The 288358-nt window shown below is 40.7% G+C and overlaps 3 protein-coding genes across 4 annotated transcripts; 2 read left to right on the forward strand and 1 right to left on the reverse strand.

Annotated features, from left to right (window-relative positions):
- The first annotated feature begins 30143 nt into the window (after positions 1–30143).
- On the forward strand, positions 30144–33246 carry si:ch1073-126c3.2 (uncharacterized protein LOC555816 homolog). The gene is made up of 6 exons (XM_044046238.1): positions 30144–30201; positions 30637–30771; positions 30930–31058; positions 31914–32002; positions 32124–32238; positions 32364–33246. The coding sequence occupies exons 1-6, from the start codon at positions 30159–30161 to the stop codon at positions 32537–32539; spliced, it is 687 nt and encodes a 228-aa protein (XP_043902173.1). The 5' UTR covers positions 30144–30158; the 3' UTR covers positions 32540–33246.
- A 1685-nt stretch (positions 33247–34931) lies between these two features.
- ccdc172 (coiled-coil domain containing 172) lies at positions 34932–50133 on the reverse strand. Its single transcript, XM_044046549.1, has 7 exons — positions 50055–50133; positions 49761–49846; positions 48334–48450; positions 47130–47295; positions 46276–46377; positions 44593–44695; positions 34932–35553 (listed from the first exon to the last, which is right to left on the reverse strand). Exons 1-7 carry the CDS (start codon positions 50131–50133, stop codon positions 35448–35450), a joined length of 759 nt encoding a protein of 252 aa, XP_043902484.1. The 3' UTR covers positions 34932–35447.
- A 4215-nt stretch (positions 50134–54348) lies between these two features.
- Positions 54349–177609, forward strand: gfra1a (gdnf family receptor alpha 1a). 2 transcript variants are annotated; one of them, XM_044046455.1, is made up of 11 exons: positions 54349–54845; positions 55139–55447; positions 57968–58048; positions 75853–76008; positions 143876–144054; positions 144722–144894; positions 148778–148887; positions 151075–151209; positions 165305–165486; positions 174826–174873; positions 176809–177609. In XM_044046455.1, the coding sequence occupies exons 1-11, from the start codon at positions 54782–54784 to the stop codon at positions 176959–176961; spliced, it is 1590 nt and encodes a 529-aa protein (XP_043902390.1). In that variant the 5' UTR covers positions 54349–54781; the 3' UTR covers positions 176962–177609. The 2 variants fall into 2 exon arrangements, with proteins under 2 accessions (XP_043902390.1, XP_043902391.1); XM_044046456.1 differs by lacking the exon at positions 75853–76008.
- Positions 177610–288358: the final 110749 nt, after the last annotated feature.

Here is a 288358-nt window from a genome sequence, read left to right on the forward strand (position 1 = left end):
TGTATAATGATACACTAACTGCTCCCTGTGACTGTCCAGAGAGGAAAGGAAGGTGTAAAAAAAATGACACAAGATGGCTGCAGAACATCGATCTGACTCGCTTTCCTCTCTTTTGTACGATGGTGCACAATTATCTGAGAAACAGGCGTGGCACAGCAGAGCCAGTTGGTGGGAAGATGCGATTAGCTGAATTTAGTGGTAGATTGTCCGTCAGCGGCAGACAGGATTGTTCTCGCTATTGAAGAGACTTGAAGTTTGTTTAAGTCAGTAACTTAGCAGCTCATGCAGATATATATATATAAAAAAAACTAACATGAAATAAAATTATACTACACACACACCCTAGTCAGGTACTTGTGCGCGTAATTTTAGACGTCATCATGGCAGAAACTGCGAAAAGAAGCTGTGAATTTTGACATCACTGAGGATAAAGCGGTAGACAATGAATGGATGGATGGATGGTGTTGTTGTAAAAATATGTACTGAAAGTGTAAGGGGAGCTCCATAGAGAAAAAAGTGAAAAAAAGCTACCAGACTTGCAAAGTTCTGCATCATATTACACCATCAATGGCCTGGTACAGAGGCCACATTACTCCTAAGCACCATAGCAATCTGTCTATACACCTCCTCTTTCATCTTCCCCTAACACATTGACAAGAACTGAGTATACAGGGGCAGAAACTTATATATGTTGTATGCTCTCCACTTTCAGCAAGCTATATTTTAAAATACACTATATGGAAAAAGGTACTGGGATGTCTGGCCATTACACCAACAGGGCCTGTAATGACGCATGGTGCTTGATGGGGTTACGGCCAGGGCTCCGTGCGGGTCAGTCTAGTTCTTCCACACCAAACTCATCAAATCATGTCTTTTAGGTCCTTGCTTTGTGGCACAATCATGTTGGAATAGAAAAGGCTCTTCCTCAAACTGCTGCCACAAGTTTGGAAGCATGGTATTGTCCAAAATGTCTTGGGGTGCTGAAGCGTTAAGACTGTTCTTCAAATAAGGGGCCGAGCCCAAAAGCTAGAGAATAGAATAGAATAGAATAGATGCCTTTATTGTCATTGCATTCAAAATACAACGAAATTGGAGCGCTCCAGTAAAGTGCTCAGCCACACATAAAAACATGTCACTCACACAATCAGACACACATCACATAATGTACCAGTGTTACGAAAGGATAAATAACCAATAATAAAAGTGCAGTGCCTTGATTAACGTGTTTTCTCATGATTGTTGTGACTGTTTATGAGTCACTGCTTCTGGAAAAAAGCTGTTTCTAAATCTGCTCGTTCTTGTTTGGAGACACCTGTAACGCGTCCCTGAGGGCAAAATTTCAAACAGTGAGATGGCAGCTGGAGTACAGTCTTTTGCTTTTTTGGGTTTGTGGATTTGGAGAGAAGTCTACAAATTGCAACTTCCTCTAAGTTAATGAGCTCTTGTCGGCTGTATTAGCCCGACAAGTCTCCAACACACATGCCAGAAGACACAAGAAAAACCACAAAACTGTACTAGAGAGCCAAGAGACACTGCACACACGTGCGCTGCCACAGAACCCATTAATAACAGCCCCAATACATTAATGAGTGGCTAAATACTTTTGTCCATATAGTTTATGTCCACTGTATACCCTAGATTTTAATGTTTAGTATTTCCTGAAATATTCATCCATAGAAGTTAGCTGCTCTCTGCTGGCATTGGTTCAAATGCTGTGTGATGTTTTTGGGTGGGTGGCAGCGGGCGACACAGCAGACCACAAATGGCAAATGGTCTGTATTTATTTGTCTCTTTGCTAGTCTTGATGACCACTGAAAGCTGCTTTACTCTACAGTGGAGTTAGATGTCTTGCCCAAGGACACATCAGCATGTAGACTAGCAGAGCCGGGAATTGACCTCACAACCTCTAAAGAAGACTCACTCTTCCGCTGAGCTACCATCGCCCCACACCAAATGAAAACATATTCGTATTCATGTATTTATTTGTTAAAATAAATCAATAAAATGGTGCCTGACAAGTGTCTTCAGCTTCACTTTAAATGCATCAGCTGAACATGCCTGTCTGATCTCAGGAGGCGGACTGTTCCAAAGTGTTGGAGCACAAAAAGCAAAAGCCTCCTCACCCACTGTCCCCTTTTTGACCTTTGGGACGCACAGAAGGCCGGTCCCCTGTGAACGCAGTGAACTCACCGGCAAATTCGGCTTCGCCAGATCAAACAAACAAGAAGGTGACGTCCCATTTACTATTTTAAAGGTAAGTAAGAGACTGTCCTCCAAAGAAACGTACATATAGGTCGTATGCAGGAATTTTCAAAACCAGCACCCCTAGCGGTTGTATACATGACAGCAACGTGGTACCTTGGAAGTGGTATCTAGTAGCTTCGTGAGAGCACTGCGCCCGAGTGTGGTCGACCCTCCAAGGGTTCGACTCCCTAACGATACCACCTTTTTAATATATTTTTTAAATTTTTACTGCCTAACCCTGTCTTTTTTGCCCTAGCCCTAACCTCATGTGCGTATTGGAGTTGAAAAATACTGCACCAGTGTAGTAAAAACATACCTTTAGGTCGTATTCAGGTGTTGGAAAAAAACGACCCATAGTTTAGTTTCAGAAGAGCAGCCAGGAGTGATACGGCCAAATGTACGTGATCTTGTCAGAAGGCCAGCTGCTGCATTGTGAATTGAGTTGTAGACTTGGCAGACCAAACAACAACACGCTGCAGTAGTCCAGCCTCGATGATACAAAGCGTGTACCAGCGCCTCTGGATCTTTACCTGATAAGCTGGGTCTCAACCTGGCAATGTTCCTGAGGTGACACGAGTCACCTCCTTTATGTGTGAATCAAAAGAGAGTGTGCAGTTAAAGACCAAACAATTACCAACCACAGCCCCACCTCGGGTTTGCACGTGCCAGTGAAAAAGGTTGCACACACATCAACTTCAGCACATACAGTATATTCTGCTCCTGCAAGCAAATGGTAGTCTGTATTTGTCGTTAACAAAAAGGAGATATATCGGTTCAGCGTTCGCGTATCTTGGTCGATCATCACACAGCCCTCAAGCAGTGATTTGCTTGTCATTTCTGTGTCTCTTCTCTGCCAATCATGGTGAGCTCTCTCATCTACAGATGCCAATTTAACATGCTGAATCAGCCTGAAAGCTACAGGCATGTTCGCCTGGGTCTCCCCCGTCATTTGTGGACAAGAGCCCAAAATACTGAGTCAGCAAATTAGACCCAACAGGGAAGAAACACACCATCTTTCCTGCAGAGAACCATGACTTTTGACTTTGAGGAGATAAACCTCCCTGGAGGTCAAAGAAGAACATTGTGAAGAACTTTTCAGAAATAAGAGGGAAAACTTTTAGATTGGCTACATGTAAAAGTTACGGCTAAAACTTTCTATGTCTGGCCAACATATAGCCTTCACACTATAAACAGGAAATACAAAACTTTTCTTTTGTATTATCATTGCAATTTGAGTGGATGTTGAGATGGGTTGGTAGGTCCTCATGAATAGCAGGCAGGCACAGGGATTGTATAAGATCTCATCATCATGCGTGACTTAGCATTTCTCAGTAACGCTGTTCCTGTAAACCTAATTTGTAACTGAAGATGCTGCACAGCAGGAGACAAAGGAAGAAAAGTCCAGCATATAATCCTCAGTCAACCTTTTTTTTTTTTTGGAAAACTGGAAATTCCTCTCTATCTCCAGTCTTTATGCTAAAGGTTAAATATATCCTAACTCCAGTTCTATTTAAATACAATTTGATAAAGTACTATTCTCTCCTCCCTCTCATAAATGTGTATTTGGGTAAATTATTCCCAAAAGTTAGTACTCAATCATTCTTTGTTGTCCATAAATTGGTAAAAAAAAAAAAATGTCTCATGGTTTCATCTAATTAATCTCCTTCCATTTCCCCGGGTCATTTGAGTAGCTGTGCTCTATTAACCTCTCCGTCTCCCTGGGTGATTCATAATGGATTGTAAATATACTACATTACTCACTGTGTGATGGTCACCTGTTCTCTCGCATGCCTGCTTTTCTCCGCTGTTAGTGTTACAGAGGAACTACTGCACCACCTTGGAGGCCTCATTACACTGCAGTTACTTGCTGGGTGATGCGAGTCCACCCCTCTACGTGGGTTTCCAGCTGCCTGTTCTCAAGCACATCTTCATTGTTTAGCTTAGAAAACTGTGTGGAAACACAGAAACTCCTTTTTAGGCCATACACTACGCATAGCTCAGACATCTGCTGCAAAACTTTACTACAAGACGACATTATATGTCAGCGAGGCCTACGGTCCATGATGGATGTGTGTGCAGTGTGGAACATCTTGCTTTTCATCGAAGGGCATGTTAACGTATTGCATCAGAACGTGTGAGCAACACGGCACGCGAGATGCACATGAGGCATGTAAGCTCTTTTTTTCTGAAAGCCACGCATGTTTCACAGCAAGACAGACAGATATTCACAAGACTCTGTAATTTAAAGTGAAAGTTCCCATTATTTATTTCAATTTATCTTTTATCTATCGATGTATTTATTTATTATCAGAGGTGATTGCAAGGGAAGCAACGCGGAAGCTTCTAAAATGCTCTAAAATAAATAAATAGAGTGGATGGCAGAATTTATGTATCAGTAACTCGGCCTGTAAATAGCTTCCCCTGTTTTAAAGACCAGCAACCGCCACTGTGCTTTATACACACTCAAGCCTGCCACACATGAGAGGAATCAAATCTGACTTGATTTTAAAAAACAGACTTTCTGAGAAAATGAGAAAGCACAGACTGGACGATCCAGTCAAGACGCAGGACCACACACTTGGCATTTAATCAAACAATTTCAGGGAGGAGATTCCAGGGATATGGGATCTCACAGAAACTTGTGTGATCTAACATGGAGGCGCACTGTTGGTGTGGTCAGAGTTAATAGCTGTTGTTGAAGTCGGAATCAACTTGGCTTGTACAAGTTATGGTTCTAAACAAAAGTATGCAATAGCCATATTCCTGTCAACTCGCTCTCATTGGCTATTGTGGGGCTCTGAAGGGAGTGAGAGAGCAGTTTAAATTTAACTCCATGAGTCCGCCCAGTCTGGAGCCTGTGAGGTGAATGAAAAGTGGAAACTCCTCAGCACTACTGGCGCCCAGCTGGAGGAGCGTGTGCTCTTTTGGAGACAAATGCTGGAGCGCATTTGTGAGTAAATGTGACTCTAACACTGGCGACTTGCAACCGATCCTTTCGGGGACACTGGGAAATATTGGGACAACTAAACAGTGGAAAATGTCTTGCGAGTATCGAGCTGTTGGCAAGTTGTGACACTGCGCTGCATGAGCTGATCAAAGAGCCCCAGGGGTCAGTAAAATACCACAGCCCGCCATCCAGAATGAGCTCTTCTACATTTTGTCACAGCGTGTTCAGCAGGATATCACGACTGAAATAAACCAACCAATTGTTACACTGATTGTAGATTATGGATTACGGTGGTGGGCTTCTGTGCCTTGTGTGACATGTTCCCCTTTCAAGTCGCTGCCAAGTGCATCATTCGTTTATTATCACTGCTCACTTCAGTCTCATTGTACTCTATTGACTTTATATTACTATACAATTGCTTGTCTATAGCAAGTAGGAGTGCTGTTGTGAAGTTATTGCACCAAAAAATGACTTTTTGTCACAGTCGGTGGTTATTTCAGCTCTGGCTCACGCATTGTTTTCATCTGAGTATTCTGACCGGGAGCATGTTCCATATTCATGGTTCTGCTCACTTCCCCCTTGATCTTGTTCTGATCTCTCCTCTCTACTTTTCCAATACAATAGCCGCACATTGTTTAATACGGTATATGCCGTACGATGTGTGTTCATTATTTGTAAGTCGCTTGTAAAGCTTACACTTGACATATCTGAACATTGTCAGTATACTGTGCAAACGTAGTCACTCAGGGCTGGCGATATCCAAGCCTTTATGGGGCCCTAAGAGTACAACTCACATTACATTACATGTCATTCAGCAGACACTTTTATCCAAAGTGGCCCACCTTTGAGTAGAGCCTGAGAAAAGACTTTTCAATTCCAAAAAAGGCAAAGCTCTCAAACTACAGGTCAATCTTCGTTCCTACCCTCACCTATGGTCATGAAGGTTGGGTCATGACTGAAAGAACGAGATCGCGGGTACACGCGGCCGAAATGGGATTCCTCAGGAGAGTGGCTGGCTTCTCCCTTAGAGATAGGGTGAGAAGCTTGGTCATCCGGGGGGAGCTTGGAGTAGAACCGCTGCTCCTTCACGTTGAAAGGAGCCAGTTGAGGTGGTTTGGGCATCTGGTGAGGATGCCTCCTGGAGGTGTATCAGGCGCGTCCAGCTGGGAGGAGGCCTTGGGGTAGACCTAGGACAAGGTGGAGAGATTACATCTCCACTCTGGCCTGGGAACGCCTCGGGATCCCTCAGTTGGAGCTGGTCAATGTGGCTCAGGAAAGGGAAGTTTGGGGTCCCTTGCTGAAACTGCTGCCCATGGGATTGTTTCAAGCATAATTAAAAGCTTTTAAAACAATTAAATGTTTCAATTAAGGTTGAATTGAAAGTGGAATACAAGTTTCTATTGGGTTCATATATTTGTACATCTGACTCCAGAGCAGTCAGTGCCTCACCAGTCATGAACCTCACCACACGTCACTGCCTAGTAAATAGATCCGCGGTGCATTGGGAGGGTTATTTAAAGCATTTTCATTAAACAGACGTTCTCTTGCACCACGTTATCTTCACGTGAGCACAGAGCAGCAATTAACCCTCCACCCACTCAAGCTGAGTGGAGGTAAATACGAAGTCCTCATTCTTAAGCTATTTTCATATTAGAGCTGGTATATGAGCTGTTATCATCTTTTATATTTGGCTCAGGAGCAAACACACACACCCTCTCTCTCATTCTATATCTGTGTGTGTGTGTGTGTGTGTGTGTTACATTGACCTGAACTTGTTTATACTCTGAAGCAACAGAACAATAATGACCAACACAGACTGGCTATCCCACACTGCCATCTGTGGGTCACTGAGAGAACACCAGCCCCTCACCAAGAAGAACCCCATATAACACTGTCCTTACATAAGTGATCTAAAATAATAAGTATGCTGAGACGATGCCCGGTGTCTCAGCCTGGGCATCCGACCAACCCCCGACATTGCCAGCTCGACCTGCCGGAGCTCATTTACATGAGACCCACATCCACGCATCCACTTCTGTACTTATTCCGACTGATCCAGACAGAATTGAGAAGATGGAAGGAAGTGGAGACGTGGAGAGGCTGCCATTTTATGCATCCCCCTGTCCTTCTTCTGCCTGGAAAGACATGCGCATACACTGCACGTACATATAGCGAGTCTGTCTCTCAGCAGCACTGAACCCAATCCCATCTGTTAAAGGAGGATAAATTCTGGCAGAGGGGATTTTTTTTTCACAGCCAAGATTTATTTACTGGAAACAACTTTGGATTTTCTTTCTCTCACAGTCTGTGTTTTTTTTCTCACTCTCTCTCTCTCTCACTCACTCACTCACTCCCACCCTCCCTTCCTTCCTCCGTCACCCCCCTGCTGTTCCCTGCCTCCGACTGTGTGTGTTGTCCTGCAGCTTCTGTGCTACACAGCCTGGCCAGGTCGATAGCCACTAATGAAAGGGGCCTTTATGAAGGTGTCAGCTGCTTTTCCTCGCAGGGGCAAGCAGCTCTAATTTGAAATAATGGTTATTGGCCACGCCATTGATTTATCGAGCTGATGATTAGTGCACTGTGTCAGCACCAGTAGATGAGAGGGAAGGAGGTAGGAGGAGCTGAGGATGGAGGCAGGTGAGCGTTTCATGTGGGCAGAGTGGCGAGGTGGGTGGTAGCATGTGGACTGGGGAGCATATGCAACTGTGTTTCCAGGCGACCACGCGATAAAGACCACATGGTGTCTCAGCGTCATCATCGTCCTGTTTTGTTCTCATGTGCAAGAAAAAGGGCTTTACATTCAAACAGTTTGATTTTCAGCGAGGCCCCGTCACAGCATTTGATTGTTGACTGAATGCTTTGTTTTCTCCACACTGAACCACACAACAGGATTCCATCCATCACATTTAAAATTCAAATGTGTTTTTATTTCTTTGCTGTCAAAATTCTCACCATCTTCTCTTGTTTACTGATCCCCACAGAATTGTGTATATGTTTTTTATATAGCCCTAAATCATCATGACGGAAGTGTTGGTGCATACGCAGAACGCCAAGTCCCACTCCAGTCCGACTAAGCGCACATGCAGGCATAATCTCACATTATCCAGGATGTTAGTCAAATACTAGCTTGATTTTAGTCGGACTAATGTTTATTGTCTTAATCCACCTAAAATCAGACTTCTAATATGCGTCATTCAGATCAGTGTTCATATAAACAACTGATCCGATCCCGACTCCGACTTCCTGGTTTGATTCTATCATGTGTCTGATCCACGTAAAACTGACATATTTCCATTTTGTTACTGTTGTATTTCCATTCCAAAAGAATTAGAATGAACAGACATGAAAGTCACAGACGTGGAAGAGGAGGAAAATGAGACGGACAGAGGACAGTGAAGGGTCGAGCAGACACTAATTTGTTTACTATGGAAGTAGAAGTGAAGCCTCTACTACAAACAACTCCAAATCTGACTTAAAGGTGTATTGTGTAACTTTTAAATTTTGTTATGTTTGTTTGGTTTCTCATGTCTCCTGCTGTTCCTTCATCACGCAGCTCCAAGTTTCCCGGACGTAGTCTGGACAAGAAATGTCATATACAACACATCACTGACCAAAATCTCTATCTTGCTGTCTGTGTATTTGTAAAAATGAGGAGGAGCAGGGGGGAGAAAGAGAGAGTTGCAGTGTTTTGCCAATTATCCATAATTCCTAAGGGGTGTTCCACAGGTTCAATTTGTCGGCTGTCTTATGTATTTATTTATTTATTATCCAGTACTAAAAAAAGAGCACCACCTCATCATGGCTCGATGATGATTCCACCTGTTCCACCAGCGAAGTGTTTTTTGTCCTGATCCCTATAATTTATTTGCGTAATCACGTCATGCTCATGAATAGTGAGGGTGCGACGGAGTTGACTTCTGAGTCATTCACAAATTCATACTCATATTGCTGCTCATGTACAAAGGCCTTAATTAAGACCCCGCTTCATAATTTCTGTCTACAGACAAAAAGGGCATCGAATAATGAATAAAGCGAGAGAATGAAGAGTGAGCTGCCTCGGCAGGATACAATGAATGCATTATTTTATATTTTAAATAGCCCAGTATCCCAATTTGAATGATATGATCTGTTTGTTGGATGATTGTGTAAACTAATGATTTACATCTTATTATAATGTAGAACATTCAAATGATGTGAAGGTCAGTAGAGAAAGACATTACCTGGGGGGTATTCCATCAAGCAGGCTAAAGGCAAAGCCAAGCTTAAATGGCCAAGTCTGGCTAATATGAGTGAGAGTCTGAGATTAGCCCCAACTCAGTAACCATGGAACCTATGACTCTGGCTAAGCCTCAACCATGGCTAAGCCAGAACTGTGGCTCAGGTTTCCATTTCCATCAATCTGAGCCTCAACCCTGTTCCACCAAGGTGGCTAATGTGAATGCCAGCCAAGTAACCATGGTAACTTATGCTGCCGGGCAAACCTGGTCTGTAGCAGGCTAAAAATGAAGCTTAGCACCATCTATGATCAAAGAATGTCCAATAGACAGAAACAGAGACACACACAACTGTCATGGAATGATAAAATAATGTGTAAAACATAAAATATATAATAAAATGTATTCAAGAAATTATTTATACTAATAAATATAGATTATCTATAAGTACATTAAAGAACATTATCACCAAAATAAAATATAATTAATTTAAAGAGATCATCATTCCTCTGATTGATAGGAGATAGATGATTGATTTGCTGTCACCTGCATTCACTTACTGTAATGGGGTCCTCGTCTCCATTGAATTGCTTGATTTGCTAAAATGATTCTAGATAAATAATAACTGTTTTATAATCAATAGATCTGTCATATGATTATTTCCTATAGAATGATAACCAACATTGCATTTCTTCATGTAATAATCTACCATCAATTGTATGATAAATGTGATGAGTCATGTAAAATACGTTGATTAAATGTAGCCTATTATTATCAAAAATGTAGGCAAAGCAACTTTATATAGCACATTTTAGCACAAGGTGATTCAAAGTGCTTTACATAAAATAAGATGAAAATACAACCATTCAACATATAGCATCTGGGACAAAATACAGCATGTAAAAATGACAGGCTTAAATGAAAATGATATCAATTCTATACAATTGGCCATGCAGGAAAGAAATGAAAGCTATCCCATCGATTTGCGTAACAATCAGTTGATAAATGTGATGAATATCACTTTCTAACATTACTACTAGGACTACCAAATGATAAAATATGGAGAATTTACATAAATTGCAGTGAAACAATAATGCTATTTTAATTATGTTCATATGAATGTTACTTATTAGGGCTGTCTTTTTGTTCTTTGGAGATTTGGTTGCATTAATAGGTCCACATAATTGATTAGTTTAAAACAAAAACCATCAAGAAATCAATTGGTAGATTATTGTCTACATTTTTTTCCAGAATTCTTAGATTGTGTATTTTTTCTGCGTGTGTGTGTTTCATGTTATGTGTGTCTATTTAAGAATACTGTATGTATTCATTAAATATGCATGGCCGGAATTTTTAAATATTAATGGCTACATGGGCTGTCAAAAAAAAATTCTAGGGTAAACTCTACTTCTGACATGTTTCTTTTTCTGTAAATCAGTCATACACATAGTACTAGTTACATATTTAACCACAGATAAAATACCATGTATAATACCAGCGTTATTGACTGGAATACTTTGCATCCATGTTTTTTTCTGACTTTTCAACTGGAACGTGGTGAACTGGAAGGTGACATCTCTCCTAGTGTGGTATATTTTACCACAGTCATTAAACAATTGCCTCTTCTGTCTTCTTACCTTGTCATTTTTTTATTATTTGTTTGTTTGTTTGTTTTTATATCTGATCACTCCATAGCGACACTCTAATGCAATATTCTTAAAGACTGGGTCAGGACATTGATGGGTTTGGGGGGTAATCAAAAACAAAACAAAACATCTCTTGCCTCTCTAACCAATTATCGGCAACGTTAAAATACATTGGTGTTAACAGACCGAGCAAAGTCAGCTATGGACTTTTCACAGGCCAATTTATTCCCAATGAGATCATTTGCTCTCACATCGTCCTCTTCCTCAAATGTACTTCAGACCCTGGTATAGTGAAATGTGTTTAAGATGGAGTGAGAAATAAGCTGACTAATTATAATTATTTCATCTGTTGTACAGAGGAAACTCATGTACAACTGGTGGAACACTTACCACAGTTCTGAGAACCATGGCTCTAAAGCAGGGGTGTCAAACTCATTTTTGTTCAGGGGCCACATACAGCACAATTTTATCTCAAGTGGGCCGGACCAGTAAAAATAGTAAAATAATAGCATAATAACCTATGAACAACAAGAACTCCTTGCTTTTTTTCTCCTTTGTTTTACATTTAATGAAGGATATTTTTACAAAACATGACATTTCTTGAGAAATATAAGTGCAATTTCAACAATATTGTGCCTAAATGTACTATTTACACATCACACTGGATCTATAAAGGCACAAACATTTAGTCACAGGTATCTGGAAGAGAAAAATATTGTATTTGACATTACGTTTAGATTGTAATCGTAGTGTGAAACTTTAACAAATTCATCCTGTGGGCCGGATTGGACCCTCTGGCGGGCCAGATCTGGCCCCCGGGCCGTATGTTTGACACCCCTGCTCTAAAGCATACACTGTGTCATCATCTCATTGATTCTAAATGGCACCATCATTTACAAAATGGACATCATGCCGTATTGAAAAATATCTGAAACAGTAACACCTATGGAAAAAGGAAACTGATAGAATTAGGCTAATTTTCTCATACACTTACTGTACAAACAAAATTGTGCCCCCTGGTGGGGATCCAAGAGAATACATGCTTCTGCATCGGCTGCACTTTATGGACCTGCAGAGTGCCTCCATTTTGTTCTTTTACATGTGTGCTGTTCGCCATAAATATACTTGTTATGGCATTCTCATAGTGTCCTCACAGTATCAGTGGTAGAAAAAAAAAGAAAACCCAATCATGGCTGGATTAGCAAATGTCTCTGCTAGCTGTGACTCAGGGCTGTCAGCGGGTTTCAGCTTACAGCTTCTGTGTGTCACTGCAGAGTAATGAGGGAAAAAGTGCTTCTCGAGGATTAGCCCAAACTAATGATAACATTTGTTGGAACAGCCTTTGTTAGCAGTGTTAGTGTACTTTTAAATGGCACTTCCTGCTCACGTCTGTGATGAAGTTGTGTGGTTGAAACCGCAGTTTCACGGCAGCACTTGAAAGAATAGTTTGTCATTTATTATTGGAGTCGTCGCGATTTCGGCTCCAAAGGCGCTGGCAGGTAATGACACAGCTGGGGGGACAGGTTTCAAGTAAATAAATGTTTTTTACAGACTCAAGCCCACACGGGAAATGAATTGAGAGCCAGCCTGACTGCAGTGGATACATTTTTAATGAGCGTCATAACCTCGAGTATATTGTAATCTGGCTATTCCTATGCAAATATGATACCTTTACACAGATGACTGATTAACATGTTTTCCATCTCCACGGGCTTCCAAACTGTCTGGGCTCTGTTGTGCCGTGTGGCCACTCCGTTTACAGCTTTTGCTGATTCTGTCTCGTTCACTGAGCCCCGCCCAAGAACACAGACTGACCAATCACAGAGCAGCACAGGACAGGCTCTTTCCTGACACATACTATCCAGGGAGGCTGGAAGGGAATAAACTATTTTTAGTGTTTCCAAAACCAAAGTCAAACTCTATAAGTGGAGGCTGTGGATTACCGATGTTAAGTCACCTGCCAAGTTTGAAACACGTCACGTGACCTGTTGGACATATGCTCCTTGCATTTATAGCTAGATAAGCCGTGTTTCCATCATGGTACAGTATGGTATGGTATGGTTTGGAATGGTAAAGCCCTGTGTCAGGCTTGCATTTCGACTGAGAACAGTACCTTTACTTGCTAGGTGGGATGTGTACTGGGCCCGATGGCCGTGTCAGCGGCATGATGTCGTATCGGTGTAACGGCAACGAACATCGACAGCGAACATGACACTGCAGACAACAACGCACAGCAAAAATATGTACCGCACCATACCAAACAGTTCCACTCTGCTGGTGCAGACTTTTATTTTCAACATGATTGCTGTCAAAGAATTGGTTTGTGTATAAAATGGCTGCAGGTGTTGACCTTGAAGAAATCTTGTACCTGTAAACTGTAAACTGTACCTATCCATCGAACTTATTGTATTTCATGCAATATACAAGGAAAGGAGACAATGAATTAGTCAACGTGAGAAATGATGAGTCCAGACGAGCAGCGTTTCTTCACGTACCGCTTTGCATTGACTGTCTGTGGTTGAATATAAGCATTTTGAGGGCGGTAAATAAGGCCGATCCACGAAAATACACTTCCTGTTGGATTGTTGTTTGCATTATGATTGGGATTGTTTTTCAAATATGCCATATTCACTTTATGCATGCACGGGCACACATTGAGAATGGATCCTATGCGCTCTGCAACAAATGTGGCCCCAGGTCTTTAGTGCCGAATTAAGAATATAGAATTAAATATCTAAAGAATCGGAATTTTGGAAAACATAAACCAAAGAGACCCAATATATTATTCATCTGAATATGGTGCATCATAACTACAGTCCCTCAAGAGATTTATATACAGGTAATGTTTTATAACTTTTATGGTCTGCTCACTGCACCATGGATAAACTTTTTAATTAAATCCTCTTTTGTCCAATATGATTTTTTTTTTTTTTTCCGTTGAATACATGGAGTTGACACCTGATGTACAAATGAACTTGATTCGCTTTAATGTATCGGGGTCAGCACTGCTTTCAGGAAATAATCACTGTCTCGCGCTCTTGAAAGCGACTCAGACAAAAGCTCTGCCCTTCACCTGCCTACGACACTTTTATGTGATGCCACGGTAACTCACCAAAGTATTGTGTGACAAAAGTTTATCTTGCTTTGCGTAGGGCAGGTGGTGCTGAATAACACATTTTCTTCTTGTACACCATGTGCTCACTGCTGGGACTTTTCAATACTGCATGCCTGTGTACACCTCGGTCGACTGAAACCAGGTTTCGTACACATCTTGCTGCCCTCGGCATTTTCTGTTCATGCCAAACTGCTGCCTCAATTCTAAATGATACAGAAGATAACACTCAGGAACTTTAGGGTTCCCCAGATTCCTTTCTTATCTCCACTTCATTAATCATTACTGCTTTGACACAGCTTAGAACTGAATTTCTAAAATGGACAATGAAGCATGAATTGCCCTGCGCCTAGTTAAATGCCAACACACAGTGTCCTGAACTGTTTTAGACTGGAAGGTAGATGTGGCTGTTATGGAAGTGGAAAAAGTAGAAATACGCATTTAAAGCTAACAAGGAAGTGAAAATATATTGAATAGCCACCAGGGGGTGATCAGCGGGTTGCAAAAATAACTCAATTTGAATAGACTTCTACTTGGCACATCATTAACAACATTATTAAACATTTTTTTTGAGCAGTTAAATGTTGATTTAGTGAATTATTCCCAAAATCGTCACTTCCAGGGAAGCTCAGTGTCTATGGGAGTAAATGGAGCCGTGGGCAGGCACTGACGCCGGGGTGATGCGTGATGATCGGAGGAACCATATGAAAGATGGACAGAGTTGTAGAAATATACAAGAGAATGGAGGCTTTTCTGTCTCAGTCCCATGTAAATGTTGAAGTCTTGAAACAAATAACAACATATTGTGTATTATTTGCTCCACAATATAGTCCATTTCCATTTGTTCATATTATACACTGCAAAAAAGAACACTATTATAGCATCTCATTGTTTCATTTTTACATATTTCCTTGTTATAGCTGTTAAGGAAAGCATTAAGGAAAGTTTGGCAAAACACTTAAAAACAAGAGCTTTGGATTAGCCGTGTGAGAAAATGGAAACAACTATGGATGCAAACTTATGTGACAATCCCTGGCTATATCATTAGCAATAAAAGTCAATAACAATGCTTTATTTGGTATTTTGAGTACAGAAACAGCATAGCTACAAATGTTGATAGGTGTACGACTGATTTACTGTGATGTTCGAGTGACAGCTGTCTTCGAATCCTATTTTGGGGTTTGTGGGGTTGCTCTGACTTTCTGAGTTCAACTTTATCATTAGTTCTTTCTTGACACATGATTGATTTATCAAGACTTAGAGGAGCCATAAAAGCCAACATCATGTTGAATAAGAACAGCATTTGACATTTTCCCTTCGCTCACTGTTGCAGTGTCCAGAGCTCTGGACGAGCTGAGGGGGAGGGAGGAAGCAGGGCGGGGGGGTGTCACACTTCCATTAAAGAGGCTAATGGTGTACTGAGACAAGGAGCCACAGGGAAACCTATTAAGACTGGACTGGAGATGGTCATGATGAAAGCTGATTACAAAATCACTGAAAGGAAAATGACTTGGGAGATAAAAGGAAGCAGAGCTCTGGAGCTGTGAAGGGAACTGAAGCAGACTGAGCACAGGTCAGACAACTGAGAGAGGGCCACTCTGAGCAGAATGATAAAATATCAATGGGAAAGGAAAAAAGGACCAATATGTGATATGAAATTGCTGCAGTGTTGATTTCTGGCCATTAAACCTGGAGATTATATTGTTAAACTTTGAGTGTAAAACTTAAGATTGGTGAAAAATACCAATACCAATACCAGTGTAAATTAAATCCTAATGGTTATTTATAGTAGAGAAGTTTGACAGCCATTAAGTCATAAATTGGAACAAATCGTTCACACTAGGGGAAAATGGGTTGGCTCTACTTAAGTGTGCACACTGTATATATATCAATGGTCAGCAACTGGTGGCTCATGGGTCAAAAGTGGCCGACCGGCAATAATATCCAATAATATGAAAACGGCAAAGACACTAAAACATCATGTGGCTAATTCAAGTTACTTTTTTAAACCAACACATTTTTTAAAATTTGCAATGTTGTGCAATATTGAATAGTTTAGATAAAGTAAAAAGGTTTAAATAAGAAAAAAAAAAAAACATTGGCACTTGCTCACCCCTGCTCTTTCCACTCATACATTTTCTATTGCTTTATCCTCCACATGAGGGTTGCTGGGGCCAATCCCAGCTGACATAGGCACGATACACCACCAGTCCATCACAACAACCATCTACTCCCACTTTAGAGTGTCCAATATGCTTAATCCCCAAATCTGAATGATTTTGGACAGTGGGAGGAAACTGGAGAACACCCACGCACACATGGGGAAAACGTGCAGGAAAGGCCTATGTTCTGACCGGGTCGTGAACCTGGGTCTGTGCTAACCACTACATCAACCATGTGACGGTTGAGGAATGTCCCATCCATCAATTTTCTACCGCTTTATCCTCTACAGGAGGTCTCAGCTGACATAGTCCAGTAGGCGTGGTACACCCTGGACAGATCGCCAGTCCATCGCAGGGCCACATGACAAACAACCATTCACTCTCACACCCACAGTCAAGTTAGCGCGTCCAATTTTTGTGATAGTTCCTTTTTTTTCTCTCCACTGATACCTGTTTGCTCATTGTTTGAATTGTTAGGTTCATCTTCTCTCAATAATGTTGTAAAAATCAAAGAAGCTTTTAAAAATATTATGTTAAAGGTGACATAGAATGCTTGTATCACACATATATGTTAGTTATGGAGGTCTACTTACATATATTAACTCGTTTTCATGGTTAAAAACCTCCTAGTCGCTGCAAACGAGCCGATCAAAATATCTCCTCACTGACGCTCTCGTCAGCCGCGCTGTTTCAGACCAAAACCACACCCCCAGAACGTGGACTGTGTTGTGATTGGCCAGCCAACGAGAGCTTTCCCACTGTCCTGTGATTGGCCAGGTACCTGGAAGTGACGTAATAGATAGGCCAGCTCTCAGATACACAGCTCCCCCTCTGGCACGGTGGATGCTCTGCATCTCAGCAGCTACAACGAGAGTAGTTCTTCTTCTTCTGCGGTTGAATGTACGCAACCGGATGTGCCCGGACTAGTGCCCGCACCAGGAGGCGCTACGGTGGTGAGAGGAGTGGTGAGGATTTCAGATGACGACATCAAATTAAGGAAGTGCCAATCCGCTTCGCAGAGCCCAGGAAAACAATACAACACTATTTTCTCAGCAGTGGCTGAACTGTTTGTTCTTAAACTTTAGGGTTTCATAAACGAGGTAATGACGCAGATACACACACAAACGCAGCGTTAATTGGAGCTTCCGGTCTATGTGGGCTTTAAGATTTGACTAAGTAGTGCAGCTGACTCCAGTATCAGCAAATGACTGAGACAAAGATTGCGCCTGATACAGAATGTTGGTGCTGGAGTTTTAACATGCACTTCATGTGCACACATTGCACCTGGGGTTAAAGTAGGCCAGTACAGCATGCCACTGAAACATTCAGTGGTTGTACACAGCATACTGAAACGAGGGGAAAACAGCTGCCTGTCAAAACCCACATTCAAACCTGTCAGGGTTGAACTGCAAGAACACATATCTGCCAAACTAAAGTCATCCAAAAACATGTTCTCTATGAGTCTGAATTACTCTCAAAATAACACTGATGATCCTAAAACATATTAAAGCCCTGCAAGATGAATCAAAGGACAATTGGACAAGCTTTAAAGGTGTAGGAGGTATAACGGATTTGATAAAGTTAAGAAACTTTGGCTGCATTGGAATGAAAAGTCAAAGACCAGGGGTGACAAAGCTCTTGTGCTTTGAGAACAAACCACCAATCTTGTCCCGGGCAAGATCTGATTTGAAGAACACCTCAGTTTACATCAGTCGTAGAATGGTGATTCTACTACAGTTCGTACTTTAGTGACCTTTTTGACCTTTGGTTTGCTTTGCTTTTATAAATAATAATGCTTTCACTGCAGCATGACACCAAACATGGCTGCCTTTCACTGGGTACCTGAGAGTTTTAAAAACTGATTTGAATGTTTGTTTGTGTTTAAAGTTTGAAATTGTCTATTGTCTCCTGTCTTTATTTGTCACCTGCTATAAACCTATGATTGCTGTCTGAAATCCTACAGCTGGGCCAGACTAAGCTCCAAAATCCAGTCTCATTTGTTAGGATCTGTGATGAAACCTTGTCTCTCTTCCTGTTTTCTATTTCGCTGCTTGTTCTATGGCTGTCTGCTTTGTTTCCCTGTCAGGAGTGAGTGGGTGTGTTTGTGGGAGTGTCTGTCATTTCCCGCCACTACCTCCAATTCACCTGCCGCTGATTTGCTTGATTAGCACCATCCACTCCTTCCTGCTTAAATGCCCGGCTCATTTGTCCAGTCTTTGCCAGATTGTGCCTGAATGTCTGTTTGCTCGGTGATTGTAATGTATGGTCCACTACAAGCCAAGGCAGCTTTATTTGTGCAGTGCATTTCATACACTTTTTTTTTGTTTGTTTTCTTTAGGCTTCTCCCTCTCTAGGGGTCGCCACAGCTGATGGTCTGCATATTTATAGAATGTCAAATTAACAATGAGCAACGGGGACTGGCTGTGTTGCTCAGGGGCATCTCAGCCCTTGACCTGCTGTGGATTCCAACCCTCCGGTTATAAGCCCAACTCCCTCCCGCTTCATTGGCTGCCCTTATGTATATATATATATATATGTGTATATATATATATATATAAAAAAAAATGGGAACATTAAAAGATACACATTTAATAAATAAAATTCTAATAAAAAGAAACAAAAAAAATAACGGAGCACAGAATATGATTAGAAGATTTTTAAAAAAAACAACAGCTCAGCAAAATATACAAATTTGATGAAATATTTTTAATCTGGATTTAAAAATATTCACCTTTGGTATTCAAATTATGAAATTTTCTGTATCAAAGTTTTCAAATTTCCCCTTAGAACTTTTATTGCATGGTGTATGTTTAATCCATGGTGGGCTTGAAACTTTACCTTTTTTTATTCTACCTTTCCGCGCTTGGAATTAGCTTCTTTGCGGCGCACTTTGTAACTCTGTTTTGAAAGGAGCTACAAATAAATATGTATTCATATTATTATGACACAACACCTGCATCCTGAGCAGAGTCTTTGTGACAGATGCCAAACATTAACAGCACCTGCCTCTTGTTTAGTCGTTAATCGCTCTATCAATAAAAGCTAATCATTCATAATGTCAACCATTACCTTTTAACAACATTAAAGTCTGGTTTCACATAAACTCTTTTCATTCTATGTGTGTGTGCGTTTGTGTGTATCTGTGACAGACAGAGACTCAATTGTTTTGCAGTGGGCTGATGTGGAAAGCCTCCAGTTTTCCTCTCTTAGTGTGCATGTACATGCATTAGTGAGTGTGTGTGTGTGGGAACCCGGGGCCACTAAATATGTGAGGCCATCTGTGAGTCTTTCTGGACAGATGGTCCACCTGAGGGCCAACTGCAAAGTCTAACCACTGGATCTGCAACATGATTCAATGACAAGGCTTTGTGCCATTTGTTTCTAGTTAATCACAAATGTCCTCATTTTCTTCTCAGCAGAAAACAGCATTTTATTAGAGGAAAACTGACACTTTAAAGCGCTGCCACTGTGTGACATTTTTTTTCTTATCTATTATTTAGATAAGAAATAAGAGATTAGTTGCATGTTGATCTGTTTTAACAGTTCTTGCATGATATCATTCCTTTGCTTGTTTAGTTTTTAAATATTAAAACAGTATTTAAATGTCTACGGCACATTACAGTCTGAAAGTGGATGCAGATTTACAAGCCCATTCCAAGTATTTTAACCAAGCAAAACATTTTCTACTGACTTGACTGACTGATAATCCTTCTTAAAACAAGAACATGTAAATACCTTTGTGGAATATTTGGCTGTTTTTGCATCTATACCGAGGTTTTTGCGTCAACAATACAAAGCCGATCAAAAAAGCAATTAAAACAACAAACTACATCTAATCTTTAGTCTGCGCAATAGCTTCAAAGTTTCATGACAATTTGTTCAGTAGTTCTTACTCTAATCCTGCTATTAAAGCAGATGGAAATCTCTGCTTGTCTGACGTGAGTGACTGGGGAATGGGGAGCTGTGTCTTTCCTCATGATTTGCTGTGACCTTATTATTAAATTAATTATTATTATTCACTAAAAAAAGATGTAACCTATCCGCGATGTGGATAGACCTTAAGAATCTTAATAATCACAATTAAATATAAAAAGCGGCATGTTTCCATAAAACAGTGAACGACTGCAGCTCACGACTATGTTTTATGTCTCATGATCTTTTCACCATTTCTCTATAAAGCAGTAAATCCATAAAATAACAATTCAATTGTCCCGGAAAACATTATTATGTCTTTCTCCATTTTTTCAGCAGACACACTTCTTATCTGTCAGTGGTTGAAATGTCTGGAAAATAACTTTTCACAGTGGTTACTTATTTGCCAATATTCTATTATTCCGTAAGGAGTAAAACCAAGCAGTTTCTAATATAAGTGTTGGTGGTGTGTGAGTCACATTTTCCCAATGACAGCATTTGCTCACATTCACCTTGAATCCAACACCAGCTGCTTTAGCTTGCAGACAAACAATTAGTCAATTAGCCTCGAAGCTTCAGGTGGCGCAATCATCTGTGCACATGGTAGCGATTTTACCCGTAAGACGTGTTTCCCCCCCTGAGGTTATGAAATGCTGCTGCTCAACACCGCAACGCACGCTGTTAGTATACAAGCCCGCAAACGCACAGCAGTGTGTGTGTGCGTGGAAATAAATATAAATCTCTTTTACAAAAAAGAGAGCCCCGGCAAATTCTGGAGCAAATTTGACAGATTTTGTTGGATGCAAAACTGAAATTAGGGGAGTGTTGTACTGTTTTTTTGTGTTTTTGACAGATGTGTTTCCACCGAGTGGAATGGTTCATTGTGGTACAGTACTGTACGTATGTTTTGTGTGTTTCCAGGTATAATACCAAATATGTAGGTTTAACACCGTGAATTTTCCCGACAACAACTACGTCACGCGGACATTGTTGGAGATGATGGTCTTGTCTTTGTGACTAAAAATGATGCACAGGAACAATATGTTTGACAAGATAAACCCTTCTGTTATATGGTATTGTGGATTTATTGTATTGTTTTGTTAGACCAAAAATAAACAAATCTAAACTGTACCTAACTAAACTACACACAGGACAGGTCCTGAAAGTGCAGCCAGTGCAGTACCTGTATTCTGCTGAATGGCCATCAGGGGGCGACTCCTTTGATTGTATTAAGTGAGACTGAGAAAACTACTGTGTACTGTTAAAAAAGGGTTAGAATGTTTGAAAAATACCATGTCAAATGTTGGTTATACCACCCAGCACTACTATATACCTACAAAAAGAAACAATGGGTTCAGTTGACCTTGACACACACACACACACACACACACACACAGAAGCCTGTTGTGACTGCATGGTATCAATGCAGTGATGAATGGCGTGTGTGATGGCAACACGCTTTCCTCGCAGTCTAACCTTTCTCCAAATACTCCCTGTGGCACCGCTCAGCGCCTCCCTCACAGGCATTATTGTGACGAATTAGCCGGTCGAGGAAACCTGCTACTCCGCTGTCAAAAGCCGCACAAAGCCGAGCCGTTGGAGGTCATTGGTATTCACGAAGACGGCCGCGCTACCCGTCTCAAAGACGCTTCCTGTTTTGGGAGGATCGTCGTTGCCTCTGGGGGGGAATGTCTGAATGCCATTGCGGCTGATAAATCGCTAATAAGGTCGATTAGCTCATTTTAATTACACCTTTGCTTTTATCACAAGGCTGATTTATTTTCACACACGCACGCAGACATCACAGCAGTTGCTGATCATTTTGAAGGCACAGCAGATGTCGCCATGAAAGATTCCGGATAAAGACTCGAGCGTAAATACTGTCAGAAGCAGCGAGGCTTTAATACGGATATTTAATTGTGACATTTTGGAGATCAGATCTTATCAGTTCAAAGAAAAAGGCCCTTTGTGACTAAACAAAGAACTAAATGGAGGCATGGGGATAGGACAGTTGAAAAAGGCGGCCTGTAAACGCAAAGCACAGCGGGGTCATTTCCAAAAAGAGACCGTCTTCTCCCGGTCTCGTCTGTGTGACGGGAACAGTTGAGTGACGAATCCACTCAGTGTTCATCTCCGCTCTCTGCTTTCATTCTATTCCGTACAAAATCTGCAAACCTGCCAGTGTAAGTGCCACTTACAGAAAAAAGGACGCGTTGAATTACAACATTTGCGGCTTTCAAAGTGGATGCGACTGAGCGAGTTGGTGGTCACTTCAAGTCACTTCCATCGAATGAACATGCGGATTGCACGCGCCGGAGTGTGGGAACATCCCCGCGCTGATGCAACAGCGGCGAACACACACCAGACGGAGGAAACCGTTCATTTATCCAATATTTATAAGATGCAAATATGAATTTAAAAAGGCACTGCTGTCCCCGAACACCTGTTTGTCTCCGGACCTGCCTTCATACACACTCTCCGCTTCTGAACAGCAGCAGGCCCGGGTTTAACTCGTGTCCCACGGCACTGATGATTGTTTTTTTCTTTTATCTACTTTAAGTTTTTTAACAGGAAGTTGCCCTCCTCCCTGGTTTCCACTCCATCTGAGGAGATCTACTTACGTTTTGCGGTCACAGCGCTTTGTACTGGGACACACGACGATGACCTTCTCACAGCAACAAGGTCACCTGTTCGAATCCCAGGTCGACCAAAGCCGTGTGCGTGCAGAGGTTCATTGGACGCTAAAATAATGACGGGTGTGAATGAAAGAGTGAATGATTGTAGGTCAGCTGGGACTGGCTCCAGCTCCCCCACGACGTAGGGGTAGTGGTAATGAGTGAATGAGCGCGCTGTCCTGAGGGCAGTAGAAACAGTCAAGTGGATGATGTCATAAAAAAAAGTGATCAATATTAAATGGTCAATTACGTGAAGTAGAAAGTCCCGGATTTTGCGAACATTTCGGATCATGTTAGCACTAGTGTGGCTAATTCCACACCAATATCTCTGGAAGTGGAGAAGAAACCTTCCACTTCCAAGGGGTGTGACCAACAGGCGCAGAACAAAAATGCCTCGCAAACAAAAAATGTACGCAACAACCAATCAGACCAATGATCCGGATGATGTACGGAGAGCGACAGCACACGCGTCAACAAACGTGCTGGTTGTAGACACACAAACTAGTGACGAGTGATTGGTCGATTTTAGACATTTCTCTGGTAATTGTTGGAGATTAACACACACTTTTAGGATTGTTAAGTCTTTTTAACTCAGGGGTGTCAAACTCATTTTTGTTCAGGGGCCACATACAGCACAATTTTATCTCAAGTGGGCCGGACCAGTAAAAATAGTGAAATAATAGCATAATAACCAATGAACAACAAGAACTCCTTGCTTTTTTTCTCCTTTGTTTTACATTTAATGAAGGATATTTTTATAAAACATGACATTTCTTGAGAAATATAAGTGCAATTTCAACAATATCGTGCCTAAATGTACTATTTACACATCACACTGGATCTATAAAGGCACAAACATTTAGTCACAGGTATCTGGAAGAGAAAAATATTGTATTTGACATTACGTTTGGATTGTAATCGTAGTGTGAAATTTCAACAAATTCATCCTGTGGGCCGGATTGGACCCTCTGGCGGGCCGGATCTGGCCCCCGGGCCGTATGTTTGACACCCCTGTTTTAACTGATCTACTGCTAATAAAAAGCGTACCGGGTACCAGATGCTAGTGTTGTAGTACTCGAGATCGGTCTTGAGACCACTTTTTGAAGGTCTTGGTCTCGTCTCGGAATCGACTGCATTTTTACTCTGTCTTGTCTCGGTCTTGGACAAAGCGAACTCTGGATTTTATTTCAAGACCGGTCAAGACCACAACTGTGGGGATATCAATAAATTGCCTGTGGATTTTTGGATTAACTTGTTGACATCATTACTGTGATTTTTTTTTGGGTACAACAAATGACTTGACTCATTTGAAATTTTTGTCAAATGCCCACGCCTTCGGTCACACGACAAGGCTCGCAAGAAGCGCAACTCAACCCAGAATTCAAGTGTTATAACACATATAAGCAAAAACTTTGATGCCATCAATGACTCTGACACTGACAATGCACTCATCTTCTGGGCCAAAAACCATGACCGATTCCCACAACTCCACAAGTTGGCACTGCAGGTGCTGTCAGTCCCTGCCTCCTCAGGTTTTTAGTAGAGGGGGCACCATGATGAGACCCCATCGTGCATGTTTAGGTCACAGAATGTTGCAGTCTCTGATATTTCTAAGCCAAACTCTACTTTAAAGTCCAGTTTGTTCTGGTTTGGCATATGATGTCATCATTTTTGAAACTGCTTGCACAAAAAAATGTACTGTGTTAGGTGGATGGTAAATCATTCAATACAGTGTTGAATAAAGATGGTTAAGTTGATTTCAGCTCCTTAGTGTTTGTATTTGTTTGCTCATAGAAGAAAAAAGGAACATTCCCACACGTGAAATTCATCTCTGCAGTGCCTTTTGATTAGTTTATCAAGACATTTCATTATAAATACATATAATATAGGTCAACCTTGTGGTTTGCATGTTCCCCATTGCACACATAAGTGTGTCATGCAGTGTGGGACACTGGTCTGGTCTTGGTCTTGACTCTGTCTCGACCCCTCAAAGTCTTGGTCTTGTCTTGGTCTCGATACACTGTGGTCTTGGTCTCGACTTGGTCTCGGTTTAGGTGGTCTTGACTACAACACTACCAGATACTATCGCTAATTGTACTTTAGATGTTATATCTTTAAAATAAAGTAAATCAAATTACATCTGTCATGATACTCATAGGCCCTTCCACTTTTACATTTCTATTTGGAAATAACGTATTGCAAATATTGATTCCCTATAAGTTGTTTTTTCAGGCAAAGACAGAAATCCAACAGAGAGCATAGCTCAAATGAAATTATATGCAAAATCAAATCTGCAGAAAAAAGTCAAAAATATGTACCAAACTCAGGCCAGCATTCGGCTTTTCAGCTCCTGGGGGAAAAAACATGTTTGTTTGCATTTTTTTTTTCCCTGCCGAGTCTCCAGAGTCTAACTTTTGTTGCAAGTTTGATGACAAACGCAGATCAGCCAAGTCGTCTCCTGCTGGGCTTGTTTGCCGCTGCCTGCTGGAGTGTTTCTGCTGTGGTCACTCAGACCTCAATTGGACGTTTGCCTTCCACATCAAGTAACCAGGGAAATGGCCTTTCAATGAGATGCCACAGAACATCTGTGAATTGTAACATTAAAAAACAAGGCAGCTGGCATGGTGGGCAACCCTTAGCTTCCAGTGATTTCTTTTTTTAATTTGTTGAGTTCTCTCACTTGGTCATTTGCCATTTGCCTGGAGAGTCTGAGTCTTCTAATAGTCCCCAGGACAGGAAAAGGATTTTTAGATTAGTTCTCCAAAAGCGGCTTGAGGATTCCCCAGCTGTGGAGCCTTCCCTTGCTGTGGCTTTAAATAATATTTAGTTTAACACTAAAGTTTCTATTTAACCCACTCTGAAACTCATTAATGTCCAAACCAGAAAAAAATAGTGGCGCACACGTCTCTAGTCACTAAACATAAAAAAAAAAACAATTATTATTGTAATTTAATATTTTTTCTGACTGACAACCAGAATGTGAGAAACCATAGTATAAAAATTACAAATACATGTTTTCAGCAAAAAAAAACATTGCTATAATGTGACCATATAATGTCAAGTGTGTGCAATTATTATGATTTTTTTTGTTCAGCTCTACAGAAGCTGCCAATATACATATTTCAACATATACAGTAGTTTAAATATAAACTCTGTCGTTGAATCACATGATCTATTATTAAAAAAGCAACTCATGTTCCCTGTGTCAGCCATGTTGGCTGAAAAAAAGAAAGTGACAAACTAAACAGCTTTGCTTTTATGTTCCCACTGGGTTTTTATGCTTGATATGCACTAAGCCTGACCGGGTTAATACGTCATCAGACACCGAATGCTGTGTGAAAAGTGTACGGTGAATGTGTTGTGCATATGCGCTGTATGTGGCGATGTCAACATGTGAGTTATGGGTTTAATTTTCCTCTTTATGCGACTGTAAATGAGCACTATTTGAATAAGACTTCCGAGGCTCATAAAAATGCCCGTGTCGAGACGGAGGATCTAGTTAAGTTCTCACATGTGAAGCTGATGGCGCCTGGGAGAGTTCTGCCACTCGTCTCTGTCAGTAAGGATATCGCATTCAGACGCTCAGTGATTAACTTTGTTTTGATGATGTCACTCTTCAAACTGACCTTAACGATCGGAAGAGGAACGCCGCACTCAAAAATAAAGTGTAACGTGGGTTGAGGCCCAGTCATCTACATTCTCACTTCTTCCAGCCCTGCAGCAAATTTATTCCTATTACTCATTTGATTTCTTTTCAGACTGTTGTGGGGGGGAAAAAGGGAGCTCATTCCAAAGCAATACATCAATTCTAATACATCAGTGTTCACTGGCTGACATTCATAAGCCAATATCTCTCAAAAAGGATGATTGCAAATACAGACATTGCACCAATTTTGGGAGGAAAAGCATTTGCAGCAGTTATTTCAAAGGCATCAAGGGATGCAGATTTATTCAAATATCCTCATTTTGTTGGAATTTCCAAGGAAGACAATGATAAAACGTATATAAAGGAGCAATATACAAAACTAATGTTTTTTTTTGTTCTATTGCGGTTGGATGAATCCTGCACGTCATGCGAGGGAAACGCATAATTTATTTGCATGAGGCAAATGTCAATGAGATCACATGACAAACCCCACCGAAACGAGGACGCACGTGTTGACACACATCAGTGTTAACGTTCAATTTGCATGCTTCGTCACCCAACATGAATAAATAACATGAAGGAGTTTGCTGTGCTTCACCTCCATGATGCGTTTCCCATGATTCAGCCGCACAGTTGGTTGAACAAGTGATATAAATGGAATAAAATGAAATAAATATGTGTTTTGTGAGTTTTCAAAGCAATTTGTGAAGAATACTTTAAAAAAGATCTGTTCATAAAAATGGAGATTGAAGCCAATGTGGAAGGATCTGGAACCTGTATTCTCTCTTCAATAAGCCAGGGGGCGACTCTACTGATTGAGAAAAGAAGTTGAAAATCAGACTTTACTTCTCACATTATTTGTCCAAAGAAATCTTCACAATCCAAATGAGGTATTTTTTTTGTTTTTTTAAGGATCGTAGGGATCAAGGCAAATTCGTAGTAGTTTGGCACTGCATCAAGAATCACTGAAGGCGAGTCAACAATGAACAAGAGAACTCGCTCACCTGTTGGTTAATGCACGACAACTTCTGTTTTCTCCACATAAGAGCAAAGGATGGAGTCGCATCAAATTCTAGCAGTCTTTGTTTTGTTTTTTATGTGAACATAAGACACATATACGCTGCAACAGTGGGCTCAGCCATTTCTCCCGGCTGTTGTTCTATGCGCGCATATGCTTTGGTTGTGTTTACCCACAATACCCTGTATTTGGTTCACTTAAAGCGAACTGAGGCTGACATTTTTTGGCGGACTAGAGTTTGCTTTTGTGGTGTGGATCAGAGTTTGGTTGCTCCCCAAATGAGCAAACGAACTAGGATTCGATTTAGAAGGGCTGGTGTGAATGCACCCTTAATGTCATCATGTAACCATGTTTTCCATGTTGGCTCATAGCCGAAAATCCGAGTCATGGAGGAGAAAAATAAACCAGAGACATTTCACATCTCAGAAGCTTAGATCACAGAACTTGGAGGAAACCCACATGCACATGCAGGACATGCAAACTCCACACAGAAAGGTCCCAGACCGGGGTAGGAAACCTACATACATCCAGAACTTTTTAATTTTTAAAGGAAAACGGAATCATGTGTATGTAGCATTATTCATTTATACATTGTGGAGAGGGGCCACACGGTGGAGTAGTGGTTAGCACTCTCGCCTTGCAGCGAGAAGACCCGGGTTCGAGCCCTGGTTGGAACAAGGGCCTTTCTGCATGGAGTTTGCATGTTCTCCCCGTGTGTGCGTGGGTTCTCTCCGGGTTCTCCGGCTTCCTCCCACAGTCCAAAAACATGCAATGTGGGGATTAGGTGAATTGGACACTCTAAATTGACCATAGGAGTGAGTGTGAGAGTGAATGGTTGTTTGTCTCTAGTTGTGTGTGGCCCTGCGATGGACTGGCAAACTGTCCAGGGTGTACCCCGCCTATCGCCCGATGTAGCTGAGATTGGCACAGCACCCCCCGCAACCCTCTGGTGGAGGATAAAGCGGTAGATGATGACTGACTGACTGACATCTTGGAGAGGCTAGAGCAAACAGACAGCATGGGTCCTTGTGAGCATTCACAATATCATATATAGTTGATATAGTTGATAAAACTCACAATATCCTGCATGTGCAGTTCAAAGGATGACAGCAATTATTTGAGATACTTGAGATGTCCTTCAAATACAGTATGCTACTTTCTAATCCTGTCCATCCTGGTCACTCCCAACGGAATTCTCAGCATCTCCAGCTCCGCCCCCCAACCCTTTTTTTAGATAGATATTTTGTCATTAATTCACTGTAATCATGGAATCAACTGTGTGTATATGTGCTGTCCAAGTTTGTGGATAAAGGGAAGCGGAAACTGGGCTACAAAGATACTGGCAGCTCTCAAGGTCCATTTTAAGGACTTTATCTTTGCTCCTCAACTCAAAGATAAAGAGGTAATTCCACGTTAATGAACTCAATCACTCTTCCCGAAGGCTTCAATAATTTATCAGATTCCCAGAACATGAGCCATTCATAATGAATAACGTTCACAGTGAATTATTCACCAAGTCATCCTTACTGACTGACAATGTGAATCAGGCACACAGCGTGTGTAGTAGAGCGCGGCAGCTCATGGCCACATTTTTCTGTCCAAATATGACCGAGCCGGAGAGAATATCGAGCAAACCAGACACACGTCCAGGACCCAGTTTTTGTGCAGGGCACAGTTAGGGCACTTTTCCATATATCCTCCTAGCACTGTTCGGCTTGACTCAACTGGACTAAACTCAGTTTGGGTATCACAATAACGTTGCACTTTCTGTAGATGCTGGGAACCCTGTTGTGTTGGTGCTATTGGACCTCACAGCAGCTTTTGATACAGTCCTCATCTGAAACATTATGTAGGTATCAGTAGTACTGCAGTTAAATGGTTCACCTCTTATTTGACAAACAGAAGTGTCTCTGTTATGATTCATCATCTCTGTGGAATGCCACAGGGCTCTATACTTGGCCCAACACTCTTTTCATTGCACATGCTACCTTTAGAGGCTACAATAAGGAAGCACAATTTGTCTTTTCATTGTTATTGCAGATGATCTGGAGGTGATGCCCTGAACGCTCTGTGTAACTGTATCAGTGATATTTAACAGTGGCTCTCCCAAAATATCCTCAATTTAAAAGAAGGTAAATCAGGGTGCATCTTGTTTGGTCCTAGCATGTGCAATGTCTCCATTTCAATTGTTGGTGCTGATTTGGCCTCTTATTTCAGACCTGTAAACAGATTAACTCTGTTGTGAAAATTAGCTTTAACAGCTTTGCCAAAGTTTTAGCCAAAGTCAAGCCATGTCTGCATTCTGTCACTGACCTGGGAGTTTTTGAAAGTAAACATCAAAACATTGTTATTCAGAATATCTTAATATCATGTCAATATCTTAAAGTCAGTTGCAAAAGAAGTCAGCACTCAGACAAAACCCAATGAAGTCCACATTTGTAGATGAGCCAAGGGTCATGTTACATAAGTTGGATGTGGGAAATGCTGACAAAATATTTGCTAATTCTGTAAACTTTGCACCACCTAAGTAAATTCAGCTGCCCCATATTTCTGCATTCAGTTCTGGGGGTTTCAGAGCTGCCATGGTGATGAAGGGAGTATTTATTTGGCTTTGTTCAGTAGCAGGTAATTCCATTATTGGTTATTTGTTTATTTATCTTTTTTATTGAGGTACTTTAACAGGTACTTAAATGTACACATTTTCAGATTTCTTAGCTACTGTCTAACAAAGAAATAAGAATGAGATGGTCACATGTTTGGTTTCCATTTAACCACAGTTTCGACTGCTTCTTAAATGTTGTGGGGCTTGAGCACCCGCTCACTGACTAACATTTTCTAATTTGTTATGGAGCAAACAACCATATTGATTAATTAATTAGTTGCAACCATAAACGTGTGATGTTAAAACTTTCCATACCATGTAACATGACACGGGTCTATATGGGTTTGTGGGAAATTATGAATATAATGAAATGTGGCTAAAACAAGGAACTGTTTAAAGTTGGATTCCAGAATCAGCAGGTATGTGTGTGTGTGTGTGTGCGCGTGTGTCTGTTACAGCCTTAGCTTTCTCCAGTGGGCATGTTAGTGACCAACAGGAGGCAGCAGAGTGTGCGTGGACTGCACAGCACACTGCTGGACTGCTGCAGTCCTTGAGGAATGTGACTGATCATCTGCTCAAACAGCAGCTGAAAGGTAGGATGATATGACCACACACACACACTGTATATATAGCGTATGTATATATATATATATGTATATATATATATGTGTATATATATATATATATATATACATATGTGTGTATATATATATATATAGATGATCAGTGTGTGTGTGTGTTACGTCCTTAGACGTCTCTGGTAAGAATGCTACTGGCCAACAGGAGGCAGCAGAGTGTGCATTGAGTCCACAGCAGACTGCTGCACTGCTGCAGTCCATGAGGACCGTGACTGATCTACTGTACAAAGAGCAGCTGAAAGGTAGGTGGATGTGCCTGTGTGTGTGTGTGTGTGAGCAGCAGCTGGGTGAACTGATCGCATTCAAGTTGCTGTGGTGAACTCTACCTGGAAAGCAGAAGAACTACAATTCCTCTGAGGATGCTCTCATCACAGCTTCCGATAAAATATGGCGTCCTTTTGGTTGCAGTTTAAAGGAATAGTGAGACTTTTTTAAGTAATTGCTGATCCTCTCCCGACTGCACGTCTCTAGTTTTCAGTAGAACCTGCAAACATAAGCCATGTCCATGCTGTTCAGCATCTGTTTTGCAAGCCGCTCCGATGTTTACTCATGTGTGGCCCCTCACTCTCGTTTCTCTTCCCCGTTTCCTTCCTTTTCTGCTTCTTTTTCACCAGCATGTTGCCATGATGACCGTCTAAAATAAAATTATTGCTGCCTTGATGTTATAGTCAGGATCTGGCTGGGGTGTGTGTGTGTGTGTGTGTGTGTGTGTGTGTGTAACCACCATTTTTCAGCACAACTTATATTTTTCATATAAAGACTATGGAAATACTTCACAGTTCAAAGTTCACTTGGCTCGTATTTATGAACAAAAAGAAAACAGAAACGGTCTATTTTTGTGATTTCTTCACAATTATTGCTACTTTATATCACTACTAAAAATGCTATGTAAAATGAATCATAACTTTGACTCTACAACACACAAGGATATCTCAATCTCAATATCTTGAGAATAGTGTGTGCCACGTTATCTCACATGAATTAACTTTGGAGAGCATTTTGTTTGAAAGGGCTCAAAAGAGTGAGGGGCAATAAAAACAAGAACGATTGTGAGATGTCTCATGATACTTATTCATGTTATTTTCACTAATACGTAGAATGCCCTGAGGCCGAAGTGCCCGACAACGGAGGGTTGGCGTGTGTCACAGTGAACAACAAGCGCTACTGCAAACCTATGTGCAACTATGTGAGTTATAGACAGGCTTTATTATAACCATATTTTATATTATTACATTTATTTATACAAAATTGTGATGGAATAGCAACAGTACTTGTTGATGATGAGGTTTTTTTTTGGGGTTCCACAGGGGTACGACTTTATGTTCATGAGGAGGAGCCGTTTGTATGAAGAATGCAGTAAAGAGACAGGATATAAATGGAACACGCAGTACATCGGAGGAAACAAACTGGCAGTGTGCAACAGTAAGGATCTAACGTCTTACGAATCTGAAGTATCAAAGTAAACTGCTGGCTAATTTCCAAGATGTAACACAATTCATTTAGAAAGATCAAATTCTTATGTTTGTTTACGTTACTTTCTGCTCTAGAAGAGCCAACTCAGGTTTCAGGAGCGTCATCGGCATATTTTCCAAAAGATCGGGACTGCCTGACGACCAAGACCCAACATCTGGACAGCTTCATCGACAGTATTACCGCTGAGATACAGAGCCAAGGAATACTGGGAAAACCAGAGAACGCCTGTCTTTTATGTGGAAGACCATGATGTAATAAAAAAAAAAAAGTATAAAATTGTGCATCATGTGTTTTCAGATTGTTACATGTTCATTGTATGTTCCTATGAGTGATTCTGCCAGGCATGCAAAGCAAGCTGTGCGATTCCCTGATGAGGATTGGTCCGGCTGAAGCAGAGGCGGTGTACTTCCTGCATCCTGTCCACCTGCGTCTGTGATTGGTGTGGCTGTGGGTCTACTGAATCTACCAATCGAGACTCTGCAATCCACTCCAGCTGCAACATAAATGACTTGTGTGCCCTCAGTTCATGGCGGCTGTGAGACAGTGATCAGTTTGCCTCGCTGGTGGTTACATACTGTTGGGTTAAAGCATATTGAAATTGAGTCTTTGTTTAGTTTTACCTGGCTGGAAACTATATGAGTTGTTTTAGCAAGTGTGTTAAATCTTTGTACGTTTAACTAGTTCACGGAGTACCTTGATGGCCTCTCCTTCTTTTGTTGAGTTTCTTTTGCAGGATAGCTGATTGTTTGTTTTGTGCTTTTTTTGTGTTTGTAAAGCTTCTGGGTGCTGACCTCCTTTAGTTATTTGGTGTTCCTTTTTTTTTTTTTCACGAACAAAATAGTGGTTGATGTTACTTTGTGTTTTAGTTTATTTGTCAGCACCTGTACAGCCTCCTTCTGTTGTGTTTTCTTGTGCATGTGCACCCTCCTTAGTTAATTAAATGCCTGACTTTACCCTAACAGCAGTCCAGTTGTCCCTTTTCACCTCATTTCTGATTCCCAATCTCTTGTTACTGCTCTCCATAACGGGCCGGGTCGTAACAAGATTTAAAATGGTCCCTTCGAGATGTTTACAAATAAAACCACATCTGTGCACATGCAGTTTTACACACTATGGTTAAAATGTGCACGAGCCCTGCTGAAGGCCGGTGATCATGAGCTGAATCAATGCCCTATTTCTGTTCAGTGACTGTCAAATGTCTGCGCTCCAGTCACGCAGGAAGGTACTGAACCATTTAGTGAACAGTACACCGAGAAGAATGGCTTGTGTCACGTATAAAACAAAGTACAAAGTACAAAAAAACACAGTCGTTTTGTGCAGGCCATGCTATGAGGACGCTGCCCATGTTGACGAGGTGTTGAAGTGATGGAAAAAAACGTCCCAGATACCAAACCCAGTGGACTCTAGTCAAGTAGCACTAGAACTGTATTATGGCAAATCACCATTACAGTGACATTTATAGCTATGCCAACAGCAATGTGAGGTGCTAACACAACAGAAAATGACACTATACCTGGGTAGATCAAATGATGGGGAAAACTTAACACTTTTCACTATCCATGAATAAACATGTCAAATGAACAGGACCAAGCATTTAATTCAGATCACCTGACCAGTCGTCAGTACCTACCGAGAGATGGGAATCACGGGGAAACATCAAGTAGCGACACCCGGCGATTAAAACTGTCAGGGACCTTAATTTGTTAATTAAAATATCAAAAAAATATCAATTTTATTTCTGTAGCGAGTGTTTTGGTGACACAAGTTACACAGTGCAGCTTTAGAGTTAAGCATACTCATTTTTATGACCCGTCCTGGCTTTGATTTGGTGACGGTTGAAGTGCTCAAAGGAGGTATTAACTGGTCATAACACACGAACACTTAGCATTAAAGACGCTGTGCAGATAAGCCACAGCATGTGAGGAAGGCCCGAAGAACGCGCCATCTCCTCTAACAGCCACTCACTGACCGTTTATGTGAGTGTCTATTAGTTAAATGATCCTGCAGACGACAGGATTAGAGGAGTGAGGTTGTTAGAGAGAGGTTAACCACTCCGTGAGCCGTGTCTGCGTGTGAGCAGCAGACACGGCTGTCCATTTGGCAGAGGTCAAGGTTAAGACGTCCAAATGAGAATGCAGGTTCTCGTTAGGAAGCCATTGACATTCCACTCATTGCATTAAGAATCAGTCTAATCAGAGAGAGGATGACCCTCACAGTGACTAATCAGCCATTACACAAATAACTCTCCGTGGACTGAGGGATTAATGGTGAGGAGCTGTAATATCACATGTCTGTCACTGGGTGGCAGCAGATGTTATAATAATGTACCTTCAAAAACAAGTCATACAAGTGGCATCCTATTAGAGTGAAAATGAAAACACACGTTATTCAAATATAAGCCACAATATTATAGTGTGATTCCTGTAGATGGATTCCAAGTACAAAAGCATCAAATATTCCATGTTTTATTTTGAAATAATAAGCACATGGACAATGGAATTGCCACAACATCTTAAGGGTTCTCAAGTGCTAATTTGGCCTTTTAATGCTACTAAGTCTTTTTATTTTATTACAAATCACATGTCAATGTTTTAATTAACAAACACTTTTTCTAGTAAGATTGAATTGTAAAATAACTCATATATACTGACATGTTATTCAGTGTGAAAGACTGATTTTTGCAATGTTACCTTTTGTACACAAAGGGGCAGTATAGACTCATAGAACAAGGACTTAAAGACAAGGTAATATAGAGTATAAACTGTCACGAGTTAAGGTAGAAGAAAATCAAAAACATTTCATTTATGGATGAATCAACGTAGTTGTTTGTTTTAGCTTTTCTATGAACGAGCTACATCAACATGCCAGTCGATACACTGTGTGAGCTAAATATGAAGAGTAATCACAGAGAAACACATGACTCTACCTTCACTTACGAGACAAGAATGAATTTATAATAAACTTCCTGTGTCATCTCTGAGCCAAACCTAACCCTGCTTACTTCCGTGGCTGCTGTCCAACTTCTGTAATAAATAATATAAAAAGACGACGTGAATGAAAGCTCATAAAGAACCACGAAAGAATGAGAACTGTTTTAAAACTTGTGAGATCCTGGAAGGATGCGAATGAAATACTCTTTTGTTTTGTTTTTGTTCGCCTCAACAAAAGCCACTCACCGCCTGCAGGAGCTGTATTTCTGAGCTCAGCGCCTCTTGCAGCAGTTCAAGTTCTCCATTTTTATGTTTCTCCAGCTCCTGCCTCAATCTGGAGAACAAACGAGAGGAACATCAGTGACTGAAACCAAGAGAAGGTTGTAAAAATGAAATTTGGCATTCGAGACAATCATATTGAGTTTATTTTATGTTGTTTTTTTGACCTTGTGTTTGTGTCACTATGTCTAGGATTGTCTTGCCTTTATGGAATGAAAGGCATGAAACTGAAATAAATTAAAACCATTTTCCTGCTGATAGCAAAAAGATACAAAATGATAAAAGTTCCAGTGTAGGGAGAGGCCAAAAGATTTACAATGAACTATTAAAAAAGTACAAAAACAACATAAAAAAGAATAAAAGTGATGACAAAGTCATAACATTTACAATACTAGAGTTGAAAGTAATATTAAAACAGAAAAAGTCGGTCTGCAATATCCTGTATAAAAGAATAACATGAAGGGCACACACACACATCTGTATGTTTATATTATAATATAGCCAACCGAAAACAGAAATAAATATAAGTTTATTTAGTATATAACTTTTATTTAACATGCAGGTTGTGTTTTAGTGGACTATCAAGTGTAGTTTTAGCAAGTTTTACCATATTTTATTGTACTGATTATGTCTTACATTTATGGTTTGACAATTGTTATTGAGTGTAATCTATAGCTTAGCTTGTAGTTATGTATATGCATTTGTTTGATCATGTATATGTTATTATACTGTTCATGTAAAAGCACAACTAGGGACAAGAGTTGCAAACTAGCAATAGCTATGAGCTCGTACGGCACATCAGCTGCATTATTTGTACTGGAGCTATGTTAACTGTATTGTCCCTATTTAAATACAATTCAATTCTATTATTAACTTATTCTATAGCATGTTAATGCTCCCTTGCATCAATATATACTGACTATGACAAACAGTGAAGGTTTAGGAATAATCCTGCTGAGTTCTATGGGCTTGCTATACATACAGTAAATGGAGATATATGAAAACACTAAGCACAGAGTGTAAATGAAGCTACTTCAATTTCATTAGTACAGTTATACAGATGTTTTAAAGGCGTGACGCAATTTAGAAAGACTGCACTGTGAAGGGTTGAAAGATTTAAGGTTGTTTGGGTCAGAACTTCAGCACTGATCATTTCAAACACTGGCATTAGCCTGGAATTTAAAAGTTGGCGCATCTTTTTTCCTGCTCACAGAAGACAAAGAAACAAACCGACACTGGTGAAAACATAGTCCTGCTGGTGGAGGTAAATCAAGATGAGGAGGTTTAAGGGACAACAGATGGATGAAAGAAGATGGTGTGGATGGACCCTCACGAGACAAATAATGAAAACTCTGGCCAGCTGGGTCAGGGTTAGTCTCGACCTGAAGGCCAAGGGTAACATCTTTAAGAATAAATGCATCCTGATGGAGGAAATCAACAAACTGAAGGCAGGCAAAGCTCACAAAAAGCTTCTCGCTGACCCGGCTGAGGCTCAGCACTCAAAGATTGAAGAGGCTTTAATGTGTTTCCTGGCCAAGAAAGAAGAGACGATCGAGAATTTGTCAAACGACGGAAAAAATGATGCAAAGATGTGTATTTTACTTGATTTATTTTTCTCCTCAGATTCTCCTTTTTGTTGTTTAATAGATTTGGGTAAAAGGGAGGAGGTGACGGTGGTCAGTGGTGGAGCGAGTCGTCTTTCATTTGGAAGGTTGTAGTGTGAAGCCGCTTTGAGTGGTCATCAGTGTCATTACCCCTGGATTTGCAGGTGCTGTTAGTTGGTCATTTATTCTGTTTGGATGTTTTGTTGTTGGGTGTTTAGCTCTGTTTGTGGTTTCCTGTTTTATTTTGTACTTCTTCCTAGTTTGTGTACCTTGTTAAGTTTGACTTCCTGCCCTGTCTTTCCTGTTAATTGTCTGCTCCACCCTAAAGGGATTCACCAGTGTGCTATGAGGCTCATCTGCGTCTGAGTATCCCTGCCTCCATATTTAGTGTATTTAGTCTCTGTGCTCCCCAATGGCTGTGTTTACCCCTTCATCAAATACAATGCTTTTAATGACACACTCAAAACAACTGACAAAAAAAGTTTCAAACGGAACACTAACAATGAACAAAAGATGTCCAGAAACCAACGATGTTCAGTTTTCTGTTAAAAGAGCAGAGACACCACAATATATTCACATTTAAGGAGCTGAAACCATGAAAAAGAAATGTGATTTAAAACAGTATGCACTGGCTGTGTCTTCTTCTATGATGCCTTTGTCAATTCCAGGAAATCAGACAAAAACAATGGTGAATTAAAAGCACCATTAATATGATTCACAGATCATTTTACATGAAAAGGTTATCATGGTCACTCCCTATATAATAATAATGATAATTAATTGATTAATAATTACAAAAACACAGGACTAGGTTCTGATTTGTGCTCATTAAACAATAAAATTCATAAAAAAGCTTTTCAGGAGAGTTTTAAAATCCGAGAGAGAAGACGACGGCCGCTGCACAAACCAGCAGTTGTTTCAATCATGAAAAACAGTCTGCTTTTATGGCCACAAAGTAAATATATCACGCTGTGATTTCATAAACATACATGAAATTGTATTACTCAGCTCAGTTTGTCTCTGGAAAACCCATCTGTCTGCAGTGGTTGTGATTCACTACCTTGGCTGTGATTTAACTGGTACGGCAGGTGTGAAAGGGATCTATACAGAGCTACACATCCAAGTCTGAGACGAGCTCCCCCTCTCTCTCTTTTATTGGAAGTTAATGAAAGAGTATAACACACCCCTCCGAACAAAATTGCATTTTCGCAGTCCTGAACACCAGCAGCAGTTTTTTTTAAATTTAACTCATCGCCGTGGAACTCACAAATCCCATTTTGAAGGCCGGTGTTTCCGAGCAGTTGGGACACGCAATGTTGTTCTTTGCAGGTTTTGTTGCATTTCTTAACATCATTAAAGCGGAAATATGCAGTATTTTTAAGTTAACAGTTTACAGTCCTTGTGATGGTTAAGCAACTTGTTGCAGAGAGACTGGAGGCTGTTCCGCGGTCCTCAGAATCAGGAGGTCTTTACGGCACTACACACACACACACACACCCTAACCAGGTAGCCATACAGTGGATGGATGGATGTTTACAATGGAATATTCTATTTTTAACTAATTTTTATAAGTGTTAATATCTTAGTATATTGCAATTTTCTTTTTTGGTAATGCATATTTATTATTATCTTTATCTTTACTGTCTTGCTGCTGTAACAATGCAAATTTCCCCACTGCGGGACAAATAAAGGACTATCTTATCTCATCTTACGTACTCTGAAAACTGCAGCAGGAGCTTCATCGTGGAAAAGGTGAAAAGGCAAAGTTCCACTTTAAATGAGCACACAAAAAGAAGAAAAGAAAACACTTTAGCGGAGCAAAAACAATGAAGAGAATCCTGCACACTGCGATGTGCTCCAGCAGCAGCAGCAGCAGCAGCAGCCACCCTCCTCCCCTCCCCCGCTCGCCCTGCACACTGAACACTTTTTAAGAGACTGTAGCACTCATTCAAATTGACATGCATTCAATTTCCAACAATCAATAAGCCAAGAGTTAAAATATGTGTTTCAAACAGACGCTGCTGCTGTTGCAGTGGCTGAAGAAAGGATTGATGGTTTCACTTCAGAATGGATCATGATTATAAGAAAGAGAGAGAGGAGGGGGGGGGGTCATCCTTCCAAAGCTACATCCTCAGCACTTCCTGAAGCTCTAATAAGCCCAGGGTAATGAAAGACCTTCTATGTTTAATGAGGCTGGCGGATGAACAGAACATGCTAACCACATGCATGATTTAAGGAAGGATGAGGAGAGACAGAGGAAGAGGAGCAGGACATGAAAGACAGGCGAAAGTAATTCAAGCTGCGAGCAGCGTCGAGCTAGACTGTGCACTTCTTACAATCCTCATGCTGTCATCCCTTTTTTGACAAAATCAGAATCTGGTTATTCCGTTAAACCAGAACTATGCAAGATTTTTACCCTAATTTAACAGCTTCCGAGTCATTGTGATGGTTAAATGTCTCGTTGCGGGAAGTGGAAAACCAGCCTTGGAAGATCAGGGCCATCGGGCTGGAGTCCTCAAACACACACACACACACACACCCCTATAGCCACCGGCTATAAGATCAAGTGATTGTGTTATTTCAGACGTTCATCATGGCAGAAAAAGAAGCAGAGAAAACCGTTGTCGGAGGAGGAAGAGGAAACGAATGTCTGACCAAGCGAGGGGCCACACACAAGTAATCATCGGACCGGCGCTCTTACTGAATGTGAAGTTTAGGGCGGATTGGAAAATGTATGCACACTATCAAAATTAGCCATGCAGCTAATTTGAAGAAAATGCACTTTGATTTAAAATTTTCAACTGAACAAACACATCATGTTGTCATCACGTGGAAATTTCAATAAACTTCAATTATGTTTGCTCTTACAGGGGTCTTTCCCTGCTCTCAATAGGTGACACTGAGCCTACAACTGAATTTTGACATGTGGTTGTCCTCAGACTGGCACCAACATCAAGTCAACAGGTGCAAGTTTCTAATTTTTCTCCCCTCAATATAATCAAAGGTACATGAGAATTTAAATATTAGTTTTAAATCATTAAAGAATAGTGGGGAAAAGGGCATATATATACATACATATATATGTATGTATATATATGTACATATATATATATATATATATATACATATATTGAAAGTGTTTAAATCAAATCATCCAGATACATGTGGTGTTTTTATTTGATTGCTTCACATACTATTGTAGCAAAGACATTATCCAAAGTAGTGGCATCAGCAATAGCAGTGACCCTTCCTTCCTGGAACACTATTGATCTTAGGTCTTCAATTAAATAAAGGAAGTCTCTTTGTGCAGAAACAATGTGGGTCAGCACCACTATACTGGTCCTCTTTCAATAGAGAAGAGCCACAATTCATATTCTGCAGTGATGAGTGCACACATGTCCGCCGTCTAATGCCGTTTCTTGTTTCATATTTCGGTGCTTCAGGACCTGAATGTCTGTCGGTCATTTTACAGAGCTATTTAGAAATGCGTTCCTGACATATTTTTCTCAAAAACTGTACCAAAGACAACCCTTTAACACCTAAGCCTCAAAATGTCCATCTGGACTTTGTCTTTTTTTGCTTATTTTAACCATAAATGGACCTGTAACTAAGTGCTTTTGCCCGTTTATTCCAGAAGAACTTTCAACATTACATTTACTGCATGTTGAAATTGTGTATTAACCATTTAAAATGAAGAAAAAAACACTGTAGTTGCAATGAACACCAGATTTTGCGTGTTAAATTTGAAACTTGAACAGTATAAAACATATTTAAAATAACATTTTTTAAATTCTTTGTCCCAGTGTCCAAAAACAAACCTTCTGGCGACAAAGACACTGATCTGCACGAGTGAAATTGCCGCAATATCCACACAAAATGTTTCCGATAGCACAGACCGTCGCGTAATTACAGCGACGCAAAGTGCACTTGCAATACACTCAGTGTTAAAGAAAATGTTGTTCTGCTTATTCATTGTGTGAAGCAAACATGTACAAATTTGGATGGACTGTAAATGACTGCCATCCTATTAAAAATGCTTCATATCATGAGTCAGCTCAATGTGTGGTTTTTCAGATTCAACAAAAACACGTTTGTTTGTTTTTTTTTCTGTTAAACTTGATTTATAATTCCACTAAAAACCAAACTGGATTAATTTGTTGGTAAGTCGCTGGATAAGCAACTCTCTGCCTCTCATTTGTTTCCCTCACATCAATCACATAAGGCTTTTTTTTTTTTTACACTTGTTGACTGAATGAAATACACTGCAGATCAAAGCCTTAATTAAGCCAAATGGTCTTAATGCTCCGTTATTTACACTTCTGGAGTTGGACTCCTGCCACACGGATGCAAAAGAGAGAGAGAGAGAGAGAGAGAGAGAGAGAATAAAAGAACACTCACTGATCTGCTCAGCACTTTTCACACCATCATTCACTTTTGGTAAATAGCACCTTTTATACAAAAAAAGTGCACAAGATGGTGGCTTGTATTGTGTGTCTGTAAGGAGAGGAAAAACATCACAGCTGCTCATTAAGGACAATTTAAAACAAAGAAAAATCTGCAAAATAACATCCTTTATATAAATAACATTTATCCTTTGAGTGTTTCTTTTGTGTTTTATTTACATGCAGCAGCGTGGTTTCCTAAGTAAACAATTCTCATCAATCGACATGTGCATTATACACATTGCAAAATATTCGTACATACTGCTTAAATGTGGCCTGTCCCTTGTACAAGCTTTGTTTGGCCAATAATGTATATATGGCAAGCATTTGAAAACAGGATTACTTTCCTAATCAATTCATCTGATTATTTTCTCGATTAATTGATTGCAAACTAATCCTATTTTCAAATGCCTTTTGTCCACAAACCAAAATGATTCAGGTTTAATGATTTATTTCTTATATGGAGCAAAAAAAAAACCCGAAAATATTCACATTAAAAACTAATGCATTGCAACATTTTTACCTTAACAAAAATCCAACATAATTATATCACTGTTATAACGTTTAACTGTTTAACGTAAGCATTTCTCCTACTTTGGCTGTCTCTTCAGCCTCTGATCCGGGGATGGACCACGAGTCCAAGGGCGCTTACGCGAAGCTTTACGGTCCACAGCATGTAGACAAGCAACGTTTTATTTTGCCTGAATACATGACCTGTAGTCGTTTGATTTAGTTAAGTTATAGATTCATTTTGAACATGTATTTTTTTTTTACAGTGAGTCCATAGCAAAAGAGGGATCATTCATTTTCAACTATAATTCCACCCAGAAATAACACAATGACACTTTATATCTATTTAGGTCATCATACACTAGGTACATCGCCAAAAGTGACCTTTGCATTATGTGAAAGACTTGGTATACATTTATATTACATTAATTCAGCATAATTTTACTTTTCTTTGCCACTTACTGTTCAATCCTAGACTGTAGTCATGGTAATAAAGTTAAATGGTGAATTAACAAAAAAGTTCACATTCATAACAATGGAATATTTTATTTTTTAATGCCTCAAACTCTCAAATGATATTGGTAAAACAAGTGTGATTAATGGCACAAAGTAAGTTGTACAAGTAATGTACAAAAAAAAACATATTGTATTTACTCTTTTAGCTGAAAGTATAAATAAACAAATAAAACATAAAGTTAACAAATGCTGGCACAACAATATAAAATATAATTAATTTTATACATTCACTGGCTATAGGAGTTTTATTTTTTCTACATTCGGCAGTGCAGCCTGAAGCCAGTGTAGGCGCCCCAGGATATTTATGCCTGATTTCCCAAACACAGCATCTTAGAATGACTTCACTCAGCCGACCAAGTGTCTGCATGTGGGCGTGGGCAACTGTGGGATACGCAGACGTATAATCCTGACTTGTTACCTTTACTGTACAAAATGACAAAATGACTACAACTGTGTGAGATAAGTAATACTCCTGAAAAAACATGAAATATTACAGCAAATGTTGCCTTTTATTACTTTAAAACGAGCTGGAAAATACAGTATATATACATATATATAGCTTATATATACACATATGTATATATAGACAATTAATTTAGTAATCAATAAATTAGCGATTTATCGATTAATCATTGCAGCCCTAGTACCATAAAGGTAGATGATTTTATTTTTATTTATTTTTAAATCAGTGTCAGTCAAACTTACCTAAGATTTGGTTTAACAGTTCTCATGATGCACCTTGATGCACCTTGGTGTTGGACTTACATTATAAAGTTAAACGTATATTTAAAATATAACATGTACTGGGTATTTTTCTCTTTTTATTTGTCTCAATTGTTGTAGAAAGACATCAATGCCGTGTAGTACGAAACTTTCGTTAAGTCATTTACAGTATGTGATTATTCCGCCTCGGTTTGGTCTTCATGAAACTAACTACTGATAGGGGTGGGAATCACAGGGTACCTCACAATACGATACAGGACACATGGTCCACGCTACCAATATTATCATGATACAGTGATTCTGTGATAATCAATATATTGATCACTATATCTGTCTAACAAGAAAACAAAATGTCCATGAAAAGTTAACAGTGCAGGATTTCTCTATTTATTCACAACATAGTGAACAAAGTGAATGAAGTCTATGTATTGAATGTGGATGGAGCATCTCTTAACGTAACCTTCTCCACCATTATCCCGCTGTAAACGCCCTCTTCTGTGTGCAGGTAACTTCCGCCCAAGTGAAGTAGCAACATCCAGCGAGTGAAGCTGGCAGGGACAGTTTACGCTTGAGCGGCTCCATTTGTTAATTAAGATACTGATATTTGCCCTGACGTATCGATTATTGCATTGCAGGAGGAAGGATGATAATACATCACAGAATCGATATTTTGACTCCCCCTCGCACCTGAAGAAGGAGCTGAGGATGTCAGAGTCCCACCCTATTCAACTTCCTCGGAAGCCCTTTTTATGATGCCGCCACAACACACACACACACACATCCACACCAGCAGATGCAGAGAGAGAGAGAGAGACGTCTACATCATGAGGGGCAGTCCTCACCCTGCACATGAGCAGTTTGCACCTCTCTCAGGCAGGAGGCTGCGCAGCATCCAAGCAAGGACCACAAGACTGAAGAAAAGCTTCTTCCCTCTATAAGACCGCTGAATTGATGTTGTTCAATTGTCAACTGCTCCCTGTCCAGAAAGCTGCTGCACTTTAAAAAGCTAAATGTTGCTAAGAAGCAGGCAGGTGTTTTTAGACAGTAAGTATTGGAGACAAATGCCATGGTAGCATATTTCATTCCTCATGCTCCTTACATGTTAAATGACAAAATAAAGCTTCTTGATTCTGGAAAATATGTTAGTAAAACCATAATGCATTTAAAAAACCCAGAGCATAAAGACGTTACCATTGTATTCTTCAGTATTTGTGCATATATCATATCGGCATCACAGTATGTGATCATGTTGTCAAATACTGCATGATTTCCCAATGTTGTGCTGCTGACGATACTCACCTGAGACAGGTGCTGTCAGTGAGAGGCTTCTTGCTGACAAACAGGCTCTCTGCTCTCAGAGACTCTGTCGTCGCTTCAGCCGCGGTCAGCTGCCGATCCAGGTCTGCAGTCAAGAGCAATAAATCACACACAATGGCAATCAAGACAGACACATACTGCTTGGCAACGCCAAGACAACAAAACAGAGTTTGGACTAAATGGTACATTAATCATCACGACGTTTGCAATATTTTTGCTGTGACCCACTTGACCTCACTCCACAGCCGCTGTGTGAAGAGACGTTTATTCAAATTTAGCTTTGGTACTTGCAGTGTTTTGGTCTCTGATTAGCATTTACAGGTAGGGTCTATCAAGCAAAGTCAAGTCAATTTATTTATAAAGCCCAACATCACCAACACAGTTTGCCTCGATCGGCTTTACAGTCTGTACAGCAAATGACACCCTCTATCCTCACATCCCTCGAATGAGGAAAAACTCCACAAGAACCCTTGTACATGGGAAAAAATGGGAGAAAAAAGCAGTATTGTAAGTTAGTATTGGTTGATTTTGTGAAAACACACAGCCTAAGCATGACCAGGGTGTCTTAATTAAATCATTGATCACTTTTATTACAGTATTGCAGTGTTGTAAGGGCTACAAACAACAGCTTTCTTTTTTAGTCCACTTTAATTATAGATTGGTTATTGGAACGCAATAACCAATCAATTAGTAACAGCTGACATGACTGCTACTGACAGGTCTCAACATCATCTGACAAAACAGCCAACAACTGTCTAAAAATGGGAAATGTGTAACCGATTTAAATCATACTTCATTTGTAGATGAAATTGTGACATCAAATTGAAGGTACACAATTATAAACTTGAAATTGCATAATGTCCCATTCTCCCAAATTACACTGTATGATATCAACTGAAATGGATTAGGCCTAATGTTAAGTCGACACAATGGTGATATGCAGATGGTATTTAAAAATCCTCTAAACAAAGACACGTGCACACGTGACAAGCACACACTTACACACACAAACCAGACTCCTCAGTTAAATTTTGAGATTTCCCTGGTAATTGTTGGAGATTAACCTACGTTTTTAGGATTGTTGAGTATTTTTAACTGACCTACAGTTTGGCATTGTTCGGCTTGATCTTTGTGTCGGACGTCTCTTCCTGTGACGACACTAGACCAAGACAATACCAAGACCAGAGGGTATCGAGACCAAGAAAGCCGAGGCGGTGACAAGACTGAGACTACGTAAAAGTGGTCTCGAGACATACAACTATGAGCTGAGCCGGTCTGGGGGTCTCTTTCATTTTTTTTGAAAGTATGCATAAACCTGTTTTAAAATACCTTTACAATATAAACAAATGTCCGCTACATTCAAAACATTGTCAAAACATTATTTTAAAAGTTCCTGAATGAATTGTGTGAGTAACGCAACCTTAAAACTATAGAAAGGAAAATCTAATATCTGAGACTGAATGCCAGAGACTAACCTGGGCTCACTATTAGTCGACTTTTCCAAAGACGGGACATCAGTGACAAGCTGGAAAAGTGGTCTTTCTCTAATAGTCTGTGCTGAAATAAAAAGGGGCTTAAGTGCCAGTTGTCACTCTGCTCTGTATTATGAAAACAAAGTTCAGCAGTCTCCTTTTTTATCTAACACACTGAACCTTTGGTGTTCACCTTTCCGGCGGTTATCCAGGTCCTGTAGTTCCACCTGGAGCTCTCTCTTCTCCTCCAACAGAGAGCTCATGTGACTATTCCCACGTCTCATCTGCTCCATCTCTAATCGTGCACGGAGAGGGAAAAAGGGGGAGAGGGGGAGGTAAAATATATATTTTATACTAAAAGAAGAAAAAGAAGAAAAAGTGCAACACGAGAATCAGATAAAAATGTTCCCTTGAGGCAAAAATGCAATGAATATTATAAAAACAGTGGTCGTCATTGGCCACGGGAGCCAGTCTTGTGGAACTAATGAAAAGAGCTGAAACCACATCAAAGTAGTGTTTGTCATGAAATGTCAAAATGTTGCTCGGCCACAATAATACAGCACACTTCCTTCTATAAACTGTTGCCACAGGAATTTATCCATAAACAATCATTACATCACAACGGTTGGTTAGAGAGAGAGCAAACAAAGTCGTAAAAAGGGCCAAGCAAACTTCTGTGAACAAAATAAAGATTATTAAGTTGAGTTCAAGTTGTTATTTTGTTCAATTTCCATTCAGATGGAGTAAATCCCAATAAAAATAAGCACACACAATATGTTTAATCCCCCTTAAGAGTTTAGATGTTCAGTTTTTCACGCATTGGGGACATTTTTCTCAAAATGATGAACTATTCTCTCCTTTTATTATTCACCATATTCATTAATAATATCAGTTATACTTTCACTCTCCATCCATCACCTCTAAATTCAAATCATATTCTTCCTGAATTCATACTGGAACTGAATCATAATCATAACGACCGTCCACATCTGACTCACATAACTTGTGTCTCTTGTGACAACAGAACAATAAACAGTGTTTTATGACCTTTGTATAATGATTCCACCTCCCTTTCCAGGTCCAGGATCTCTGAGTGTCTCTGGCTCTCGAACACTGTTTCTCTGTTTCTTCGAAGGCTGAAGTCACTGTTGAACCTTGAGATCTCATGAAGGAAGCGTTGCTCTTCTTCTTTCCACTCCTTTCTTAATCCGGCCTTGGTTAAGAAAAAATGCCACATGAAAAATGAGAGCAACAATAAGACAAATGCACCTGTTTTCTGATCCCACAATGATTTATTCTTCTGCTACAGTTAATGGTTAGATGTATTAATAATATAATTTTGACTAAAACTCTATCTCTAACCAAAGGGATTGTAGAACAAGGAAAGTGGGTATGTCTTAATTCTATCCCACCCCACAGATCTCACTGTGAATGGGGTGAGCAGGAGGCTCATGTGGGCATATAATTGAAGCAGTGAAGAATGAAGCAGCTGGCTCTTTGGGTCTGTCACAACAAATAGTGTTTATCTGCAACATCTTTAAATAAAAACGACAACCCTTTAATTCGCCAATGTTTACATGTCAGAATATGGTGGCTATATGTAACAAACAATAAATATGATGTGACAAAACAAAGAAATGAAAAGGAAATGACTTGGTTTAAGGTTTGGAGACATGACCGTTTGCTGTTTTTCTTTATTTTAATGTATCTTTTGGAATGTGGGTCAGAACAAAGCAAATAATTTAAAGATCAATCTTGATCTGTGATATTTTTACTTAATTTTGAGACTTGAGGTGAGCTGTATGACACTGCATAGGTATGTATACACTACAGCTGCAATTACCTAGATTTGAGCTTGAACAGCTGCAGGGAATCAAAATCCAGGAAGCCACACATCTTATCACCCATATGTGGGCATTACTTCTGTGTCTTTTGCTGCTTTATGTACTGTTTGTTTGTGTATTTCTCATGCAGTGTTTTAAAAAAAGAGTTATGGAAACATACAAAACAAGTGTTTAAACATTTTTACACTTGTGGTGTAAAAAAAAACACTTTTTACACCACGATGCACTGAAATGACTAGTGGCTTTTGTGGCTGCCACTAAAGACTGATTAGTCAAAAAAATCAATAAATGGCTCTAGATGTAATTAGCTCTTGCAGGATTACATTCTTGTTCATATTGTACGTAATTATGCATACAGTGAATACGGCACATTAAAAAGCCTGTAGGACTAAAAAAAAAAAGATCACCAGTTTTTCTCTGAGGTGGCTCTTCTGGCAGAGCAGCTCCTGGATTTGCTTCAACACCTGGTCTTCATGTTTCTTCAGCAGGTCATGCTGCAGCCTCATCACAGACAACTGTTGAGCCTGGAGCACAAATACAAAAAACCGGGAGCCAGACACATGGTCACATTGTGTTGATCACAGAGGAAGAGAGGGGAGATGAAAGTGAAGTTCTAAACTGTACAATACATGTTATAATCATGACACCTCCTGAAAAATGGGGGAGAAAAAGGTTATTTTTAAAGAACGCCTTTAAAAACATTGGTTTCTTTATTTGATGCGACATACACTTACATAAACTTTTCTTGTTTAGTTTCTGTTTCTTCACCCTGTTGTGATTATGCGCTGCAAGTCATATGGAAAGAAAATTGCCAAATTACATAGGAAGGTAAATTGGTGGAGGGTAGTTTTTTTTTTAGAGCTGCCTCAGGCATGACTTTTTAGCACGCTTCAGTCTATAACTCAAGCTGTCAAGGAGGAGGTGAGTTTGTTTCTGCTGCATAGGACAGTAGGAGTACTGTGTGCAATTTGCTTCCAACTGCTCTAAACATTGCAATTATCCTAAGACAGCTCTCATAAACTATAAGACATTACATCATTTATCCTGTAAACATATCCTGTATATCTGTGCGATGTACAAGACTTCAATTCTCAAATCTACTGTGTCAGGAAAGGAATGACAGCAGTGTCCTCAAAGGACAGGTAACCTGTTGTGGGAAGTTGTGCTCTGAAACCTCTCAAATCAGACCTACTCATTTGATCTTTTTATCGAATGTCCACTGCGACAAGTACAAGTTAGAAGTATTTCCGAGAGGTCAACGAGCCTGCTTTTGACATCATATATCATATCTATTTAAAATGATTCACTAATGCTATCTGGCTGGAAATTAGCCATTGATTTCTGAGTGGCACTTGCTGTCGGTCCCATGAACTGTTGATGGAATAAATCGGAGAGATCAAGTGTTTTAAATCATAAAGCAGATCAGCTCATCAATATGATTCAATGCCACTTATACAATGTGCCTCCTCAGGGTAAAGTAATTAAAATCTTTGAAGTATATTTAGAATAGAATAGAATAGAATAGAACAGAATAGAATATACTTTATTAATACCTTGCGGGAAATTCTTTCGTCACAGCGCTCCAGTGTACAAAGGTACCGAATATTATAGCAGCAAACGAATATTATAGCAGCAGCTTTCTAAAAAAATTACAAATTACAAAAACTATAAGAATAAGTAAGAATAAACCTAAGAATAAAATTACAAAGTTAACAGAATACAAATAAAATAAGAATAAATTTACAAAGTTAAAAATTTCAAGAATATACCTCAAAACATAACCAACATCCTCTTGTATAATTAAAGGAGAAATTAAAGTGTAAAATGGCCTCACCTTTTCTTCAAGTTCCTCCTTTGTCTTTTCATACCTTTCAGTGGTGCTTTTGATTTTGTCATTGCACCTGATGATGGCCACATTGACTGAAATTAAAACAAAACAACAACACACATTTACAAACATACACTGAGGTGTAAACTGAAAATTAGTTAGTTAGTAGTAAAGTAGTAAACCCTTAGTAAAGGGTTTCCTAATTCATTGTGCTGCTAACCGAGCCTAGCTAAGTAGTATAAATCACACTCCAAAAGCTAATCTACTTCCTTTAGGCGGCTGCGACATGTACAAACGCACCTTCTTTTACTTTTTGTGTCCGTTCAGTCAGTTGTTGTTCACTCAGGAGGATTTGGTGGTAGAGTGTGTCAAGACTCATCTTGACAGGATAGCGGTTTTAAAGCGTAAGTTAAGTAAGTAAGGAAGGAAGTAGAGTACAGTAGCATTAGCTTCACGGCTCACTGTGCTAACAACTGTTAGCTGGCTAGCTAGCCATGCAGAAGCTTACCAAGCAGCTGACACCAGCTAGTTTTTTCGTATGTATGCCCCAAATAAGACTCCTATTGTATTGTGTGTTGATGAGGTTCACTTTAGCTAGTGATATAAGCGCTAATTAGTTAGTTAGTGTTTGTTTGTTTGTTTTTTTGTTTTTTTTAACAAAACTTTATTTATACAATACAATGTACAAACAGTATAGGGAATATAGGTTATCCAATTTAAGAGGACATACAATGCAAATCATTCTTACAATCTGTTTTGGGGCAGAATAACAAATGGAAACTAAATAAATAATAATCAAATCAAATATAATACATACAATAAACAACAGAAAAAGAGGGTTAGAGGTAGAATGGGTTTGTATTTAGTATTTAGTGTAGTCAGGAGGTAGGCTAGGAAGACTTCAAGATTTTGGTTTCTGATTCATGTATTTGCTGGAGTGGATATGAAACTATGCTAGTATGCAGATTCAATTAAGAATGTATAGAGTTTTTTTTTTTTTTTAAATCAGGAATGTCCTTAATTATTAAACCAAGCGATATAAACTCTATTCTGAACTTTAGCTGGATGCCTAGCTTTTGGTTCAAGATTGAGGTCATTCTAGGAAGTCTGACAGAGTCCCAAAAGAGGTGAGTTATTGTTTCATTTACACTGTGACAAAAAGAACACATTGATTCTAAATGTCATAAAATTAACATCAGTAGTCAGCATCTATGCAGTACTTCACAAACCTAATTTGAGACACAACATTTCCTTGGTAAATACCAAGCTTTTTTCCCAATGTATATTTTAATACAAGTTGTTCCAAACAAACGGGTGCAGGTTTATTTATTTTTAGTGTTACAGTTAACTTTGTTTACATTCAGACAGTCCACAGTTTAAAAATTATAACATAATATATCATAGTGGTGTATTTGTGGTCCATTGCTGTGTTATTTTGCTTCAATGGTCAACAGAGTGTTAAATGTCCATGCACTTACCACTATAGGGTCACATATTGCCAGCAGTGGTCACCCACACAGTATCTCCAATCTGATGAATCTTTTTATTAAGTGCTGTATCTGGAATCGACACACTCCTTCTCCTCAGTGACCAGTAATCCACTATGGACATTTGTCACACAATCCCAGACTTTTTTTACCAATTTTCTCCTCTCTCCACTGGGACTGGAAGAATAATATGAATTAAAAAGAAAAAAAGACTCATTTGATCCAGTGCCATGAAGCACATTACAGCATGGGACGTTAAATGACCCGAGGACTACATCATTCTGGCGTTCATTTTGAAAATTAATATCACTTATTGATTGTGGCTTTTCATAAATCACCACACTGAGCCTTTCTCGTGACTGGCAAGGTTTTCTGTGGTGGAGACAGCAAAGTCATCAGATTGGAAGCAGGACAATTAGTTCAGACGAGAGCCTGTTGTACATTTGTATCCATTTCCCTACTCTATATCTCTCTCTTCTCCTCTCTGGTTCTCTGTCAGACCAGTGACATTTCTGTTTAGCAAACCTGGAAGACATTTTGTGAACAGTGACAGCACCTTGCACGATTGATTCACTGCACTGTATAATCACAGCTTCCCTTTCAATAAGGGCTTATTCACTCAAATGATTTCCTCCCTTTGTGTGTGTGTGTGTGTGTGTGTGTGTGAATGAACCCATGCTTCCTTCCTTTACTTTGCATGTGATGGGCTTGATTTACTGTGGAGGAGGCCTCCATCCCTGATTGATTCAGTCCGCTCTTTAATGCAGAGTGAGGATCATTGACATGGTCTGGTTCCACATATTTATTTTAAGTGGATTAGCCACTGAAAATGCACCATATGGGCAATCAATGGAGTTTGAAGTCTGTGCATGATCCCTATAGCTGTTATTATATTTGTATTATTGTAATGTTCATTTTTTTTACAATCTATTGTACAGCCAATGGTGTAAGGTTTGAACTGAGGATACTTTATGTAAAGAGAGGGAAGAGTGATTGCATATTGTATACAGTATGTATACTATTATATTACATGGTATATTATAGGTCATGTAGTGATGTTCATGTTACAGTGTTGAGTTGTCCTACTTTGTATGATGACATTGAAATAGTCTGATTTAGGGCTGAATGGTTTGGGTAAAATATCTAATGGTGGGACATACAGAATATTGTCCTACTGCAATATAACTTTAAAGTCAATCTTACCACGCGATATAGCATCAAAATATTAACAATTAAACATGAATGCAAGCATGGTAATGTAAAGATATGATTTGTTTGTAACATTGTGTTTTGCATTTTAAAACTGACATAGAACACCTTTCTATCTATCTATCTGTCTGTCTGTCTGTCTGATGCTCATACATTAGTACAAACCATTTAGTGCTTTCAAATCATTACCCGTAAACCACCAACAGATGGCGACAGGCACACAGTGTCTCCCTCTGTGTGTGTGTGTGTGTGAGAAGGCAGGTCCTCCTCCTCCTCCAGTTGCAGCGCTGACAGTCAGATTTGCTTCACAAGTCTCACATCAGCATATTTTGCCGAGGCTGTATTTCAAACATTACAACCTGCTGGATTGTGCCAAAACATCAAAAACCTAAAACAGCCTTTAGTCTTTCACAGCTGGCAGCTTTACTGTTACATAACTTTTTTTTTTTTCTTCTTCTCTCCCCTCTATCTCCTTCTCCTTCATATTCATATGGGCTACAGTTTAGGAGCCACAGAAGTATCAACTTAAAAAAATATGCCTATTTAATTTTGCCAACCAAGTGCAGGGATTGCACTATGCGTGGCTGCTCCACAGGTTGCTATATTAATCATGTTGTAAAAATGCACTGATCTTTGCCCTCTGTCTGTCTGTCTGCCTGTCTGCCTGAAACGTAAAACCAGCCCACACTCATGCAGAGCAGATCTTTGACTTCACACTGAATACAACCACACATGAAATTTGTATACATATATACAAATGTATATATGTATATGTATATGTATATGTATATATATATATATATATATATAATTATGCTACAAGCTAATTCAATTAAGTGTAAATAAAAAGCAAAACAGCAACAACAACTTTATTAGACGCTCAAGGGGGCAAAATGGGGGTCTGCAAACCAAACAAACAATGCATAAAGAGACAACAAGGGGGCAAAAACTAATCTAAAAACAATTTTAAAAGTCTAATCAAGGATGGACACTCTTAAAAACTGTAGTGGGTCATTTTAAATATAAACAAGCACAACACAGAGGCATAAGCAAACTACAGTAAGTGGCTGTCCGGGGCCCCTGATCAGGGGACTAAACACAATATAAACAAATATCATTACATTCAAACCATTGTCAAATGAGTTCACGCTTTACCAACTGAGTCTATCAGCTCCATGTGACTCTATCTTATTTCAAGAGTTGGGGTGAGTTAACATATCAATTTGGTGATATATTGTCGTCCTTCAGAGGCAAATTTTTATATTTTGATTTAATAAATGATAAATGAAGGCATTCTAAAGTAACCAGTCCTGCCAGTTTCACTCACCGAGCTGTTGTTACTTGATGTTTCTTCACTGTGGCTCTGCTCAAATGAAAATAGGGACACCTGGCTGAAGAAGAGGGAATTATGGCGGCGAAAGATATGTCAACACATGCCATATCCATGTTCAATGCATAGACTTTATGCACTTAAATAGAGAAATCCTGCACCTTTGATATGATTGTCACAGAATCGGTGCATTGTGATATTATTGTGTACCAGGTATCGCATCAATAATAATATCTGGGGTTGGACTACGACTGAAAACACAGTCGTAGTCCATCAATTTGACAGGATAGATGCCTCATCTGTTTTGCGTTGTTTCAGTTCCAACAGACCAAACTCTGTCAGAATAACAACATCACCCATATCTAGGAAACGAAATGAACAAAAGTTACACAGCGCAACTTTAATGTGCAAGCGCATTCATCAAACTTGAACTGGTACTCTATTATTCTATAGGTGCATGTGATTATGAGGCCACTTCTTTGTAGATTTATGGTCTGAGATGAGAGGCTGGCACTGTGCTCCTGCTGAATGCGACACACACACACACACACACAGCAGTGGAGCTCCAGTTGGCAGTGTGCGCTCAGACGCATAGACGCAAGTATCCCACTGGCTGGAGTTGGAGGACACCCGGCTGCTCCCGCTCCTGCTGCTGATCTCTTGTCTTGTTTTAGTCTCCCAGCGGTGAGAAGACCAGCCCGCACGGGAAGGAGAGAGAAAGAAGAGAAGCTGTACTTTTTTTTTTTTGAGTCAGAGAAACTGTGCGGAATCGGGACCCGCGGACACTTTTTTTCTTTCTTTCTTTCTTTCTTTAAAGAGGAGGGATTGTTAATCGACGAGACGGCTGATCTGTTTCTGTTCCGTGCACACTCCCGCACAACCGCACACAGGCACACACGCACACTCTCTTTCAATGGATTTCAAAAGCGTGGAAGTTACCCACTGGGAATTAAACTAAGTTGCTTTTCGGGTTCGGCGCTTTTCTTTCTCGTAAAGGCTTTATGTTTGACGCGGAGACGAAGACGATGATTCTCGCACTCTTATACGTGCTCCTGCCTCTTTTGGGTAAGTTTTCTGACCGCATTTTTATTGTTTTTTTAATTATACATTTTATTATAGATGTGTAGAAATCTGAATTTCTAATCTGCGAGTCCCAAAAAAAGAGGCTGCGCCAAAGAGTCCGGAGCTGTGGAGGAAGTTTTCACCAGCTGCATGGATTAACACATGGAACACCCAACATGATATAAATCCATGGCTTCTATTCAGTTTACACTATGTTTCCATCCAAACAGCGCGCATGGAAGCAAGAAGAAAACATTATTATGACACATAAGTAATACCTCTGTTTTTGTTGGCAGATGTATGGTGTTACGCAGAGGAGAGTCTGCGCGCCGGTGCCAGTACCCGCATGGACTGCGTAAGAGCCAGCGAGCAGTGTCTGAAGGAGCAGGCGTGCAGCACCAAGTATCGCACCATGAGGCAGTGCGTGACCGGAGGGAAGGAGAGCAACTTCAGCATGGTGGCCGGCCTGGAGGCCAAGGACGAGTGCCGGAGCGCCATGGACGCGCTCAAACAGAGTCCGCTGTACAACTGCAGGTGTAAACGCGGCATGAAGAAGGAGAAGAACTGTCTGCGCATTTACTGGGGGATCTATCAGACATTACAGGGTTGGTTTGGTTTCTTTGGAGCGTTTCTCTTTTCTCTTCTGTCATTCAGATTGCGTAATTGTGCATCGCATATAGACTTTGATGCTTTTTATCATAGGGGAGAAACAGATAGCAGACTTGTGATAGTGCTTTTGTTTTTCTGCACAAAGTCCCACACTGGTTTTGTCATCATTTCATTTAAAGGGTGGGAAATTACAATCCAGGTCACAATTCTCCAAATGTTATTGCGTCAGTAGCAACAGGGCATGTAGATTTGCAAGATCTACAAGTCCAGTATCTTTACAACTTTAGAAAAAAAAGTAAACTATTATGTTAGCCTGACTAAAACCCAGATTTTTAAATGGCTCCTAAATAGGTTTGTCATGATATTAGAACTTCAAACTGATACCCAGGAAAATACCCAATACCATTTTCAATGCAGCACAGATGAAAACAATCACCTCAATTACGACACTGTTTTTTAAGTTGTTTGACAAAATGCAAGACAATTCTGTTTCTGCTGACACTCAGTTTCAGACACAAATAATGATGTTATCCTGCGCAGTCTGATAATGTTACAGATGATGCCACTGATGGTATCGATACGGCTGCAAATGAGCATCTAATCTGAGAGGGAGAAATCAGAAGTATCTGAGTATCAAGTTTTTGTTCCTCTGTGTAACTTAGTCTGCCACTGGGCTGTGACCCGGAAATAACAGAGAAAAACAATGGTTCAAAGAGGAAATATTTATTTTTTGACTGAATTTATGCTCTGGCATCGAAGTTATTTTGGTCTGTTACAAAATAGGTCAACCAGAAAGTGCCAAACACAAACCAAAGGTTGTATATCGCCACCTAGTGTAGTGGAGTGCTTATGCAGTATACTAAGATTGGACATTAGTCCCTTGGATCAGTGGTAGAGTGAGTCATCTTTCGACTGGAAGGTCGTGGGTGCAGCATGTCAGTGGGTTTAAAAGATGTGTGACAGAAACTGTTCTGAATGAATGTGTGAATGGTCACTCTGTAGTTTAAAGCAGCTTTGAGTGGTCATCAAGACTAGAAAAAGCACAATATAAATCAGTTTAACTGTGCATGGAAATGTACTGAATGGAATTTGGAGGTGCGATCATGATTACTTCCTCCCACCCACTGCTGAACCCACCCCCCGCCCGCATCCCTGCAATCGCAACAAAAACCTTGAATTAAAGCGGAAAAGAAATAGCACATATCTCTGTATCTAACAGTTCAATGCCATCACACACAGTCACTTAGCGTTCATTCAAATGTTGTCCATGACTCAGTCCACAGCCTGAGGTCCTGCTGAGCTGCCGGACTCTTTGACCGCCCTAAATCACTTCCCTTGAAGATAATGAAGCGTGAAGATCCCCAGCGATGCCAGTGTCATCTTAAAGTGTTTATCATGGCAGGAGGGCCCCTTTGCCTTTTAGTCCCTAAACTGTCTCCAGCCCGTTGCCAGCGAGTCGACTTCCAGTTGCGCAACAACAACAACCAAGCGCTGACCAACCTGCTTAATCAAGCGTGCGGTTGTGTGCCAGAATGGATATTGACTGACCCAAATAACCCATGTCACATGCAGGCCAATGTGATGGCATACACATGATAAACAAAGCATCAAATTGTTAAAGGGGTAGTTAAAGGTTTTTTTTTTTTAGACAGATGGGCATGCTCACAAAAACAAATTTTAGCTACTTAACAAAAAAGCTCATTAATACAGTTATATAAAGGATATGTTCGTGGCTTAATCCCACTGTTAGACAGCCCTTTTTTACCATCTGGATTCGTTTGTGTACATTTGTACTCCCCCGCACCACAGTCCTTAAAGGAAATAAACAATTTTACATCACAGTACACAGGAGTTGTTTATCCACTGCTGCCTCCATTATTAAGTTCAAATGAGTGTTCAAAATACTAATCTGTTTGACTTAAGTGACACAAATGAACCAAACAAGGCAGCATTAGAACAGCGGCTCCTGAGTCCCCACTAGGTAAAAATGCAGATTTTCTCTATGGAGTCTGGTGTGGAAGAGTAAGTGGTTTTCAAACTTCTGTTTCTAGCCAGAAGAAGGCTTTTTAACTTGATTGTATGATAAGTGGTTACTATTAGTTTTTCTTGTGTCCCTGCTGGCAGCCATGTTTTCACTGAGAGTGTGCGTCTCAGGCTGATTTGGCACCGACACCAGTGCCAAATACTGTGCAACTAGTAATGAATTATCGGAGGAAATTTGCTGTTGCAGTTTGATTTGTGACATAAGTGTTGTTATGTCCATCCTGAGTTCGGTATTAACTGAGTTAAAATGAGATGTAATGTTACCACATAATACCATCATGGTGTAATTCAATGCAAAGATGTGATTATAAAGATAGGCGTAGGACAATCATATAATATAATGATTAGATTTGTTTTTTTTGTGTTATTTTGGTTTCAAAAGCATCATGTGTTCAGGCCTGCGTATTCACTACAATTTTAAAACATCCATCTTTATCTTGTCTGTCAATAACTCTGTTGAATCTTCCACACAGGTAATGATTTCCTGGAGGATTCCCCATATGAACCCGTGAACAGTCGCCTGTCCGACATTTTCCGCTTGGCTCCCATCTTAGGTAAGAATAATATTTTTTTTAAAAAAAGAGTGCACTTTCTGGAGGTTTTCCCTTCATCTCTTAGCCTGAGTCAAAGCACCAGGCTGTGCATGAACCCTTCAAAGGTTATGTATGTTTGTGTGTCAAAGTATTTATCCTCTGTCGTCCTCTCTGCTGTCTGCCTTTCTCTCCACTTCGTTCTCACCTCTGGAAAATATTGCATGCTGGCTGGAAGTGACCTTCAATGGGGAGCTATAGTTCTGAGTCTCATCGGGCAGTGGATAAACGTTTCACGTGCAGAGGCAGCACTGTTGTTGTTGTTGTTGTTGTCAGTTCTGGTGCTTTTTGCTGCAGTGTTGTCCTCTTCCCTCTTGTGCCTGTTTGAATCCACTTGTTGAGAGCGAGAACCTCATGGGAGACTTCTTTCTCCCCCCAGCATGTGTTCAGGGGAAAAGCGATGCTTTTTAACGCCTCTAGATGGCGGTGTTATTCCCTTCATCACAGCCACTCGGGTGCTGTGTGGTCCCGAGACGGCTGCCGTGTTTGCTGCTCATATTTTCATTCTCAAACTGCAGGTGATGAGAGCCGTGTTGAGTCACGCAGACACACTCTGCCCACACATCCTCCAAGAACATGTATGATATTTTTGTTTGAGAGGAAGTCTTGCCTTTTCGTTATTATTATTATTATTATTTTTTTAAATCTCAGAATAGAGAGATCGTAATATGGGGTCTGGACAATAGAAGTAAACCAAAATTTGGACTGGGCACTGACTTCATGATTCCAAAGAGAAGCCAATTTTCTCCTCTCTGAAGAATAGCAGGAGCACTTTCAAAGGAGCAACAATTAATCACACACTATATATGTAGCCCTTAATTTGCCATCTAGTCTCAGCGTGGATGAGACACTCACAAGCCCATGGGAGTTGGAACAGACAGATTTATGGTGCCATTCTTATAAGTGAAGGCGGGCGGTCCTTATTTGATGTCCAAATGCCTCCTGATGCTGATTGATGACTTTTCATGTGCATACTGTGAATCCCTCTTTGTAAGCAGCACTGAAGTAGAGTGAAATGAAGTGTATAGGGTTGCAAAAATGTCCTATTTTCATTCGTCACTTAACTATAGGTTATGTTTAATCAGATTATTGTTGTTGGACCAAAACGTTTAAATCCCATATATTTATTGATGACAGTTTAGAAAAGAAATAGAAGTTGTGACTCTTTCTGTTGAATAGTCTCTTTTTTAAATGTCCGTTGATTGATCGCTTTGCTTCTTGATGTCTGTGAAATTTAGTTAGCGTTTCATTTGACGTGCATATGACACAGGTTTCAGATTGTTTGAGTTTGAAGAATAGCGGTCAAGGAAATTGTAATAAATTCAGGTAAATCTAAAGGAGAGTAGGTTTAACTTGAGAGGCCTTAGGCACACGTGAAAGTTGGGTTCAAAAATGGAGTGTTAGTTGACCTTCCTCCACTCTGTTGTCATTCTGCAACAAAAACACAAACGTATTGTGTTACTGTGGACATAGGGCTGGGCAATATATCGATAGTATATCAATATTGTGACATGAGACGAGATATGGTTTTGTGGTTGTCCTGGATTAAAAGGCTGTTGCATTGAAAATCATCATATTTATTAAATCAAATACATTTGTAAAATTCACAAATATGATATATTGATTAAAACACTACATGGAACTGAAATTATTATTTCAAAAAAGTAACTTAATAGCACTTCTCACTTCTAATTTTAAGCCTAATTATACGTGTTACAGCAGAATTTGATGGCATTTATAGGCAATTTCATCATTTCTAACACACGTCACTATCCTTCAAATAACATAAAAAAGCCAAATAAATCTGAAATTTGCAGAGAATCCACCTCTGTGTAGCTTTTTTTCTCACTACATCTCATAAATGTAGATGTTATCTAAAAGCCATATCACGCAGCCTCACATGGAGGCAAATTTTGCTCAAAGAAAACGTATCATAAAATATGACACATGTTAATTGTCCAATCCCTTTCAGTATGTGGTTTAGAGGCTCAGAGGTTGTTGTTGTGGATTTTTAATGATAACACGCAGTGAGCATGAAACACTGTCAGTCACATACCCACAGTCCACACCCAGTGAGTCCGAACACTGCGGCTATTGTACAGATAAGTCCTTTATTTGATTGATGGCTTTGCATCTCTCTTTTGACATCACATCAGATCAGCTTGGGTCTGTTATTAAGGCTCAGTGATGAGAGCTTGGCTGCGTCTGTGGTTACACTGTCTCTACACTTGTACGTAGCATGACATGACGGAGAGGAAAAGTGTCTGATCTTGGCCTGAATCTATCATGACTCAACCATATATTTATCATTAGCCTCTATGTTTTATAATCAAATCAGTTTTCAAGTCATTACAGCTCATTCAATGTGATTATTTGCTTGGTTCCATTGCTCCGTATTGTCATGTAAACTGAATATATTGTTGTCACAGTTTGTGACATTTTATGATACAAACAACTAATCAATTAAATGACAATAATCATTAATTGCAGCTTTACCGGGAGGGCTGTAAGAGGATGTGGAAAACAGAGGGAAAAATCATGAAATGACTTATCAGCGTTATCAGTGTTACTGTGGAAATTAAAAATACAGGGTGACATGGTCAACTGGTACCGTACCGTTACTTAAATGCTGAAAGATAAGATATTAGCGATAACCCTTTGGCTAACTTCTTAGTGTCATTGTACTGCAGCCTGCAGTGTGTGTTCAAAGCTGTATTTTGGCCGTAGGAACCATATGCAGCCTCTGCGATCCTATAAGTCTATAGTTGACCTCGTGTCGCTGACTGAAGCCACAAATCTCTCAGGACACACATACATATAATGCACAGATGCACAGACACACTCCAGTGTCCTGGACACCTGTTCAAGGCGCAGCAGCCCTTATGTGCATCAGCCTGACGTAATTAGAGAGACATGTAGAGTGCTGTCTGCATAGGCTGAGCTGCAGTGGATGGACAGACTAGTGGAGTTATTCCAGAAATGCTGGGCTGAGTTTGAAGAGGAGTGCATCATCTGCATGGAGAAGAACAATAATGATAAACTAGATACAAAATGGCTGACTTCATGACTGAATTAAGAGTTTTTGCTTCAGGAGACTTTTGTGTACGTTTGGACATGATCTCTGTGTGTGGACAGAATTGTGCATTGAGGGACGCCCATGTGCTTTACCGCTGTACATTTTCACAATGGCTGAATGGATGTGCAAAGTTTGGTGAATTTTGGGGCATGTTTAAGTTGTAAACCTAGAGGGGTAAACAAAGAATTGAACTAAATAAGCTCCATTATCACATTAGAATAAAGATAGAAACGTTAAACTGACTTATTTTAGAGCTATTTTCCATGTTGATATTCTCCCTCATGTCATCTTGATTACTAATCTTAGTGTTTGGAAATATGGAAGTAAAATGGCTGTTAGACATTTTGGTGAAACATATATAAAAGTGTTTTTTTAAAGATATATGAACTATACAGTATGTGATCCAATATTTCTTATTAAAATAATTGTATTATATCTTTATACCAAATAAATGTACAGAACACACAGGAGCTGCACTTGCCGTAATGCAGCTAATTATTTTCAGATCTTTACCTGGGGCAGAGTGTCTTTACCTCTGGGGCTGAACTCAGTGAGTCACAGTGAGAATCTCACTTCTCTGCACAGAAACAGGAGCAACTGCTGTAGCAGCAGAGCTGCAGTCTGCAGTGGTTCATTCACTGGTGCATTCACAAACGAACAAAACAAAAGTGGCTGCACAATCATTTAAATATATATGTTTTGTTTTTAATTTTATTTTGCTTTGCAGCTCCAATGAATGAATGAATGAATGATTGGCAGCTCCATTTATTTATTATCTACACAGGGTCACAGGGAGTTGGAACCCTTTCGCATAACCTCAAGCAAGTGTCCATGGTTAGTGTCCTCTTTGTTGTTGCTTTTTGATCAAAACAAGAGAGCGCCACCAACGGCACTGGGCCCCAACTGGACTGTGCGCATGACGCTATGGTGGAGTACTAAGCCCCGTTTACCAAGCAGAAAAAGCATTTCAGCAACAGAAAAAGTAGTTGCCAAGGATAGTCATTTGACACCTCGACTTTCCTGCCCTACAGGGAACTGTAGCATTTTCTTCTTCTTCTTTGGTAGAAATGCGTCCTATTCCCTGCGTCCAGACTTGTACCACCACCTGATGGTGAAGTGGGATACTACCGGACCCTGACGCACCTGTATACTGGAGTCTGTGATATGCTATGCGATACGTGACGTGCAATTATCAGCACACATTGGCGTGCCCGGCATGTGCGCGGAAGTATTCCAAGGCCTTTACCCTGACTTACAGAATACTGTGGGGAGCAGAGAGCAGACCCACCATGCAAGTGGGTCTACTGGCTGTACAGGCTCTTGGCAAAGGTTGGAAAAGTGGTTTTCCATGACTTCACCAGATCTCTGAATGTCTGTTTTTGCTGCTGATGGCATCACTGCTTGTGTTGATTGTTCCTCCTCAACAGCTGGTGCACTGACACCATTACCTTACATCTTTAACATCTTCTTGATGAGTGTGAAATGGTGTCTGAATGGCTGTGAGTTGTTTATGTCACTCACTTTCACAGCTTTATTTGGCTTTACTTTCAGCTGGCACTGGTGTGAGCTGCTCTGTGACGTAGTGCTTAAAGGCGACATAGAATGCTTTTATCACACATATATGTTAGTTATGGAGGTCTACTTACATATATTAACTTGTTTTCATGGTTAAAAACCTCCTAATCGCTGCAAACGAGCCGATCAAAATATCTCCTCACTGGCGCTCTCGTCAGCCACGCTGTTTCAGACCAAAACCACACCCCCAGAACGTGGACTGTGTTGTGATTGGCCAGCCAACGAGAGCTTTCCCACTGTCCTGTGATTGGCCAGGTACCTGGAAGTGACGTAATTGGTAGGCCAGCTCTCAGATACACAGCTCCCCCTCTGGCACGGTGGATGCTCTGCATCTCAGCAGCTACAACGAGAGTAGTTCTTCTTCTTCTGCGGTTGAATGTACGCAACTGGATGTGCCCGGACTAGTGCTACAGTACGGTCAGCTGACTGTCGTCGGTGGAGCTGGTCCCACAACAATCAGCTGATTTGGCAACAGAACTCCATTGTGAGCGGTATTTCTTCAATGCCCGTTGTCTATTCTCATACAAAGCTTGATGTCTTCCATTGTTGTCCGGTGTGTCGTGATTCGATGTCTTCGTTCATTGACGTCGCACAGGTATGACATCATGCTATGCGGCCATCGGGCACAGCCCACACCCTGCCTACCAAGCGAAGTTACTGACCCAAGGCTTTACCGTTCCAAACTGTACCATACTGTACCAAACTGAACCATACCATACCATTATATTCCAGCTGACAATATGTGCCCCAAGTGGGTTTGTCTATGGTTTCCATTGGAGCCCCACCCACGTTTACCCACTTCAAGGCCATGTCCACTTTGTATCCTTTCCAGTGTTTGCTAAGTGGGCAAATTATAGGCCCCATATGGTTCAGCAGTAGCATGGACCCCACATGGGCTTCCCAGGTAGGCAAACACGGGTAGGGCTGCCATGGACAAACCTATTTGGGACTTATTGTCAGCAGAATTGTGCAAAAGGCAAGTCATTTGTTCATAACCATTATTTGTTTGATAACATCAAAGAGGTCATGGTTTGCATGAAATGGCCGCATCTGTCTTGAACCGTTGCCCACGTTTAGGAGTCAGTGATCCATACAGGATGGAGCAATACAGCAATGGAGAGTATTATTCTCAGAGTCAAGCGGTCGTTGAATTACTGTCACACCATTTGGCTGCAGTCGCCGGAAAATCAAAAGTGCCATGGGAAAATGGATGAATACACATCCTCGGCAGTTTTGAGTTTGGCAGTTTGTTCTTTTTTATCAATAAACATCTATCATCCCTTTTCCACCCTTCTCTGTCCTTTCATCATCTTGTTCTATACTTATATATATATATATATATATATATATATATATATATTCCGTCCCCAGTTTTTCTCTTCATCTTGTTTGTAATTTTCCTCCTCTGAGCCAAAGCTCAACTGACGTGCGTTCGACATTCCTACATCTGACGAATGGGCGATATTAAAGTTTTTGAAAAACACTTTGGCGTGCTGCCACAGAGATTACGGCGCATGATTGCCCTGTTTGCAGATAGCACCATCTGAGCCAAATATCATTTAGCACAAGTCCGATTTGAGTCGAAGAGAGTGAAAGTGACACAGAGTGTTATCGATAGTCTGGGCAGAAATGATGGGGCAGCAGTGGTTAAGAATGGATGAGAACATCACATTTGAATAACAATTGAATTACACAACTGTCGTTTTCACTCTGGCACCACTTATTTTAAACTCTATTTATTATGGATTATGGATATTTATAAATACATTTCCAAAGGCCTTTCTCTGTTTTCTTTCCCTGACTGTGCATATCAAGGACATTGGTAACTGTATCTTCCACTTCCGTTTTTTTGGAAGTGTGTACTGAAACCTAGTCAGCACTGTCTGAATTGTGCGTGCCCCTTGCTTGCCCCCCCTGCACTGAGAACCACCACTGACTTCCAGGAGAGACCCATGAAAAAAAAGGATTCTCCATATAAAATCAATGTCTCCTCACATCAGAAATTCGCTTCTGTATCTTGCCGTTACACAGTCTTTTCTAACTGAAAACTGAAGGTTGTGAAACTTTGTTAATCGCTCACTCTTCTGCAAAGTCCATCGGAAAAAATCAGCTATTTTACATGATGGCACACAGGAGTTGTTGTTCCTTTGCAAATCCTTTTTTTAGATTGGCTAAATGACCAAATGAGTCACCAGTTGAACAGGTGCCTCATGAGCAGAAGTGCTATTTTCCTCAATGGACTTTGGTACTGGAGATATTGCAGACTTGCATATAGGTATAGATTTTATTGGTCCAGCCTTTTGTTCAGTGGCTAAAGTCAGTTTTTCCCTTGTGTCCCACACTGCATCCATGTATCCAATGGCTCAGTCTGGTCGCGCTGGTGTGAGCAGCACAGTCAGCATTGTCTGTGTTTCATTACCTCATGTAACCACTCTTAAAACAACCTGATTATACCTTTAAACTACTGCTGCTTTTAATGTAATTTAATTCTCCAAATCCTCGATTCGATTTTAAGGTCACGATTCAATTCGTTTCTCTATCATTTTTCCCTCTCTTTTAGCCATTTTTAGACTTTTCTAGTTTAGTCGAGGATCACTGGTTTTATGTCATGATAACTCATTCAATTTTTCCCATTTCGATTGTCTACATAGTGTCATGGCTGATATTATGTCCATCATTTGTTTGCAATGTACCACACTAAGTCCTTATTGTCATATTCAAAGCATGTATTAACATATGAATGTAACAATAACCAGTCAATTGGAAACTAAATACAAAAAGAAGAGAAGTCAATACTAAATAACATTTTCCTTGACATTATCAGACATGGAAGGAAACACCTTTGTAGTAAGATGTGACTTTCTTGGCATTATAGCATCATAGCGTTTAAATCCAGGGTTTGTCTGATGCTACAAACACGCATGCAGCGCTAGTTAGCGTACACGGAATTTTGAGGACAGAAGAGTTGCCTGTGTTAACGGAATTGTTTTCGTAGTTACTTCTACGTCCTTATGATGCATGCATTAGATGTCCTGTGCTATGCTACATACATACGTAGAGTACACACCGTGGTTTTCTTGTCAACACAAACTCACGGAGAACGCAAAATATTTCACAGAAGCGATGGGGGTTCGAGTTCAGTCGACGTGTCGCCCCAAATCAACAGTTGCTGTGGTTGTTATTGGTTGACAGCAGCTTCAGATTAGCAGGAGGCGGTAATTGCAATTGAGATCTTGCCACCTCTAATATATACATATATATGTATATATATATATGTATATATATGTATATATATATATATATATATATATGTATATATAAAAATATATATACATATATGTATATATATATATATTTATATATGTATATACATATATGTATATATATATATTTATATATACATATATATGTGTATATATGTATATATTTATATGTATAGTATATATTCTTAAACCCTTTCCTCTGTTGTCCCTTTTGCCAGTTGCTCAACTCTAACTTCAATTAAATTAAAGTTGAATGCAGCTTCTTTCATATACTCTAGCCTCTTATTTTAATATTGGTTGATTTTTTTTCCTCCTCATGTATTTATGTCTGCTTGGCTTAAACTCTCTCGTTAATCTCTGCCCTCCGTCAGTTATTGGCTGGTATCTGTTTATCACCCACTCACCACCCAATAAACCAGAGCTCAGTGTTGTGTCTGTTCCATGTGTCAAGCCGCCCTTGCACCTCCCACTACACAGACGTCAGGCAGTCAGGTGTCAACTGCTGCAGTGTACAGTATGTGTTGTGTATGTAGACAGTACATTATGTGTTTGTAAACATCTGTGTGGCTCAGCTATATTGACTTAGAGCAGTAGCCTGTGCCCTGACACACTGGGCTGACAAATTCATTCTCATTCTGAGCTGCCATGAGAGTGTCCACCACTGCTTGTGTTTGCTGTGTGTATGCCTGCATTTGTGTGTGTGTGTGATTGAGTCAGTGAGGGAATGCAGAGGAGGTACAGCGGTAGAAACATAATTTATTTTTTGCAGAGGAAGGGAAAGAGAATCTTGGTTGTTGTCTTAACCTTATTTCCCTGCTTTTATCCGGAGTAAGTCGACCGAGCTTGCTCGCTCCTGCTCTTCTGTGGCCCACATTTGTTGAGTTACATGTGTTTATGGCTGGGAGTTGCTTTGTTTGCCACCGAGCAGATTTTGTGTTGACCTTAATGAATGTAGTTGTTTAAGGCGTGGGTGTTTCTTCACTGTTTATTTAGTGCAGAGCTGGGTGCTGCAGGGTCGGTGCAGGTCATAACTAGGACTGCAACATTTAAGTCCATCAATAATTGTTTATTGTCAGCTGTTTATTTTTAAAATGGATCAAGCTCTGTGATTTCGGCTTTGCAAATGTGAATATTTTGTAGTGTCTTTGATCCTCTATGACAGTAGATGTCCATGAATATTTGGTTTAACAATCCAGATGCAACAATTAATCAATTTCTTCTTTGATAATTGTGTATTTGGTTTGAGGGTTTTTAAAAAAAACAAAAAAAAACATAAATACAAGTTTCAATAAACGATTTGTAGACAAACTAAATGTGCGGACACCACCATTTTGAGGTTCGAGAGACACATATTGACACTTTCCACCATGTTATGGACCAAATGACTAATGAATTAATCAAGAAATTTAAAAGATAATTTAGCATTATAATTCCAGTTCTGGTCCTTACTTTATTAAAGAGAGCAGCCCTTCATAACGTTTGAAGTGTGTTCACGTCATATGTCATTTTTTTTCGACGAAATGGGACATTTACATCGTTCACTATCATGTATCACAATATAAATCAGACTAATATTTCTTTAAGGCTGGGCTTATAAATAACATCTGGATACATTTAGGCTATTTTTAGGCTGTGTGTAGCTTTATATCCCGAGAGATGTTTTATTGAAAATACACTCAAATAAAACATGTACTGTTTATGAGCTTAAAATACACTTATTACCTTTCATTTCAGATAAAACATCTGCTTTATTTCTTTGGCTTTTTAATGTTAAATGAAAAACAATGGAATTTTATGGAATTGCCTATAAACTCATGTTCTGCTTTAAAAATAATTCATCTTAAAATGAAAGAAAAGTTATTAAGTAACATTTAATATATTTTGTTCATTCCCTGTATTATATTTTTAATCAATGTATAATATTTCATTCATAATATTCAGTGTATTTGACTAATTTATTCAATATAATAAATATGAATATCATCACATATACCTTATCACGAGTTGACGATATCAGAAATTCTAAGACGATATCTTGTATCACGATATAATATCTATAATGCCCAGCCCTAGCAAATAGACGTAAAAAATAAACGTCCTTACTTTTTATACTGAGTCAAAGAATTGCTTTACACAATGTGACAGAAATAGTGGAATTGATTAGCCCCTCCTACTCTTTTCTGAAAGCTATCAGTAACCATAGAGAAGATGTTGTGAAGGTCACTCCCATGTTATTCTATGTTTAAATCCATGTACAGTGTAATTTACCGTGTCATGAGTCCGCGCACCCCAAAGTCCTTTGAGAGAAAGATGGACAGCGACTTAATCAGAAACAAAGAAAGACGATGTTGCACTAAAGCCGCGTTTACTCAGAGTGCTGTGCTGATGAAGCCATTCATTTCCTGGTTTGGCTGCGGTTTTGCAGTCATGCACTTCTGACCTCATTGGTGTACTTATAAACCCTTTAGCCTCATTTTCAAGAAACCCACTTCTCCATCTTCATAAGCTAAGTGACTCAGTTCCCTGCAGCGACTGTCATTCAAGCGGCCTCATTTAAAGCGACATGTTTTTTTCTCCTCTTTCTGTGTAGCTATCACTTAACTCTTACTTACAGCAATTTTATCTTCACTACTTTACCTTTCCATATACTCAAACATGCATATCGACTCCTTAAGACTCATTGATGTGCATATAAAAAAACTTTTCTGTATCTTTTATGCTGGCATGGCAGCTGTAACAACAAATATAGTGAGAGTGGAGAGTGGAGGATTTATTTGCTCTGTTTCATCTGTTATTAGGCTTATAGATGCACAAATCTATGGATGAAATGCAACGCAAATATGGACAGGAAACTATGTTGAGCATCTGTAAACAATCATGATGTTGTGAGTTTCTGACTAAATGTACCATCAACTAGATTTGGCAATGTTAGTAATGCTGTTAATACTGTTCACTTTTTAAAAATCACACTCTTTTTAAATGTGCTTATCTGTGCAAACATATTATTTTATGATTTGAGTTTTCTTTGAATTTGTACTTGAATGCATCTTTCAACAACAAAGGATCTTACATGGACCAGTCCCCAATGGATTGATTGCAATGACTTTGGGTATCTTCTTTTTTTCTTTAATGTGAGCGTGCTTAACGTAATAAAACATATTATCAGGCAGCATTTTGCCAGGTGATTGCTATACTGTACGTACAGATCAATTACAAGTAAATACAGCTTATTTAGGCTAAGATAAACTTGTGTCTGCCGATATTGAGTCCCGGTTTGATACTTATATTTGCCAAGATAACAGAGCTGCATGATCACTGTCAGTAAAGTAAATGATATGTATATTATTATATATATCATATGGGAATATGTTATATGATATTCCTGACTGAAGTTTAGAGAAAAACAAGAAGAGAAAGAAGAACAGACTTGTGTTGTGGTACTGCTATTAGAGAAAGGGGCAACTGGAGAGTGTGTCTTTAGATATGAAATATAATATCAGTATTTTTCTTAAGCCTCACTATTTTCTGGCAAGTAATGCTCTTTAATCTCCTACTGCACTCATGTGTCTGCGTCACATTGCTATGCTGACTCCATTCAACCAATTCTCATCGACTCTACATTCGTCTGCTTGTAATGCTCCTCGCTGCCCCACCCCCAGCACCAGGGGTTTGTTTTCTTTAAAACTCCCAGGTCCACAGCTGACATATAGTGTCCCAGTGCCTTGTCTCATATGAAGCCTAATCAATACAGCGCTGTGTTAGATTGGAAACTTGAGGCTGTGTCTACAAGAATCTATTGATTTACTTCCCTCCCCCCGGTTCCCTCCACCTTTTCCACCCAAGCTCTTCCGCTCAGGCCCAGGATCAAAGGATTTTACCCTTCAGCAAGGTTTTAGGTTTTAGGATCCAGACTGAGAGAAGGACACGGCCTGTTGGGGATTTGTGTTTTCATTGACCTTGTCTCATCTCTGTATAGTTGATTTTTCAACACGATGTGCAGTAATGGGAACTCTCCGGAGATTCTTTGAGACATACTGTATTTGGATATTTTAGTCTGAGAGTTCTGGAGAAAATTTCAGGCTCAGGAAAAAAAAAAATCCATGTTCTGATAGAAAGGTTGTTGTCAGTTCGTACTGTCATATGCAGCAGTACCGGACTCAGACCAGGTTTAGCCAAGGTCCTTAATTGGACAATGTGCTTAACTGAGTTCAAGAATGTTAAAATAAAAGAAATATGATTGACAGAGGGTCAAGTGGAAGTCATGAATAACTATGTGATACATAGATATTTTTAAGTCATTTACTTCATCTTGCTAAATGGTGACAAGATAAAATAAGATAATCCTTAAAAGTGAAGAAAAAGAGTGAAAAAGCCTATGGAGCTGCTGCAGCAGGAGGCGCCATCTTCGATGGACCTTTATGTTCGGGTTGAAAGAACACGTGCATTATGCATGGAGCACATACTGTTTAACACTTTCCTATTATAGTTCCTTGTTCCAACAAAGCCTTTTAAAATGTCCCCTTCCCTGCGTCAGTTGGCCTGCTCATTTACCACACTGTTTCAAATTGACGGATGCAGCCGGGGGCATTTGGCAGAACGATTGTAACAGCAGACATATCGTCGGGTTGCCAGTACAATGACTGGCTGGCACACCACGGGCCAAGGAAATCATTTAGTTAAAAGGTGAGCAGATTTGAGTCCCTCTGAGAGCCTTTTGATTGGATGGGAAGTGTGTGTGTGTGTGTGTGTGTGTAGGGGTGGGGGTGGGGGATTCATCATAGTTAATAAAGCTCAAATCAGCAGGACCGAGCATGTGCCAGGTCTGCCTCGTCCTCCTGCTGTTGCTTTGTGCAAATAAGAACAATTCACTTTTTTACAAGCAGTTGGGAAAGCAGTTGTGAACGCTCGGATAGAAAGCAACAGTTCTTTTCTTGATGTAAAAGTATACAAAGTCTGTGTCTGAAAAGTGAATGCAGAAGTACCTGAAACCTGCTCTCCTGAATGGCCATCAGAGAAAAAGAGCCCACTCCTCACTTGATTTCTAACATTATTCTACATTTTCCTGGGGAGTTCATTGTCTCTATCAATACAGCCATTTGATTTAAATAGAACATAAACCAGGGTATGATTTAAGGGCTGTGATGAGATTGACAGTAGATAGTGACCTGCTGGTCCCCCACCATTTCATCCAAACATATGTGGGGCAGTTTAGTCAAACATGCAGGCTCCTGCGTGACGTACAGTAACAAGAAGCATCTCAGTGGCAGCAATAGTAAGATCTGTTCAAATTCTATAAATGATAAGAGGAGGTGCTTCATTGCCTCTAATATGACTCCATGATGCATAGGTGTCAGCATAGCCCCCCTCAAACACTGTGCCACATCAAAACCTTATCAGTGGTTTACCGTTCACTCACCTGCACCTGCTCTACTCTGTCTTAGCATCATAGTGTCATCACTGTCCACGTCACTTTGTTACATAGTAAGTGTAATCTAATACTCTTAACGCTGTGGTTCTTTTCTTAAGTTGTTCTGAAACGTTCCCTTACCATGTTACATTTTCCCTCAAAGTCAACATACCGTGGTTAGGAAAATGCTTTAGATGTCTTTTTTTTTGTGGGACTTTTCACATTCAGGGACCGTCTGCTCTGGTTTCAACAAAACAGAATGGAGCTGCACGGCAAAACCCATGGTTTCCAAATTACACAACTGAGTGAATTTGATTTAAAATAGCCAGTGTTCCCATAATATGATACGAGTTGTGTTATTAGATGAACATTAACAAAGTAAATCTGGGTAGATGTTGCTTGCAGGAAGAGGAGAATGTTTTTATTAGTACAACTATGGTTATTTGTAACCAGATTTCTATTTAGTTTGTTCTACAAAAACAGTTTGTGTTACCATGAACATCTGGATTTCTTTACTGTACATTCTCAGCTCCTTAAATGCATAAACAAATGATGAAACAGTGATGAATAGAAGGCTGAGATTTCAGCACAGCCTCTTCAATTACGACGTGTCATAATCTAGTGTAGTCATGTGTTTCACTCAGCTGGCTGAGCCAACTGACCAGTGGCAGGTGCGTCCGAGTCGCGGCCTTGTGCTAAGCTGCTGCTCTAAGCTCTCAGCTGCACACGGTCAACTCACAGGATTAAGTAGCCTCGGCTCGCGACATCAGGGCTTTCACTTGTGCTGTTGTGTCTTAAGAGCATTTCACACTCTATGAAAGCAAACCGCGCTGAGTGAGCTATAGAGTTTCAGTCTTTTATAGAGGTGGATTTATAGAGTTATGCTTCTTCCTCTGCTTGGAATTGTTGAAATATCCCATTCTCAGTCTGTTTGACCTCTTTTGTCTCGAGGTCTTCTCTACCACTGTTGCTTAAATCTGTAAGAGACAGCTCGACATGTCGGAGACAATGTTTGCATTTTCTTTGCAGACACTGACGGATCCTGTTAACCAGATGGCTCTTTGTATCTGCATATCTGTTGGCACATGTGACAGCTTTAGGAAATAGAATATCATGAAGTAAAAAAATGGTTTACGTAATGTGAAAACAAGGTAAAGCTGTAGTGTGTACGTTTTTAATATAAATGACGGTTACGCCGATACCATTGTCAAATGAGTTCACACGATGCTGACTAATCCTACCACTACACACAACTCTATCAGTGTTTCCCAATATAGTAGAATTTAAATTCTGTGTCACCCGGTGACATTTAACCATCACAATGACTCAGTTAGGGTGAAAACCCAGCATTGTTCCACTTTAATTACTATTTTAATACAGCCTTGTGAATTATGGTCTATGGAGTGCTTCAGGGCGTGGCTATCATGACCTCCACCCTCTTATTCAAATATGGCGTGCATCTGGATCGTAACATTTGTGTAGAAAGTCTCCCTAGTGACGTGAGTGTGTGTTTATATGTATTTCAGTGGCAAATAATACAACATTATTTCTGTTCACTGAGACCGAACAGAGGCAGAATAATATCATCTACAGTAACAAAAAAAGGTACATCCCTGCTAACAATTTCTAATTCCCAGAATGCTCTGGGAATGTTACCTTTTAGTTGTGGGATTATTCGCTGAAGGTTCCTCCCTAGGTGGTCGTGTGGTTGATATGGAATGTTTTCCTAATGTTAGTTTTTGGTTGCACATTTGGTTCCCAGAACGTTCCCCTGACGCATTGCCACAACCTTCATACAACCTTTGTAGAACATTCTTTTGGTTGACAGCATTTGGTACATATTATACTTTCGGTAGTTACTGGAGTAGAAAGAATTCACAATTTTTACCCCAAAAAATTGTAAAAAACTGTAAAAAGAAGAGAAGTCATTGAGAGTCATATAGCTCTATGTTGCTCTAAGGGCCGTCTTTGCATTATAATTATACTGCATGTTAGTACTTATACTTGCAGTCTTAGATGAATGAACAGGCAAAACTTGATAGGATTCAAAAAGTTGAATTAACAATAAATCAATAAGCTGGACTTCAATTTGTTTTGGTTCTAACTAACCTTAAGATAACCCTGGGCTAACATTCTTTGAACGTTTTGTGTTAGCTTTATGAGGATACTTTTTGCTTTTTTTCAGTTTGAGCCACAAACTTACAAGGTTTAACTCCTTAAACTTCTTTCACAGTTATGTGTCAAATGCGGGCTGTGTGGCTGCTCTCATCTGGGTGCCTCAATGAAAGATGTAAGATGTGTTGCTCACACATCCCATGTTGGCCCGGGTTAGGGATGGTGTTTGTGTAATCCTGTGATCATCATGCAGCTTGTCAGTGTCCTGGCTTCATGTGCTTTTGAATTTTTTCTTTGAAAACGCTTCCTCCTCCAAATAATTATGTTGCTTTTTAGTAAGCACAGCTGTATCAATTTTATTTTCTGGCTTAGCTCACTTTGAAGGTCTCTGATCGTCTATTGGTATTTACACCCTGTCCCCTGTGACCATGTTTGTCAACAGCCACAGTGCGCCTGATTAAAACAGCGTCTCTAACGAACAAACGTCGCTCTCTGTGGAGGATAAGAGCTTTACCCTTTTTCTCCCTTTCTTCTCCATGTATGTTTCTCCTTTTGATCATAGAACACTGGCATCCCTGAAAAGCAAACAGACACACACATATCTGAGAGACGAGCGTGTGTACACACACACTCACAGACTCACAGACACGCACACTCACATGTGCAAGAGTGGCTTCACCCGCTGGCACCCAAAAGACACACAAACGGCATCCAGCTGAGTTCTTGTTCCGTCATTTCTTCTCAGAGATGTTAAATGAGGGCATCGAGACATGCATTTGCATTTCTTTTATCCACAACTGTCCTCCTAACTAAAACAAAAATCTATAACTGCATTCCCCCAGTTTTTGCCGGGCAGCTTCATGCTTCTATTCTGGGCTTGTTTCACGAGAGTCGATTGCGGGCTTTTGATCGATGCGGTTGTGTGTGAGCTGAACAGAGAACTTTCCTCCATGCTAGATGTACAGTTTGTCAATGGGGAATCTATAGAAACAGTACTTATATAGCGTGTTGTGTTTTTAAGAAATGCACAAAGTGGACACACAGTGGTGTAGCGGCTTGCACTGTTGCAAAAAGACCTTAGTTCATGACCCACTGAGACTGAGGGCCTTTCTGCATGGAGTTTGCATGTTCTCTCTGTGTGTGGAGGTGGGTTTTCTCCAGTTTCCTCCCACAGTCCAAAAACATGCAGAGGTTAATTAATAGATCTCGATTTACATCGAATATCGATTGAAACGATGTCACAATATCGATTTTAAATCGAATATCAATTGAAACGACGCCGCAATCTCAATCTTCGAAAGCAATGGTGGAATTGATGATTTAACCACGCCCCCATTGTGAGGTCCTACAGACGTGCCAGAGGAGGGAAAAAACACAATGCTGTGGTTGTAGCCATTGTAGCAGAACTACACATTACCTCCTCCCGCTAACCCGAAGCTGCTGCCAACTAATAGTAACCATGGCAACTGCTGACTTAGGCGACATGTCGACCAAAGTCGAACACCCTCCCACTTCTCTGAAATAACATAAAAGCATGGAAATATTTTGTGTTCCCAGTGAGTTTTGTCAACAAGAAAATCACGGCGTGTAAACTATGTTATACGTGTGTAGCATAGCACAGGGCATCGTCGCGTGCATCATAATGACGTAACTATGAAAAGAAATCGGTTAACACAGGCAACTCTTTAGTCTTCATTTGTAGTAAAACTAGTACTAAAGCGATAACTAGCACTATAGATGTGTTTGTAGCATCAGGTGTTGCCTTCCATGTATGATAATGAGTTAATTATTGGAGGTGTGAGTGGTGCAAACTTAACAACAGCTGGATGTTGGATGTAATGGAATCACATAAAATGCATACTGTACCCATAGTTTGTGCTAGAGTTTTTTTTTTTTTTACTTGGAGTGGAAAATTTCCCTCTGACAACATTGTGAGAACATGATATATCTTTGCTTGGACTCCCCATCCCCAATGACATAGACCAGTTGTTGATTGACATTGACACTTAAAGATCATAGAGCTTACTGACATTGTCTGCTGCAGATAAGAACTATACTCCCTCAGCTTCCCTCTTTTGTTCTGTAGCTGAACTGTACTCATAATTTAACTTGGGTGTCTTTTTAAAAAAACTTGCTCCTTTTAACCCTTTGTGTTTTGACCTCTGCCAACCTAGAAAACTGTCAGCTGACTGATCTGAATGCCGTCTTTCTGCTTCTTGTTTGACCTTTCCCCTTTTGACCTGAGTATTATCAAGTCTTGACCACTTCTTGACTTTGTGTGAACCTTGTTTGCTGTTGGTTGGTGTTCCTGAATGAAGCACATCTCTTGCAGAGGGTGGGGAACCTTGGAGTAGCTCTGCGTCGTCAGCTCCAGGCAGGGGGGGCACCCAGGGTAGAGAGCCCACTCTGAGCCATAGGAGCCCCTCCTCCACAGAACATCGGGATCCCAGTAGAAACAGGAGAGCTCATCCCAATTGGGCCATACCGGGTAACAACCACAGAGCTGTGTTTTTTGTGTGTTTGATCATGCATGATTGTTCCCTTGAGACAAAATCAAACGAAAAACCACACTTGAACCTTAAAACCTGGCCCGAGTTCAACATATACAGCCTTGAAGTGCATCATACCGTCTAATTACTGCATGGTCCAGCAGAAGGTGCTCTGAGCTGAGCTTGGCCTTAGATTGACTTTGAGTGTCCATTAGAAAAATTAGATGCTGATGTTGTGTTGTTTTTCTGTGAAAATGGAGGACACAATCAAGTTCAACCACCCTTTTGAGTGACATCCAAGCTACTGAAAAGCAGCATGTGGAAGAATTTCGGGTTCTACACCATGGATGGCAAAGAACCAAATGCATCTGCTGACTCATCTTTAACCTAGCTATTAACGTAGACAGCAATGCAAGGAGTGTTCAACCTTATGGACTAATAGTATGATGTCTGTCAAGTAACGTTTTTGTGCAGGCAGGGAATTTCTAAATTCCGATTTACTGCAGGAGATTACGTTTATATATGTTATTTTGACTATGGGGGAAAAACAACTGCACTGTAATCGATGCTATGTTTAAAAATAGCTGAAACAGAGAGGGCTGTGTGTTCATGCCCATAAACTCACGTTTTAGGGGTTGTTTCCTGCGGACGGTTTATATTACAACTCTTCTTCTGATGGATCAGACCACCTCTGATCTAAAACAAAACCAAATTGTGCAGGTATATCTGTATATGTTACAGAATTTGAAATTGAAGCTACGGTAACTGGATAGTTCATTGCATCTATGCCAAATATGCTTGTGGTTGAGATGTGAGACTCGCACTGTCAGCTTTCCTTGGATCTGTTTGACTTTATCCTCCTCGTTATCTGATTAAGAAGGTTTTAGATTCAGCTTCCCATTGAAAGGAGGGGTCAGTCCTTCAACATGGCCGTTCATTTGTCTGTTCAGTCATGGAGGCTTGACATGTGTCCTTCAGGGGAGTTTCTACAGCAGATGTGCTCTCTGTCGAAAAACCCCAGAGAAGCGATAGAAGAAGGGGGGAGTGGGACGGCCGTGAGAGACACGATATGTCAGGTTTTGATATTCCCACTGTGCCATTTTGTCTTGAATTTCCATTTTAGAGGGCAATCAATGTCTGCGACTGTTACATTATAGCTTTATGGACAGAAACACCTTTTTGCACCGTGTGGGTGATTAAAAAGGGAAATGTTTAATTTTGACCGCAACCTTAAAGCCCACATAGACCGGAAGCTCCAATTAACGCTGCATTTGTGTGTGTATCTGCGTCATTACCTCGTTTATGAAACCCTAAAGTTTAAGAACAAACAGTTCAGCCACTGCTGAGAAAAAAGTGTTGTATTGTTTTCCTGGGCTCTGCGAAGCGGATCGGCACTTCCTTAATTAGATGTCGTCATCACAAATCCTCACCACTCCTCTTACCACCGTAGCGCCTCCTGGTGCGGGCACTAGTCCGGGCACATCCGGTTGCGTACATTCAACCGCAGAAGAAAAAGAAGTACTCTCGTTGTAGCTGCTGAGATGCAGAGCATCCACCGTGCCAGAGGGGGAGCTGTGTATCTGAGAGCTGGCCTATCTATTACGTCACTTCCAGGTACCTGGCCAATCACAGGACAGTGGGAAAGCTCTTGTTGGCTGGCCAATCACAACACAGTCCACATTCTAGGGGTGTGGTTTTGGTCAGAAACAGAGCGGCTGACGAGAGCGTCAGTGAGGAGATATTTTGATCGGCTCGTTTGCAGCGATTAGGAGGTTTATAACCATGTAAACGAGTTAATATATGTAAGTAGACCTCCATAACTAACATATATGTGTGATACAAGCGTTCTATGTCACCTTTAAGAATCACATTGCATATATACATGGACACTGCATATGGTTTTACCCAGTGGTGCATCGGAATAAAGATATGATAGCATATTGTCATCCTGATTTGTGAGATAGATTTAATGGATACATCAATGCAAAAATATTGATTCAATCTGACATAGTTGTCATTTTCATGCCCAGTATCTATGTTGTGTTGGTAGCAAATGCACTTGCGTCCATCAGTGCGCCTGTGAGTGTGTTGGTCTTAAAATTAGCTGTGGTTGTGCGCATTGTTGGTGTTTGTTGGAATTGGCTGATAGAGTTTTAGTTATTAATGTACCATGAGTTACCTTTTTTCAATTCCCTGTATCATTTGTTATTATAAAACTGTCATGGATCAAATATATCAGCCAAATATGTGAGTTGCAGCGTCACTAGACTGCTTTTTATGGATTTTTTTTTGGTTTTCAGGCGGATGCTAATGTAAATGTATGGTCCTTCACTGTGTAATTAAGCTCTTCTGAGATGGAGAGTCATTCTGACATTTTCAGACACTGTTGATTTGATGTTGACTTACATTTGATGTTTAGTTAATCTTGTGTGTGTGGTATGCTGACATTCACATTCATTAAAAACCTTCCTGTTCTCTGACAGGAATATGGCTGCATCTGAGGCTTAATTGTAAACGCTGTATCATAGAATCCTCACTTTGAAAGAGTCATCATCACAGGTAATAATAGTCGCTTGAGGCGCCACAGTGACAATGTGAAAAAGAGGAATTTAATGGCTCTTATGAATTGTCTTTTATGAGTAGAATTTGTTCCTTTAAAATTAGCAACAGTTAAATAAGAAAAAAAAAGAGCAATGCAAACTGTCTCTCTATTAACAAATGGCACAAACAAATTAGTGCCTCCCCAAAACCTATGCTTCATTCTAGAAAAATAAACATCATTGTTGTTATGCGGAAACCAATAAATTAAAGTATGTTGTATCTTGTATCTGCATACAAGTCCTACCTTTCATAATACCATGATGAAGCAACTGGCTTGAATCTTATACTGCATGGCTATTGTCTCCTGGTAAAAACTAACAACAACAATAACAAAAACAAAAAATCTTCTTGTTTTAATCGGCAAAGAGCGACGACTCAATGGATATGCTCTCCTGGGTGAAATGACCTGAGCGGATGAACTTGGTAATTTCATAATCTTCTACTTTATTTGGCAATCTGGTCTCAAGTTGTGAACCCTTTCCAGTGGGATGTTTTATGATGAGCATCATTCCAGCTGCAAAGAAATCTTAAGTTTAACAGACAACCAATGGAAAAGGAGGAAAACCACAGATATGCTAAATCCTCTACCGTTAATGGAAAAGTAGTCAACAGGCAACTATATCCAGTAAGCTGTCAGCCAGTGACTCAGAGATGCTCTACAGTCAGTGTCTGCAGACATTACCAAGAGTATTTAATGACAAATTATAAAATTTAGCAGCGCCACATGTGCACAGAGGGATGCGGCAGTGCTCTGCTCTTCTCCTCTCATGATGCTGAAATTTAAATGTGGTTTTCAATCCTAAAAACATTTTAATCTCCAACATTTAGCAAGGAAATGTATAAAACCTTAATATTAAACCGTATTTTAGGTAATTTATTGTGTCAGATGGAGTCTGGGCTCCCGTCATGCAGACAGTTGAACAGATGTTTGTAATTAACTGATTCTAATGACTCCGTACAACGAAAAGAGCAGTTTTGCTCGTCACTAGCATTTTTGTGCGGCCGAGCTGTGACGATTATGAAGTAATGGAAAATGGCATTCCTGATACTAAACCGAGTAGAGTTGAGTTGAGCTGAGTATTGCTGGAACTGTATAATGTAAAAGCGCCATTAGTAGGATCCACGCATAAACGATAAACATCAAACATGTAAATTAGCAGCTCATTACATCTGCGACATTCATGTAATAAATCAAAAACAGTAAAAAAAAACACACTTATAAAGTGATGCGACTGTGCGCTTGAAAAGTCCGTCTGCAGAGAAACTGATAACACAAATGCCGTGGAATACAAATGAGATTAAACTAGCCGGAGAACAGCTTCACTCAGGGCTTGTCGTTTTGTTTTATTCAGGCAGGTTAAAATTACCAAAGCCAAGAACTGACTCAATTCCTCAGTGAAAGGAACTGAAGTGCTTTCTTTTGTGAGGAATCATATAAGAAGTGTTTTGACTTCTCAGTTTTCAAGCAGCTGACAGTTTGAAACACGGACAGAAGAGAATAAAGGCAGAAGAACAAAATGTTTTTTTTCACAGAGGGAGACAGCTGAGTGTGGCATACTTCTCATATGTTTCAGAAGTAAATTCTATAGGTGTTTCTTGTCTGCAATGATTTCACAGCCAGTTTTCAATTGAGAAATGAAAAAAAAACTCCATAAAAATACAGCAATTTAAAGAAAATTTGCTAAAGTGAGAACAGTTTTGGAGTCAGTAAACAGAAGAGAGGCCTGGATTAAGCTGTAAAACAGCAAAATGTCATGGAATCTTAGGGTTCGGTGTTAACATTTTAAACCTTATTTCAAAGTCATCAATCCACCAATCCTTATCACATTTGACAGTTGATCGTGTGTGTGTGTGTGTGTATGTTTTAATATCCCAGTCACTATTAATAGTCAAGTCATGGCTCTTTCTCTTTTCCCATTTAGTGAGATAACAGCCTGTTCTTGTTCATCTGAAATAGCTTCCTGGAGGTGTTATCAAAACACTGCAAAGTGGTGAAACTTTCCTAGAAGCATTTTTTTTTAAATTTTATTTTAATTTTTTGGATGAGCTGTTGAAAAGACGGAGAGGAGACAAAAATCTCAGGAACCAAATGAATCACTGCTGTGTGACGGGGGGGAAATAGAAGAAGAGCTTAATTCAAATCAAAATTCTTAGGCATCAGAACTTAAGAGTGGCCATGCCCCGAGTCTTTTTACTCTCGTTCTATGCACAATTCTTTAAATCTTAATGTGTTAAAAAAGAAAAAAAAAACCCTTCCTGATAAATTAGAAGATCAGAGCTGGAAGGTAAATCCATTATTTGGCTCTCTTTAAATAAGCAGTTTTAGAGAAAATGTATCCTAATCTGCATTAAATAAGCGTGGAGCTCGAGGGACGGAAAAGACAGGAGAGTTGCACTGATTTAAAAGGTGAAGCGATCTGCACACGTTTAGGGAAATGAATGAAGAATTTCAGTCGGTTTAACAGCCTCTCTAATGTAAGGACACTTATCGTCATTCAAACAGTGACAGTGATGCTGGTGTGACGAGTCATAACACACACACACACACACACACACACACACACACACACTGACCTGTACTGATGCTGTTCATTCATAATTCATGAGAAAGACATACATGTTTCCACTGTGGAGGCACATGTTTATTATCAACCTGTCTGACTAGACTGGATGGTGTTAAGATTTAAATACAAGCAGAATCGTCTGCACATACAGTATAAATTATAATTAAAAGTGGACATTTTTTAATGTTACCGGTCGGTAATTTTCAACATAGTGGCTGTCCAACCAAAAATGAGTCAAGGAAAATCCACTTAAGTTTTTTATCAGCATTTGATCCACACGGAAACGACGATTTTGGAGAGCTGAATCCCGAATCTCAAAACGCCACCCTTGGGTTTTCTAACCTGTCCTCCAACTCCCCAAATACGACCCATAGGAGCATTACCTAATGTACTGTCCCCAGCAGTGAGGTTAGGCTTAGGGTTACACTTGGCTAGGCAGTAAGCTACGATAACACATAAAAAAATGACTTACTTTGGCTACAGCGTGGAAATGAGCGTGTTGCTATTTGATGACAACACACTCAGGGTACCAGATTTCTGTTAATTATGCGACCGCTGTAAACTGCCAATTGTGTTGTTTGAGTTAGAGGACGTGCTTGTCTTTTTGGGTAGATAACAATACGCTACGCTAAAAACAACGACGTCATAGTCCCACTTCTCTCTTCGTTGGACATAGTTTGGTCTTTTCACTTTCTGATAACTTTCTTTCCTCAGTTGACCTATCTTTCTTCATTCTGTCTCCGCTTCTGCGTTTGTATATATTGTGATATATACTTGTCCAATTAAGTTTTATTTAAAAAAAAAAAACAAAAAAAAAACATGTTGGTACACTGTGCATTTGTCATATGTGCTTGGTCATTATCTTCTTCTACAGTTTGCGTATAGCAGCACTGAAGCACCACATACAGGCCTGGCATAGGTACTACAGCATTTAGAGTCACTGGGATTCGAGTCAACATTCTGTTTCCATGTGGACAATTATTGTTCCCACACAACTAAACAATATTGTCAATTACGTTTCTTGACATTTTCAGTCCAGTCCATTGCTCCTACTTCTCATTTGGTCAGCTGTGCGTTGTTGTCTTGCTGTCATGTGACTCAGCAGTGCTGATTAAACACATTAGCGGCAGTGAGCAAGAGCATGACGGTAAAGAGGAAGAGGAGCGTAGTGTGGAGTTATTTTACTGCTGTAATGTATAATTTAATGTATGTATATATATATATATATATATATATTCATATGTATTTATATATATATATATATGTATATATATATACATATATATATACATATGTATATGTATATAAACTGAAAAAACTACAAATACTCTGTATCAAATTTCCCTTGTAATGCGAGTCACTTTTCTTTTGGAGTAACAATGTAACTTTTTACAGTGTAGACACATACGCACGTCGGAGCTGTCCAGAAAGAAATCTTTCCATTTCTGAAAGGCTCCACCAATGTCAACACATGCTTTATTACATTTATTGCCCAAATCTTTCCTGTCTAAAACAATCTGCAAGTACTCATTTTAAATGTCTGTACTGTGGAGTTGAATGCCAGTGTGGAAAAAAAAGTATGAGGCGAGATAAAGAGGACGATAAATGCGACCGACTAATGATCTTTTGGAAGTGTACACATTATTTAAAAAGAAGTTTAGAAAACTAACAAATGTCATTTGGCACATTTACAAAACCAGATGGGGGTCAATAACTTGACATTATGAAGTTGAATTTAGTGATGACTCTCCGCGGCTCCTCACAGCTCGCTCACGCCTGTCTTATTTGCTCAAGCAGAGAAGAATAGGTCATTGAACGCAGCGTGAGAGCCCGAAGGAAACAGCAGCAGGCGGGGGGAGAGACAGAGACACAGAGAGAGAGAGAGAGAGAGAGAGACCCACGGCGAACGCATTACCGGCACTGAGCCAAAAAAAGAGGACTGTTTCCATGTGCACAATCACATAAATCTTCATAAATTCCTAATTACCCATATTTACACACACACGTGTATGTTTAAAGCAACGATAAGTGCATTCCAGGAGAACTTGAAATAACATCGTGATCTGTTATGAGAATTAGAGCTGGCATGACTGTGCCACCTGAAGGGGATGATGAGGTGTGTGTCTGTGTGTATTTGTATTTGTTACCTCTTTAGAACACATTCGAGCATAAACACCACTGACCAGGAGTCCTCATGGAGGCCAAAACCGGGTCCTAATGAGGCAGAACTTGCCCAGGACCTGCTTAAGGTTAGGGCTCAGATTTAAATTGTGGTTAGGTTAAGGTTAGTGTTAACACTTTTGCGGTGCCCTAAGAGGAATAACTGCACAAACCACTGTGTGTGTGTGGCTATTTTTCCACATACTGAGATGGACATGGTGCGAGTGGTTTTAAGGTCAAAGAGAACTGTACTCGGTGAAGCCAACTGACCCACGCAGGGTTAGACCACTTAAGGCTGTCAGACAGAAAAAAAACAAAACTGTCTGAGTCAAGCGAAAGTTTAGGGAATGCGAAAAGTTTTATTTGTGTGATCTCGCGGATTTGTCATGACAGAAATGGAGATGATGGAGGAGCTGAAGCGAAGCAGAGACACAAGCAGAGACACGTTGATGCTGTCCCCCTGCTGTGTCTGTGTCATGTGACAGTGTCCGTCAATGCTGTGGTTGTTCACACGACTTGTACTTCATGCATTATTCACAGCTTAGCATTGACAGTGTAGAGATGGCTGCCTGGCCCAACACACTAAAGCCTTTTTCATAATAAAATAAGCAATTATATATAATTGGGTTAGTGATATAAATCAATTAAAAAAAAGTAATGAACATAATTCCCATTGCTGTTTTTTTCTGCCCTCTTTCAAGGGATTTTTTTGCTGGGGTGTAATGTAAATAATCACTATAAAGAAAAAGTATATAATATTGTTGAACAATACAGTGTGACAGTGTAGGCAGAGGCTTATACAAGATGGAGAGATTAAGGGGACTGCAGTAACAGTGAGGGAGCTTTTAAACATTTGAGGCTCCCGAAGAGGGAAATTATTCTTTCTTCTTGTATTTACCTTAAACGTGTGAGAGTCAGTTTGGATAGCAAAGAACACAACATGTTAAGGTCTTTGTAACAATTGATGACCTTCCTGAAACGTGTTAATCAGTTAGTGTCTGCAGATCACTTAAAGGCGACATAGACCGGAAGCTCCAATTAACGCTGCGTTCATGTGTGTATCTGCGTCATTACCTCGTTTATGAAACCCTAAAGTTTCAGAACAAACAGTTCAGCCACTGCTGAGAAAATGTTATTGTTTTGTTTTGATCGGCACTTCCTCACCACTCCTCTCACCACCGTAGCGCCTCCTGGTGCGGGCACTAGTCCGGGCACATCCGGTTGCGTACATTCAACCGCAGAAGAAGAAGAAGAACTACTCTCGTTGTAGCTGCTGAGATGCAGAGCATCCACCGTGCCAGAGGGGGAGCTGCGTATCTGAGAGCTGGCCTATATATTTATTATGTCACTTCCAGGTACCTGGCCAATCACAGGACAGTGGGAAAGCTCTCGTTGGCTGGCCAATCACAACACAGTCCACGTTCTGGGGGTGTGGTTTTGGTCTGAAACAGCGCGGCTGACAAGAGCGTCAGTGAAGAGATATTTTGATCGGCTCGTTTGCAGCGATTAGGAGGTTTTTAACCATGAAAACAAGTTAATATATGTAAGTAGACCTCCATAACTAACATATATGTGTGATACAAGCATTCTATGTCGCCTTTAACTTGCGACATCTTGCATGTGCATGTGCATGTGCACGACAGGGCTAACCACAGTTTACTTCAATTTAAAGCTGACTGAATATTGACTGCAATTATGGTATTTTTGTAAGGAGTTAGAAAACGAGTTGGAGTAGCAGGTTATCAGCTACAAACACAGCACTCGGTTTGTTAATTTCACTTTGTCTCAGCTGGCATTAAAAAAAAACAGAAGGTTCCAGGACTTAAAAGCTCATATGAGTTTCACACACGGCAGAAATATCAACATAAAATGACTCATTGAGTATGTTTTAGTTATTGGAAAACACAGCTCTTGTTGCCAGATTGCTGTGAGGGAGACTGTGCTTTGTGGAGATAATGTTGTAAATATCAGACATTAGGGCCCACACTGTGGTCAGTCAACTGCGCCACACTTGAATTATCCTGCAAATGCTGTTGCTTTGGTCTGAATGTCATAATAGAGGATGTTTCTTCTGGCTCTCTGTGTGTGTGTGTGGTCCTGTAAAACACATCAAGTCCAGGTTTGTTGGCTGAGACCGACAACCAGTTGTTGATTAGCTTTGGTTAAAGTCTCAGATTAGGTTTCCAATTTGTGGCTTCAGTGCAGTGATTACGGTGTTACATCAACAAACGCCACGGCATGTTAGAGGGGATGAGAACAGTTTTGTTCCGTTTCATGCGGCGGTTTGGTGGCTGGGACTGTTGCCTCACAGCAAGATGGTCACCAGTTTAAATGTTGGGACCTTTATGTGTGTGCTCATCAAAACAGTCCAAAAACTTGTCCAGACTCTAAAAGTGCATTTTCATCGAGTTGTTGAGAGTTGCGTTGTGATTTTTTTATTTTTATTTTCCTTGACCGACACAGTGTCATACATCACGTAGCGCAGCCCAATATAGGTTATCACAAAAAGAGTGATTTAATGTTACATGTTACTGAGCGTAACTACTGTATTTTCACTGAACATCCTAAAATGAGAAACGCCACTCATATTGATTTGCAGTAGATTTTGTGATATCAGCTGATAAGGTATTAGATATGGAGTTGACCAAAGAAGAACTAGTGCAGTAATTATACAATTATTATCCAAGGATAAGTACCACACATATCTTATTATGGCAAATACATCGTATGGATAATTTATCAGTTTTTGTGCTGAAAATGTAGAAACCGGTGAATCCTCCTGAAGCCCATTTCTGTCTTTGTCATTTTTAAATTCCATGATTATCCCACATTGCAAACGGCATCTTGTTGTATAATAAATGAAAACATTAGTGCTTCGGTGTGACGGATATTTCCTGTACAGAGAAAGACAAAAGCTTATTGTTTGGTAGTTTTTTTAGCCTGGCAGATGAGCACTGATTTGTGTGTGTAGGTGGTGGTGTTGTGTTGTCTCTTACTGCAGCTGTGTTAATGAGTGTGTATGTGTGAACCTTTTCAGAGGAGTATTTCATGAGTGTATTTTCACAGGAAATGCAAGTTCTAGAGCTTTGGAGAGTAAAAGTAAGAGTTGGATTTTTGCTGTGCAGCTTAGTGTGGTTTGTGTGTGTGTGTGTGTACATGAGCCGGAGAGACAGACCGAGCCAGCGAGCGTAGGCTGTGTGCTTGAACTTGAGAGATTTACATGCAAAGCGCCGGTGCTCCTGCATCTTAACTTGGGGAAGTGGAGGTTGAAATGTGCTCAGTGCAAATGCGCTTACGAGCGGCGAGGAAACCAATTTCGTTTACAAGTGGGAACCCGGAGTAATGTATTCCTACACTCAGCCGCACTCCATCTTAACATGTATGACTTGTTTTCCTAGACTAGAGATTTACTGCCCAGAATAACCGCCGCGCACTGATATTATGAGTTCATTTAGCCACAGCTTATCTGACTGATTCAGACTGTATTTGAAATAAAACATTAAGTCACTGAGAAGATAAGACTGTTCATTTTTCGTTGAGATAATTCCATGTCATGTGTCAGAGGTCTCCAAATGAGGGAGAGTAAATGCTCTTGCTGTGCTATCTACCTACCGACCTACTGAATCTGTAGTATTATGAAGGACGAGTGATTCATAGAAAAAAGGTTTTTCTGGCAATTGTGACATCAAAAAAAGTAACTAATGGAAAAAAAGCGTGATATGTTGCAGTATATCCCACTTCCTCCTGTTGCTCTTTGGTTAAAGGTGAAATTGAATTTACTGTCCACAAGTTTATTCTGTAAAATGGTGCCTGTGGTACAAGTATGTTGTATCAGTAACCTTTTCCATGCACTTTAAGCAAGGACTACATGTAGTGTGTCGTGAACTTAACTCCTATTTCCAACTAGGAAACTAGGAGCAACCATGTTGCTACGCTGTTTGTGTGTGCTATCACTGGCTAACAAATGGCTAGCCTGAGATACGTGTGCATTTTCAAATCTTCAACGGGAACACGGTGAATTTAGGGCGGGTAACGTCAATGGAACGCAGCATAAGGTCTCCGTCTCGTGCTGCCATGTTGCTACAGCAACCTGTTTTGAAGCGTTACGAGTGGCTTCGCATCAGTTAACACAGAAGGAATGAAATTGGAGAAAGAGAATGGGAGAGTGGAAGAAAGGAGGGAGTTGTGATAGAGCATTCACATGCTTTCTGGTATGCAAGGCTTCGGGAGAGGGTAGGGCGATCAGAGTTTGTTGCACTGTACCCTCATTAACACTGCTAATATTCAGTTTTACCGTATGCTTTATGTCATTTACTCTGTCTACCTGCTCCTCCCTGGGGCGATGGCATATTTACACAAGGAAGGTCTGACACTCTTTCTTGTTATCATTCGTCTGTGGGAGGGTAATGAATATGGGGATTTGTATGTCAAATAGGGCTTAGTGGAAGTTGTGTGGTGAGAAAGAAGGGTTATCTGAGCCAAGTGCGTATATTTAGTTTAACTTCTGTTCATTTTAGAGACAATTCTTTTAACTTCTGTAAACTTTCATTTTTTTTATGCTAAGTCTTAAATATCATCTTCATTAAGAAACAAACTGAGTTCTTATATACTGACCCTGCAACTCTCTCTACTGTGTCTTTGAAGGGATAGTTCATGTTTTTTGAAGGGTGGTTTTATGATGATTGCTGATTGAGCTTTACTCAGCCCTTTTGTTGAGAATCAGCGGGCGGCACCCATGGTGTGCTTGCTCTTAGTGAAAACAAGGCTGCCAGCAAAACTAGGGAGAACAGATTTAGCCACTTAACTAAAGTCTCAATTGATAAAATCTTCAAAATCTTCATGCTTAAGAGAAAACTATTTTAAGAATACATTTGCTGCTTAATCTCACTGTTAAACATCATTTTTGGACTCAAAACTGATGTTTGTTGTGCTTTGCAAAGTGCTCACTCTCCCGTACCAGGGTCCATAGCAAAAAATCTGTCTTTTTAGCTCATGAGGATGTGCTAGTTGCCTATTTTACTGTTGCCTCATTGGGTAAGTTTGTATGACTCTTGTAAACCCAAACAAAGTATTGTCAATACCAATCACTAAATAGCACTAAACAAGACGTTTAAATTTACTGATGGAGGCAGCAGTGGATCAACCACTCATGTGTGCTGTAATATAAAATCGCTAATTTTCTATATGGGCATTGGTGCAGGTAGATGATCGCTTTACAAAGTGCCTCAAGCTACAGTTTCCAATTTGGAAAAGGCAATTTAGTGATAAAGTGTCAAATATATAGTACTATTATTGAGTACTGGTAAAGTTTTTATCAGGTGAGACAAAGAAAGGTTTTTTTCTGTGGTTCTAAAGAGAGGGGGAAGCAAATTAGGGCTGCAAAGATTAAATGGGTATTAATCAGTTAATTAAAACCAGCTACTTACATATGAATATTTTATGATTTAAAACTGAATATCTTGGTTTGTAGACAAAACATTTAAGAAGTTTGAAGTCACAGATTATCCTTTTCACCATTGTCTGCTATTTTATGGACCAAACAATTTTAATGAGTGTTGATTTATCGAGAAGATATTTGAAAGATGAATTGATTATGTTCCGCCCTACTGCACACCGCCCAATCAGCTCTGACTATGTGTCATTCCCTCACACAACCAGACAAACTGAACTATCCCCTTAAGGGCTCAGCGTGGAAAGAGTTGACTTGTAAAGCACGAGTAAGGATGCAGGGAACAGGTGCTGTGACTGCAGCCGATCTTTATGTCCACACTGAAGATCATATAGCAGCTCATGTTACACACAGACTTAGGTGCTGTCAATTGCAGCGAGGCAGTGCGAAGTCTTACTTGAGTGATTCATTGAACTCTGTCTGAGCATCGTGGGACATTTGAGAGATATTTGTTGTTGATTTGACAGCCTACAAAACAAATTGGAAAATTAAAACAGTACATTCATTACAGACATTTAACACATTTAAGGGAAAGTGATATCCAGATAATTAACAGCAGCTGTACGTCATGGGGATCACTGTATGCGGAGTGGGTGGTGTTAAGATTCAGATTCTTGTTGGCAAAACAAAAAAGAAAGTGCACCTCTGTGGCAACACTGTGGTCTCAGAGTCATAATGGTTTATGTGATAGTTCTTCCCTAATTCCCTCTTTTTCTTATTTGTGTAGTTTGTATTGTTTTCTTGTCTTGTCTTCTTGAATATTGTGAAAGTTTTGTATAGCTGTATGGAGATGGAAGAGGATGCTCTTTTTGTTTTCCATACTTTTTGCTGTAGACTTGTTGACACACAGCTCTTTATCTGTTTGTGAATTGACCAAAGGTGCATTTATTGGGCTATATGGCCTGAAAATGAAGTCTGCAACTTTTCAATATTATATTGGAATTATTGTTTTACACATGATTTTTTTCTCCTTCAGTTTGCACTATAAAAATGTGAACATCCATTTCTGCTTGGGGTTAAAATGCTGCACAAGATGCACTTTAAATAAATTTGCAACCACATGGTTAAAACCTTATGCTACTGAGGAGGTTGAGCCTGTTTTAGGAAACATTCTTCACTGCATGGCTGCCGTCTTGTTAGTCTCTTGTTAGAAATGCGGGAGATGCTCTACAGTGCAGTGTAACCCTAACACTCTGAACTACGGAAACCACCGTCTCTTGTTGCCAGCTCATTAAAAGTAAATTTAATATCGTCCTCAATTATATCAGCAACTTCATGAAATCCATCCATTTCTGGCATGCGTCACCCAAATAAAAATGAACAAAATGTTGCACAGATATGGATAAAAAAATAAACATGGTGACTGTAGCAATTCATTGTAAAGTGGGAAATGTAGGGAGTGGATACACAGAAACAGGACTGCACCCTGTCACTGGAGCATTAACTATTTTTGTGCCTTTCATGCCTTGTTTACTGACTGCAGTGCAAATCGGATTTGTAAGCAGTTCGGATCAGAATCTGATCTTCCCGACCAACTGTTCACATTACATATTCCGTTAAAGTGATCAGATCCAATCTGCGTTTGTGTCTATACAGTATTGACATTGTCTAGTGTAGTCTCTGTAGTTTGGTGATGCAACGTAGCACTCAAATCTCTGAATGTGAGAGAAGACATTCCGCATGAATTGTGACCTGCTGCAACAGTTTAATGACCTGCGTCAATGTTTTCTAACAACTCTTTTTTAAGAAGCAAATACAATGTTCATTTATTCATTTAAAAATATTGTATTTTATTGTTTTGAAAATACACTTGTTCTTTGCGCTCCCTGATTTATTCAATACAGAGTGACAGCTAAATGAACTGGAAGTAGTCACAGGCTTGGACTCGCTGTTCATCTGGAACTTTAATTATTGCAAGTATCCAATGTTTGTCAGATTATAAAAAATTAGGTGCTTACAATTATTTTGTCGGATCTCGACTGGGAAAACTTGGGGAACGAGTTCTGGACGGACAGCGGCAAAACTCAGTAGCCAATCAGCAGGAGCAAAATCAGGGAGAAGTGTATTTTCAAACAATAAAACACAATATTTTTGAATGATTAAATCGAACTTTTATTTGCTTCTTGAAAAGTGTTGTTTGAAAATATTGATGCAAATCTAATTCAATATCGACCGTCCAATTATCTTCTGTCTCTCTGGATCTACATCGTTGTCTGGACCTGTTGTCATTCGAGTCGTGCTGTGAGTGACACTCGACTCGCGACTGAGATGTTCAGAGAGAAACGGGTCTGTAAAAATCTGATCAGAATCACATTCGAAACCACCTCCTCATGTGGTTTCAATCAGCTTTGGAAAAATCAGATCTCATGCGTTTTTTTAGCTGTCCAGCCAAAGGATTTTGTTGATACAATCGGGACATGGGCTGCAGTCTGAACCCCCCACACACACACACTATTTCTCTATCTCACACATATAGTGAGAGAGAGACTCTACTTTGGTAAGTTACATGTTGTGTATCTGTCTTTTAACGCAGTGTTTGAGCTGCATTTATGGGACTTAATTGGAGCTGCGCGGTGCAGGAGACAGCAGCAGCTGTGATTGACACATGCACATAGCCAGGCAGCTGTTCAGCGAGCACTTGATTGCTTTTGGCGGGGCACGCATTTTCTGTATTGCACGGTCAGGTTTGCCAGATGCCAAAATTGTGATCATGACTAAAATATGATTTTGAACGTCTTGGTTTTTCACTTTATTCACGCTGTGTGCTTCTCCCGCCTTGCCTGCTTAATCAGCATTGTGTGAACTGATTTGACAATGGTTTGAATGCACTTGTTTTGTTCAGCGACAGTAATCCAAAGTCTTTAAATCAGGTTGAAGTGGGTCTTCATGCATTTGCTTCATACATGATGTATGTTACACTGGCACAGAGAAAATCCAGTGTACACAATAACAGTTTGACTCTATTCATTTCCTCTGAAAGGAATCCTCTGAAATATCAGTTGTAAGAGAAGACAGTAGGGGAAACAATAGGAGATGGAGATGAATTAAATCAGTAATGATGAAAAGAGAAATTCCCCTGACTTCCTGTGACAAATCAACAGCTGCATGTGTCTATTTGATAAGAAGAGTAGAAAATGGTGGCGTCACATGGTGTTGTGTGTGAGAGCTGAAGAATAAAGATGTTCACTCAACAACGTATCCAGTGGATTTTCAGTTTTGATTTATAGGCGTCGCCTTGTTAGTAAAACACTTACATAGAAGAAACACATACTTGGTAATCATGTGTTTCTGCCTAGTTTCTTTCGGAAAGGAGAAACAAAACTGCAATTTGCATTGTTAACAATATGTTTTTACTCTGATAACATTGTGTATCTGGACGTCAGATTCGTATAATTGTTGACTTATTGCCTAATTTTTCCAGCGTTGACACTGATTGATGCTTGAAGCCTTTTATGGTTATGGACTCTGTATTTTAACGCTCATGCCCACTGCCCTGGGAGCTCTTTGATTTGTATACCTGTCCTTATATCACCATATATATAAGTTAGACAATTACTGACGTTTATCTTTATGACGTGCTATTGTTGTGAACATGGAAAACATATGCATTATATCCTCTGTTGAGGGTTTTCCTGTGAATGTAAACCAGTGGGAGACGCAGCGCAATTTAATCTAATAAAAGCCCTTGCTGCTTTTTAGCTCAAGTGTGATGCTAGTTCAGATATTGAAAGTGAAATGGAGTTTAATGCAACAGATTGTTGCTGCAGAGTGTGTTATTGCTTTGTTGCCTCACTCTCTCCAGGGTAATCTGTTCAGGCACTGACGTTTGATCTAATCAGCTGCCTGATAGTCTGATGGGGAAGATTAGCATCTGTGAAGAAGAAGCAGTGTGAATTTAAAGGGGAGTTGGCACCTACTCGTGACGCGGGACTTTCCAGATTAGCAGGAACTCTAGTGGGCGGGGCTATGTGCTAAATTTCGCAGCTGTTTCTGTGTTGCCAACTTAGCGACTTTGACGCTATATTTGGGGAGAATTCAGATCCTTCTAGCAACTCTTTTTCAAAAAAGGGACAAGCAACAAATGTAGTAACTTTTTCTGGTGTTATTAGAGACTTTAGGAGTCGCTCTAAAGGACCTGGTATACACACACCATCCCACTAAAGCTCTATTGCAACCCCCTACACACGTCTTTAAACAAATGTTTGAAAACAAACACAATCAAGCAATGTTGAGTGTATGTCATCAACAGCACTCTGAATGTGACAAGAACTTTGAGGTGTGGTGGAAATGCAAACCACACAGATTACCGAGTAATAAAAGTTCTTGGAAATGTTGGTGGAAAAGGGGCTATGGATTCACAGGCACTCAAACTGACATTTTGAATGGATGGATTGCTATAAAAGTGACCACAAGACAACAGAGAAGATTGTATACTACAAACACTTCACACACTCTCTGACCACTCAGTGAAACTCCTGATGCAGTACCAGAAAATTTTGCATGTTCTCCCCGTGTGTGGGTGGGTTTTCTCCGGGTTCACCGGCTTCCTCTCACAGTACAACAGTTGAATGTTGTTTGTCTCTGTATGTGGCCCTGCGATGGACTGGCCAACTGTCCAGGATGTGACCCCGCCTATCGCCCTATGTCAGCTGAGATTATGGAGGACAGAGTGGTAGACGATGGATGGATGGATGGATGGATGGATGGATAATGTAACCACTAAATGCATCTAAATCAGACATTGTCTTACTGAATTCCTGTCTAACTGAGTTAGTCAATGAGTTACTGCTTTGTAAAAGTGACTAGTTACCATGGAAAGTAACTACTGGGTTACGTTTGTTAATGTTGAATTATGTCAACAAATTTGCCCCCACCCCCTTAAATTCAACTGTGTGTTAATCTACACTGTTTTATTGTTGCTGTGGGACAAAGTGAGACAAGACACCTACACATGATTGTAGATATTACCTATACATATTACCTATACCTATACATGATTGTAGATTGTAGATACTAAGTGATGTCCCACTGGCCTGCCACACAAAATCAAGTTAGTTTTTTTTTATGTTATTAGATTCATTTCGCATCATGAATACATTTTTATTGCGAACTATATATTGTTCCATATCAAAACAAACATGTTTATTTTGAATAATTCTGTGAACTATCATCACAGATATATTATGATGGATTACTGTGAAGAGTGTGAAGAGTCTGCCTCCTGACCAGACTAGATGCTCCGTGGCCCGCAGGTCATTTGCGTTGAAGACCCCTGATCTTGCGGTTTGGAGCAGGTTGTGCATTGAATGCCGACCTTGAAAGCCTCTGTGCCGGCGTGTTATGTCTGCACTGTTTGCATGGTGACTCAAACCAGTCTTGACACTTTATTCTCGACCTTTTGAACAGCAGTTGACCGTTCACGTCGGCCGTCCGCTTTTGTTCTACTCATTTGCGGTGTATTTTGGATGGTCTTCATCTACGATGTCGCCTCACAGCAAGATGGTCTCTGGTTTGAATCCCACTTTGGTCTGACCTTTCTTTCTGTGTGGAGTTTGCACGTGTTTGCTTAAGGGTATGCCGTCTGCCTGGCATGGTTCAAAAACATGCAGATTGGGGTTATATGTTAATCGTAGACTCAGGGTTGTTTTAATTTGACTCACGTGTCACCTCCTCTGACACTTCTTCCTGGTGTCTGGCTCCTCCCAGGGAGGATTTGAGCAAGACATGAGTAAGAGGAAGGACGAAGTAAAGCATAATGATTGCTTTGACTCTTAATTGATTGACAAATTTAATGGGTCTACTTCTAGTGTAGACAAGAGCATGTATGAATATTGTTGAAACAGCATTTCACTCTGCACTTTCACTACAGTAAAATGCTGTTAAAATGCCAGTGGTATATAAAATGACATATCTACCTGTTGGATGGACGCACCTACACTTCTTAATGTAACACAATTATTGTCATGCATAGTATACGTAAGTGACAGCAGCTTTCTGGGAGCCTGCCGGTGCCCTCCTGATCACTGACAGACCTTGACATTGATTAATTACAAATCGTTAACTTTCAAGCAAGACAGTTAAAATGGCAGCCCTGTATTTTCCACCGTTAGTGAATGCGGAGTCATTAATCATTTTTTGATAATGCCGTGAAAAGTCCTGACAGAATTAGAACTTGTCCTTCCTCCCAGTGAGCAGAGACTCATCCTTCCTGCACATCGCAGAGGCATCACGGCGTCATGGACATGACCGTGTCAGCACACGTCTGGTGCCTTGACAGGAAAATTACCGGTGAAACTGTGTTTGACATTCACTTTGTCTCCAATTGTGTTGTCAAGTACAGTCTTCATTTAGCAGAGTTTTGAGGTGGATCTGTTTGTCGTTGAGTTGTATTTGAATAGATTTTAGGGTTAGAAGACAATAACAACTGTATATTTCTGTCCTTGATTCACATTCGCTTCATTCCCATAGCTCATGCAGTCTTCACTGCACTCACACATGTGCTTTGCTTGTAACACTTGACAATGGCCCTGCCTGATACCTGATGCTTCTGTCTGTCGTGGCTGACTTTGTAGCAAGAGTTGCTGTTGTTGCTAAGGTAATGGCAAATTGGTGTCTGCAGTGCACCCCAGGATTTGGACTGGCAACCTTCCCAGTCACAAGCCCATTGTCGAAAGGAGATTTCGTACAAGGCCACTCTCCGCCGTTGCTTGGGTTTTTGTCAGACAGAGTTCACCCAACAATGGCTCCTGAGCAAGGCACCCGATCCCCCATTGCCCCCCCAGACACAGATACGTAAATGCTGCCACTGCTCGGCTTGTGTGTGTTTACTACTGGTGTGTTAAGAATGGGTTAAATGCAGAGGTCGAATTCACTAATTGGTGTGCGTGCGAAAAATTTAACTTGGTCATTCTAAAATGCCAAGAAGAGCACACACAACACTGACCTATGAGTGCATAAAGGAAATAAAGTCCTTTAATAAAGTCCTGTGCTGGATTATTCCCATGACAAGAATAGATTAGCTGCTGCTCGGAACATTTAGTATTTCTGGACGTCTGAAGAATAGCACCGACCTTCCCAAAGCACTCAAAGTGGAAGCGTTTCAGTTGAAGCTACCACTGCATACATGTGCGTAGAGTTCATCATTCAACCTGTTCCCAGGTCCAAATGTTCTTTTGAATTAATCGGGACATGTATTTCACAATTTGAATGCTGAACAGTAAAAACCGCTGCTGCCTGCCCTGCATTCATCTCCTAAAATCCTCTTGAAGATTCATGTTTGATTTCATGTTTCCCCGGGGGATAAAACAACCATCCTAGTTTGTTTTGGCTTCCTTCTCTGTCCCCCTCTGTCTTATCTGAATTGTCATCTCCTGGAGAAAAACTTCACGTCGCTCACTCTCACCTGAATTACATCCCCCATCTCTTATATCTGCCCGCCTCAACATTTTTTTTGCTCGGCTCTTATCATTAAGAGGAAATAAATCCTCTCTACCGCTCCTGTCAGCACTTATTTCCTCTCTTTGCACTTGTTCTGTCAAACCGTGGGTCAGAGGGCTTGGCAGGCAACTTTGGGCTGAATGCACTTTACTTAAATTACACAAAACCCACTATTAAGCTATGCTTGTTAAAGGAAACACATGAAAGGAAAGTCACGAATGACCTCTTACTTTTGTTGTTGTTAGGGATTTGATGGTTCCTTGATGGGCTGGGCTGGGTTTGGGTTCATGTTGGATTTGGTTTAGCCTGCTTTACATGGTGCTTCTGTCTATCTTTGCTACATCCTGATACTTTCCACGGTGTTATTTACATGACGGTGCCTGAAGGAAACACTTTTTGTTTCATGACGACCCAAAAGAGAAGGATAAGCGCGAGAATAACAACTCCGCTGGACCGTTTTCCAGCGTTTAAACCGCAATAATTTGTCTTACCATCCCTCTTTCAGCAATTATGTGCCCTCACCGCACTGTGACTCACAGACGGGAGAGGTCATCAAGGTGCAGAGAGGGCAATTTGCAAAGGGAAGTGAATAGAAATAGCTCATTGGGACAAAATTCACAACAAGTTGTTTCTTTTTAGCTGAATTATTAAATAATTCTGCCAATAATGGTTGACAGAGTGCCATTTCAATGTCAGTGTGGTTTATATTCAGGAAATGATTTGGGTTCAAATGCATAAACCATGTCATGTTTGGGTTAGTTTTCTCATGGGTTTGGTTGGATTCAGACTGTACTGTGTCCAGGCTGCACACGGACCCCCACTCACCATGCATACAGGTCTTGCAGCACAGCACAACGTTGTGGTTGTGATAAGCTGTGTTCCAGTTCTGTGGCTGCACGTTCAATTAAATTAGCCTCCATTTTTTTTCTGGAGCTGGACATCTGTGAAGTCCACCGCAGCATGGACGTAAAGGAAGCCCTGTGGAAAGTGTTTGTTCCCAGTAACTAATGCCTCACTGGTTGTTACAGAGGAAATAATTTGTCTCCCACTTTTAAATTGAGGATTAGAAGAAGTCACGTAACACCAGTCTCAGTCTGGCTCACAGCACAGTCTGTTTTCACTCTGTTTCTAGTAGTTGAGCCTTGAAATCTTTGCTATTTGCACAGTTAACACAGTGTGTGGCCACTGAAAATTATGAAGCTTTAAAAACAGGTTCTTTTATGATTGTTGTCTCTCTTGCACATGTTCTTTGATACAGCTAAAAACCCCAAACCAATTTCAGCTTTTTGCCTCTTAAGCTCAAGCTCTGTTGTTCATCTCCTTTAATATCAAAGGTCATATTGCAGCATTTTTGCTTCTTAGTTTTTTTCTCCTTCCCCCTATAACATCTTATCCCCCCCCCCATGTCCTCAGCACCCTTTCCTTCACTTCACTTAAGCTCAAACGCTTCCTTTCACCCTCAGGCCCTGATTCAGACCAATCTGAGCATTGATTTTCCAAAGAGCTATCGAAGTTGTCAAGGCCAGGCAGAAGTGCTCTTGCCAGGTACAAGTTATGAACATTACTAAAAAGATTCTTTGGGAAGGTGGGTGTCAAGAGTTGGATGACTGATATAGAACACACAACCCAGTTGCCAGGATCACTTAATATATTTTTCTGCCAAAACCTCAGACACGTGTGAGCTCACATCCGAACCGAAATGACATTTCTTACACATGTCTACAGACGTGCAACGTGCTAGGCTGATTATAATCATTAGGTCATGACTGTGGTTTTCAAGGATTTTCAAGAATGTCAAATAAAATAATAAGTGTGAAATAGATTTATTTAGAAATGTTTTAACAAATTTTAAGCCAAGAAGGAAAAAAGTATCTCACCTCTGACAAAGCCGGTCCGAGGTTTACTCCTGTGCGGTCAGTCTACCCCTCACTTCCTCCGACAACCTTTTATTTTATTTTCGACAGCTCTGCCATGATGCATGTCTAAAATAACGTTATCATCACCTTGATCTTACAGCCGGTAGGTTGCTGGGAGCCGTGTGTGTAGTGCTGTAAAGCAATTTGTGTTTCTCGTGACATACGAGACTTCACAAGAGCTCCGAGTCTGAGGAGTCCGGGTTGGTCGTCCTGATCTTGTAAGGCTGGTTTTCTGCTACAGACATTAGGTAAAGTGGAGACAGCCCATAATCTCCCCTCAACAATGACTCCAAAGCTGTTAAATGTGGGTAAAATATCCTGCATAGTTCCACTGTAAAACCCATTGTGTTACGGCGTGTAACAGCCTTAAAACCAGCCTGCATGTCTTCAAATTAGGGATTGAACAAGGCTTTTCACAGCGTTTAAAAACACAACATGTGACAGCATTAAAACATGCTATATCTGTTGACATACGTCATGGCACGGCATTAAAACACAGCAAGATGTTCCCATAACACCACTAAAATGCCCAATGGTTGGATTTAAACTTGTCTCGAACTAATGTCTGCTCTTGCTCATGCCACCACTTCACATTTGGAAGATAATTTGCCAGATAATTACTTGAGAACTACTTTTTTACTACATTTTACAAATGATATGTATGGAACAATTTGGAAATACAATACGTTTGTTGAATTATTTCTCCAAATGCAACATTAGCACTAGAGATGTTCTGATATGATTATCATTGGTGGTAAGGTTTGGCTCAGGTTAAACCCTTTGTAAAACATGAACAAATACAGCAAATGGACACCATTTATTTTTACCAGTGATATGTCATTTCGTTTTTCAGCTTGTACGTTTGTTTTGACTCTGGTCCAAACAATACAGCACTGGCAGAGCTTCATGTTTCCATGACGACTGACCGGGAAAGGACGCGTGTGACAAAATTTTTACATGACTCCAGATTGTTAAAATGAGTCTCAGAAGTAACGCTAAACTTTAAAAACAGAGGCATACATACGCAGGACACAGGTACGCTGGTTAGTTGCGCTGCTCTTTTCATTTTATAAACAGGCCGCTCCAGTTTGACTGTAGGCGCGCTAACGGAGCTAGCGCAGCTAACAATGCTAACGGAGCTAACTGGTAAATACTGCCAAACCGCCGACATGATGAGCTAACGTTAGCTCCTTGTCTACAGGTGTCGGGTGATAAGTTCTTCTTCACACCTCTAAAACACAGCACAACTGTTTTAAGAGTGCCGAAGAAGAACCGTGTCAGAGCTCGAATACATTACGTGGTATCGGATCGGTCCATGGACTCCAGTTCTCGCCGATACCGATGCCCACATTTTCGGAAGTATCGGAGGCATTTCCGATACTGGTATCGGAATCGGAACAACTCTAATTAGCACCTGTAGCAGTTGTAGTTGTAGCTTTATGTCAGACTTTTAGCTTCAATTGTTAAATCTTTCAAAACATTCCATCAAGTTGTTTTTCAGGGTAAATGGCACTTTTCTGACCAATCAAAGCTGCTTTATACTCACTCATTCATACAGGGCCTCTTTGTACAGCACATTTTCTATCACACATTTTTTATACCCATTCACACACTGACGGCACAGCCGTCAGGAGCAGCGCGGGGTTGTGTTTTGCCCAAGGACACATTGGCATGTAGACTAGTGAAGCGGGGAATCAAACCCACAACTTTTAAGTTGAAAGACATCTCACTCTACCACTGAGCTACCATGCCCCGGGATAAACTAACATGTCCTCCGCATGAGCAATTAGCTTCAGGCTGCAGCAAGTGCCTGTATGCATTCAAGAGAGGAGAGACTGAGCAGATTTAACTTTGCCTCCCTCAACATGGAGAGTGTGGGTCACAGAAGTGGTGGCACGTACTCGTAAAGTGTGTGTGTGAGTGTGTGTTAGTGTGTTGATGGAGGACATGGCTAAGCTCTGCAGACATTCAAAACCTTCCAGCCAGCCTGCCTACCTGCTAAGCCCCTGTATTCACCTGATGCTGTTTACATCCAGCTCGGTCAGACCTCAGCCTGCACCGCTCTGCTACTGACAATCTGTCCTGCAGCAGAGCAACAGGCCAGATAAACTGCTGTGGAGACCTCAAACTGCAACACACACACACACACACACACACACACACGATTCACAGAAATAAGCTATCTGGCAAAGTCCAGAATAGCGATGTAATCAGTGACTGAGGCAGGTGTAAAATCTAAAATTCGGTTAGATGGGACAAAACAACCACAAGGGGGAGCTATACAGTATAAATGACATACACCTGCCAACTGCTAACATCATGACATCATCCATCTGAACTCCCATTTTGAAGCCTGGAAATTCTCAATTTGACCATCACCGCGCTGATGTTTCGCTATGGGAATCTGTACGTCTCTCGAAGGCTGTCCACGTTGACACAGATCCAGATACTTGCGTTGGAATTGAAAATCTTCTTTGGCGCTGGCTCGAGATAAAAGTAACATCACACCAAACAGTGAACACAGTCCTAACAGCATGAATAAAACTGAAAAAAGAAGAGTGATTGGCATGGAAATAAATGGAATAAAAGAGAGACAAAAGTCAAAGCAGTCTTTTGTTGAAAGTGGCATCCACTGATGGAATGAAGGACATTTGTTGCAATTTTTCATGGCCATTGGGACAAAGCTGCAGCTAAAAGATGTTTCATTGTGTTCAACTTTCTTTAAGAGACTTTCCTTCTCTTCTTTTTTTTCTTTGCTGCAAAGGGTTGCAAGTTCACTGAAGGAAACTGTGGAGTAGGTGTTGTGGAACTCTCGTATCTAACCCAGTGGTTGGTGAAAACCCGACCACGATGACAAAATTTAGCATGTAAACAAAGCCCAGAGAAGGTGTAGAAGCATAATCTCATTTCATTCACACAGCACACTTCTATGTGCAGCATATGTTTCGTACGCATACCCAGCATGCTGTAGGAATCCAATCCACAACCTTCCAGTTGAAAGACGACCGTCGGCCCGATGTGAATTCTGTTTTAACTTGGGTTTCGATTGAAAGACTTAACAATTGCTAACAGGGGTCAGACTTTAAAAGCACCAGGAGCACGAGGAGACTTTTAAAAAGACAAAGAGAGAGGAGGCTGCTGAGCCCCAGTGACCGTTAACTCCATTTAGGAGAAACGCCAGTCCTACCAACTCCTGAGTAAAAAGCCTGCAATTGTAAAATTCAGAAGCCAGGGATAGAAGTGCCTTTGCAAGATACCGAGAGGCCACATAGAGGGCTTTCAAACAAATGCAGCTGAAAGGGAAGAACAGAGTGTTTGTTCCCGCTCAGATGAGGTCTGCTGGTGTGATAATGCTTAGCAGTCGACTTTTTTTTTTGACAAAGTGACTTGGATATTAGGATTTATTTGGTTTTTAAAGAGTGCACGGCAGCATTAGCTGGCAAACAAAGCATACACCTTTAGCAACAAAAGGATCTTTCCACGTTTCTTCTCCTGCACTTTCCATAATTCAGTATCAGCTGAAACTTAAGCCTGTTCCTGGGATTTATTTATTTTTTCCCCGTCCCAAAGTACTAATGCAGGCATATTTATAGCCTAATGCTCAGGGGACGCAGATGAGGCCTCTGGCAATGGTAAAACAGCAAATGTACATTTTCATAGGTTATTAGCCATTGATTTTCCCCTGGATTAAGAGGCGTTGTAATGCTAAGCAGTAGAAATTGGAAATGTGTCCCGATATGCTGTTATCAGCTGGCAGTAAAAAGCTGAAGAGAGTGCAGTGCTCCAGACATAAACACACACACACAGGTTTGTACAGCTATCCTTTTAAGAACTCAACACTGACTGCCATTCATTTGGACAACCTAACCAGTAAATGCTGAACCCATAGCTCAATTCAGGTGAGCACTAAACTTAACCACGTCCTCAAAAATGTAATTCTGCCTCATTGGGACCAGATTTTGGTCGACTGGTCCTGACAAGTGTAGTGTTTATACCAGGTCCTAAAGAGGTAACAAATACAAGTCAAATCGAAAATGGAGGCAGGGAGAAGACAAGCAATGCAGAACTAAACCATTCAGTAGTCATGAGCTGAGCTGATACTCAGTATCAGTGCTGCTATCAATCCGATACTAATCCAACTGGCTGGATCAGATATTGGAAATTAATTAAAAGCCAATTTTAACTGTGAATCTCATATATCACGCAAATGCTTTGCACATTATTCTCTATTGTCACGTGAACAGAATACTTCAGGGTGTGATCGCAGTTTCAGATGAGGGAAACGGTGAACAAAACTCGCGTCTAAAGAAGCTCGCATTCGCCCCAAAGTTGTCGGATTCAAGCTCGTACTCAACAGGGAGGTTCTAAGAAACACAGTTGTTTTGACTGTAGGTGGCGCTGCAGGAATCATACGTTTGTTTTAAATTGAAAATATAAGTTTGGCATTTAATAGACAGTGAATGGACGATACTCTGTCACGATGAGCTGACGTACATTGCTAGCAATCTTTACATGTTCAGTAAATACAATTTTCTTACTAAAATGTTTTTTGTGTAATTGCAGTTATTTCATCTATCAAATCTCTGGCTGTGAGACAATTATTCGCGCAAACAAGAGAAAGAAAATCGGGGGGAAAAGTTACGTTTTTCTTCTTAATGAGCTAAACTGAGCAAACCGAACCGCAAACATGACCCAGAAACCGCAATGCACACTGATTTCTGAGCTTGTAGAATTGTTGCGCTCCTAAAATAGACAGAAGGAAAGAAGCAGGTACAAACACACACGCACGTTTAATCAGCATACGAACAGCCTCTCCAATTAGCTCTCCTTATTATTCCAATCTGTATGATGGAAGGGAGCACAGCAGAGAGAAATCAAACATCCCCGGGCCAAGCATATTTAACATATCCTCTCAGGATCACAGGCAGGCAGGCAGGCGGACTGGGAAATTAAACAGGAATATTTCCAGAGAGAAACACTCTGGCTGTGTTCTACACCTGCAGCTATCAGGCAGCATGATGGAAATTTGACTGAAACACTGCGGTGTGTGCTTGTTTTATCTCTCCTCGACTAAATGCTGAAAAATATCCACACACTGGAACACAGCCAAGAAAGTAATGGAGTCTGAGAGGCAGCTTCTTTTTTCTTTTTTTCTTTTTTCCCTTCACTCCACTTGGAGTGCACTTGGGTGGGATGACTTGCATCTGTCTGAAAGAAACTATCAAAAATGATAAGGACTGCACTTTACTTACAGTCAGTGCTGAGTTCCACTTTCTCAACTCTGCTTGCACCGTTACTTTAACTCAGACTGAGACTTTGATTTAAACCCCTTGCTGCCGGTAAATGCGCACGAAATGCCCCGTCCTGTTCTGCAGTGGCTTGGATTTTTCTTCTTTTTTTTTTTATATATAAGATCATTTTTGAATTGAGCAAAATGAAAAATGCGTCACAGAGGCTGATTAAGTACAGGTGAAGGATAATTGCAGCTTTGAAGCAGAATAAGGGGTTTGTTTCAATAGGTCTGCAGTAATTACACTGCTATGTCTAAATCTGCTGATTTTGTAGTCTTGAAAAGCCTTAATAACTGTTCTTCCCCCCCCCCGTAAATTAGAATAAATGGCTACGGAAACTATTTCAAAATCTCATCCAATAATGACCTTCAGTTCAGAATATAAATACGATTGTGTAATAAGGGCTGAAATTAATGATAACAAATGTGCTGCACTCACAGTGTGGTGCATTCAAACTGCCTCACGCTGCACTTAGACTTTGTCTGTGCCCCCTGCGCAAGAGGTTTAAAACTCATGGCCCGTGGCCCACAGGCGGCACTTCAATCTATTCCTTATGGCCCGCCACTTAAATATTTGTTTTGGAATGTGATTTCCATGTCATTGTTGTACACATCGGGTGGTGTAGTGGTTAGCATTTGCAGCAAGAAGACCAGGGTTTGTGACCTGGTTAGAACCAGGGCCTCTTTCTGCATGGTGTTAGCATGTTCTCCCCGTCCCCCCCGGGGTTCTCCGGCTTCCTCCCACAGTCCAAAAACATGCAATATGGGGATTAGGTCAACTGGACACTCTAAACTGACCGTAGATGTGAGAGTGAATGGTTGAATGGTGGCCCTGTGGTGAACTGTCCAGGGTGTGACCCCGCCTATCGCGGTACAAAATGGATGGATGTTGTACACATTTTTGTTTGCAGTATATCTATTTTAAAATAGATTTTTTTTTTTGCCATGTTGCCAAGTCACTATCTATAGTAAGTGCAAAAACACAACAATTGTTTTGAATCTTTTTACCTAAGAAGCTGAGAATCTAAAGTATTTACAGAAATTGTCGGACAAATGATCCCAGTTACTGGTATTGACTAATTTGAAAATGTTTTAACATTGTTTTACTTATATCTAGAGCTGCAAATAATTGATTAATCTGTCAATTATTTTCTCGATTAATCGTTTGGTGTTCAGAATATCAGAAAACCTTAAAAAATGTGGATCGGTGTTGGTCAAACCTGGAAATGATGATGTTCTCAAATGTTTTGTTTTGTCAATGATTTCTTTGTTATCCAGAACAAAGAAATTAAGAAAAATGTAAGAAGTTTAAACAATTGGAAATCGTGTTTTAATCATGAAAAAAAGCTTCAAACTGATTATTCAATTATCAAAATAGTTGTCCATTAATTTAGTTATTGATTAATAATCGATGAATCATTTCAGCTATACTTATATCTTTACAATTAAACGCTAGAGTTTTCAGATTCTGTGTGTAACGTTCAGAAAACCTTTGTTAATGACAGTGCCGGTGGGCGTGAAGTGAACTGCAGTCAGTGGAGCGTGTCAGTGGGAAGTAATGAGCGAACTTCCCGGCGAAAGCAAAGTCCCTTGCATGATTCAGTCATGTATGACACTCGGATTGTGCCAATTTGAGGTGTATCAGGAGGAGGAGAGGTCTGCTGTACCATGACCATGTGTATTTTTAAATGAGTCTGAGATGAGCTACAGTGTGAGCGGCTAAAAACGGCTAAAAACACTGACAGGGATAATGGACCAGACTGCCCACCGGAATTTATCTTCATCCCCAGGTTTTGACTGGCAACGTGTTAATAATGTAAAAAAAAATGACTTTAATATTGATTTTAGACCTTGACTCTTCTGCACTACTCGAGCAAAACCGTTTTTGTAATTAAGTGTAATGGCCGTATTTGTCTAAAGCTGCATGTAGCACTACTATCATTCTGAGAATTCTTTGTCAACCTGTGTGTTTTCACGTTGTGACTCAGGACTCAGGTGCAGGCAGACTCGGAGATGTGGAGCGGTTATATACGGCTGATCGAAGACACAGAACAGGTTGAGCGATGGCCGACGGTGTGCAGGGCGCGTCGATGGCGTCCAGCTCGAGGCAACAGCGAGGATGAGTGTCTGAGACGGCATGCGATCAATAAAGCGTTCTGGACACAGGCGAGCGCAGGAATTAGTAAAGCCGGCGTAAAACACGAGCAACAAGCCAAACACGAGACGGACACAGGTGGAGACAGATCGTCAGTCTATAGATTTCAAATTTTCTAGATATCACAAACGGTCTTGGAGTTACGGTAATGAGAAGTACTCATGCCAGATCCTGTCTGCGACGATTAGAGCCAGGGTCTGTGGCCTTCGAATGAATGAATGAATGAAATGAATAAGCCTTCTTGCCGATACACCGGAGAAATGATCGTTTTATTTTGAACAACGCTGGGCAAACATTTAGCTGATAATTCAAATAACTTTCAATCAAATGTGTTATTTCACTCACAGTTTGGATTTAGATGGGATTATTGCTCTGTTTCGACGGCGGGCGAAAAGACACTGTGCTTTTATTATTCACATAATTCTTTTTTAATTTGCTGCTCTTTTCTTGCCTGATAAAGTTGTGTCTACCTAAGCACCAAGGTTACAGTGAGGATATCAGCGCGATGCTCTACTCTGAGATTACCACTGTGTTTGAAATTATTTACGACATGTATCACATATTGGAATTTCATATATTATTTTTTTTTTTTTTTTAATTACGTAGCAGGTGTCAAGGAATGAAAATGAATACAAAGTATGGTCGACCATCAAGGATGTAAAATCTGGCTACACAGTGAAGGGAATGCATGTGTTATGTCAATATATGTGTGTGTGTGTGTGTGTGTGTGCTGAATGTATGTAAGCATGTGCAGCTGTTTGACCCAGATCTGTGTGTGTGTGTGTGTGTGTGTCATTCAAGGTCAAACCAGATAAGTCAGTCAATAACTCCAACGGTCAGTTTTAGCCCGGAGGCTAACAAAAAAAATAAAAAAAGAAAAAAATCAGAGAAAAAGACCGTACGTCCAACACTTCACTACGTTCCACTTGTTTTCCCGACATCAACTTTCTCCTCCTCTGCTGCCTGTCAGTCTTTTAACCGCAGATTTATTTCACATTTGTGTGGACTAGATAATGCTCCTGAGTGTCGGTGCCGCAATATCAACCTTATTGAATAATAAATTACCCTCTCTGTGAAATGCCTTCAGGTTAATAGACATTCAATGAATAAATAACAGGGAAAACTCAACAGTGAGTTAAAGAACGGGACATTTTCCTAATGATTACATCAGGCCAAATGAATGAATTCTTTTGTGTACTCAAATTGCAGTTGAGTGCACGGGTTGCTTCCAATTTTAATTAATGCACTGGGGTCTTTAATATGGATGTCGGTTGAGCCATATTGTGCTGGCAGCAGTTAAAAGAGAATGAATTCTCCACTTTGACATTGTCTCCTTTAATTGAATAAATAAAGCTGCTCCGGCTCAAATGCATTGTTTTCTTCACGAGGATGATGATTGGAGCCAACCTTGATAATGAAAGGTAACTTTTATTGGCTGATGAAAAAAATCAAAAGAAATATCGTCTTGAAATAAACTCCGTTGATGAGCTCGTTTCTCTGTTCCGGAATCTGAGTGAATCTGCGTTTTCTTTTATTCTGTCCAGGAGGAAACAGAAAAGATCAATTATTCTTGTATTTGTATGCCTCTATTTAATGTTTAATGCTTTCTTTCTCATCTGCACCACCGGCATCTACTCTTTCCATTCTTTCTCGTGTGTCTGCTTTTTTTTTTCCTTTCCCCGTGGCCCACCTGCAGGTGGATTCTGTAATCGACCTCTTCCCAAAGATCCCAAAGTTCACTGTTCTCCTCAGCTATTATGTTCTTACGGCCACTCAAACACATAAAAAGCCCAGCGGGTTAAATCGTCTATACTTCCATTTCCTCTGCTTCAATCACGACCCTCCTGACACTCTGAGGCGAGGTATAGACACAGAGAAGGGAGAGTACATACACTTGCCACTATTTGGGTAAAATTGAAGTCATATTTCACAGCTGGAAAGCACGTCAGGAGATGTTATGTCTAAGGACAAATAAGAGCAGCTTTGGAAAGGTTTCAGGGAAATGTTTTTATGAAGTGCAGTGGTAAGTCAGGTGTTTTAACGAGGTTCACAAGCTCCACAGTCTGTCATGTTTCCCTCAGCTTCTGATGAAACTAAAAGATGGGGCTTTTAGGGGTTCCTGAACCAGATTTTGAGGTGGCTGACACATTCACGCCTTAAAAATAAATTGAATGTAAATAAAAAAATGTGTCAGTAGAGGAGAAGGAGAGTGAAGGGAATAATATGCAGCGGAATTTATTGAAGAAAAGTTTAACCTCAGTGCAGTGTGTCACTGTTGTGTGTGCGTTAAGCACCACCCACCATTGATGACATGCGGCAATGGAAATCAGGTTCTTCTTAGCTGGTGTGAACATGGGGCTGTTTTGCTGAGACCGCCAACTGTGACGGTGCTGGCTGCGGTGGAAACGTTGAAAGTGGAGACTCCGCAGTTTGAATCCTCCCTTTTCTTTATGCACTTGTTGGCACGTAGGGGTCCCAAGCGGGTTTGTCCGTGGTTTCCGTGCTCAGCGGGCATGGGCTTGAAGCTGTTGCCTCCTTCTGTCTTGGCATAAAATGAATCACTTCTGAGTGTAGCGCAACAATGTCACTGGGCGACACGAGATCTAAACGCTGGTACAATGGGAAACACGGAGAGCGTCATGTGGAGCTGATGTGCTCGATCAGCATTGTGTGAAGTCATCTAACGGTGGTTTGACTCTCTAACAGATTTGTGTTAATATTTATGTCAGTTGTGCACTACAGTTTTAAGAACGTTAAGTTGATTGGCCACCTTTTATTGTGGCACTCATGTGTTAAAGGTTGCTTTGCAGTGTAGGCAGTTGTTGTTACAGCTGCAACTAACGATTATTCTCTCAATTAATCCTCCATAAAATGTCAGAAAATCTTAAAAAATGTTGATTGTGTTTGTCCAACCTAGAAATGAGGATGTTCTCAAACGTCTTGTTTTGGCCAAAATGATTCACTTTTAATGATTTCTTTGTTATCCAGAGCAAAGGAATGAACAAAATATTCACATTTAGAAGCTTAAAAGATCGGAAATCTTGTTTTAATCATAAAAAAAAGCTTCAGGCGATTAATCGATTATCAAAATAGTTGTCGATTCATTTAGTAATGGATTAATAATCGATTCATCGATTAATTGTTTCAGCTCTAGTTGTTAATAGACACCAAGGGACATACATGCAGCTGATTATTAGGGCAGCCAATAGGAGTAGAGAATAGGTGAAGCTGTCTACTTTCTTAGGTCACTAGATTTACATTATGCTGAATGGTTATTATTAAAATACTGATCAGTAACGTCAATACTACGTTGTCTCTCCAGCTTTAAGCAGTACATGTTTGTTTTTTTCTGTTGGCAGTCTTTGCTCATTCTCCTGTCTGGATTCTGCATTCACTCCTCCAACATGCCACAACGTGCTGAGTGAGAAGTAAAACATGGAGCTAAATCAACAACTGTTCGGTACATCAAGGCCTGTTTGTAGCAGAGGTTCTGGACTTGGTTGGATCCTCTCCGAGCTTCCAAGTACAGCAAATAAATCAATTCCCCTCAAGTAAATAGACAGACAGCTCATTTCCTTTTGCCCACAAGTGCACCAGGCCATAGCTCAACGACTCGGCTCAAACGTAAGAGAAATAGCCCAACAGCTTTGAACACCTGATGAATGGCCGCTCAAGCACAGCAGCAGGGGAGCGTTCTCCCTCCCACCCCTCCTCCCGCTGCTGCCCCTCGGTCTCCCTCACCACATCCATGCTGTTTATCTTCTCCATCATCTTTACAACTTGTGAACATCCAAACCTTTTTTTTTTTTTTTTACGCTGTGGTGGAGAGCCTGATGTCTGGACTGTCTCCAGAAGACGAAGGGGGTTTTATCCGAATGCTGACAGAGGCAGCGGGATGTGTCTCGGATTACAAGTAAAAGTACACACAGTAGTCGCAGCAGCAGGATCTCTACCTGATTCCCCCGAGGGAAATCTCTTTAGGACGGTGTAGTGAGCTGGGAACTGTGTCGTCTCGTCTTCAGTCCATTCAGAACGTCTTGTGTGTGGATGTCCTTTTTGTAACGCAGCCGCGGTCATTGTGTTTATAGTTTGTCAACCCATCTGCACAGACTCTGGCTTCACTGGAGCAGCAGGGGTTTCGGCTGTTGTGTTAGCAGGTTGTTTAGTTGGCTCTTTGTTGACTTAGTGGCTGGTAATGTGAAGTGAAAGCGTCCTCAGTGGTAAATATAGTAACTTTAATCGTAAAGGAAACCACAACTATCTTTTTCTATCACTCTAAATATGCAATTACATTGTTAAGTTGCCCAACTTCATTTCATTGCCTGTAATTGACCTTCAGGCTTTCTACCTTTATTGCCTTGGTTTGTATTTTTGAATGTATAACGTGAAGACAGTATTTCACATTGTGGACAATTATCTTTTAACTATCATTGTAAGCGAAGATGAAAACACTGCACCGTTACAAAATGTTCATCCACAGAATAATACAGCTAAAAATCAAATACTGTAATGCTAGTGCGCCATGTTTCCATAACTTTTTTAAAAGAAAAGTCTGCTGTACTGCAATTTCAACCTATTTCCCTCCTTTCCTTTGGCCTTTTGGTGACTGTACTGTGTCCAATAACTTTTTTTTTTCTTTTAGTCAGGGCAAAAGTGGACAAACTGACCTCATTGCTGAAAATGATGAAGTAGAAAAATAAATTCAGCAGTACCTGGAAAAATTGGATGTGAGCACTTACTTTTTACACAAAGAAAAAAGGAAAGATAAGGAAAGGAAATGAAGCTGCATACCACGCGGGCAGCCTCTGTTATCAGGACTGTTTCTGAAAAGGTCAGAGGTCACGGGTGGGTTCACGGCGCGGTCGCCACTCCATCGTCACAGGCTCGTTGAGGACAGTGTTATTCAAACAGTGTCAGCGGACGCGGCTCTGTTTCCACGGCTGATGGATGAGATAACACATGTTACAAATAAGGCTGCGAGTGTGTGTGTGTGTGTGTTCGAGTGCGTGCTACATCACTTGTGTGTTTGTGTGATGCATCTTCAGCTGTCAAACAGATGCGGATCTGAAGTGTGACATTGTCCAGGTGTACGCAGTCACTTTTTCCTCTGTGGTCTTCTATGCCTACTTTGCACAGGCGACTCAGGAGTTTTACAGTTTCTCCAGTAACACCTTTTTTTTGGTGCTATTCATCAGGAAAATGTTTATTGGCGTCATAAGTCGAGTCAGTAGTCGGTTTATTTGTTTTCTCATACACGCATAAAATCCCCCCTGGTGGCAGTTCAAAATAATACACATTTCAGGCACTTCCACATTGGCTTCATTGACATTGACCATTATTTTCATATACCATGTGGAAGAACCCCAATTCTTATATGGGCAGCCCGTGGCCAAGTGGAAAGGGAACTTGGCTTGTAACCAGCTTGTAAGCCGGTTCAAGTCCCCACCAGGCCAAAAGGACTGGGGTACCTCTGAGCAAGGTATCCAACCCCCATTGCTCCCTAGGCGCTACTCAGTGTGGCAGCCCACTGCTCCTAATTCTAGGAAGGGTCAAATGCAGAGAAATAATTTCCCTAAGGGGATTAATAAAGTATATAAAATTTAAATATGTTTGATTGGTACATTTACAGCACATACAGTTGATTAAGGCTAAACTATGAAAAGGTTAAATGCTAAACAAATGCTATCATACAAGCGATCTGATACAGACTATTTGGTCAATGGCCTGTATTTGTTTGGTGACCACTCAAAGCTGCTTTTCACTACAGTTTTGCCATTCACCCATTCATGCTGTACCACTGAGCTGCTTATTCTGTGACCTTATGTTTCTGGGATCATTCTGTGTTCTATAGAAAATGAGTATTTGTTTTTAAAGTTATTTAAAAGCCTAAAAAGGGATGAGGAGTGCAAATTAGGTATGGCTACAATTCCTTTATAAGAGGCACCCATTAAATTTGATAAAGATGGGACTTTGCTTGCATACATATTTTGTTTTGTATTGTTTTGGCTTGTCCCTCTCAGAGGTCGCCTTAGTGGATCACCTGTTTTGTTCAGCAATCTACGCATTTGATTTGGCAGATATTTTTTACATCCCTTCCTGACTGAATCTCCTGTACTAGGAGTTCACTACCTGGGTGTCTAATCAATGGGGAGCAATAGGGGATTGGCGGTACCCCAGCCTCTGAGAGGTACCCTAGTCCTTGACCTATCAGGGATTTGACCTGGTTCCTTTTCCACTCGGGCCATGGGCTTGTATGTATGATTGATGTCAAATAAATCCATGACTAGAAAGTGTTATCAGTCACATTTGGGTTTGCTCTAACAATTGTTGCCCCATCAACATCCCATTCATGTATTTAAATGCATGAGGAGGTGCAAAATCTTAAAAATCTATGTATAAAACTAAGCTTTAAATGTAAGGGAAGTTAGTGACAGCAGCATTTTCATGGCGTTCTGTGAAAATACACATTTTGACATTCCTGCTTAATAACAGCATCATGATCCAGGAGATTAGAAAACGGTATGTTTCCCAGTGTGAATACAACACACAAGCAGTTTTGAACTAAATACTTCTCACGGAAGCTTTTAATTGCTCGCCGGGAGCTCTGCAGGATTAAGTTAAAAAACATTTTATTGGATTCCAAAACTAAAGGAGAAGTGAAATGTTTAACAACACTGAGCAAATCCAGCATCACAGGAAGGCTGCAGTCCACTGTCTTAAAGTGAAATTATCGTTAGCTGCAAGATGCCTTCATTTACTGTGGCCTTGTTTGATGCAACTGTGTTGAGTGATCACTTGAGGGAATCGTACGTGGAGACTTGAGCGCTCTCCTGACAGCGAAGTTCGTTAACGTCGATGCACACTCGTCTGAACACTCATCTTTGTATCCTCGTTCTCCCAGATCTGTCGTTCCGAGGCCGTGTCGCTGGTTGTGTTGAGAGGGAAGAGTCAGATATGAGTCTCTTCATCACCTCCACTGAGGGTTTACGAAGCTCCCGCCATCTGGAGCCGGTCAATGCCCCGTTCCCTCGCTCACTGTCTGGTGTCCTGGCGGAGGACGAGTTTTATGACATGCAAATAACAACGTGCCAAAGCCAAGAAAACACATGGAAAGTTTGACAAATAACAATGTGTGTCTGTGTCAGGGCTACACACAACAACAACCAAGGAAAAACACAATCACTGGAGTGATTCAGTGAAAAGTATGAATGTTGGTGGGCAGCTCTGAGGACACAATTCTTTTTTTAATCAGATTTTTTAATTTAGGTGTAAAACGTATATTATATCTTTCTCCAGAGTTGCTTGAACCCTCAATATTAACCCTTATTATTAGTGTTCACTGTCTTATGTGACTGGTGTACTTTAGCTGGTCTTATATTAATGCAAAAACCATCAACCAACAACCAACACGAGGGGAGATCACTGAAATCATGTCGCTGATTTTTGATTTTTCTTAAACTCTCTCTAAAGAGGTTTCACAGACTGATATTTCTCTATATGACTATTACTATAAATTGGTTATGACATGTCAAATAGAGGTGGAGGGGCCCCTTTTAAATGAATGCTCTGCCAATTCTAATTCATACTGAACAGACGTTAATGTATGGAAACTGAAACCGCTGTGATTGTCCAACCAAAGTCAAATCTGTAGGCGACTGAAATCATAGCTTCTCTTCAACCAATCAATTGGTCACGGTTATAAAAACTGCATGTAGGGATGTCACATTCAAGGAATTTTCCCTGTGGTGATTTACAGCGAGTTAATAGCAAAGTATGGGGTAATATTGCGAGTGAAATCTCCCCCTGGATGAATGAATCAGTGGGTGAGTGGGTCCTCTTGTTGGTGACATGAGTTTGATATGAGTCTGCTAGTGGCATCATCGCTTTGCATGAAGGACTGTTCCTCGCCAAGACTTCTGTCCTCCGTTTGTTATACACTGCAAAAACATCCTCCGTAAAAAAAAAGCCAAGTCTTCTGAAATGTATTTAAAATTTCTTGTTTTGAGAAAAATAATCTGCAAATTTTGCTTGGCTAGAATATTTAAAACCAGCTCATAACTAAGAAACTAAGAACTAAGAAAGGTGTACATATCACAAGCAACGCAATTCAGTCATGTAAGAACTGTTCACTTTAAATGAGTCTTCCTTTACTTGATTAAGCAGAGTTTTTTTTTACCTCAGAATGTATCTTAAATGTATCTTGAATTGACTTCTTGTTCTCTAATTAGGCCAAAATGTGATACATAAACATGATCATTTAATAGTTAAGTGCACCAAACCATATTTATTTATTTATGTAAATATACAGAATATGTAAATCTGACCCACACTTAGACTGCCATGCGCTTGACTCTGCATTGATGGAGCAGGGCCTTCAAGTGGAAGATGTGAACTACTTTCTGCCTCTACCGATCGGCTCATTACTCACTGTTTCTATTGCTGCATTTACACAGAAATCATGAACTGGTTATGAAGTCGGGGGGAAGTCATGCGTGCAGCTCTGATTTAAAAGGCTAGGCTACTAGTAATCCTTTTGAACTTCCAGATGAACGTCTAAAACTGTGGTTTAGTGCACAGTTCATCCGTGGGTGCATTGTGTTCTGTGCGCTTATGTGTGTCTCAGTAACTCAATCAATTATTAATTGTTTCAGTAATGGGCCTCTGGAATGGCTCTGTGTGTCCCTGATTAATACAGCCACTACACTCGATACAGTTCTTTGCATCGATGTACTAAAACAAGACAGAGGCAGGCGGGGAGGCGGAAATGGAGGGAATCGGCTATAAAATTGTACAGAGACGGGTGGAAAAGTTGATGAGCAGCAAAATTGGAAGGCGCAAGTTGCTGAGGAGCAGTTAGCAGGAGGGAGACAGGAAGACAAACACAGAGAGAGACTTAGAGGGAGACAGGGAGCAACAGCGTGCAAGAGAGTGAATTAACAGCTGGCAGAGGTGATGGCTCCATTGGTGCCTCTCCAGCCGTGCTTTCAGGAAATGGAGTGGGCTCGACTCTGTTGAGTCCCGCTTAATAGTCTCCAGTGCCTTCCTGAAGGTCCTGATTAGCAAGCACCGCCGAGATTGACTCGGGGCAAAGTGTGCGTTGATGAATACAAATCTGTGATGTGGCCTCGGCCCCAGCGGATTTCTTGAGCGGGCGAATCTCGGTAATCATGCTGGTGCAGTTTTATCAGCCGCAGAGACGCTCAGGCATTGCATTTCCTTCCAGAGGGAAACTTAGTTAATCATTGCTGGTGCAATGTGCATTCAGTTTATACGGTGACACCCACGTAGTCTGCGTTACACCTGATTTATACTGTACGTGGAGGTGTTAACTGCCTGGGTCCTCATTCACTTTGAATGGAGCGGCGCCAAAGGGTCGCCAAACTGTTTTCCGTGAGCGTCGCTTAATGTGTGGCAGAAGTTCAAGTTTCAGGTGTCAGCCGATTTTCTTTTTTGGGCATAACTGTTCTCAACTTATATAACATAGACTTTTCCAAGTCAAACAAAACAGGCATAGCAAGAAGCAATAAAAAACTAAGGGCGAGATTAGAAACAATGACACCGCTGCATAGCTCATTCAATCACAAACTCTAAGAAAAACATTAATAAATAAAAAGGTGGACAGCAATACTGTTTTTCCATTAGTCTGAGGTTGTATCTTAGTGCAAGGTAATCCAAGAATGGCTGCCAAATATCATAAAATCTATGAAGACTGTCAATCATCTCATATCTAACTTTGTCCATGTGCAATATGCCAGTAAACTCAGTTAAACTGAGGCCTCAAGATGACTTGCTTGGCAATCACCATTGCGTATATAATACATACATACACGCACTCACACATTCATTCCGAAACACAGATTCACACCACACTGTGATAACCCAACTCATTTTAGATACAGATTTGTATTGAATTGGCCTGCTGGGTGTGATTTTTATGAATATATTACGTTAAAAAAAACAACGTGATTATCTAGTGGAAAACAACAAAACAAGACATTTTGATTTCAACACCAAGGAATAAAATAAAAAAAAAAAATAAAAAATGGCACAGGAAATGCTGAGGGATTTCTCTATTAGGAATAAATATCAAAATTCATACACAACCTGACCAAATTTGGAGAATTTGAAGTGTTTGCATCACCCACAGTAGAAACTAAATGGTACTGTCTTATAAATTAAAACTAATGTTAAAAAAACTAATGCAGCTTTTTGAGTTTTTGGAATGGTCTGATATGTGTTTCCTGTAAAAACATGGTGTCGGCAGACAATGATTTTAGATGAGAAAAAAACTTTAGCCCTTTTAACTACACTTCCCAACCCACGCACTTTCCAGCTTGTGAAAGTCATACCACCAACTTGTGAAGGCAAATTAGAAGTTTGAATAATAGAATAAATACAAATTGCACTATTGAAAAACAAAACAAAAAAAACGCCACATACTCGCGTAGAGGTCGGCAGAACACTGTGCTGCCATGGGCGGCACGCAACCGTGCTGCATAGAAGAAGCCGCTCCTCCTGGTGTTGTTTCATCGCCTTCACTGGGTTGTCGGGGAAGATGGGAATCCATGTCGCAGTTATAGCACAAAGGAAACTGTTGACAAGTGAATTCCAGAATTTTCTCCCTAATTTGGAAATGATGGATCAGCGTTTTCATTACGCGTGACCGCGTGCCAGCTTCAGGTGTCCGACTTCCCAGCCAGTGCAGCGGGTCAACATCTAGCGGGAAGGAGAAGTTGGAGGAACTCTGTTGGAGCCTTTCGCAGCCATGATTTTAACTTTCCGTCGTCTGGAGCGAGACTCGACATCGTTCATTTTCAGGCGAAGTGTTTCATTTTCAGACGACATCTTTTTATATTCCTGCTCAACAATGGAGAGCAGTCACATCCTCAACCTCCTTTATCCGGTTGCCGAGAGTCACTAAAGATGCCAGGGGAGTGGCCAAAGATGTTGGCCACTCCAACATCTCCTGTTTGTTCAACCTGTTCAATATGTCATCGTCTCGTTCATACTCAAAGGATGTTAGAAGACCCTGCGTCATGCGCGTTAGCTCCCTTCATAATTAATGTGGCATGCTCAGCTAACTCCGACAGGGTTTGATCATCTTGAGATTGTTAGGCAACAGAAAGTCACCAGATATCAATAGATGACTGTGTGAGTGTAGAGAGGAGCTGAAGGGAAGTACGTCTCACTACCGAGGTCCCACAACCACCTCCTCCTTAGACCCTAAGAGTCTGACAGGGAACGTTGATGGATCTGTTAAACACCTCAGACACTTTTTTTTATTTTGGAAAGCAGGAGGCTATTTAAATAAACATGAGCAGCTGCCGCATCTGGTTTTGTCCCGGAAGAACACAGCGTTTTTCTTTTTTTTTCTTTTTTGTTTCCATCTGTCTCCCTGTCTCGCTCTGTCTCTGTCAACGTCACTCTCGGTCCTGTTGTCGATGTCTCCGGCACAAAGGGTGAAGCTAATGCCTCGGTGTCAGCAGCTGTCTGCTGAAGTGGCTGCCCTCTCGCAGAACAACCCAGCGAAACAGAAGGCAGCTGTTTCCAACCTTTCAGCCAAATGGCCCTGATCTCGCCTTGTCACTCGCCTCGTCGCGCGGTCTGAGTGAACTGTGAGGCAGTTTCTTGTTACCCAGTCTTCGTAGATTGTTTGATTCGAAAAGATGTTCGAGCTTCAAGTCGATGGTGAATTAGTCCTCGCTGTTCCTCCGTAAATTGGAAAATTGGTGCTGAAAATGCAAACTAGCTGCAGCAGGAAGTGACACCGATTATTTTCCTTTGCATTTATTAAGATAAAATAACAAGTCTTGTATAAGCTATTGCATTTGTAAATATCTCAGCAGGGTATATGAAAGGTGCCAAACTAATTCCCATGATATTTTTCTATACAATTTCCAATCAGATATATAAAATCTGAAAAAAATGGAAAAGACTTTGGTGTTCTTTCCTTCTACTACTAAAAGGCCAAAGTTTAACCTGTTATTGTGTCCTTTTGTTTTCACCCTGAGAGAACCTAGCTTTAAAGTGAGTGTTACGTCTTCGTTAAAGAGACTTAAACTGACAAATAGTCAACAAACAGCCTGATGCTCACCCTCACTAAATACATAGCTGTCAGTACAGGGACGCAAGTAAACTGCTCACTCCCTGCAAACAAGTCCATAGAGAGAATTATAATTATAAATTACAACAACAATTGTTGCGCCGTTGTCAGTAACTTCAAATGTGTTATTTTGTGACTTTTTGTTTTGTTTTTAAATCCTTTGTTTAGATTTACCTTTGTGTCACAAACTTACCAAATTATAGCAACAGTAGATGAGCAGCTCCGATGTCCCTGCGGGCTAAAAAATGCTGATTTTCCAAATTGAATTTGGTGTAGGAGAGAGATCTGTTAAAAAGCGGAAATGTTCCTAATGTACTTTAGACTTAAGCAGCCATCAGCATATTGGGGTAAGTACGGGAAAGACGGCGCTGGATGTACTGTATATTATAACCTCATACTACTACACTTACAAAAACTGAACTCTGTTATGCTTCTGTGTGTAGGAATGAATCCTGCTGATTAGAATCGGTCACTATTTAATTCTCTCTTTCTTTAAACTCTCATTGTCTTTGCATGGTTTGAACAGTGACGAGCTCTGTGGCTGTAATGAGTGAGTGTGAGTGTGCCGGCTATTCCTGCAGATTAGTTCATGTCGCCCCTGAGGCTCATCCTGCTGGGAGCTAATGTTCTGTGTTTATCTCCTGAACACGGCCCCAGAGGCCCCACCGCAGCGCCTTTCCTCCAGCGCCAGCACAACCTCTGTACCCACAGTACACTCAGCCTCATTTGTAAGTTTCTCCAAACAAAGAGCTCAAAAAGGAACGATGTAATGAACGATACCCACAAGCTCAGCATGAATGAAGTAGCTCAAATTATTTCTTATCTGAAAGACCTACTTTTCAGGAAACTGTGTCTGTGTGTACCCATAATTAATGCGCTCCATTTGTTGGGGTTTATAACTAAAACCTGCTTTCTTTTCCCTCCGTGCTGCGGAGACGTTCACTACTTTTTATAGAACATTTTACATTCATTGCCTGACATTATTTTTATCAAAAACAAGATTGAATCCCACATTTAATGGCATCTGCTTAATGGTAACCTTTTTAGGACAAGCTGACAATTTCCACTTACACACTGATTTATGCCACTCACTGATTCAAGCTGCAATATTCCATCATATTGATGGTCCCATAACTGCTGTAAACTGCTGCCTATTTTTCCTAATGATTGCCATCAAAGTAGAACGAATAAAATGTGCCTTCGCTCTGTCGGTTAGTAAGTAGTAAATAAAAACACCCATTGTTTCAACTGACAGCGCCTCGGGGCACGGAGTCACATGATGCGGCCCACTGTCGATGTTATTGATCAGGTGAGGGATATGCGATGGATTTGGCAATGAGGCGAATGTTGTAATGAAACTTTTTCTGGTGTAAACTTCTCCAGCGACTGAGATATCATCACTTTCTTTTTAATAAAGCTCAATTACGAGTGAACGGTGGCTCCCCGCTGCGATTTTCTCCCTGTGATTCAATTGTCCGGGAGGCAGCAGCAGATACAAATGTGTTTGGGATGATTTGTTTTCTCATCTCAATACACAAAGCGCCGTGGCGGCAACGTAGCGGTCGATCCGCCGCACGGGAGGATAGATGCTCTCGTTCCCGAGATGTCCAGAGATACGGACACGTGTGTGTGTGTTTGTCTGTGTGTGTGTGTGTGTGTGTTTTATGCATTTGAAGATAAAACATCCCTCCAGTCCTGTGTAACCTCTGCTGTAATGGCTCTGTAATGAATATCCATAAACCACAGGCAGGAATACGGACAAGACTTACACACACACACTCACACATTCTGGTTTCCATACCTTCAGAGGACATTACATTGACTTACATTCATTTCCTGGACTACTTTACCATGTCCTCACCTTGGGTTAGGGGTAGTCATTTATGTTATGGGGACTTGATTTTGTCCCCATAATGTGACAGTGTGAATAGATTAGTAACAACTGGAATACACACACACACACTCAGACATACACAGAAGCACTCATGACCAAGATAACACAACCATTTCCCAATTTAAGAATGTGGCAGCCTGATTTAATATGTGAAAATGTTCCGCAGCGCACTGAAAGCTTTTATCCCATCTCTCATCAACGCACACTGTCCCTCTTACACCTGAAAGCCTCTGCTCCATCATGTCAGTCCCAGCACATAATGGAGTGTTTTGTGAACTATGATTCCGCCTCAACTGACAGCGATACGTTCCAGAGATCAACAATCATGTGCTAACGCCGGGTTAAACATGGACTATGTGTGAAAGAGTCGGGTATGAGAAGAGCAACATATGGCTTTGTTGGCTGAACTGTAGTACCGTCACAGCCCACTGGGGGACCGCGACTGCACCAAGAGGCATTATACGATGTTGGTAGGAACAGGAAATGAATTGTGTCTCTGTTTGAATAAATGAAATTCTATATGAAATGACCAAATTTCAGATGAGTACAGCTAGTGTTGGTTTTATGATGTTCTGCCCTCAGTGGTTCACTTTGTTGGCTGTTAAATCTGAGTGGGAATCGTGTTGTAACACAATACACAATAGGCAAATGTGGAAGGATAACAGTAATATCACGCTACAGCGATGATACACTGATACATACACCGGTACATTATAATCAATGGAACTGATTGACCATGAATGATTTACCTAACTGAAAGAAGCATAAGTGTTACTTTGCACATACCTCCATTTGACCCACAGAGAAATGCACCAAGCAGCAAAACGTGTTATATTAAAAAAAGGGGGCAGTTTAAAAGCAAAGTCTAAATCACATCTGTAGTTGGATCAAAGTCCTGCTTCCATTAAAATAAAAGTCCAAAGCCCTCTATGGCTGTACGGTGTGGGTGAAAAGCAATGCACTCAAAACACTTTTTTCTTCTTCTTCTTTTATTTCAACCATCTGTCAGTTTGTCTCCCACTGTGTTGAGATTGATAGAACAAGCTCAAAGATCCTGGTTCAGTCAGCAGACTGCCTTGTAAAATAAGTAGAAGCCCAGTGTTTAAGTAGCCGCAGTGAGGCCAGATGTACAGTCGCGGTACTGGAGGCCACTGTTTATTGCCTTTGAGTGCTTTCTATTTGGATTGGTTTTTATTGTGTGGGTGTATGTGTGTGTGTGTGTGTGGGGGAGGGATTGGACAGTGGAAGCAGCTCTGAGGGAGAGATTTATGGCAAACACAACCTACATCCATATATTTTCAATTAATAACAGCATTTTCAAATCAAAAATGATCAGCATGAAGACAAAGCTCCCCCCTCTTGTGCCCCATCTAAACGGAAACAGAACTTCACCTATACAATAATATCCTCATTCACATGAAACACCCTAAAGTATAGGACCCTGAGCATGTGGATAAAGCATGCGTGCTGTGTACTTTAAGTACAACTTTATTTGACTACATTACATAATATATACGATCACAGAAACAGAGGCAGAATGAACCCAACCATGCACTCACTACAGGATGACAGCTAATGGTCGAGCTGCGGCTGATAAGAACCGATCGTGACGTGAATCAGGTTCAGGTCGTGTAGAGTAGCATGAAAAATCCCCGCAACCACAGGCAAGAGTGACAGATCCAGAGTTAATCAAGATTCTTCTAATCTGGGGAAGAAAAAAACAAAACTCAAAAACAAAAGCGACTCAGGGGATAATTGTCCATGTCCATTCTTTTTCGCTGTCTTTTTGTCTGTTTCTTTCATGGTTTGAGAAGAGACAGAATCCACGGGCAATGTAATTAGACCACATCTGAGCACACTGACCCGTTGTTCTCATGTTGCCAAATAATGAGCGAGTAGTGGGGGGGGCAGAGTCATTGGTCAGCAAATGAGCCCGGGGTCGTCTGTCAAGTCATTAAGTAATCATTGACTAATCTCATTTAATCATGACCTCATGAGAAAATGACTGCCTTTGTACTATGAAGGAATCATTAGCTCTGTTTTTGTTGTATGCATATAATGTGCAATGATGAGGTATTTCTTTGGTAAGTGTTGGACCATTATATTTCCATGTGAAGCTGCAACTAAAGATTAGTTTTTATTATCAAGTAATTTATGAAAAAAGACAATTTCTTTCATAAAAAAAGATTGTTGTGTCTAAAATCTGTCCTCAGATTGTCCTGCTAAATAAATTCAGTTTGGCAATTTGCCACAGATGTGCAGGGTAACCTGAGGCTGACATTTTAAAATGTATTTTTATTCAACAAAATAGATTTTCTTCTTTTTCTTTGCGAATATCAGAATAGTTGGTGATTAAGTTCACAGAGGATAATCAAGAATGTTGTTGCCGGGAGGCTCCAGTGCTAAACAGTGTTTTTGACTCAACTGAAAAACAGTCTTTTGTTGACTTCTATATGTCCAATGCAAATAAAAAAAGAAATCATATATGCTGGAAACAGTTGAAGTGGAAGTTGAGTTTGAACTCTTTTAAAACAGTGAAAACTGAACTAGAGCTTGATTTAAGAATATAATAATCCCAATGCAAATAAAAAAGAAGTCATATATGCTGGAAACAGTTGAAGTGAAAGTTGAGTTTGAAATCTTTTAAAACAGTGAAAACTGAACTAGAGCTTGATTTAAGAATATAATAATCCCAATGCAAATAAAAAAGAAGTCATATATGCTGGAAACAGTTGAAGTGAAATTTAAGATTGAAATCTTTTAAAACAGTGAAAACTGAACTGGAGCTTGATTTAAGAATATAATAATCCCAATGCAAATAAAAAGAAGTCATATATGCTGGAAACAGTTGAAGTGAAAGTTGAGTTTGAAATCTTTTAAAACAGTGAAAACTGAACTAGAGCTTGATTTAAGAATATAATAATCCCAATGCAAATAAAAAGAAGTCATATGCTGGAAACAGTTTAAGTGAAAGTTGAGTTGAAATCTTTTAAAACAGTGAAAACTGAACTAGAGCTTGACTTAAGAATTAATAATCCCAATGCAAATAAAAAAGAAGTCATATATGCTGGAAACAGTTGAAGTGAAAGTTGAGATTGAAATCTTTTAAAACTGTGAAAACTGAACTAGAGCTTGATTTAAGAATATAATAATCCCAATGCAAATAAAAAAGAAGTCATATATGCTGGAAACAGTTTAAGTGAAAGTTGAGTTTGAAATCTTTTAAAACAGTGAAAACTGAACTAGAGCTTGATTTAAGAATATAATAATCCCAATGCAAATAAAAAAGAAGTCATATATGCTGGAAACAGTTGAAGTGAAAGTTGAGTTTGAAATCTTTTAAAACAGTGAACACTGAACTAGAGCTTGACTTAAGAATATAATAATCACAAACTACATGGTGCTTTTTTCTAGTATATTTAAAACATATCACTGACTTGACATTGATTCAAATAGAAACTAAATATTCTTTCCAAAAAAAAAATGTGGTACCTTGAATGAATAAAATGAACAAAATGAGCAAACATGCACAACCACACTCATCACTAATTTGTTGTGAATATGCAGTTTTACAAAACAGTACTAATTATTGCTTGCTCAAAATGTCAAAAAGACCTTATACAATTAGGATCCATTGTTACAGAAAGATTACAGCCTCCTCCTCTCCTTTTAATTTTCCATTTTTCAACAACATTATTATCCTTTGATTTTCTTCCCCATTCATCACTTTGTCTTCTCAGCCTTTTCCTCTCATTTCATGCCCTTTTTTCCAGCCGCCCAGTCCATGTCTGCTGCACTCACTCCTCACTCCTTTTTTTTTATTAATTTCCTTATAAGGCAGCTTTCATACACTATCTCACTAGTGTGACACTCCCCCCTCCCCCAGCTGCATCTCAGCCCCTCCCACTGTATTTTCCACTTCCAACCTGCCAGCAGAGGTAGCGCAGTTGTCATCCATCTTGAAGCCACACTTTGACATGCCTGGATGTTAAATTAAAAACCTATAGCCCAAAAGAAGTGGCTTGCATGCACCTCGAGTGTCCAAGACACCGCTTGGGAAATGAACATCATCCATCACAAGATTTCTGCATCTTTGCCAAAGCTTGTTGTAGAAGAAGCAGGAGAAGGTGCGACGTTGGCCCTCTGAATGACAACATTTAAGGTGCGATGGAACTCAAGGTTGACCGATACAGGTTTTTTGCCATGGCCAATGCTGATGCCTTTTACATCTGATCAAATATAACAGTTTAATAATAATAACAGAGCGTACACAAATCTGCTTAACTTTATGGAACAACACATTTGAGAGTTACTCTGTTGGGGATCAGCTCATTCAAGATGGAGTCAACATGCATCTTGGATGGAGACCACATGGCCCTTTGCTCAAAGACAAAGAGGGCTGTAAAACTCAGTCTCTTATCTGATCCCTTATCTTGAAACCCGCTCCTCCATGTGTCCCGAACAACTCAAATCTTCCTCATTCTCCTCCTCATTCTCTTCAACTCTCCATCTCGCCGCAAGACACAGACTCCCTCTTAGTCTCAGTTTTATATTTGAAATGAAAATAGTATGGACAAACCAGGGCCACACGTGGGTGAAGTGGGTAGCATGCATGGTTCCCACTCTGCAAGAATTGTACTGGCTCTCATCCCAGTTTGACCGAGGGCTTTTCCTGCGTGGAGTTCATATGCACACGTTCTCTCCAGGTTCTCTCCAAACACACCAAAGACAATTCTGTATGAAGGACAGGACTTTGTCTAATGCCTGTAAAGATATTTATCATTCATTCACATATCACAGCGACTGATCCGAATGCTTGTATTTCCCCTTAATCTCTTCATCATCTTTCCCACTCTCTCCACTGCAGAAGTGCCGTGCTAGCTGACTGTGCTGCTATTCCTCGTATCGATCTTAAATTCCTGGACTGCCAGACTGCTTTCAGCTGTCATGAAGGAAAATGCTCGACAGGTTTCACCCAAATCAGAAATATGGCCTGATGTCAGCAAGCCTGGAGTGTTATTGTTCTCTAACTGAGGCTGCACTGGATGATATGGATGGATGGTGGAGTGCGTTGATGTTTTTTTTATTGATTGACTTGGACAGTGGGTGGAAAAAGAAGAGAACATTTCCTCTCTTTGTCGGAATTCTTTCGATTTCTTATGGCCAACGTAGGTGTTAACAGTTTACCAGGAACCATGGCCTCATTTCTCTGTCCCCCTGCTGGCTGTGTCTTTCTCTTTGTCCACGTCTTCTTCACGCTCACACTCTAACACATGTACACCTGCAAGGCACCTGCAGGACTAATTGTGGCACCACGACGAACAGTAAGCCCAGCTCCACTCCACTCCACTCCACTCCACTCCACTCCACTGCGGGCTGCATAACAAATTCATTGGCACATCGCTGCCACTATTGTAAATCAATGTGACAGACTCTGAGGTAAGCTGCTGAATACATTCATGTGCCATGTGCTTGTGTCGCAACTTGTACTCACTGAAGAGTAAACAGGCTCTCCAGTTGTTCGATGTCCACATCCATCTCCAGCGTGGACTGTTTGATGTTCAGAGAGGGAGCGCAGGTGGGTGATGGTAACAGGAGATATTGGAGGCTTGGGAGCGGGGGACAGGAGTTATGAATTGGGAACCAGTGGAAGGAGCATGGTGCCGACAGAATGGCTGAATAAATTAGAGGGGGAGGAGATGGCTACCGAGGGTATTGTGCAGATATGAGGGTGGCAGCTGGGGTAAGGCGGCGAGATGACACATTTTGAAGTACTGAGACGACATTAATATTTTTGGTCTGGGGTATTGGTGATAAAAGTTTTACTGGTAGTGTTTGCGATGTACCTTTAATGTTACGGTCAGTGACAAGAAGTGAAAGAGGAGTGATGCTTTTGTTGCTGCCAGGTGAGCAGTGAAAACGGTCACCGGTGTCTGAGACAGCAAAGTGACGCCTGGTCAGGGTCCAGCGTGGTTTCTGTGTCTCAGCCAAACCATTAGAACAATTAACGAGTGGACTCATAATAATGAAAACACAGAGAGCAAAGGGAAACGGTGGGTGAGTTGTGGGTTTGATTCCTGGCTCCTCCATTTTTACATGCTGAGAAAGCTAAGTTGCTCGTGATGGCTGTGCCGGCAGCGTGCGAATGGGGATGAAAGATGTGTGATACGTGAGTGAACGGGTGAATGGCAGAAACTGTTACATAAAGCAGCTTTGAGTCACCATCAAGACAAGAAAAAACTGACTTTATACTATTACTTTTGCCATTAGTGTAAAAATCTAACTCCAACTGATAGTGTTGGCATAGTTTTACCAGAAAAACAATATTAATATCTTTAAAAAAGACAAAGGTCAGTATTGCAAAAACAAAACTGGAACAAGGTAGAACTCCAATCCAACTTTATTTATAAAGCACTTTAAAACACAACAACAGCTGAAACAAAGTGCTGTACAACAGAGATAAATAAAATATAAGAAATGACATCATAGGCCTGGACAACAAACAATAAAACAATAAAATACTGTAGAAAGTATTAACAAAAAAATACTTGTGCTTTTTTATTTTTCATCAGTAGACATCAGCCATTTTGGAGTCTGGTGCAATAAAGTGAGTAAACTTAAGTGTGCGGTCAGACAGTTCTGCCTGACAGCAGGATAATTCTTAAGATATCGTAGACTTACATGAGCATACATTTTATTAGTGGTTTTCCTCATGACCCTGATGGATTCTGCAGATGTTCCACATCAGGTCACTGTACCTCTAGACAGGTAAATTGAGAAGTTTAGCCCCTGACAGCGGTGACACCTGCATGTCGTTCGTTTGTGTCACGTATCAAGCCTGAGCTTGCTCTTAAACAAAACAGATGAATGTGTTATTTTATACCAGCATTTTTAAGACGCAACAATAAGACTCTAATGTGTTACTTTTATTGTGTTTTATTGTGTTGGAGTTTTATGGCCACATAAAAAGTGCAATTCATGCTCCTTCTCCATCCTTTTTTTTTTTCATACTATTTTGGATATCGTGTAATGACCTCTTGAGACACAGTAATTCAATAGATGACGCGTAATCTTGCATTTGCTGCAGGTGACTCTTGGTCACAGACTGAAATCCAGAGGAGTGGAGACGTTGGCTCCCAGTGCGGTGGTGGTGTACCATACAGTACAGTACTGTGTTTGTGGAGATTATTAAAGAGCCATATATTTCTGCTGGGGCCCCACAGGGCTTGCTCTTACCGGCTGATCTCCACGCTGGCAGACATGTAATGAAACTGGCCTTGCTGAAGATTCATCACTGTGGAAAGCCAAGGCGATTCGCTCTCTCCCTTCCTCCTCCTCCTCCTCCTCCCTTTCTCCTTTTACTTTTTCTTTGTCAAGTTTTTTGTCTCCCCCTCCCTCTCAGTGTTGATTTGTTGAATGCACTGCAGTCAGTTGAGACCTGAACACAGCAAACAGGGACTTTCATCTTGTCAATCTTCTGTCCCAGCAACATAATTCAGTTTGACTCACATCAGGACAAAGACCCTGTTCGGACCTCTTATTAACCTGTGTGATCCAATCATGCGCACATGGTGCTAAGCTTAGATCTATCGCGTTGTCAGATCTGATCACCAAAAGACACCTTTGGTGGTTGTTTGAGCACGAATGTGGCCAAGCATGAATGAATGTAATCTGTCCTCAGGGTGGATTAGTGACTGCCTTCTCAGCTGACACTCTCTCTGACCACTAGTATTGTCAGTCAGTCATCATCTACCGCTTTATCCTCCACTAGAGGGTCACGGGGGGTGCTGTGCCAATCTCAGCTACATCGGGCGATAGGCGGGGCACACCCTGGACAGTTCGCCAGTCCATCGCAGGGCCACACACAGCCATTCACTCTCACACTCACTCCTATGGTCAATTTAGAGTGTCCAATTCACCTAATCCCCACATTGCATGTTTTTGGACTGTGGGAGGAAGCCGGAGAACCCGGAGAGAACCCACGCACACATGGCGAGAACATGCAAACTCCATGCAGAAAGGCCCTTGTTCCAACCGGGGCTCGAACCCGGTTGGTATAGTGGTATAGTGCTAACCACTATACCACCGTGTGTCCCCACTAGTATTGTATTGACACTATTAAGTGTGCAATACGTTAGGTCAGCCCATGGCCGAGTGGAAAGGGAACTTGGCTTGTGACCACAGTGTTGCCCGAGGTCAAGGGTTGGGGCAACCCTGAGCAAGTTACCCAATCCCCATTGCTCATTGTTAACTGGACACTCTAAAGTGACGCCAGCCACAAACAGGGTGACATCAGACATGTCGAGAGAATTCAAATTCTGTCTTGAAATGACTGAAAATACATGTGAATCATACATCAAGTTACTTTTGAGTCCAAGTTATTTTGGATATTTTTGTCACAGATATACCAATAACTTATCTCTCTTTGTCTGGGGCCAAAATAACCAAAGAACTAGCTTTTTTTTGGAAGTAAATATTGTTTGTCGACTCAAACTACAGTACTTTCTGCCGTTTGTACTGTACTTTCTACCACTACTCAACTGGGCAGCTCGAGTCTGCTCTGGGTCGGGTGAACCCAGCCGAGTCTGCTAGCAATCAGGTCTGGCAACGACGTCATTTTGACCAAAGTAAATCAATCACAGACAGGTTTTCCCCGTGGCACACTAGAGACGGGCTTAACAACAGAGAGGTTATGTCCAGCAGCTTTTGCAACATGGCGGCCACAAGAGCTGTCTTTTGATCCGGCTGTTGCTTCCATTTTAAGCTAGAAAACTACAACAAGCCCATTTATTGACACACTCTCCGTATGTGTGAGACAGGCGGGAGTCCTGTCGTTAACTCGCATTACGAACTCAAAACCTTTCGAAAAACTTTGACTTCACTGGTCCAGAATGTGACGAGGCGTGTGTGAATTGGCTTGGCTTGTGTCACTGGTATGTGGCTCTAGTCTTTCCGAACAGGTCTGTAAAAGTGTCACATCACTTTCTCCTCAGGACCTCAGCGAGCGCGACATCATTTTTACAGCTGTAATATTTGCTCCCTGATATCTTGCGGTCAGAATGTTGCATGTTGGACCTTCAAACAGGAGCTGACCTGGGATTTAAGCATTTAAGCCGTTACTCTGTAAGCACCCAGTTTGAAATATGGGACTGATTTTGAGAAGAAGAGTAATCACAGGAGAGCATCTGGGATTTAAGTCAGCAGAGGTTCATGCAGCTCGGATGGTGTTGAAGTGAAGCACTTAGCTGGAAGGGGGCAGGCAGCTTATAGCTTGTTGATATTGCAAAGGCAGTCCAGAGGGGTTCAAAAAGAAATAAGGTTGGGGTGGTATTGAGGGACAACATAAAGCTGAGGTGAGAGAAATTTTATGCCAACACTCACAATTCGCCTAAGAGATGTACTTCCCCTCATTCCATCAGTCCCACCACGACTGCTTATCCCCCCTGTTTGAGGACGAGCAGTTTTGGGCCAAATGTGAAATTTCAGGCCAGAAAAACATGTTTCATGTATGAAATCGGAAGACGTGACACGTTTCTGAGAACATATCCTGTATTCAGGTGAGTGCGTCTGTCAGGACCCGGTCTGACGTGTTGAAACGAGTATGAAATGAGCTAAATGGTATTGTTGGTGGAGGCAGAAGTATAATATAATGCTGCAGCGGGATGAGATGTCAGCCGGCTGAAAGCGAAAAATGGCTCGCAGGATACACGGGAATCATTTTCTTTGGCATGTTTTTATTGGACCGCGTGCCAATAAAGCTCAATAAATTCAACACAGTCAGAGGAAAGACGCCGATGGAGATGGCGAGCGGTGATGGAGGAGGAGTGGATATAGATGGAATTGAAAGGAAAGGGAAGGATAGAAGGAGACTGTTGCACTACAGGGATCAATTACCAGGAACTGTGAGTTATGGTGTTTGCTGCACCAAGTACCATGTGGCTTTATTGCTCTGGGACAGTGTTGGGAGGAAGAGGGGAGATGATTAACCCCACAGAAAGAGGAGAACAGTGTGGCAGAGGATCAGAAAAGCATCAAAACAAAGAGCAAGAAAGGGAGTTTAGGAAGGAAAGACAGAGAGGGGAAGGCTCTCTCTCTCCTCACTCCTCCCTTATTCCTCCACTCTCTTCATTTCTGCAACTCTTGCACTTTCATACGAGAAGCCCATTAAGGCGGACGGTGGTGTAACTCAGCACTGATAATCAACAGAGAAGGATGGAAGGAGCAGGTTTCGCAGGGAAAATACCCCAGGCCTCGTTTATTATGTTAGATTTTTCTATTGAATCTGACGGTGATGTGATTTTTCTAAGTGGGGAAGGAGGTGAAAGGAAAGTAATTTACACAATGAATAATCCAGATGTGTGTGCAGGCAAGTTGTCTACACACAAGATGTCATTGATTATTTAAGATAAGATAAGATACACAATCATACACAGTACAATGGACAATGTCCAAAGAGAACAAATTTAAATTAAATTTAAATATAAAGAATTGTTATAAAGTGTCTAGAAATGTACAATATTAACATTAATATAGGGAATTTACATTGATGTGAGAAATGTACATCCAGTGCAGGTGAGTGGTCATTTATAAGGAGAAATCAGGTTATATCCATAGTTTCAGGTCAGGATAGATCAAATGTTTTATTTCCTGTTAAATAACAACAACCATTCAATACAGAGGAACAGGGAGTGGACTTTATCTGAGATGGCATTCAAAGATAGAGAGATGAAAAATCCGATTGGACGGTACATGCTGTCAATCACTTTAAATGTGCTGTGCTTTATTGCTTATTGTCCGTGTTCCTCTAAATGGGAACATAATTTACAAAATTGGCGTCATATTCTTTTATTAAAGCACTCAAAGTAGTGATTGGGATCATTATCTCCACAGGAAAATGTCCACTAATGAATGAATTGCCTCCTGGTGGCTAACTACTTCCATTATATATATATTTTTTTAACTTTTAATGCCTAATTTCCAAACTAACCTACTCAAACTTTGACTCTGATCACCTGGGCTTTTTCGCTCAATTTCCAGGTATTTCCAACTTTGTGTTGCATAATGCAGTAGATGATGTTTTTTCACCAGAAATGAAAAGTGAGCTTTAAACAGATAAGGTTTCACTGAGATTCGCAAATTGATGAAAATGAGTACTTATATATTTAGACCGCTCATAATCTAGTAACTTTCCTCAAAGTTGTACCATTTTAACTTTACATCATGAGCTCCACCATGGACATTCACTCATGTTAACGCTCTTATGGATCTGCTGTCATCTGCTTCATGTTCAGGTTTTTCTCATGGCATTCAATGTAATAACATTATTTGGATCATGCATTGCTCATAAAGGTATTCTTCATTTTTTGTCTGCCACTGATTGTGGGAGTTTTGACCGAGGCATTGAAAGGTTAGTGAATGTCATTAAATGTAAAAAAAAAAAAATAATGAATAAATAAATCAGGGCAGATGGCAGAGGGGAGGAGAGACACGGGAAGTAACAAGAGCCACAAGAGAGAAGTTTAGAGATGGATGATGATGAAGACAGAGGAAGGGAGGTAATGATTGGAATACACAGATAATCCAGAACGAGGAGCACAGAGAGCCAAGCAGGGAGGAGGAGGGAGATTTTAAGGGGAGGTCTTAAAGGAAAGTCAGAAAAAAATTAGAGAAGATGAGCAGAAGGACATGAGGGGGGGGAGGGGGATTACTGAGGCGGGTGAGGTCAGGATTCGACCCTTTGGCGTCCCATGGTAATTGAAATTAAGAAGGGGGTGGAGGTGCAGCGGCACTGGAGGAAGCAGGCGACATGATAATCAATTTGAGGCAGAATCGGAAACATGAGCCACACGGGGGGCCTCGTTCCCCTACCAGGCCTCCAGATGGCCCCGGCCCCCAACCCTGTGTGGGCCCTGTCGCAGCACACTGTGTGTGTGTGTGTGTTTGAGCGTGAATGCCATATGCTAAGAGTGCAAAGGGAGTTCAGCAGATGCATTTGCTGACACTAGGGGCGCAGTAGGACACAGACAGTTTGTGGGGGGGACTCCTGCCATGCTGTGGTTGGAGACCATCAGTGACTGAAGGGGAGGTTTCACATGTTTTTTTTTTAAATGTGGTTTTATGAGCTACTGAAACCTCTATGGAGACCCCAGCCTGAGACTGAGACTGAGAGGATCCCTCTCTCTGAAAATATGTCAGCCATGGGGACAAGGGGAGAAATGATTCTCGCCACCGCACAAAAGGCTCACGTAATAAAATGGATGACCAGCGTAAGTCTGTGATATCTTAACTCTTTCACAACTAAGCCTCAAAAATGTCCATCCTGACATTTTTATTTTGCTTATTTTAACCATAAAAGGGACAGAAACATGTCTTGTAACTAAGTGCTTTTGTCCATTTCGTCCAGAATAACTTTCAATATCTGGCAGTTACTTACAATTTACTGCATGTTAAAATAGTGTATTAACAATTTAGAATGAAGATAAACAAAGGTGTTTTTTTTTTGTTTTTTTTAAATCCGATTTAAAATACAAAAAAAAAAAGTTTTTGTCTCAAATGTCCAAAAACTATGTATAGGCGTTCTTCCCTCTTTTTCCCTTTCTGCAGAGAAAGACGCCGATTCGCCGGCTTCCTGCAACAGCGGGGGTGACATTACCGCAATAACCACACGTTGGCTTTGGCAGGCAACTTCTCAGCTTTCAGAAACCATCCCAATTTTTTCACGACCATATAAACCGCTGCCTATTTACAGTAACACAAATACACCTCCGTGTTAAAGGGTTAAGATGTTTCCCAGCTTTTACCCTGCCATGTCCCAGCCTCTTGTAACTGGAAAACTAAGTTTGTAAACCGCTCACTCTCTTGCACTAAAGTCCATAGGGAAAATGTGTGTTTTTAACTCATGGGGATACATGAGCTGCTGGTCCACTGCTTCCTTGTTTGGTAAGTTTCTGACACTTTGACCCAAAGATGGATTTTAAACACTGAAGTCATAAACACATGTTATCTGTCTGAAGGAGGTAGTGGTGGATCAACAACGCCTGTGTGCCATGATCTAAGGTAAAATCACAGATTTTCTCTAGCAGGCTGTGAAGCAGAGAATTATTGGTTTACAATCGGACAAAAACTTCCAGTAAGAAAAGACGTTTAATGGCCAGATTAAGTGGTAAATATAGCCTTAAAATGTCATAAACTTAAGCTGGTGTAGATTTTATTTGATGAGCCTTTTGTTAAATGTCTAAAATCAAATTCCCACCCAATGTGTCCCCTGCTGGCAGCCATCTTTCCAATTATAGCAAGTCTTTTTGTCTGAGTGCAGTGGGTGCTCAGGGGCAGCCCTTGGCCAAGTGGAAGGGAAATTGGCTTGTAATCGCAGGGTCGCCGTTTCAAACATTGCTCGCGTGCCACACAATCTTGTTTTTTTCCTTAAATACTGAAAATAAATACAGCAAATATTGAATACTGAAGTTTACCTGTCAAAAAGTACAGTATATATATATTTATATTTATATACTGTACTATATATATATATGTATATATAAATTATCTAAAAAAATCCTTCTCTCATTATTCTGGCATAATTGTCGTAATGCTAACAGACCTAAAACAGGAAAAGTGATTGTCTGATTTCATGTAAGACAGAAAAGCATGTGTCTTTTTATATAGTGTATGTAAACTTCTGGTTTCAACTATATGTATATATATATATATGTATATATGTATGTATGTACACACATGTATAAATATTTATCTCTCTCTCCATATATATATACATATATATATATATATATATATATATATACATATATGTATATATACATATATATACATATATATCTATATATGTATAAATCTGTACACAGACACACTTCTATACAAACATACAATTACACATACACTCCCATCTAAACTTAACAAAAGTTGGACATCACAGCTTAATTTCACAATTTCAATTTCCCACTTTAACACTTTCTCATCAAAGGTGTATATTTCCTGGTAGTTGGTTGTTTCATGCTTAATGTATTATCTCAGCTGTTTTTTCAAAAAACATATATATATATATATATATATATATATATATATATATATATATATATAGATATATATTTATATATATATAGATATATATTTATATATATATATATATGTATATATGTATATTGTGGCGGGCACTCAGAGGTGTGTTCTCTCACCCAGTGGGTTTCTGGGTAAGGGGTGGTTCTGTGTATATATATATCTGCTGTATGGGGCACATGTGCTCTCGCTGTTAACGGATACTGAATAAACCTGTGAAACTCACCTAAGTCTCAGCCTTTCCTCATCCTGCCACATTGGTGACCCTGTTTTGAACATGTTCGACGAAGCAGAGGAGTGTGATTCCTCTTCGGCAAACAGTGGACATGCCTCCTCTTCAGCCATGGCCCAACTCCCGCCGGCCGGCTTTACCGGGCCGGTGAAGCTTCCGGAGTTTTGGCAGAGTGACCCTGCTCCATGGTTTGAGCACATCGAGGCGCTTTTCCACCTGCGAGGAATAACGGCTGACGACTCCAGGTATTATTTGGTGGTCGCGGCACTGGATCAGCAGTCCACTCGCCGCGTGATGCAGCTCCTGCGCGCCCCGCCGCGGCACGGAAAGTACGCCGCGCTCAAGCAGTTTCTCCTCCGTCGCTACAGCCTGTCTCCCGCGGAAAGAGCGGATAAGCTGCTTTCGCTTCCCGGTTTGGGCGATGGTTCGGCGGTGGACCTGATGGATGGTATGCTGTCGTTACTGGGCACGGAGGACGGTGGTTTCCTTTTCCCGCATATCTTCCTGCGCCAACTCCCGCTGCCGGTGCGCACAGCCCTGGCGAACTCCCCGTGCCTGGCCGCTGGCGACTTCCGCGGTTTGGCTGAGGAAGCGGATCGGATCCTGCTGACTTCCAGACGTGTTTCCGTACAGAGTGTGGCGTCGGATTACCTGCAGCCCACGGTGGAGGGCGCGGATTCGGCGATGACGGCTGGAGTCTCCACCAGAAGGCGGCGAGGAGACCTGTGTTTCTTCCACCAGCGTTTTGGCGGCAAGGCTCGGCGCTGCGTTCCTCCGTGCGCGTTCGAGGCACCGGGAAACGGCGGAGCCGGCGCTCAATAGCAGCTGTGGGCGCTGGTGATCGAGAGGAGCTGCTTTTTGTTAAAGACACACTGTCAGGTGGACGGTTTCTGGTGGACTCCGGCTCCCAGAAGAGTCTTCTTCCCCCCGCACCAGCGGACCTGTCGGCCCGTGGCAGCGGCCCACGGTTGAGTGCAGCCAACGGCTCCTCTATCGAGACATTTGGTACCAGGTCTGTGACTGTTTGTTTCAATGGACGCAAATTTCAGTTTGACTTTGTGTTAGCCTCCATTACAGTTCCCATTATCGGGGCAGATTTTCTCTGTACTAATGGTTTGCTGGTGGATGTCGCTAATCGCCGTTTGATTGATGCTGTGTCTTTTGCTACCTTTCCATGTCAGACAGGGGGCTCCGGGCCGTTAACACACGCTAACTTTGCGGCATCGGATGATGTTTTTCAGCGTTTACTGGCAGATTTTCCGTCTTTAACGACCCCCGCGTTTTCTACGGCGGTTACTAAGCACGGCGTAGAACACTTCATTCCGACTACAGGTCCGCCAGTTTTCGCACGCGCGCGGCGCCTTGACACTGTTAAATTAGCTACGGCTAAGGAGGAGTTCGCTACCATGGAGCGTTTAGGGATCGTGAGGCGTTCGAACAGCCCGTGGGCCTCGCCGCTCCATATGGTGCCCAAGGCGGATGGGTCTTGGCGGCCGTGTGGTGACTTTCGCCGCCTGAATAACATTACTGCACATGACCGTTATCCCATTCCGCACATTCAGGATTTTTCGGTCCGCCTGGCGGGAATGACGATTTTCTCTAAGGTGGATCTGGTGCGTGGTTATCATCAGGTTCCCGTGCGCGCGGAGGACGTGGCCAAAACCGCGGTGATTACGCCGTTCGGGCTTTTCGAGTTCCTGCGCATGCCGTTTGGCCTCAAGGGCGCGGCACAAACATTTCAGAGGCTGATGGACTCGGTGTTGCGTGACCTCGCGTTCGTTTTCGTCTATCTGGATGACATTTTGGTGGCCAGCCCGTCGGCTGATGAGCACCTGTCGCACCTTAAGCAAGTTTTCCGGCGCCTCGATGAACATGGCTTGATTGTCAACACAGCAAAATGTCAGTTTGGACTGCCGGTGATGGATTTCTTGGGCCATCGCATTTCGTCGCAGGGTGCGGTTCCTTTGCCTTCTAAGGTGCAAGTGGTGGCGGATTTTCCCCGTCCGGTCTCGGTCAAGTCCTTGCAGGAGTTTTTGGGCATGGTGAACTTCTATAACCGTTTCCTACCTCGTGCTGCCCACCTCTTGTTGCCTCTATATGGGGCCCTGAGGCTGAAGAAGGCCAACGACCAGGTCGACTGGACCCCTGAACGCATTCAGGCCTTTGATGGGGCTAAGTCTGCCCTGGCAAACGCGGCGCTCCTAGCGCATCCTGCGTCTCGGGCATCCATTGCTCTCACAACCGATGCGTCGGACGTGGCTGTGGGGGCGGTGGTCGAGCAGCGTGTGGCTGGTGCATGGCAGCCTCTCGCGTTTTTTAGCCGTAGTTTGCGAGACAATGAGCGCAAATACAGCGTTTTTGACCGGGAACTGTTAGCGCTTTACCTGGCTACCCGCCATTTCCGTTTCCTGCTGGAGGGCCGCTCTTTCACGGCTTATGTCGACCACAAACCGTTAACGTTTGCTATGGCGAAGGTGACTGAGCCGTGGTCTGCTCGCCAGCAGCGCCACTTGGCAGCCATCTCCGAGTTCACGACAGACATTCAGCATGTGGCGGGTAAAGCGAACCCTGTTGCGGATTGCCTGTCGCGGGTGCTGGTGTGTCCTGTGCATCTAGGGGTTGATTTTTCCGCTATGGCTGCCGATCAGCCTGGTGATCCCGATATCCTTGCACTTAGGTCCACCAGTACCGGTCTCACATTGGAGGAGGCGGTGGTGCAAGACGGTGGTCCCGCCCTCCTTTGCGATGTCTCAACTGGCCGTCCCCGCCCGGTCGTGCCAGTCATTTGGCGCCGTCGAGTTTTCGATATGGTTCATTCACTCTCTCATCCAGGGGTCCGGGCGTCGGTGCGGTTGGTGGCGTCTAAGTTTGTCTGGCCTGGCCTGCGCAAAGAGGTCAAGGAGTGGGCAGCCGCGTGTGTGGCTTGTCAGCGCGCTAAAGTTCACCAACACACTAGGGCGCCCCTCGAGCCGTTTTCGATTCCGGCCAGGCGTTTTGACCATGTGCATGTTGACCTGGTGGGACCTCTACCTCCCTCACAGGGTTTCACGCACCTGCTCACAATGGTGGATCGGACCACCAGGTGGCCAGAGGCGGTTCCTCTGTCCTCCACGACATCCGCGGACGTGGCACGCGCGTTTCTTTCTGCTTGGGTCGCGCGTTTCGGTTCCCCATCGGACATCACCTCTGACAGGGGCTCTCAGTTCGTTTCGGACCTCTGGTCTGCATTGGCAAGGTCTCTGGGGACGCAGGTTCACCGTACTACCGCATACCATCCTCAGGCTAACGGCTTGTGTGAACGCTTTCACCGGTCGCTTAAAGCGTCGTTGCGTGCTGCACTCTCTGATGCTAACTGGGTGGATCGTTTGCCTTGGGTGATGCTTGGGTTGCGCTCAGCTCCTAAGGAGGACCTGGATGCTTCACCCGCAGAGTTGGTCCTCGGACAGCCGCTCCGTGTTCCAGGGGAGTTTTTGCCTGCGAGCTCGGCCCCCTGTTCCTTTCCTGTTGCGTGTCCTCCGTCTGATGCCGCTTTTGCTCCGGTGCCGGTTCACCACTTTTCTCCTCGGTCATTTGTGCCTGCAGAGCTCGGGACGGCCCGTTTTGTTTTTGTGCGGCATGACGCTCACCGGTCGCCCCTCCAGCCTCCTTACGATGGCCCGTTTAGGGTGCTGGAGGCGGGCTCGAAAAGTTTTGTGCTGGATATGGGCGGGCGTCGAGAGCGTGTTTCGTTGGATAGACTCAAGCCGGCTCATTTCGTGGCCGGTGAAGAAGTGTTACCGGCCCGGGTTCCCCGTCGGGGTCGCCCCCCTTCCAAGGCCCCTGTTGTGTCTTCTCCGGCTGTGTGTCCTACGTTGGACCCTGTTGTGGTCGATTTCTCTCCTGCCTGTCGCCCCCCTGTGGTTTCGGACGTGGGGCGGCGTACCCGTTATGGCAGACTGGTTAAGCCTCCTGTGAGGTACTGATTCTTACCCTGGGGTTTCCCTCTGGATGTTCGGGGGGGGGCTGTGTGGCGGGCACTCAGAGGTGTGTTCTCTCACCCAGTGGGTTTCTGGGTAAGGGGTGGTTCTGTGTATATATATATCTGCTGTATGGGGCACATGTGCTCTCGCTGTTAACGGATACTGAATAAACCTGTGAAACTCACCTAAGTCTCAGCCTTTCCTCATCCTGCCACAATATATATATATATTAGGTCAATGAATTTTTAAGAAATGAAGAATAACTGATCTGTGTGATCCCCAAATCCTACATTATTGATGATGGCTGTTTTCTAAAGTATAATTGGTGATTGCAGTTAGCTTTTCATGTGATATTAGATCAGAGTTTGACCCGTGTTACCCTTTAGAACCCTAAAATCTTCATCTTTATGAAAAAAAAAAGTCCTATAAATTGAGATTTCTCACGATTAGGTCAGAAGAGTTTCAAATGCTTTTCAAGTGTGATGCTGAGCAGGTGCCATGTTCATGCTGTCAGGTGAAAGGAGGCTTCATTTTTGTTTTGAGAGTCAAGGAGACAATAAATCACCTGTTTGTAACGATTTTTTGATGCGCTGTTTGTCAAGCCGATGTCGGCTCAGATGAGAGAGTGTAGTGCAGAGCAGCAAAACTGGTGATATAAAAAGGATGGAGGGGCCAAGTGCTCTATCAGCTTCACGTACATTAAATCCTGGACTCCTTTAGGTGCTTCTGAAGATAAATGATCACAGAAAAGATGTTCTTGAGGCACTCAGGCAGAATGAGGAGGAAAAAGTGAAGCCTCTGTGAGAAATAATGGCAACTTGTTCTGACCTCTTCAAAACTCCTGCCGTCCACTTTCTCTGTTTAAATACATCCTTTATTATTTTTCTTCCTTGTTTAAATATCAAGTATGAAGAGGAAGAAGCTTCCTCACACATTTTCCTTACGGTAAAGTAAGTTAAAATGGAATTATGCTGACTTTCTGGATCTGAACGTACTGACCAATTTCTCCAAATAAGGCAAAACAAGCTGCATGATATTTATGTGTATGATCCGGAGAGAAAGAGACGCACAAAGCTTGATTAGGAAATCTGCTGGAAGGCTGGAGGAAATTAAAGGCAGATGGAAGTGAAGGCTGGAAAGTAGGAGAGGAGTCTCAGGATGAAACATGTCCAAGCGGAATATGGTGAAGTGATGCTTTCCCACAATCTGGCCTAATTCCTCTGGTTGTGGGATTTGTTTTTCTGGCACCAGTGCATATGTTATGTAATATGTTGTGTGCAGGGATGGTATCAGTCCGACGTCAAATCTTGACTCAAATCTTAAATCTGATATGAACCAAAACCATGGCTAGAAAATGCTGTTTGTGTTAGCTTGGTAAAACAAACCATGTGAAAAAGAATTGATCAAATTTATCAGTATTGATAGATATCGATAAAGGTATCCGCATCAAACATGAAAAAGTCATATTGAGCCACCCTTAATGACAAATATCTGTCAACTGAGAGCTGATAGTTATTCCATGGTAGACACTTCTGTTCAGTAGGGGGTGGACAATATGAGTTTAAGATTAAAACGCAATATTCCATCATGGTATCACAATAAATACATTCATGATATTTCACAGAATTTCAAAGTAAAACTCGACTGACATCAAAAACAGGCCGCGTGTTTGAGTCCTCTGCTCTGGTCCCATAAAAGCACCAGCTTTGTCGCACTGTTGCCTCATAGCAAGAAGGTCACTGGTTCAAAGCACCATTCCAGCATATGTCCAAAAAAACCCTCTGAATTGACCAATTGACCAATGTTAGAGTTCATCTCATTGTTCATCTGTACTTGTTGAAATTATGACGGACTGGCAACCTGCCTAGGGTGTACCCCGCTTTTCCTCCATGTCAGCTGGGAGATCAGGCTCACTTTGGAACCTTGGTTGGTACAGATGTTTGGCCCAGAGTATCTGGCATTGTGAGCAGCTACAGATTAACTGTCAACTGTAATCATTTCAGAGTTCAACTATTATGACCAAGCCTAATAGGAAACCCTGAATAACGGGCAGTCCGTGGCCAAGTGGAAAGGAAACTTGACTCGTAACCAAAGGGTCGCCGGTACAAATCCCCACCCGGCCAAGAAAGGGCTGAGGTACCCCTGAGCTGCTCCTAATTCTAAGATGGGTCAAATGCAGAGGAATACTTTCCCTAAGGAGATTAATTGAACTTTATAAGGATAAGAAGACTCCCTCTTCCCAAGAAGAAATGCTGGCAGTCATTTCTGAGTAGTCCAAAGAAGTCCACTGCCTCTGACTCCCATACACACAAGGAGGAGGAACCACGACCCTGGGATCATGAATAAGCACAAGAAGATACATGTTCTTATTCAGTTTTGATAATATCTTGATGTTCGTGAGCTTCTGAGATTCTCCGAGTGTGTGATGCAACTACATTGCAAAATGTTCAAACTACTGCAGCGTGAAAACCGTCTTTAAGTGAACCCGTATTAGTCCTGCATTCACATTGGTGGTGGGCCAGAATGAGTAATATTTAAGTACTCTGCACTCTCTGCCCCGAAGAGAGGAGTAATGAAATGACGTAAATGACTCAGCAGTGTCTCTTGTCCGGTTTTGGAAAGTAACCTCCTCCTCCTCCTCCTCTCTGTGAGAGCAAACTCTTCTCTGCTGCCAATTAACATGTCATAGGACCCTAAACTCATCCCCTCTGTAACCTCTCCTGTCTTTTCTTTACGCGTTAAATCATATTAATAATCACATTTACACCGTGTGCTGCCCACAACACAACACAACACACCCCATGTAGCCTCACTAGCCTCACTAGCCTCTCCCTCATTTAAATTGGTTGTTGTCCACTTCATTTTCTTTAAAGGAGGGGGCGTTGTCTTTGTAAATGTTAATTAATAGCGGATTGAGGAGAACACTGGCTGGTTATTCCTGGCTGACCGACTGAGCTATAGACTTAAATTAGTGCATGAGCTACACACACAAGTTCACTGTATATACACATACAGCAGGCCTTGTTAGCCATTATGACCATGTGGAATAGGACTGGGAATCTCTCCTTGTGTGCTACATTTATTCAGAAAATACAATTTCACACGCAGATGAAACACCCGAAATCAGGGCCATTCAACTTCAGTAGCGGGTGGGCCAAAAAGGAAAATAGCTGGTGCTTTGTGGGCCACACAAAACATTTGTCAACGCAATAAAAAAAGCCAGATTGTCCACACCAATATGAGAGACAGGACAATGTGCACGAGCAGCGATAGCGGGCATCCTTGTCGAGTTCCTCTGGACAGTGTGAAAAGTTAGTTGGGGACAGAGTTGTATTTGTTGTAACCGCTGCTCTTGGTTTGCTGTAAAGGGTTTTGATCCACGGTGTAAATGATTGTCCCAAGCCAATTCACTTCATCAGCCATGCGAGCAAAAAGTGGTTAATATCGTTTGCCAAAGTGTTCACAGAATTCAGGGGGGAATCCATCTTGTCCAGGGGCATTGTTTGGTGCTTTTTCATAGTCATTTGGAGTTAATGGGGAATCTACAATGTCTGCCTGTTCTTTTGTTAAAGATGGTAGTGTGATGTTGTTTAGGAAGTTTTCTGTTTTTTTTTGAGTAATAGTGTCTGAAGATTGTGTTTATGGTGTGTGGTTCATTGCTGATGTTCCCTGCTGAGTCTTTCGTTGTTGTTATGAGTGATTTGTTTCCTTATTGCCTTTTAGTTGTTTAGGTGTGTGACTTTTAATACAGATTGCATAAATTCTTATTATTATTATTTCTTCTGGGATTTGTGGAACTCCTGTCAAGACGAGGTTGTCGTGCGGCTCTAGGACGGTGTCTTTTCACATGTTTTTGTTTGAATATGAGTTCCACTCGGCTGTTGAGTGTAGTGTTTGAGTTCTCGGTTTTCCATCTGTGGCGTGTCGAGTTGTGACTGAGTGAACTTGAGACTAGCTTTTAGATCTTTCATGTCTAGGTCTAGGAGTATTTCCAGAGTTGAGATGTTATTATTGATAGATTCGAGCACACTGACCTCAATAGTTGTGGCTCCTTCGTCGTCCATTTCAGTGGACCAGTCTCGCCGACTCTGTTTCTGCTGCGGTGTCATGACGCACATGTTATAATACGCACATGTTTCGTGGCAGTTGAGACCAGATCGTCGGGTATGTTTGATTTAGTTTTGCTGTTGGTTTTCTCCTCAGTAGCAGGGCACTGCCACTGATGAATCTCCATAGACTTTAATAGGTATAGATTTTAGCTCATTATATGGACATCCTGAGGGTGTGTGTTTATAGGTCACATATTGAGGCTTTAAAATGTTTAACATTATGTGTTGTTGAGTCATTATGTGTTGTTGAGTCAAAGTTATGATTCATTTTATATATTACATTTTCAATAGTGATATAAAGTAGCAATAATTGTGCAGAAGTCACACAATCAGACCGTTTTTCTTTTATTTTTGTGTGCGACGTATTTCCAAATTTCACACATTCAGTCCAATTTTAAACAAGTACTTTTTGCTCAGGTGTGTTAATAAAGTTGGGGGGAAATGACTTTTTTTTTTCATCAGATTGCCTAAGGTTGTGTTGAAAAATAAGATATAAGACAATCTATATTCTTATAGCCTCTGTATATCTGGAAAAAAGCAAAAATCGTCCTTGTGTCCGCTTTGTCTCTCAGGCTTGTCTTACGGAATAGCTGGAATTGGTCATATGTGGTTCCATTGGGGAGGTAGATGGCGGAAGTGCTGGTCCTCCTAATCAGCTAATTCAGTTATCAGTTCAGATTTTTTTTATTTTAGGATGCTGAATTTGAGAGAAAAATATGCTTACAACTTATACCACATGCTTTCTCAATGAAACCAGTCAGACAAGAAAGACGATATCCCTAACACTTGTTCCCAACATCAGCGTGCATGGCAAAATCAGTGCTGACTGTCTCGGAACGGAACTTTCCCTTTAACCTGTATGCCTCTATGGAGTAAAAAAAACAAAATATTTTGTTCTTCTGTAAACACTAACAATTTTCTTTTCATTCTATGGCTATTGTTTTTTTCCTGCATCGAGTCATTATTGTTTCAAGAGAGAATTACGAAGCATCCAAGAATCCACCTTATTTTCCCCCGATCACACTGTCCGTAGACAAAGGCGATACTGTTTGAATTGGGCCAAGTAATAAGTGGGACAATAAATTGGCTCCTTTATTCTTACTCAGCGAAAATGAGCCTTGCTCTTACTCAGCAGAAATGAATGCACTTGCTCAAAGTCAGTGCAGACAGAAAACAAACATATGAGGTGACGCACACACAGACACAGGCAGAGGAATATGTTACTGGGTTTATCTGCTGTAGCTGTGAGAAAACATCATTATGTTGCTGGGACTCGTTCACTCTTTTCTTCACACTCTGCTGTGGAAGTGCCGAGACTGCTGTCGTCAGCTGCTTCTGTTTGGTAATGATGTGATCTGGTGTCTTATTCCCTTCAACCGCTGATGTATGATGTATTGTCTTTGTGTTAAATACGACCAAATGCCACAAAGTAGAAAGTGAATTATATATATTCGTTTTAATTGCTGTACCACTTCTGTGCGGCTCTAACAGTAAAGGTTTATGTGAATGGATGACGGGCAAAACTGCTGTGTGAAGCAGATGTAAACAACGTTGTGATAAAGTTACGAATGCATATAAGGAGTTTAATACAGGAGCAAACACCACAGCTGAAGCAAGCAAAAGAACCCTCTCTACTCAATTTTCAATTTCAGAATTTGAGACTGTAATTTCCCTCTTTGTGACAAATGTTCACTTGTCAGAAACTGTGAATGTCAGGAAAAGATGCTATTTTTTTAAAAAAAAGCAGATTAAAGATGAAATATTCTCCTTTTTTCACCCTAATTCCATGAGTTGGAATATGCTAACGTTAGCGCATGTCTGAAGTTAGCCTTGTCTTGATAGCATCTGCATTATTCACACCCTTCCCCCTTTTATCCTCCCTCTCTATCTTCCTCATTTCCTCCTCGCCTCCTCTCCTCATCTATAGGTGAGCCAGCAGTGGCCCGAGAGAACAACTGTCTGAACGCCGCCAAGGCCTGCAACCTCAATGACACGTGCAAGAAGTACCGCTCGGCGTACATCAGCCCCTGCACCAGTCGCGTCTCCACCGCCGAAATCTGCAACAAGAGGAAGTGTCACAAGGCCCTGCGGCAGTTCTTTGACAAGGCAAGGCACACGCTTATCAAAAAAAACAAACTCTGAAGGTAGTCTGACGTACAGTATATCACTGAGGACCTGCTTGAAAAAGGAAGAGCAGTTTTGAAGTGGATAAGTTAAAGGGGTTGTCGAAATCGCAATAAATAATCAAGTGGGCCTTTTTTTATTTCTGGGCTTGCTTTTCCAGCACTTAACTTTGACATTGACTCAGTCATTCAACGCCAGAGATGTTTCCACTATTACAGCAATTTATGCTGATATTCTCTCGGCAGTTTGAATGTGAATTATGTGTGTTTAAAACCTGACACTTTATTTTCTTTGTGTTGGAGAGGGAACTGTCTTCAATGTCAGCTTGACTCCTACAGCGTCATTTGACATTAGCTTTAGAAAAAAACAATGGATATAATAACTCTTTTGGGAACAAATGAATCTATGAAATCTTTCCCAAAGCTACAGGAGAAAAAAAAACAACTTTGGTGATTTTGTTTTATTGGAAGAGTTTTACAGAGCTGTGATAAAAATCCTCTAGGTCAATCCCTCCATCTTCTACCGCTTTATCCTCCACATGAGGGTCACATGCTGCGTTGGTGGCCTTCAGATCAGATGAAATAACATGAAACATAAACATGAAAGCCCTTTCCATTCCTTCACTTACTTCGAATCTTGAACTCAACAGGTTCCACCAAAGCACAGCTATGGCATGCTGTACTGCTCCTGTCCACTCAGCGACCAGACGGCGTGCTCGGAGCGCCGGCGTCAGACCATCGTACCCGTCTGCTCGTATGAAGAGAAGCAGAAACCCAACTGTCTGGAGCTGCAGGGCTCCTGCAAGACCAACTACATCTGCAAGTAAGAGTCGAGGATTTAGGGATGACACAAAATCAGAGGACATCCAAAACAAGGTGCAAGGATAGAGAGGTCCAGAACATCATAATGTCAAACAAGTGTAGCTGGTTAAGTCTAATTTTCCGTTTCAGCATCTGTGTGTACTCAACAAAACATCAAAATCAAATGACATATGATGAAAAAATACAAAACAAAAGATGATTAAACACTGCAGTTGCACATTTAAAAACTAAAATATACATTTTACTTTTACTTTTTGTCTTTACCCTTGTTATCGTCTGCATTTCTCTTCTCAGATCACATGCAAAGTTACTGTTCTCTGATTATCAGTCTGCTTTTCCTCCCTCCTTCCTCGTCTCTTATTGAACAGTGTGTCTCATTCACTCTATATTTTACACAGGGTTTGCCTTTAACAGTGCTATAATTAGAATAATAATACCTTTGAATACTCCCCTATAATCAATTAAATACAAGGACTCTTCAGTAGGAAGCTGCACATCTGTTGGTCCCCGCAAATATTAAGGCAATCGAGAGTAAAAGTGAAGTTCCCTTGTGACAGAGAGAATATTGTATTTCACACACTGGTACAGTGTGAGCATGTAATAGCATCAGAGCACCAGCAAGATAGTTAGACGTTGGCCGACAAGCTGGTCCTATAGCATGTAGCATTGTGCTAACTCTGCTGTTTATTGGGAGGTGCAGGAGCAGGTCATTGCTTCTTTTCTTGGCGTAAAAAGCATTGCTCTGGTCATTTAAGAGGACTTTCCTTGACGATGGACTCGAACCACACTCAGCCCCTAAAGTCATAAACCTGAAAAGTATGCAGGCTTTTGAGGAATTAACTTTTTGTTATCGGATGCGAAGCAAATCCCCTCGATCCAACTCTGTCCTCACAACAAGATTTAAATGTAAAACAGTAAAATAAAAAAATAAAACACACACACACACACACAAACCTGAGGCCATGGACACACTCTCATATTGTATAGTCACAATGTCTGGCTTCACGCCTGGAGTAACACACACACACACATACACTCCACTGAGGGTGATGTCAGATTTCCATCACTGAATTACTCTTTTCTGACTATAAATGCTGCCTCTGCTTTTCTGCAGTGTGTGTGTGTGTGTGTGTGAGATCGAGAGAGTACTGTGTGGACCAAAAACCATATAAACCAGGAAGTACGGACATTTTGTGAAAGTGGGGCCATTTTGGCCTGTCCTTGCGTTCTGTCACGATTTAAAAGGGCTGGTTTTTGGATTAGGGCTTGAATTAGGTTTAGGTTAAGCGTTATAATGAAAGGGTTTGTGTTCATGTCAATGGTAAATGTTCTGTATTTATACAGTGCTTTTCTAGTCTTGATGACCACTCAAAGCTGCTTTAAGGCCCTGGTATACTTCCAGATTAGGACCTCCCCAAACTGAACATGATGTGGGTGGAATATAAGCCCCACTCGCCAAGCAGTAACAACATTTTGACAACAGAAGTAGTATTTGCCAAAGATAGTCAACGACCCTCGAAAGAGCCGACATCCCGACAGACCTTCCAGCTGATGAGCCTCTCGAACCAGACGTGTCCATCGTTCCCTTCTTCTTTGGTAGGAATGCGGCCTATTCCCTGTGTCCAGACTTGTGCCACCACCGGATGGTGAAGTCAGATACTACAGGACCCTGACCCGACTATACCAGGGTCTGCGATATGCAACGCCCAACGTGACGTGCACTTTAGTGGCATCAGCCAGAAAGAGAAGTGCTGGAGTTTCAGCTCCGATCTTCTGCAACTGAGCAGGAGTGACACTTGAAGGTTGTGGGTTCGATTCCCGGGCTCAGCTCGTCCACATACCAACGTGTCCTTGGGCAAGGTGATGGCTGTGCCGGCAATGTGTGAGTGGGTATGAAAGATGTGAGTGAATGGCAAACCTGTAGACTAGATTTTCCTCCAAATACTACCAGAGGAAGCCCGTGTCCTGGTTATGGCTATGTTTCGGGATAATGCTTTCGTAAGGCTGTCCAAATGAATGAAGTCAATGAGAGTACTTAAAAGCATAGCTATGTGAACCTGTGTGTGTGTCAGCAGTCTTGTAGCTGTCTGGAATTAAATGGAAGCATTAGGCATCATAAATGAGCTCCATTTGGCCTGTGGCCTCACTCCCATCTTTCTCCCTGTCTCCACAATTCTCCTTCCTGAACAGCAAAACAACTGTAAACTCCAACTTCAAGTGTCTGTCCTTCCTTCCTTCCTTTCGTCCATCACTGCCGCGTTTGTCTCCGTAGCGCGCTCTTTACATCAGACCTCGCTGAACAACAGGTCTGAGTGCACAGTGGCCTCCTCCCTGGTCCATTTGTCAGATTACAGGCACACATTTCCACCCTCGCTGCCTCACCATATGTCAGCTGCAGTATGCGTGCCGCTGTTGACGACTGTCACCGCGCTCTGCCCTGCTCTGCCTCACTCTGTCAGCGCATAGACTTGAGAGTGGGTGTGACTCACCGATAAAACATCTATATAAACATCTAAACAAACATCTGCTCTTTAGGGAACTTTTTAATTGCAAAAATACAATGTGTGTATTTTAAATAGGCCTGGATGATATAGGAAAACATCTCATTGTGAGTTTTTTTTTAAAACATTTTACGACAGATACTGCGTTTTAATGGGCGACAGCAGTTTGAACCTTGATTTAGAATGTGGTGGAACATCAACACATGAGACACATTGATAGAAAATGATGTTCCAATGCAAGGATGCAAACTTAAAGATATGGATTCCTTCCAAGATATATCTATTACATTTATTAAAGAGTATAAAACAACTTTTCTATAATGTGTGTTTATATGTATATATAAATATTATCATTTTTCTTTTCATTCTGCTTATAATTTTACATTTCCTTAATGTTTTATTTTAGTGCCCTTACTCAACACATACAGCTGTCGATTTTAATTTTCCCTTTATTTATTTATTGTAAGAATTAAAACTCAATAAAGTTTATAAAATAATTATAAAATATAAATATATAAAAGAATATAATTCAAATGTTTGCTTTATAACTGTATGCTTTGTTGTTTTTATCGTTTGCTTAACTTGCTTTTATTTGGTCTTGTTTTTGAATCAGTGGACAGAGCAAGATTGGAAGATAAAATCACAGATTGCACTTTTAATTGCACTATTAATTGTCAAATTATTTTTGTTTTAATGAAAAGTAGCAAAAACAAATACAAAGACTTCTTTCAAGTTACCTTGAATGGGGGCTTTTGTGCTACTGTGCACACACTGAAATGAGAGGGAGGAAGTGTAACCGTCTCATTAAGTTTTATATTTTCAGGAAGAATCTGAATATTACGAATGAAACGTTAATGTTGCTCAAAGGTGCTTACGACAAAAAAAAAAGCCTTTCAGAGTCAGATCCAGATTGTGGAAGGTAAATGAAGATCAAGGCTTTTGGAATCGGAGCATGACTTTAAAAGGATTTGCTTTGCGTCAAAGAGCCAGTATATCACACTCAATCTCACTTCCAATGGTGGATTTCTCGGGAACCCAAGCCTCATTTCAATTTCACATGCCGCTGCACCTGTGGCAAAGTGTAAACAAACATTTGTGAAGGCAGTAAATGAAATCGGGCGCTGACTCGGTGGAGAATTGCCTTTAGCCTCATTCACTCCAGGATATAAAACAGCCGCAGCATACGTAAGAGGGTCATCTTACTCCACTGAATGCAGCCATTAAGACGCTTAATTGCATTGAGAGCAATGACTTCCAGCGCACACACTCATCTGGACCGGGCATTCTGATGTGCATCGCAAGTCCCACCGGCCGTCTGAATTCCTCATCAAGGATCTGTTGGCGCTCTAATCATGTTGTTTTGGATCTGTGTGTGTGTTGCAGGTCACGTCTGGCTGACTTCTTTGTCAACTGCCAACCAGAGCCTCGCTCGCTGTCAGGCTGCCTGAAGGAGAACTATGCAGACTGCCTCCTCGCATACTCAGGCCTGATCGGTGAGTTTACACACGCACTTGACCATTGAGGCTGTTTTTTGATTTGGCATTTATTCCACTTCACTGTCTGTGATTTGCTGCTGATTTTCGTCAAAGGATTTCTGCATTTTTTTTTCCTTAACAAGGGTGAGGCGGTTGCAAAATGTCTTGCATTTAAATGGAAGTCTAAGGGAAAACAAGCTTCTACGTCTCATTTTTTTGAATTATGTTCCCATTTAGAGGTAAATCGATGATCCAATAGGTGACTTACAGTTTCAAAAACAGACTCCTCCTGTACGCTCTATAGTTGCTGTTAAATTATATATAATTTGAATAGTGCTATTTTCCACTTGTCAGTACTTGAGGTGAAGTATTGGAAGTAAAATAAAAGCTGTGAAAATTTCCTTTTCTTTTAAAATTGAAGGACTTGACAAAAACAGAACTCAGAGTCCACCGAGGGCATAAATCAACCCAAAGCTTAACTGGAATCCTGTCAGATTACTCAAGTGAGCTGGTTGTCTTCATATACATTGCTATATTTAGTTTGAATTCATTATTAGAAGTCATATTTTGAAGTTTGTCGACAATTTTCCTTTTTTCACTGCACCAGTTTGACGGGATTTCACCTTTGACATGAATAAATTGCTTAAAATAACCTGACAATGACTTAAATGTAACTGGCACAGTTTTAATCTACTTAATTTTGAGCTAAACAAAGGGAACTTGGCTTGTTGCTGGATGGTTGGCAGTTTGAATCCTGACAGGTCAAGGGGCTGAGGAACCTCTTGGCAATGTAACCAACCCCCTTTGCTCCCAGTTGATTGGGCGAACTGGATACTCTAAATTGACCCCTGCCATGGGGGGGCCTCATAAATCGTACTGGCTCCCAAGCTCTGCTAAATGGGAAAGTTGCACCAGGAAAAATCTGCCATATAAAATATGTGGATCACTGAAAAAGCAGGTGGTCCACTGTGGTAACGCCCTCGGGAAGAGAAGAAAAACTGTAAAAAAACTGTAAACTGTGATGGATTTTGACAAATCTCTGTGATCTCTAATAACTGGTCAAAACTAAAACACATTAAGTTTCATAAATAACTCCCAGAGTCTGAGTCACAATGCGATGCAGCCACGTTGTCCTCGCAACCCATCGCGACAACAATGAGCTCTCAGAAATTAGTCATCATAAGTGGCTCAAGCAAACCAGGCATAGACACAGCGCCAGTCGATTCTGCCGACTACAAAACAAAAAGCCCTGTTTTGGAATGCGGCCAGCAGAAGGGAACAATCCATCGAGGCAGTGAGAAATCACTGACTGAAGCTATTTACTTTCCCTCGGAGGGAGAAAGCCTATTCTTCACCCGGGCTTCGCTGCAGTCTGCTTCCTGCAGAAACTCCGCCTCATGTACTTCAGTGCGTAAGACAGAGTGAAACAATACAACAGTGATTTAACTTTTTTTATGTATTATGAAGATGATGGAAGGTGATAATATGCTTTTATTCATATCACAGAAAAGCCCCCTCCATACTCTTTCTGTGTCCTCGGAGAGTTAGGCTTGTGTGCTGCTCATTTACACTAAAAAATTGGACTTGGCATTCTTGTGTACCTGATCCCACATTCTATTTAAGTTAGTTAAATGGCCTTGAACACGACATGGCTGTTTGTGCGCCACTGGCTGGTCTGATTATGTCACAAACTAATGATCTACTGGGGTCTTCAGTACTCTACGGTGGGCAACTCAAGACGTTTCACCCCTCATCCAAGAGGCTTCTACATAACTGAAAAAGCCACTTGTCTTAAGTTACATATTGAAGGGGACTCTGTTTCTGAGGAATGAGAACCTTAAAAGACAATATCTACTGGGATTGTCATGCAAAACCAAACAGAGACTGGTCTGAACAAGAGAAAAAACAAAAGAAATCCAGAAAGCGATGAGCAGTTATCGAGCCTTGAAGCAGATGCCACCCCTGCCACTTTATTAGGTGACCTGTGTACTTAATAAAGTGGCTGGTGAGTGTATTTCTTACACTTTGCACTTTGTGTGGGCTGCACACGGACAACCACATCGGGTCTGCTGGTACCGACGTTTGCAGATGACACTCTTACATCTGTTTATTCATTCGTCTTAAACATTTCACTGACAGTCCTTGTTTCCTGAACGTATTCCAAAGACAAATGACTGAGTGAATGTCTGTATCCGCCTGCCACAGGTACAGTGATGACTCCCAACTACCTGCGCTCTCCCAACATCAGCGTCTCCCCGTACTGCGACTGCAGCAACAGCGGCAACAACAAGGACGAGTGCGACAAGTTCAGAGAGTTTTTCACGGAGAACACCTGCCTCCGTGAGTTATCCCTTTGACCAAATGCTGTCTACTCTATTCTCTCCCACTCGTTTCTGTTCTATCTCGGGCTTATCTGTTTCTCTGGAGTTCTGTTCTGCTGTCACATTCTATTTTCATCCCCTCTGCTCAGCCCTTTTCCTGTTTTGCTTTTTTTTATCGTCTCCTCTCTTGTTCTTGTCTCTCTCTCCTTTGCACCAAATATGTCCCACTGCCAAGCTGGCATTGTTACCCCTCTGCATGATAGAGAAAACAGTCGTACTACACCGCGTTCTCTGTGTGTGTGCATGCCTAAAGGATGTAGCAGAACTCCTGCTTCAGATCGTAAGCAGGAAGCAGCTTCTGTTTAAATAGCATCTCACACTTTGTCTGGCTCTATTCTACTCACACACACATACACATACAAAAGAGCACGTACTGTATTTCCAGCCAAGATGAATAAATTGCAGGTTATTCCTGCCTCGCTGCTGTGATAAGACAACATACACGGATTCAGCACTGTGCCTCTTCTGTTTTGATGCCACACTCAAGGTTACTCTGTGCACTGCAGTTGTCCACAGCACAGTTTAGGTGTAAGTTGATTCTTCATTGATTCATGTGCATGGGGGTCAGGACACGGGGTTTTACAGAGAGCGGTGTTCTCAAGGGCACGAACAGTGAATTGTTTGTGATCCCCTGAGCTTCAATCTGGTTAAAGTGATGCTGAAAAGCAGATGACGTGGACGTTGGATCGGTAAAACGGACTCAGCACAAGAGTTCCTACTCATCAGATGGTTTATATTCCAGATTAAGTAATAGGTGTTAATCCCATGTGATGCCATGTTTATGTCTTTCCACTCGGGCAGCCCGTGGCCAAGTGGAAAGGGAACTTGACTTGTAACCGGAGGGTCGCTGGTTTAAATCCCCACCCGGCCAAAAAGGGCTGGGGTTGCTCCCTGGGTGCTACTCAGTGTGGCAGCCCACTGCTCCTAATTCTAGGATGGGTTAAAATGCAGAGGAATACTTTCCCTAAGGGGATTAATAAAAACTAACTTAACTTTAATAACTCACTGGTGTGTAGGTCAGTAAATGGTTGATTAGCTTTGGCTAAGCTTTACTACAGGATCATTTGTGTTTCGCTCACATTGCTAGTGTGATGAAACACAAACAATGATTATTCGCCTGGGGGAGGGTCAGCGCGTCATCTGCGGTGCGTAGTACCGCACGAGGGCATGGTTACTATTTTCTTTTCTTTTTTTTTGTTCTTTGACCAAAACACAGTGAACGCTGATTCTCTTGTTCCCACAGTTCCACACTTCTTGGAAGACTTTCCTCAAGATTGGGAAGTGTTTCTATGGGAATGTGTGCTTGATGTGGGTGAGGTCAGAACGGTCGCAGAGTCAGTCAGTCATCATCTACCGCTTTATCCTCCACCAGAGGGTCACAGGGGGTGCTGTGCCAATCTCAGCTACATGGGGCGATAGGCGGGGTACACCCTGGACAGTTCGCCAGTCCATCGCAGGGCCACACACAACCATTCACTCTCACACTCACTCCTACGGTCAATTTAGAGTGACCAATTCACCTAATCCCCACATTGCATGTTTTTGGACTGTGGGAGGGAGCCGGAGAACCTGGAGAGAACCCATGCACAAACGGGGAGAACATGCAAACTCCATGCAGAAAGGCCCTTTTTCCAACCGGGGCTCGAACCCGGGTCTTCTCGCTGCAAGGCGAGAGTGCTAACCACTACACCCGCCGTGTGTCCCCGGTTGCAGAGTATTGTCCCAAATGTCGTGGTATGCTGAAACGTTAAGTTTGTCCTTCATTAGAGACAAGGGGCCTAGAGCCCAAAACTGGATTGAAGCACCTGAATCTAAATACTTTTGTCCATATAGTGTATGTTAGTGTTTTCTTTGAGCAGTGGAAGAGGGGCTTTGGTACTGATGCGTTTTCATCCATTCATTTCCACTAATTCACTGGCCTTGGTAATGACTCCACATGTCAGGTGTTCTATTGATGAAGCAATCAACTCAAAGAAACCTGAATTAAACAATCAATTGGTTATTGTCTTCCTCGCGCTCAAGAAAACTGCGCTGGTGCTGGTGGTGGTTTGAAGACTGTGTCTCATTTTCACCTACACTCTTCTCTCTTTCACTCAATTATTTGTCCTTTCTGTTTTTATTTGCTTTTCCCCCCTCCCTACTCGTGCTCTGTTATTACTTTTGAGTTCAAGGTTATGAGTTTGGGCTGCAGTAGATAGTAATTGCTGTTATGTGTGTGGAGTTGGAGTTGTACAATTATGGTTGTGAGCACCATTTCTGGTCGGGGTCTTGCAGAGTGACGACATTTTGGGCAGTCCTCACTTTTTCAACAGGCTGTTTGAAGGCTGAAGGTCTTTGCACACCGGACGCGATGCGAATTGCGACGCACATCAAGCACGATGCAAGGAAAACAAATAAATTATGAAAAAATTGCATCACGGTCCGTTTGCAACCAGAGCAGGCAACACACACACACACACACACACACACACTCGGAGACAGCAGCTCAGAACAAACATCGGTGAAAGCTATTTTGAAGCTTGATTTATACACACAGCTCCATTACAACCCCCTCCACACATTTTGTGATTGTTTTATTATTATTTTTTCTTCTTTCATAAAAAGAACGGGGTTTTGGAAAACAAACACAATCAGGCAATCTGCTGCCGAGTTAAGTGCTTGGACTGTACGTCATCAACAGCCCTCGTTCTGATTGGCTCGCAGTTTGTTATTTCTTTGTCCTTGGTGTTTGAAGGCAGTAGTCATTGTTGTTATTATTACATTAGTGCTTTCTTTCTCTTCTCCATTCTTGTCTTTCCTCCGCCTCTACTCCCCAGCTTTCGATGGTTGAGGTAGGACATTAGAAGCAATAATTAAGGATAAGATAATGGACTAGAGAGTAGATTATATCCATGAATGTCTTCAGCAAAAGCCTCTTTTCCACTGGTGAAGCCTCCACTAATATATGATTACTGTCGGCAACAGGAATGAATACAATTGCCGTGATTGCAGTGAGTTCACCTGGCTGTCATGGAAACATGACACCTTAGATCTTATTCTGGTGCTTTATTTTGTCTGTATACACGCTGACTCATTTCCAGTATGACGCCGCGATGTGCACAATTCCATCAGTGATGAGTTTGAAAGAGGGACTGAAGTGTAAAAAAAGAGGGAAACCGTTGTCACTGGTATATGTTTCTGTTGTGCTCCCAACACATTGGTTTATTCCATGTCTGCGATGCTAAATATAACATAAACCAACGTGCTGGAAAATGACTGCACGTCAAAAAAACAGAAATATTGGGCTGGAGCTTTTTTTTTTAACTGAATGGATATCTTCAATCTCCCCGATCACCTCTCCCCCATCTTTTACGCCAGTGGCCATTATTTCACATGACCAGTGTTTAGAATAACTGATCATATTTTAATACGATGTCTCATTTTTATCTGCGCTGTTTCTCTCTGTGTTGTGCTGTGCTGAGCACTCACACACACACATACACACACTCTCATACATGCTCATGGGGATACAGATACGGATATATGCTCTATTTGTGCAGAATACAAATGTAAATGCTCCGCTATCAAACCACCTCTTGAATACACATTTTGAGGAACGATATTTGTACCAGTTTGGTCATAGTTTAACCCTTTTTGCTTATTTTAATCATAAAAGGAGCAGAAAATGTCCTCCTAAGTGCTTTTAGCCATTTTTTCCAGAATAACTTTCAATATCTGGCGGTTACTTACAATTCACTGCATGTGAAAAGACCTTTTTAACTATTTGAAATGAAGAAAAACAAAACGGTAAACACACAAAAAACACGGCAGTTGTACATGAACACCAGATTTTGCGTGTTAAATTTGAAATGGGACCAGTAGAAAACCTATTTACAATAACATGTCTCTCAATGTGCAACAACAGGACAAAAAATGGAAACTATGTGCACATGTTCTTCCCACTCTCAAAACGCTGAGTCGCCGGCTTCCTGACACAAGTGAAATGACCATAATAATCACATGTCGGCTTTAACATGCAACTTCTCAGCAAAACATAATTGCATATCCCCATAAAGTAGATGCTATTCTGGTGTATTTAAATACATACTTTTACCTACAAAAACTAATTCAGAGACAGATTCAATAAGTCCTAATAAGTTTTTTTTAAACAAGATAATTCAATTAATTTGACACAATTTATCACCAACAGTGCATTTTACTTATTGCTTTAAAATAGCAATGGCTTTCAAGTTTGCACAACTGACAAGTCACTCAGAATACATATTGATTTGAGTTTGGAAGTGAGCCTAGGATGATTACTCTAAATAACACGTCAGTATGAGATCTGGCTGATCAAAGAGGGTTAATATGGGTTAAAACAAGCCTGACCTCTGTATATCCATCATTTTGCTTTGATTCACTGTAGCGATTCGAGTGAAGGAGGAATATACTGAACCTCCTCTGACTTTCCAGGATTAGTTTCGACTCAATTCTCTCTTTCTTCACCATTACAAATCCATACTTTTGCTCATCCTCCCCCTGCTCATGCTTCACCTCATCTCATCGTCTCCGTCTCCCTCCTCCTCTCCGCTCTCATTAAGCTTGCTCAGCAGTAACTGCCAGTGACATCTCTGAAGATCCTGACACATGCCGGCTACAGGGTCATGACTGGAGAGAAACTACCAGAGAAGGAAAAGAACAGAAAGACGGAACATGAAAAACAAAGAGAGAGGACGATTACCTTCTTGCACTCACACATTTTGGGCATCTGCCTGGGTAAATGGCTGATTTGTTACTTGGTGGATGGACACATATTGGTATCAGCGGACTGTTCTTTTTGTCAGGCAACATCGCTGATGTGTGTGTACGACACTTCTTAAAATAACAATTTGATGACGTGACAATGAAGTGTCATTGCCACTGAGGAGTCGCTGGCTATATGAGGACATTAACAAGATAAGTTACAGATTAAATCAGATCATTTTAGCCGAGTTCACATGACACAAAATTGTAAGATTGTTCTGCAGTTCCTATTAGTCAAAGTTTCCGCTCTCTTGGCTCAGCTCCATGAGAAGAGGCAACTCTTACGGCTCCCAAATGGCTCTTCATTTAGTATCACTCAGAGTCTTCTATAGCCTAATTTAGCAATTATGAATGGTTTGTGTGTTGGTAAGCAATTTCTGATGCCGTGTTTTCATAAAAGCCTTATTTTTTTATGCATTCTTATTTTCTTACAAGAAAAACACAGTTACTATTGTTTAATATTTTAATCAGACCTTAAAATGAACAACTGAACACAGCAGCAAATAAATCTAGACGTTATGACACTGCCGAACGTTTCTGGATCAATGCTGTCTGAAGTTTGTCCTTCTTTTAGGAACTTCCTGGATCACTCACAGAATGTTTGTGATGGTTAGGTGATCGCCCATCTGTCTTCCCATTAAATGTTTGTAAGAATTTACCGACTGATGATCACATTTTTGAAGAAATCCCAATATCCATTAATGGGCAAAAATTCTCAAAACTCATTGGATCAGACACTCGCACCCTCAGTTGCATGTGGAAATGATTCAGATTAGAGATTTAGTGGCAATTTAAATCTAATCTTAAAATTGCATATATCTCAGTGACATCTATGTCAAAGGATAAGATAATGGACTGAAACATCAGGAACGCATTGTTGAGCAACTTCAACCCTTTAACACTTAATCCTCAAAATGTCCGTCCAGACTTTTTTTTTGCTTATTTTAACCATAAATGGGCCAGAAAATGTCCTGTGAGTAAGTACTTTTTCCCATTTTTCCAGAATATCATTCAGTATCTGGCAGTTAAAATAGTGTATTAGTTTTATTTAGAAAAAAACATGATTTTGATGTGTTAAATTTGAAATGTGAACAGTATAAACCATTTTTAAAAGAACATTTGTTTGAGTCTTTGTCTCAATGTCCAAAAACGGGCCAAAAATTAGAAACTCCTTCCTGGCGTGAAATGACCATAATAACCACATGTTGACTTTGACTTGTAACTTCTCAGCTTTCAAAAAGTCAGGCAAATGTGTTGTTTTCGAGACAAAGACTCACGTCTTTGCAGACGTGTTGGTAAACCTAGAGTTTATTGGACAGAACTTTCTCGTGAGACAGCGGGAGTGAAATCACTTTCTCTTCCTTCTTGCTCTGATTGATGTCAGCTTTCACATGTGGAGCACTGCTCCTCTTGCTTCACTTGATGGAAAGTCACTGATCAATAGCTTTGCCGTGTGTCCATTGGCTGTGTCGCTTTCATCAAAGATCTTGAAGAATGATTTAGGGGTCCCATTGTTTTTGTCCCTCTGCTGTCGATGAATTCTTAAATCTCCTTGTCAGTTCTTGCACTTCCATTGAAAGGAACTTAAAAACACTGGCGCTTTAATGTATTCAAAGGTTGCCCACTGCTGTGCTTCCTCACATCCAGTACTTGTACTGAATATACAAAGGTCACACCGTCCAACGTGATCATAATTCTACTATTACAGAAAACCTTGTACATGTAAAGTGAGATGAAGCGGCACACATTGGTGAGAGTCAAGCATATCATCTTGCTAACATAAATATCTACTGCAGTGGGGAAATGATATTGTTGTTCAAACGCGCCGTGCTGTTGAATACGTGTTTGGTTTAGTGCGTTACAGTTGCACAGTGTTTGCTCTTGTGATTGTGTACTGTTGCACTTTTAGGGATTTAAGAACAAGGATATGTTTATGTGGGTTTGGTCATCACAGCAGATAAAGATTCCCACGGGTCTGTGTTAGTTTTTTTGCAGCACTTTTTCATAATGGCAAGAACATTCCTGATTTAATGGCTAGGCAGGGATCTCCTTTGTGACATGTTCTCTTGGTACTTTTGGTTTTTGCAGATGTAAGGTCAGTTGGTGTTTGACTTTCCCAGTGTATTCCTTTGCCTCTTACTCAATGTCAGCTGAAGCCACATCTCCTGTAAACCCCTTAACAGATAAGCAATATATCTAATGGGTTATGAGTAGATGAGGATTAGACAAGAGTTTGTGCCGAGTTCGGCATTGTCCTCTTGTTATTATCCCTTTACAAGATTGGTGCTAACCCCGAGCTCGGAAGTCAGTTCCCCACAGCTGATCAGCAGAATAGATTTTTGTTTTATGGCTATCAGACTTCATTAACGCAAAACCCCTTCAAAACTGCTCTTAAAGCGCTTTTACACTTATACGTAGCACATTTCATTTACATTAATAAATGATCTTAAATGTTACACAGTTGGGGGCGGTTGGTGTTGTGGTTAGCACTCTTGACTTTGCAGGTCCAAACAAGGGCCGTTCTATTGAATTAGATTTGTGTCAATATTTTCAAACAACACTTTTCATGAAGCAAATAAAATGTCGATTTAATCAGTCAAAAATATTGTATTAAAAAAAGAAATACACTTGTTCCTTGCGCTGCCTGGTTTGTATTTGTTTTTTTGTGAATTGTAAGTATCTAACATTTACACTTACTTCTTCCAGTCCAGAGCTATCACTCCAAAACTCAGTAGCCAACCAGCAGGCAGCTTTCTAAGGCCGGCCCACGGTCAGAGTCGCTGTGTGTCTCTGTGGTGCCCTGTGATGGACTGGCAACCTGTCCAGGGTCTACTGCGACATTTGGCCCCCAGAACCCTCATGTGGAGGATAAAGCAGTGAATGAGTTACATACACACTGGACCATTTAAGCTACTGTTGCCTTGTTACTTTTGTTTTTTTGAAGGGGCGGGGCTTTTGTTCACAAGCCGAGGAGTTCTGTCTTCTGATTGGATGAAGGTCTGTCCTAGATTCACCGTCCATACATGGAGCAGTGGTAGTTATCAGAGTAAAGTGTTATTTTTTAGAACTGACTAAGGGATTTCACTGACAGCAGGAAGCTCCAATTAACGCTGCGTTTGTGTGTGTGTATCTGCGTCATTACCTCGTTTATGAAACCCTAAAGTTTCAGAACAAACAGTTCAGCCACTGCTGAGAAAATAGTGTTGTATTGTTTTCCTGGGCTCTGCGAAGCGGATCGGCACTTCCTTAATTTGATGTCGTCATCAGAAATCCTCACCACTCCTCTCACCACCGTAGCGCCTCCTGGTGCGGGCACTAGTCCGGGCACATCCGGTTGCGTACATTCAACCGCAGAAGAAGAAGAACTACTCCCGTTGTAGCTGCTGAGATGCAGAGCATCCACCGTGCCAGAGGGGGAGCTGTGTATCTGAGAGCTGGCCTATCTATTACGTCACTTCCAGGTACCTGGCCAATCACAGGACAGTGGGAAAGCTCTCGTTGGCTGGCCAATCACAACACAGTCCATGTTCTGGGGGTGTGGTTTTGGTCTGAAACAGCACGGTTTACGACAGCGTCAGTGAGGAGATATTTTGATTGGCTTGTTTGCAGCGATTAGGAGGTTTTTAACCATGAAAACAAGTTAATATATGTAAGTAGACCTCCATAACTTTATAACTTTCTATGTCGCCTTTAAGGATCCTGATATCAGATGTCATTTATATATACGCATGTTAAACTGTGTGGGTAAATGAGTGATATCAAATGTAGTCAGTTAGAAATAAGCAAAAGGACGATGAACAGAGTGAGAAGATACTTATGCAGTGTTTTCTGTTGAATTTACTAAAACATTTACAGAAGAGGAGTCAGCAAGGCACACAGGAATGTCTTATAACCTGAGGCCTATTTTGAGATGCTAGAAATTGTAGACACATGATCACTGTGCTGTGTGTAATTGGCCCTTAGACTTGCAGTCAGAAGAGAGCGCATTAACATTTACAGAGCGGTGTGTCCGCACAAAGCCACCAACCACACAATAACCAGCTCACGCAAAATTAAATATGTCTGAGGCCTGCAGGATATTTACTGACACTTGGTACTGGATATTGCATCTCAGATATGAAGGCACGCACATTTCATTGTTTATTTTCAGTATTTTCTATGATCTGAGGAATTAGTTTGTAAAACATTCAAACACCGGGGGAAGTTGTGTTATATCCAACTCTAATAAACCCAGAATGATGCATCTCAGTTCCGCAGACCTTTATTAATCTGTTTTTAATCACAACTCTGATCATAACAAATAACAAGAATAAAGGACTAAGCATTAATATACATACAAAAAAAATAATTGACCCACATAAACTTAATTCGCAAGGCAATGCTTAAATAATAATAGTAAATATTTACTTTTATTTTATTACAAAAGCGAAACTTAAGAAAGGTTTAATTTTTAGTTACCCCTGTTGGCCAACCTGTAGTACCTCCACAGCCCATTGAGGGGGTTGCAGCCTACACTGGTTTTTTTTGGACTTTATTAATCATCATATCCTGTACAACTCTCCCTGGAACTTGCCTAGGGCAGCCATGGAGCAGCGCCTGGGGAGCAATGGGTGTGGGGTACCTTGCTAAGGCGTACCCCAGTTTTTCCACTTGGCCATGAACTGACTAACCACACTTTGGGAATAGCCACCCCAGATTCAAACACATGAAGCAGCATTGATACGCCAACGTGTGAAGATTAAATGTGTCAAGCAATGGAAATGGACAGAAAGGTGGCCCAGATTTTTATATACAATAAACAATGTGTGGTTACCATGGAGACGCCTGAAGCCATTCTTCACAGCATTAATTGACAGCACTGCACAATGATCAAAGTCGTCGAAGGACGGATTATAAATGAGGCTGATAGAAAAGACCTCAATCAATTTCATCATGAAGTACAAACATATTATTCCTTTTTCTTTAGGTGAATGGAAGCAGAAGTCTCTTTGTCTGTGTCAGAGACAGAGTCAGACACAAAGACATCACCAAAAGACTGTCTGTGTCGTAGGGGATGTCTGGTTTAGCCTCGCAGATGTAACGGGAGCATCTTGGACATCAGTAGTAACATTTATTAAATGTGCGGAGTGGAACTGACTCGAAGGTTGTTTCGAGGTCAGCGGTGAGTTTGAGCAGCAGCCAAGTCCACAACAGGGAGAGACAAGAGCAGGGTCACTCCCCGCTGTGTACACTGGACCTGAGCAGCGTGAACACCACTGAGTTTTGTCCAGTGAACATCTGCACAAAAAAATCTGTTGGATGAAACAAATGAAGGACAACTCTATTTTACTCCTTTAAACCTATCAAGGCCGCTCAGATATTAATAATTAGGGTTCCTCTTTATTAAGGGAAGTTTCTGAACAGACTTAACAGGAATTTGGAGAAGTTGGCATGGCTGCTTTGAGTAAAGACTATAAGACGACACAGAATAGCCCTCGATCGATCAGCCTTAATTGTTGCTGTTGTGCCGCAGGGGCTCCCATTGCTCTGTGATGCAGCTTTATGGCTCGAGGACGCCACACTGCAGAGGTTCACACCCAAGTCAGCAAATTTGCTTACTGTGGACCAACAAGAGGAAGCAAAGAGAGGAGACAGCTCGAGCCAGTGTTACTCAGCAAGCCGTCATACAAGTCTACATTTCCAGAATACCTGAAAAGTCTAACCTTCTGATCAGTGTTTTCTCATCCATGGAAACTGGGAAAAAACAAACAGTGAAGTAAAAAAGGAATTCTGCATTTGCTGATAACGCGGCTGTAAATTACTTTTTATAATCTGGCATCTGTATGAATTGTGAAAATCGCTCTCCCATTTTGAACTGCTTCCCCTCTGGAAGCTACTGTGAGGCCCATTTTTACTCTATGCAAGGGTTATTTACTTATGAACTCACATGTGGACCCACATTTTCAAACCAAGAAATTTAGCTGTACCAGACGTTTTCCACAGCCAGAAAACTATGATGTATGCATTAAAAAAGACTGACCGCTTACATGACGTATTCTTTAAATGTGGTCACATCTAAAAGTGCATCAAGATAGCATGTTTTTTCTCTGTGAAATAAGATAAATATACAGTATGTCATATCTGACCCAGGCACAACATCTCAAAGTGCATTCAACAGAATGCAAAACAACTATTAATTCAATTCAATGTACATCTTATTATATCAAGGCATCATCCAGAGCAGAGAAACCCAACAATTCGCACAATGAGCAAACACTAGTATCTGACTTTGGGTGGCAGTACAAGTCTGGACACAGGGAATAGGCCGCATTCTTACCAAAGAAGAAGAGAACAATGTTACAGCCCCGGCGGAAGTTCCATTTGTGCGTGCGCTGTCCAAGCGTAACACACGCTTTGTGCCCAGTTCCAAAATCTGGGCTGCACGTGCAGTGATGAGACAATACGCATCATGTGCACGATCCGCGTTGGGCATACCTGGGCCTTAGTAGTTTGGAGGCCGTCATTTGAATTGGCCGGCCCTGCATAAAAGACAGAAGGAGATGGAGGGATCCTTTCGTCCGTACTTTGTGTTAATTCCAGGAAAGCTTACGACGTCAGACGTAGTGGAGCAATAGCACCGGTAAACGGAGAGTGACAGCCAGGCGCTCGGCTTCACCCGCTGGTGCACTGTGGGTCGTGGCATGTTTAATTTGTGGGGATATCTGACGAAGCAAGTTGTAAAAAGTCTCAGTGGACTGTCTATTTTGGATCAAGCACAATAAAATAACCTCTTAAAGGTCATCTTTTTTTTATCCCTCTTGCCCAGCATATGGCACTGCCCTCTGGAGTAAGTATTGAGTAATGAACAAGATGCACTGAGGTAGGCTATACTGTATATGGGGTAGTGACGGAGATGATGTTTGGAATGGAAGGATGGAAGTAAAACAGAATGGCATTTAATCTTCCATGATCCAGAAATCTCTCGTAAAAATCAAGATACAGATAAATAACGACTTAACCTCTTCCATAATGACATTTTAAAACTGAATTTAATTGATGGTAATTGGACTCGAGCTCTCCCGCGGTGCCGTCCACAATTTTCCATATTGATGACGTTAAAAATGTCACAAAATAAATACAATTTATTAAAAGCTTTAACTGATACAATTCTGTTTAAATATCAAAATGGCGACAATTAAAATAAATTGAGTAAGGAATTAAAAAATAGGTTTCATTTATATTTCAGTGAGGTCAAGGTGCCATTATACTGATTTGCTCTCGCCCTTTTTCTGCACAATAATTTAATGTTGGAAGGAGGATTATCATTATGTTCCCTAAGCATCTGTGAGCTCAGCTTTCTTCAGTGTGTGTGTGTGTGTGTGTACATCAAAGCCATGCAAAGCTATTAATAGGGCCACTAATGGACCCTAATGGTAAATAGCCATATCAGCACTCAGGTTTTTGACTGTGTGGTGAATTTATAAAGGAGGGAAGTGATAACAAACCCTAAGTACCTTCTAACTCACCTTTAATTGTGGTTGAGACGGCTGCAGTGTAAAGTTTTATTTTAACATGGGGACTAACAAGCGTGTGATTCATGTTGTGATCCAGTTTGGTGCTAAAGGGATCTGCTTGGAAATTACAACAAAGGCATTTCTGGTCTGGCAGGCTAACGCTTTACCAGCTCAGCTTTACCTCTAAGGCCCTGGTCAGATGTGGGATTAACAGTCTGTCCCAGGGGTTCTGACAACACTGAGTTCAGGACCCAAATGTAATATTGAGATTTTAGCTTTTTTAGGATCGTTAAGTACTTTTAACTGATCTACAGTTCAGCTTTGTTCAGCTTGATTCTTGTCACTCTGGCCAATCAGCCTCAGCTCGCTTGAAACCTCACCAGAGCAGGTACTAAATACTAAAAAAAGTACCAGGTACTATGTTAGTGGAAATACAAAAGAACCGTGTGCTGTTGCAGTTGTTTTTTTTTTCTCTTTCTTTGCCACCCACTCCACTCACAATGTCACAATAACAATAATTTCCCCGTCCTGATGCAGATTCTAATACCTGAACTTCAAGTATATCAATCTGATACTCAATGTATGAGAGTAACTGTATGCTACATGGTAGCCTGTCTCAAGTTAAACCCTGAATTGTATTGAACTTTGTGTGTTAAAATATGAAGGCTTCCACACTCATGGTTCTCAAATTGCGGTGCGTGTACCAGCAGTGGTACGTGAGCTTCATCTGGTGGTACTTGAGTGGAGCTGAGGAATTTTGACCAGAGTGGGTCAAAATAAATAAATGAATTCAATAATAACAATTAGAGTCACCTTATATCTCGCTCCATCTTCATCTAATTTCCCTATACCAGTGTATGAAGTATGTGAGGAAGAGGAGGATGATGAGAGAGCGAATTATCTTATGGGGAATACAGTGATCCCTTGTTTATCGCGGGAGTTACGTTCTAAAAATAACCCGCAAGGCGAAATCTGCAAAGTAGGCAGCTTTATTTTTTACAATTAGGCTGTAAAACCCCTCACCACACACTTTATACACTTTTCTCAGAGAGACATGAGCATTTTCTCCCATTTCTCACTAGTCTAAACATTCTCAAAGTTCAAACCTTCGTAGATTTTAAAACATAAAAGTATTATAGAATGTAACCAAAAATCAAAACTTGTTTTCAGGCTCAAACATTTGTTTGAGAAATAAAAATATTTTACACGTTAGAAATTATTAAAATATAAATGTTTTCCTAGCAATTAGAAATAACAAATTTCATTTTAATGTACAAGGACACATGAGAAATTATTAATAGTGACTCACGCGTATTTCTCAGTTCCTCTGACGATGCCGCGGCCTCTTCGACCTTGCGCCGCTCGGGTGCAAGGTCGACGCAGAACACAATGCGTGTTAGTACACTGAAAAAAAAAGCCTGCAAAATTGTACTAAAAAAACAACAAAACGCGAGGCCGTGAAAGGTGAACCGTGTTACAGCGTGGGAACACTGTAAACCTGCAACCTGTGAAAAGTCTGTATTATAACGTTGGTGACAATGGTTTTACTTTGAGAGCGATACTTGGTATAAAAACCACTGCCTTACACGTCATGGTACATTGATGACATTTTAACCAATGCTTGGTCTAGCATTGCAACTGGAAAATGACAATTTCCTGGAAGAGTTGCTGTTTTGGAATTTCATCGGTGTCATCAGCTGTCTTGAAACATCTTTTCATCTTTTTCAAAAAAAAGACGACTTCTATTTTGTTCAACACTAATGAGTTTTGTCTCTGTAGGTAATGCCATCCAAGCCTTTGGAAATGGGACCGACGTGGGCGTGTGGCAGCCGTTGTCACCCGTCCAGACCACCACCTCCACCACCACTCACTACCAGAAGAACCGCGAGCGCAGCCCCAACATCATTGACAACCAAATCAACACAGACCCGGGAATCTATCACTTCTGTGGGAGCCTACAGGTGAGAATAATCACAGTCTGAGGCCATGACATGACAGAAATGGAATGGTCTTTTTGTTTGTCCTTTTCAATCGTTCACATTATCCCTCTAATGTATCTGCACTGCCTGTGTTTGTATCACGGCTGCTATATCAGTGTCACTATATTTGTCTATTGCACACTCACTCACCGCCTCCGGCTCACTTTCTATCTCTGTTTACTTTTGAGACGGGCTCCATTTGTTTATCTCCCACAACAACTGTCAAGTTAAAGCGTTGGATCAAATCCGCCAAACAAATTGAGGGTTGTCTGTGACGGGGAAAAGTCGTGTTGCGGAGATTGCAAAACAACGTCAGACAAGCCGCAATCAACGAGTGGCTGGTGGAGAAAATCAAACATTTAGCGACGGAAGTGACAAGTGTTTCTGAAAAGGTGATGCAGACCAAAATAAGGAAAATAGATACTGAAATTAAAGCTTCATTTTGATAATTATATTCTCCTTCTCATGTACGTATTTCGTGTATATTAGAGTATGACGTGTATGAGCCTCATACTTCATAAAATTTACATTGTAACAAAATGGTAAACCACTATTAACTGACTGTGCATTGAAAGTATACATTTATGGGATGGATATTTTCATAAAGTTTATGGACCTTTGAGATTTTGTCAGGATAGTGAATTGAGGGAACATCCAATCCTTGTTTATTTATTGCTCGTGGTGTTTGCTTCTGGGATTCAAATTGCGGCAGTGTATTTTTGAAATGAAATTGAACTGCTGCAGATTTGATTTTAGTTATTGATTTTCACTTATTTATTTTGTCCCCACTCAACCTGCTCATTTTCTTTTTTCCCCTTTCTCTCTGGATGTAAGTAGCTCAGCTATTTGTTTTTCTTTTTAAAATGAAAGGAAAATGAAAGGACAACAAAACTGCTGGAATAACCACAAGGCTGAGAGAACAACATGGAACAACATGGCTTTATAAAAACCTAGAACTATTGGCACTGAACTGAACGTTTGCTTTAAAAGATAATTAAAAAAAGAAAGTCTATAAAGCTTCGTATTGCTGATGAACCTAATACCTACGCTGGTTTATTCTATTACTTGCTGATTTATATGATTTATCACCATATAAATCAATGAATCAGTCAGATTTATTTATATAACACTTTTCATACAAATAGAAATTGTAATGTCATGAGTCACAGACATGGAGGCAACAGAGGGAGATGTAGAAGAGATGAGACAAAACTGTAAGGAAACACTGTCGTCAATGAGGAAATTGGAATTAAAAAGTAAAATAAGGGAAAAAAATGAAAGCTGAAAAGGCGGCGGTGCTCGAGGGATAAACATTACATTAATGTTGTTTTAACAGCTAATAGTCTCCACTGGACTCGGTATGACTGGGGACTTGGTTCAATAAGAGAGAGAGAGAGAGATGGCGCATTTCCACCGGCTCTACTCGCCTCGCCCCGACACGGCCTGGTTTAAGTAGCGTTTCCACTAACCTAGTACCTGGTACCATGTACTATTTTCAGTACGAGGTTCCAAGCGTGCTTAAGTCGGTACTATGCGATGATTGGCCAGAGTCCCGTCTCAGGAAGAGACGTCCCACACAGAAATCAAGCCGAACAGTGATGAATTGTAGATAAAGTAACTACTTAACAATCCTAAAAACGTGGGTTAATCTCCAACAACTACTCAAGTGTGGTGGTTAGTCACTAGTCACTCGTCTGTGTGTGTGTGTGTGTGTGTCACGCATAAAATAAAGTCACCGCAGTTTCACTGAGCCGTGCAGCGATGACTCCGCCCACGTCAAGTAGGTACTTTTATGTAGTGGAGATGCAACCTAATCGTGCCGTGTCGTGCCGAGGCGAGTAGAGCCGGTGGAAATGCGCCAAGAGAGAGTGTGAGAGGAAAGGAAGGAAGTACACAAACTAGGGAGAGAAAGAACGAAGGTTAATGACATAATAATAATAATATTCATTCCCAGAGTGTGAGAGAATGAGTGTGAGTGCACCACAGGAAGTTCCCCCAGGAGTTTACCCACAATGCCCTGGGTTGTAGTCCACTTCCTGCATTTTTTTTCACTTGAAGTGAACCGAGACCTACGTTTTCAGGTGGACCAGAGTTTGCTTCTTTGGTGCGGATCAGAGTTTGATTGCGCATTCACACCTCCCCAAAAGAACCGGACTTTCAAAGCAAATGAACTAGGGTTCAGTTTAGAAGGGCTAGAATACTTAAAACAGACATATAAGATTATGTAAAATAGGTTTAAAGTTCTGTGACATGTCAGGTAGTAGATATTCAGGTTACGTTGAGGCATGAAACCAAACTTGTCATCAGGAAAGTTGAGGAAGTGGAAACAAACGAAAACCATGCAGAGAACTCAGCAGTGCGGAGGCATTTTTGATTTCATTTCATTTTAGATTGCCTTTTAGGCTCAACTGGGGCTTGGGTCACACTTGGTTAGTGCTCTGTTACTCGAGTGCCATATGCCCGATGCCTGGTAAAACTCTGAAAGAGTTTCTGAGCTGGAGCAGCTGCTCCTGCTGCACGGGAACAACAGTTATGTGGCTCATGATGACGAAACGGAGGCTTTACTGAAGACAATATTGTCGTTAACCAGCGAAGCGAGACTCACAACTGCAGTTTACCCCCTTGAAAACATGGCAACCTGATGCATCATGCAAACATCGTGAAATCACCGAAGTTGTTGATTGTTAGCAGACGCTACGATAAAATGAATTCACCTTCGGTGTTGCTTTTGATGACATCATTGTTTCTCTCTGTGCTCTTATAACTTCCATAGATTTGAAGGCATCAGTGTCACTAGCTATGTTTACATGTGCAAAACCGATAGAGATTCCATCTTTTACATGAACGCATGTGTGTGTGTGTGATCAGGAATGAATGAATCAATTAATTTCAGAATGGGCTGCATCAGAGTTGTTGGATTGGCATGTTTACATGACATATTCTTTTATTCTGATTACTCGTGTCTATTCAGAGCTATTGTTTATTCGTTTTGCCTTCTTTCCATTTTCAATAATCGTCGGGAAACGGCTTGATTTCCAGTTTCTGTTTTTTTATTTTCTGAAAACAAAAACCCGTTGGCCGTCAAGTACACAGATCAATGTCCTCTTATTGACTCAAAAAAATGTTGGCCACTGACTCGCCCCTTCATCCAACTGCTCAGCTTTCTGTATCTTTAGTTAAATCTCAGGTCCGTCTGTGCTTTTACGCCAAAAAACTTGCATGAAGCAGTGTCTGTAAAAAAAAGCAACATTTTTTTTACAGATCAGAGAGCAAGATGATAATTAATGCAGCTCAAAGTTGGTGTTGGGGTCAGTTGCTAAAGTCATAAATAATTGGGCTCTAAACTAAAGCAAGAAAACAAACTCACTTATTTTATCAAGAGTTAAGACCTCAAACTGCTTCTGTCATAAAATGTCAAATCTTCCTTTTTCTATGTTGAATGTACATTTTGAATTGTGAAATTAATTTAATATTTGTAGAATTTCAGGACACAGAATATGTTTTTTATATTTTTATTGCGCAATAATTCCATAAAACGTGACACAGTTATATAAGTGCTTGTTCTTACAAGTAGATATTTATATATATGTATATATATATATCTATATATACATACATATATATGTATGCATGTATATATATATATATATATATATATACAGGTATAAACACTAAGGAAATAGCTAAATAAATCATTCTGAAGGAAAATAAGTAAAGATTTATATGTAAATCAGTCTGGAAGCAAATAAGGAAGCCCAATGTGTCAATCCCTCAGTAAATGAAATGGGAAATGAAAAGAGGACATTGTGTAGCCACATACAGTATAGTACTGAGACACCTGTCTAAATGTGTAATATGTAATATGTAAGGTATGAGATGAAGGGTTGCCAGATCCTGGTCAATTGTGGCAATCTGTATTATGGGCAGAAAGCGTTTTAAATCCTTTAAATCCTTTTTGACCCGTCACAGTCCCGTGTTTCGAATGTTGCTCTTTTTGTGTGTGTGTGCTAAAACACATTGTGCCTTCGACTATTTCCAGTGAAATGGAATGACGATTTAATGTCACTTACCCAACAAACACCTACGCGCACACATGTGCAGGTTTAACAGACTGTGGATAAATGATGACACACTCGCACCTGCACAGCACACACACACACACACACACACTGATAATGAGCTTTGGTGGTGTAGTGGTGCATGTTCTGTTGGCTTTGCTCTGATAGAACGTCAAGTACAAGTTAATGAGAGAGTTGTTGTGTTAAACCACTTTTCTGTGCGTGTGTGTGTGTGTGTGTGTGTGTGCGTACCAAGTCAAGCCATGTTGGTATAATGATGCACTCGAGGGACAAGCCTGTCAGAAGACTCACTCCTCTCTGCTTATTGATCTGTCTCATTCACATACACAGTATTCGGCATTCGCGCATGCAGTGTAAGCCTGTAACTCAGTCACTCACCCATCAACAGTCAGGCAACACAAACAACCTCAGTGTGACAGAACAGAATCAAAGAAGAAAAAACAGGTGGGCGACATAACCTTCTTTCTTTTCTGTCATTTTGCCGTTCTTCACAAACAGAGTTTGACTCATTTGTGAAATTGGCAAGCCATGCAGTAAAGCTTCAGTTTAATAGATGATTGTTCTGGTACTGACACAAAGTCATTTTTTTAAACGGCCTAAAATCCGTTTTTCCTTGCGTCCCTGATTGCAGCAATGTTCTGCTATGTAGACTACCTCATACAACCACGTTTGAAAAAACCTGACCTATCCATATAAAGTCCAGTCTTTTAAACTCTTCTGTTCCTTCTCTGTAATGTTTCAGCTGTTTAGTTTTTGCTCATTTTGTTCGCAAAGAAAGATAACCGCATCAGCTAAAACATACAGTTGTGCTCGGACACACACACACACACAGAGTTTTCAAACCCCAGGCCTCCATCAGCTTGTGCTCATGAATATCATTGACAGAGGCGGACAGAAAGGCCCTGAACAAATATGGAAATCTACCACATGCTAATGTGACTTTTTCAGAACAGGCAGGTATTAGGCAAATCCAACCCACAATGACATGAGGCAGCAGTAAACATGCATATTTGAATTTGTTGACGTCCAAATGTTCCCGAACTGGAAATGAACATCCAGAAGTTTAATATCAAAGAAAGCTCAGGGATAATTCACCATAGGCCTCTGTTATCTAAAGCAAAGCACTGGAAAGCAAGTGTCATCTAATTTAAAGGATCCGTTCATCCAGTGATGCAGTGCTTTGAAATGCAGTATTCTTTGATATCTGGTGAGATTTCTCTGATTTATCTCTGGCCAAACACAACCTCAACCTGACAGGTGTTCTCTTTGTGTGGTCAGACCTGAGCCAAGCCTGATGAAGTCATGTCCATCCAGAGCCAGGTTAACATTATCCCAGTTTAAATTGTAAGATGAAGTGTTGGTTTGGGTGTTTGCCCAAACCAACACTTCATCAAGAAGAAGAACTACTCTCATTGTAGCTGCTGAGATGCAGAGCATCCACCATGCCAGAGGGGGAGCTGTGTATCTGAGAGCTGGCCTATCTATTACGTCACTTCCAGGTACCTGGCCAATCACAGGACAGTGGGAAAGCTCTCGTTGGCTGGCCAATCACAACACAGCCCACGTTCTGGGGGTGTGGTTTTGGTCTGAAACAGCGCGGCTGACGAGAGCGTCAGTGAGGAGATATTTTGATCGGCTCGTTTGCAGCGATTAGGAGGTTTTTAACCATGAAAACAAGTTAATATAGCCTTTAAGGAGTGCAGGGAGAACTCCTTAAGACCTTCTATAACTCAGGAGTGGCCTCAACATAATTCAAGTATATTATATATACGTATCATGTTCAATCCTGATTATACTGCAAATATCAAGCCCATACTGTGAATATTCTGGTAATTTACATTATATTTTAATTAACTTATCTTATCTTGTCTTATAAACCAGGGGTCTCAAACTCAAATGACCTGGGGCGCCATTGAGTGTCGAGGCTGGTCAAGTGAGAGAAACAGTTTTTGAGAAAAAGGCAATTGTTCAGTAGGGGTCGGTGATACGGGCTTAACATTAAATAAAAATATTTCTTTTGAAATGGAATAACACACTAACCAACATATTAAACAACATGTTGAACAACATATTAATGAAGAAAAACGATTCAAAAGAAACCAAAACCAAATTCCACCAAAGAAAATAGTGTCCATGTAAAGTGCCCATCGCTGCCTGAAGGAAACTTGAACACAGCTTCAACTTTGACGTAGGAGTGATTTCAGGATTGCGTGGTTCTTTGATCTGGAGACAGATTGTTGCTTTAACTATTACACGTTATTTCAGGGAGACGAGACTAATAAACAACAGACTCCAAATTGCCCGATTTCTCCATTTTAAAACATAGTTGAGACATCATAACAACACGCTGGCGTCTCACACACCAGCGAGTGCCTTCAGGATTCCAGAATCCAGGTTATTATTTTGGTCTTCTGGCAGAGACATAAGAACAAACAATGACTGGAAACGCAGATGGATCATAAGTCATCGTGTTCACCAGACCACTTATATTTTCATGTCTTTCCGAAAAAACAATTTGTCCACAAAGCCAGACATCATTCCATCTAAGCATTTTATGTAATATTATATTATTGTTATTATTAGTTTTTATTTTGAGTGCGTATTTTGTGTAACATCCTGCAAAAACCCTATTTTTTTGTCTGAAATCCCAGGTCTGTATCCTGCAGCCATTTACTGTATTATTCTGAAAACCCATGCACACACGGGGAGAACATGCAAACTCCCTTGTTCCAACCGGGGCTCGAACCTGAGTCTTCTTACTACAAAAGCAAGAGTAGTCCAAAAAACATGCAGAGGTTAATTGGACACTGAATTGACCATAGATGTAAATGTGAAAGTGAATGGTTGTTCGTCTCTGTATGGACTGGTGACCTGTACAGTGTGCTCTCCCATGAGCCTTATATGGATGAAGATAATGAATGAATTATTGGGTGTTCTACTTGTGTGGGTTTTTGTACATTTCTGGGTAGTTTGTGTGTGTGTTTGTGTGCAGGCACACGTGTTACACATGTTACGTCAGCGGATGTTAGGGTTAGGGTTAGTATTTCTTTTTAAATGCAACATTAAAAATAACCTCCTTAAAATTACTTTAAACATCCCAAATTCTGAACAACTAAAATTGCAATGTATGAAGTTACTCTTACATTGTTCATGACATTGTGAGAGGAAAGCTCAGTTTTAATGGACTTGATTACATTGATGACATCAGACATCAACGGGGTTCATGTCTATTTAAAAACAACAAACAAAGACAAAAACATCTTGAGGTCAAGGGTCTAAAACGAGTTTGTCCATGGTTTCCATGTGGGCCCCTGAAACCATATGGGACCTGCAGAATGTGCCCACTTCAAACCCACGGTAGACTGGAAAGGCTAGCAACATGTAACCCTAATGGGGCCCACATGGACTTCCTGCCTGGGGCGTCATCAGTGTGACGTAACATTTGCATGCCGGTCATTATAGGAGACAGTCATTTATTTATTTTTTTGGCCACAAACTGATCAAACACATCAACAGCCATTTCATTTACCAACAACACAAAACAATAGATGTTGAGGTGTTTATCAGCGAGCACCAAATCAACTCGCCTTGCAATCAACATAAGTGGCAATCACTGATTCTCACTCTGTCTGTGATGCACCCGAAGTACAGACACACACAGGAAAGGATGGAGATTACTAATGAAATGAGTCACCACTGAATAATGTTTGTTTCAACATCTTTTTGTTGACCGTATTCATCTTTCATATAGAGCGCAAAGTTGCATAAAGCAGGTCGTCCTGACTCTCCTCTGAGGTTCAGATGAGCTGTCACTTTCAAAGGTTTAATGTGTAGCATTCAGGAGGCTTCACTGTCAGAAATTGCATACATAGCCATTAGTGTGTTTCTAGTAAAAATGCTATTTGAATACCCAGTGGTGTCCAATATTTGAATATTCTTAACTCAAGCGCATGAGAGCAAGTGAAACGAATGCAGCGCTCACAGCACGGTCGATCCTGTGAGAACTTACGACGCAAACAATGTTGAAAGGCTCCCAAGGCATAAGGTAACAAAAACGAACATCTTTTCTGGTATGCTAAGGCCACCGTAGGAGTCCTCCACTTGTTGCAATCCGCAGTCTCGCCATCAGATGTCGCTAAATCTCACTCACTAAACTTTTAAAGCTGGGTTAGGCAAACGAGAACGAGAGTCCTGCACCTCCCGTAGACTCTAGAATCCTGGCCCATGGTGCGATACTTTGTCCAATCACATGGCAGTTTAAAGCAGGGGTGTCAAACTCATTTTTGTTCAGGGGCCACATACAGCACAATTTGATCTCAAGGGGGCCGGACCAGTAAAAATAGTAAAATAATAGCATAATAACTTATGAACAACAAGAACCCCTTTGTTTTTTCTCCTTTGTTTTGTAAGGATAATTTTACAAAACATGAAATTTTACACATCACACTGGATCTATACAGGCACAAACATTTAGTCACGGGTATCTGGAGCATTTGACATTACGTTTAGATTAGTGTGAAATTTTAACAAATTCATCCTGTGGGCCGATTGGACCCTCTGGCGGGCCGCATGTTTGACACCCCTGGTTTAAAGAGAGGTAGGACACTTCCTATTGGCTGTTCCACTGAGCAGCTGCATGTACGTGTCCCTTGAGTGGAAACACAGTGAATCCAGCATTGACAACAACTTGCATATGCTGCAAAGCACCTAACAAATAAAAAAAAGGAAAAAAATGAACACAATGAATAGAATTCACATGTATTGTCATACAGAGCATTAGCACCCTTTAACACACATGGCAGGTGTCTGTGTTTGAGCGCGTGTGAATCAAAGGCAGTCACCAAGTGATAAATGATGAAATCGCATTGTGACTGTGCCTCTGTGTGCAGCCTCGCTCTTTCTTCTCTCAGTGTAAATATTGCAGGCTGTTAAATTTTAACAGGCTCTCGGGTTTAACTCTGCAAGGTTATTGTGTTGTTTTTCCCCCCTCCCCATTTCATCTTCCCCTTCCCTGAATGTGCAAACACACACTCACACACGGTGATGATTACTGGATGTTTAGTCACAGTGTTTGAGCTCCGACAACTGAGTTAACTGAGTTTAAAAAAACAAAATAAGTGATTTAAAACACACATAATAATAATAAATGGTTGCTGTTTTGGATTATTTTCATTCACAAACTCTTTGTGTCGATCTTATTTTTTCATTTTTAACCTGGACTGAAATTCTTTGTCTATTGCAGGCTCAGAAACTGAAGTCAAACTCAACGGTTGATGGCGTCTTCTGTGTGGTAAGCTTGTTGCATGTCATAAAATGCTCTGTCAAATGTGTTGTCCATTTCTAAATGGCAGGTGATCTGCATTGATATAGCACTTTTTCTAGTCTTTTCTAGTCCATTAACCCTTTAAACCCTAAGCCTCAAAATGTCCACCTGGACTATTTTGCTTATTTTAACCATAAAAGGACCAGAAAATGTCCTGTAACTAACTGCTTTTTGCCCATTTTTCCAGAATGACTTTCAATATCTGGCATGTACTGCATGTGAAAATAGTGTATTAACAATTGACTGTGAAGAAAAAGAGCATTATATAGGAAAAACACTGTAGTTTTACATGAACACTAGATTGTGTGTGTTAAATTAGAAAGTTGAGCTGTATAAAACATATTTAAAATGACATTTGTTGTCTCAGTGTCCAAAAACAGGCCGAAAAATGCAAAAAAGCAAATGAAATGACTTCACTGACGTTGACTGGCAACTTCACAGCTTTCAGAAACCGTTTTTTTCCAATAGCACAAAGCGTCACGTCATTACGGAAACGTGTCGTCTTCGATACGCTCGGTGTTAGAGGCGAAAGACCTGGATTTAGGGTTAGGATTAGTTAAGGGAATATGTCAATGATGTGTCCTCACTAAGACATAAAAAAACACGTTTGTGTGTCACTGTGCTGCCTCTCTGTCACACACTGCAGAAGGTCAGTTCATGTCTGGTTTAACTTGTTTTTTGAGATTTTAGCCCATAACCACTAAAAATGTATGAATCTTTCATTCACTTCTCTGCTTGTTCTGTCAGCAATGTTGTGGCAGCAGAAGCTAAACTGATCCACTGATCCGTCTAGTGCAGGAGTGTCAAACATGCGGCCCGGGGGCCAGAACCGGCCCGCCAGAGGGTCCAATCGGCCCACAGGAAGAATTTGTTAAAATTTCACGCTAATCTAAACGTAATGTCAAATGCTCCAGATACCCGTGACTAAATGTTTGTGCCTTTATAGATCCAGTGTGCTGTGTAAATAGTAAATTTAGGCATGATATTGTTGAAATTGTACTTATTTCTCAAGAAATTTCATGTTTTGTAAAATTATCCTTCAGTAAATGTAAAACAAAGGAGAAAAAACACAGGGGTTCTTGTTGTTCATAGGTTATTATGCTATTATTTTACCATTTTTACTGGTCCGGCCCCCTTGAGATCTAATTGTGCTCTATGTGGCCCCTGAACAAAAATGAGTTTGACACCCCTGGTCTAGTGTATGTATTTGGTATTTGGTATTACGCAGAAATGCTAGATGCACCTGTGTCAAATGACACCTGTTCACGTCATCAAACCGCCCCAAAATCGAATGCTACGTCGCTGCTGCAGGTCCACGACCTCCCTGCGACAGCCACCGCCCCTGCGATCGCTCCTGCCTCCTTTGTAAACTCCTCTTCTTTGTAGTTCCTCTCAGGCCGAAATGGGATTGTTGCTTATCTGGTGGCTTTTAAAGTTCACAGTAAATGTCATCGTACAATAATGACATTTAATGGAGGCAGCGACAGGTCTGCGAGAGATGACCCCGCCGTTAGCTCACAGCTTTATTAGCACGCCAAAGAACACTGGAGAGGAGATATGTTGTACATATACATATGTATATGTGTATATACACACATTGTATATACATGTATATATATATATACACACACACACACAACCTTTTGTTTTTAACTGTGTCATACCAGATGGAAATATGAACTTTTTGATGATTGATGATATTTATTCAAACAGTGTCATGTTTTCGTTAAACCAGGGGTCACAAACTCGTCAGAAAGGAAACAAACTCAAAAATCAATAATCACATGTAGACAGCTGTTTGAAAACAAGCTTGTTTATATCACGTAATGTTGACTGTATTAATGAATAAAACTCTAATCCCACATTCTTTCCTTTCTTTCTTCTCGTCTCTCTTCTCTTTAGGACCCTCAGATAGACAGTCCAAGTACATCCAACGCCATTGTGAAGAACTCGTCCCCCTCCAGACAGCCTGCAGGCCTGGCTTCTCTGCTGCTCCCGCTGGTCTGGCTGTGGTACTGCAGCCTCCCGACACTCCTCTCACTGGGCGACTTGTAGCCTCAGCGCTTTACAGCAAAAAAAGCTACAGTGGACTGACAAACACACATTTGTATAAAAGAAGATGCAAAGAAATGATCAGCTTTTTCTCTCAGTAATAACTGTTGTACTTTAATTTCCCTCTGGAATCTGTCTCTATTTTGATTTGTACGTAGATTTTTTTTTGTTTGTTTTTTATTGTTCTCTCTTTCTTTTCGTAGTTTATTTTTTGCAGCTTTGTGCTAAAACAGTGATCTACTATATCTACTCAGTTTGGCTGTGTGTTACCGTTCTCTTCGTTGATTAAGAAAAATGGATCATTCAAAGCTTTCATGTCGTTCGCTTGGGCTGAAAGGACAAAGCACTCGAGGATCACATTCCAGTAAACCGCAGCTGGTGGCTCTTGGATCCATTCCCACAATGTAAATGAACAATGATTTCTGTTTCTTCTTTGTGAGTTTCACCCACGTCTGTTTGTGTGTTGAGGCTATCGGTGGAATCTTTCGCTTAAAAGTCACAGTCGGTTCAGTCACGGCTACGTTTCATCGCACGGGCAGCCTGTCAGGTGTCAATCACGCTCTCCTGTGCTCTGTGTTTGCTTCATAATGACGTGATCAGGCATTTTTATGAGCTGATGTGGATATTTACCCGCAGAAAATAAACATACAATTAAATTTAAAAAAATCACCTTTTTTCTTCACAGGGTGAACACGACTTACACCACAGACGTTACAACATCTGCGCCCAAACTGCGTCTGCTGTAGTTCAAACTGAACACACAAACAAAGCACACAGGCAAAGACCACCACACACACGTACTGCACATTTTCACACACTCAGACGAACACAAATGCATGCACACACACACACACACAGACACACACCGCTGCCGCCAGGCTCCTGCTACTGCTCCTTTCCCATGCGGCTGTGGATGGCTGAATCCACTCCACTCATTAGTGATTGTACATGTGTTTCTCTGTGGGAAAGTGTCAGAGAAGCTGTCTCACTTTCACCACAGCGTTTTTTTCTTTCGATGTCGAGCTAATTATTGTGGTAATGACGCCTCCGTCGCTCACAGCATCTTCATCCTCATCTTCATTGTCACTTCACTTGTCACTGTTCAACACATGTCGGTGTCTGGAGTGTAAATGACTTAAATTGACCGTTTGCCATGTCTTTAGTAACTGTCCCAACACCTGACAGCATCATAACTGTGGCACTGTGGCCAACTGGAATTGGTACTCTGCAAGTGTATGGCACACTGGATGTTCGAACTTGAGTAAAAGTACAGTATCTCATCAGAAAATTGTTCTATTACAATACTACTTAGTTAAAAGATGTCTAGAAGTGTTACTCTTACTTTACTGATCGGTATATTTCATTTGGCAGAGGTTTTTCACCAGGTGTCGGTCACCCAGCCCGTGATCTGATTGGGATTTGACTGACAGACTTCCCTGGAATAAATCCACACAGGACTGCGACGGAAAAGGCTCCGCTGTCGAGTATGTTTCTGCAAATCTGTCAATCAAAACCTGGTACCGCCTTTCAGGCATCTCCCCCAATCATCATGCAGAAGCTCAGCGTCCGCAACCCCCCCCCTCCCACTGCGCCATTGACTCAGAGAGAAGCTGAGCTTCCGTGGAAGTGACGTTTATGTCGCATTTGGCTGGAATACGGAAATCACGTAGGACGATCTGTCATCCGTGATAAACGGCTGATTCTGAACGAACTAGTGACATGTTCTAATCGCGTTCTAGTTTAAGTTTATTAAATATAAATACATTCAAATCGCGTTCTACCTTAAGTTTATAACAAAGATGCACTGGGAAAAATGTGGATTGTATGTGTAGTAAAAGTGCAGAATTTGTCCAGGAACTATAATGACTCAACGTGAAATATAACAACTCAAAATAACGTGTAAATACTTCCCAAAAATAAACTTGAGAATATTAAAGCCAAATTTGCCAAAAATGTATTTCAATGTCTTGAAGATCATATACATCTTAAAGGTGATACTATTACTACTTCTAGCTTTGTTGACTTAGCATCTTCTAGTTCAGTTTGCCAACAATTTTTGTTTTTAATTATTAAATTTTGTGAAATGTTTATTACAAAGTATCACAACATTTAAATAGACAGGAATATTATATAAATATTATAGATGTTTTTTTTTCTTCAAGGGTATGTTGAAAAATAAATGCTATTTTTACGATTATGTATTACCTGCAGTACCATTACAACCCACCAGAGGAGCTTGACCCACACTTTGGGAAGCACAGAACCAGATGTTTGCTAACTAAAACCTCAACTGCTATGCTAAAAGACGTTATGTTGATGAGAAAATAGTCGACTTATTTAAGAAACACACAAAAGATTTCAAATTCCTATTGAATACAAAGATTATTATTATTATATCGTTATTTTTGCTCTAACTGAGTTTTAATCATCAAACTCAATTTGGCTTGTAATTCTGTGATTGTAATGAGGCCACACACGCTGACATTAGCATGTTAAGGGAAAACATTGTTTAGCAAATGGTCAATTGAGTTTTTTTCTTTGGGGAAAAAATGACTCCTGCAGACATGTGACTTCTCTGCTCTGTGTAAGTCATCAAAATCACTGTCGTTCATCTGCTCTTGTTGTCATGAGCCTGGAGCGTTTACCTTCAACACCTCGCACACACACACACACACACACACACACACACTGTCATTTACTGTCTCACACACACACACAGAGTTTGCAGCGTCACAACATTTGCGTCGGGCACACGCTGCTTGGGTTTATGCCGCTTCTCAGAACACGGTTTATGTATAGTAGAACCTGGATGTTATTTGCTGAGCGTAAACATGGCACATGCACCGTATGTACTTGGCTGAAACAGTACATTGGACGAATACACGTCCGATGATATTCCGTTCCAGAGCATTGTGAGCTATTTTGGCATTCAGTTACAACATAGGCAGATACATATTTTTTTCTTTTATAACAACTTCAAATATAATGTGTATATTTCTCCCAGTATGTACATGAGTATAGAATATTATTGCATCTGAGGAAGACGATATCAATGTAACTCTCCTACTGTACTTAAATATGACTGTATTTCCTAAGCATATTGTTTTGTACCATAGCCACATTGATGACATTGCTTCAATATATTATTGTTTTTGTGTTTTTTTTATTTCTTGGCTAAGATTTGAACTTATTTTTCTAACTTTCACACATTTTTCATGTCAGTGCATTGAAAGTGAAGGAGACGGAGCAGCCCAAGATTGCCCAGTTTGGATTGCTCATCTTTTTATTTGATTTCTTTTTTTTAAAGACTGTTCAATGCTGTTCGAATACTTACTTTGGTTTTCACCACTGAAAAAAATTACGGTGACAATAAGTACGAGTTGTTGCATGGTGACTGTGAAGGAAACAAACCAATGCTTAGAGATAAATATATTCTATACCATACAGTTTGAAGGCTTTTTATGGCCAGAGGTCGCAGAGGCCGTATGGGTGAACATAGTGAATGGGAAGTGAGAAAATGAGGAATGTTATGAGTGACAAAAATGGGGTTGATTACATTTCTTATAGAATAGAGTCTTAAGAAACTTTCAAAAATGTGATTTTGTACTTGAATCCCATTGGTCATTGTGGAGGTTGTTCTTGAAGGGCTCAAAGCTCGGGTCACTTCTCCCTGCGGTTGGAAACAAATGAAGATTTAAAAAAAAGAGGCGATGAAGTAAAGATGGTGAATCTCCATCCCATCTGTTTGTGGAGACGCAGACTCCCTCAGCTGTCCGTCATCATTAACCTCTTAGCTCGTGAAAACTGTAAAATCTATTGTACAAAATTATGATTAAAAACTGTTAAATCATTCACTGGTTGTACATGGAGTTGTTTCTCTGATGGTGTAGTAAAATGTCTTAGTAGGTGGCATCAAACAATGTCAAAAGTATTGTAAGACATTAAAATCATTATATAGTAAAGCCTATACTTTAGCATAGTACCTGGTACCTGGTACTTTTTTAAGTACCTGCTCTGCTGAGGTTCCAAGCAAGCGGAGCTGATCATATGCGTGACGTCGCCAGACTGCCGGCCACTGATTGGTCAGAGTGGAAGAGGCGTGAGCAAGACGAGCAATGCCAAACTTTAGATCAGTTAAAAAGACTTAAAAATCCTAAAAACGTGGATTAATCTAACTAAACAGGGGTGTCAAACATACGGCCCGGGGGCCAGATCCGGCCCACCAGAGGGTCCAATCCGGCCCACAGGATGAATTCGTTAAAATTTCACACTACGATTAAACGTAACGTCAAATACAATATTTTTCTCTTCCAGATACCCGTGACTAAATGTTTGTGCCTTTTTAGATCCAGTGTGATGTGTAAATAGTACATTTAGGCACGATATTGTTGAAATTGCACTTATATTTCTCAAGAAATGTCTTGTTTTGTAAAAATATCCTTCATTAAATGTAAAACAAAGGAGAAAAAAAGCAAGGAGTTCTTGTTGTTCATAGGTTATTATGCTATTATTTTACTATTTTTACTGGTCCGGCCCACTTGAGATCAAATTGTCCTATATGTGGCCCCTGAACAAAAATGAGTTTGACACCCCTGGTCTAACAATTACCAGGGAAATGTCTAAAATCTCAATATTTAACAGAGGAGTCTGGTGCGTTTAGCAACAGCACTGCTGATCGCGACCAGCGAACCGCTGTATTTCAGTCCAGTGACTGTGTTAGGCGGAGTCTGTGCTCCGGTCATGGATGAAGTACTGAACAACTCTGTTCAATGAACTGATTCTAAGGATTCAGTTACACTGAAAACAACTGCTTTACATACAAGTCACTAGTCTGTGTGTGTCGCGTGTAAAACAAAGTCGGTAGTTTCATGCAGCTGCGCTGTGAGGACTCCGCCCACATTGAGGGAACCTTGAAAGATGCCTAGTCATAGCTGTTTATATTGAACACCAGGTCTGGTTATAACAATAACAAACTAAGTAATTAAACTTAAAGATGGCAGAAGATTAGAAATTTCTCTCACAATCATATTATAGTAAGACATTCTTATCAAAATCATATCACTATGTGATTTTTTTGCAAAGGGCCAGTGGCCGAGCAGAAGGGAAGGTTTGTCAGTCACAGTCACAGTTCAAGCCCAGATAATTGGGAGAGTTGTGTCAGGAAAGTCTCAGCCAAATCAAATATGTGTATCATCAGCCCTGCAGTGAGAGAAAAAAAACACAATACCAATGCCTTACTGTACTGTGATGCTGTCAAAGAGGGGCCAGATGACATTAAAATGATCATTATCATTCTCAAAGATCTGGTTACATTGCCATTTAAGAATGATAATTGTGACAATGAACATAAAATGATTATAAAATAGTGTATTTGTTATTGTTAAAAAAAAAGGACTGAAGGGACCATTGGCCCCCGGAAATCAATACAATCCCCAATAAACTCATGGTATAAGTCATCAATTTTTATTTTTTTTTTTTCCAACTTTATTTATCATTTTTCCATATCAAAAGTATTTATACAAGCATTTATTACACAAGTTGTTAACCCTGCCCCCCATCCAGGTGGCATCCCCACCTGTGGTAAAGACAGCTGAGAGGATCACCAGGTCCCCACTGCCCTCACTGCACAGCATCTACCACCGCAGAGTCCACAGGAGAGCTGCCACCATCATCAAAGACAGCACCCACCCACAACATGGACTGTTTACACTCCTGCCCTCAGGACGGAGGTACAGGAGTGCCAAATGCAGGACAACCCGTCTAAAGAACTCTTTTTACCCCACTGCCATCAGAATCCTCAAGAGCTGAACGGGACTACAATAATCCTGTCACCTGGTTACACTGTCACTTTAATCTGTTACTGTCACTTTAAAACCTGAAACATGCCACTTTAAATCTGTGTTCACTTTATGTACAGTTCTTATTTTTACACTTATTTTATGCATATATGTTATTTTAGTCTCTTTGTAATATTTATATTTTTCTTATGTATATTTATACTTTTTTACAAAAGCATCTCTTTTTTACTTTTTACTTTATGCTGGTGTTTTTGAGTGGACAGCAAAGTAAGAATTTCATTGTACAGGGAAACGTGTTTCTTTACTGTGCATATGACAATAAACACTTTGAATCTTGAATCTTGTATCAAATACATTCACACTGTACAAACTACAAACCCGCTAACACAACACGGTAGGGAAAACACAAAAACCAATAGATACAAACAAATACAAAAACACACACCAACAAAAATGACTCAAACGATCTATAGCGACGAGTATGGTCGTAACACCAACAATTCGGACAATTCGGACAGCAACATCAGAATCTGGGTATCAAGAAGACCAAGACCAATAAAAATAAATGAATAAAAACAAGAGGTCACGTAAAAGGCAAGTTCCTGACATGAGTCATGAATTGTGACCAAGTTTTGTCATATTTACCCTCCAACCCCTTTACCGTATACCTAATTTTTTCTAGAGCTAATCCCAGCATCACCTCTCTGATCCAATGAACATAAGTCATCAAAATTTTAAGGGCATTGAAGACATCCAATATAAAAAGGCTTTTAAAGTGTCATATCACGGTAACGCATAACAATTGTCATATTATAATAAGCCATCAAAATTTCATTGTATGGTAAAACAAAGTTTAGTAAGTTGTAAAAAATGTCATAGTTTATCATATAGCCATCAAAAACAATGTTCCCAGTACAGAAACACGTCAATATAATCAGGTCTAAGAAACATCACAGACATCACAGCAAAACTTGATGTCTGTGATCTCGATCTCGTGTTCAGTTGAAACTGATGACGTCGCTCTTATGAAATCAAGCAGCGGCTTCCGAGCTGCAAACGTATTCATTCAAACCACTTGTGAATGAGAAGTTACAAAGATGTGATCGTGATAAAGTTTCTGTGTCATTTAAAGAAGCATCACTGACAGACGCCGACTCTCTGACTTTATGAATAAAATATCTCAGGAGGAAAAGGTTTCTGACGTGTGCACATCGTCTTCATCAAACACCCATAAAAACCACTCCGCCATTTAAATATACTTTCAGTCATAATTTCCCATTATCTATCAACACAGCTATTAGACTAAATGCATGTCCTCTAGCTGTAACGCAGTGAATCATCATAACAGCCACTGCAACAGAAGCACATTTGCCAAGAACGCAGTTTGGGAAGTGGCCATAAATGCCACATCCAACGGTGACTCATTGTTTTAGAGACATATTACAGATTTTTATCTTTTTTTTTGTTTACATTTGAGCAAAAACTAAAGTTTAGGGTTATAGACTTTATTTCTTTTTTCACCTTTTTAAGTAAAATCACGCACACCCTCATTGTATTGAATTGCAGTGTATATTTTATTTAAATGTGAACATTAAAAATGCATATTTTTCTGACTAAAAATGTAAAATGACATTACTTCATTAGAGAAACAGGAGGACATCGAGGGAGATAGTTTTCATGCACAGACGACAAAACCAGTGCAGAATTATATCACTTTATTGTCTTTTTAATGATATGATATTAAGTTGACTTAAGTTAACTTGAAATGAGTAATATTTAAAAATTAAAATTAGAGGTTTTCATGTGTAATATTACTATTAAAAGGTATTTTTACACTCCTGTTTTTACTAGACACATTATAAGAATGCTTATAATGAAAATTATAATCACATTTCTCATTTTAATTAGCGTTGTTCGTCTTTCTTAATGCTCTCTTAACGTTAATAACATTCATGAAGTGTAATAATAATTAATAAATGCTTGAACCGTTTTCAAAATGTCTTTTTTTTTGCTTATTTTATCCATAAAAGAGCCAGAAAATGTCCTGTGAGTAAGTGCTTTTGCCCCCTTTCAATACCTGGCAGTTATTTACAATTTACTGCGTGTTAAGAAGGCTTATTAGCAGTTTAAATTCAAGAAACATTTGACCAGTATTAAACATGCTTCCAATGGAATTTGATGTGTCAAAATTTGATATTAGATTAAAAATTCAACACTCTCTGCTCCGTTTCTCCATGGTGTGTGTGTAAAGACGCTTATTCACCTATTAAGACACTGTCGCGTAATATCGGCATGTACAGTAAGTCATGCTTGTCCTGTGCTTCTGTACATTTATGAAGTCATAGTTGAAGGACGAATGTTTTACACTTTACAATAAAGTCAATAAAGTAGTCTAAGTAATTCTGAACAGAGTCAAGTAATGATTATTTAGACTTATCGTACATAAATTAAGGGTTTCTTAAGGGAAAAGAGCTTTTCAACCTTACAGACACAGAAACAATGTTAACTAAAATTTTTAAATGTCAGTTAACAGTTATTAGTGACATTAACAGTAGCTTTATAGAGAATCTTATAGATCACAGATAAACATTAATAAATGATTAAGTAAAGCTAATTATTGTGTACTCATTGTAGAGTGTTACCCTTAAATTTGAGCCCAATAAAATAAAGGAAAATAAACAGGTAAAACAAATATTAATACATGGAATACTTAGATCGACTCCAAACATTAATTATAAGTACATACCCCCTCCAAGCAATAATAATAAGACAGTATATATAAATACAATTCTACCCTGTTTTATGAGCAGCAGCAGCATCATACGGAGCACTAAACTGAGCCGGACCCGTGATTAGAATCGACCTTCACACTCATAACAAGCCTCCTGATATGAATGAATTGGTTGTTTTTACTTTATTATTTCATCAATACCATTAATGCACAGTTTATAAGAAGAGGTCATAAAACTTAACATAAAAACACACACACACATATATATATATATATATATACATATCCTGACACCAACGTGAATTAACATCTATTAATACGCGGCGAGGGATTTTCGCTGAACTATGCTGTGTGATCCATTCACGTCACTGTGATAAATGGGCTATGAATACTAATGCGGGTGTTTATCGTAATCATATTTGCTTCTTTACAATCGTGGTTTCATTAGGCTGCTTGTTCACAGCTCTAATCAACTCTGGTTCCCATTTTTCCTCAACTGTTCTCCAGTAAAATAGACGGTCACAGTTTAATCAGGGAGGCAAACATCTTGTAACATTTGCCCGAGACAGACGACATAAAAGATTGTGGACTAACAGGATAATAGAATTGAAATGTTCATTATTTGTGTATTTAAAGAAAAACAGTTGGTAGCGCTGTTCTGTTCTTTCCACGATGTTAAATTGAATGCAGACGTCATTATGGACTCAGCAGATTAATATTCTATAGCACGATACATAAAAGAATCAGAAGCACAAAGAAAAACACAATAATATCATATCTTATTAAAGACATTCAAAGACCAAATAACATTTCTTCTTCATAAAAAAATATACATTTATGAGCAAAATAATTTGGTTTACTTGCAGTGCACGGCACACTCTCTTTATTCTCTACTCTATTAAATGAATATATATATATATATATATATATAAAAATGTAATTATGTTTACATAAACGTATCAACAGCATCAACTGTGAACATCTATGAGGAAATAAGAAGGAAAGAGAGAACAAAACAAACATAATAAAATCGTTCTTTTTACCTCGCTTCCTCTCTTTCACTGAGTAACTTTAATATCTCTATGTGCAATAAAGAAAAAGATGCGCGTGTGTATTTGCAGACAGCGAGCGCGAGGTGAGCGATGAATACAGAGACATATTTGCTGTGATGCAAAGTTTATGTACGACAAATGTGAAAAGATGCTGTGTCATGATTTGGGGGACGAAGAAAGAGGCAGGACAATGAGCTCGGTGACAGCTGTCAGAACAGTGACGTAGCGTACGCTGCTTAAAAATGAAGGGAAGACAAACGACAGTCTTTGAGTGTTAGGGCCACATGGAAACCAAAAATAAATAATAAAACAGCATGTATTCTGAGATTAAAGTCAAGATTCTGACTTTTGACTTTATTCGGATTATTTAATAATCAGAATTCGGACTTTAATAATCTCAGGATTCTGAGAAAAAGTATAAGAATAAGAATATGAAGAATGTTTTAGCTTATTTTAACCATAAAAGGGCCAGAAAATGTCCAGTGACTAAGTGCTTTTGCCCCTTTTTTCAGAATAGTTTTCAATATCTGGCAGTTATTTACAATTTAATGCATGTTAAAATAGTGTCCAATAATAAATAAAGTTAATACAATTACAGTTATTGTACAAATACAGATTTTGTGTGTTCATTTTGAAATTTGAAAACTATAAAACATTTGTAAAATAACATGTGTTTAAGTGTTTGTCTCAAGGGTCAAGGGAGCACAAATGACATGTCTTTGATTTTCTGTCATTTTGAATACACCGAGGTATTGTATTTACAAAATACTACAAAAAATACTCCCTGAATATGACTCATAAAAGAGGGAGAACACATGTGAGGCGTGCTGTGTGCACATAGTCTACTGTAAATGTTGTGTCAATACAGTCGAGAACACAACCTTATTTCTTATGAAAAAGTAGCTTAAATAGCCCATAATATGAGCCGGAACTAAGTGGTGGAATATGGGGTCATAATAATAAATTATGAGATACTTTCTCATAATTATGACCTGCTAAAATATATTGTTTTACTATTCAAGTGGTGGAAACTGGCTTCTATACCAAAGTGTCTAGAAATTATCAAAATATGGTGTATAAATAAGTCAAACAGTCTCTTCTCATTCTCCAGTCTCATTATAACGTGATAGCATACGGTTTTAATGTAAACTGGCTGAAGTCATGTACATTATAAATGTGGTCATTGTTGAGACGTGATGATAGATGATAAGACATAATAATGTGGAAATGTCTTATTCGAGCATCCTGTTCTGACATGAAACCTTTCGCATAATTAAGTGACGCTGATTCATTCTCATTTTTCTGGTGTGGCTGCAATAATCAGCCACATATAGATTGTTGTATGATTTGAAATAAAAGAAAAAAACAATATATAACAATATAAAAAACAGACAAAGGCCACGTCCAGGCGGAAACGGCACGAAACGTAAACAATCCGTGAAGATGCCGCCGTTTCAGGGGGCATTTGCAGCGACACCAGAACAATGAGAATGAATTAGCATTATTTAACTCTATGAAAAGTTTCAGACGCCCCAATGAGGACCACAGATTTTTAGCATCTTGCACAAACTCTGCAATAAAAGCAGGAAGTGGGTCACCTCGACCCATCAGCTGACCCTCCTGAGGTTTCTGTGATTACTGCTCTGAGCATCAATAGCTTCTCTGGTTCCCTTTCATCCTTCACTCTGTGTGTTTAAACGGGAGGGAAAAGGGGCTGCCTTTGTTGATGGACAAGGCCACTTATGAGAGAGAGAGAGGTGCATGCTGGGATTGTGTGGAGGACAGTACTGACAGTCTTACAGCGTCACAGAGCTCAGCTGACCACTTGACGGATTGTTTGGAGTGTGTGTGTGGGAGGAGAGAGGCGGAGGACAGCAGTGTGCTTTGTAATCCCGGCTCCTCCTGACTGACTCGGTCACTTGTCCTCAGACCAAATGTGGCCCAAATTACCCGCCACAATGGGCCTGTAATGGCATAAAGATTGAGGTTTAGATGAGGCATCAATCACAAGGACGTGGCACAGCTGACCCCCGAGTCCTCAAGAAGGAAGTGACATAGACCGGGACAGGGACAAAGGCAGCGGAGATGAAAATATACTGTAGGCAGGAAAAAGAGAAGGAGAGACGGATGACATGGACAACGGGAGAGGGGAAAAAAAAACAGGGGTAGGGGGTGGGACATGAGGGACAGAGGACGAGTTGTAACTATGAGAACTAATCAGTTTTATTACTGGACAGTCCTTGAGAAGGACAGCATGAGTCTGTGTGTGTGTGTGTGTGTAACTGAGACCTGAAATTCGGACTCAGTGATGTGGGCTTGGTTTTGGCGAATGTTTAATAATAAAATTAAAAATTGACATAAAAAGTAAGAAAGTAAAATTTATTCATATAGCACTTTTCACCCTAACCCAAAGCAAAGAAAATAAGAACACCTACTTTGCACTGTTGTCATAAACCAATTAAAATCAACCCTAGTAAAAGTCTAAAATGACATTTTCAGCTGTTATCAAGACTCTTCGTTCTGATGACCTCAGGGAACGTGATGGGGAGTAAACTCTGCTGCTCGTTTATTTACCAGAACCAGGAAGAGAGAGCATGAGTCCAGTCTTAGCTCCTTAGCGTTGACTATAAGCTCCTCCTCCTGTATTTATAATCTGTCATAGTGGCGTTAAATAGGGCAGGAGCAAGATCGGGCCCAGGACTGAGCCCTGGGGGACGCCACATGAGAGCTCAGTCATATTTGACATGAAATCATTAACAGAGATGCAAAAATATTCTGTCGGTCAAGTATGAAAATAATCAATTTAAAACAGTTCCAGAAATTCCAGCCATCGCACTGAGTCTATTCATTAGTATTTTATGGTCCAGCACTGACATCATACAGCACCAGGACTGTATAATGTCCTAGATCAGCTGCCGTCATAATGCCACTGGAGACTTTCACCAAGGCTGTTTCAGTGGAGTGGGTCAGTTAGCAATTTTTTGTGGATTTTTGATACAGTCGCGTAGCTTTTCAGTTTCTTTAATTGAGGTTCTACAAAAGTTTGGGATGGTGTCGGTTAACAGAGACAGGTTTATAATCTCCACAATGCAGGGACCAATGGAATCAAATATTGTAAGCATATTGGAAGAATGTCTAGAGGGCTGGAAGAAGGTTTCATGGTGGCTAGTAAACCACTAATATCCAGCAATGCAACTGGGGACAGAAACTTAAACTCAACTGCACAAATTTGCATTCGGGTGCCGCTTAAAACTAAAGTTACATGAGCTGAATAATATTTACTCACATCTAATATAAGCTATTCTTAGCTTTTTTTAAGGTTTCTTAATTTGATTTCTTATGGTAAGGTGTCAGGTACATATTTAAAGAGCATATGGACTTGAAATAGAAAAGAAATAGATCACATATAATCACGTAAAAGGCAGCATCATCAGAAAAAGTGTTGATTGCTGAGTCTCATCCTAAGCTTACTTGCTTTTTGAGAAGGAAGCTCTTTGTTCCACCAGATGAGCACTGACTGACACATAGCACCTCCACAGGCATATGTGATCATATAAAAATCCAATCGTCCACATTCACTTTGTCTATAAGAGAAATGAGTGTAAAGCAGATTTACCAGCAACGGAACAGTGTCGTTAATTAGTTTCTTTTTGTGTCCTTAGTCGTTTTGTTTGTGTTCAGGTATTGAACCACTTGTACTTGGACTTTATAAGAAACATCACCAGAACTGGTTTAAAAAAACATTAGATGAGTATGAAAGGGAAAAGTGCACTTCCTGCTGCCTCCGACGTGCAGGTATTGAGCAGAGCAGAGATGCCAGCAGCCCACTTAATGGAAAATACTGCAGTCTTTCATCTTGAAAGAAGGAGAGAGATGGAGAAAAAAGCCCCAGAGTGAGCTAAGAGAGTAAAACTGAGCACTTATCTCCTCCCGGTCACTAATGGCGGTGACAGCAGCAGCATTGACCTCATGTAATTTTCACGGCCTTTCAAGTGCCAATAAAGATGTATCAAGAAGTCAAAAGCAACAGAAAGAAAGATATTCAGCTTTTGTTGCAAATTTGCAATTTGGGAAAACTCTGATCAGGGATGTGGTGATAAAAAAAAACATGATACATGATACACAAGGGTAAGGAAATTTTGGGTAAAAAAAAATTAATATGCAAATGATTTTTGACATGAAAGCTTTGTTTACCCAGATTTTATCCACCACTACATCACAGTGACTGTGAAGAATTTTGGCCAGGCAGCATATAGAGAGGGGCAACCACTATGCATAGAAAGAATGTATGTGGATGCTTCTTCCTCTGGTTACAGTTCCTCATTTGCATAAAAGGGTCCAATTCTCGGGGATGTTCAATCACTCCCACCACGGCTGCTCCGCTGACGGAGGACATAATCCATGGTCCAATTTTAAAATCACACTGCATTCATTTGTTAGTGAAGCAATGTAGACGTACGAATTTGCATGTATTTTCTTTTTTTTACTGCATCTTTATGTGGCACCACATTTGTAAATACAGGCTCTCACTACAGGCTCGTCCCCATAGGGTCCAAAAGGGGGTACTAGTACAATGAAAGGGTCTATGTGGACCTGATGTTTTATTTTATTTGTATTTTGTTATAGTTTGATAAAACAATACATTACTTTTATAAAGCCACTTTTTTAGTTCTATAGCAATCTTTAGATCTGCCACAATTTAAATGAAAATACATCAAGTTAAGGGCTTTTCTCAGCATTTTTTAGGTGAGATTAAAAAAAAAGATTATTAGATTAATTCATTACAGATCATAATTAATTAATCTCTCAATTTTTTATCGCTTGACAGCACTAATATATATACATATGTGTGTGTGTGTGTGCATATAACTATACAATATAAACACACCTGAGTGAAAAGTCCTCAAAATGTTTAAAATCGGATTGAATTTGTGAAATTTGCAACAAAAAACAAAAAGAAAAACAGACTACTTTGTGCTAAACTGCTAAAAATGCGATATAAAATGAATCATTACTTTGACTCAACAACACATAAGAAGATGAAAAAACACCAGGCTTTAAAAAGCTTTTAAAGCCCCCAGGATGTGGAGTTATGTTATTCCCACAGCAAATTACCACGGTGCACCTGCTGCACAGATCTGTGCCATGTGGGCGCTAAGGGTTAAAGCTTTATTCATCTGTAGTGATGGAGGTTGTATCTGGAAAAACTTCATCCACCACTTGAAGTCCCCCTGCGCAGAATATATTCTTATGGTGGCGAAACAGATTTAGCTTAAGATTTATTAAATAACACAGTCTGTCACAGTTGTTTAGTTTATTAAAAAAATGTATTGATTGAAAATTACTGGTTTACCTATTCAGAATATTTTAGGTGCAGTAATAGAAACCTTATATTATGCACACATTTTCTCATGTCACAGTTTGGGGTCGCAGTTGTTGTCATCTTTAAAAAGTAGGTCCTTAATGATAAAGACTGTAAATGCTGATCTGCAAGTCTGGAGTTTTTGGCCTCATTAGTTGTAACTCAACTATTTGGACAATCTATATTGTTCTTCCCCTTCAGGATGCTGAGTCCAGTCCTTGCTGTGACTCTGTCTGCAGTGTTTGGTGTCAGAGTCTATATATCGTATGCTGAACATGTCATCTGACCCTGTTTACATCCTGGGAACACCGATCAATTTAGCCAAACACAACCCAGAGGTAAAAAAAACTACACAGAGAATATTGGTTTCAATTACCATATGAAGAGGAATCAAAGTATTTTTTTTTTATTAAAAATGCAATTTGTTATGCTGAAATGGATAAAAAGTGACTTAACAATATCAAATGAAGGTTCAACACAAACTTGACATCACTTAAAATATGCTACGATTCACATAAAATATCAAAAGTAAGTACAGTATATCAAAGCATAACATGAAATAGGCACACTCCTGCTCTTTAGGGTGCATTATTTTGTTAAACATGCTTTTGTACACTTGATATGACACATTTGTGTAACTGAACTAAACAGGCATGCATGTTAGAAGAGGTCATGAGGGAAGACTTCACATTAATCAATGAATGAACAGGTTTATGAACACAGCAGTAGTGTATGTTTGAGAGGGGACATTACAGCCAACAGAAGCGACGGTAGCTCAGTGGTAGAGCGAGTCTACATGCCGATGTGTCCTTGGGCAAGACACTTAACCCCACGTTTAGGACTGTCAGAGAACAAACTCCACACAGAAACTTAATTGAGAGTCAAAATGTGGAGTTCCACATGGTTCTATTATGGGACCCCTTCAAGACACAAATTATTATAAGACATTATTTTATAATAGTTTATGGATGGATCAATTTAATAGGTAAAGGATAGCATAAAAAACTGTATGGTGCATGTATTAACACATACTACTAAGTATAGCCTGGAGTTAATCAACAATGTACTCCCATGGTACAGTAACATGTTTAAGTACCTGCAGCATCATACACTCAGGATATGTGTAAATGTGTTTTCATGAGGTTTTCAAAAATAAAGCTCTCTTGTGAAAAGTGTAACCCTGTGAAAAGATGAAAAAGAAGTTCAAAGATTTGATATTTCTATAAAATAAGCAAAAAGGTCCAGATGGACATTTCAGGGCTTAGGTGTTAAAGGGTTAAGTACTGTGTATTTGGATGGCTTAAATGATATACAAAGGTTTATTTAGGACTACATGAAATGGTAGACTGGAAGAACGCAACGACAAAGACGTTTGTTAATGTGAGTGAAAACTCTGCTGATCATCAATGATGTTTGCAATGTCTGCAAGCGATCAAACCTTCAGTCTAAATCAGTGCGAGGCAGAGGAGCTTCAGTAGCTCAGTGGAACAGCGAGTCGTCTCTCAACTCGTGCACATGCCGACGTGTCCTTGGGCAAGACACTTAACCCCGCGTTGCTCCTGACGGCTGTGCCGGCACCGTGTGAATGAGTATGAAAGATGAGCGGTAGCAAAATGTGCTGCGCAAAGATGCATGAAAGTGCGGGTGAACGGCAAAACTGCAGTGTGAAGCAGCTTTGAGTGGTCATCAAGACTAGAAGAGCGATATAGAAATACATTCATGTCATGACAATATCCAAAAACAAAAAGTTTTCTCTTCCCAGCCGTAGTTGGCCGACTTCAGTGGGAGACAAGCGGCTAAAGCTGAAGGCATTGAAGCGTAGCTTTCTCTTTTCCCTCTCAGTGTGCAGCAGGATGTCATACCTTTTTTTTTTTTTGGAAAACATCTTGGTTATCAGATGTTGGACTCACTCTCTACAGCGAGGCTTAGATAGAGAAAGAGAAAGAGCAGGCTGGATGCACCAAAGCATGAGATGCCTCACAGCATTGTCTTACCTTGGCAGTGGTTGCCGCTGTTAGAGTCATGGCAGCTCTTGTCCTGTCTTTCTCTCTCGACAACCATTGGCCCTAACAATGCATGGTCATTACGGCAAGAGCTCAATCTGCCAGAATGTGTGAGCCAAGTAAACAAAACAGGCGAAAAGCAGAAGGGAATCTGCCGCGCTCTTGATATGATTTGGATGCAGAATGTTTTCACCATTTCACACTCAAGTGATTCTTGGGATTTTTCTTTTTTTCGTAAGAGAGAGGAAAGGGTGACGCCAATTACATAGTCAGCTCAGTGTGTGTGTGTGTGAGAGAAAGAGGGTCTACAGGTTTGTATATGTGAATAAAAGCTGTAGGTGTGTGCGGATACGAGAGCCAACAACAAACATGTGTTCTCTTCAGTCAAAATGATGGAGGGAAGGTGATCAGCGACAGCACCTGCTCTGTTGGAATGGGGCTCATTGTGGTTGTTTGTCTCTCTTTGGCAGGGGTTTCTGTGTGTTGCTCTTCATGATATTTTATGGTTTGCTCCAAATGCTTGTTTACACATGTTCTTTATGTCTCATTGTTTACAGAAGAATTGTGCTGCTGGCAGTTTACGTCTAGGAAAATGCTCTGGAAATTGTCATCCAGGGAGCGATATCATTTTACCATTAAAAAGCACACTTGATAAATATTTTATAGATTGATTAGCAACTCCTCATATCTATCATAATCATCGTCTGTATTCTATTGACTACGTACATTTTTGAATTTCACTTATACAATGAATGAAAGGATTCAGTGATGAGCCCAATGGGATGCTAGATCTTCATGACGCAAAGTCAAAGGTCATAGTATCACATCACTTTTGGCCACCACCATCTTGTTTTGTGTATTTATTTGGTTCAAATCAGTAGAGGCCATATGAGAGGGCAGAGCTTGGTGAAAGGTAATGGGCTGGACATCAGTCTCACTAGAGCCACGCCATAAATAAAAGCATCATCACATTTACAAAAATAAAAAAAACAACAACTAGTAAATGAGACCATAAAATCCTCAGGAAAATGTTAAATGACATTATAAATTAAGTGGGAGGTAAGTTCATTTTCTCATAGACTCACTAGCATACAAATCAGTGGTGTTGCCCCCTAATGGACATTTAAGGGAGTACAAGTTGAGACCTCCCCATTGGCTTCACTATTGGCGTATTTCCCCCGGCTGTACTCGCCTCGCCACAGCGCGGTTTAAGTAGCGTTTCCACTAGCATAGTACCTGGTACGTGGCTCCAAGCGAGCTGAGAAGGTCCTATGCGATGATTGGTCAGACTGCTGTTTAATAAGTGTAAGGTAATACATTGTCAATAGTCAATAGCTGACTTTTCTGTTCTAGAAAGTATAGTAGATACCATTTGTTTTATTCCTTAAATAAAATGATTCCTTCCCTTAAATAAAATAGACCCTCATAACACTATTATCACCAGTTTTTTTGCTTTGTTAACTAAGAATTCTTTGCTCTTGTTTTCAGTAAATCTCATTGAAACTTCATTGAGGTGAGTAACTGAATTGTGATGCGTGACATTACACATTACACAGCGTGTGTAATTCTGGTGCTGTGAAGGCAAGTAATGCTGCACCAGTTAAAATAAAAAAAATTATCTGTGGAAACAGCAATTATCAGTGATTCTTAGAAATAAGTGTGTTGATACAGACCACAGGCTGTCTCTAAGTGACCTCTGACCTCTGGTCTAATGTACCCACCCTCAGCCTTACAGTTTGCATCTTTGCGTTGTCAGCTCCGGGAAAGTATATGAAAGTACAACTTTAAATAAAATTGGCTTTTTAATCAATTTGGTTTTTATTATATAATTCGACAATATGAACAGACTTGTCTTTGCTCATGTGTTATTATTGATCCTTTTGAAAAAACCTTAGCTTCAGACATGCTTGATGTTTCGTTTTGTTTCATTTTTGACATTTTACTGCAGATTAGGCAAATTGGACACTGTAAATTGACCATAGGTATGAATGTGAGTTTGTCTCTGTGTTCCTGCGATGGATTGGCGAACTGTCCAGGGTGTGACCCCGCCTCTCGCCTCATGTCAGCTGAGATTGGCACAGTGGCCCCCGCGACCCTCATGTGGAGGATAAAGCGGTAGAAAATAGATGGATACTACTTTCACCATCAAGCTGAATCACGGTTCAGAATAAGATCAAATAAAGAACACCAGTGGTTAAATGATTTCTGTTCTGTTTGCAGCATTGAAACATCAAATATCATCCAGACTGATGACAGGACTTGTCACATGACACATTCAGGACGTTATTTACAGAAGAAAATGGGAATAGACGGGACAGAAACTGCAGAAACGTCACGTGCATCTGTCATTTCCCTAAAACGATCTCCACAAGACGTCAAACTACTTGCCGGAACCTGCTGTGCAGCTAAATCACTTCACGTTCATACACTGCAGTACTTCAAGTACATCCAATTTTAATGAAAAACACACAGAGACTGGGAAAAGTTCAAGCAGGGGAAGATAAGTGATTTCCTAATGTGACATCTGAATTTTCTTACATTGAAATAGCTTTCACCATTGACAAATTGCCTTCATAATCGTGTTGATTTTTCCAGATGAACACATACACACACACACACTTCCATTTGCAAAATTAAATTGGTCAAAAGTAATCAAATTATGCAGCAGGTGAGTGGAAGTGCTCATTTGCTGCCGTGGTGACCAGCAGCGTTAATGTGATTGTTCTGTCAGGTGAGTTGACACATCATTAACACCCAGCCAGACGCACACACACACACACACACACACACTTCCTGATACACTAATGGCGCCATTAGCAAGAGACAAAATTCCCAAGGGAAAAAAAAAATATCGGCACAGTTCTGATGTGGAAACTGGGACTGTAAACATCCTTAAAACATATTTGATTGACGAGAACCACAAAGAGAAAAAGAGGGGGAAAAAAGTCCATAGAGGTTTGTCGCTGTCAGAAAGAAGTAAAAAAAGAACTGATGACGCGTGTGGTTGATTTAAATGATTTAAAAAAGGCTTGTGTATAACACAAAAGTCATAGAGTTGTCGCACTTATTAATATTGTTCAGTCAGTCATTTTAAAAGAAACATTAGCTTTGATTTAATGGCAGGTGCTTCATGTTGGAACAAACTCTCCACAGTCAAAGCTGCTAAAACGTAAGGTCATGACACTGAATGAATCAAATTCCTCAGATCCACATCGCAGTTGTCTCTGTCCTTTTTCCATTGCAGTCAAATGCAGACCCTGAAGTGAAGTTTATTTCAAGTGATTTTCAAACATTACCTTTTGCTCTGTTTCCACTGCACCTCTCATTGAACTTTTATCGACAAACTTTTCCACACCTCAAATGTGCAAAACTGTATTGCTGTGTTTTCCTTCAGGTCATTTCATATTTAAATTGAAAATGTACATAAAAACCCTGATGGTTCTTCAACTCATTATATAACTCATGTCAATAATTGTTTTATTGACACACTCACCGTGTAATGCAATAGTAATAATAATAATAATATTTATGTTTTAACACAAAAATCCCATAATACTGCAAATTCTTTGTCCTACCCAGGGATCATTAAGTCCAAAAGGGACAGTGATTTATCATCTGCTTTAAAAATATGGTATCCCAAGTTTGTGTAGCTGAATAGGCAGATTATGTCTCTATTGACAATCTAAGCCCGCGAGAGAGGCTGAGAATGAAATGTAACCCACATTCATTCCCTCTCCAAACCTCCCCGAAGTGAGAAACTGTGCAGCCTGGTAAACCCATTAATAACACTGATTGAGTCCCGTTTTATATGAAACAATAAAAAGGACAATCAAACTATCGCAGAAGCAGGAGGCAATGCACAAAGAGGAGAAACTGGCAGGAGAAAAATCAAGTGAAATATAAGCTCTGGAGATAGAAACAAAAAGACAATAAACATTATATTCTGTCTTCATCTGAGCCTCCCTCTTTCTCAGCTTTTAACTGAGTCGTGACCCATGACAGTTAAAAATTGTTTTTAAGACCAGTAAGATCTGGAATTAATCATTTTTTTTAAATGGGAAAATGTTGAATTGTCATTAATTCGGGTCGAATGCACAGAGGTTTTTATCGTCATCATTAGTGGGAACACAAAACCTGCATGAACACACTATTTTCCTGCTTTACTTTTGGCAGAGATGTCAACTCCAGAGGCACCAGACAGCTCAGACCTGCGGCCTGTAGACCAGCGACTGACGTGACATTTTTAGCAGACTCCTTAGCTCAAAAGTTCTGGCTATATGTGCTAATTTTATTGTGAAAGAGGCTTTTACTTTGTATCTCCCCTTCTGTCCATCATGAATCAGTCAGACAGTCACTCAGTGGTTAAGCAGTTAATCTCCAGTGCATCTTCGCCCTTGGAGACAGGCACCATGTGCGAGTCGTCCACTGCTGAGAACAGCTGTCAGTCGCTCTGTCACCCATGCTCACTGGGATTTCCAGAGATTCTGGATGAATTACTGTCATACACAGTTTATCATTTTTTTAATGAACAGATCAATCTGCAAATTATTGTGAATGACTGTGTGTTTCTGTCTTGACAGATCAGACTGAAGAACCAGCCTTGAGGAGAGTTTGGACTCCCTCCCTTGCTTTCAACTGCTTTATTACAGTTGTGGAGTCTGCACTGGATCCTACAATTGCTCCATTGCTGACAGAAGAAGTGAAGTGAAAGATACGGTGTAACCGCGTAACCATGGTGCTTTCTGTGTGTTTAAATGGTCAGAGTTTTTTTTTTTTCTTTTTTTGGTGCACTTCAACATGACTCACAACGGGAGAGCTTCTAGCTCCAGCAGTAACATCCAGAGTATGAGTGGGAAAGATGATGGAACGATGAGACATCGCGTCTTTACGTCATCCAGGTCCGACTCACAGAACTAGCAGCTGCCACATTCGCCAGCTCCGTCTGGTAGTTTATGGCCAGATGGGATTTAGTTTGTGAATGATCTGCATGAGCTACCAGTTGGAGAAGAAGTACCTTGGAAGTGGCTGTATTTTCACTACATCTACAAATCCAAGTTCTTGGTCTGAACTCCAGTGAATAGCAGTACAAGAGTAAAACAGACATAAGAGTGAAATGGAATAAAGGAGTTTACATCAGCTGGTGCTGTTGTCTCTCCTTTGTTTTTACTCCTGTTTTGAAACATGTGTTTTTCTTTCTTGTCTCGCTAATAAAGGGTCAGCTAATGGTAACACCTCGGGGGAGCCCAGCAAAGGAGGACAAGGAGAAAACGAAGAGTGGGAAGAGAAGAAAATGGCGCACTAAAATAGGCTCGCTCATCAAGGATTCCTCTTGAAGTGTCTCCCACTGAGAGTGGGTGGAGCTAGCCTGCAGTGGCTTCACGTTCATACATGCTAACATCAATGGAAGGGGCTGCTGTCTGACCCCACTCTCTGGGGAGCAGAAGGGTGGGTAGTTTTTGAAGTTGTATTGTGTGTTTACACACTCAGATGCATCATTGTTCGTATGTGTCTGATCATGGCATGCTCTATGGGTCACTACATAAACACACACACACACACAAGCATCAGCGTAAGACTTCAAACGTTGCTAACAACATCCATAATATTGATTTGATGAGAAAAAACAACTGACAAGCAGAGACGTTCCTCCAGAGAGCCGCCTAACAAGAACTGATTAGCTTCTTATTGGACTCTAATTTCTTCAAAATGAGTCTGCTGTTGGTCTGATGAGCTAATGTCCGAGACATCCATCTGTGTTTGAACAACTGAAGAGTCCAAAAACTAGTTGGATGTCCCGTTTGGCATCGTGAAACTGCAGTGTTGCTCTTATTTTGCTCATGATAAGAGATGTGGGGCGCTTAGTGTTGAATAATTTCAGGCAAAAAGAGTAGTTGTCTCTTTGGAATACTATAACAGTGCAATCGTGCTAGTGCTAGGGTATTAACAGTCATCAGTAAGGATGTGAAATAAGTAACATGAATAGATGTTGAATAGCATTACTACCATTAAAGGCCTTGGTACAGGCCATGTTTGGGTTTTATTCTCAAAGGCTTTGTTACTTTTTAAGGGCTAGTGGTGCAATGGAAAATGAGTCTGACTACAGATCAGAAGATTCTAGCTTTGACTCCTGGCTTGGTTTGACTTTAAGATGACATGTGAACTTTGTTTTTGCATTGCAACAATAGCATCAATGGCTGTCAGCTGGGATTAGCTCCTACGGCTCGGTGACCCTCATGTGTAGGATAAAGTGGGAGATGATGAATGAATGTTAGCATAACACTGTGTTAAATTGTGTGATCATACCGATCAATTATTACTTAGTGTAGAATTTGTGTGCTTTAAGACATCTTCAGATTCTCTAGAGCTTCTTTGGAGGATCTCCTGTCATTTCCCCAGTCCACTCTGTATAACATCAGAGTTAGCACATATAAGAACACATTTAGAGAAACTCTGCATAGTCCTCTGTGAATAAATGGATGAAAGTTCTGCCTCTCACATGCTCAATCGATTCTTCAGAGATTCTCCTACCGATGTGAGTGCATCACTTAATGATCAGGCCACAACATTTAGTTAGTTAGTTAGTTAGTTGCTGTTCTGTTCTGCCTCTTTCTCACCTTTCTCTCCCCCCTTTCTGTGCCCCATTTATCCTTTCACCACAACCGGTCGAGGCAGATGCTGCACATGTTTGAGTCTGGTTGTGTCAGAAACTTCTTCCTGTTGAAAGGGAGTTTTTTTCTCTCTCCACTGATGCCTAGTGTTTGCTCATTGTGTGAATAGTTGGGTTTCTCTTCTCTATAATATTGTAAAGGTTTCTGCCTTACTATGTACAGTGCCGCTATAAGATGAAAATACAATTGAAAATGTGTCTCTAATGTGGTCCTCCATTTCTATGTAAATTCAGACCATACAGACATTTATCCTTAATGAGTAGTTTCTCCAGGTCTGCCGGGGTTAGCATTGCATTGCTGGTGTTGCACCAGTGTAGGCAAAGCAAACAAGTAAATGACAAATTGTCCAAAGCTATGACATCTTTATTTTAGACCCCTTAAATTCCATGTCATTGGGAGTGTTTTTGTTCTGGTTTGTCTTTTTTCTACTTGTTGTTTCTGGTACAGTGACCTTGTGTTTTGTGCTTTAGAAATCAAAGTTATTATAATTGTTATTAAGAGACAGCAATGACACCATGGTAGAAAATCTCCATTTTGTGCTTCAAAGAATCAAAAAAGAATGCAAAGGCAAACAGTTATGGTACGGAGAAAATCAGACATTGCTAAGCAAGATTCTGTTATTCTGAATAAGATGGTTATCTCACTGATATCGGGCTTTGTCCCTCTGGCCTCTTAAGTCCCCTTAAACACTCCTGTTAGTGTGACTTTTATCTACTTGACCATTTTCAGGAGACTAGTTGTTTGTAACATTAGGTCACTTTAGCTTTGTGTTGTTTTTCTTTATCAGCCTTTTGCACAGATTTACTTGGGTAATAAAGCAGTCACAGTTTGGACTGTAATTTTCTTAGCACCTTAGAGCAAATATTGAAGGATGCTGCAGCATTACAGATAATGAGTAGTCACCATAGCTATTTTCAGGGAGCTTCTGCCTGCGGTACTGACTCAGATTATGACAGCATCAGACTCTCTGGACAGCTACACTATGTATCTTAACCTTTCCCTCTCCAACCGCCTTGATATGGTTGCTCCTGTTTCCGGAAATATCGGAATAGTCCTTCACCGAGGTATACAGACGAAACACACGCTTTAAAGAAAACCTGTAGAAGAGTGGAACGGTTCATCTAAATTAGAAGTTCTTTCACCTGGCACGGTATGACAGTGTTTTAAACTATAAACAGACACTGTATACTACCATATCTCACTATTACAAACATAATCCTAGCTTTCTTTTCAATACTGTATAGCTAAACTAACTCAGCAGCTCAGCTTAAGATCACTTCATCATCTTCCACCACAAGTACGAAATTGGATGTACAACAATCCGTTCAATGTTCCAAGCCATGTATAGATTTCAGTCATTTTAACGTGATATCCCTTGTGATGTTGTCTAAAATCCCTTTCTTCTCAAATGTTCTATCTGCTTTCAGGTCTTACCAGCACTGGATTTAGTAATGCAGAATCTGATGCAATTCATCAAAGTATTGTTCTAAACCACCTTGAAAATACTTTTGGCATATCTGGTCCAGCTCTTACTTGGTTTAAATTATAACTGACCAGTAGAATGCAATGTGTTTTTTTATAATAACAACACATCAATGTACACTAATATATGGAGTGCCTTAAAGGTCTGTCCTTGGACCATCACTTTTCTCTTTGTATCTGAGTTATAGTATATGTGTCCACTGTTACGCAGATGATACACAGATGTACAGTATCTGTCCTCTGTGGCTCTTCCTGAGGTCTCTCCCGTTTTTCCCCTGTACAAGTTTTGTTTTTCTTACTCGATGTGAGGGTCTAAGGATATAGGGTGTCACTTGCTGTAGAGACTGTAAAACCCTTTGAGTCACTGTGTTTGTCATGACATCTCAAAGTTATAATAAGCGAGGAGGCAGACACTTTGCTTTTGCATTTCCTTTTATCCATATTTTAACATTAAGCTCCTTCTTGCTTGAGAATCAGGCTTTGTGATTTGTTTTCTGTCTGCTGTACTCATTTCCTGTCAGGTACTTGCTTTGAAGCATTTGCTTCCTGCCTGGATGAACAGAGGCTCTTCACACCTACTCTTGTTACATACCATCCACTTTACAAAGACCAAAAACTACCAACAGCAAAATCTGACAGCAGTCTCTTGAAAAGCTTCAGGTAGAAAAGAGGAACGAGAGACAGGGTGCAGGTGTAGGAGACAAGATGTATCAGTGTGAGCAGTGAAAAGTAGGAGAGATCAACTGTAGTGGAAGATGAGATGAGGGAGAAAAGATTGGTCTGGTGCTGACGGAGCAGAACACTCCATGTCTCTCAACAGGGGTCTGTGAGGAAGTGCTGCTTCCTTTTCACTCATTTCCACAGACGTGTGGTGGTCGGCTGGAGCTACCGGGGAATATCACATGTCGTACGCCTATAGCAGCAACATGAGCTCAGACTGTAGAACATCAGGATGTCTCATTGATCCGACAGTAAGTGTTGGAAGGGAAAAATCAGGCAGGTTTTAACCACATCAGACTTTCTCTAAAAACGGTGCAATAAGTGCTGAGTTGTCTGAATAATACATTAATAGTGTGTCACTATGGAGGGAACGAAAATGCCAGATCTTTTCATTGGCTACACATTGTGTATGTAGTGCTGCTTTTTCCAATGTTGTTTTTCTGCTTTCTACATTTGGGGCCCCTTCGTACTTACTGCCTTCCACGTCCACAGAGAGTCACTACATAGTTCCTCTGGTATGTACACGGCAGCAGTTTGATTCAGTCTAGTATTTTACACTCGTATACTCAATAAATCTCATTGTATTTCTCAATACAAGTTCACCCACATACTGTATATTTTTTTAATTAGTTTTTTTGCGCTATGGGTTGTACAGGTGTGGTTCCGGACAGACCCTCACCTGTGCACCGCCAACCAGACTGAGAGGTGTTGAGCAGGTCCAGATGGCACATCAGTGGTGGCCCGTCCACAGAGGGCGCTAGTCCACTGAACCCACCAGTCTCACATGAAGAAGAAGATAGGAATTATCTAAAATTATTTGTAAAAACATGGAACATTTAACTAAAAGCGTTACATGTTGTTCAGTCCGTGACTACCGTGTGTAATCTGCATTCAAATGTAATTTAAACATTAACTTTTCTCACTCGTTAGTAGGGCGCACACATTTATTTACATTTGCTCATAGTGAGAAAGATAAGGAAACGCTGGGGCGCAGAATCTTACGCCCAAAGACCTCCGACAGCCGAGCGGACGTGGCCTGATGCCGGCAGAAATGGAAATGCCTCTGCTTGCTTCTATGTAAATTGGTCTAACTTTACCAGTGCTTAATTGCCGGTTTCATTGTGGAAAAAGAAGCGCCAAACATCTTTCTCTCGCTACAAAATTTGCATTCAAAGCCTATTATAATAAGGAAATTATCACATTTTACAGTAAGACCAAACATTGGCCACAGCAGCTCTCATTTCCAGGTTTTCAGAATTTTCAGGCCCAAAAACTGAATCAAGATTCAAGATTCTTTATTGTTATTATGCAAGCATAACAATGATTGATTTCACAGTCTTTCTGGACCTCCTCTACTATGACTTCCTTTGTTTTGGTGGTGTTCAGGATGAGGTTGTTCCTGAAGCACCATTGTGTGATGTGCTGGACCTCTTCTCTGTAGTGCTTCTCATCATTGTTGGATATGAGAACTTTACAACCATGTTCAAGCCCAATTATTCATTTATTTGAAACCTCCCATAACAACATATAGGTGTTAATGATGTTAATGTTGCAGACATTAAAATAGGTTAATTAGGGGGTGTCAGCATGGAATTAGCCTATATTCATTATATTCTGCTCCAGTTAATTAGGCTCTGAATTTACTTAACTTAATGACTGAGACTTTTGTTTTTTGAAGTGACTAGGTGCAACACAGCTGCAGCAGTTGTTTACATGTTTAAGTTAAAACACTAACACATCTTTCTGATTGGCAGGTTGAAAAAAGCCAGAGCCTGACTCAAATCCGGGGTAATGATGTGTTTGGGTTTGGGTTTTATTTTCACGGTCTTCGTTAGGGCTTGTGGGGCAATGGACAATGTGTCTGACTCCAGATCACCAGAACTTTGAGTTTGGATTTCAACAACAACATCAATGGCTCTTTGACTCTTGGCTGGCATGGGTTCACTTTACTGTTGCCTCGCAGCCCTCACAGTCCTTTCTGTGTGGGTTTTCTCTGAGTTCACACAATCTACAAGCAGAGGTTAACTGGACACTCCAAATTGCCCATAGCTATACATGTGAGAGTGAATGATTGTCTCTGTATGTTTGCCCTACAGTGGAATGGTGGGATTGGCACCAGCAGCCCCGTACCTCTCATGTGGAGGATAAAGCGATAGACAAAGATGGAAGAAGATGCAAAATTTGCTCGCAAAAATGGAGGACAGCTGTGCTAATGAAAAGCTGGCAAAAGAGGGAAAAATTTGGCCAAAACTGAGCAAGGATGTTTTAACTACTCAGTGGGTTTTTCAGTGATCACATTTGTTATTTAATTTTAATATGTGTGTCACTTGATTCAAGCTGTCAAACACTACATTGAAATGGCCTCTCATGGTGTTCTTACTTTGAAATGGACTGGCAACCTGTCCAGGGTGTACCCTGCTTTTCGCGGTGGTAGAAGTGGTAGAAATGAATGAATGTTTATCACAAAAATGAAATTTTTAAATGAACTGTAATAACAAAATTGTTTTAACGTCACAGAGTCCTTTATTTCAACCACAGACTATGTATTTTTAAACCCAATTTGAAGGAATTTCCTTTCCTATAATATAAATATAATATGTGTGTGACTTTGATTCATACCAGGTGGAGGTATTCCAGATGGGAATCTGGGCAGGTAGAGCAGCACTGTTAGAACACTAGCATGGCTCCATGGCTACTGGCTTCAGCACTGCCTGTAAACATAAACAACAAACACAACCAGGAAAAAGAATTATTTCTGAGATAAGATAAATACAAAAATAATATGTTTGCAAGAAAAAGTCTTGTAGTCCTTAACTTTTAAATATTTATGAAAAAAAGAAGGCAGATGTAGTCCAATTGTTGTAAATTCCCTATTATTACTGTGTGTTTGTGCAGAAACTGTTCAGTGCTGAATATAGTGTTTTTACATCAGGCACATTGTTGGGCTGCTAAGGGGTCCTTGGGAACGTGATAATGAGCTGTTCTCAGACTTCTCGTTCACTTTACATTGATGCCTGTCTGCGTTTGTGATGTAGATACCAGCACAGAAGAGTGTCAGTTAGACCCATGTAAAGCTTCATTCAGTGCAGACTATACAGTCGAATTGTATCGAGTCACACTGTGAGCAGTAAACTAGAAACACCAAGCTGTATGTCATCGGAGTTGTGCATCATCATTAAAGCCACGTTGATTGTTCTACTGTGTCCGGCCTCACTCTCTAATCGGAGTGTCTGTGTGGATGAGATGGTACAGCGAATCCACCTAAAACAACATACAGTCCTAGCTCTACAGAAGTTAACAGAAGCGCCAATGAAAAGATTCAGGAGTGAGTTTAACTGCTCAAAAAACCTGGTTGTTGAGCAGTTTGACAGGATAAAGGCCTGTTGGCCCTGCCCGCCCCTGCGCTGCTGCTGTATCCTCAATCGAATCAAATCTGTTTTCAAATGAAGACACAGCATACAATAATTCATTATTTCTGTTCATGTAGACCAAACAGAGGTAGACATATAACACCAACACCAACAACAACAAAAAAACAAGATAATAACAACTGTGATTCACATTACTGCTGTAACTGTAAAAGTATTGTTTCAACTCCTAAAATCAATATACTTTGCCCTGGAATGACTGGACATACAGTATTAATTACAGTGTCAGGGCAGATGACGGATGTGTGCAAACTGTACTTCTGTGCGTGAACGGAGAAGGTCCTGAGCAGTTCACAACACCGTGCCCCAGACACAAGTGATGTAGCGGCAAACAGCTAAACACTGCAAAGCTCCAGCTGTCCTGCCCAGATGCCTGCTGCCACCTCCCCCCACCATCAAAGCAGCCCAGCTGGGGAAAACACACTGACGGCATACAGCCTGTGGCGTTCCACCTGCTGTGCAGCTGATGTAAACAGGTAGGACAGTCATCGCTCTGTCTCTCTCTTGCTGAGAGTAAAGGCACACTTGCTCACCCCTTCTCCTCCTGCATATATGTATATATATATATATATATATATATATATATATATATATATACATATATATATATATGTATGTATATATATATATAGCTGGACTCCCAGGCTGTAGGGGACCTGGATAGTGACCTGAACTTATTCTACAATAGGTTTTATCAGCTGGCAGCACTAACATCCCACCTGATGAAGATCCTGGAGTGACTGGTGCTGTTTCATCTTTGACCTGTGGTGAGACTAGCGATGGACACGCTGCAATTCAACTACCAGCCTAGCATCGGGGTGGATGACGCTGTCCTCTACCTGCAGGACAGAGCTCTTCCTCAGCCAGTTTGGCTGAGCTCTGTTAGATCTCAGCCAAACTGGATGCTGCATACTTGCAGATGTCTCTTTAGGAACCAAAATTTGATATTGAATGACAACGCATTTTCAATATTAGGTGAGAGAGAGGAAGTCCTATTCCTATAGTCAACACCACAAATGTAGTGAAGTTCGATTCCCGGCTCCAATAACAACACAGAACCTCTGACCTATAAGTGCTTCTTAAAAGACAAAAGGAAAAAACATCGGGGTGGATGACGCTGTCATCTACCTGCAGGACAGAGCTCTTCCTCACCTGGAGAAGTCTGGGAGCACTGTGAGGATCATGTTTTTGGATTTCTCCAGTGCTTTCACCACTATACATCCAGCACTTTTGAAGGACAAGCTGGAAGACCCAGGAGTGGATCCTCACTTCACATCCTGGATCGGGGACTATTTGACCAATCGACCCCAATATATGAGGACTCTGGATTGTGTCTCCTGCCACCTGTTGAGGTTTTCTGACGACTCTTCAACTGTCGGCCTCATCACAGATGATAACGAGAACTAATACAGAACTATGTGGACTGGTGCCTTTGGAACCGCTGCCAGATCAATGTGGGGAAAAATAAAGAACTGGTGGTGGATTTCCACAGGAGACGATATACTATCCTCCAACACCAGTGAACATCCAGGAAATGGACATTGAGATTGTGACATCTCATAAGTTCCGGGGTGTTCACATAAACTGGTCTGGTCTGACTGAGCTGCTGTACTTTACAGGAAGGGTCTTTTTTTGGTGTGGTCTGGTCTGCTGGGGCAGTAGAATCACAGCTGCGGACAGGAAGAGACTGGACAGACAGATTTAAAAAGCCAGCTCTGTCTTTGGATGCCCCCTTGACCGAGTGGAGGTGGTGGGAGAGAGGAGAATGACTGCTAAGCTATCATCTCTGATGGACAATGTCTTCCACCCCCTGCAGGACACCTTCACAGCACTGGGCAGCTCCCTGCAGCTGTTAGACTGTACAGCAAGCACTGCTCTCAATAGACCACACGTTACAGTATGAATATCTCATGTTCAATCCTTGTTTATACTGTAAATATCAAGAGCATATATTTCAACTTTTTATCATAGTATTGTTAATATCTTTCTATATTATGCTTTTCACATATGTGGAAATTATACATTTATCTTTACTGTCTTTGCTCCTGTGACATTGTACATTTCTAACCACACACAGACACAGTTCCTCTTCTCTTCTTAAAGATTGGCTTAATTTCTGGTCATTCCTTCATGAGCTCTGTGAGATCTCAGCTAAACTGCATGCGGCATACTTATTAGATTACTGATGCCGATGAGGATGTCTCCTTAGGAACCAAAATTTGATATTGAATGACAACGCATTTTCAATATTAGGTGAGAGAGAGGAAGTCCTATTCCTATAGTCAACACCACAAATGTAGTGAAGTTCGATTCCCGGCTCCAATAACAACACAGAACCTCTGACCTATAAGAGCTTCTTAAAAGACAAAAGGAAAAAACTGCATCCTCATAAGAATAGTGTGGTACCACTGGGACTCATTGTATATAATGTGTCTTATATAGTGTCTGTATCATATTGTCTAAGGGCTGCAGGGATAGTGTTTCCTTACATCTGAGATGAGGAGAGTCTTTGAGTTATTGATCAGGTCTAACCCTTATGCCACACTATAGCCACAGAGGTCACACAGATGGACCCTGTTTAATCCTGTGGTCAGTTGGAAAGTACTTGTACACACACACACACACACACACACACACACAGGCAAAGCTCTTATTTATTATTTTCCAATCCTTGTCTCTGTTTCTGCTCGTAATGACATGAAACTCACCTCCTGTGGAATTTATACTGATGTTGTCGCCGAATCTGAGCATGAGCCACACAAACAGAAGGGACACGACCAATGTTTGACCGTTTACAGGCTTACCTACATATGTAAACAACAAGGAAAAATAGTTACTGTATGTTTTAAACATGTTTTTAGATGTTTTTGCCCTGAACCAAGAACCTGCTTGAGAGACAGCTTGTTTATTTTTATCTTCTTGTCAAAAGGCTAATTTAATAAAAATGTATGCATATTAAAATGTACAATATGTTTACTACATTATCTCACCATTAGTGAGTATTTTCCAACTGGAAACTTTACTATGTAATAAACTCCCACACCAGAATCCATAGAGAAAATCTGTGTTTTGATCTCACAGGGTATAGGGTCTGTTGGGCTACTGTTGCCTTGTTTAGTAAGATTTAATTTCACTTTGGTAAATTTCAAACAAATGGTTTAAAACACTGGAGACACTCAATAACACAAATGAACTTAACCATGGAGGCAGCAGGGGATCAGCTTGTGTGTGCCGTACTGAACAATCGTTGATTATTTTCTCTATGGACTTTGGTGGGAGGAGGATTATCCATTTACTAAGTGACGCTCACACTTCAGTTTTCCATTTTTAAAAGATTGAGCCGATTAAATCTCAACAGAGACAGAAGAATAACATCAACACATGTTATGCAGTGCAACTTTAAAGGTCCAGTGTGTAACATGTTTGAAGTATGAAATATGACACCCATAAGTATGTTAACAACCCCTTTATAATTAAAATAATTGGTTTTCTTAACGGGCCGCACGGTTGGTGTAGTGGTTAGCACTGTTGCCTTTGACGCAAGAAGAGCCCTCTGGGTTCCAACCCCAGTTGGAACAAGGGCCTTTCTGCAGGGTTTCCTCCGGGTTCTCCGGCTTATGGGGATTTGATAAATTGGACATTCTGTTTAATTGACCGTAGGTGTGAGAGGTTGAATGGTTGTTTGTCTATGTGGCCCTGCAAAGAAACTGGCAAACTGTCCAGGGTGTACCCCGCCTATCGCCCTATGTCAGCTGAGATTGGCACAGCAACCCTCATGAACCTCCTGTGCAGGATAAAGTGGTAGAAGATGGATGGATGGATGGATGGATGGTTTTCGTAGCCTTAGAATAAGACAAGGGCTTTGCTTTATAGAGGCAACCATCTTGTGCTGTTTCTACAGCAGCCCGACCGGACAAACGAGCTGAGGTGTGCATGTTGCTTTAAAAAGTAGGAGTACACTATGAAGATCGCTGATGTTCAGCAAAGCGAGGGATTGAAAGAGGAGTCCTCTGTTTTGTTGCAATCTGTCGTCTCACCATTAGATTACATTAGAAGACACCATTCCCAAATTCTTACACACTGGAACTGTACGTCTACAATATCATACGGAGATGTTGACCACTTTTTTTGGCTTTTGAAATGCAGCATAATACATGGAAGCAGGGTTTTCAGGAAACTTGCCAATCTCATGCCAATCTGTCCTTCGGACAAGACACTTAGCCCCTCGTTGTGTGAGTGGGTATGAAAGATGAGTGCTCTGTACATAGATGCCCTGTATGAAAGTGTGAGTGAATGGGTGAATGGCTGTAACTGTAGCGTAAAGAGTGGCTTTGATGGGTAAAAGTAAAATACCTCAGTACTCTCCATATTCCTGTATCTGGAAAAATCTGTAGTGTAAGAGTAAATGAGTAAATGAGTGAGGCAGATGTGCAGCAACATTGACTTTTGCTTGGCTTTGGTCCCAAACTAATCCCAGTAAGTGTGTGTGTGTGTGTGTGTGCCTGTATTTGTTACCTCTTTATGACCTTTTCTGTCATAAACACCGACCACCAGGACCGGCAGTCCTAACCCATGAATAGAGAGGAAACAGAGAGTTGTGAGTGGAGAGGTGAGTATGAGGTTTTAAGATTAGCGTGGAGAGGCAGGTGGGCGGAGTCCAGACGTCCATTTCAGTCAACATTGAGATGTTGCTGAGCTGTGTCCACTCTAAAAGACTTCTCAGCTGACAGACACTAAGAACAAAGGTTTTGACCTGACAAACATGCAGAGAGAGAGAGAGAGAGATTGCTGTCTCTCTCCATTTTATTTATACTTTAAATATCAAGCGCCACTTAAGCCCATACAACCATTTTTGCTGACAGCGTCCAATGTAGAAATTGGCTCCTTGGCAACACTCAGCGTTTTCAGCCCGTCGTTCAAGAGAGGATTATTGGACGGAATCCAGGAAGGCTGCTGTTGTTTGTTAGCATGCAGGTGCCGTCTTTCTTTCTTTTTTTCATTCAAATGCTCACACTGCTGTGTGTAGGACACAATTCTGTGGACCAGTGGACCAACTGATGGTTTAAAAGTTTCATCTCATCGGCAGCAAACGTGAAGGTTAAAGCTTTGAAGATATTGAAATTGTTTTTCATCACACCACGCCACCAGGACGGCAGCATCCAGTTGATGCGGAATTCATGCTGCAGCATGACAAAGACCTGAGGCCATAACAGATCACCGAGAATGGTAAACACACAAATCTCACCGGTTTGCAAAAGACCCAAGGAACAGAGTGGAGGAAGAAAAAGTCATACTAGGAGAGAATAGACTAAAATAAAGAAGTAAAGTGTCTCGACAACTGTGAATTAAATGCAAGTAGTGCAACTGTTTACTGGAGAACAAAAGTTTTAAAATAAACATTTACCTTTTTCCATTTTTAAGTAACAAAACGAAATCATTAGGATTACAGATAAACTACTTAAACTTAAACTTATCATATCAATGTAATCAGTCATGCTATTTGTTTTTGAAACTAATTCTTGTTGTTAGTAAGATAAACTTGGGCACACACTGTATATCAGGGCAGTTTTCCATTGACGGTTGTATATTACCAGCTGACCTTTGAAAGCAAAGGTTATCCTCATGTCAACACCAATGTGTACCGAAGCTTCGTCACACTGAGAGAAGCTGCAGGTGCAGCCGGACTTTGCCATTTGGCGTAAACCTGGTGTAAACTCGGGGAAGAGGAAGTAAACCAAGAAGAAAAAGGAAGTAACGTGGCTAGTAACCGGGCCCACTTCCAGGAACCAAAATGGCAGACGTGTGCAGTGACTGTAGGCCTCCACACAAGATTGTGGCAGCTGGACACTGGAATACCTTGGAATACCCAGCTGAACATTTCCCAGTGGCAGCACAAACAATTGCCTGACGCACCAGCTGTTGAAACAGCTTGACGACAAAGAGAGGGAGTGTGACATCACTCACACACTGTATCACTTCATGAAAATGCTTTAACTCTGTGTCAACCAGTTATTTACTCGGTTAATAGCCATTTAAAACATCCTAATCCGTCAACCCGTACAGGCTGGCGGAGCAGGTGTGGTATAATGGAAACACTGTGAAGGTCAGAACCAGACATAATGACAGTGTAAAGTGCTGCTAAAGTCTCTACCTTCCACTGCACTCCACACATCGCCTCCACATTGTCCTTTAAAGCTTTACTGTCAGGTTTCTTCGTCTTCCCCATTACGTCCATGACTCAGTCCATCTCTGTCTCCTAATGACCTCCTCTCTCTCTGTCTGTGTGTGTGTGAGTGTGTGTGTGTCTCAATTCATGCCTGTCTTGTTGTCTTTTTCTTCTTTGCACAAACACTCTATCATGAATAATTACACTGCAGAGCAAGTGCTGGACATGTTTTTGCAACCTTGTACTTACTGAGGTGTTGATTTAGTGGATGTTTACAATCCAAGGTCAAGATTCTGGGGGTATTATAGGTCAGTGTTTTTCAAGTGGGGTTATGTGAGGTACTGGTTCATAGTCCATGTATAACATGCGTTCCCTGAAGTTTGTTTCACTTTGTAAATCACCCTCTGCAGTTCCCCAATCGATGGAATTACAGAATTAGAAGGGAAAAGTCAACTTTAACAATGTATTTGTTTCCTTACTTTTGAGCTTTATAATGGTTTTTGAACTCCTTGATGTATGTACTCCATATATATATGTATATATATATACATATATGAACAATATATGTATATTCATGTATATATATATATATACATATATATACATATCCATGTTTATATACGTATATATATTTCAAATGTGAAATAAAAGTGTCTTTCAAACACCCCTCAAGCTCCAAATATTTGTTTTTGAAAAATTTGAATTATTTAATAGAATAGTTAAAATATTTACTTTATTCAATTAACTAAAAAATTCATAATAAATATTACTTAATAATTGCATAGAATATAACAAAGAAACATGAGTGTGAAACACTGAGAAACCTCAGCAATGTTTACTTGTAAATAGAATTAGAGTATTGCCAGTGCAATTTACTTGTGTATTTTTCATAAACAATAAGTGGTTCTAGTAAGAAAATATTACTTAGAAATAGCCTGAGTAAAGATTATAAGCACTTTCTGTGTTTTTTAAGTAAATGTCACTCCCAATTTTTATCAGTGTACCTTGCACCAGTGTCTATAGACAAAAACGATGAGTTTAGCTCACAGGACACAGTTATTAATCTACTCCTCCGTTTAGTTTGGTGTTTGAAATCCTTCATTTGGATTAACCTACGTAACACAAACATACTGATGGGGGTATCACTAGGCATGGAACAATGAAAAACTCCAGAGTGCTGTGATGTGAGGTTGCTCATTTGTCTTTGTTGTGAGAATGTAGATTTTTATAAAGCATCACAAACATCTTTTTCCAGTTAGAAAAGGCTCTCTGAAAGCTTCATAAAGCATTAAACAAATTATCACACATATGGAAAAACCTATCTATCACATAATTAGGCTAATATTTGCCATTTGTTAATAATTGGCAATGGCCAATTATTACAATACTAATTATGCATTTTTGTTCTCAGACACTTTATAAATGTTTTTTTGAGTCACTAAAATGTATTTTTCCATTCAAATTTGTTTTTTCATGTAGTTAGTATTTTTATTTTTATCAATAGCACTGTTTACGATTGCAATGCAGAGACAGACCATTTGTGTTAATTAAGATTTTTTTTTGTTATCTTTAAACAGTTATGTTTTATTTGTTTGGAGGAAAAAAAGAAACTCGACATCAATCGTCAGCAATCGGCTGCCGGTACCAGCATCAGTATCACAGTAAAACTCAAAAATGGGACTTTTGCTCAGTGACTAAAATCTGTTTTTTCTTCCTGTTGTTCCCATTTGCAGCCATGATCCACTGATCCCATACCCCGCTGTTTTTCCGTACACTCATTATTAAGTAACCTCATACAACCCCACGTAAAACACCCTGAACTACCCCTTTAATGGTCAAATAACCTGCTTTTTAAACACTCAGTAGCCTGAGCGAATGTACCACTCTTCACAATGACCTATAACCCCTCCAAAAATAACTTCTCAGAGTAAACAGCAATCAGGGCATATAAAAAAAAAAAGACGAAAAAAGCGGAATGTACCTAAAATTAGCGTGTAATTTAAACACATTCCCATCAGATCACAGCCAGTGGAGATTAGATATCCAGTGCATGTTGCCTTATCTTTCTTCATATCAATAAAAGCCGCAGGCACAGTCTCAGTTCACAGCAGGATCTTACACTCGTTGTATGGGGTGTTACGCTCTTAATTGTTCTTGTAACACTTCATGTTAGGAACAAAGACGTGATGTGTAGAGCGGCTCTAGCATGGAATCCGATTTGTTTTTTCCTCCAAATCTTTTATTCCATCTACTGATTAATTGAGTTATGTTCACTCTTTGGTTGCTAAGGAGGCGGAAACACTTGGGTTTACACGTCCATCTTTGATGAAAGTGGTTTAATCGGTAAAAGTTCTTCATGTTAAACGTTCTCATTTATTAAGGGAATGTTTTTAGAAAGAAATAAATGCTACAAAAGTAATGTGCAGTGATTATGACGACACCGTTTCCCAGAGGAAATAAAAAACAAACATCTGGAGGTTATTCAAGGTAACCCATGATCACTGCTCCTCTCTTTCTTTCTCGCTCTCTCTTTCTCCGTCTGGCCGGACCTCCCAGGTGGCATTTTAAGTGTCTTTCACTGCCACAGAAGGATTAATAGAGGATTTGATCATGTTGTAAGCCCCATCTTAGCCCGGCACACACGAGGGAAGACACGTATGCACTCACACGCAAATGCACCATTGCTCTCTGACCCCTGAGGTGTCCCCCCCTGTTGTGGCGTCCTTAGCCGATTAGACTGGCCATGCATGTCCACCCCTGCAGGGCAGAAAACTGTCATGTCCAATCCTTTCTCCCTCCCATTTCCTCATATCGCTGTCTGTATCTGTTGCTGTGTGTAGTCTGTAGGACAGAGAGGATTGTGTGAGTGTGTGTCTCTGTTAAAACGGGATTCCATATGAACATTTTCTCATTTAAAAATGACGTTTTAGGATGAAAATGAGTTGCTACCAGGCGAGCCTTTAAAGCTTTGTTTTCAGAACTAATAACAAGTTCTCATCCGTGAGCTTCATATACAGCTGCGCTCTGTCAACGCTTCACTTTACAGATGCACAAGGTTTCGCTCCACGTCTTAAGAGACGCACTGATGGTGCATTTAGACGCGAGAGCGGAGATGGGTTAAAATAAGAGTTAGAGATTTAGGTTCGGGTTAGAGGCCAGGATAGGACTGAGGTTAAGGTTAGGGCTTCTTTCAGAAGTGGAAGCATTTGCTGTATGTCTGTAAGACGGTGCTGAGGGACAGAGCAGTGCTATATTATGATTTTCTGTTAACAGGAAGTTGATTCTGTCGCTGTTTGCTTACTATGGGGTAAGATAACTGTCACAATACATACAATTCAAAAGGTTATGGATTTATGAACTCACAGCAGTCACATAACTCTCAAACATACGTCACAGGGGTCCCAGGCGCTGTGCATACAATGAGGAAGAATTATTAAATGAGTAATAAATTAGTAAAATAAATATGGATATTCAACGGACATTCGCTCCAGATGTAGCGGCACACTCTTCCGTCTCCACCCAGTGATAGCTGCACAATCATGGCTTTTTCAATGTCTGACCCATCGCTCTTAACTACCACGGTCTCATTTAGGTCATGTGACTTAATGAGACCAAATCAGTGGAGGACTATATGAAATATAGTCTATCTAATAGTATTTAATTTTCAAAATCAATCCCATCAACAACAGGGCTTAAAGGGAGGAATTGAACTCAACACCTTCTTGCTGTGAGGCAACAGCGCTAACCACTGTGTCACCATGCCGCTAGTTTATAAAAATTGGATTTTTTTCCTGCTCAGGTTACAGTTACAGTTACGTTTTTTATGTCCGGCATTAACTACGCATAGCAGGAGTTTTGTAAGCCGTCAAAAATATTTTCTCTGGTTGTGATTATGCATTCATACATCACTTTACAAAACCTGAACTATCCCTTTAAGTGACTCAGACTGCCTATTTTGTATCTCTCAATACAGTTACTATACTTGAACTGCAACATGCTGTAATATGAGCTCAGCATCCTGTAAAAAAAAGGCATTTTATTCCATCTCAAGCTAAAGCTGCAAATCCTTTGTATCCACAGCACACTGCACACACCGCTCCCGACCTCTGACCTTCATAGCAAGCGAGCTACAGAGCGTGAGCAGCTGTTGTGCGCCGTTCCATTCTTGTGGCGTTTGAAAAGGAGACGTTTATAATAAATAAACAAGTAGCACATACATTCGGATTCTGCTCACAGGGGGAGCGAGGAGACGGAGCAGGTGAGTTTCTCAGAAAACTAAAATCCCTCCTCGTTTTGAAGAGTGAGCAGAGAGATATTCCGGCACAAAGTGGTATCTTTATCCCTATAATCAGAGCAATCCAACAGTAGATCTCCCCCTCCTCCTCCTCCTCCTCAAATCTCCATAAAAAGCGAACGTCTCAGAAAGTTTCTTTCCAACTACAGCTGGTAAACAAGTAAATAAAAAGGCCCAGTGGCGCAGCGACAGCCTCTCACAGGCCATTTGACCCTGTTATCCTGACAACTCCACTTCTCCATTCAAAATGCATGAAGCGGCTGACACGCACTGTGATTTATGTGAAGAGAGGAGAGGTGGACCAAAGAGAGGAGCACAAGCAAGGAGACTCGACAAGGAAGGGAGTAACGAGAGAAGGGCAAACAATAGAAAACAAGGGGAGGAGAAGGAGAATAATAATAATATCAAGCATGAAAGGGAGGAGAAAGAGGAAGCAGCTAAGAAAAGTGACAAGAATAGGAGATGACTGGATGAGTGGAAAGGGGGAGAAGAAGAGATTAAAGAAAATATGAGATGAAATGAAAAACCTAATGTTGGATTAACCCATATTATCTTTCATACTCGTTTGTAAGTTTTTATGTTGTATTCATTTTTTGTCTTCCCTGTATCCATTTGGCTTTTTATTTTTTGTTTATTTTTTTATTGTATTAACTCTCTTCAAACACCGCAGCTTAGTGGTGTTTGAAGCTGAGTTCCACCATTGCAAGCAAGAAAACATTGTCTCCTACTTTGATTCTAATAAGCCAATCACATGGCAGCCAATCACTCAATGCATTTAGATGTGAAGACATGATCAAGAAAAGCTGCTGAATTTCAAACTGAGCCTCATATTAACACAGAACTGAGCTACAATGATAAGAAATCATTCTACCAAACAAATGTGAAATGTGAAAACAAGCGCTGTAAAGGAATACTATAGACCTGACTGAGGGAGCACTCGTGTGTGTATACAGCAGCAGAGCAAGGGCAGGTGAGGACAAGAAGAATATACTGCTGAACAATTGGGTTTTTTTAAGGAGTATAATTCACTTCTAAATATGAAACACTGCTAAACTGAGAAATACAGTGCTGGCACACTTAATCAGCATTTTGTGAACTCAATTTTAATGAAACAGATAATAGATTAATAAAAGTTACACTACCCAGTTTCAACCTTACCCTCTTTCAATCATATCTCCTTTTTATTTACACTTGCAACCATTTTTTTATTGAGATCCTTCAACTGGAAATGCAAAAAAATGGAATTAAAAGAAATCCTCTTCTCATGTAGATTAGACATGAGACTTTGGATGGGATCCAGCGATGGCTCACCCAAGTCTTGTGCTGTGTTTCCATCATGGCATAGTTTGGTTTAGAACAGTAAAGCCCTGGGTCAGGTTTGCTTTTCCACTGAGAACATTTGGTGGGAAGTTGGGTTTTTTTGGCTGTTTGTCTCAACAAGACTCAAGCTTTGTATTAGAATCGACTGCAGACATTTCAATTCAACCCAATTCCATTCAATTCAAAAAACTTTATTGACCCCCAAGGGGTAATTCAAGGATTTGCCTCGTAGTCCATAGGATAATTACACCGATTGCAACAGAGTGATGTTTTCTTGTCACCCAATCAGCTGACAAGCTCCACCCTGACCCTGACCGTACCATATTTCTCAAGTATCCCAAGGGAAGGGTGCAACATTGGCAATAGTGGAACAATTGGGGCTGGTTGTTTTATATATAATAAGAAATATTTATCCTACTTTACTAAACTGAATCGTTCCACACATACATACTGTAGGACAACAGCAACAGTGTCTGACAGATTAATGAGTCCACAGGCCTATACTGGACACTTAATAAAGTACACTTTCCTTAACACTCTCTTTTTTCCTTTCCTAATCTCATGTTGAAAAAAAAAAACAGAAACAGCACCATCTATATATATATATATATATATATATATATATATATATGTGTGTGTATATATATATATAGTAGCTCCACAAAACCATTATTTTCCGCGTTGTTATCAATTCTTTAAAAGTCTGTTGCTGACCTTCCACACCTCAGTGAACCCAGAAGATGCAATTAAAAGACAGCATATTCGAAACAGTGCTCGTGCCCCAGATAATTCCTCTCTCCCTCCTAAATATCGACGATATTGTGTTGTTTGGTCTTTATTCTCTCTCCCCCAGTTTATCTTCAGTGTCTCTCCCTCTCTCTTTCATGTTCTCCTGTGCTTGTTTACTTCTTGTCTCTGTCATTTCTTCGTGCAGACAGTCCTCAGAGGAACGGTGGGTCACATCCTCGTCTGCTCACGCCTGCATATTAAACACACAGTACGAATGTGTGTGTTTGTGCGTGAAAGAAATATGGTGTGTGTGTGTGTGTGTGTGTGTGAGTGTGTGCATGCACGAGAGTGTCTACAGTTCGGTCAAATTTCCATGTTAATCAGCACGTCACTGGGTGAACCATCATTACTGTGAGGAAGGACAGAAGGGCTCCGTCTCAAACCCGCCCTCCATCCCTGTCTCTCTCCCTGTGAGGACAAATTAATCATCGCTATGATGCCTCATGAAAGCCAAAAGCTTTTTTGTCATGGCCTCTGCTTAATTCGGAAGGTGGAGTGTGTCTGCCATTCACCCCCCCCCCCAACACACTCACATATACACAAAAGTTTGTACAGCTATCCTAATAAAGACCCTGCATCCATGTGTTGGCTAAACAAGGTGTTATTCATAACCTTAATAATTATATGTGTATCTGGGTTCAGCACTTCTCACTCTTAAGTGTCTTAAATGCAGACTAGCAGAGCCAGGAACCAAACCCACAACCTTCTAGTTGAAAGAAGACTTGCTCTAACCCCCGAGCCATTGACACCTAAGTGCCGAACCTTAACCCCAACTCAATTCTAACCCTAAAACCAGGTCTTAGCACTGAAATAGCCCTTTAAAGTTTTCCCCACAAGGTCGGAGTGTCCTCTCCACTTGGCCCATCACTACGCGTGTTGGAAAGATGAATGTGTTTTCTATCTGCTGTATATGTGCACACACACGCGGTTTCACACACTAACCCACATAACGATGCTCCGAAGGCTGTCATCGTTCCAGAAAAGGCTTTTTTTCACTCTCTCTCTCGCTCTCTTTCAAATTCACTATTGATGAATTACAGAGGAGTGAAGATATTGATCAGGGACGAAAGAGGAGAAACATATTCGCTTGAAGAAGGCGGCGAGGAAAAATCTGTATACTGAGAAAATGGCTTGTGTCTGGTTATGTGCAAACTATAGTTTGGTTCCACGCCTCTGAACTGCCACAGAGAGAATATCTCATTGATTTTACGCCCCGCATCAGAGAGACAGTAACCTCTGCTTTACCTTCACTCAACATCACAACTTCACATGAAGGGATAGCTTGAGTTTATTCAAATAAAATATAAGCTAGCATCTGAACTTCAGGTCAGTAGTGTGTAGACACTTCCTGTCAGGTGACGTCAGAGGAATGTGGAGGCTAAAGCCTGGGGGTTTGGGAGACATAGATCGTGAGGAAACGCTGGGACGTGTGAACCACCACATTGTTTTCTGGTCTACCTTTAATATACCTCCACTTGAGAAAAAAATCGAGCTATCCCTTTAAAACTCCTTACCGAGATCATAAAAGTCGAGTCTTTTATAGTTGAAACATGACAGAAAGTCAGTGTTTGTCTTCAAAGAAGAATCACTTTCCCTTAACCTCTCAGTTCCTATCAGACAAACAGTATTTTTCTGTTCATTAGAGAGATGGAGAAGTCTTCTGACAAGTACAGATGAGGCCTGTCAGAGCAAAATGTTCCTTGGTGCACTGTTGACTCTGTCTTTTGAGGCATATTGAGGAATCCTGACCTAAAAAAGCTTTAAATATTTAACTTGAAGTACACTGCACCTGCCCAGGAGGAGACAAAAGGATGAGTCTTAGTGAAATGCACTGCAACATGAAGGCCAATACCGTACTTGCTTCGGTAGGAATATCTGCAATATCAACATTAGGACTGTCAGTTTTGTTTCAGAGCTGAATCACGCCTCTGTATCATCCTTCTTCTCTGCTTTCTTCCCTTGTCTTCAGCTTATGATGTAAAGTTGGGAAACGGGTCAAGTGGTCCTTGCAGGTGTCCAACATTTTAAGGACGAGGATGAAACAGCAACAACTCAGCATGCTGTCACGCAACATAATTTCAATGGAAACTCTTCCCATGGTTAACTTGGAGACTACATGTAGTAAAATGCAATAATTGACTTTTATTTATTTTTGTCCCTGTGTGTGTCGCGTGTAGTGGAGATGCAACCCAAACCGCGCCGTGCCGTGCCGAGGCGAGTAGAGCCATCAGTTCCATTATGGAAGAAGCACAAACTCCACATGTTCACAACAAATACAAAAAAGGGAATATGATGCATTATGGGACTTTTTCTTCTCTCACCACAGGCAGATCGGATCTGATCAGATATCAATCACGTCTGATTTGGGCTGCAGTCTTAACAAGGTGTTGTATCATGAAGTGTACTCATGTTGAGGGAACTGACGACGTGCGGTGTGAACTCGTGAACTTCTGTTACAAAAACAATCCGTAAGTTTCCACACACAGTCAAGTCAAGCTACAGTTGTAGCCCAACCACACTGTTAGCATCCTGCTCTTATCCTGTAGAAGAATTAGTGAGGAACTGATTGATAAGTGTGTCTGACCCTTGTATGCTAGGGGTCAGCTTGATAGAATAACGCAGTTTCCTGTTTGACATGAGCTTGATTCTGATACTTCCTACCTAGTCTCCTCTTCAGTCCAAAAAAAAGAATCAGCCTGGGTCTGACTCTGGTCCAACTGAGGGTTTAGGTCGTTTTCACACCTAATAATCCTCTACGATGGCGGTTGCAACCTTCAGCAGGTCGAAGGTCGGTTAAATAACTTATTCCCTTCCCCGCCTGAGGCAACGCTGCATTGAAAATTACTGAGGGAGAAGACAACAATGAACAAGAAAACTTGCTCATCTGTTGGTTAAAGGCCACATAGACTGGAAGCTCCAATTAACGCTGCGTTTGTGTGTGTGTATCTGCGTCATTACCTCTTTAATGAAACCCTAAAGTTTCAGAACAAACAGTTCAGCCACTGCTGAGAAAATAGTGTTGTATTGTTTTCCTGGGCTCTGCGAAGCGGATCGGCACTTCCTTAATTTGATGTCGTCATCAGAAATCCTCACCACCGTAGCGCCTCCTGGTGTGGGCACTAGTCCGGGCACATCCGGTTGCGTACATTCAACCGCAGAAGAAGAAGATCTTCTCTCGTTGTAGCTGCTGAGATGCAGAGCATCCACCGTGCCAGAGGGGGAGCTGTGTATCTGAGAGCTGGCCTATCTATTACGTCACTTCCAGGTACCTGGCCAATCACAGGACAGTGGGAAAGCTCTCGTTGGCTGGCCAATCACAACACAGTCCACGTTCTGGGGGTGTGGTTTTGGTCTGAAACAGTGCAGTTGACGAGAGCGTCAGTGAGGAGATATTTTGATCGGCTCGTTTGCAGCGATTAGGAGGTTTTTAACCATGAAAACAAGTTAATATATGTAAGTAGACCTCCATAACTAACATATATGTGTGATACAAGCATTCTATGTCACCTTTAATGCAGGACGACTTCTGTTTCCGCCACATAAAAGCTAAACATGGAGCTTCATCAGACCCTGATGTTTTATACGACACATATATGTTACAATAATGAGCTTGGCCATTTCTCCTAGCTGTCGTTCTCCAAGCGCAGATGTTTTGGTTGTGTTTACCCACAATGCTCTATGTTGCAGTCCGCTTCCTGCATCTGGTTCACTGAGTTTTTTAGGCGGACCACAGTTCGCTACTTTGGTGCGGATCAGAGTTTGGTTTGCGCATTCACACCGACCCAAACGAACTGGACTTTCAAAGGAAACGAACTAGGGTTGGTGTGAATGCACCCTTAGATGCAACATTAATTTCTATTGTGACAAGAATAAACACAGGCATGTGTTTATTTCTGCTCTACCTGCTCATTGACGTCTGAGCAACTCTATAAGAACAACAATCGATAAAGTAACTTTTTAAACGTATATTACTGAGTGTTTGTGCTCAGCACCGGAATATCCTTTGACCCAAGTTAAGTGCAACATTTTCAGCCCGATAATCCTGATCTCAACAACTTGCGGCTAATCGCTCCTAATCGACATGTGATTGGCAATTGTGTGAAAATAGCCAAAGATGCAGCGCTCTCGGAGACGTGCTGTACCTCCGCCAACATGTTGCAGAGTCTGCAACAACTCTAGCCAGTTTCTGCTGGAACCTGAACACAAATAAAACGCACGGTTCTCCCGGGAGAGGAAGACGAAGAAGGGAACTATGTGACAGATCAGCAAAACTGCAGTGGACTGATCATTCTCAGTGTTACTTCTCACGTGTGTTGTTCTTTTTTTTCACCATGGATTTTTGAGATCTATGTGGAGCTCTAACCTAGTGAAAGAGTGTGTAGCGTGTGACCCCCTCACCTGTTAAACTCAAAATGACCCCACATGACGGCACATTGGGACGCTCTTGAAAGTCAAATAGTGTTGAACCCGGCTTTTAAAGTTTTAATCACAGACACAAGGACAAAGTGATTGTGATTTATTGTCCATGTGTTTGAAATCCAGTGACGCGAACAGTTATACAAACACTGTGATACAAACGCTGCTCTGAACAGCGTTGGTTCAAGAGACTGTCGGCTGAAAATGAGAGGCTTTATGACTGTTGGTCAAAGATCAACTCCTAAACATCTGTTTACTCTTTCTAAAAAGAGCGAGTTGCTCTTCAAAGCTTAAAACAGAAAAATGTGTCGCTCACTGATAAGTTACTATGACTTATGCATTTTAACAGGTTAGACACATAAGAGGTTAAACAAAACAAGAGATTTAATAACTAATTTCAATAATTAGTCCTCACTTAACTAGTCCTTATTCATCAGCCTGTTTTTTACACCCACTGTCATGGCCAAGTTAATGAAATTAATTTGACACAATTTATCACCAACAGTGGATTCACTTAAGCCTTTAAAATAATATTATAAAATAGTAATGATAGTAAATAGTAAAATAGTAATGTCTTCCGTGAGCACTTTACAACGGATTACAATGCACTCAAATGTAGGTTGATTTGAGGACACATTAACAAATAGTATGTGCATTTGGTAATTTTCAAATAAATAAGACATTTTCTTCATAACTCACATCAGCGATGAAACTCTCTCCACTGTCCCTACATGCTGACCCTGACCCTGTCCCTGACCCTGACCCTAAATCACTCCCAGTCTGAGGCATCCAAGAGAGATGGAGATGGTTGAGCATTGTTTTTATTGATAACTGAAATAAATGAGTCAAGGAATAAGCATGAAATAACATCAATAAATGACAAATGGCATGTTAGGCCTATAGTTTCAACTCAATGGCCTTTTGTTGTTAGTCATTGTTCAGTTGAATGTAGCATTAATCTAACGTGACCTATAGGGCTAATATAGAGGCGATGTAACGACAGAATAAGGCTTTAGTAAAAGAGTTTGAGATGGCACTTGTCACCTCGTCCATCTTTGAGTAGCGTTGTTATACGGACTGCGAATTGTTGTAGTTAGGTAAGAAGGAAAACCTGGAGTTGATTGATTTTCATTATAGGGGGAGTGGAAGCTCCCCCTATAATAGCCATAACACCCGCCCAGCACCCCCAAGAAATGTCTGTGATTTTTTATATAATTTATATAAAATATCACAAAATCACACAGCCAGTTACCAACACTAATAGTCCAAACCAATCATTTTAAAATGTGCAGGACACACTTCCCCTCTCCAATACAATGGCCACAACGCCTATGCACTCAAGATAAAGACGCCCTGGTAACTTTGTGCTCTTCCTCTTCCTCTGTCTGCTATTATCATATATTAAATCAGTTTATTTATAAATGCTCCACTGAAGCTGTGAGATATTTACGCCTCCGCTCTAATTACATGTTGGCGTGTGTGGAGGGAGTAAATCATTCTTCCAATACAAGCTGAAGACAAGGCTCAGTTTCTTGAGATTATATGGAAGAAGGGTTATAAAATGGTTGAAGTTATGTAGACATATGGAAGCAAGATTGTAACGTAGCTGATAAATAATTAACTTAACTTCCTTAACAAATTGTATTTGTATTCACAAATCCCACTTTGCCCCATAAAGCGCGAGGTGTGACTTCCTTTGTCCTTGACTCTCAACAAGGGTGAAGAAAAAGTACAAAATCTGACAAAAGCTACAGTTGGCAGTTTATTTGACATAGATGAATAATTCTGTAATAACTGATGAGAGGACGAGGACAGTGCAACACGTTTGAGTAATGTTTTAAACTGTAACTTTTAACTGTGACATCTCAGTTCTTCTCGCTTCTGTCAAGTGACGCGTTCACTGAGTCAGTGTGCCGTGCGTTAATCAGCGTACCAGTCCAGTGATTCAGCGGCTAAAACTGTCAGAAAATCTGCTTCGGCCAATCCCAGGACAACGCCGCACTGTAGATCAGATGAAAAGACCTACAATTCTATAAAATGTGCGTTAAACGCCAAAACATTTTTTCTTGACTGAGACGTCACAACCTGTTCTGTTTCAGTTCAGTGACTCGCTGAGTCAGAAGGAGTCTGAAGACATGAACGATTTGGTATACGTTTTTTAGTGAACTGATTCTAAAGATTCAGTCCACTGAAAATAACTTTTGTTCCCATCACTACTATCAGCGTTTTCTTAAGTTTTAAGTCAAACTAACAATGACATTTTCATTTTTATTTATCTGTAAAATGGAAAACTGTAAAAGAAAGACAAAGAAAAGAGCAGAAATTGACAGCATCAGGTGTTTTGTTTTTTTTTTAAAGTCAAAAGTTCATTCGTGTAATACCACACTCATACAAGGGAGAGAAACTAGTGTGTAAATGTGCTCAGCTGTGGCGACTGCAGGTGTTTCTCGTCCACTCAGTGAAATAACGCGTGGGCCGGACACTTGTTTTTTTCCCCCTAATCTGCTTAATGACAAAAAAAGAGGCCCAAAAAAAAGCCTTTTTGTTAAAGTGTAAACAGAATATGAAGAGTAATGGGTTTGTATTAGCCTTGTTAGTGTTGACAGAAGCGTGAGTTATTGTGTTAATAACATTGCTCTTTTTTCCTCTGTGTGTGTGTGTGTGTATGGTCAAACAGACAGAGTCACAGGTGACTGCACAGTAAACCGAGGGAGTGCGATTGTCCACGATGTGCGCAAACGACTCCGTCATGTGTTGTTTGTGCTGTTTCTCAGCTTGACTGGTGCTTTTGTGTTATCTGATAAGCCCCGCAGTGTCCTGCATGTGTGTGTGTACTGAGGCTAAATCAGTATTTAGCTGTGTTTTTCTACCAAACATACATTATTCCCCCGGTGTCATAAATGTTCTCTATCTACTCTGCCCTTCACTGCCCCGCCCTCCCCCTCCACCCATCCATCAATCCATCCATCCATTCTCCCGTGCCACCGATCCCGTCCCCTGTGAAGCATATTAAATCCCTGCAATCGAAGAATAAATATGGTGGCATTAAAACATAAGATATGATATTGATTAATTCTTTGCTTTAAATAGCATTATGAAAAACGGGAGAGCGTCGTTAATCAGCGGCAAGGTGATAAGTGCTTCCCGCGGGCGGAGGCGTGCAGATGCTAGTTGCTGCGGGCTCATCAGCTTTACGACATAACGGCGGTACTTTATGGAGCCGGAGGAATCATCGATTTATGCTGATGACTGTGTGCCTGTGTTCTGTAATGCAGCCATGACACACTGTAAAGCTCTGCTCGGGTCGGGGGTGGTGGTGGTGGTGGAGGAGGCGGCCTCCGTAGCTGCAAAGCAGGGCCATATACCTGTGATGTAGTTGTCTCCGCCGCCATTTAATATATGGTTTTATTTAATATACGGTGGGCTGTGGTTAAAACAAAATCTAGTCGGAGAACTGGCATATGGAGGCATGGTGTTTATATTTCAGGAGTTCAGGAGTTGAAGATCATGTACACATGACATTTCCACACATTTCTCTGTCGTGTGCATAATTCAACTGGTGCCCCTCTGAAATTATTGATTTCAACTTAATTGCAAGGTGAATCCAGGTTAACCTGGATACTCATCTACTATTGAAAGAAGAAAAAGAAAAAAGATATTTGTTGACAGACAGTTCCGCTTGAATAATATATAACCAGGGCTGGACTGGCACAAGGCAGCCCACCATCATTGGTGAGACAGTAATAGTTAGATATTAATATGTACTTTCAGCTTGGGAATTCATTTCAAAACCTTTTGGATGAAGGGATACAGTTTGGCACAATGATGCAACTGCAAATGATAAAACCGTTCTCAAAGGAATTCACTCCCACCAGACATCTGCAAGTCTGACTCTCTTCCCCTCTTTAAATCCTGACTCAAAACCCACCAGTTCTCTGTAATTTCACTCCATTATCTGTTTACTGTGTCCTCCTTTTGTGAAGTTTTATTATTATTGTCGTTATTATTATTATTATTATTACTTCCATTCAATTTATGTAGACTTACTCTAACCATAGCCATAATTACTACAGGCCTAATCCTTACCCTGAGCCCAACTTTAACCTAACCTCAGCCTGTTATGCCCCAGTCTAGGGGGCCTAGGACATAACTTGATAAGGCCTCATCTTCCCCAACTCCCAAGTGACCACAAACGATTTTTAGCTTAGTTTTCACAAAAAGAATGATTTATTTACAACAGGACGATAAATTACTACAAATATGGTTTAACTAAGGTCTAGGCTTCAGGGTGGACTGAGGCCAAAATAACAAACAAAAAGGTCCCTGTCTAGAAAACAATAAATCTTACCTAATCAACCCGAACCAAACCAAATGACAGGAACTTATCTCCCTACCTACTTAAACATGAGAAAACGCTTTAACAAAAATGGCAGTCCACCCCTACTGGTTGCAAAACTACTAAATGATACAAAAAGACAAAATAATGGTGGAGTGTGGCCGGTCATTTACGTCATGGGAATTGATTTGTGTCTCCATAAGGGAGATATGTGTGACATGCAAGCAGTGTAAACCAGTGGAGCTGAGCAGATCATACTTTCCACAGTTAAGTTAATCATTAATCATCATTTTTGACCAATCCTATTTGCTCATCTTTTTTTCCCCAAAAAAAACCGGTTCTGCTAAAGTTTAAAAATGTATATCAAAGTTATCTTTTAGATCATTTTCAAAAATCCACAAATAGTTATTTATAAAATGTTCCAGAGTTATTTTTGACCAGGAAATGTCATTTGATTCACACATGAAACTCATTTCCAGAACAGCCTTCTTCCACCTGCGGAACATTATGAAAATTAGAAACATTCTGCCCTTAAAGGACACTCAAAAACTACTAAATGCTTTTGTTACATCTAGATTAGATTACTGTAATCAAAAACTCTGTTAAAACCCTTCAGTTGATTCAAAATGCTGCAGCGCGAGTTCTGACAGGAACAAGAAAGAGAGACCATATCACACCAGTGTCAGCTTCTCTACACTGGCTCCCCGTACAGTTTAGAATTCAATTTCAAATCCTCCTCACGTACAAAGCACTTAATGATCAGGCCCCATCATACCTGAAATAACTAGTTTTACCTTATCATCCTAACTAGGCCAGTAACGATACAAAGAAAGAAAGAAAAAAAAAGAAGAGGTTTTGAAAACCAAAACTTGACTATTATTAAAACACTAAATAAATATAACAAATAGTGTAAGCAAAATGAATAAAACCCTAGAGCTTTTCACTACCACGTTCTGTAGTAAAGTAAATTACATAAATTATTGTTAAAAAATTAAGATAAAAGACTCCCAGTCTGTGCTGTGAATCAGAATTTAAATAACAAAAAAGTAAAAACAAAACAACATTTCTCTTTTCTCTAACAAAACACTGTTAAAACAACCTAAATAGAACTAAAGTCCATTGTGGACATGATTTAAGTTTAGGGAACAAACTTTCTGTCTGTGCTAGAAATCACTAATATGTAAACATTGACCACATAAACCACAAAATAACCGGCAAACAAATGAACAACTATTTTCTTAAGAGAACCAAACGTGTTGCATTGTAGAGGATTCAAGGAAGAGGAAAATCTAATTCTTCTTCCACATTGTCTTTGTCAGACAGTGTGACACACTGTCACACACTCACTCTCTCACATTCACTCTCTCACACTCAGGGTATAAATATGACTTCATTTTATGATAGTACTCATCTTGCAGGCTGCAGGATCCAGATCCAGTGTCAAGTCTTTTATTATCATTTATCTTATCATTACCTTTATTATTATGCTATAATTAAGTTGATATCAGTATAATTCTTTATCAACAAAGTCTGGATCTACCAGCACTCCATCCTGCCCAGAGTCTTGTGGCCTCTGCTGGTCTATGCAGTCCCAATGACAACAGCTTTCTTCGGAGGCGGCTGGGCCTTCCACGCGGCCTCTCCACCTGAGCACTGTATGGGACGAGCAACACCCTGCAGCTGCCGTTCAGTGGTCTCACTGAAGAGTTCATGGTGGCACGCACACGAGAAGCCCTACAGCACAGGGACTCCAGGGACTGTAAGGTGTCATCAGCCAGGATTGAGGTGAGGATAGGAGGAAAAAAGTAAGGCAGAGACAGTAGTAGAGGAAGCAGAATCACGCTTGAGACAAAAGACACTGCGTGAGTTTGAGCTACTTCCTAAAGATCCAGTTCAGCAAGGCCCAGGGCAAGGAGAGACACCATCTGCCCCAGTAAGAGGTCCAAGCAGGGGTGGAGGAAGAGCAAGTGAGTAGGGCGGTAGCACCCCAGCAGCAGGGAGCATGGACATTCAGGATCACCCTACTGTAGAATGATCAAGTGTTATAGCTATTCCAGTTATCTGCAGGTATATAACACACATTTATTTGGCAAGTGAAACACAATGTTTTGAATCATGTGGCTCGTTCACAACATTAAGTAATAATAAGTTTATTTGTATTATACGTCCTCTGATTTGTTTGTTGCACACACTCATTTTGCAGCAGGGAATCAATGTTGCACCAGGTCAGTCTCAGTTGCACTTCTGCAGAACACCTTAGAGGATCTTTAGGTTATACGGTTCGCCAGGTTTGACTCAGGATAATAAACGTTCCGCAAAGTCATGTTCATCTATCAATGATCTTGTTTTTATTATTATTATTTTTTTATATTTTGTAATTGTGCAATTAAAAATTGAAGATATAAAAAGAAAATTTCAACAATTAAAAAAGCACAACTCAGTTATTTTTCTCAATTAAATAGCACAACACTCCCCATTGTCTTATTATTTCACCTTCTAGTCAAAACCAAATTACTGCAGAAGCGTGGAAACAACAGGTGTTGTGTTCCTTGCTCCCTGTCTTAACGTGGCGTGCAATTGGGCGATGATGACTCTATTCGTATAACGACTCTCCGTCACTCAGAGTCACTGGGACAACATAAAATAGCGGGGCTTCATGGAACTGTTGCTTTTGCCTCATTCATTACACAATTATGCTCAGCTGCATGCTTGACTATGAACCAGATGTTGTGTAATTAACCTCAGTGTGAAGTTATCATTCTGCCCCATTGTCTCTCACCTTGAGAAATGAAATGGAAACCAGACGGAGGTAGGAGATAAGGGAGGGGCACTCCTGTGGTTTCCACGGACACGAGAACCGAACTGAACTGAGCCGAGTCCAACCTGGTTTAACGCGGAGCTAAAACTAATTAAGCATCATTTGCAGATAGCCTTTCTAGCCATTGTCCCCATAACCTTCAGCTCAAATTGTGTTAGTAGGGGAGAGGAGATATGTGGATTTGAAAGGGTTGACAGGATTTTGAGCTCTAAAACATCTTTTTTTTATTTTTGCCAGAACATACAGGAATTTTATATGTACAATCTGACTCTACTCAAGCAAAGTTCAGATTTAGCATCTTTGAGAGACTGATCAATGTGCATTTTAAATTAGACAACCTGCTGTCTTAGGATCTTTGCAGTTGTCAATACACTGCTATGGCTCATCACGAAAACCCACAAGTGACACTGGAAGTAGCAAAAAAAAACAGGCTTTAAGCAGAACTATGCAGGATCTTTATCCAAAGTTAACAGTCATTGTGATGGTTAATTGTTGTGGGGAGATCGGCTATCTGAATTCCTCAGAATCAGGAGGTCTCCTGAAGTCACGGGTCTTGTGACAAAACAAATTGAGCCATGGCACTACACACACACCCCTAGGACAGACATAGGCATTTTACGGTCCGGAGGGCCACATGCGGCTCTTTGATCGTCCCTGTCCAGCCCGCGGTATGTCATTCATAAACACAGATGTACAAGTATTAGTACAAGTACTAATACAAGTAAGTGTGTTGCTTCTATTTTGAAAAGCCTGACGTATGGACAGGCTCACGTTAAAAAAAGAAAAGTCAATTCCGAATGGTGCGTTTTCAGGACATGGACTGCTAAATATTTCTTTACAGGCGTCAAAGATTAAGCTGTGTGCTGTGTTTAAGGGTTACAATCTGAATAGCTACTACGTGACCAAACACAAAGAGAAATACAAGAACTTAACTGATGAAGAGCGCGCAAAGGAGTCGAAGACAATGTTAAGAACGATGTCCGTGGTAAGTTTCTGTCTCGGTCTAAGTTCAGGAGTTATCATTATCTCCCTCCATGTTTATTATCTTATTATCTAACCAGCGAAGCGCCGTCACTCGTATGTAAACTCATCCAGTATGATTGCATCATTAGTGTGTGTGTACATGTGGAAGTGTGTGTGTGTGTGCGTAAGCGTGCAGTGCGCTCTGTGTGTGTGTGGGTCTGACCGAGCAAAGGGCCTTTTTTCAAATGGCAAGAACTGAAAAACACAGAAACATGCAAAACAGACTTCGACTGGTATGGACATGGATCCACAACCGGCTAGGGTGAAAACAGATGCACAAGGCCAGGAGAGGGGAAGAGGAGAGCTTCAGTGGTGAGTTTTTACGACAGTGAGGATGGATGGTTATGTTGCAGCAATAATTCACAGGCTCGGAAGCTCAGTCTCATGTCTCTTCCTTTTAATTATATGTAATAGAACAAGAAAACAGATCGGGATCAGGAGGAAGCATTGGTGCTGAGGGACGCCGTGAAGTTCACCGCAGATGTCCACCTGGATGTGGGTCCACGGTGTTGGTGGCCATGGCAGGGGCTGCAGGGGCAGGGCGTGGCAAGCTGTACAGTCTTTCCCCATAGCCTCCACGTCCCTGTCGATGCCTGGCCACCAGTCAAAGCCAGATAGTCTGAGTCTAAGATAGTCCAAACTGATAGTCTGTTGGGGAAAGAGCTGCCGGAGCGGACTCACTGAGCAGAGACCTAGAGGCTGCAGTGTCCAACAACAGTGGTAGGCACACATCATCCAGCTCCACGGTGCACCACTTTAATGCCTGACACTGGAGCCAGGCAGGACAGGACAGACGAGGTCGGGGGTTTGTAGAGGTGGGCACAGAGTGGCACACTCTGGAGAAATGGTTCAGTCTACCACAGCGTTGGCATCGCTGTCCTGTGGCTGGACAGGTTGGTGCGTGTGTGGGGTGAGAGGAAGAACCACAGTTACCACAGGGCCAAATTGCTGTGGCACTCTCTCGTCCTGCGACATTCAAGAGAGGTCATCATGTGGGAAAGTGGGGCCTGAGAGCTGAGTTGCAGGCACCACGGCTTGTGCCAGAGGAGCAGAGTGCGAGGGGGCAGGGTTGGTGGCTGCCAGGTGCAAAACCAACAGAGCGGCAGACTCCAGCTGGTAGGCAAATTCCACCACCTTTGACAGCAGCAGGTCATCTGGGGACATGAGCAGCCTCTCCCGTAACTTGAGATCAGTTGTGTGCTATGCTAGTTGTCCCGAATCATTTTGTCTTCCAACTGTTCAAATCTACAGAGGCTAGCCAAACAGTGGAGATCGGCGATGTAATGCTGGACCGACACACCCGGCTGTTAGAATATAATCTGCCGGACAATTACACTCTGTGGAGCTTCAAAATGTCCGGTCAATAAGGCGACACAGTCCGCATATGTCTGCGCCGGTCCGAGAGTGCGTAAGATCCGTTGCCCCTCGCTCCCCAGGCTGTGGATCAGTATGGCTCGGCGCCTAGCGTCCCTACCATCGGTTAGCCCGGCAGCCGTAATGAACGTTTCATTACATTACATTACATTACATGTCATTTAGCAGACGCTTTTATCCAAAGCGACTTACAATGGAATCAAGTACAATTAGCCAGGGGTGGAATCGAACAAGGTAGGGTCTTAACCACTGAGCCACTCCACCCCCATGCCCATGCGAACGAGTCATGCCAGTGGGACCACAGGATCGGCGGCTCCCCAGGCAGGGCAAGGAAGGAAGGTAATGGCAAAAAGGGAAACTCCATCCCCATCGGCAATGTTATATCCACGAATTCACTGTGTGCTCACGGGGTTTTATTCACAAAGTACACTTCACATTCAAAACTCGGGCGTCTCAGTCTCATGATGTCACACTCATGCGACTTCACTACTTTACAGCGTACAGCCGTATGGTACACATACATCAATAATCTATGAATCAATGATCTCCGCCAATTTACACTGCTTGGGTCACACGTCCGCCTGCTTCCGCATGGCTGGACAACTGGAGTCTGTCATGAACTTCTCTAAGTCATCTCATTCACCTCAGCTCACCAGCCCCCTCCTCATCACATGCCTGCACAGGACGCACAGCAAGTTATTATTACACAGCTGTAGTTATTATTTTTATTGTTATTTATGGGTTAGGACGGGGAGTTGACAGGCAAGGGGAGGGATAGACGGGGGAGTGAACGGGAAAGAGAGACGGATAGGTAGACGGAGTCAGAGGCATGGACAACAATATCAATAGTATGTGCGTATTTGACTAGTCACATTACTCAACTTGCATTACGTCGAGTTAATGTTGCGGTATAATAACAAATAAATGGAAGCACGGAATGCCAACATGTATAAACCGAACACATTACTATGCAGAACTCATAACATTTCTTCCTGATTGCTAAGTAAACAGCTGTTGATGCTAATACCCCTCAAACATATTCATAACAGTATTGTTTGAGTAACAGAGAGGTTATTCAGATCAGCTGTGTGGGTGCACTGATGTGTGGGCAGCATTCAGTTAGCTGTTTTTTTAATAAATGATGCTGAATGTTACGTAGAAGTTATTCCCTTAAAGCCATAGCCATTAAAGTCATCTGAGTGTGTCAGGGTGGTGGTGACCACCTTAAAAGCTGCTTACAAAGATTAAATTAGAGTTTCCTAACATTTGAAAGCCACGGTTTATCCAGGGTTAAATAAAGACATTGATTACACTCCTTATGAACTGATAAGTATTGCTTTGAGGGACCATGGCATGATTTATTATAAATGGATGTGAACCTCACTTTAAAACATAGTTTGAACATTTTAAGCCTTTTTCCTTTTTCTCATTATGTAAGTTCCTGTTTTTGGTCTATATTTCTGCGAACCATAACCTCCTGAACCAGATTTCCAACTCAGAAACTTGTGGATGCTTCTTTTACTTGCGTCATATTTGTTTCACAGCAAATCACTCATACACATAGTACTATTTCATTTTGATCTGTGGACGTGTTGCTACACCTTTTTGTGCGCAAAAGATCATGTAGAGGTTGTTATCTACCGGTATTGTCAACAAGAGGTGGATTGTGTTCGTGTACGTGTTTTTTTCTGAATTCAAATTCATGTCATAAACTTATGTAATGGCCAGAATTAACAACTGCGAGTGGATGGAGGAAAAATCTTTGGTTGGCAGTCGCCACATAAAAGCCATTCCAATCAATTACGCACATTTACAGACACGTGGACCACATACATTCACACACCAGGAGGCCACAGCATCAGTGTTTAAATGTCCATACCTGCACCATAGTGCTGTACCTGCTGCAGCTCTGTGCAGACTCTAATCAGGAAACAATGGCACAAAGAGACAGACACTGCTGGGGCGGAGAGGACTTGGCTTTGCACTACACTGAGGGATTACAGTGGATATGTCAAGCAAACCTGATAATGTCAGTGTGTCTTTATGGACATCGCAACTCCAATCTCTGATATTTAAAATTTCACTGGTTTTCTGTGTCAAGAGAAATCCGGAATGCAACTCCTCTGCTCTAAGAAGAGACATTTCCCTTCTAAACATGTCACCCAAGTAGTCAAAACGTGTGCATTGTTGTGTAAGGCATTCATACTGAGAAGAAATATGTTAAAGTAAAGGCAGCCTGCTTTTTGTGTGTGATACTGAACAATGCACAGTGTTAAAGTGTTAACGTAACACTAAGATCAGTCAGTTTAACACCACTGGCAATAAGGACCAAATACACTCTGGAATAGTGGAAATCATTTGGTGTTAATAAAGAGTTCAATATTATTAATTGAACTCTTTTAGTGTTATGTTAATACTAAATTAAATTTAACACTAATTCATACTGGATTTGGTCCTACCCTGATGTGATGTTAAATTGACTCTTACTTTATTTAAAGTAACACAGTGTCATTCTGTAATAACCTTTCAGCCTTATGTTTGACTGAAAATTGTGACATGATTCACAAACTTAAAGGGAATTGTACATTCTTACATAATTATTCAAATGTTTGACTTTTTTCGAGACACTTTCTGACAACGACACCTTTAAAACTATCAATGCCCAGTGAATGCAACATGTTCCAGTTCGTTTACAGTGCCAGCATCCTGCACAGCAGCACGACAGCAAGTATAGCAAGTAAGGCCCCCAGAGCCTGTTAATATCCAATATTAAAATACAAGCAAACAGAATAGAATAAAGAATAAGAGTATTTATTTTTAAGATAATATGAGGTAAGATATTTTATTGTCACTGTACAAAACATACAGTGAAATTCAGGCACATTCAAGAACCGGGCTCAGTCAGTGCTGGACAAACAGGTGTAAAGTCAGAACAGGAGATACAATAAATAACTAGGCTGATTGGAACTGGAAGGAATAAAATAAAGTAGTTAGTTAAATACCCAAGATTTGGTTAAACTAGTTAAACGCACACACAAATTAATAAGTAAATAAATAAATAGCAATTCTATTAAAAAGCCAGACTAAAAAGTGTGTTATTAAAAATAATAACAAATTTGAATAAACACTTAAATCTGAATAAACCAAGAGCAATATAAAATCCAGTTTCCTGTTGGGAAATGTTATTAAACAACAACATAAGGCAGTGAACACATCCTTAAGATGGCGCAGTTTTCACTGAGTCTGACAGAGCACAGTCACTTGTATCCGGAGAAGGAAATATAAAATAACAAAAAGAAAGACATTTAAAAAAAAAATTGGTGGAAAAAGAGGGTAAGGAAGTGGAATAGAAACAGAGCAGGTGAGGCATTCTGACTTTGAAGGAAGGAAACAAACATGATGGGAGGAGGAGGAGGAGGAGGAAGAAGGATGGTGAAAAAGTAGGGAGCAGGGATCAAAGCAGAGTGTTTAATAGATATGCGAGATGAAGGTGAAGAGGAGAAGGGAAATGGCGGGTGGTTGAGGGATGGAGGGAGCCAGAGGAGGAGGATGAGGAGGAGAACGATGGGCGAACTTCATTAATGACGAAAAAGTCAGATGAACAAAGCAAGATGGCAAGGCCTTGATCAGCATGAGGTCCAAATACTGAAAACACAAACACAGTACATTGGAAAAAAAAAAGAAAAAAGAATTGGGAACGTGGATACACAAAATCATCAACACTTTTCACACAAAGTAAAACAAAGACACACACCATGCGTGTTTTTCACACATTGGCAAATAGACTACCAGAGCCAGGAATCAAATCTACAAAGTTACAGTTGAAAGGCGACTCGCTCTACCACTGATCCACCTTTGCCCCTCATAAAAGTCGGCAATATAACTCAGTTTTAATTACAGTACTATATCAGCTATTACTTGGGAGCACTGAGTTGATTAACACGTCACCTTGGACGTTTTACCTGCGTTCATGACTGGATGATCTTCTGTAGGTTGATTTCAACAAACTAATATGAACAGAGACGAGGGACGATAGGTATACCTGTCAAAGTCTACGTAAAGCTACACAGAACTACAGACAGAAATGCCAAAAATAAGGTTGATATAAAAGGAAAGAAAAGAAAACAAATACTCTACTCTAATAAAAGCCCAGTTTCCAGGTTTTTCCGCTTCACTACAAACTCGTTCAAGGGATTTGGTTTCTACATTTAGCTCCGAGGTGACTACCTGTCTGATGCACAACAAGCGCATCTGTATTTGATAACGCGCCAGACTCTAATCATCACTTTTTGGTGTCTGGTGTACACAAACACACACACACACACACACACACACACACATTTCTGATTTGTGAAACAGATTTGGCGCTCCAGGCTGTGACCCTGACAGAGGAGAGAGAAAAACTTTGCTTTGTTTACAGCATGGTGCGACCTTTGATAAATCAGTGTGGGAACCCAGCCATCGCGAAAACAAGCACAGACAAACACAAGGGAAGTAACAGGAAAAAAATACAATAAAGTGTTCGTTGAGGTCCAGTCAGTGGGAAAGAAAGAAGCTGTTAGCTGATGATTTTTTGATTTTTTTTCAGGATTCAGGATGTAAAAGTATTCATTTATTGTCTATTTCTATGTCAGCTGGAGCCAATCGTCAGTCCATCGCAAGGCCAACATACAGAGGCGCACAACGTTACACTCTCACACTCAGTAATAATTTCGATTTAGAGTGTCCCATTTACCTCTGCATGTTGTGGACTGTGGGAGAAAACAGAGAAAACCCATACGCACATGGGTAGAACAAGCAATCTCCACACAGAAAGGCCGTTTGTCGAACAGGGATTCAAACCGGCAACCTTCTTGCTGTGAGGCAACAGTGCGAGCCACTATGCTTACACAGTGGACATTTAAGGACATGTTTTGCACTGGAATGTAGGTAATGGCCTAGTGAATATATTATTTGATATGGTGTATTGAATGACCGTTATTTCTGTTTCTGCGATTGTTTGAAAGCCTTCTTTAAAGTGACCATATTCATGTCAATGTCTCTGGCACAGTGTTGGGTTTAAAAGTTAGTTTTGTTGTTATTATTATTGTTTACACCCATGCTTCATTTGATCCCTGCCAGTTTGTCTATTCAGTTCTAAATAGTGTCGCTGCGTTTTTCCCATTGACTCATTTTCTACGGAATGACCTTTGTGCCTGTTTATTGCCTCTGGATTAAGTGCTTTTACCCTATGGACTGATTACTACACACACTTCATCTCCTCATCTGCCTACGATCTATTGTTCATGCTTTTATCCCATTTTTTTTTAACTATTGTCAACCAATGGATCTACGTCATTGTTGTTGACCTCGTTCCGGTTGCGCTGCAATTGACGCAGAGGCCACTTTGAAATCATGATCATGTGCAGATTAAAACAGATCTGTGAAAATCTGATCAGAATCAGCTCGATGTGGTTTGAATTGAATCAGGTTTGGAAAAATCGGATGTGTTTTTTTTAGTTGACAATCCGGATATGCTTTAAAATCTGATTTTGGCTGCATTGGTGCAGTGTCTATCAACTTCTACCTTGGGTTAGGTCAACAGGTTGTAGATTTCTCACTAAAAAAATGGGAGAAGGTGATGCAGAAAAGGAAGAAAACGAATATGGAGTAGGAGGATCAGCGATGTATGAGAAAATCTGTGGTAAGAACAAAAAGCTTTGAAAAAAAGACAAAAGAAGAAACACTAAAACTAAAAGAAGAGTCAGATAAAAGTCACAAAAACTAGAAAGTGAAGATGAAGAAACAAGGTGGAATAAGAAGTCATTTCTAAATGTCAATGGGCTGCACACTCTGTTAGCTCTCCCTATAAACGGAGGGACCTCCTCTGCCCGTGTCGGCTCCTGTTGCAGAGGAGAGCAGCACACCAACATTAACTAGCTGTCAGGTGTTGTGCTAGCGCACCACCGGCTGCTCGCCTGCCAGTGTCAGACTGTTTAAGCATGAATGAATACTACACCTGTAGCTACATCAGCAAGCGCTCTGGCAGTGGCGGCAGCAGGAGCAACAACTGTGCTGCTAGCACGCTGTCGTGCCAGCCAATGTGATGTCTTCTCTTGTTAGCTGTCACTGCTATGCTATCGCTGCCCAGGTGACAGCGAGTGCTCGGTAGCGTCGCTATTAGGCTCCTGCTGATGTCTGGTTGGATTTGGAGGCGCCTCGGTGAGAAAGTGTGGCAGATGGGGTTTGTTTTCAAAGCTTCACAACAGGTAATACAACATGTTTAGGCCTGTGTGCATAATATTATACTGTGTTCTTTACAGTTGACTAGGTCAATACATTTCTTTGCTTCTAATTTTTAATATTAAGTATGTATGTATTTATTTACAGAAGACATTTCAGATCCAGATAACAAAGCGTTTTAGAAGTGAATCAGCTAATCCCAATTAGAAAAGTTAGAAATGTGCATAGAAAGTTTAATTTAAGTAAAATTAAATTCAAATATAAATTAAGTTTTGTCAACTAAAGGTCCCTAAAATTAGGGGGAAAGAATATAAATACATTTTGAGTAAAACATTGGAAAATGTGTGACAATACGTATGTTTCTGTTTGGCTGTGAAAGATAACATCAAGGTAACAGTAATGAATAATAAACCTGCATTTTCTCATCTGTTAATGTACAACATAGAAAGTATTGACAGTTAAGACTATAGAAAATACAAGAGAATTATAGATCACAGCCAAACGACCCAAACTGTGACTGTCCTCCATTGAAACCTATGTCTACATTTTCTAAACCAGCGCCCCTAGTGGTTGTATACATGACAGCAACCTGGTATCTTGGAAGTGGTATCTAGTAGCTTCGCCAAAGTCACCACTGGCAGTCGGCTCAGTGACAAGAGCACTGCACCCGAGTGTGGTCGACAAGGGTTCGATTACAGGGTTACATTAATGGTTCAACCTTTTGTATAACGCGATGCGTTCCCTATATCGGAGAGCTCCAAACACGAAATGAAAAAACATCAAAGACAATATACTTATATAAAGGTTTGTTTCACCTGCAATAACTGACCCTGCGTTTATACGATGTTCTAAAGCAAGTGTGTGTGTGAGTATGTGTCATATGAGGTGTTCGCTCATCCCTCTGCTCCCTGAAGCCACTGCCTCCTGTTTTAATGAGATTAGACAAACTGGTCAAGGTGAGCAGGGTCACAGTTGTTTGTGTACGAGAGCTTTGTGACTTGATAAATCATTCCAGACAGTGGAATTACGCTCGGACATGAGGGGCGCAATACCGAAAACTGTGTTAAGTTTGTGAGCGCGCGCGCGTGTGTGTGTGTGAGTGTGTTGATGTTACAGATGGACTTTTTTGTATTCACCCTGGTGCACACATTTATACGAGTGCACCCGTTCAAACAAAACCACTTGTCTGTGTGTGTGCGTGTGTGTGCGTGTGCGTGCGCGCACCCATGCATGTTTTGCGAGTTTCATACCGGCTTTGACAAGTCCTTTAGTGGGCAACAAGGACAAGGCAGCGGCCATCTTCTGTCTGCCCGTCAGGCTATAAATCAGCCATAAAATGGCTAATTAACTCTGCTGTATTGTAAACAAGCAGTGCCACACTATGCTCCAGCAATGGGATGACAAAAGATGGGAGAATGGGAGACAGAGGTGTGTTTGTGTGTGAGTGAGAGAGAGAGAGAGAGAGAACAACCAAATTCAAGGATTTCAGACAATTGTCTGGAATACAAATTAGAAAGCACTAAGACCCACAGTTAACATTTAACACAAGTGTGTTTATCACACATTTTAACTCCATATAGAGATCCAGATGTCACATGACAACGTGTGCTTACCGCGCCTTCATGGCGGTCAAGGGTTCTGCAGAAATGAACAGAACTGAAGGTGGATTCAACACGTCAGTGTTCAATGCACACTTTAAATCAACACAGAGATCCATCGGCAAATTACAAAAACGAGTTACCTGGAAATGGTTCAAAGGGGACATTATTCCATACCTGCAGTATCCTGACATCAGTGGCGGTTGCTGGTTTTTGAATTTTAGGCCCAGTTATTTATACATAAAATCTTACATACATTATACTAGAACAAGGAAATGCAATAATAGTGTTTTTATTTACAATGCATATGAAAATGGTCTATATCACTGAGCAAATAAGACTTACACAGGACAGAGGCAGAAAAGGCTTCGCTGTTGCATATGTTTCTGCAACGCTGTCAACAATCACTGGATCAATCTAGCCCGAATCCAGAGAGTTAACCCTGAAATCCCTTGCTTGTGTACTCCCTTTGCGTCGTCTTCTTCTGCTCACTTTGAACACATTTTATGGCAGGGATCCACCGCCGCTGTCGCTCTGGATCTGTGCGGATCCGGTAAAAGACTCTCCTTTTGGCCTGTTTTGGCATGGCAGGGCACAACAGGTATCCATCAGGTATCTTCACTTTAATGAGACACATTTTTTTGAATCGGGGGCATTGGAGCAGGGAAACATCTGGTCTAAATATGTATTTCTATAGAGGTGAACAGCATTGTTTCCTGCCAGAGGGAGCGACTGGAGCTCTAGAATTATCTATCCCCAGTAGGGAGGCACAACTTCCAAATCGCCATCCATTCATCCGTCCATCCGTCAGCTGTCTGTCCAGCTGAGGTGTCTAGACAAATAAACAGACAGGAGGAAAAAGGAGCGAGCCACTACAATGGAGCCAATCGCACGGCACATTATGCTTCACACAATGCGGCGCCAACAAAGTATAGCACCTGCAAGCTGAAACAGCCAGTCCTGTTCGATGGACTAGAAATATCAGTAATGAGCTGTTTGCTGGTTTTAAAATGAGCTCCTGTGCAAATGATGGGGTTTCACAACATGATGAGTGGCTCGGTGCTGCAATTAAACTCTTCATCATTTCTGTGAGGGGGAAACTTTAGTGATGTCAACACATCTGCAAGCCCATGTGAGTGTATCAGAGTGGATGTGTGTCTGAGTCACAGGAAGTTGTTGGAGGAATTAATGCAAAAGCACATATTCCATGTCCAGCAGCATGACTAAATATACACAAAAGCCTGCACATTGGATGTTCCATTTGACGGTATGCTGCTAAAACATGTGTTATTTCATTTTCTATTCATAATTATTTTAATAATATGCTTTATGTGATTAAATGTGCGTGGACAAGCTGGTCCATTGTGTTCCACTGGTCTAAAGGCCTTTGCACATCAACTGTCAGGCAAAATAATGGTACAAAATTGCTAACTGAATTTTGATGCACCAACACAAGTCACATTCATCCATCCATCCATTGTCTACTGCTTTAACCTCCACATGAGGGTCACGGGGCAGCTGTAAAAAATGGCGTTAACACCATGATTGATGGCTTTGACCGTGATTAAGAAACCTTTAATTTAGACCGGCATAGAATAGAACAATTGCAGTCTTTGTAATTTGAAAACTATTAATTGTTCTACCTTAATCCAAGGTTAGGATAGTTTTCTCCCAAGCACAATCAGGATTGGCCTGATTGGCCACGCTATACCTCCCACAATTAGGTGGTCATTTTGCAATATGACAATGTCCCATGCTCAATACCTGCAAAAAATGGGGGTATAATAACCTTGAGCCAGACCTATCATATATGAAAGGCAAGATCTCAATTTTTTTATTGATCCTGCCTGCTGCATCTATAATTAGCCAAATGCTGTTTTCTGCAGTCGGTATACAGAAAAGCCTTTTATACTGTACCTTTGCGGACAGCGTGCACATTATCTGGACAAACAGGATGTCAACGAGATGACGTCAGCCAATGCAAATGGTGCTTGCATTAAAATAGCTACAGTGAATTGCATAATTTTCAAACATAGTAACCTTTTTATTTTGCATTTTCTACACCTCACATGTTTGGTAAGATACTTAAAGAGAGATGTAGTTACTGCCTTTGATACAGATTATTTGTTATTATTATTATTATTCCTCCCTGTGTTGGGAACCATATAAAAACTCTTCTTCAAGACTCCAGAACCATGTAGAGTAGATTATACAGACATTGTGGGCACAGCATATGTACATTTACAAAAATTGAGAGGTATGACATCACCATGGCAACTTTTAGAGCCACACAGTCATAGATTATGATAACATACAGGTAACTGCACACTTTCACCATGGAATCATTCCCATGTAATTATGGTAGACTGTATATAACCCAGGCCAAATTGTGCGATTTTATGTACTACAAATCTGCCCTTGTAGATAATGCAACATCAGCAGCCATGTTCCTCCAGTCCATCTGTAACTAGAGAGTTTAATCAATGCCACGTTATGCTGCAGGTTCAAGCCTGATGAATGTTTTAATCAGAGATGTGAGAGAAACAGCGATTTCTGGACAGGGTTAATAACTCTTACTGCAACTTGGATACCCAAATACACACACACACACACACACACTGTGATTCACAAGAAAGGTCACAGCTGCTGTCAGGGTTTTACTATATCCCAGAATAAGTACTGATAAGATGTAGGAGATCAAGCAATGGCTGCCACTGATTTCTCAAAGTAATTGGTGAGAAATCTTAAAGCCACATCATGTCACTTGTCTTGCTGGGAGTAACGGTTACTGGGTTAGTTTGTTAGCCACTTGAGCATGAAGAGTACAACACGTTTCTTTTCTTTTTTTAAGGATACCTTGTAAATGTAAATGCAAATGTAAGAAAGAACATTTGAAAATGATGCATTTGACAGTAGATTTTATGGTTCAGAAACAAAAGCAAAAGGGCAAACCTTATTTTAATATTGAATTTGGTCATGTAGTACTGTAAAAATCCCTCAGTAGAGCAAGACAGAGGAAATCACATCCTATATTTTACTGGACGTCAGTGTTCATGGGCACAAAGTTAGGGCTGCTTGAACGAATCTGGGTTATAGAGTGTCTCTGTTTGGTTTATCGTGGATCTTCAGATTCTGAGCTCAGACATCACGTCACATGTGACCAATCTGGATGCAGTCAAAAAGTCAAATTGAATGCATCTGCCACTATGTGGACACAAGGCCCACATAGTGGCAGATACAAACTGCCAAGAAAGAATGGAGAGACCTGCATGTGGTTTTCTTAGACCTCGCCAACGATTTTCAGGATCTCCAGTGAAAACACAGAACAGCACCACCACTTGGCAACATCTGGAAATGGGCATCATGGCAGGCTGCACTATTTTGCCACTGCCATTCACCATAGCAGTGGAGCTTACCATCCGTGGCAGTGGGAGGCGAAAGGTCTGGGAGTGGCCTCGCTCTTCCACCAATCTGGTCGTACAACTACGAAACCATGCACCAGAAGACTGTTGCAGAAGCTCCAGGAAAAACATCAAGAGGGCATTAATAGAGGTTAAACCATCCACATCTCGCAGAATCTCCATTGTTAAAGTCGAGGTAAAAAGTGAACAGTTCCACTTTGGCGAACCACCAATCCCTACAGTCCTGGAGAAGCCCATCAAGAGACTTTGTTGTTGTATGTAAGAACAATGTAAGAAAGAAACATAACCAAGCAACTTGTAAGAACAACAGTAGTTAATTGTTCTTACAACATCACAAGTACATCGTAAAAACAATACACGTTATAAAAATAAACTTATTATGTTATAACATGACCCTGGTCCGTTTTGATCGAGCTGGTGTAGCAGCAATACACTTCCATTATCAAACTGTATTATTGTACAGCTTTCTAATAGTATATACTGTATGTAATGGTGGACTAACACACACACACACACAAATTTAAGTGATTAAACCGTTGTCTAGACATAAATGTTAACTCCCCACTCTGAAAATTAATGAGGTTAAACTGTAGCGCTGACCAGTCAGTGACTCCTCTGCAGAGGAGCAACAATCAAATCAGTCAAGCATGACTCATAGAGTCATATACACTTCCTTGTTATCTAGCCTAAACTGTTCATGAGTCTTTAGGTGGCACACAGTCCCAAACATCCCGAACCACTGACACAAGTCATTTAAAGTCCGATTCATGCACATAACTACACTGACTGTCACCTACATTATGGTTACTGCCGTATCTCTTAAGATTGGAGGCAATATTGATGCCAACTGGCTTTGTTATAGGCATTAACAACTGCACCTGCTGCTATTCGCCTGCAAGTAGCCCAATGCTGCTTTCCACAGCGAGTGCCAACAAGGAGTTTCCCTCAGCAATCAACAGAGCGCCATGAGGGATTCATTTCTTTCCTTGCAACACTGGATTTCCCAAACCTCAAGAGGGGAAATTTAATTTAAATAATTTAAATAACATGAAATTTACAAGACACATGGGTACAATATAGTGCAATATAGCAAAGTTTTTGTTGGCACAAGGTGGGCCATGGTGGGCATAAACATACAAAACACACACACACATTCATACAATTATTTTCCTCGTTATGTGACACAAAGTATTCACAGTTTGACCTTTCAGTACACAAAATCATATTTGTTAATGAATGGAGAGTAAATTCAGTCAAGCACAGAGTAACTGGTCTGATCTGACAAAAAAACCTGGAAACCAACCCACTTTGTCCTTTCTAAGAGTGTAGATGAACTTTGTGTGAGCTGTCCTTGTGCAGCTATCCTTGTCAGGACTCTCACTCACTCCCATTCATTAGGACAGCATAAAGAAAGTGTAATCCCTAACCTCAACCTAACCAAAAATCAAACTCTAGAACTACTGTTCCTCAGAAATGAAGTTCTGCCTTATTAGGACCAGGTTGTCAGTGTTAATACCAGAAAACATCCTAAAGAGGTAACAAGTGCAAATACACACACACACACAAATTTATTTCCCTGCCTCTTGAATTTGTATGCCAGCAGAGCCACAATCAAGTGGCGATAACAAATCTAATTTCCGAGTTTCCAAGCCACATTTGTCCCCTGGCTGAATGTGAGGAGTGGGATCTGAGGAGAGTAAACAAGTACACAGATATCCCCGTCTGATAAAAAGCCACCACTCCAAATTCAGCTTCCAACACATCTCTCTAGGGCTGGACGAAGCATTTGAGTCTTGTTGGAGCGATCGCTGCAAGACAAACCTTCAGGTTGTAGCTCCAAAAATCTGTCTGTGGTCCTGTTAGGGGACTAGCAGCACTTGCAAAAGAGTCAAGAGATTTAACGACCCATTGTAGTGAGCAGTGGAATTGAAGCAACTCAAAATAATGCATTTAAAGTCCAGGGTGTAGCATTTAGGTGGGTCCATTGGCAGAAATTGAATGTATTATCCATCAAAAGGTTGGCAGAAGTGCTTTAAAATAAAGCTTTAGATTAAGCCTTTTCCTGGGCCTTGCTTTATGGAAGCTGCCAACTTGTGCCGCCATGTTTCTACGGCAACCTAAATGGACAAGGTTGTAAATGCTGACAATGGTCAGCATTCTGAAGCGGAATCTAACGCAAACAAAGATATGTGTTTCACACATCTTTCCTCATGGAGCTAAAAAGTCTGCTAGAGTCACTTGTAAAATAGCTGTTCAAAAATGGTTTTGACCAATCTGGTTGGCCAAAAATAAGCAGTTGATGATTAATTAGGAACCAGAATTACTGCAGCCGGCCCTGGTTTCTGTTTGGTTGAACGGTGTTTTAGATCACCTGTGCTATATGAATCCTTTACCAATCTTCTACGAGGGACCTGGGTGGGTTTTAGAAGGACGTTCCTCTACTAGGAAATTGGATAGATTCTAGAGGGAAGGTCAGTTCCTTGAAGTTTCTAAGTTGCACTTAGCAATACCTGGGACCAACTCCAGATTAGTTTGTTGGGGGATGGAGCGCTGACATGGTTTTGATGGTAGGAGGAAAGCTGAGCACCTTGAGAGAACATGCACATCATCAGAGAAAGGACCTGTGACCAGTGTTTGAATCCAGGATCTTCTTGTTGTGGGGCGGCATTGCTAACCACTGTGTTTATTTTTTTAATATATATTTTTTATTTTTTTTATTTTTTAAACAATGAACCTGAACTTGCATCACAACAGACACGGGCGGCTTCAAAAACATCTTTTAAAAAAATAAAGATGTGTGCATCTCCAGGAGCTGGCCCAGAAACACAAGCCATCAAATGTTGATGATTGAAAAAAAAAAAAATAGATTCCAGTGGACGTTAAGCTATTGCCTTTGATTTATTTTTTTTAAAGAGATGGTGGGAAAGTCATAAAACCACCAAAGAAATGTTGCTGTTTAAAGCCAACCCCTTCCTGGATTTAATTGGCTACCTGGGTGAAGCAACTCTGTGTGCCTTGCATTAAAATGATGAAAACATTTCAACTTGTCTGCATGTTGAAAAGCCCTCGAGAAACACAACACTGAAGAAAAGAGCATGCATTAAGCTCAGAATAACGAAAAAACAATATTTTTGTTACTGGTAATTGGTAACTGTTGATCTCGGATGCTGTTTTACAACAGTGAACTCCCTCTGAAGTTGCGATAGCTGCAGCTCACAAACACACAGTCCACTTCCATAAATACTAACCTATCGTTTCCTGGCTTCTCAGTGGCTGGTTAGCCGGTTGGCTTGATGGCCTGTGTAGCCATTTTTCACTGCAGCAGATGCTGTACTATAGTTTACAAGAGGCTTCTGATTCTTCATTTGCATAATAAAGATAAATATGTCAGTCAGTCATCATCTACCGCTTTATCCTCCACCAGAGGGTCGCGGGGGGTGCTGTGCCAATCTCAGCTACATCGGGCGATAGGCGGGGTACACCCTGGACAGTTTGCCAGTCCATCGCAGGGCCACACACAACTAGAGACAAACAACTATTCACTCTCACACTCACTCCTATGGTCAATTTAGAGTGTCCAATTTACCTATCCCCACAATGCATGTTTTTGGGGCTCGAACCCGGGTCTTCTCGCTGCAAGGCGAGAGTGCTAACCACTACACCACCGTGTGGCCTAAAGATAAATATGGATAAACAATAAACCTACCAACAATATACTGTATGCACTCTTTTCTTGTACATCCTTCTTTTCGTTTCTTGTCATCTAATAAAGACAATACCTCTATCTAGCACTATATTTTGAGTGCACCAATCCAACAACTCCCACTTGTTATTTGTACCAATAGAATGCAAAGATGGAGGCATGCCTAGTTCTAGGTGTCTGTCCCATAGACTGTGTATAAAAACTGGACATTGTCTCCAGGTTCAGAAAGTGAAGCCAATGTGGAAGTGTCTGAAATTGCATTCTTATGTATGATCATTAGGGGTGATTCCACTGGATGTAAAAATAAAAAAAAAGTTTTTATATAAGTTTATGAGAAAATAACCTTGAAAATAATGTCAGTCAGGCATGGATCAGACCTCTGTGATTGGGGGGTCACTAATTGACAGAATTTGACTTAAGACACACGGTTGGTGCAGTGGTTAGCACTCTTGCCTTTGCAGCATGAAGACCTGGGTTTTTTCTAGGTTCTCTGGTTTCCTCCCACAGTCCAAAAACATACAATATGGGGATTAGGTAGATTAGACACTCAAAATTGATCGTAGGTGCGAGTGTGAGAGTGGATGGTTGTTTGTCTCTTTGTGACCCTGTGATGGATTTCAGATGGCATTCAGTAGGTTTTTGAACTTGCCGCTTACATGGAGACATTTCTCTTTATTCTCTGAAACCTTTGATGGAATCCCTAAATTCCTTGCAATTGTATGTTGCAAAATGTTCGTAAACTGTTGGACCATTTGCTCACATAGTTGTTCACAAAGTGTTGAACCTTGCCCCATCACTGCTCGTGAATGACTGAGCCTTTCAGGGATGCTCCTTTTATACCCAATCATGACACTCACCTGTTTCCAATTAACCTGTTCAGCTGTGGAATGCACCAAAGTGTTCTTTAAACATTCCTCAACTTTTATTATTTGCAAAAAAGTTCATCAGTTTGAACAATAAACATCTTCTCTTTGAAGTGTATTCAATCGAATATAGGTCAGGAAGGTTTTGCAAATCATTAGATTCTGTTTTTATTCATGTTTTGCACAATGTCCCAACTTCATTAGAATTTGGCTTTGTAAGTAAAGACAGAAATGCCAAAAAGTACAGTTATAAATCATTTCAAACCAACAAATGCAGACCATCTAAAGTGAACTGTGGGGGAATTAAAAGAAAATTGAATGAATGGAAAACACACTGAAACGTCCTTTAAAAAGTATAATGCACAACATTGGGAGGTTTTCAGCTGAGCACTGAGGGATGTGATCCACAGCAAATTGACTAAAACTTCCTTCAAGTCCTTCAAGGTCTCAGCGATAAGTGATTAGAGAGATGCTCATGTACTCCAGGATTTTATAAGAACAGGAATATCAAGGTGAGGTTAAGAGGGAGATGTTCTAGGGGACAAAGCCAAACACAGACAACTCCAAATGCATCTTTAACATCAGTATGGTCTGGAAACTGTAGCCCCAGAAACAGCTTTACAACATATGGAGACACAATGCTAAACTTCGGCCTGAGTAAGCAAGACAGCCTGTTCACAGAGGACCATCTTTGACACATCCTGGCATGGTGGTAGAATGAAACCCCATTGATTTAGAGAGCTAATTAGAGAGAGCCAGCAAGACAAAGAGAGACAGAAAAGGCTTATGGATTGTTTGGCTTGTAGCACTTACTCTGAACAAGCCAGACATGCACATGTATTATGACCAATAAGTCCCATTCACAGCTAACTGCCTGGCAATTACTGCTAACACTTTGACTGGAGTAGAAACAAGAGGGAGAAAAAGAACACAAGGACTGCGAGAAACATTCCAGATAAAAGTGGACAAAAACAGGCCATATCATTTGGGTTTGTGTGCAAAACTGTGAAATGTGTATATTTTGATAGCCTCAACACTTTCAGAAAGGATCCTTGACATCTGAGGAGGACTGTTTTCTCTCTACTACTGCCAGAAAGAAGAGCATTGATACCTGTTTCATCTGCTGAAGCCGGATCACACCATTGCAACGCAGCAATTTTAGAAAATAGGGTCTCATTTTCTCTTATGTGTGACTGTAAGGTAAATCATCACAACTGCTTTTCATTGCATTTCTTCATATGGTAGAAATCAATTTACCTTTGATTGCTGATATGAAGAGCTTAGATTTATCTTTTGCCAAGGCTTTGCATTTGTTCATACAGGCTGCCTTTTTTTAAGTGCTTATATTCAGGGAGTAGAAAGGATTTAATGACACATCACTCTAAAGTACCTCCTCAATGAAAGCTGGTGGTCTGTAATGGCGTTTCCACCAGCGTGACTCGACCTCGCCTTATTTTGCTTTTTCACTGGCGATAGTGCATGGTACTTTTTTTAGTACCTGCTCAGGCGAGGTTCCAAGTGAGCTGAGCCAGCCACTGATTGGTCAGAGTGTCATCACAGGCTGTAAATCAGTTAAAAAGACTTAACAATCCTGAAAACATGGGCTAATCTCCAGCATTTAGTAAGGAAATGTCTAATATCTCATCATTTTACAGAGGAGTCTGTGATCACGAGTGGAGTCTGTGCTCCGGTCGTGGAGGAAATACTGAACAAATATTTTTAATAAACCGATTCTAATGAATCAGTACATCGAAAATACAAGTCATGAGCTGCTTTACAAGTCACTAGTTTGTCAGGGCCACATATGGAGACAAAGAATTCAACCATTCACTCTCACACCTATGGTCAATTTAAAGTGTCCAGTTTACCTAATCCCCATATTGCATGTTTTTGGAGTGTGGGAGGAAACTGGGGAAAACCCACACACACAGGGAGAACATGCAACCTCCATGCAGAAAGGCCCATGTTCCAACTGGGGCTCAAACCCGGTTCTTCTTGCTTCAAAGGCAAGAGTGCCAACCACTGCACCCACCGTGTGCCCATAGCTCATTTTTGAGTTCAAATGACCCCTACATTAAATCATCCACAAAGTAATTTTATGCCCAAAGCAAATCCATCAGGTTTCAGTACCATAATATGGGCAGTTGGGCAAACCCTAATCCCTAACCCTAACCCAAGTTGCCAGCTAAAGAGTTGAGTGCCTAAGTATTAATTCACAATTGTGTAAATCCACAGCTGAAAAGGCCAAATTATCTGAAAACTGAAGACAGCAGGGAACTAAAGTTGGTGACGCGACAAGATGGCGGACACAAACTTTCCAAACTTCCGAGAAGGAAGCTCCTGGGAAAATCCTTGGGAAACCCCATCACAGCCAGTTGCCATGACACATTTCAAATGAGCATGCACAGATTAGTTGACCTCACGCTCTAACTCAAAATAAAATCAACTCAATTTATAAAGTAGCACTTCTGGAAGTGAGTTCAGGTGGCTCATTACAGACAGTTTAAGTTCCAACTAGCAATTTTATTGTCAGTGAATGAAAAACTCTTAGTAAGTCATTGTGATGGTTAAATGGCTTGTTGCAGGGAGATTGGGGGCTGTCTCCACTCCGTCTACTGTCTGTTAGTGGATCACCAGCCTTGCAAGATCCAGGGTGCATTTTAAAGCCAGGTGTAAAAAGTCATACTTAATATTATTAGCTCATAGAAGGATTTTAATACTACTTTAATACAAACAGGGCATTTCTAGTAGCCAGCAATTATTTGTATAGAGGGATGGTGGCAATTTTATGCATTTCATCCATCCATTTTCATCCCATACTATGACCTTCATCAGTGACAAAAAGAAAAAAAATCATACAGGTTATGCAAATGAGGTTACAGAAACCTCCAGAAAAGGAAGCGGAGCTGGAGCTGTCTCTAATCTTTTACCAACGTGTCAGACCACCGGAAAATATCGGCTGATGAAAGGCCTCTCATTCTCTCTCTGTCCATTCCAGCTATTCCTGAAATTGTAGTGACCTGGGTGTTAAAGTGTGGTGACCTGGTGCACTAAATCACCAGCAGCAAGACAGAGGGAGAGAGACAGAGAGGGAGAAGAGGAGAGGGAGCTGGTAAGGAAGAAAAGTTGGTCGTTTTAAAGGGTCATCCATTATATCCTATCACATTAGCACCTCATCACTGGCCAGTTCAGACAGCCCTCATCTATTCCCTGACCTGAACTGGAACCAACCTTTGTATTACACTCATACACAACGTTTGGTGGAGGAACGGAGGAAGAGCAGACGCTGCAAGTGACCACACACGAGTAAATATTAGGCTGGCTTTTTTCGAGTGGCAGGAATTGAAGAACGCAGAACCGTGCAAAGCGAATGCCGACATGGCTCCATGCGTCTTGTATTCGCCGGCTCAGTTGAAAACAAACGCACATGGCCATAGCCACATGGTACTGACTGATCTGATCCTGTACAGATGGAGCTAAGTTCAGATCTGAACACTTACAATCCATTAGATGATATTGTCACGACCCGGCTCATGGTCGGACAAATAAAAGGAACTGCGCAGGTAAAAGTAACAAAATGATAATTTATTTCCCTAACACAAGGGACCAAAATGACGGCAAAGCAAACAAAGAGAACACCATAGAAAACGAGGGGCTGCGGCGGAGCGGCACACCGCTCTCCCTCCGGAGCCAGGCGATGTCAGGAACAGACTGAGGCAGGAGGAAGGACCAGCTTAACACAGGTTTGGGAATTGGCCACGCCCACCAGCTCATCACCTGCAGCTTGACAAAGTAGAGGCCACCATACACGCATACACACATCCACAGGCAGGAGGCCGTCACAATATGCATGAACACAACCCAGTCATTAGGGCTAGGGACTGCATAAATATACTGTATTTATACAGTTTATATAAATACAGTATATAACTGTTTTGATACTCAGTCATTTGACGCTGTAAGGACTAGGCAAAATATCCTTCGCAATGGTCTCCACAAATAAGGAAAAGACACACATGTCTAATAAAATTCTACCAGGGCCTTATCACTATGCAAACATGCAAACATACACTTTCTCTCTCCCACTCACACAATAACACACACAGCCCTTTGGTTTCCTTGGGAACAGCATTCATCCTGTCCATTTAGTCCATTTAGCCATGTGTTCCATTAGCATCAACCTCCCATCTGTCTACCAAACCCCTAGAGTGGTGTGTGTGTGTGTGCGCGCGATTGATTGCAAGAGTGTATATGTACAATACATACACTGTGTATGTGTAAGTGTGTGCAGTTTGCGTGATTTTCTCCCCTCCACAAACTAATCAAATACCAGATTAACACTCATCAATTCCCAGCTGCACCATGGGCGCCGCACATAACCGTCATCGCTGACCTCTCTGGTTGGCTGGCTGGCACCCGTCCTCTCCACCAATTACACTTCACAGCTGACGGGCCACTTCCTGCGCCTTGTCCAATTAGACTGCGTTGAGGAAGCGACCCCAGCCTGGATAGGTCAGCTAAGGTCGTCCAGCCCGGGGTCAAGGAGACCGCTCTGACAGGGGCGTTGGTGGGCTAACAGCCATACAGGCGAACCTCTTTTTAATGAGATCATTACATCTTCATAATGTAAAAATGTGGGGGGATGTTTAATCATTCAGGGCTTAATTCACTGTCAAACATGGTTTGATTCACTTTGAAGCAACTTTATGGTTCAGGCGGGAGAATTAATACAGGGCGACACAACAAACCCAGTGGAGATGTTCATAAGTGATGGCACTTCAGAGGACAAAGACATTAATGTGCTAACTACTGGTGAATCAAATGAGGTGATGTAGATGATGTGACGCTATAAATACACGCACCTGATTTATTTTGACCTTATTCAGTTTCTAAACTTATAAAGTGGCTGTCACGGATGTCTTTTGGCTAACTTCCTGTCCGTTGCTGCTGATAGCATGCACATACCTCCTCCATATATCACTTCATGAAAAAGTTTTCTGAAGGAGCAGAGAGGACCGCCTTTTTGTGGATATCTTGCTCCTAATTGGAAAAGTCTTTTCACTGATTCAGAGACTCATGTGACTTTGGCCTTGTTTAGACTGGAGCCCAAATCGGACTTTTAAGCAGATCTAAATTGTATCTAGCTTGATTTTTTTTTAGCAGTCTGAACAGCAAACAACACAGAAGAGCTGATTTTTATTCAAAGCTGATTCACACCAACCATTTGACAGAACAGTCAAATAACAATTCAATATTATCAGGTTCTCAATAGTATGTCTATTAGGCGGGGTGGTTCTCGATTATTTGGTTTAACTTAATAACTCTTTAGACAGGGTTCAGCCTCACAGGCTAAATACTTGGATTTTTCCACCAGTTAGTCAGAAGTGAAGAAGCCTCTTGAATGAGAAGTGAAATGTCTTTAAACTTAACTCAAACAAGTCCAGTCGCCTACAGCTAACTGAAGATGACCTGGAGGAGTGGGAACCTTCACAGACAGACGTTCCTTGCAGTTTTTAGGAAGATAAATAAAATGAAACCAGACTGTGTTTTGGTTTGACGCTGTCTTTTTTGAAGGGGTTCCTGGTGGTCCTGCCTTGTTTTCAGGTTCACTCTTCTCAGCTTGTACCATTAGATGTAACCATTAGCATCACAACATGGCCATAGTCCTGTTGGGTCCCTCCATCCTTTGGTCATAAAAAGCTGCCGAGCCCAGCAATACTCAACACAACAGGGTCCCTTCTCATTAACAATGGCCACAGCGAGCCAATATATATATGTACAACTCATCAAACAATGTGTGCGTGCGTGTAAACTAACACTGCGTTTGTGCGTGACAAATGAGTCAGCAACTTTACCTCATCTCTACATCTATTTAACAAGGAGCTGGTCAATCGATCTCTGATTGATTACTATCTGCAGCCTGCCAACGACAAGGTGTGTGCAAGTGTGTGTGAAGGCTGAGTAATTTAGACATCTCGATATAGCACCGATCCTTGTGGGCCCACCTCTTAGCACAGCGTGCCAGCTGTGGAAAATGAAAATCCAGCGGCTCCTACAGCTCAGCTATCGCCTGTCCAAGAGGGAACGCTGGAAGTGAGGGAGTAGTCAATAATGTCAAGATAAATAAAGATCCTGAGAGAGACGGGAAAAGAAGAGAGCTAGAAAGATAGTTGGTGTCAAAGAACGAGGGAGAAAGGAATTCAAGAGCAAGAGTGAGAGAAGCCAACAGTTTTGCCAATAAACAAGCCAGCACAGCACTATTGCAGATTGCCATAGAGCTTAAGTATACAGGAAAGATGCATTAGAGAGTTGGCCCCATCAGACCAATGCAACAAGAGCTGATCATGCATCTGTGTACAGTAAGTGTGTGTGTGTGCGCAAGAGAGTGTGTGAGTAAATATGCTGAAAACAGTGTTTTTATCCATGAGACAACATGTGTAATTCACGTGGTCATACAGTGAACACCTGGTGTACTTCAGCACACAGCACACGCAAACCCAACGCGCATCGTGCACATGGCGCAAATTCTGTTGTGATCATGGCCGTGTTGCCAGTTTTCCCAGGGCTTCAGGTAGGCAAAATAATTGTGACCTGTTAAACTGAACTGCCACCTTTTCCTTCGGTCTCTCCACACACACACACTTAGAGGAAGAGCAGTCAGGTGAGGGAGAGAGAAGGGAGGCCAATGTCCAGCAGTTTGGAAATGCCCCTGGTTGTGATCCATGATGCCAATCAAAGAATAAAGTTGATTATTGATTATGAGTTTGGGAAAGTGTATCCTCGTAAGTTATGTCTGTTGGTTGTGTTCCATCTCATTCCAAAGCTGGGACATGATGGCACCCATAAAACATTCTGAACCTAGAGCATTCCATGTTTTACTTCATGCACAATATTAAATACATTCATATATAAATTATTAAGTATGAACTCTCGTTGACAATATCAGTGATTAACTATTTTTCTATAGCGCCTGCAGCTTTGAGTGATCAGTACTTCCCCGGGCCTCATACAACCACACTTCAGAAATCCTGAACCATCCCTTTAAGACCTGAATGAAAACATTATAAAGGTTTACTGAGTTATTGTTCTTTAATTTACATTTGTACTTTTTTTTTTTTCCATTATCTCTTATATTAGCATATCCATCATTAGGCTCACATTTGATCATAAAGCTTTGTGCTTTTTTTTTAATCTGACAGCATGATTAATGCAACGCCTCCTCTATGATCAATGTGAAATAAAGGTTGATGAAAGCATTTGAGTGACTGCCTGAACATCCTGGTACACTCCTCTCCTATTCACTTCACCCGTGTGTGTGTGTGTGTGTAAAGCATTGGTTGATGTGTGCATTGTTGTAATTTGTCACCCTGCAGGTTTGAGTAGCGGCTCATTATCTGAGCAGATCCCTATCTTTCATCCCTCGGGGCCGCTACAATCACAAAATTATTGATTCGCGCCGCTTCCCGAAACAATGGATGGTGAATAAAACCGTGATTGAATAGATTTCCAACCTGTCTGGTTTAGCTGCTCGTAAAACTTGTGGTTAATGTTTGTATCAAAGCGGTGGTGTTTGTTCACTTTCTTCTTTTCTCAGTTGTACTTTTCAAATCTCTTGATCTCTACTTTGAAGATTCAGTTCCATAGTGTGATTTTTATTCTATTGTGATAAGAATGAGTTTTAGAGTAAAGGGATTTCCATGACTTTAAAAGGATATTTCAGGTTTTATGAGTGTGACTGATACAGTTTGGAACGGTAAAGGCCTGGGTCAGGTTTGGGATTTGACTGAGAATGATGGTGAAGAATGGTACGACGACAACAAATGATGACACAACACAACAGGCAACAATGGAGGTCATCCAGCAGCTCTGTTTTGTTCTGCTCGGTTTGTGGTCAACTGCAATCATACACATCTGGTGATGTGAATGTGTAGGGGAGGAAATATCTACCAACAAGTAACAATCTCTCCCCAAGAAGTATTCTGTCTTTCCGGCGTTAGCAAGAGGTTTTCCAAAGTAAAGTATAGTAAATATTTATTTAATCTTACTCCATTTAAACAATAATTAACTTTACTTTTAAATATTGTTGGGAATTAAAGTTAACCAGTCATTTGAAATGTAAACCCTTTAAGAATTCAATCCTATTGTCAAGAAATCTGACATCGGTCTAGTTCAGGGATGGTTTATATTATAAAAACCACTCAGTGACCTTTTTCCACATGGAAGATTAGCCCTAATGCCTAGGTTGAAGTATTCAGAGGTCATAAATGTAACTCAACAGTTTACAGGACATAATACTCAATCTTTTCTATTCAACTCAGAGGTGAAGGGTATAGCCCTTGTTGAACATGGAAGAATAGCCGAGACACCTGGGTTGAAGTATTCAGAGGTCAGAAATGTAACACAACAGTTTACAGGACATGATACTCAATCTTTTCGCTCCAGTGCCGACAACGGCGAAGCCACTAGATACAGCGTCTAAGGCGGAAGTGGTTGCTGTTATGTATACAACCACTAGGGGCGCATGTTTTGAAAATGCAAATATAGGTCGTAATTCCTGCATACGACCTATATGTATGTTTTATTTTATTTCTCTTGTCTTCTCACTGCCACTGTCACAAGAGTGCCAGCTATTTTCCACGCCTCTATTCAACGAAGGCCCGCCCTACTGGCCAATTAGAGACAGGCAGGATGTCCCTTTCACTGGTTAGCGTGTAGAAACAGTAGAAACGTGTCAGTTCTGGGTCCGGACCTGGACCGCAGTCCGTCTATTAGTGACCTACAGTATGTGTGGGACCACCTTTGAGAACTTCAATTCAGTCCAATTCAGACTAACATGTTGACATGTTACATAACATAATAACACTTATTTTTTTTTTCTTTTTGAGTCTGAGATGCTGATGCTGAGAGGAGGCAGGAAATGGCAACAATGGACAGAGCAGGGACAGTCAAAGACACATGGGATGAAGATTTGCTCCCATTAGAAAACCTCAGAGTGTGTGTGTGTGTGTGTGTTCAAACATTCTCAGACTGGATGTTGAAAGCCAGAGTATAGCTGGGGAGTCAGAGGGAAGAGGAGAGAGGATGTCAGATTTACGCTGCGATAAGACGGTGCTTTTCCACATCACAGTTCAAACTGAAAAAAAAGAAAGGAGTAAATAAATAAATAAATATACGTTGTAGGTGTCTCTTGAAAGTAAAAAAAAAAAAAATGGAACAGTAGCACAGCAGAAGTTCTATATTTACCAGGGAACAAACGGGGTGAAGATGGGATGTTTGATGGGTGGAGAAGATGGAGATGGAGATATGTTTACTGCCTGAGCCGTGGAGAAAAACACAAACACAAATTTGCATTAAGACACAACATTGTAGCTCCAGATGTGGAAAGGAAAGAGGGAAGCAGAGGAAGTGAAGATAAGTGAAGTTCATTTCTTGGACTTTCTGAGGGCAAAGCATTGTTTTTGATATGTACATTGGTCTGGAGCTGAAAGTTAGTGAAGTTGGTGAAGACGATGACATTTTTGAACTTTGCTGTTCCTCACAGGCTACGTTTATCTTTCTTTTTAAACCTGATATCAGGGCTATTCAACTTCAGAAGCAGGTGGGCCACAAAGGAAAATAGCTGGTGTTTTGTGAGCCACAGAGAACATTTGTCAAAAAGAAAAATACATGTAATTTGTCAGTTATTGATGTTATTTCATGCTTATTTCTTGACTTTTTAAAGCTCATTCATTCACTTCAGCTCACTTCCATCTCTCTTGATATAGGCGCTTCAGACTGGGAGTGAGTCAGAGGCAGGGTCAGGGTCAACATGTAGGGACAGTGATGTGCGTGATAAAGGGTGAATGTTATGGAGCCTCATGTATACTAGTGTGAATCATTATTTATTTTGAGTGCACTGTAGTCAGTTGTATGAAGCCATTACTATTTTAAGGCATACATGAAATGCACTGTTGGTGATATATTGTGTCAGATATTAGCTTGGCCATGCCAGTGGGTTTAAAAAACAGGTTGATGCATATGGACTAGTTTAATTAAGACTTATTCTTGAATCTGTCGCTGAATGAGTTATTGAATCAATTGTTTTTGCTTAAACGTTATGTGTATGTTTGTGGAATTAGATTTCAAGAAGCAAATAAAACATCAGTTTAATCATTCAGAAGTGTTGTATTTTCTTCTTGCCGTGTTTTTTTTTTTGTTTGCGATTCTGACCATGGGCGGGCCTTAGGAAGCTGCCTGCTGATTGGCTACTGAGTCTTGGAGTGACAGCTCATTGGACCGCAAGTATTGACAGGCTTGGAGTCTTATGTGTTTTAAGTATCTGACATTTGTCAGCGCTAGATAAAACAATTTTTTTGTCGGATGTTGACGGGGAAAATGTGGGGAACGATGTACATCATATAATCTTCTCTCCTTGGTTGTTGACCTTCCGTTTTGCTATTGTGAAGCATTTTAGTATATGTGTATGGCAAGAATGACTTTGTTCTTTGCCACTTTATAACAAAAAAACGATTTATTTAAAGCTGGAGCCTTTTGTCTTAAACTTGTCATTATCATGTTAAAACTGACTGCACAACGTAACAGCGACAGAAAAACAACATTAGCGTTTATGGTAATAAGTCTTGCTCTCACTATGTTATTGTGTTGCCCAGCAGGACAGAGTTTTGGTGGAAAAAGAGTGAATACATTGATGACACAAAGGGCCTGCATGTTTCCATCGTTAACACACTGCAGGAACAACACCATCTACACAGTGGCTGTGTTTTACAGACGATAATGATTTAGTGGATACACACTGAACACGCCTGATTCCTGCTTATGGAAACTCCCTGTCCAAGAGGTAGAACAGCAAGAATGTCTTTCTACAGGGGCATCAAACCCATTTACTGTGTCCAAGTCCAGGGACCAACTGGTTCATCCATCCATCCATTTTTTCACTGCTTTATCCGCCACATGTAGAGACAAGCAATCATTCAATCTCACGGGTCAATTTATAGTGTCCAATTTACCTAATCCCCATATTGCATGTTTTTGGACTGTGGCAGAAACCAGCAGAACCAAAGACCCTTGTTCCCACCTGTCTTCTTGCCGCCAAGGCAGGAGTGCTAACCCCTACACCAACTGTGTGGCCCCAAACTGGGTCATATAACAAACAATTCAGAAGAAAGCAAGCATAGATTAAATAAAGAAACGAATCAGAGATTCAATTTTAAATTAAAGATGTGTCATGTGAAGATATATAAGTGAATGCACTGGATACATTTTTTTCGTTAAATAAGAATAAGCTGTAATATCAACATTCGACTTAAAGTTATGGAGTACCTCACAGAAGAACATAAATGTAGAAGAGTGGTAGATAATTTACTGTATGGATGATTGTCCTTTGAAAACTGCAGTATATTAATGCAATGTGATTCCCTCTGCTGTGTTTCAGTAGAACAGCACACACACACATATCTCAGCTGTACTCAGTGATTTTTACTAGATATTAAAAAACCCAAAATACCAAATGAGCGGCTGGACCCCCGTGTCACCCCCCTCTTCTTGTGGCTCTGTGTCATTTAATCAGTTTAATTCTTTAATAGCCGACTCGTAACTTGTGTGTCAATGGAGGAGCAGGAAAGACATCTTGACCCTTTTTGTAGTCGATTTGCAATATCTTGCATGAAAGCCCTTTAACTTAAAAAAAAAAACATGTTGACCTTCGGACTTTCTGTGTGTCCCGACTTTGAATCTTGTTTGTTTGCATGTTTATTATTTTATTTGAACATGATGAACTATACAAGCAGCAAACACACATCAAAACAGCAACATTTAAGATAATCAAATTGTTTTTTTTCTTCTTTCTTCTTTCTTTCTGTTCAAACAGTCAAATCAAACCAATGCGACTGCAACTAATGCAATTAATGATTTCTGTAAAATGAACGGTAACGTCTCTAAACACAGCCACAGCCCAGTGCTGATTAAAGTCATTACTGTCACCTTTTTCTGGGCTGGCAGTAATGGGAGTACTACATGCGCGAAAGCACTATTTGCATTTGGAGAAGGAAATAAAAGCCCTAATCTCGGCTCCTTTGTTCCACACCATTAGTAAACACAACTCTAATGCACTGCCATTCGTCTTACTCAAAGTCTGACGCTCACTAAGTCCCATTTGTACATCTCACCTCAAAAAAGCAAAAAAGCTTCAGGGGAAGGTAAGGGGTAGATCAGAAAAATGTCCCTTTTCCACGATGGTCCCAGCTCGCCGAGACTCGCCACGGCATGGCATGGTTTAGGTTGGTTTTCCACCACAAAAATAGTACTGCACAAAACTGCCGTGACTTTGTTTTACACATACGAGTGACTAGTGACTTGTAAAGAAGTTTTCAGTGTAACTGAATCGTTAGAATCATTTGTTCAGTACTTCCTCCATGACCAGAGCACAGACTCCGTCTGACACAGTCACTGGACTGAAATACAGCGGCAGGGTTTGTGATGGCGCTCACGGTCAGCAGTGCTGTCGCTAAATACACCAGACTCCTCTGTTAAATATTGAGATTTGAGACATTTACCTGGAGATGAACCCAAATGGTCTACAGTTCGGCTTGATTCTTCCTGTGACGGCACCCTGACCAATCAGTGCCCGGCAGGCGACGTCGTGCACAGTATCGCCTCAGCTCGCTTGGAACCCCTTGGAGCCAGTGGAAAGATGAAGAAGAAGCTTAAACTTCTTGGGGAAGCCAATGGCCAAAAGGACAGGGAACTGGGTTTCTAAGCAGAGGGTTACCAGTTCAGATCCCTAAAGGAGTTTGATATTGTCATTTGCGCACCCACACCCATTAGTGAACTTGTCCTCTGCATCTAACACATCCTTATTACACAGCTGTAGCTGGGCACAGGAGCAGTGGGCAGCACTTGGCCCCTCCCGGGATTGAACCGGCAACCTTCCTTCCTTACCTCTTAACCATGGGCTGCCCGTTTGACAAAAGGTCAAAAGGCTGGGGTAGCTCTGAGTGAGACTCCCTACACCCAAACAAAAAGTTCAACGTTGGAAAAGGGTTAGGAAGACGTGGAAGAACTTTTCTGGTCCAACGCCTTATTTCTCTTCTCACCCTTGAACTGGTTGTCGTGTAGCGATGACTCGTTCGAAACAACACATCGTTTGGGTGAACAAACTCAACTGAATCTCTTACTGAAAGGATTCGTTCATCTCAGAGTTCAGCTGAGCTAAGCTGAGCTCTGTTGGGACTCGAGTTTGACGGGGGGCAGCGGGCGGGACAAAAGTGTCCGTTCCCTGCAAAACAGTCAGTCACTCAGTGATGGAACGCCTGCGCGTCCCCCGAGTTAAACATAAACTCACATCAATGTCCAGTTCCCCGTTGTTTTAACAGATTTTCCCACGAAGCACAAACTTTGCCTGTAATGAGAGGAAATTGTAGAGACTCAGCAAAGCTGCAGCTCAGCTGCCTCTGCGATGAGAGGAGGACAAGAACGGACACTTTTAAAGCGACACTCAGCAATTCAGAGACAAAGCAATAAATGTAGTCAAGTGATTGTGTTTCAAGTCAATACATAATGTTAAAAATGTGCTTGTTGTTACGAATGCATAAATAAAGACAAACGTCTCAGTGATTATTTCGCCACCTTTCATAGTTTCCACAAAGCTACAGTATAACAGTTAAGCTTGGATTTGCTGAGGCTGATTCTGGCAGTTCAAGCTGCTGAATCGGATATAATTCAAATATTAAAAAATTCGATAGTAATCGAATGCTGTAATTAGTATTCAAATGTGTATTTTTTTTAAAAATGCAATTCAAGCCCCGCCCTCTTTCCTCTGCCGGTAAAACATCCACAGACATCACCACTCCTGACCATCTACGTGTTGCCAGATGCATCGGTAGAGTACAGCGTGAGTCGTGAGTCAGCGTTCTCCATCACCACGGACATATTATTATACTATTATACTATATTCAAGCTGCAGGCCGCCCATGCATGGCCCAGTGGACAGAACGTACAACAACCTCATAAAATGAAGTTAAAATGTATTAAAAATTTTACTTAAAACTTAGAATATAATTTGAATATTAAAAATAATAAGGAATGGAATTCAAATGGGATTATAGAGGACAACTGACAGCGTATACGCACATGCAGCCCTGATACTACGACAGATTGACCTCATTTGGGTGGGAGACACCGCTCTGTGTATTTATCCGCTGGTTCCTTGGGGGTGAGTGGAGGAGACTGGCAATCTGACTCAGAAACCACGTTCATACCTGCAGTTCATCACCAAACTGAGCCCAGAAGAGCAGCCATAGTTGCTCGTGATTGGGAAAATGAACACAGGAAGAGGAAGTAGTAGCAATTGGGTAATTGACCGCTGAAGAGTCATTGTCCTTCAGTCCTTCTGCTTGATTAGGCAATTGACTCGGGAAGAGGATTTCCTCCAGGATTTGATTGGCCCGGGAGGAGTGGATCCTCTTGAGGAAATCGAAGAGTGTCTCTTCCAACACACGTCAGCGCTCCACTCAGCTGCACTCGCCTTCCTCCTTCTGTCTGTCTTCATCATTTAGTCTGTGCTCCCACATTTGTACTATTTTCGGGACACTGCAGCAGTGCGCCGACAACAACACCGAACACGACACGACGGACAACAATGGAGCAGCTTGTTTTCTTTCTGCTCGGTGTCAAGTTTTGGATGAGAATAGACTGCGAGCATTGAAGAAATACCAGTTACAAAGAGTCGCCCAATAAGATGACTGTGGGTCTAGCTCCACCCATACCCACCCATACTCTGGTACCAGAAAAGGCACCAAAAATGGAACCGTTTGGTCCAGTTATTTTGGTACTATTCTATGTATGTGCCTTACTGAACCAAACTGCTCCACTCAGTGGAAACACGGCTAATGATGCATACAATGGTTGAAAGCAGTGGTTACATGAGGTTATTATTTTTGAACGAGGCCGGTCATCCTCCTCTGATCTAGGTCACATATTCATTCCTTGTGTGTTGTTGAGTCAAATTTATGATTCACTTTATATCGCATTTTTAGTTGTGATATAAAGTTGCAATAACTGTGCAGAAGTCACAAAATAGACTGCTTTTCTTTTCTTTTTGTTCACAAAAATGAGCCAAGTGAACCTCAAACTGGGACGTATTTCCAAATTTCACAAATTCAATTCAATTTTAAACATTTTGAGCACTTTTTGCTCAGGTGTGTTTATTTAGGTTGCGCTGAAAAAAGGATATGAGACACACGTTCTTGTAGCCTCTGTACATAATGTACATTTTAACATTCTAATGGAAAAAAAGCAGCCAAAATGCTGTGTTGGGGGACATTATTATTTGAAAAATGGAGTGAATCTGTGGAAATGTTTATTAAACAGGCTCAACATCGTGCAGTATACACTACATTTGACATGGGTGTCTGTTATAAGTAGAAGGGGGTTGCTATGTGTAAATGGGCAGCCGTACAAAACATTGACAAATACAACATTCAATAAATGTGGGGCTTCATCATCTCCAAGACTAGTGTCGTATTCACACCAGCCCTTCTAATTCGAGTCCGGTTCGTTTGGGGAGGTGTGAATGCACAACCTAACGCTGATCCGCACCGAAGAAGTTACTACAACGCAGGGCATTGTGGGTAAACACAACCAGAACACATGTGCGTGTAGAACGAGAGCCAGTAGAAATGTCTGAGTGCATTGTTGCAGCGTATGTGTGTCGTATGTTCACATAAAACGATGGGTAGGAAGTTGCAACCCACTGTCGTACCAAGGAAAGCGGAGACTATGAGGTGTGAATACGACTTAAAATTCAAACACTGTCTGGAGGTGTGACAGTGTCTAGCAGGTTGTTATCTACGTGTGCTTCCATCACATCCAGCATTTTCCATTAGATTTGAATTTAAGAAAGCAATATCTTTCCAGACAAGTTTACTGCTTACTTCCTTCTTTTTTTCCCCTCACTCTCTCGCTGCTTCTTTAACTCCTCGGGCGAAGCGTTTAGTGACACACTCCACACTCAAACCTTGCCACAAAGAATATGTAGACTCCTAGATCCTTTTGAGAAGCATCCTCACATCCTGACTCTAGGAGATATTGAGCCAGTCCCTCTCAGATTCCTCACCCTCTGCTGCTGTGGGGGCGAGGGTGGCCGGGATTGGCCGTGCCAAGTGTCTGTCACGGCTCGCCGCGCGCCGTTGACCGTTACAAGGCAGATAATGAAGCGCGGGTCACAAACCACACCTCGCTGCACCCAGTGAGACGTTCCACAAAGGAGCCAGACAGTCGTATGTCCACACACATGGTCCAGTGCCCGCTTTCAAAAGCCGCTTCCACTGATTGCCCGGCATGACTGAGTGGTGTCCATGGTAGAGTCACTGAGCTCAGAGGAAATGTGACGCCATGTCGTAGGGATTACTATTAAAGAGGTGGGTGGTCCTTTAATGTGAAAATACAAGTGTCACGGCCCACAAACAACTGTTTAATCCTTGGTTTTAAGGGGTTTATGACTAGTGGGAATGTGTTAAATTGGGATTAACTCCAAGGACAGAAGCACTTTCATCTTCTGGCTATTAGCATAGCTGTTAGCCTTGAATGTTTTACTCTTTAAATTTTGTCTTACTTTGCCTTGAATTCATTCACTTGCCAAGTTTGAGCGAGGAGCTGAAGCAGCACCATAAATAATGAATGACTGTCCACTCTGGTGGTGTTGTTCTTTTCTTGTTGTCTTTTTGGTTCCAGTCTATTTGGGATGTCTCATTTCACAAAAGTGTTCATTATTTTAATTGAAATAAAAAAAGTACTGTTTATGAACTGTACATTTGAAATCATGGCAACATTTGTTCAAGATTTTACCAGAGAACAAAATAATGTGAAATTTGACGATAAAAGTCTTAAACCATGCCATTTTAGGCTTAGAAAAACAAAGTTTTCACAGCTTTCACGTGAATGAATGCCTTATTAGAAATAAAAAACAGGTATGAAAAGATAAAAGACGAAGCAAAAGGACGTTAAAGAAACACAAAACTATACAAAACATACAAATACACACATACTAATTTCCCCTTTTTCAACTACTCATACATTAGTAATATGAACCTTACCGCTAACATAAACAATTATCCGTTTATATGTATTTAAAATCCAATACGATGTAAGTTGAACAATTATACCAATTAAAACTGATTTACAGTATGTTTGTCTTCTGTTTCAGCTCTAAAATGTGACATCAATTCAACCCACATACAGATAAGAAAACGTTTGAAAATGTAGCTCTCAAATTACAACTGTTTACTCTTTCTATATGTTTAATTTTTGTTTTTACGGATGCTAAGGTGCATGACCTCAAACATGGTGATATTTGGTTTCTTCTCTATTGTGTATTATCTTTACATTATCTTCACAGTCAGCAGTATTGTAGTAGTGAAATTAAGAAGGAGCTGAGGCAATGATTGCTCTGCTGTACTCTAGGTATTTCTTTTACATATTTGGTTTATTTACTAAAATAAGCACCATAATAATGAGCACCAGCTCATCACGGTTAGATGTTGAGTTTCTGACCATGAAGATCTGTATTAATTTCCTTCCAATTTAGCTACTTTAACTAAGGATAATAGTGAGGATGCTAAAGTTGCTTTACTGGTCACCTTTGATATATGGATAATGGCAGCAGCACCATTAGAGTGCCAGAGCCTTCTTTAAAATCTGGAGAAAAAAAACATATATATCAATTCAATTCAATTGTGTTTTTATATCAGTATTGGTTATGCCAGAAATGTTCTATATCGTTCATCCCTAAAATGAAGTTGACTTCCAATTAGCTTTCCCCACTTTCAGGATGCAAACCATCTTCCAAGCCGATATTACTTTGTAAGAGTCTAACGTCAAAATGTGTTAAAAGTTGAATATTTAATTCTGTTATCACAGTCCTCACAGCCGTTTTAATAATAGTGATTACAATGTCAAACTTACTTTGAATAATCTTGTGGATATTAAATTTCATCAGTTTCTCAGTGGCAGCTTGGATGTTGAAAAAGCCCTGATGGCTAAAATGATAATAAGCGAGCTAATAAAGGGGAGAGGAAGAGTATTTAGACAGTCATGGCTGGCTTCGCAGCTGCAGGGGCTCTGTTGTTTGTTTTGAAGCACTAATAATGGCTGCGCCGACATATAATTATGAACTTAGTGAGGTGAGGAAATTACTCGAGATGAATAGACGGCGGGGGACCAGATCGTTGGAAGGCGCATATCGGAATCTGTTCTTGACTCACTCCAATGACGGGAGGTGGAAATGAATGAGCTTCAGTCCAAAAACAAGATATTCATCACTGACAAGAAAAATGAAACCTCTCATTGAAAACATCGTCGTACAGAAGAAAATTGTTCTAATCTGTCCTCAGATCATCAACTGGATCGTGTTATATTATTTATTTCTTTTGTATTTTCTTTTGAGGCACAATGCTGCCACGTGAGATGAATGACTAATATGTATATGCACAGCAGTGATGACTGCTGTTTGCATTTATTTATTTAAAATATAAAAATAGTAAAAAGTCCTCTCTTATTTAACTTTCTGTTACAAGGCCTTGCACTGGGACAGAGTGTGGAGTCATGTGCCGTGTTTCCATCATGGTATGGTTCGGTTTGGTACAGTATGGTATGATATGGAGCAGTGAATCCCGGGGTCAGGCTTTACTTGGTCGGCTCAGATCGGACTAGGGGTGCACTGAAGAACGGAGTGACATTTTTATGTCGCCCAATCAGCTGACTGTTGTGGGCGGAGCCTACTAGCTTCACCCAGACTGTACTGCGCCATTTTACTCTGGTATCCCAAAGGAATGGTGCCAAAAAGTGAACGGTTGGGGCTGCTTATTTTGGTACTATTCTGAAAGGAAACATAAAAAATATGCGTCAATGTGAGTAAAAGGCCCCCGGGATTACACCCCACATTATTTCACTTAACTACGTCAACAACCTTCTTGCCAATCCAGCACTCCCTTCTTATTCTCCGGTCGGTGAAAGGTTAATCTTAATTTCTGAATTATCACAAGAAATCCCTGTCATAACAGAGCATTCAGTGGAATCCTGGGGTAATGGACGAGTACATCCAGAAAAAAGGGCTGTTGTGGAGGAAGTTCCAACGGTTCCTCCTAATGTCTCTTACTCTTCTAAGATTCTTTAAAACCACACTGTGTGACATGAGTTTAATAAAGCTGGGTATGACATTCTGTTGTTTGTCTCTATATGTGGCCTTGTCATTGACAGGCGATCTGTCGAGGGTGTTGCCCCGCCTTATGCCCCATGTCAGCTCCCTGTGGACCCTCATGTGGAGGATAAAGCGGTAGAAGATGGATGACATTCTGTATAATGTACAGTACGTACACGGTAAAATAAAAACACCATTGCATTGTAGGCTGCAACACAGTATAAAAGCTAAAATGTAGATGTCGCAGTGCACACACACACACACACACACACACCATGTAAGAGGCTGAAGAAGATTCATATCATCCTAAAGCCACTTTATGTTTGAATATACAATATAAACTCAGTGCTCTTACATTACATTACATGTCATTTAGCAGACGCTTTTATCCAAAGCGACTTACAATGGAATCAATACAATTAGCCACTCCACCCCCCAAAACCTAACCCAGTGCTGTTTCTTCTGTGCTATTCCAACACTCCTTTCACTCAACTGAACATTTCTTTTATTTGAAGCTGTTGCTCTATACACTCAGATTTCTCAGTGTTGGTGTCACTGGCTGGTGTGAAGTCACTGAGTAATAGGGTTGGGAACCAAACTACTACAATTAGTTTTAATGGCACTGATTAAATGAAGTTACTGAGTGCCAGGCTGGATCCATCTGTGGCAAATTTTGGCTGTAGCTGAAGGAGGGTAACATGGCAACATGTAACAAGTGTGTAATGACAAAGTCTTGCATTCCTGTTAAAAATTATATATAATAATTATATAAAAAATTATTATAATAATAATAAGTCATTCAGCAGTTTAGTGGGATAAATACGTTCTGCCTCTGCTACACATGGTGCTTTTCCATTATATCTACTCGTTTTTTTTTTTGCTTTTCCGGTACCTCGTACCTGGTGATTTTTGGTACCAACTCTGACGAGGTTAGAAGGGATCGGTCAGAAAGCTCCATGAACGTGACGTCGTCCGACACAAGAATCAAATCGAACAATTCCGGACTGTAGATCAGTTAAAAACACTTACAAATCCTCAAGACGTCTCAAAAATTTTGCAAGGAAACGTCTCATATCTCATTATTTAACAGAGGAGTCTTTGTATTTAGCAACAGCACTGCGGAAAAACACCAACGGGGTCTGCGCTCCAGTCATGCAGGAAGAACTGAACGATTTGGTGGACAAATCTGGTTTAATTAACTGATTCTAATGCTGCTTTGTGCATCACTAGTTTGTGTGTTTGTGTCGCGTATAAAATGACAACCCCGCCCACTTTGAGGAGGTACTATAGCGATGAAAAAACAACTGATACCAAACTGAGTATAGAGTTGAGTCAAATAGAGCCACTGAATCATGGAAAAGTGTTGTTACTGTCCCAGCTAGCATGTCCATAAAACCAAAACCACAGAGAAACCCACTTGAGACCCACATTTTCAGCCGGGATATAAACCTTATGGGGGCCACATGGACATGCTGGCTGGGTTATCATTGCAACTATGACACCATACCCCAGAACGTTGTGTCCTCTCCAGGATGAGTTCACTGGATGATGCTGGTTTCCACATGTGCAGAAACAAAAGCGTCAACAAGACAAAGTCAGTTATGAGAAAGCTTCTTCACAGGTGACCTCCAGCCGCTGATGATGACAGGTCGTGTCCATGGCAACACTAACTATGAAACTAATGAGTTTTTCGGAGGATGTGCGAGTGTTAGTGACCAGTCATTCCTGCCGACAGCTTCATTAAAAGTTAGATTAGTGCGGTTTAATGAGAGGCGGACTCTTGTTAACAAACAGGTCACATCAGAGGAGGGGAAACAAAGGAGAGGAGTGAGGAGATGTTCCCTCTCATTTATTTTGTTGGCGTTATTTTAAAAGGGGCAGTATGTGAAAATGCTTTGGCCATATTTTTTAACTGCAATAATAGAGTATTACTTTCTGTGTATGAATTACTACTGCTATTACTACTTTTGCTTTTAATTATTGTTGATTCGGTGTTAAATGGGACTGGGCAGCTCATGTGTCGGGCTCTCGGATTACTCCACAGGGTGAGGAAGTCTGTACTGTAGTGTGTGGGTAGTCTGTGCTTTACATCCCATTTTAACAGCATGATGAATCACTTTTCCAACCTCAAACATGCTGAAAAAAAATCACCAGAGTGTTATAAGGAAATTATAAAGTATACATGTGTGTTTTTTAAAAAAGTACCTGGACTACATTGACACCTCTCCCTGAGGAGGAGGCTCCAGTGGTTTCACCAACTCATTTATCACACTGGCAGGTCTTCTTGTATACACCGCTCTTTATCACACAATTACTCTCTCTCTCTCTCTCTCTCTCTCATCATTTTGTTGCTCTTGGTTTTTTTCACCTCTATTAACTTTTGCTCATTGCTGCTTTCTATGTTTTAATATTATTTGTCCAGTTTTAATTTTTATTATCACTAAATTCTTGATTATTTCACTCAAGGGCTTTTTCTTTTTTAATGAATTAAACTTCACTGCGTTTAGTTAGTGAGAGTGAGGATGTATATTTAGAGACTGTCTTTCTTTTATTTATTCTTTATTTCCCATTCTCCAAGTGCTATGCCATTTTCCATATAGCAATGAAGCTAGGTTCTCTTTGGGTGTTAAAAATGAAGTATTATTGTTTTATTAATTGTAAATACATTTCCAGTGATTGTAATCTACAGTAATAATACTAGAGTAATAATACTTTGTTCCTGTCGTTTACTTCACTAAATGTATCCTTAAATTTCATACTTTTACTCTGAGATGATATCAAGCGCCTGCGTTCTTCAATCACTTCAAAAACAAAGGAGTCATTTTGGAATAGGCCCTATAATTACCCTATAATAACCTTGTTGACGTCAAATTCAAGGACTTTTCAAGGTCTTTCCCTGACCAATTCCCTCAAATTGAACTCAATTCAGAGATTTTGGAATTTGCATTTCCCAGGCATCACATCATTTGCTCTCTGTTCTGCAAGGAATCTCACGTCAACCGCGGAGGCAGTGGACAGTGTCCACAACACCCCCGCGAGTAATGACGGCCTAGAAATAGGTACATCAAGCAAAGCAGGGCGTATAAAACAGTAAGTGGTAACGGAGTCTATTTAAGGTGATTTCCAAAAGCGGAACTGTGAATTTTCATGTAGTCTACAATATCTCCAGCATATTATTTCGCAAACTTTTCATTCCATGTCTTTACAGTATTGAGCTACAGGCACTGACTTTTGAAACACTGCTTTGTTAGCGAGGCTTAATACTCCACTTATCCACTTATTTATCCTCATCTGATATTTCCTTCCCCTCTTTCTCTCTATAGATTGACATCTTTGGATGAAACATGTGGAAAAAAGTTTGAAAAGTTCAACTTCAGAGAGAGAGAGAGGGAGAGAGAGAGAGAGAGAGAGAGAGGGAGGAAAGAGCAGGAAGAGCATTTGTGTTTTTAATGAAGACAACCCGGCTCTGCATCATTAAGTCTCACATAATTAAGGGAAGAAGAAACTAAAGTGTTTGATTAAAAGAGCATCTGTCAGAAAGCAACACACTGACACACACACAGTAAACTAATATACAAACACACATAGATATACAAACATATACGCGGTGGATGGGGGATTCATGGTCTTCCCTTTTTTTTGGGTTAATGAAGCAAAAACGATGGCTTAACTTGATCAGAAAACACACTCTCACACACATACACAACCCTGTCTCCCAGTGGGGGGTTAATGTCATCTCCGTTTGGTTGATTGCAGTGACTTTTTCGCCACTGGATACTTTTCCACTAGTCTGCAGAGTTACACTCGCTACGTGCTATTCAGCACCACACACACACACACACAAACCTCACACATGCTTTCCTGGGGTACACTTAGGTGTTAAGATTCACAACAGATTTCACCAGACAGTATTTTCCAGTACGGTAGACAGTATTTTAAATTGTGGATTTTCCGTCTACACAATTTCATCCTTGTGTGTGTGTGTGTGTGTTTGTCACAGATGCATGAGATCGACATTAAACCACCAGCATTGACTGTAAGTGACTGTTTCTCTCAAATTGGAAGAACTTCCTAAAGATATTCATGAGATGTTGTATTTACAAGACACAAGACTTTTTTCTCTAAGGTCACAATAACCTTGGTCTTTGACCTTCAATCCCCAAATTTGAATCAAACCATCTGTGAGTAAAACCTTGAACCAAATGTACAGAAATTCCCTCAGGGGCATTCTCAGGGAGTTTACAAGAATTAAAGAAGAAGAAAGAAATTCTGTTTCATGAGATCACAGCAACTTTGATCTTTGACCTCAGAACATCTGTACCAAGTTCCTGTGAAGTCTTCTCTCGACTTCACAGGAACGGTACGTGGACACACGGACGACCTGAAAAACAAGATGCTATCGTGAGGCAGATTAGATGCCGCTCACTGTCGAAGATCATAATCTTCATTTGTTCAAACTTTATTTTAATGCCAAACTAAACTCACATTTGTCTTGCTTCTGTTGACAACACTTGATAGTGGTGGAGGTTTTAAAGGCACATTACACTTTGATATTTTACTTTAAAAACAATGCTAATAATAATAATAATAACAACAATAATAATAATAATAATAATAACAATAATAATAATGTTTTTGACAAAGTGTGATTTGAAGTGATGGGAAAATAAAATGCAAGAACCCAAGTTTTTTAAAAAAAAGTCCAATATCTGCTCTCTTTTACAACTCCACCATATTAAAACATTCTCACACGTTTCGATTAAGAACCATTCATTTGCCAAACTGTATTCCCACTTAAGCAATCAGTGGGTTTTTATATCACGGCCAATTACCCTGCCACCACAGCCTGCATTACTGAAGCACTCACTCAGACAAAGTGAGGACTTATTACAGCAGGAGAAGAAGTGAAGATGGCGCTGTTTCTATCGCTGATGGTGCCAGTGCTGGTCAGACACTCCTGGATCTCCACCTCTCTGGCAAACCTTACCTTGCCAATTGTAGTTTTCAAAAGTGCCCACTTAAGTAGAGCAGTAACACAGAATGAGATGACCTGAGACAGTTTAGACAGCCTGGCCAAGAGTGGGAGATTTAAATCTTATCTTATGTACAAAGAATATCTTGTGCCTCTCAACTCTTGTTTAGTTACCTGGTGAAAAGTAAGTTTTAGCTGCTTATTTGGGCTTGGACTTGACATGTCATGGGGATTTTGAGCTACAAGCTTCATGTTAGCATGATGGCAGTCGAGTTATTGGCAGTGGACACAGTGTATACCTCACACTCACATTCCTCCCCTTAGTTTCAACGGGTTCGAATGAATGGGAATAGCTCCATCCCTCAAACGTTAGCATGGTGCGTCAACAGAAACACACTGCAAAAACAAACAGGCGTTTGTGTGTGTTTTCTGTCCTCCGCGTGTTTTGGGGTTTGTGTGTGTTTTCTGTCCTCTGTGTTTTGTTTTGTTTTCTGTCCTCTGTGTGTTTTTGGGTGTGTGTCTGTGTGTTTTGGGGTTTGTGTGTGTTTTCTGTCCTCCTGTGTTTTGGGGTTTGTGTTTTGTCCTCTCTGTGTGTTTTGGGGTTTGTGTGTGTTTCTGTCCTCTGTTTTGGGGGTTTGTTTTGTTTTCTGTCCTCCGTGTGTTTTGGGGTTTGTGTGTGTTTTCTGTCCTCCGTGTGTTTTGGGGTTTGTGTGTGTTTTCAGCTTTGCGTTGCTTTGATGCATGTGTTTTGGCTTTCTGCAGATCATTTTTCTTTTGTTTTTGTTTGTGTTTGTGAATATGCAGCTTGTTTCTCCTCCTGCATGTGTGTTTGCCTCTGGTCTCTGTAGAAAACCTTTTATTGATGAATGTAAATAATAAAAACAAAAATCACTGGGTTTAACGAACATTGCACTCATTTACTAATGAAAATGGAGAGCTGGATGGGTACCTCAAAAAACTTTCTCTCAAACTCAACACTGATCTTCACTGTCTCAACAATGTTGTCATGAATGTTTTCTCTGCAGAATTTAATACCAATCAATAAATGATTTGATTTGAATAATCAATAATAAAGCCTGATAATGTGCCATGTCACAATACAAAAGAGGCTCCGGACTGCTTTCTGAACGTGACAGTCACAGGCACAGACCAGAATACATAAAATAACTTGTGGTGGAATGGGAGACTGGCAGCGTGAATGTGGGGCTGACACACTGTGCTGAGATGACATGATGCAATCATGTCAACACACAGCCGAATCAAAGGGATGAGGCAATCATTGTCTTGCTGGCAGTGGAGTCACTCAGGTTGTCATTTGGGGAGTGTGTGAACAGTTAGGTGCATCTGTCAGCTACTTGTTGCCAGGTTGACAAAGATTCTGTTTGAGTGCAATTCCTGCTGTTGGAGCTCAACATGAACACAAACAAGCCTATATGACACCACATCTGGATAGTGGCTAACTATGCAATTCAACTGACTGTCTGCCAATTTAGTTTGATACATTATTTTAAAAAGAGATCACTGCCTGTTGTATTTAAAGGAACCATAAGATCCTGTTAACCCATTACAGAAATAATCTACAGTATGTTTAAATGGGGTTGTTTGCTGTGTTCTTATTCATGACATGTTAACTTTTCATTTTCTGAAAGCTCCAGGTTCAGGATGTCCTGCACTGTACATGATGTTCATTCATTGTCTGGTGCTTTATCCTCTGCATGGATGAGGATTGCAGGGGCTGGTGGGGCCAAGCCCAGCTGACGTAGGGTAGCTTCTCTCTCCCTCCCCTCTATCTGTCAAGAGAAGGCATCATCGTGGGGAGGGAAGTTTAAAAGGAGGAGGAAAGGGAGCGCGGACAGAATGTGCAGCCAGCTGGAGGCTTTGTTTTTCCTCCCTCCGTGGACAGTTTTTGCTAACTTAAAAATCCCTGATTGATTTTTCTCCTCAGCTGTGATCATTTCACTCTTCATTTCACTCCAACCCTTTTTCTTGTGTTCACTGGCTGAAAAGATTAATAATACAAATTATTAATTGGGTAATTTTGTGGTGTCCTTGTATATTCAGTCTCCTATTTGAGCCATGCTTATATTCTCTAATATCGAAGGCCGTAACACCAACTCCTGACAAGTCCTGACAAAATATGTCGGGACTCTAATAACCCATGGAATCTGCCTGTCCTGTAAATACTTCATAATATACACACATAGAAACTGTGGTCCGTGCACAGTGTGGCTGCTTTAATCTGATAATCTGTGTGTCTAAATTAAAAGCAGGATGCTCTGCAGTACAAACATGGTGCTCATACATCGTGTGGCCCTTATTGTATCTTGAACTTGGGACTCACCTGCAGTAAGTCTCAAATAACTTTCGAATCCAGAATTAAAATCATGGAAAGCATGTTTCCATGCTCTCAGCCAGAGTGTATACTCACAGTTCTTCTGTGTGAGTGTGTGTGTGTAAAAGCTTCTTAGAGCAGGATTAGCATCATCATTGTCCACTGGCTTATGATATGACAAGGATTATGTTGGTAAAAAAAGATGTGTTTAGCAACACATCCCAGAACTCACACACACAATGGCTCTGTTCCACTTCACCAGAGGCATGAGTTCAATTTAAATACAAGACATTGTTCCATGGTTTAGCTTTGGTTTTCTATATGTGGAGCACAATGTCAACGATGATGAGACAATGGTGATGTTTGTATATGAGGAATCATCCACAACAACACGTCAGACAATTTGTTGGTATTATGTTAAAAAAAAAAAAAAAAAAAATAGGGTTGGGCATGACGTGTACATAAAAAATAGAAATTAAGTCCTACTCAGTTTTGAGTTAATGGGAACTTCAATAACAGAAAAAATCATACATACGAAATAAGGGTGAAAAAAATCCCATCTGAATCCTAACTTAAACCAGATCCTCTTTGGTCCCCATAAGGACAACTTGTACTGAAAAAGTATATTTATGAAATGTCCAAAGGAGATAAGTAGAAACACACACACACTTATTTTTATATCTTAGTGAGGACACATCATATTACAATCCCTGCTTACTCTAACCTTAATCATCACAACTTGCCTCCACAAGGTCAACATGTCCTCACCATGATAGGTCTGTATGTTTGTTTTGTTGGACCTCACAAATATATAAATACATGCACACACACACACACACAGACAAAGAGTCGGTGTGTAATAAAGGTCCAGGAGTCAAATCAGTGGTTGAGGTGTGGAGTTAATAATAAAAGACAGACCACCCGCTCACACCTTGGGTCAACATCGGTCATCAGTCACGATGACAACCACGAGCAGGTTTGTGTGAGAGCAGGAGAAACAGAGAGAGAGATTATTACAGACACATGGCCTGTGGCGTTTCATGGGGGAAAAAAAGTCCTAAACAGAACAGACAGACAAACACAACCGTATAAAACCATCTCCAACACCATATGGCTCCTGGGAGATGTCCTTGCTGTGTCCCTCAACAGCTCCCCCCCCCCCCGATCTTTATCTCTCCCCACCTCCTCCTGTCTCTCATTTCACTTCTTTTGAAGTTCAGCAGCAGTAGCAGGAGCAGCGTCGCACTGCTGCGTTCCGGCCACTTTCAAGTTAATCAGGATCTCTGCCAATCATCAACATTTACACATTTACTGTTTTTGTTCTAATCAGATAATCAAAAGATGAATTTAGACATTGAAGCTGCAGTGCATAACTTTTGGGATTTTCTTTTGCTGTTGTTGATGTCATTATTCTGCCTCTGTTTGGTCAGGCAATACTATCAGACCTGACTGAAGGAGCAGTAGTGTGTATACAGCAGCAGCAGCAGCAGCACTTCTGAAACTTTCTGCCGATGCGTCCTTGTGTTTCCAGTCAGACTCCAACATGTTTGGAGCCGTCTCACTTCTTACTAGCGCAATGTTGCATGCTGCCTCCATCTGTATTGCTATGAAACAAATGACTTCCTGCATGCAGCACTCCAGCAATTTTCTGGTATGGTTAAGGACCATTCATGCTCTACGCAAAAGATGGAGACGGACGAAGCCTGTACATGCGTATTCTGTCCGTTATTGTGTGCTTACGACTGTCTGTGGGACGCAGCATGTTTAATTCAAGGGGTTTTCTGATAAAGCAAGTTGTCAAAAGTTGCGGTGGACATACGGAAATACTGAAAATGCCTCTCGTCATTGATCTTTCTCCTCTTCAACATCAATTACATTCAATTGTCTTACATTCCACCCCTGCAAAACCCTGCTTGCGTTTCAGTCTATTTCGGATCAAGCACAATGAAATAACCTCGTCAGTGGTTGCCATGTTTGTTCACGCCTGCAGCTTGGTAATCAGCTCTGCCCTCCAGAGGAAGTATTGCTTAAATATCCATACCGACGCAAAAGAGGTATGTAGAGTAGCGATTAGGGATGCACCGATATGACTATTTCCACCGATACCGATATCCGATATTAATATTGCTGCTATGGCTGATAACCGATATCTACCGATATCGATATATGTTTTAAAAAAAAGTTTCTGAGATGATAAAAGTTTGTACAGAATGAAAATCACGCAAGCTGAATTTTTTAATGTCTTCCTTTATTTTCAAAACATGTTTTACCTCCAAATAACAAGGTCACATAAGACACAAGTAACCAACTACAAGTAAAGGTTTTTAGAAACCTTTACCACTTGTAGCAAGTGTGTAACTAAATTAAATTACAGTTTAACTCCCTCAACTCACTAAACTCCTGTGAGAAAGTTTGGATCATAAATTACCAACATGAACTTAAATAAAAATAATACCCTGCCAAAGTTACTGTAACCGAGATAAGGGCGTCTATACTGGGTACGTAAATAAAGTCAACAACCCTTCCTCCCGGCAACAACAACCGCGCCACTTCCCTTCACAATAAAACTACACAACAAATATGAGAAACAATACCTGACAAGCTCTACTAAGAGCTGCCATAATAAAAGAAAACATGTTAAAATACTTTATCAAACTTGCCAGTATTCATGGCAACCAGATATTTATTCAATTGCAAAACATCGGAAAAGTAGCGCCGACTTGGCAGGTTGTTGCGGGGTTCAATATGCGCTATCAACCGTCGGAACCCTCGGCTGGTCGTCAAGAGCAATCATTTCCATTACCTTGATCGTTATTGCCCTGGCCACTGTCTTCCTTTGGTCGAGTCCCAGCTGCGCTGCTTTCTTTTTTGTCTGCCGCCTAATGTTACTAGCGTTAGCTTCCTGCCGTTGTTTGTGTACTTCAGGGTGGCGGTTTTTCAAATGACATAATCAAATTTGTGGTATTGAATGACTTGACGCGGAACCCTCCTCGCATTACCTCGACTTTGCAAGTGTTGCATAATGCTTTTTGCGTATCTTCAATTGACACCCTGAAAAATCGCCCACACCGCTGACATTCTCTCTCCTCAACACACACACACACACACACACATCTTGTGCTGTGCTTGCGTCACTGACGCTGTCATATGCCCAAACAAATGCCGCATGGCCTCCCCTTCCCGACACACATACACAAACAGCAATTAGACGGGCATAAACATCGGTTGTTAAAATCGGCGCAGTTTTACTCATTGAACCGATGCCGATATGTTAAAAAATGACGAACATCGGCCGATAACAATATTAATGCCGATATATCGTGCATCCCTAGTAGCGATGGAGATGTTTGGGACGGATGGACATAAAATGGATGAAAATGAGGTATAAATGGGCCTTAAGTGTGGTTTTCTAGTACTCATCACTGCTAACTGTTGCACTCAGCGCCTGTCCACACGGAAACAGGTGTAGGTGAATACGCATGTCCTGGGAGACCTGAAACGATATATTTTTGAAAACAAATAAAAACACTCAAAACACAAAAAGCTAGATGAAGGCAACTCGTGCCACAGAACTGACCATTGCAGATTATGCCATTAAGCTTGATGTGTCGCTATTTGCATTTGTGGAAGATAAAAAAGATGCCAGGATGCCCTGCTTGATTCATCCTGTCTCCTTTTTCTGTGATTATATCCATTGTTATTGTCATTTTGGGGGGTTTCATATGGATGGAATTGTCTACTAGAAGTATTTATCCTATCCAACTGTTGAATCACTGGATTTTCAAGAGCAGTGCAATTCCCTTGTGAAAGTCTTTGTGGGTGCTTCTTTGTGTTTCCAGTCGTAATCCTGCTGCTGCCTCCGTTTTTCTTATGAAATAAATCACTCAGTGTGTGCAGCAGCATGGGAGTGATGCCAGACAACACAGCATCTAAACACTGCTATTTTGAGAAACAATGGTTTAAATATGACAGACACTTGCTTTTGTTTAAAGCATAACTAAACACCTAAACTTCTTTTTTCCAGGTATATGTGTATCTAGTAATGTTATTCAATTTTTTTAGATACTTTATTAATCCCCTTAGGGAAATTGTTCTCTGCATTTTGACCCATCCTAGAATTAGGAGCAGCGGGCTGCCACACGAAGCAACAGGGGTACCCCAGCCCTGGTGGGGACTTGAACTAGTGACCTTCCGGTTACAAGCCAAGTTCCCTTTCCACTCGGCCACAGGCCGCCCATTACTATTTGCTGATTCAGGTGCAGGTGCAAGACTTCTTCCCCCTTTTTTTTCAAACGCTGAAACGTGGTGTCAGATTTCACTGCCAGACCACGCACCAGTCATCCCCCTCCTCGCTGAGCTCTCAGCCCACTTCTCTGCATTTTTCAATATCAGCCATTGAGCGGCGTTAGCTGCAGGAGAAATTGATTTGTTACACTTTGACAGTTGCACAATTCTTTTTTTTTGTAATGTTGTCGTACTAAAGCGACAGAAGAAGCTACTCCAGCTCACGTCAGAAAACACTGGCAGGGATGTTAGTTGGGCAGCCTTGACTTAAATGTATAGAAGTGAGATTTTATCTTTTATTTGTTGTTGGCGTTAATGAGCCTTACAGCTAAATTTAGAGAATATCAGGAGGCTTTGACAGATCTTATTAGCTGTTCCACCACACCTGTTTTGCATACAACATATACAACAACTGGCCATGCTGAAAAAATGACATTCTGACAGTAAATTAAATAAAAAATGTCAGTATCAGCAAAGACTTTCAGAGATGCATATGAAATGGGTGCATCTGTCTGTGCTCATCTGATAAAGACAGATAGAGTTTAATAAACTCAAAGATCAACTATTTTTCCTAAATGCCAACAAACACCAGCCTGGCTCTATGAAAAATTTTAAGTTTATTATCTGATAATATCTATTTAAAAAAAACTGTACTACAAATTTGTATTTTATGAATTCAAGTTTTGTTTTCATTCTTCCAATAACACCGTGGGAAGCGGTTTAATGGAGCGTGACACAAAATAATGTCTTTGCGGTGGTCTCGTTTTTAATCGTCACCAGCTCCACGTCCAACTCAAACCAAGTTTACTATTTCAGACATTGTGAAAACACATTTTCAGGGATTTTCCCTCATGAGAAAGTAATGGTGTGGGCGATCGCAGTAACACTGCCGTCGGTTTTAATGAGTAACACAATGAAGCTTTGTCATGTTACTACATTGCCAGACATCAAGGCTTTGACTCAGAAAAGCTTTATTTTTCTTTTCGGATACGTGTTAATTGAGCTGTTTATAAAAAAATACATAGGAAAAGGTCAAATGTTTGGTTCAGCATCACAATGTGGAAAATGTCAAGATGTTTTTTTTCTGTTTTCCAAAATGTTGATTGAGTGGCTTCAACCGAGAGATGCAGGGAGAGTAAACCTCATCCACCACCTACACAACTGCATTGTACATTTGCCCCTACTTCAGTCTCAAGTCAATGTTTTAATATTTCCATCATGAATTCAAAGGAGTTTTCTGGTCTTCTGCCAGTTTTGGCAATCCATTTTGACAGAGAAATGCAGGGGTCTCACGCTTACATGAGCCGGGGGGCCACTGAGTATTTAGTCTTGTCTAAAATGATATCAAGATATTCTATCATGATGGCAATAACAATATTTCAGAGAATTTCAAATGTATACATTTATTGATTGGTAGGGCTGCGTCAGGAAGGGCATTCAGCCTAAAACATATCTGCTGAATCAAAGATGTGGATCATGTGATCCCTAAAGAAGGAGAAGCCAAACGAGCAAAAACTAAAACTAAATAAATGTCAAACAACTCCCTTTCGCACCTTCGTCCTGTGCTGCTCTCCAGGGCAGCTAGCCAAGAGCTATGCTAACTGGCTAGCCATGTTCACAGAACAAAGTGTGAGTTTGAATTAAATAAAGTTAAAACTAATGAAACAGATAATGTTACTGAAAAACAGTCATTGTTGCTCCGTGTCCCTCCACATCTACATAAGCTGTCAAAGACATTACACTGCCAAAATAGAATTTGGATGAAATAAAATAAAATAAGCCACATCTTTGGGAAAATTACCTCTTTTTTTTGCCTAAAAAGAAAAATCATATTGGCCGGCAATTTAAAAATCAAATTTTAAGAACAAATATCTATCTATATTTACAGCTTACTTTATGCTTTAATTACCAGTAACTGATTGGTCTCTGAGTGTAAATATAAGATATTCTAAGGTATAAATTCTTAGAGTCAGCTTAATCCTTTAAGGAAGATTCATTTTAAGTAAACATTTCTCACACACTATAATTTACAACTTTCTTAAATCTTCTTAAGCTTAACTTTCTCTAGGCCTGTTTTCCTTCGTTTTAAGTAACATTACAGTCTGATTTATTTTTTTTATTAATTATTATTATTCAAATTAATCATTTCTTTTTCCAACTTTTTTCTACCTAATTTGATGACATTTTGTGTTTGTCTATTTGCTGTTTGTTTTCGATGAAAAATATAAATAAAAAGCAACATTATAGTCTGGAAGTATTATAAGGTAGTTTGAAGTATTTTGGCCAAGCAAAATGTGCTTACCCCGTTGGCCAACTCTTTTTTTTCCTTGAAACAAGAAACTGTGAGAATATTTGGCTTACACTGAGAAGATCAAGACATAATACTAGTATATACCAGGCAATGATCAAAGGTGTTTTAGGATTACAGATTAGAGAAAATTATTCTTTAAAGTGATTAATATGGACTTTAATAAATTAAATATTTTAATAAGAGTCATTGAACACACACATACTATATATGTATATGTATATGTATATATAAATAGGTCTTAAATGTGGGTAGAAGCAACAAGGTATTTCCCAACATTTGCTAAAACTGTCCTGTGAATGATCCTCAGTGTCCCTGAAACATTTGTTCTAACCTTAATCGGTACATTTACTCATTGATTACGTTGTAACCTGATTGCCCTTTAAGAGGATACATGATTTCAGGCACTTCCACATTGGCTTCATTTTCTGGACCAGTGATGCAAACAGAAAGGAGCTCAGCCCTAAACCTTGTTCCTGTTCATATCATCCAAACACCCTTGGATAGATGCGTCTGATTGAGTATGTGTGGTAGTTGTAGGTAACAAGTTTCTGCTGGAGTTACAAACACTTTATCGACTCTTTCTTCACTTAGGGCGTTTCTATCCACTGTTCCTGACCCACGACTTTATGTAAAACTCAGTGAGGAGTAAAAAAAAAAAAAAAGAAACTTAACTACCCTAAGGATAAACACGATGGTGTAAACAAGGAATAAACTGCCTGTTTGTACTGTGGCACATTGCCGAGCTTGTTGATGTGAGCGCAGGGAAAACCAGTAGCTGTGGATGGCGGCTGGAGAACTGTTGGCATGGTGGTTCCCTGTGATGTGTGGGTGTGTGTTTTCATCGCCTCGTCCCTTTGATTTCAGTGGCCGTTCACACACACACACACACACATCCATTCTTGGCAGTATTAAACCTCTCCCACTAATCTGCCACCTTGATTAATGCCAGCTAAATAAGAGACACACAAACCCGCTGCACGGCATTGACACGCACAGAAAAACACATACACAAGTGATTTGGCATTCACTGGTCCAGACAGGCTAATCTCTCCAACAGCAGATTGGATTGTGTGCGGTAGCCAAGAGCTGAGCAATCAGAGCATAACATCACCTCTGCACAGCCACCAAAAGACATTTATTAAAGCGAAATGAAAAGCCCTTCTTTTCAAACTGAATTACTAGCTATATTCACAAGTTAAACTTAAAGGGGCAGTGTCTTGGCAATTTGGCCACATTTATTGATGAAGATCACGTTCAGTTAGCATCAAAACTCAAAATATGGGACCAGCCACGAGAAAACCAGCAGAATGTTTACAATGTACACAACAAAAGGATGGATTATATAGCGGCAGGACATGAGAATAATTGGACACCTTGAGGCGAACAGACACAGTCGTTACTTCTGAGACGACAACATGATGCCAGCGGTGAAAATAAAGCACCCTGAACCTCTTATTGACCTCCTATATTCTCATGTGCTTGTATAATGTGTGAATGATATGAAGACTTCACATATGTTTAGTTTGTCCCTTGTAGAAACATGGAAAAAAGTCTAAAATGGCCACCTCTGTAGAGCTGACTCACCCCCTGATATAAATGTAAAAAAAGCTCCTTCTGTGGTAATGAAGAACTGAAAATAAGAGAATTATTTCATCTAAAATTAAAATGATTCCACCTACATTTTACACACTGACCCTTTAATTGAGATTTTTGTTTACTTTGTGTGTGTGTGTATGTGTCCACTTACAGTCTAAACCCTTTACCCACGGTAAATTGCCGTGGGAATAATACACAACTCCTTATATGGACATCCTAGGTCACATATTCAGGCTTCTTCTGTATCGTTGAGTCAAAACTTCAATTTATATTGCATTTTAGTAGTGATATAAAGTAGCAATAACAGAAAATACACCGTTTCTTTTCTTTTCTTTCATAAAAACAAGCCAAGTGAACTTTGAACTGTGATGTATTTTCAAATTTCACAAATGAAATCCCCTTTTAAACATACTTTTTATGTTTCAATATAGTTAGTGAAACACATACTGTTACCCTCTGTATGTACTGTTTTAGTAATTTGAGTAATGGATTCAAAGCAGCCAAAATGTTTTAAGGGTTAATAAAAACGGGTCCTGGTTCAATTACAGTGTAATTTTGAAAAAAAAATCTCTCATTAAAATGAACTAAAACACCTTAACTCATCAGGCGGAGACTGAAACGAGACTGTAACAGACCTCAGGAAACAGCATAATTAGCTCCATGAGCTGCCTTATTGGATACAGTGCAGTGCTGACACGCACTAAACAAACAAAACCGCCTTAAAACTTAAATTTTAATCAAGCCCTGCTCATTATGCTTGCTGGATTCTCATCCCGCTGTAATTCAGAGTGGAGTATTTGTGAGCGTAATTTCTTAATGAGCGTACGAGGAGAGTGACACAATATGGTAATTGCCTCACGCAAGAGGAGTGCAAACATCTAATTTAAGGAGTGAATGTGTGTGTGTGTGTGTGTGGGTCAGAGGGTGCCACCAGCAACACGAGATGTCACATCAGTGTAATCTGTGCAGAGAGAAGCTTGTTTCCCTCTGAAGGAAGAACAAGCTCCGTGTCTTTGTGATGATTTACTGACGGCGTCAACCACAGGCAGGAAAGTTCCAATTCTTCCAGTGGCCACTTGTGGTACTGCAACCAAAAACACTCATGCAAAAAGCAATTTTCCCATTGAGCACAATAGTAAAATGGACATGGACATAGACATTTATAGATCTTAATATTCTATATTTTTAATTCATGGAGTTTCATTTTTCCTAAAGACCACAAAAGGCCCAGAAAAATCTTATTTCCCAGAGTGACGTCACAGCTGTATACGAGCACAGCAAAGCGCGGTCATGTGACCAAATGCTTTAATAAACTCCTTAAACGCATTCATTTCGTTTATTATGGGGAGTTTTTCTTTTACATCTTTCAAATTATTCCGACAAAGCCGGTATTAGTTATTAATTCTTCAATGTTAGCATATATTTTCAAACTCCTTCTCCTTGTTTACATGCCGTGTACCGTAAAGTGTTACACATGCGAACTTGGATCTAGTAGTCTAGTAGTCTAGTAATAGTCTTATTAATAATAATAATACATTTGGTAGCTGTATATTAGAATTCTACATATTTAAAAGCTTCAGGACTGCCATGGAAAGGCATTCTCCTCATATCTGCAATGCATTTGTTGTGTTCACTGTCTGACTCTTTAAATGTGTTTTGCAGTGAGGATTTCTTGTGATTATGACATGAAAAACTCAAGTTCTGTGACACTTTATGTTATATAATCATGTTAGTTTACAAAACCGGGTCAGAAAAAAAGTAGAATTTTAAACTTGGAAAGATGCAAAAGTGGAGAGAAGTGAGAAAAAGTGAACATCTGGCTCTGTGTTGTTCCGCGGAAGCTTTTTGCATTTGCCTTTTGACTTATTTACCAGGTCAACAAGCGGAATCCGCCTTGCCGGATTATAAAAATGCAAGCGTGCTCCATCACACACGGTCTGCAGAGAGAAAACCCTGTTAGGGAAGAGCAGAGACATCTTTGCACAACAGCGCTAGAATTTCAAAGTAGTTTTTCATTGTTTGATCTCAAATCCAAAAATGATTGTTGGTGAAAAAAGGCAATTAGCATAAAGCTGTGGTTCTATTAATACCCCGTTTTCTCTGTAGTCTCGTGGCTGGTTGTGATCTATAATTAACAGTGAGGAGATCCCATTTTCACCTTCTGCTGTGGTTCCTCACTGGAACAGCTCCCTGGAGAGCTGGGCCAAGCGAGAACATACTTTCAGCTCAATTTAAAAGAGTGGCTCTTTTTTTCTAGTGTTAACAGAAGGAAAAGTGTTATTTAGAGACAGGTGGAAACGATGATTCCAGTCATTACCCTGAGCAGAACCGGAGACTGTGAATCAGATCACCGACCAGTGCGATATGTTTCAGTCAAAACTAATTCGCAAAGACTTTTTAAGAAAGAATTGAATAATTCTTTATACATTTGAGGAAATAACCACCCAATATTGTTACGTTAATATCATATTAAACAGATTTAAATTGTACAGCCATATCTAACCTGGTTTTGAACATGACCAGTCTTTTAGTGGTAATCATTATAAAAACTTGTTGCTTTCACTTCATCATAATCCAGTTTTTACTATATTTTAGTTTTAACATTTTAATACTTCTTTAACAAAATGTACTCATTGTATGTGCTTCCTCTCTTTATACTTCAATGTTTACCTGTTCTAATTTCTCTCTGTATATGACAATAAACTGCCTGATTGTAGGGTGCCAATATATGGATCTGAACTGTTGAGAAAGCACCACAACAAAGACATTACAAACTTCAAATTACACTGAAACATGTATCTTATAAAATGTATAAAAACAATAAAATGTAAAAAAAAGAAATGACAGAAGTAGAAAACAAATAATAATAATTTATTAATAATTAATAAGAAACAAACGTGATTCACCACTTCCCAGAAGCACTCCCAGCTATTTACTAGTATAGTGTAATATTTTTTTTATTTATTATGTTTTATACATTTTTAGACTTTAACATAAGTCCTAACCCCAGCTTATGGAAGTTACAAATTAAAACACAAAATGAGTCCATTTTGTCCATTAAAAATGTAAAACAATGGCGGCCTCTGTAGAGTAGACCTATAAAGGGCTTGTGCTGCGATAATGAAAACAACAATTTCATATGTTGATGAGATTGTACAGGCAAAAACATAACACCTGTATAAATTATTTTATTTTCCTTTTCTGCCAAATGGATTAAAAAAAATGTCACCTACATCTTACACACTGGAGCTTTAATGTTAAACCTAAAAAGGCGTAATGAATTGTATTATGTATATTATACATGTATAATATATTATTTTCATTCATGTCCACCTGCTATTAACATGTAATGTTTATTTAAAAAATGCATTAAAATCTATGTGCAGTAAGTAGTTCAAGAGTACATATGTCTGTATACGTCTGTATGAAGCAGCTGGACTCTGAAAATGTTTTACTGACTTAATGTGGCCACTTTATTAGGCCCACCTGTTCAACTGCCAATCACATGGAAGCAACTCAATGCATTTAGGCATGTTGACATGGTTCACACTGAGCATCACATTGAGGGAGAAGCTGATTTAAGTGAAATTGAATGTGACATGGTTGACTGAGTATTTCTGCTGATCGACTGGGATTTTTACACACAACCAACTCTGCAAGGAATGGACCAAAAAAGAGAAAACATCCCAGTATGGGTCCCAAGTGGGTTTGTCCCAGCCCAGGCCCACTTTGTACCCTAAACCCACTTGGGACTCATATTATCAACCCGAACATAACCCTTTTGAGGCTGGCATGGACGTGCTGGATGGATCCACTTCTCTAGGGGAGATTAAAATCCATGTTGATGAAAATGACCAGGCTGTTCAAAATCCAAATAGTCACTCATTACAGCCATGGTATGTATAGATGACCCTCTCTGAATGCACAGCACGTCAAACCTGGAAGCAGATGGGCTACAGCAGCAGGCTCGTTAGCATGGTTAGCTCATTATCTCATAGATTACCTTGTCTCCTGATGGCCATTCAAAGGAATCCAGGTTTCTCTCTCTCCTACTTTGGCTTCAATTTCCATACCTGGAGACTGTGTCCTTTATTTATGTGCAGTGTAAACGTCTACATCACTCTGCTCCAGCTACAGTTTGGAAGCTCACATTAACTGATCCATGTGGACCATTTACTTTGTTTGTGTTGTTCCCGTTTCACAATTTCCTCACAGTTTGAACGACTCAAATCCGATGACAAGTCCTTCTGATCAGGTCGATGATGAAAGCATGCCAACATTTAAACCCTGGAGGTTAATTTGCACATCAAAGCAGCAGCAGCAGCAGCAGTGTTTTCCACATAATGACAGAGCGGCACCAGCAGTAGTAGTAGTAGTGGAGGGTGATGGAGGAGGGGGTGAGAGAACCAACAAGTGTTATTTAAACATAATGGTTCCCTGAGGAAATGTGTTTGAATTACACCAATAACTATTATCATCACTGTTCACAACCAACACTGATTTCTCCCTGATGACGCACACACACACACACACACACAACTAAGTGAGAAAAAAAAATCAACAACAAGGTTGTGAACTGATTTGGAGTGTAAATTGTTTTGGTTGTGCGGTTGTGAATGTTTGTGTGAGTGAATGTGTGTATCAGGATCAGGAGTAAACATGAAGTGATGCGGCATCTGTTGAGGCTTCCAGTGATATATCACTCCATTCCGCTTCGTTTAGCGTCACTTCGTCTGAGTTAATTGGCTCACGAGCCGAGCACAGATTAGGGATACGGCCGCATTTATCGCCATGGTGACGCTCATTAAGCAATGTGTTTTTTATTTTCCTCTATCTGGACTGGTGACATTAACCCACCCTTCACAACTGGGAGTGGGTGGGAGACATGGCAAGGACACACACACACACACACTGTACAACAATGTATGCTTACAGTATATGACTGTGACTGTGTGATACAACAATCAATCAATACAATAATCGGCAAGTCAGTTTTTCACATGGGCTGTATAATGTTATATAGCCCAGTGGTGATATGCAGTTACTCCATATCACCACTAGGACACGCCAAAGCAGCATTCTCATGCCTGATAACATTATATTCAAAGATTCACTTTGCTGTTTC

This window comes from Solea senegalensis, linkage group LG15, assembly GCF_019176455.1.
Source record: "Solea senegalensis isolate Sse05_10M linkage group LG15, IFAPA_SoseM_1, whole genome shotgun sequence".
NCBI classification, from domain to species: Eukaryota; Metazoa; Chordata; class Actinopteri; order Pleuronectiformes; family Soleidae; genus Solea; species Solea senegalensis.

Bases quoted from the DNA above. Each gene is read 5' to 3' on its own strand.
- gfra1a (XM_044046455.1), top strand. From the start codon at position 54,782: ATGTTTGACGCGGAGACGAAGACGATGATTCTCGCACTCTTATACGTG. The intron at 76,009-143,875 runs GTAACAACCACA...CCTCATCTATAG, and splicing joins TCCCAATTGGGCCATACCGG to GTGAGCCAGCAGTGGCCCGA. The intron at 165,487-174,825 runs GTGAGAATAATC...TGTCTATTGCAG, and splicing joins ACTTCTGTGGGAGCCTACAG to GCTCAGAAACTGAAGTCAAA.
- si:ch1073-126c3.2 (XM_044046238.1), top strand. From the start codon at position 30,159: ATGGTGATGAAGGGAGTATTTATTTGGCTTTGTTCAGTAGCAG. The intron at 30,202-30,636 runs GTAATTCCATTA...TGTCTGTTACAG, and splicing joins TTGGCTTTGTTCAGTAGCAG to CCTTAGCTTTCTCCAGTGGG. The intron at 31,059-31,913 runs GTAGGTGGATGT...ACTAATACGTAG, and splicing joins GTACAAAGAGCAGCTGAAAG to AATGCCCTGAGGCCGAAGTG.
- ccdc172 (XM_044046549.1), bottom strand. From the start codon at position 50,133: ATGAGTCTTGACACACTCTACCACCAAATCCTCCTGAGTGAACAACAA. The intron at 48,451-49,760 runs GTGAGGCCATTT...TTTGTGCTCCAG, and splicing joins AGGAGGAACTTGAAGAAAAG to GCTCAACAGTTGTCTGTGAT. The intron at 47,296-48,333 runs GTGATCTTTTTT...TTCTTAACCAAG, and splicing joins GCCACCTCAGAGAAAAACTG to GCCGGATTAAGAAAGGAGTG.